Source organism: Pan troglodytes, chromosome 4 (genome assembly GCF_028858775.2).
Source record: "Pan troglodytes isolate AG18354 chromosome 4, NHGRI_mPanTro3-v2.0_pri, whole genome shotgun sequence".
In the NCBI taxonomy this organism is placed as follows: Eukaryota; Metazoa; Chordata; class Mammalia; order Primates; family Hominidae; genus Pan; species Pan troglodytes.
In genome coordinates, this window is record NC_072402.2 from 2,532,671 (window position 1) to 2,819,050 (window position 286,380).

Here is a 286,380-nt window from a genome sequence, read left to right on the forward strand (position 1 = left end):
AATTTACCATTAACTGAGAGAGGAAAATAAAGAGAAAAATAATATGTTTTGTACTATAATTACATAATAAAGTTCGAATTAGGAATATCACTTGGCTCCACAAACTTCCTCTGGCCTGAGAAAGATCAGAAAGCAACGTCGTCTCTTCAGTTCCTTCCTGGATTCTCAGGAGGAGCAGGTCCGCCTCTACGTGCGACGGGACAAGCGGGTTGGTGGTAAACGGAGCCGTGGGGAAGAGTGGGGCCTTTGAGAACCAGCTGCATTGACGGGGACATGGCCAGCCCAGGTCAACTGGGGAGAGATGGAGAAAAGTAGGGGACAGATAAAGAGAAAGTTAATTTTTTTCTTATATAAAATGAATCGTGAAAACTGCTCACTGGATAGCCAGGCCACTTACTCATAAAGAAAAAGCAAGAGAAATGCCTGCCACTGCGCCTGGGAGCCCATTCCCAGGTCTAGGGCCACCCCAGAGCTCCCGGTCACCCTCAAGCTGAAATGTTAGACGCGGAGGGCTGGCTTCCCATGACATTTTCACCGGAGCCCCTGGCATGACTCAAAATCTGTGATTCTTCAAAATGATGAACATGGGCTCCTGTTGCCTCCTCACGCGGGAAGGTCCAGGGAGCGCACACCCAGGCTGTGACTCTATTCTGCTGCGGTGACTCCGGACGTGAGGCTGGGACGAGCCTGAAGGAGCTGCGTGCTCGCCAGCGCCTCCCAGCCCACCTCTGCGGTCCGTCCTCCGGAGCCCACCCCGGCTCCACCTTGGCTCCAGGCCGGCACCCCCGGGCTGAGCACAGGGCCAGGGGCAGGCGGGTTCCAGAGGGAGCATTTCCAAGGGAGGATGAAAACCAAAGTGCCTGTCAGGCAGGGGGCAAGGACAGAAGAGAAACGCCCCGCTCCCAGGGCCGGTGAGAGACTGTGGGGACCAGCTCAGGGACCCCCACCCAGAGAGGCCGCCACTTCCACGGGGAATGCTGGTCGGAGTGGGCTCTGGACCTTCCGCGTGAGGAGACGACAGGAGCTCAGGCCTTCGTGGCCTCTCTGCCTCCAAACCCGGGCCGCCGGCTCCCCGCACAGGCTGGGGCGGCGTGGGGGCGGGCGGAAGAGCCCGATCCCTCTGCGGCCGGCCTGGTTGATTCGGGCCCAGCGGACCCTGACCCTGGCCCTGGAGGCCGCTGCGGCCCCCACCCAGCTCCTCAGCAGCCACATGGCTGCCGGCCCTCACACCCCAGGGCGGCGCACAGGGCCTGGGCCTGACGACGTCCTTAGGGTCCCTGAGCAGCCGGGTCCTCACGGCCCTCGGCGACCCGGGGTCCCCGGGATGGAGCGAGGCTCTGGGCCTTCAGCAGACGCCGGGCCCCAGACAGCCCTGACCCGAGCTCCAGAGACATCCGAGCCCAGGCTCCGAGAGAACCACCCCCGGCCGGGTGCGTCCGAGTCAGTGCTCCCCCGAAGGCGGGGACGTCGGGCGAGAAGCAACTGCAAGGACTCGCGGGAAGAAGCCACCGGGAATCATGGCGGCGCGCTCGGAGGAGACGGCTTTGCACGCAAGTTGTATTTTTCTTCAACTCCTCTGTGTTTTTCAAATCTTCTGTGGAAGTGCCTGTAGTGACCATCAGAAAAACAATCTGAAAGAAAGACAGGGATTGCCACCGACCCCAGGGCTGCATTTATTGCTGGACATTTGTCACGGTCTGAGCCGTGTGGACCGGCCCGGCTCAGCCAGAGCCAGGAGGGCTCGGAGGGGAGGCGGGGCCAGGGTTTGGGGACGATTTCTCTCCGACCGAAGGAGTAATGGGGCCATCACGTAGGCAAGGTCAAACGACGATGTGGCGGTTGCAGGGTGACCCGGGTCACGTAGGCGAGGTCAAAGGACGATGTGGCGGTTGCAGGGTGACCCCAGGTCACGTAGGCGAGGTCAAAGGACGATGTGGGGGTTGCAGGGTGACCCGAGGTCAGGTAGGCGAGGTCAAAGGACGATGTGGTTGCAGGTGACCTGAGGGTTACGGTCATGTAGGGAAGGTCAAGGACGATGTGAGGGTTGCAGGGTGACCCGAGGTCACATAGGCGAGTCAAAGGACGATGTGGCGGTTGCAGGGTGACCCCAGGTCACGTAGGCGAGGCCAAGGACGATGTGGGGGTTGCAGGGTGACCCGAGGTCAGGTAGGCGAGGTCAAGGACGATGTGGGGTTGCAGGGTGACCCGAGGGTTACGGTCATGTAGGGAAGGTCAAAGGACGATGTGAGGGTTGCAGGGTGACCCGAGGTCACGTAGGCGAGGTCAAAGGACGATGTGGGGGTTGCAGGGTGAGCCGAGGACACGTAGGCGGGTCAAAGGACGATGTGGCGGTTGCAGGGTGACCCCAGGTCACGTGGCGAGGTCAAAGGACGATGTGGCGGTTGCAGGGTGACCCAAGGTCACGTAGGCGAGGTCAAAGGGACGATGTGTGGGGCTGCAGGGTGACCCGAGGTCACGTAGGCGAGGTCAAAGGACGATGTGAGGGTTGCAGGGTGACCCGAGGTCACGTAGGCGAGGTCAAAGGACGATGTGGGGGTTGCAGGGTGAGCCGAGGACACGTAGGCGAGGTCAAAGGACGATGTGGGGGTTGCAGGTGACCCGAGGTCACGTAGGCGAGGTCAAGGACGATGTGGGTTGCAGGGTGACCCGAAGGTTAGGGTCATGTGGGGCAAGGTCAAAGGACGGTGTGGGGATTGCAGGGTGACCCGAGGTCACGTAGGCAAGGTCAAAGGACGATGTGGGGGTTGCAGGGTGACCTGAGGGTTAGGGTCACGTAGGCAAGGTCAAAGGACGATGTGGGGGTTGCAGGGTGACCCGAGGTCACGTAGGCAAGGCCAAAGGACGATGTGGGGGTTGCAGGGTGACCCGAGGGTTAGGGTCATGTGGGGAAGGTCAAAGGACGATGTGGCGGTTGCAGGGAGACTCGAGGTCATGTAGACAAGGTCAAGGACGATGTGGTGGTTGGGTGACCCGAGGTCACGTAGGCAAGGTGGAGGACGATGTGGCGGTTGCAGGGTGACCCGAGGTCATGTAGGCGAGGTCAAAGGACGATGTGGGGGTTGCAGGGTGACCCGAGGGTTACGGTCATGTAGGGAAGGTCAAAGGACGATGTGGGGGTTGCAGGGTGACCTGAGGGTTAGGGTCATGTAGGCAAGGTCAAAGGACGATGTGGCGGTTGCAGGGTGACCTGAGGGTTAGGGTCACGTAGGCAAGGTCAAAGGACGATGTGGGTTGCAGGGTGACCCGAGGTCACGTAGGGAAGGTCAAAGGACGATGTGGCGGTTGCAGGATGACCCGATGTCACGTAGGCAAGGTCAAAGGACGATGTGGGGGTTGCAGGGTGACCCGAGGTCACGTAGGCAAGGTCAAAGGACGATGTGGGGGTTGCAGGGTGACCCGAGGTCACGTAGGCAAGGTCAAAGGACGATGTGGGGGTTGCAGGGTGACCCGAGGTCACGTAGGCGAGGTCAAAGGACGATGTGGGGGTTGCAGGGTGACCCGAGGTCAGGTAGGCGAGGTCAAAGGACGATGTGGGGGTTGCAGGGTGACCCGAGGGTTACGGTCATGTAGGGAAGGTCAAAGGACGATGTGAGGGTTGCAGGGTGACCGAGGTCACGTAGGCAAGGTCAAAGGACGATGTGGGTTGCAGGGTGACCTGAGGTCACGTAGGCGAGGTCAAAGGACGATGTGGGTTGCAGGGTGACCCGAGGTCACGCAGGCAAGGTCAAAGGACGATGTGGGGGTTGCAGGGGTGACCCGGTGTCACGTAGGCGAGGTGAAAGGACGATATGGGGGTTGCAGGGTGACCCGAGGTCACGTAGGGGAGGTCAAAGGACGATGTGGGGGTTGCAGGGTGACCCGGTGTCACGTAGGCGAGGTGAAAGGACGATATGGGGGTTGCAGGGTGACCCGAGGTCACGTAGGGGAGGTCAAGGACGATGTGGGGGTTGCAGGGTGACCCGAGGTCACGTAGGCGAGGTCAAAGGACGATGTGGGGGTTGCAGGGTGACCCGAGGTCAGGTAGGCGAGGTCAAAGGACGATGTGGGGGTTGCAGGGTGACCCGAGGGTTACGGTCATGTAGGGAAGGTCAAAGGACGATGTGAGCCACAGGGTTGACCCGAGGTCACGTAGGCAAGGTCAAAGGATGATGTGGTTGCAGGGTGACCCGAGGTCACGTAGGCGAGGTCAAGGACGATGTGGGGGTTGCAGGGTGACCCGAGGTCATGTAGGGAAGGTCAAAGGACGATGTGGGGGTTGGAGGGTGACCCGAGGTCACGTAGGCGAGGTCAAAGGACGATGTGGGGTTGCAGGGTGACCCGAGGTCACGTAGGCGAGGTCAAAGGATGATGTGGGTTGCAGGGTGACCCGAGGTCACGTAGGGAAGGTCAAAGGACGATGTGGGTTGCAGGGTGACCCAAGGTCACGTAGGCGAGGTCAAAGGACGATGTGGGGGTTGCAGGGTGACCCGAGGTCAGGTAGGGAAGGTCAAAGGACGATGTGAGGGTTGCAGGGTGACCCGAGGTCACGTAGGAAGGTCAAGGACGATGTGGGGGTTGCAGGGTGACCCGAGGTCACGTAGGCGAGGTCAAAGGACGATCTGGGGGTTGCAGGGTGACCCGGAGGTCAGGTAGGGAAGGTCAAAGGACGATGTGAGGGGTTGCAGGGTGACCCGAGGTCACGTAGGGAAGGTCAAGGACGATGTGGGGGTTGCAGGGTGACCCGAGGTCACATAGGCGAGGTCAAAGGACGATGTGGGGTTGCAGGGCCCGAGGTCACGTAGGCGAGGTCAAAGGACGATGTGGGGGTTGCAGGGTGACCCGAGGTCAGGTAGGCGAGGTCAAAGGACGATGTGGGGGTTGCAGGGTGACCCGAGGGTTACGGTCATGTAGGGAAGGTCAAAGGACGATGTGAGGTTGCAGGGTGACCGAGGTCACGTAGGCAAGGTCAAAGGACGATGTGGGGGTTGCAGGGTGAGCTGAGGGTCACGTAGGCGAGGTCAAGGACGATGGGGTTGCAGGGTGACCCGAGGTCGTAGGCGAGGTCCAAGGACGATGTGGGTTGCAGGGTGACCCGAGGTCACGTAGGCGAGGTCAAGGACGATGTGGGTTGCAGGGTGACCCGAGGTCACGTAGGCAGGTCAAAGGACGATGTGGGGGTTGCAGGGTGACCCAAGGTCACATAGGGAAGGTCAAAGGACGATGTGGGGGTTGCAGGGTGACCCGAGGTCACGTAGGCGAGGGTCAAAGGACGATATGGGGGTTGCAGGGTGACCCGAGGTCACGTAGGCGAGGTCAAAGGACATTTGGGGGCAGGGTGACCCGAGGTCACGTAGGCGACATGTTTGAGGGAATGGCCTGTTTTTATGGAATCCCAGGACAAACCTTGTTGCAAAATGAAAAATCTTTCCACAAAATGATGAAGCGCTCCCTATTAGGCGCCATCTATGAGCCTCACATTTGGGCTGGTTGGTTTGCTGATGTCAGGCTTCCTCGGCCTTGGCACGACTGCCTGTGGGCCCATTCACTTTGCTGCCAGCCTGTCCTGGGCACCATGGGATGCTGAGCAGCAGCCTGCCCCCACCCCGCGGAGGCCAGCAGCAGCAGCCCAGGGTGGCGATGACCATAAATGTCTGTAGATGTCACGAGTGTCCCCTGTGGGAGGCAACCCCCCCAGTTGAGAAGCACTGACTTAAAGTGACTTTTCATTCTTGATCTGGCAGAAAGGCTTGGGCAGCAGCCAGGGGAATCCCGCCTCCCTCCATGGGGCCTCTTGAAATCCACGCAGCAGTGCCAGGCTCCATCTGGGGCATGGCACAGCAGTGAATGCCAGGACTTTTAGCAGCTTCCGCTGGAGTTGGGATGATGAGGGAGATGAAGGCCCCTGTAGTCAGCACGTGACTTGTCATGAGACAGGCAGCGTCCAGGGGTGCGGGTCCTGCAGAGGGGACCATGGCTGAGTTGTACTGAGGCCCCCGGGAGGGGACCGCTGAAGCCTGCCGTGGTCCCCTTGGGCCCTGCGGTACGACAAGCTCATCCTCTGTCATCAAGCTCAAGCATCCCTAGTTGGCCTTAATGTCTCACTGAGTGTCTCTGACCCGGGATGTTTTCTGTAACTCTTCAGGGCTGTACGACTGTTGATGTCAGCTGCATTTCCTGAGGCCCGTGAGCTCTAAAGCACCCACGTGCAGTTTCATTTCTGTTGACCTGTCCTTGGTTTACCTATTTCATGCTCCAGGAGGGACCTTTAGTTCCAGTATGCCAGGATTGGGGGGCTGTTCCCCCAGCTCCTCCCACAGGCTTAGCCCCAAGTCCAGGGTGCTCACTCACATTCTACCATCAGCTGTGACACCCGGGGCTCAAGTGGCTTCTTCTGCATGGATGTCCCCTGCAGGGACTGGCAGGCGATGGTGCTGCTTATGAGCATAATTTGCTCTCTCTTCTACAGAAATACCATGTTGCTCAAGCTCTCCCAGCAAATTGTTCTAAGCACAGAAGAAAGTGGGGCTCAGAACATTCATTTATCATCTTCCTGGTGGGGGCTGCTGAGAGCCCCACGTGTTCTGGCATTGAACAAAGTCCTTTTCCCCGGAACTCCTGTCCTGGGTCAGGAGGTCATGGCCTAAGTGGTCACCATCCATCCCAAATCTGCTGTGTTTGGGAGACCATGGGCTGGAAGACCCAGGAGTGGATGCTTTTGCTCCCAACGATGGCTGTCACCCAGATCCCATGGGGCCGCCACCCTCCAGCAGCTGAGAGGGACCTGGTGGAGAATCATAACCTTCCCTACCATCCAGCACCTAAGAGGTGGCTCTGCTGGTGGGAGAATCACAACTTTCCGCCTGTAAGTAGTTGGATGCTCATGACACACTGGGCAGAGTCGCCAGTGTTTCCCAGACATCAACATGCTTTCTAAATAGAGGCCACAACATTGTGGCCAATTTAACACAGCTCTGAGCCCAGCCAGCTCAGAGCCCCATGAAGTTCCATGAAGTGGAAACGTCAGGTATCAGTAAGTTACACCTGGTTTGGAAATTCAGCTGAGCCCAGGCTTTCAACAGGCAGGCACACCTGTCTTCCAGGCTCAGGGGCGGCCTCCTGATGTCCATTTAGCACGTGGCGAAGGCTCTTCCAGGGCAGCTTACAAGCTTTGAGGCCGGCGTTTCCCACCATGGCGCCTGTCTTCGCAGTCCTCCAGGATGGCGCCATGACTGCATTCCTGTCTGGCGGGAAGAGGCGGTTCTGACCCCGCCTGGCGTTTCCTACCATCACGGCCCCCACTCTGCAAGTCAAGAGACCAACACAAGGGTCTTCCCATTGCTGGTCACTCACACGAAGCCCACATTCTGCATCTGAGGGAATGAGCCAGGCAAGCACAGGCCACTGCGAGTGGAACCCAGACCCAGTTCTCCGTCTGGCCCCCAAGAGTTCCTGCCTTTGGGCCTCCAGGAGTTAGCATTGATTCAGAGCCACTGTCTAGAAATTGCCAGAAGGCCTGTGGAATGTGTCTTCCCGCAGTGCAGTGACCTGGAAAATGGCCCCTACAGGCTCCCTTGGGGAAGGTAGCACAGATTCCTTCTGTGGTGTAGCAGTGTCTTCACTGGAGGGAGCCCAGAACCCCGTTTCGGCCCTGATCTGGCTTAAGTCTGGCCAGGGTTAAGAGGCTGTGATTCAGGTCAAACCTCAGTTTATCAGGGTTGGAGGTTGCTTTTTCTTGTTTTATTTTCCTTTTCATGATACAAATCAAGTAAGATTTGAGTTGGCTGTTGCTATGGTTTGAATGTCTCCTCTCCCAAACTGTTGAAGCAGCCCCCAGTATGGCAGTGTTGAAAGTGGGGGGGCCTCGAAGAGTGATTGGATCCTGAGGGCTCTGCCCTGGGGGATGGATTAACCTGTTCATGGATTCAGGGAGTAATGGGTTGCCATGGGAGGGGACTGGTGGCACGATAAGAAGAGGAAGGAGACCTGAGCTGGCACGTTAGCAGGGTCGGCCCCTTGCCATGGGATGACCTGAGCTGCATCAGGTACCTGCAGAGAGAATCCCCCAGCAAGATGGCTCTTACCAGCTGTGCCCCTCGACCTTGCACTTCTCAGCCTCCATAAGCGTAAGAAGTAAATTCCTTTTCTTATACGTTACCTGGTTTTGTTAGCAGTGGTGGTTTTGGGTATGGGTCTGCAGCAACCTCAGTTCTGGCCTCCTCAGAAGAAAGAATTCAACTGAGAGGCAGAAGGCAGAAGGAGAGACCAAGCGAGTTTTAGAGCAGGAGTGAACATTTATTAAAAATCTCTAGAGAAGGAATGTGAGGAAGGAAAGTCCACTCAGAAGAAGGTCAAGTGGGTGACCTGAGAGACCAAGTGTGTGGCTTGGCCTCTCAACTCAGGGTTATGCATCGGCATGCTTCTGGGGTCACCTCCCCCCACTCCTGAGCTCTTATCAGAAGCTGCTCATCACCAGCTTCAGGTGTTTTCTATTAGGAGCCTGGCTTTCCCTGGCCCCGGCTGTGGCCAGTTATTACTTTAGAGAGACAGTGTGACAACCGCCTGACCACCACCTGATGGTCGCTGACACTCCTGGGGTGAGTGGACCCTCTCCTGCCCTGCTCACACCACACGGGCTGCCCACTGTAACAGGCTTTGGTATTCTGTTACAAGCGAAAGGGAACAAACGATCACAGCTCTCTCCTTGAGTCCCAGGAATGCTGTGATTCACGGGTTGTCATCAGAGATCTCTGTGGGCCAAGCCATGGCCATGTTTGGGCAGTCCTGCTGCCACTGCGTGACCACAGCCACCTCATCGACGACTCGCCCCTGGGCCCCTGCCCTTCTGAGATTTCATTTTCCCATCGAATTTGGGGGGCTCTGAGATAATGGCAGCATCTCTCACGGTGACGGCGGCCTCAGATCACGACTGTGGTGGAGTCTAACAGTGGGGGCTCTCTTCTCATCCATGCCATGGGGGGGGGGGGTCCTCTGGACTCTGGAGGAAAAGTGACGCAGTGGGTGAGAAGGTCATGCGTAAGAAACCCAGCCACGGCAACAACTCCCTCTCCTGAGCTCTGTTTGTCTTTCCTGGTAGCGTTTGGCTTCATTTTACGATGGCAGCCATCAAGTCTGTGTTTCAAAACTGTTAGAGCCACTGATGGTCCTCAGACCAACACAAGCCAGTGGACGCAGTCAGGGCACCAGTGGCCGAACCTTCCACGTCTTCCACCTCTGGTCCATCACCCTCAGGAGCCATTGCCACGTCTATTCCCTGTGTTTCTGTTGACAAAAACAGGCAAGATCTTGCAGTTCTTTTTGTGTGCGTGGTCCCTCCTCCTGGCTCTGACCCTGGGACTTAGGGCTGGTGCTAGGTGATAGGAGGTGACAGTGGACTCGAGTCTTTCAGGCCAGGAGAGGGTGGTCGGCAAGAGCAGGCAGGTGCCCTGAGTGACTGGGGAATTCAGGGTCTCAGCTTCTCAGATTCTGCCACCTGCCTCTCCCCACCTATGTCACCTCCACCTGGAGAACCTGCAGGGCTGTGAATCCGCACGGCTGACTCAGCCTGTTGCACTGGTTCCCAGAAATTGCAGACCTGTGGATCCTGGAGATAAGGGCTTCCTTCAGGCCAGCACAGAAAGTCAGGAGCGGGTGTTCAGAGTTCCAGGGCGATCCAGTCCCTGCACCCTGCAATTTTATGACCCTGGTGCAAGCCGCAGCCATAGTCCTGAGAGCCACGCCATGTGTAAACATGCGCCAGGCTCCAGATGATCGCAGTGATAACCGCGTGACCACTCCGGGACCATGTGTGAGTGCACCTTCTCCACGGTCCAGGACCACCATCGGATCAGGGATCACTCCAGACTCCTCTCCTAGAGGCGCTGCCACCCTGGAAGCACATCTGGCACTCAGATCATGTTCAGTCAGAAAAACGAAGCCACCGCGATTATGATTATGGGAACATAGGGTTTACACGGGGGAGTTGCTGGGAGGGCATTTCAGGACGGCCTTGATCAAAGGGCTGGGGAAATGGTCCAGGCGATGCCAACCGAGCCCCAGAGGAGGAGAGGAAAGCCATCCGCTAGGGACCATCGCCAGCCCCGAGGTCTGGGTGGGCCCGGTGTCCGGAGTCTGCCGTCTGCCTCCTGGAAATTCAGGCTTCCTTTCACCTGGGCCTCCCCCTCCTCCCCTGAGCTTCCCTCACCGCAGGCCAGCCCGGCCCTCAGGGACAGCTGGTGGGAAAGATCAGAATGAACACGTCCAGCCCAGCCCTGAGCCAGGCAGGTGCAATAGATATAGGCTGAGGCCGTCTCCTTGGTTCTCATCTCCCCGGGTTCTAATCTCTCCTGAAGTCTTTTCACACTAAAGCCCTCAAAGCCAGCTGAAGCACTCAACCGTGGTTCTGATTAAACATTGTTCTGACAAAGGAAATATTATCCTCAAAGCCCTAACACTGCAGATGGGCCCTGTGTCTCTGGGTCCTGCCCTGTATGCTTGGAGAGGGGTTTGGTGACTCAGGCATGCTCCAGGGGAGGCTTGCCGGCCTGCAGGCCCCGCCACCTTCCTGTAAGCACTGGTCTAGCTGAATATCAAGGTCCCCGGAGGGCCATATTTGATGCTGTAACTGCTGGTGTCACTTTACAGTGAAGACATTCATTATGTCCTTTGCAGAGCATATTTGAGAGAGGAGGCTGGAGGCCTGAGAGGAAGTGAGGAGAAAGTGCATCCCTGGGCAGCCCCTGGGCGCTTCGCCGCCCAGCCTGTGGGCAGGTCAGCAAGGCTGAGTCCAGGGAACAGGAGGGGCTCTCCAGGATCCAGGGCCGGGGCCCTCGGAACTCAGCAAGTTTCCGGTTTGATAGGGGAGGGATCAATCACACAGATGTATAAAATGTAATACAGAATATTGAATTGCAGTGAACAAGTCTAAACAACTTTAAAATGACCTTCCAGGAAGACCTGTGTTACGATTTCTCCCTGGTTTCCATGTATTCCGTACCTACATTTAAATGGCATGATGCTTTTATTTTAAGTATCTGTGTATTTGTATCTCACACCAACCCACATGGATGTCATCCCATAATCCTCCAATTTATCCGCCAAGCAGGACCCCTCCTCCCCCACAGGCCAGGGTCTGGGTGGGCAGGGGCTGGTCTGACTCACAGCACTTGTCAAATGATGGATAAGGATGCAGTGAAGAAACACATCAAATGATGGATAAGGTTGTGGTGAAGAAACGCAGACACACCCTCGCTCTCTGGAAGTTTCCGTGACTGAGGTTTTGGGACCAATGTTGATTTTAAATACAAGGACAGCAGTTTTAAGGACTCAGTGTGGTGAGGACTCATTGGAAATAAGAAAACGTTTGCCTACTTTACAGATTTTTATGTTTTATAAAATAGGTCTGTTTTTTAAAAGACATTTTAAAAGGGACATGTTACATTCAATGAGGGAAGAAAATGGTAAATGTCAGGGATAATTATTTTGTGCTTGAAAGCAGAAGAAAATGAATGATCCCTGATTTCCTGAAGCATTTAAACTAAAACAGAACAGCACCCTGCTCTGTGTAGGTGTGGAGAGAAGGGCATGTGTGGACAGTGTGTGTGTGTGGGGAGAGGGTGTGTGGGGAGAGGGTGTGTGTGGGGAGAGGGTGTGTGTGGGGAGATGGTGTGTGGGGAGAGCGTGTGTGTGGGAGAGGGTGTGTGGGAGAGGGTGTGTGTGGGGGAGGGTGTGTGGGGAGAGGGTGTGTGGGGAGAGGGTGTGTGTGGGGAGAGGGTGTGTGTGGGAGAGGGTGTGTGGGGGGAGAGGGTGTGTGGAGAGGGTGTGTGGGGAGAGGGTGTGTGTGGGAGAGGGTGTGTGGGGAGAGGGTGTGTGTGGGGAGAGGGTGTGTGTGGGGAGAGGGTGTGTGGGGAGAGGGTGTGTGTGGGGAGAGGGTGAGAGGGTGTGTGGGGAGAGGATGTGTGGGGAGAGGGTGTGTGTGGGGAGAGGGTGTGTGGGAGAGGGTGTGGGGGAGAGGATGTGTGGGAGAGGATGTGTGGGGAGAGGGTGTGTGTGGGAGAGGGTGTGTGGGGAGAGGGTGTGTGTGGGGAGAGGGTGTGTGTGGGGAGAGGGTGTTTGTGGGGGGAGGGTGTGTGTGGGGAGAGGGTGTGTGGGGAGAGGGTGTGTGTGGGGAGAGGGTGTGTGGGGAGAGGGTGTGTGTGGGGAGAGGGTGTGTGGGGAGAGGGTGTGTGTGTGGGGAGAGGGTGTGAGTGGGGAGAGGGTGTGTGGGGAGAGGGTGTGTGGGGAGAGGGTGTGTGTGGGAGAGGGTGTGTGTGGGGAGAGGGTGTGTGGGGAGAGGGTGTGTGGGGAGAGGGTGTGTGGGAGAGGGTGTGTGGGGAGAGGTTGTGTGTGGGGAGAGGGTGTGTGGGGAGAGGGTGTGGGGAGAGGATGTGTGGGGAGAGGGTGTGTGGGGAGAGGATGTGTGTGGGGAGAGGGTGTGTAGGGAGAGGGTGTGTGGGGAGAGGGTGTGTGGGGAGAGGTGTGTGGGGAGAGGGTGTGTGGGGAGAGGGTGTGTGTGGGGAGAGGGTGTGTGGGGAGAGGGTGTGTGTGGGGAGAGGGTGTGTGGGGGAGAGGGTGTGTGTGGGGAGAGGGTGTGTGGGGAGAGGGTGTGTGGGGGGAGAGGGTGTGTGGGGAGAGGATGTGTGTGGGGAGAGAGATGTGTGTGGGGAGAGGGTGTGTGGGGAGAGGGTGTGTGGGGAGAGGGGTGTGTGGGGAGAGGGTGTGTGTGGGGAGAGGGTGTGTGTGGGAGAGGGTGTGTGGGGAGAGGGTGTGTGTGGGGAGAGGGTGTGTGTGGGGAGAGGGTGTGTGTGGGGAGAGGGTGTGTGGGGAGAGGGTGTGTGGGGAGAGGGTGTGTGGGGAGAGGGTGTGTGGGGAGAGGGTGTGTGGGGGGAGAGGATGTGTGTGGGGAGAGGGTGTGTAGGGAGAGGGTGTGTGGGAGAGGATGTGTGGGGAGAGGGTGTGTGTGGAGAGGATGTGTGTGGGGAGAGGGTGTGTAGGGAGAGGGTGTGGGGAGAGGGTGTGTGGGGAGAGGGTGTGTGGGAGAGGGTGTGTGGGAGAGGGTGTGTGTGGGGAGAGGGTGTGTGGGGAGAGGGTGTGTGTGGGAGAGGGTGTGTGTGGGGAGAGGGTGTGTGGGGAGAGGGTGTGTGGGGAGAGGGTGTGTGTGGGGAGAGGGTGTGTGTGGGGAGAGGTGTGTGTGGGGAGAGGGTGTGTGTGGGGGAGAGGGTGTGTGTGGGGAGAGGGTGTGTGTGGGGAGAGGGTGTGGGGAGAGGGTGTGTGTGGGGAGAGGGTGTGGGAGAGGGTGTGTGTGGAGAGGGTGTGTGGGGGAGAGGGTGTGTGGGGAGAGGGTGTGTGTGGGGAGAGGGTGTGTGGGAGAGGGTGTGTGGGGAGAGGGTGTGTGTGGGGAGAGGGTGTGTGGGGAGAGGGTGTGTGGGGAGAGGATGTGTGGGGAGAGGGGTGTGTGGGGAGAGGATGTGTGTGGGGAGAGGGTGTGTGGGAGAGGGTGTGTGTGGAGAGGGTGTGTGTGTGGAGAGGGTGTGTGTGGAGAGGGTGTGTGTGGGGAGAGGGTGTGTGGGAGAGGGTGTGTGTGGAGAGGGTGTGTGTGGGGAGAGGGTGTGTGGGGAGAGGGTGTGTGTGGGGAGAGGGTGTGTGGGAGAGGGTGTGTGGGAGAGGGTGTGTGGGGAGAGGGTGTGTGTGGGGAGAGGGTGTGTGGGAGAGGGTGTGTGGGAGAGGGTGTGTGGGGAGAGGATGTGTGGGGGAGAGGGTGTGTGGGGAGAGGGTGTGTGTGGGGAGAGGGGTGTGTGGGGAGAGGGTGTGTGGGGAGAGGATGTGTGGGGGAGAGGATGTGTGGGGAGGGATGTGTGTGGGGAGAGGGTGTGTGTGGGGAGAGGGTGTGTGGGGAGAGGATGTGTGGGGAGAGGGTGTGTGTGGGAGAGGGTGTGTGTGGGGAGAGGGTGTGTGTGGGGAGAGGGTGTGTGGGAGAGGGTGTGTGGGGAGAGGATGTGTGGGGAGAGGGTGTGTGGGGAGAGGATGTGTGTGGGGAGAGGGTGTGTAGGGAGAGGGTGTGGGGGAGAGGATGTGTGGGGAGAGGGTGTGTGGGGAGAGGGTGTGTGTGGGGAGAGGGTGTGTGGGGAGAGGGTGTGGGGAGAGGGTGTGTGGGGAGAGGATGTGTGGGGAGAGGGTGTGTGGGGAGAGGGTGTGTGTGGGAGAGGGTGTGTGGGGAGAGGGTGTGTGGGAGAGGGTGTGTGGGGAGAGGGTGTGTGGGAGAGGGTGTGTGTGGGGGGAGAGGGTGGGGAGAGGGTGTGTGTGGGGAGAGGGTGTGTGTGGGGGAGAGGGTGTGTGGGGAGAGGGTGTGTGTGGGGAGAGGGTGTGTGTGGGGAGAGGGTGTGTGGGGAGAGGGTGTGTGGGGAGAGGGTGTGTGGGGAGAGGATGTGTGGGGAGAGGATGTGTGGGGAGAGGGTGTGTGTGGGGAGAGGGTGTGTGGGGAGAGGGTGTGTGGGGAGAGGGTGTGTGGGGAGAGGGTGTGTGTGGGGAGAGGGTGTGTGGGGAGAGGGTGTGTGTGGGAGAGGGTGTGTGGGGAGAGGGTGTGTGGGGAGAGGGTGTGTGGGGAGAGGATGTGTGGGGAGAGGATGTGTGGGGAGAGGGTGTGTGGGGAGAGGGGTGTGTGGGGAGAGGGTGTGTGGGGAGAGGGTGTGTGGGAGAGGGTGTGTGTGGGGAGAGGGTGTGTGGGGAGAGGGTGTGTGGGAGAGGGTGTGTGGGGAGAGGATGTGTGGGGAGAGGGTGTGTGGGGAGAGGGTGTGTGGGGAGAGGATGTGTGGGGAGAGGGTGTGTGGGGAGAGGGTGTGTGTGGGGAGAGGGTGTGTGGGGAGAGGGTGTGTGTGGGGAGAGGGTGTGTGTGGGGAGAGGGTGTGTGTGGGGAGAGGGTGTGTGGGAGAGGGTGTGTGGGGAGAGGGTGTGTGTGGGGAGAGGGTGTGTGTGGGGAGAGGGTGTGTGGGGAGAGGGTGTGTGTGGGGAGAGGGTGTGTGGGGGAGAGGGTGTGTGGGGAGAGGTGTGTGGGGAGAGGGTGTGTGGGGAGAGGGTGTGTGTGGGGAGAGGGGTGTGGGGAGAGGGTGTGTGGGGAGAGGGTGTGTGGGGAGAGGGTGTGTGTGGGGAGAGGGTGTGTGGGGAGAGGGTGTGTGGGGAGAGGGTGTGTGTGGGGAGAGGGTGTGTGGGGAGAGGGTGTGTGTGGGGAGAGGGTGTGTGTGGGGAGAGGGTGTGTGTGGGGGAGAGGGTGTGTGGGGAGAGGGTGTGTGTGGGGAGAGGGTGTGTGGGGAGAGGGTGTGTGTGGGGAGAGGGGTGTGGGGAGAGGGTGTGTGTGGGGAGAGGGTGTGTGGGGGAGAGGGTGTGTGTGGGGAGAGGGGTGTGTGGGGAGAGGGTGTGTGTGGGGAGAGGGTGTGTGTGGGGAGAGGGTGTGTGTGGGGAGAGGGTGTGTGGGAGAGGGTGTGTGGGGAGAGGGTGTGTGGGGAGAGGATGTGTGGGGAGAGGGTGTGTGGGGAGAGGATGTGTGTGGGGAGAGGGTGTGTAGGGAGAGGGTGTGTGGGGAGAGGGTGTGGGGAGAGGGTGGGGAGAGGGTGTGTGGGGGAGAGGGTGTGTGGGGAGAGGGAGAGGGTGTGTGGGGAGAGGATGTGTGGGGAGAGGGTGGGGAGAGGATGTGTGTGGGGAGAGGGTGTGTAGGGAGAGGGTGTGTGGGGAGAGGGTGTGTGGGGAGAGGGGGTGTGTGGGGAGAGGGTGTGTGGGGAGAGGGTGTGTGGAGAGGGTGTGTGGGGAGAGGGTGTGTGTGGGGAGAGGGTGTGTGTGGGGAGAGGGTGTGTGGGGAGAGGGTGTGTGGGGGGAGAGGGTGTGGGGAGAGGATGTGTGGGGAGAGGGTGTGTAGGGAGAGGGTGTGTGGGGAGAGGGTGTGTGGGGAGAGGGTGTGTGGGGAGAGGGTGTGTGGGGAGAGGGTGTGTGTGGGGAGAGGGTGTGTGTGGGGAGAGGGTGTGTGGGAGAGGGTGTGTGGGGAGAGGGTGTGTGTGGGGAGAGGGTGTGTGTGGGAGAGGGTGTGTGGGGAGAGGGTGTGTGGGGAGAGGGTGTGTGGGGAGAGGGTGTGTGGGAGAGGGTGTGTGGGGAGAGGATGTGTGTGGGGAGAGGGTGTGTAGGGAGAGGGTGTGTGGGGGAGAGGATGTGTGGGGAGAGGGTGTGTGTGGAGAGGGATGTGTGTGGGGAGAGGGTGTGTGGGGAGAGGGTGTGTGGGGAGAGGGTGTGTGGGGAGAGGGTGTGTGGGGAGAGGGTGTGTGTGGGGAGAGGGTGTGTGGGGAGAGGGTGTGTGTGGGGAGAGGGTGTGTGTGGGGAGAGGGTGTGTGGGGAGAGGGTGTGTGGGGAGAGGGTGTGTGGGGAGAGGGTGTGTGTGGGGAGAGGGTGTGTGGGGAGAGGGTGTGTGGGGGAGAGGGTGTGTGGGGAGAGGGTGTGTGTGGGGAGAGGGTGTGTGGGAGAGGGTGTGTGTGGAGAGGGTGTGTGTGGGGAGAGGGTGTGTGGGGGGAGAGGGTGTGTGTGGGGAGAGGGTGTGTGGGAGAGGGTGTGTGGGGAGAGGGTGTGTGGGGAGAGGGTGTGTGGGGAGAGGGTGTGTGGGGAGAGGATGTGTGGGGAGAGGGTGTGTGGGGAGAGGATGTGTGGGGAGAGGGTGTGTGGGAGAGGGTGTGTGTGGGAGAGGGTGTGTGTGGGGAGAGGGTGTGTGTGGAGAGGGTGTGTGTGGGGAGAGGGTGTGTGGGAGAGGGTGTGTGTGGAGAGGGTGTGTGTGGGGAGAGGGTGTGTGGGGAGAGGGTGTGTGTGGGGAGAGGGTGTGTGGGAGAGGGTGTGTGGGAGAGGGTGTGTGGGGAGAGGGTGTGTGTGGGGAGAGGGTGTGGGGAGAGGGTGTGTGGGAGAGGGTGTGGGGAGAGGATGTGTGGGGAGAGGGTGTGTGGGGAGAGGGTGTGTGGGGAGAGGGTGTGTGGGGAGAGGGTGTGTGGGGAGAGGATGTGGGGAGAGGATGTGTGGGGAGAGGATGTGTGGGGAGAGGGTGTGTGGGGAGAGGGTGTGTGGGGAGAGGATGTGGGGAGAGGGGTGTGTGGGAGAGGGTGTGTGTGGGGAGAGGGTGTGTGTGGGGAGAGGGTGTGTGGAGAGGGTGTGTGGGAGAGGATGTGTGGGGAGAGGGTGTGTGGGGAGAGGATGTGTGGGGAGAGGGTGAGGGAGAGGGTGTGTGGGGAGAGGGATGTGTGGGGAGAGGGTGTGTGGGGAGAGGGTGTGTGTGGGGAGAGGGTGTGTGGGGAGAGGGTGTGGGAGAGGGTGTGTGGGGAGAGGATGTGTGGGGAGAGGGTGTGTGGGAGAGGGTGTGTGGGAGAGGGTGTGGGGGAGGGGTGTGTGGGAGAGGGTGTGTGGGGAGAGGATGTGTGGGGAGAGGGTGTGTGGGGAGAGGGTGTGTGGGGAGAGGATGTGTGGGGAGAGGGTGTGTGGGGAGAGGGTGTGTGTGGGGAGAGGGTGGGGAGAGGGTGTGTGTGGGGAGAGGGTGTGTGTGGGGAGAGGGTGTGTGTGGGGAGAGGGTGTGTGGGAGAGGGTGTGTGAGGGTGTGTGTGGGGAGAGGGTGTGTGTGGGGGAGAGGGTGTGTGGGAGAGGGTGTGTGGGGAGAGGGTGTGTGTGGGGAGAGGGTGTGTGGGAGAGGGTGTGTGGGGAGAGGGTGTGTGGGGAGAGGGTGTGTGGGGAGAGGGTGTGTGGGAGAGGGGTGTGTGGGAGAGGGTGTGTGGGGAGAGGGTGTGTGTGGGGAGAGGGTGTGTGGGGAGAGGGTGTGTGGGGAGAGGGTGTGTGTGGGGAGAGGGGTGTGTGGGGAGAGGGTGTGTGTGGGGAGAGGGTGTGTGTGGGGAGAGGGTGTGTGTGGGGAGAGGGTGTGTGGGGAGAGGGTGTGTGTGGGGAGAGGGTGTGTGTGGGAGAGGGTGTGTGTGGGGAGAGGGTGTGTGGGGAGAGGGTGTGTGTGGGGAGAGGGTGTGTGTGGGGAGAGGGTGTGTGTGGGGAGAGGGTGTGTGGGGAGAGGGTGTGTGTGGGGAGAGGGTGTGTGTGGGGAGAGGGTGTGTGTGGGGAGAGGGTGTGTGGGAGAGGGTGTGTGGGGAGAGGGTGTGTGTGGGGAGAGGGTGTGTGTGGGGAGAGGGTGTGTGGGGAGAGGGTGTGTGTGGGGAGAGGGTGTGTGTGGGGAGAGGGTGTGTGGGAGAGGGTGTGTGTGGGGAGAGGGTGTGTGGGAGAGGGTGTGTGTGGGGAGAGGGTGTGTGTGGGGAGAGGGTTTGTGGGGAGAGGGTGTGTGTGGGGAGGGGTGTGTGGGGAGAGGGTGTGGGGAGAGGGTGCGTGGGGAGAGGGTGCGTGGGGAGAGGGTGTGTGGGGAGAGGGTGTGTGTGGGGAGAGGGTGCGTGGGGAGAGGGTGTGTGGGGAGAGGGTGTGCGTGGAGAAGGGTGTGTGGAGACGGATATGTAGTGTGGAGAGAGGGCGTGTGAGGTGCCCTGTCCTCTACATCAATCCTAGTGTGTCCGATGCTTCCTTCCACAGGCTCCCGACACAGGTGGCTAATGCGGAATCCTGGTCAACAAAGTCTGCAGCCCTGCAGCCTGCTGCGATGTTTGCTGAGCAGCAGACACAGGTGAAGAGTTGCTCTGATAACGCCCTGATCTGCTGCAGCTGTAGGTGAAGGAGCAGCTTAGGATAGAAATCAAGATAAGAGCAACAAACCCAGGCTCCCGCGAGAAGCCAGTGGGTGTCCAACTTGAGGGCGGAGGAAGGCCCCGCACTGCCTGGACAAGGACTGACTGCGGCAAATTCACTCCGGGGCTGGGCGTCCACGTCCAGCCAGAACACGATCTTGCCGGGGTGCGCCGCTCACCCAGGCCCCGCCGTCCCCGCCGTGAGGGTGCTCAGCTCTGCGTGGCTTGACTGTGGGCCCTCAGGTGTCCTTGTCCAGGGCTCAGCCTCCCCATCCTCTGCAGCGGGGACATTCTAAGTGAGTGTCTTGTTTAAAAAACAAAGGTGGTAAAAACTGGAGTGTGAGAGGTTAACAAGTTGGCTCCTGCTTTACTACGGGGGGTCCCTGGCAGCTCCTCTGTTGAAGGACGCATGGGGCATCTGTGCCGCTCTCGTAGGGACGTTTCCAGGGCCTTGTGTGACTGTGTTCACGTCTGCCCCTCTCACCTCTGAGCTCCTCCCCACCGCGCTTGTGAGTGGAGCAGCCCAGGAGACTGTATGTGGGGTTTTCCAACCACAAAGCGTGGGGGCTTTGGAGTCTGACGTGCTCCTCGGCGTGGCCACATGTGCCTCTTTCTCCACTCCTGGCCATCAGCTGCCCTCAAGAAGTCAGCCACCCCTGCAGACGGACAATGAGTACGCAAAGCCAGGGAGGAAGGGCTTTGTCGGGGGAGCTTGGCGTAGGCGTCCACTTCGTCAGGGCCTCAGCTCTTGCCTGGTGATTCCTGTGGGCTGATGTACCCATCACGGGGCACAGAGTGGGACGCCTGCCATGCCGTCCTCCCTGCAAACCACAGCCAACGTCCAGGCCCCGCCTTTCACTCGAAGCTCAGTCCTTGTTCTGCCCGGGGGATCTGGTGCATCCTGCTGTGTCCAAGGCCCTTGCTATGGTCCCTGGAGTGGTCTCAGGGGCTGTGCCACACCGCAGGGGCCTCGGATGGCCCCCATGTCTCACTGAGCAGACAACCAATTTTCAGTATGCAGGTGACAAGCAAGAAGCGGCGTCACCCCTAAACCTTGAGTTTCTTTGCCAAGCAGGAAGCGGTGTCACCCCTAAACCTTGAAGTTCTCCAGTCCTGGGCGTCCCCACTGCCTCCTTCCGGGTCACGTGTTCACAGAGCTAGGGGAAGACCCAGAGACTCCAATGTATCCTCCAGGACCTGCAGATGGGCAGAGGCAGAGGCAAGTCCAGCACCCGTGCGGTGCAGTGGAGACCCAGAGATCAGGCCAGGTGCCTGCATCTGTGCCGGCTATGCCACCGCAGCAGCGCTGTCCCCAGACACCTGGAACCGTCTGCGTGCACAGGCTCGTGGCTGCCCTGGCGGAGGTGCCCCATGCACCCCCTCATCTGATGTCAGGTACACTCCTGCCCCAGGCCAGTGCTGTTGCAAAGCTGGAGTTTGTGTTCAGGCTGATTATCTTGAACTTAGGCTAATCTTCCACGAAGAGAGTCTCTATTATCTGATTCATTCATTAAGGGCCCATTTATGGCTCCCTGGTGAATGGGAGCCACTTGCGCCTGGGACCGTCCCTGCCCACTGCGGGTGAGGGAGGCCCCGTGTGCTGTGAACACAGGGGCCTGGGCAGGAGCAGGGGGGCAGGAAAGCAGGGGAGCCCCCGGAGCCCAGCCAGATGCAGAGAGCCCTCACCAGCCTGCCAGGAGCCTGCAGGCTGCACCGGGCTCCTAGGCTCTGAGGCTGGGAGTGCAGTGGCCGGGCCCTGGAGGAGGCTGGGCTGGCAGGTGTCATTCCCTCTCCCGGACTGTCTGGGACAGGAAGGCGGTGCATGTGAGCGCTTGGGCGCTTCATTCTGGAGAGCAGCAGCCTCTGGGGAAGAGCAAGCTCGGGCCCCAGCACTGGGGGGTCCAGAATGGCTGAACTCCTGGGCGCTGGTCCAGGGCTGCCTGCTGACACCTGGTCCCACATGGGGCGGGGCAACTCCATCCTTCCCTCCAAAAAATGAAATAGGCCCCAGGGCCCTCTGTAGGTGCAGGCCTCTGATGGTTCTTCCAGCCCACTCTGAGCCTGCAGGAGGCTGTGCAAACAGATGTGCATATGTGTGGATGCATGCACATGTGTGTGTGTGTCCCTGAGTGCCTGCATGTATTCCCACACGTGTGCCTGTGTGCTGCATGTGTGTGTATGAGCATGAGAAAATGGGAGAGGGACACATGGAAACAAACGGAGAGAGAAGGAGGAGTGTGTGAGTGCATGTGTGTGTGTGTGTGAGTACATGAGTGCCTGTGTGTCAGTGTGAGTGCATATGCGTGAGTGTGAGTGCATGCGTGCCTGTGTGTGAGTGCATGTGTGCCTGTGTGTGAATGTGAGTGCATGCGTGCCTGTGTGTATGCATGCATGCCGGTGAGTGTGAGTGTGAGGGCATGCGTGCCTGTGTATGAGAGCATGCATGCCTGTGTGTGAGTGCATGCGTGCCTGTGTGTGTGAGTGCATGCATGCCTGTGAGTGCGTGCGTGCCTGTGAGTGCATGTGTGCCTGTGAGAGTGCATGCGTGCCTGAGTGTGAGTGCATGCGTGCCTTGTGTGAGTGCATGCGTGCCTGTGAGTGTGTGAGTGCATGCGTGCCTGTGAGTGTGTGAGTGCATGTGTGCCTGTGTGTGAATGTGAGTGCATGTGTGCCTGTGCGTGTGATTGCATGCATGCCGGTGAGTGTGTGTGAGTGTGAGGGCATGCGTGCCTGTGTATGTGTGAGAGCATGCGTGCCTGTGAGTGCATGCGTGCCTGTGTGTGTGAGTGCATGCATGCCTGTGAGTGCGTGCGTGCCTGTGAGTGTGAGTGCATGCGTGCCTGTGTGAGTGCATGCGTGCCTGAGTGTGAGTGCATGCGTGCCTGTGTGTGAGTGCATGTGTGCCTGTGAGTGCATGCATGCCTGTGAGTGCATGCATGCCTGAGTGTGTGAGTGCATGCGTGCCTGTGTGAGTGCATGTGTGCCTGTGAGTGCATGTGTGCCTGAGTGTGTGAGTGCATGCGTGCCTGAGTGAGTGCATGTGTGCCTGTGAGTGCATGTGTGCCTGAGTGCATGAGTGCATGCGTGCCTGAGTGTGAGTGCATGCGTGCCTGTGAGTGTGAGTGCATGCATGCCTGAGTGTGAGAGTGTGTGTATCTGTTGAAGGGGGTGTGCACGTGCAGACAGTGAGAAAAGGCCTCCTCAGCAACTCGAGCCTCCTAGAGCCTCCCTGGTTGCCAGAGGGGCTGGGGCTGCTGCCTTGTCCAGCTCTCTCCTGCCCACTCCACTGTGCCTCTCCCTGTCCTGCCATCTGCCCTGGGGGACAGCAACTGCGCCTGGGGACCTTGATAACCAAGGAGCACTTTGCCGTTCCCGGCGCCTTCAGATACAGAATCTCACCTCACCCCCGTGCTCACTCCCTTCAGCCGGGCCACCCTAAGAGCAGCACAGAGCCTGCAGAGGCCCCTGGGCCTTCACCCGTGGTGTGGTCAGGAGGCCCGAGAGGCACCTGGCTCCATGCTGGTGCCCTGTGTCTCCTCTGACCACACACCAATCTGGTGCTCAGGAAGGCAGGGCATGCACTGCCAAAGCCGCGGCAGAGGGAGACCTGCCCCAGGGCGCCTGCGTGCCAACACGCACAGTGGTCTCTGTTTCGTTGTGACCACGGACACCCCCAAATTTATTAGCTTAGCTGTGAGGCTTCCTGACACAAAAACATAGCAGGTTTCTCCTGCCACATCCAGTTAGGTGCCTACGGGGTGTTAAATATCACGTGAAAGCAACCTTTCCTCTGACTTTTTGCTCCTGCTAACTTCACGCAGGTGGATTATTGGATATTTTCTTTCAACCTCTTGCTTCCCCATGCCAGGGGAACCTCACCCGTTTGAGCCAGCCGCCTCTGCCTGCTGCAGCAGCCCTGGCCGGGTCCTGGGAGCCTCACGCCAGGGGCTGCAGCTGTGCTTGCTCCCGGAGGCCTGAGCCGGCCCAGGCCCCCTTCCAAGTCTGCCCATTCCTTAGACGCCTTTCCTTTGCTCTAGGGTCTCCTTAAGGCTCCCTCCAGCCCTGTCACTGGATAGCAATTGTCTACACTACAGAGTCGGTTCCACAGGCAAGCAAGTCGATGCTAACCCCACCTACAGGCTCTCCCCAACTCCAGCCCACATGACTCCCTTGGGGCGCCTGTCTCCCCTCATCCCTGTGCTCCAGTTAAACTAAACCTTGTCCTCCCCCCGCCTCCCCCCCGTGGCCTGGCCCCTGCTCTGGGCTCCGCCCACACCCCACCCTTGGACGACCTCCCTCCTCTTGCTCTGTTGGTCAAAATCTTACCTGACCTCCAAGACTCAAGCCTGGGGCCATCTGCAGTGCCTTCCCGCTCACCACAGCCTGGGGCATGGTTTCAGCAAGGACTAGTGTGTGTGTGTGTGCGTGTGTGTGTGTGTGTGTGTATGTGTAGTGGTGGGGGGGTGGCAGGGGGTGCGGACAAAGGCAGGGCCTGTGTGGTGTGCTTGACTGGCTCGGGTTTCCTGGAAATGCTTCCAGAATCCTGCAGGGATGCTCTGGTGCTCCTGCCAGCCTGGAGGTCGTGTCCTCGGCACACCCTGCCCTGCTGACTGCTGGGCCGGGGACAGAGACAGCTCAGCCCTGCTCAGGGGCTGGACCAGCACCTGCAGGCCCTGGACGGAGCCCAGAGAAGGAAGGACATGGTCCAGCGGAAATGGGGCCTCACACACACCTGGATGTACACACAGGGTTCATCTGCTCTATCCTTCGCCGGCCTGAGGAGGCCATACATGTTATGAACACGCATCTTAAAATCATGCAACACATTGAAAAACAAGGACTTAAAATGAGCTCAGCTGATGTCCTTGCCACGACACCGCTCCTCTTTGGACGGTCCCACCTCTCCACCTATCATTGTCATTCACGATTTCTCCATGAGCTGAGGGTCTGTCATCACGTGGGCAATGCTTCTGAGTCCAGGTCTGCGCCAGAGCAGTGAGTGGAAATCCGAGGGGGGCCTTGAAATGACCGCGTCACTGTCGCAAAGACAGAAGGAGCAAGGGGTGCTCTGAGCTGCCTGAACGTCTCACCTGGGGAGAGTTTGGACAGAACTTCGAAAACCCCTCATTCTTCCATTCAATTATTTGGGCATTTGGTACCTTCCTACACGTTGGTGGGTTCAGTTCGAATCATGAAGGCTTTTAGGGGAAGGCAGCTGCCTGCAGAACCCACTCTTGGTTTTCTGATGATGTTAGAAGGAGCAGCGGCTCTCAGGGGACTCCCCCTTCTTAAAGCCCAGAGCGGGTCTGGCCGACGCCCGAGAACCTTTGGGCAAAGTCCACTCCCTTCCTTCCCTAGCAGGAAACTGGAGCCGAAGCTCCTGCTCAGGGCTGCTCTGGTGTCCTGCGGGATCCCACCTCCAGAATCCTCTTGGGAAAAGACATTTTGCTTCCAAGTATTTCTTCATAAAGCTGAGGCCCTGCATCTTGGAAGATGGTTCCCCTGCCACCTACCACTAGGTCTCTCCTCCTCCCCTTAGCCTCCCCTTCTCCCCCAGCCTCTCCCCATCTGTCCCCTCTACCCCTCAAATTGCCCTCCCCTCCCCCACTTCTTCCCTCTGCCCCACTGTTCAAGGTCCCTTCCAGCTGGGACTTCCCCAGGGGTAAATTAAAGGGTGTGGTGGTTCCCCCCTGGGCCTGGCTGCTCTTCACAGTGTGACCCTGGGTAAAGGTCCGTTTGGTGGCTCCGATGGGAGAAACTTCCCAGGCGGGCATCACCTCCATGGAGGCGACAGTACGAAAGGGGTGTGACTGCCCCCAGAGCAAGGGTTTCCCTAGAGGGACCCCAAAAAGCTGGCAGGAAGGTGGCAAGGGTGAGGAGGTGGTGGGGAGCCCCTGCCTCAGTCGCACCAGGTGGAGGGGTTCAAGGCAGCTCCCAGCTTCTGCTCTGTTGTTAACTGTTTTCCCGCCCCCCCCCCCCCCGCTTTGCCCCCTCCGTCCCATCTGTCCCTATGCTGGAGGCCTGGGAGCAAGGCCTGAACCCAGTGAGAGACCACTGTGGGGGTGCCTAGGTCATGGAGAAACTGTGGGCCAGCCAGATGTCTATGGGGTGGGGGGTGAGGCTCAATTTCCTTTAATCCGCCATTCTTCTGATGGGGCAGGCTGCCCATCTACCAGGAAACCTGCAGGGTCCTTGCACCGGGAGGGGATGGATCAGGGAGACCTGGCTGCTTCCCTGCCTTCTGCTATTCCCTTTATGGGGGGTGGGGGGAGAGACAGAGAGGGAGGAAGAGAGACAGAGAGATTATTCTAGACAGAGAGAGTAAGGGAGAGGGGGAGAAAGAGGAGAGGGAGAGAGGGGAGCAGAGTGGAGTTGGAGGGAGACGGTGAGGGACTGGGAGACCGGGATGGGGAGAGAGAGGGAGGCCGGGCTGTCTCGTCAGCAGCAGGCGTGCCCAGGGAAACGCAGGTGGCATACATCGCATGCATAATCTCAGGAGACGGCCACTTTAAATCTTAATTGGTTGCCTTTTAAATATCATTTAAGGGCTGGCTTCCCTGCCTCTCTCTCTAGTTAAGAAGGTGTCGTGTCAAACTCTATTACCTTGCTGGATGTCTCTCCCTTAAGTTAAAAAAAAAAAAAGAAAAAAAAGAAAAAAAAGAAAAAAAAAATGGAATCATCAGCCGCGGTTTCAGAGGTCGATAAAGCTTTTAGATTTGGAGACGTTTTCCGGGAGCCCATTTCCTGCGGCTAAGAGTTGTTAATGGAGCTTAAGGAATTATCTTAGGCCGGGCGGCCGGGAGAGCCGTATATTTCCCGCGCCTGTTCCCTTGTCGAGCCTGAATATGCTGCTGTCAGACTCGCTTAATGAAAAGTAACGCACCGCTGATTACAGTTTTATTTGGGCTCTATGTAAAGAGCGCCGTTAATTTAGCATCCCCTCCTTGGTGTGTTTGAATTCGCCACGCCTGAATAACTGAGCGCGCCGGCCCTGCCGGCCTCCCGGCGCCTTCCCAGCCCTTCTCTGACAATCTCCCTGGGAGCCCAGTCGCCCGCCCCGACCCTTCCCTGTCACGCCCCCGCCCCACTGACATCGACCTCCCTGGCGCGTCCACTCAGACACCTAAAATTCACCCCCTCCGTGTCACCTCTTTGCAGACGCCCCCACCCCCACCCCGCTCCGACTTCGGGATTGTCCTGCCTGACACCTCCCCACCCCACAAGATCAGCCAGAGGGTGTTTGGGGGTGCCTAAGGCAAACCGGCTGGACTGTGCCCCAAGGGAAGGGTGTGGGGGAAGCGCCCAGCGAGGGGATGCCATTTCCTGCGCGTCCCCTTAGAATGTGGCTGAATCCGCCTCCCCACCTGACGTCTTTATTTAACACAATCTCGCAGCTTATTCAAATAAGCCAGCTTTGTCAGCCAGTTCCACCAAGATCCGGGGGCTCCAGCGAGATGGAATTCCTATGGCCAGGGCCACGGGGAGGGGCTGGGGTCCCGAGGGCAGCAAGCTTGGCTGGCGGCAGGAGCCCTGGGTCCTCCCCAGGAGAGGGACCCAGAGCCCAGACCAAGTCCAACCCGCCAACCTGCGCCACCCATGCGCGCACTGGGGGCTGCAGAGCCCCGCCAGGCTGCCCGCGGCCGGGAGCGTAAGGCCGGGCTCCACGCCTCGATTTTCAGTGTCCGCAGCCCCTACCCCGCCTATCTGCGACGCAAGGCGAAACCTTGTTTTTGCGGAAAATGCCTGGCTTTGTCTAGGGCTGGGGTGGGGGCGTCTGGGCAGCCACCCTCGGCCACATTAAAATTCCTGGCGCCCCAGCCTCGGGCCTCAACGCTCTCCCCCGAGACGCCACTTTCGCTATTACTGTCAAGTACCCTTGACTCTTTATTTTTGCCCTTTTATCTATTACAACTAATTCGAGTTCTTTTGCCCTTTTCAGTCTAAGACGTGGGCTTTCTGCAAAGCCTCCCCCTGCCAGCGAGCTCTCGGAGCGCGGAGCCTTTAGAAATTGAGGGGTTTACTGTCAAAATGAAAATTTCACTTCAAATTATCTTGGCTGATGCTCGCTCGCCAGGCCGGGGGCTCCCGCCGCAGCCTTTTGACAGGCGCATGAGCGGCGAGCTTCCGAACCTCGATAATATCATCTCGAGCGCGAAAGTCAATACGGTGACAGCGCGCGGCCGGATACAATCCAATTACGCTCGGCTGCCCGGGCGCTCCTGGGGCTCGGGGTCCGGCGGCCGAGGGTCCCCCTCAGGGCCCGGTCCAGGCCCTGTCGCCAGGGTTCAGGGCAGGCCCCACCACGCGGGGGACTTTGGTGGCCCTGGGGTCCCCACGAGGCCGCAGTCCGGGTCCGCCCAGCCCCAGGCTCCTAGAGGAAAGCCGAGCCTAGTGAGTCCCTCCAAGGCCGCCCGCCCGCAAGACAGTCCTGAGGGTTGGCGTCTCCGGCTATCCTGTCCCAGGCAAGGGCCTGTGGTCGCCTCCTCGCCGCCCCCGGGCCGCTCCCGTAGTCCTTGGGACACCTGGGCCTTTGATGAGCCCAGCAGGGCTTCGGGCGGAGGGCTCGGGGTGGGGGGTGGGGGGCGAGAGGAGAGGCCTCAAGTCCCCCAGGCGCCTGCGGGGGATGCGGAACCGCCTCCGCCGCGGGGATGGGGAGGGGAGCCCGGATTTCTGAGCGTAGCCACGGCTTGGCCGGGTCCCCCGAGCCCCGGATCGCTCCGCGGGTTCCTTCCACACGCCCTTCCCGCCCTGCCCCCAGGCCTTTCCTCCCAGTCCCGCCTCCGGTCGGCGGCCTATGAAGCTCTGAGCATTTCCCCCCGCGGAGCCGCGGCTCGCCGGCTTTCCGATCAGAGCTGATTGCGGAGCGGCGGGTCCCTGGAAATAGGAGAGCCGAGGTTAGGAGGTGGCTGAGACGGCAGAGGCGTGGAGGCCGCCCTAACTCCTGCCTAGGACGGGCAGAGGCCGCTAACAGAGAAAAGCAACGATGGGCTCCCACGCCCCCCGCCCACCCCGGGACACGGCTCTGGGAATTTAGAAAGTTTAAAATCTAATCAAAGAAATCCCTATTTTTTCAAACTTCTGGAGTTGGGTGATGGAAAGTACGAGTTTTGGGTCTCACACCCACTTCTATTAGGGAGCTCAGCAGAACCTCAAACTCTACAGCGACGGTTCTTTTAAAAGTGGCTTAAAGTCTTGGGTTGAACCAGCTGCTTTTGGGGAGTGGAGTCTGGGTCAGTTCCTGCTCCCCACTCCTTCCCTCCCGGATTAGCACCGCTTTCCCTCGGGAATTCTCAAATCCCCTGGTTTTAAGTGTGTTCATTTTGCAATACAAACACCATCACTCGGTTTTATTGGTTTTGTTATATTAGCCTCTGAAGCAGGCAATTATTGGTGTGAACATACATCTTAAAAAGCATCATATTATGGAGTCAAGAGTGTGCAAGAGTCAACTCAGTGCAAGTGCTGTTGGTGAGCATTACGTGCTGAGGATGACATAGGAGGCCCGACAGGCCCAGGAGGCCTCACGTCCAGGGGACAGCAGACCACGCTTCAGAACGGAACCGCCTTCTCCATGTAAACTTTTGACGTAAACTTTATGCTTCAGGGTATCTGGCCTCTTCTGCTCCGAGAGCCTCTCCTTCCGCGTCCCAAATTTGGGAACGGCCCGGTCGGGCTCAGGCCCAGGCGGTGGAGGCCCCGGCGTGGCGGCGCCGGGCTTGTCCATGTTCCCAGGAGTCCAAGTTCAGAAGCCCCCTCTCCAGTGGGTTGGCGGCTTCGCGGTGGCCGCGCTAGTCTTCCTCTGGAAACTCAGTAAAAACAGTCGGCGCCGTCCGCCCGGGTGCGGGTTCCCTCCCGGGCTCGGGACCCGCCCGCCTCAGGCGCAGAAGGGTTTGCCGCCGGCCTTGGGCAGGGCGAGCAGCTCCCTGGCGGCGCCTGCAGCTGGGGCGTCCTGGGGCACGGCAGGCGGAAAGGCGCGGGCCAGGGGTGCAGTCAGCACGTTCGCGCCCGCCCCCAGCGAGCGTCCCAGAGGCCCGGGGTCCAGGAGGGCGCCCTTGGCGGTGGCCCAGGCCTGGTTCAAAGTGCTGTGCCTGAGGATGGGGTCGTGGAAGACCCCGTCCACCCAGTTTCTGAGACTGGTTACCGGGGAGTCCTGGTGCCTGTCCAGGGCGCCAGAGTGGGGAAGGGCCACAGACGGGGACGTGGCGGGCGCGGAGGACACAGCCGCAGGGGCCGCGGGACCTTGGCGCTTGAGCATGCACGACGGAAACTCAGTCTGGCTCAGGGAGGAGGTGGCGGCGGCGGCGGCGGCGGTGGCTGTGTGGGCCAGGGACCAGATGCGCGGCTTAGCCTCCAGGCCTGCCGACGCCCCCGCCGGCACAAACCCCAGCTTGGCCTCGCAGACCTGAGGGCCGCCCGGCAGTGGCTCCGGCCCGGCCGCCGCGCTGCGGAGACAGCTCCGGGCCCTCTCCAGGTCCTCGTCCAGAGCAGCTCCGCCACCCGCGGCCAGAGACATCCGGAGCGCGCCTGAGGCCTCCTTGACCGGGCCGTCGGGCGCGGCGGGGACGCGCTCCAGACCGCCGTCCAGGGAGTGGAAGGGCGGCTTCAGCTCGCACGCCGGCGGCTCTGCTTCCAGCGGGTCGAAGTCGTCCAAGTCACTAAGCTCCAGCTCCTTCTCCTCTTTGCCCACGGGCTCTGCGGGAGAGAATGCGTGGCCAGTGGAGGGAGAGGGTTGGTAGGTGAATCAGACCCCCTGTCCCCGTCCACCATTATGAGGCCTGATCCCGACGCTAGGAAAAGCACTCGGGGCCTTTCTTCGCGTCTCCCATTTCCTCCAGAGGCCACCAGGTCACAAACTGGCAACACTGGGGCCTCCAATGGGGGAGGGGGGTGTCTATTTTTTTTTTTTTTTTTTGAGACGGAGTCTCGCTGTCGCCCAGGCTGGAGTGCAGTGGCGCGATCTCGGATCACTGCAAACTCCGCCTCCAGGGTTCACGCCATTCTCCTGCCTCAGCCTCCCCAGTAGCTGGGACTACAGGCGCCCGCCACCACGCCCGGCTAACTTTTTGTATTTCTAGTAGAAACGGGTTTCACCGTGTTAGCCAGGATGGTCTCAATCTCCTGACCTCGTGATCCGCCCGCCTCTGCCTTCCAAAGCGCTGGGATTACAGGCGTGAGCCACCGCGCCCGGCCGACTATTTTTATACGTGATTTGAGTTCCTTTAAATGCGCAGGGGTCACGACCACAGTCCCCACATTGGTAGCCTGAGGCAGAACCGGTTTGCACGGTGACCGCCTAGGCATGGGGCTCGGCGTTTGGGACCCCCAAGACGTCCTAGAACCGCAGAGAAGGCACTGTGCCTGCACTCCAGGGCCTCAGCCCCCAGTGACAACCTCCCAACCCACCTGCGTTCTTGGAGCTCTTGAGGGGCTCCTCCCGCGCCTCCTCCTCGCCCCCCTCCTCCTCCTCGCCCTCCGCGTAGGGCCGCTTCTCGTCTGCGCACTTGTTCCGCGGCGGCCACGTCATCTTGTTCTCCTTCTTGAGGCGCCGGCGCGCGTTGGCGAACCAGGTGGAGACCTGTGTGAGGGTCATCTTGGTGATGATGGCCAGCATGATCTTCTCGCCCTTGGTGGGGTAGGGGTTCTTGCGGTGCTCCTGCAGCCAGGCCTTGAGCGTGCTGGTGGTCTCGCGCGTGGCGTTCTTGCGCCGCGTGCCGCTGTCCATGGTTCCATACCTGGAGACAGGCTCTGCAATGGGCTCAGGCTGGGCCCTCTGGGCCCCGGGCATCGCGGGCATAGGGGTGGGGGTCGGCCAGGGGCATGCCAGGATGGGCTTTGCTTCCCCGTCATGGGGTTGTGGTCATGGTCATAAGGCCCAGGTAGGACCCGAGCCCCAACCAGGTGCCGCTGCCTGCTGGCACTTGTCTTCTGTGGCCAAAGGGCAAAGATTATATTTGACTAAACTTACAGGGAGCCTGGGCTCCTTCCCAAGCCAGAGAGGTCCAGGCCAATTCCTTTATGGGGATGACCACCTAGCCGTTTGATCCTCAAACCATAAAAAGGTATAGACATGTAAGCCCACACCCTGAGATGTAACACCTGTGGCAGGAAGGGTCATTACTGCCCAGGAGGAGAAAGCACCCAAGAGGCCTAAGTGTACTTTCTTTGGATAAATTTGTAGTGGTTGCATTGAGGAAAGTGGGGCATCCTGTCCAAAAGTGGGACAGGAGAGAAAGGAGGGCCACCAGGGGTTCCCCACTGTTCCCACTGTAGGGGCAGTGTGGACACTCGGAAGGAGGTGCCCGGAGTCTGCAGAGCGGGCTGCCCCGTGAACTGGGCCTTCCAGATTCGACTTCCCTGAAAGCTGCTGCACATTGAGGACTTCTGGGGCCCAACAACGTGGGGGACGGGGAGACTGGGGAGCATTTTAACCGTGGCTATGCAGGAGCAGGTGGGACAGGAGGCTGGACCCGACAGACCACAGACTCAGGTCATGCCTGACCTAGGAGTGTCTCTCTTCCTGCCTCCCGCCTTCCAGAAAGGGGGCATGATGGTGGAGGGGAGTTGGTGGCTGACAGTGCAGAGGGCCCGTGGGGCTAGCGCTGGTTAGGAGGGGTGGGTCCTCACCTGTCATAGGGGTACTGGCCCAGAGCCGGCTCATAAGGGTAGTAGGCGGCAGCGGCTGGCGCCAGGCCCCCATGCGCAGATCCCGAACCGTCCTTGGAATCAAAGCTGTTCTGTGGGAGCCAAGAGTCTGGGGTCGCAGTTTCCAGGGAGGCGACCCCACTCCAGCCTCTCTCCTAGGAGCCCCCCACTCCCAAAGGCTTGGCAAGGATTCCTGGGCAGCCCTACGCCCCGGCAGGAAGGAGCTGATTTCCCGCTTGCTTTAAAACCTGGTCTCGCAAACGTGAAGTGGGGATGTTCTGAGTTGCAGAAGCAGTGTGTGGTGGGGCCGCGGGGAGGTAGGGTGTGGGGAGCGGGGATGTGGAGTAGGAGGAAGGTGGAGGGAAGCGAGAAAGAACTGGGGGCCGGCAATAGGGGGCAGCTGGGAGAAGGAGTGGGGATTGGAAGGGCTGGGGATGCCCTGGGATGCACTCAAGTGGGGAGGAAAAAGGGGTGGGGAAAGGGGAGGGGCTGCTGAGCGAGGGGATGGAAGCCAGGAGGGGAGAAGGGAGGAGAGAAATGGGGAGGCGCAAGGGGTGGGGGAGGAGCAAGGGTGGGGGAGGAGCAAGGGTGGGGGAGGAGCAAGGAGGGGGAGGAACAAGGAGGGGGCGAAAGCAGGGGAGAGGGAGGAAGAGGGAGATAGGAAGGATGAGTCAGAGAGGGGCTGGGAGGACAGGAAGAGGGAGGCCAGGAGCCTGAAGGAGGCGGGGAGAGGAGAATGGGGTCAGGGAATGAGGGAGGGAAATCTACCAGGAGGGAAGAAGCGGGAAACACACGCAGACCGAATCTGCCAGCTGATGAGGATTTAGTAGGGAACCAAAAACAAGAAACGCAGTGGCCACCTGCCGGGTCACCCGTCCCAGGGGGTGGGGGTGGGGTTCTGAGGGTCTCGGCTGGGAGGCGCAAAGTTGAAGGCAGCCAAGGTGAGCGCCTCCCCTCTGTGACAGTCCGGGGACCCGGACTGGTGCGCCTACTGGGGCAAAAGTGGGCTTGGCAAATCGAGGGCCAGGGGCAGGGCAAGGGCTAGGGATGCCCCCCTTACCAGCGAGTAGAAGGCGGACGCCTCCGAGCCGTAGGTCACGTAGTTGCCATAGCCCTGCGATCCGCCATAGGGACCCCCATAGACGCCCAGCGCCGCGGCCGAGTTGAGCTCGTGGCGCGCGGTGGCCAACAGCCGGCTCTCGTAGACCGGGCAGTAGACCGGCGCCTGGGCCGAGGCGGCGGGCCCGGAGTCCGCCAGCGTGCGGCCGCCGGACTCGCAGCACGTGCTCAGGGAGTTGGTGGCCATCAGGAACTGCAGAGAGAGGCCGCGAGGACTGGCGGGAAGCCGGGCTGGAGGCTGGGGCCCTGGGCCTTGCCAATCCCGCGCGCCGCCCACGAGGGCGTGCCCCGAGTCCCCCGGGGCCTCCAGCAGTCCACACCAGGCTGCTCGCCCCTTTCCACTAGCTTGCGCGCGTCTGGCCTCCTCCGCCACGTGGGGCCCAGCTGAGCACCTACACCCTTCCCGGGAGGGTTTCCAAGGCCTCTGACGCCATTTGCGCGCCAAGCCTTCCCCAGGGGCTCCTTGGGGTCCTAGGACTCCCCTGGGGCACAGCCTGAGCCTTGTGGTTCAAACATCAGGGAACCCGGGCCCGGCCCGTCGGATTTTCTTAGCGCCTCGGCCTTTCCCCGGGGGTTTGGGGAGCAGGGGTTGGGCGTGAGGGGCGCGCGACCCAGGCCTTGCTAGCTCGGAAGCCGCAGGCAGTCGTAGGTCGGACACTACCCCCCCGCGTCCCCGCCCCATCCGCCCTACCGGCACCTGCGGTGGCCTGGGCGGGGCGGGGCTCCGCTTACCTGGGGAGCCGAGGAGTAGGGGTATCCAAACTGCGGGTAGGACATGGCGGGCGCTGCCCTGGGCGGACGGGCGGGGCCTGCAGGGTTCTGCGCGCTGGGGCCGGCGTGGCGCGGCCACTGCTCCGGAGCTGCAGGCTTCTAGGCGCTGGGAGGGCGAAGCAGGAGAGCCGGTTAGTCCATCCCTGCGCTCCGCAAACTTTTCTAACCGGGTAACAAAGTGAGCTGCGGTGGCCGCAGCGATTCCTTTAACTTCGCATTCCGGAGGCTCGAGGGGGCTCTGGGACCGAGCGGCCTCGCAGCGGCGACAGAAATACATATTTTACGAAAAAGAAAAAAAAAAACGAGTCGCGCGAACCCGTCAAGTCAGATGTGCGCGGCTTGAAGCGGCGGAGGCTCTGACGTCAGCCCCACCTCGCGCAGCCGGGCCTGGCCGCAGACTCGCCGGTCACTCGCCGGCGGCTCAGGCCGGGAGGGGCCAGGACAGTCCCGGCCGCGCGGTGGACGGAGGGGCCATTCCTCCGGGCGTTAGCAAATAAATTCCATCCGAGTCAATATCGCCCAGCGAACGGTGTTTCTCTTTAGTCACCCGAGAACGAGAGGCACTTTTAATTAGAAATTAATTAATGAGCAGCTGCTCCTTCCCGCCCCACTGTAATCATTCGTCTCAATTACAAATGAGACCTATGAAAGGACACGCTGAAGATGTAATCAACAGTTAAAATTAGCCCGGCGCTGCGCGGGCGGCCGGCCCGGCCTCGCGCTGGCGCGCTCTGCTCCGAGTGGCAGGAAGGGGCTCGCAGGCGCCCCGCACGCGTCTCGTCACTATTGTTTAATCGGGAATCAGCAACGCCTCCCGCCGGTTTCCACCCTACGCCGGAATGGACTTTCAGAACCCACTGCGGCCGCAAGACAGCCCGCAAGAGCCGGTCAAAATGCCCTCAGGTGCGTGGGGGCTTCGGGGCCTTAGTTAGAGCCCGACACCCTGAGACTGGCGGCCCGAGGGCTGTAGGGCCGCCCCGGGCGCGCGCCCACCGGCTTTGCACCTCTGGGCAGCCGAGTGTCGCGGAGAACGCCCCATCTTCTCCACCGCGGTCTTTTAAGTTCCCGCTCAGCCCACCGCCCCCGCCTCGCCTCCCAGACTTTCCTCCCCGGTCGCCTTTCCGCCGGCCGTGCTCCGCCGGCTTCCCCCTGCCCCTCGCGGCTAAGCCGGGGACTGCCGGGCGGCCCTGCGCGCTCGGAAGAGCAAGTTCCTCAACCCAGGCCCCGGCCCCTCCCGCTAAGCTCGCCCCTCCCGGCGCCCCGCAGGGCTGGCTGCGAGGGAGGGGGCGTTGGGTGCCTGGCGGAGGCGCCCTCCCCTGTCCATTTTGCCCAGCTTTCTGTCTGGGGCGCACGGAGCAATCGGAAGAGGGGACCGAGCGCCCACCCCAGGATTCCCTCAGCCAGTACCCTCCCTGGGACCTTGCCCAAGTTCAAAGCGGAGGCCAGTGAGCAGGCGGCAAGGGGGCGCCCGGGCCATCCCGAACCCGTTCCCCGCCTTCTGCGCCATCACCCTCCGGGACCGGGACTCGCCCCGGTTGCCCTCGCCCCCTGGGCCGGCCTCCCGTGGTAAGTTGGGAAGGAAGCCGTGCAGGGCAGCGTTGTGCAGACTTGCTCAGAAAGATTCCTGGGTTCAGACCTGTGAATCGCCCCAGGGTCACCCTCTAATTAATGATGACGTCCTCGCCCTCTCCCCAGCTGCAAGCCTGCCTCCCAGAAACGAAATCTGCCCGCTCTTCTGACAGCTCGGTTGAAGGTGATTGATGACTATCTGGAGACCACAGTACACATCATATAATATCTGCTGCGTAATTGCTTTAATTTACAGATGAAAATACGAGTTCTCCGATCGCGTTGGACCGGAGCGGGCCACGTCCGAGCTGCTTGCAGAGGGAAACCATCGGAAATAATGAATAGCCGCTCCATGCAAATTATTCAGACAGTTTAGCGTCGGTAGCCGCGAGAAATATATAAAGAACACGAGTCAAATGACATTAATAATTGTTTCTGAATTCTGTATTGATTTCGCGGCAGGCCGTGTTTCTTTCTTTCTCACCTGAATCGCTAATATCACCTTCCTGTAAATAATAAGAAACTAGCCACCGGGGTTTCTCGCTAGAAATGAATCTCTCAACCCCTTTCCCTCGCCTCCTGCTCCTCCCCTCCCCCACCCTCCTTCCTCCCCTCTCCCACCCTCCCTCTTCCCCACTCCTTGCAGTTTCCTGGCTTTTCCTGAGCATCCTTCTACTTCCCATTATTTATTGTTTACAAACTACTCGCTCTCTCCAGGTAATGAGGCCCGGCTGAAGGAGGGGCGTGAGCCCAGCCGGGCCAAGGGCTGGGACGGGGAGTAGAGACCCCCAGAGGGGAGGCATTCAGCTGTGGCTTGTCCTTTCCTCACCTATACTCGGGGACCTGGCCTCGGCGACTGTGAGCGCTCAGCCGGCTGAGGGGGAGAGCCAGGGCCCAGGGGCCCAGCCACCTACGCCCTGCACCTCTGGGCTCTAGTGCAACAGCTCAGCCCACCCAGACCTGAGGCTGGTGCATTTCCTTCCTTCCAGACCCGGCGGGGCTTAACTGGAGCCGAAGCCCCAGAACAGGCGGCCATTCATCTTCTGAGCAGAGTCTGGGAGAAGCAGCCTCCACTTCCCAGGGCAGCCAGTACGTGGGGGCCCTTTCGGGGGCTTCCTTTGACCACCACCGCCACCTTCTCCTGTTCTCTTTTGCCTTTCCAGCCTGTGTGCATAAATCGACGCTCCAGTCCCCACCAGCGGGCGACCCTTTCTCCCTGACCCAGAAACCTGGCCTCTGAATCGGCTTTCCCAGGCCGCCGCACACACACGCTCCACTTCCTGCCCGCCAGCAGGCCCCAGCGCCTGGGGTCCGGGCCCAGTCACAGTCACCCTGTTTCGGGAAGCTCGCAACTGCCCAGGAGGCCTCCTGACCCGCCCGGCCTCACCCAGGCCCCACTACTCATTCCAGGACACAGGGTCAATCCAGCCTGTGGATTGGCGACCACCGGGACATCTCACTGAAACCCTGTAGCCTGGCCTAGGCCCGCCTGCCCAAACCGGGGATCACTGGGCCACCCTTCTCCCATAGATAATACTGGAATATTTTCCAAGTGCCTTCACCAAAAGGCCAAGCCTGGAGCGGAGGCACCCAGTGTCCCTTTCACCAACGATAGGACGCTCAGCATCTCAGGTATCAGCTGAACGCGTCTGCATAGACTCGGAGTGCTGAGCCTTCCTCCCTCTAGGGACCCCCGGTACTAAATACACCCGTGAGTAGGTGGGCCAGAAGTCAGCCGGCTCCCGGAGTACACAGCACCGGCTCAGCTTCGGGGAGATGAGGTGCTCCCGCTGGCCTGGAGCGCTCCGAAGCAGCGGAGGACCAGGGCCGGAGCAGGCCGCAGGGGAGGCAGGGGATGGTCAGCCCCTAACGCGAAGCGCAGGCGGGTCGCCTATTTTGACGGGGTTACTGTTGGCCGTCGGAACCATGGAAGGCCTCCGGGGAGACAGGCCGGGCCCTGACCCTTCTTCGGCCAGCCTAGCCCTGGTGCTTCAGGAGTTACCCTGGGGGCCACCAGTTCCCCGCACCAAGAGCTCGTCCGGAGGGAGCTCCTTCCAGCCCAGAGAAGTTGACTCCAGCCAAAGGCGAAGCCGGGAGCCGGGGGCACCAGGTAAGGGCCTTTCTTTCTGAGGCCTGGGGCCAGAGACCTTGGGGGCGCCTGTGCCCGCCCACCGCTCGGGACACCCGGCTGGGGTGGGTCTGAGAGGCCTCACGGTCGCTGACGCCGCACTGGCGAACCTGGAGGTTGGCAGGTCATTTCCTCACAGCCCCGAGGCCCCCTCGGAGCCAGTGGTAGGAGAAGGAGCCACGGGGACAAGCGTTGAATCTCTGGATTCCCAACCGCCCTGCATGGGGGCCCGCGGCCCTCTCCCTCCTCTCTCCCGCTGCGCCCCCGCCGCTTGCTCCCTGGGTACGGCCTGAGGCTGGACGGAGGGCAGTCCGGGCGTCCAGGGCTCAGGCCTGGCCACTCCGAGCCCCCCACCCCCAACCCCGCGCCGGCCCGCGCACCCTGCTTCCCGCAACTTGCAGCAAACGCAGCGGCCTCTGGAGAGCCTAGCGGCGGGTAGCAAACTTTGTCCCCTTAAGCGCAAGAGCAATCCTCGCAAAGTTTGTGCGGCGGAGCCCACTCCCTACCTGAGCTGGGGAAGCTCCCGCCCGCGCCGTGTGGCTGCCGGGGCCGCGGGGAGCAGCTCGCAGCCCGGGACGCACCGGGGAGTCGCCGCAACCGCCGCCGCCCGCGCCCCTCGGTGGCCGCGCGGAGCCTCCGCCTCCTCGGAAGGGGGGAGGGGTCTCGGAACCCCGGGGCGGGGGCGGGAGCGGGGGACCTCACCTACCTGCGGTGGCGCTGGGCCACTCCCGGCAGCCCGCGAGGGCTCCGCGCGGAAGCTCGGCGCGCGCGCTCCAGCGGGGAGCCGGCGACAACTAATGGAGACATTTCCAGGCGGAGCACCTGGCGAGCGGAGCGCGCCGGCGTCCCCAGGCGCCGCGGTCGTCAGCCGAGCCCGCACCGGCGTGACGTGGGCGAGCGAGCGCGCTGCTCCCACCCGGCCGCCCATTAACGCTTTCTCCCGTGGGCGCCGCGCTCTTGCCAACTTTCCCCTCCGTCCGGTCTGCGCGCGGCGCGCCGGGTGCAGGAGCTGGGGTGAGGGCGCCCCGGGTGCCAGCAGGGGCGCCGGGAGCTGTTTGGGCGGGGACGTAGGGCTCCGGGAGGTCACACAGCCCTAACAGGACAGTGGGAAGGCGCGCGAGCCAGATTTGGCCAAACGCTAAGCTCGCTGCGGCCTCGGGCCCTCGGCCCACGGGGCCCCTCTCCCCGTTTGGGCTGCCCCACCCAGGGACGCTTGGGCCGGGCGCGAAGAGCCCGGAAATAGCCACCCTTGTCGTCGGCCCGGTTTCCCTCCGAGGTCTTAGTATTTCCCCCCTCCCCCACCCCCCAAGGCCTGTGGAGGGCGAGGCTGCTGCTCCAGCCAACCCTCGGAATTGGCTGCAGGGCGCTCAGGTCCTGCCTTTCTTCCCCTGCCCCTCTCCCAAGCCCCTCCGTGCTAAGCGGCCCAGTTCTGGGTTCTCTCCTGGTGCCCACGCTAGTCCCTACCCGGCTCACTCTCAAAACAGCAGGCTGTGGCAGGGGCAAAGCCTAGGTGTGGGCACCAGGACCCGGGCAAGTGGGTGCGAATGGACCACAGTGATAAGCCGCCCGAGGACCAATGAGTCTGTGACCTGCCCGGGCTAAGGGGGGCATGCCCTGGTGGGGAGCCTGGTCCCAGCCGCCAGGGTTAGGGGAGGGCATGGGGGCTGGACCTCTGGCCTGGGGTCAGACTAGGGCTGGAGGGTCTTCCGCTTCTGCAGCCTGAGGCCAGGACCCAGTCAGGGAAGGTGCGCCTGCATGCAGCTTGCCCTGCCCCTCCCTCAGGGAGCTGGGGGGCCCCTACCCTGCCCCCGCCCCCTCGCCCCCGCAGCCGGGCACAGGTCTGTTTGTCATCCACAGAGCCGCTGCTCTGCAGAGGTCAAGACAGGCCCGGAAGGGAAGCTGGAGCAGCAGGTGACCGGCTGCCCAGGTCAGAGCCAGAAGGGACTGGAGGATGATGCAGCCCCAGGGCTCCTGGGGAATGAAGGAACTAGGGCCCTGAGAGGGCCACTCTCCCAGGCACTGGCCTGGCTGGGGCTGCAGACGCGCCTCCTGGTTCCCATGCTGCCCCCATTAGTGGCGATGTGCGGGGCAGGGCAGCCTCACTCCTACCTGGAGGATGTCCTTTTGGGCAGTGCCATGGGGTATTTGGGGCAATCCTCACATATATTTGCTTCCTTCCTTTATTCTACCCTCCTCCTCCATCATTTTTACTTCAAAGAACCATGAACTTGTTTCTTGTCATCTGTGGTCATGCAATGACATTTGAGATTTGTTGACTTGGACAATCTCTGAAAAAGTTATTTGCATCGTTTTCTTCAGCTCTCTCTGTAGCTGCAGGAAAGGGAACAGGCCTCTGCTTGCCTCCCCATTGCACAGGGAACCATCCTTGTCTGCAAGCCTTGCTCATCCTTCTTTTCCTCCACCCGTGGGGCTTCCACGGGGAAAGAAGAGGGCCCAGAGTGTCCAGCCCAGGTGCTGCATGGAGAGCTCCAGGGGCTCCCCCGGGAAGGACGAGGCTTTGGTCTCTGGCCTGCTCTGGCAGCAGGGAGGTGGAGTGGGCCATGAGGCATGGTGTGGACCGTGCGTGTGAGTCACCGGTGCAGCCCACGGGCGGACTCTGGGGCACAAGGAAGGGGGCTCTGGTTCTAGGTTTCTACCCTCCAGCTTGCTTCAAAGCCTGGGGGACAGATGGGCGGGAGCGAGCGGGTGTGCCCTCCGTGTCAGATGGAATCGTCCTCCTTGGGAGGTGGGGAGAGCGTCTTCAATTCCAGCCAGAAGGAAGTTGAGGCCCAGCAGGCTCCACCCCGGAAGGGAGAGGAGGCCCCTCCGTGCCGCACTGTTGATCTTGGCAGGCCCTTCGGGACCAACAGGGACAGTGCGTCAGGACTGCCTGCAAGCTCATGTGGACTTAGGTTCTTGTTAAGGCTCAGTGTAAGCAAAGCGTATGTGCCTTTCCAACCTGACTTCACGCAATGAACTCCTTTCATAGGCCCTGCGGCCTCTTCAACAGCAGCAACAGTGGCTAAGAGGCCCTGAAGCCTACAGATGAGGAGCTCAGGGTCACCACCCGCCAGAAAGGGCTCGCTGCTAGGATCTTCGTAGCTCAGAGACTGTCAGGCATCCTCTGAAACAACCCCGCCTCCCATCCCTAGCGAGGCTCCATGTGTGACTTTGTCCCCTTCCCTGGAGGGCAGGGCCAGCTGTGTCCTCCCCCACCTTGGTGCTCCATCCTCAGCACAGGTCCTCTGCACACTGCCAGGCCTGACCTTACCCTGATTTCATGACTCAAGCGACCATGGGCATCTGCAGCTGCCCTCTGCCCCTCAGCCCTTGACCTTGAGGGCAGGGGAGCTGCCCCCACCCTCCTGCTGAGTTTCCAGGCCCTCCTGGGCTGGCGCTCTGAGGAAAGGATGGAAATTCCCAGGTCTTGGCCAGGAGGCCTGGCAGGGAACATCTGTCTGGGGCCTCCAAACGAGCAATCAATCCAGAAAGTCTGTCTGCAGCCTGGGCCACCCCTGCAGGGGAGTGTCCTCCAGGGCCGGCTGTGCCTGGCCTCGGCTCCGTATCCTGCTCCCCCCATGGATCCTCTTTCAATCCCTCTTTTGTTCTTCCTGCTGGCAGGGCCCCCAGAGTGCAATCTGAAATAGAAGTCTTTGTGCCCCCAGGGCTTGGCCATGCTGCCGCCTCCTCCTCCTCACCTGGATGCTGCTGTAACATGCACAGGCATCTGGGGTGGAGAACGCCATCCAGGATTGTCCTGAGGCGTGGTCCTAACGTGGCCCCCGGTGCCTGTTGTCACCCAGAGCCCCACAACCTCATCTTCTCCACCCTTTTCAGAGACCCAGGAGGGGAAGGAGGCCCTTCCCCAGGCCAAGGGGGAGGCCTGGGAAACCTGTCTGAAGTGAGGATGGTCTCCAAAGCATCCCTGGGCACTAGTTCACAGAGATGCTCTTGTCCTTGGAAGGCTGGTCCTGACAGCAGAAGGGCAGTGTTTGCAGGATGTAGCTCCCCAGGGGTGTGGCGTGGACAGCAGTGTCTTTCATCTCTGGAAGCTCCCTGAGCTCCTGGCTGCTTCAGGGGGTCCCCAGCCTTGGGGCCCAGCCAGTGCTGCAGGGGCAGCCTCCCTTGTACAGCACAAGGGCAGACACAGTGAGTTTCTTTCCCAAGCAGAGTGGCATCTGGGTGGAGACGGCGCTGTGTGGCCAAGGATCAGTGGTGCGCATGGCTGCTGCAGAGTGACCACCAGTGGCTAGCCAGGGGTGGAAGCTTGAGCCCTTTCACTCTCCTTCTCCTGCTGTCCTGTCCTTGTGAGGCTGGAATGAGGCCAAGGGAGCAAAAGTTGAGAAGTTATTTATTTCTCCTCTTTTCAGGATGAAGAAACGGTGTCCATAATACTGAAATGCATCAGCAATTTTAAGAAGGCCTCATTATTAAAAGCGAAAGGCTATTAGTTCCAGCAGTGTCTGCAGTCTGTATATTTAAATTTGAAATGTTTACCTGGCACAACCTCAAATCATGAGAACCCCAGCTAGAAGAGACATCCACATGAGATTAAGTTATTTTAAATTGTAGAAAAAGGCAGCAGTATGTACGACTGCCAAGTGACTTGAATATTGTTTTGAATTATTTGATGTAGCATTAAGAAAACCTTCAGTAGGTAGAGAAGAAATGTATAAGTATATCTTAAATGCAATTACTCTTTGCATATTGCTATATGTGGTAGGAACCTCAAAAATACCGAACTATAGATGTAGGAGAGGCCCTGAAACCTGGGAGCTAATGGGGTCTCCTGCCTGGAATTTGCAGGGAGGTTACATTCCTGAAATGAGAATGTATGAGAAACAGCAGAAATGAGAAACAGCATCGCTGCTTCCTGAGGGCTGTTACTGACATGAACGATTCTCTAGTACTTGGATGCAAAATGTGCTTTAATAAATAGAAGGTGACAAGACACCATGTAGCATCTTCATGGGTCAGTACGTAAACAGGAGAGAAGAAGAGGCGGAGCCCTCCTAAGGGTGACCTCCGTCAGCCCCAGGACCTTGGGCCTGGGTGCCGCCCTCAGGCCGAGTTCTCTGATACTAGTCCTGTCCTGCCACAGCACGGCATTGTGACTTCTTCCCTCTACTCCCCAGCAGGGCTTTGGGGAGGTCCGTGATACTCACCTCCACTTCTGTGATGCCCAGAAAGAGACAGGAAGTGAGGGAACACGAGTGCACGTTGAAGCACCACGTTTTGTCGTTTGCGTTGAGGAGCTGGCCTCTGTCTGCACCTGGCTGCCCTTTGAGCCTGGGCGTGCTCCCTTTAAGGGCTCATCCAGGAACATGTGCCAGCGACCCAAAGACGGTCCTAAAAATTAAAGCGCGCTCCCTGGTCTCACAGACACCTGGGGAGCATTCCTTATCCTAAGTTAAACCTCAGTGCTGGCGGTGGCAGCGCGCCTGCAGTGACCAGTATAGTGCACCAATCATTTAATTACCGTGGCAGTAAATCTTGCATGAATATCCTCCAGGAGTTAGCTGATTTTTATATAAAAAAATTTCAGAGTATTTCTTGAAATTCAATTAATTGAAGGCCCCAGATAAAAGGAACACTTGTTAATGGCTATAAAATAACCCTGAGGGAGGAGACGGAGCGCAGAGCCTGACTTCAAAGTGTGGCAGAAATACTTACTGTCTTACTTTAAAAGTATTCAGATCAATGAATCAGTTAAAATTACTTATACGCTTAGCAACCTTTTCATTGACTGTTTGAAAATGACAGAAAGAGAAGCTTTTATTGTCCATGATATGAAAGCTCCGGAGGAGAAACTGTAGTTTTGCCACTTGGTCAGGAGCAGCATCAGGACCAGACCTGGAGGCTCAGGGCTTTGTGAAGTGGGAACGCCTCTTCCCTTTCCTGCTAGGAGGTTGTAGGAGGGTCCTGGGGCTGTCACAACAAAGAATCACACCTGGAGGCTTTGGCAGCAGAGCCTGGTGTTCTCCCAGTCCTGGCGGCCAGAGGTGTGAGATCCAGGTGTGGAGAGGGCTGGTGCCTCTGAGTCTAAGGCTGGGACAGAGCCTCGGCTTTTGGCCAAAGCCATTCAACAAGTCTGTCTTCTGCCATGGTGGCTGCCGGCAGACTGTGGAGTTCCTAGTGGGTGCATCTCCCCAGCCCCTGCCTGCATCGTCGCAGGGCCTTGCCCCTGTGTGTGTCTCTGTGTCCATACTTCCCTGTTTTATAAGGACCCAGTCATCTTGGTTTGAGGCCCATCCTTCTGCAGTAGGACCCCATCCTAACGGATGACATCTGCAGTGACCTTGTTTCCAAATAAGGTCTCATTCTGATGAAATGGGGTTAGGACTTCAACCCATGAGTTTTTGGGGGACACAATTCAACTCAGAACAGAAAAGTCCCCTGTGATGCCACCTCTGAGGCAGAGTCCATGTTTTTGGCTTGAACTCCCTTTGTCCCTGACTTCCCAAGGGCCCCCAGCATCCCGGCGAGCCCCGCACAGCCCCGTGGGTAGTGAGGCCCAGCATGCTCTCCTCCTTCCTTTCTTTCTGTTCTATCGCTGTCCGACACGCTGCACGGTTGATTGGCTGTCCTTGCCTCCCTCCTCTGCTGAATGAATGCTCCCTGAGGGCTGTGTGTTGCATTTCCCCGGGACAGTGCCCTGTACCACTTAGTGGGCGCTCAGTGACCATCGCATGAAGGAGGAAGTGTATGTGGCATCTCCAGGAAATGAGAGCAAAAAAGAAAGAAGCAGCCGCACCTCCGTAAGGCAGAGACTCTCGGGAGTCATGGATGGGGAGCCTGAGACTGTTCATTCAACAGGTGTCTATGGAGTGTGTGCATGTCCTGGGCACTCCCGCTGCCTCTTGGATACATCGATGAAGGGACAGTAAGCAGGAGCTCATGGGCTCTCAAAAGAGACATGTAATACTATCAGCACCGTGAGCGAGTGAATGGGCTGAGCACCTCAGCGGCTGGATGAACGAGCGATGCCTGGCATCAGCTGTCTGTGGCTGCACAGCAATCTAGCCTCACCACACAGCACAGGCACATCCACCTGTGTCCTGCTTGACGTCCTGGGCCCCGTGCTCTCTACCCAGCCTATTCTCTAGATTCTGTCCATCCCTGCACAAGCTGGTGGGATTTTTACTGAAATTACTTTCTGGAGAAGTTTGTGCCACTTCCTCGGCTTTAGCTGGGGTTCACTGTGTTAGATTACATACGTACTGCAGGTCTTTCTGAGATGACCCTTCTGTCTTAACCTCCTGCTGAGATGGCTGAGAAACAACAGACCCTTCGTGTGACCAAAATTCTCCGACCTTGGATGTTTCTGAGGTCTTCTTAGCTCCACCTTGCCTTTTTCACCAGATCACGTTTTCTGACAGTGCTTTAAAGTCATCTCTGAGCTTGAGTCTTTTGCCATCTGAGGGCACTGAATGTGTTCTGTTGCCAGTCCTGGCTCTGTTTTGCGCTCTCCTCTGGCATTTGACCAGAAGCAGCAGGGGGAACCATGTGGCGCCTTTAACATCTCGGAAGTCACCTGTGATGCTGCTTCCCGCATCACATCACACCACGTCTCCAGCATCATTGCAGGAGGTGCTGCAGCCGAGTTTCTGCCACCCTGTGAAGATCCCAGCACCATGCTCTCCATTCTCGCACATCCTCTCTGCAGCATGCTCAGGTCTGCGTTTTTGCCCACATTCTGCTTGAGGTTCTTCTGGCTTTCTCTATCCTGGTCCTCAACCTTTTCTGGCTTCTGCCTGCTGCTAGCTCCCAAAGCCACTCCCGTAGCTCTGGGATTTGTTACAGCAGCAGACCGCTTCTGGTTGGTGCACTGCTTGTCTATTGCTGCATGACAGTATTACAAGAAACCTGGCTGAGGAGAGCACACATTTCACATCTGATTTTTGTGGGTCAGGGATGCAGGCATGGCTTTGCTCAATCCTCCCCTTAGGCCTCTAAGGCAGCAATCACCGCGTTAGCCAGGGCTGGGCTCTCAGCGGGGAGCTTGACAGGGGAAGGGCTCCTCATATGGTTTGGCTTTGTGTCCCCATCCAGATCTCATCTTGAATTGTACTCCCGTAATTCCCACATGTTGTGGGAGGGACCGGGTGGGAGATAATTGAATCATGGGGGCGGTGTCCCCCATACTGCTCTCGTGGTGGTGAGTAAGTCTCAGGAGATCTGGTGGCTTCACTTGGCTCTCATTCTTTCTTGCTGCTGCCCTGTGAGATGTGCCTTTCACCTCTCGCCATGATTGTGAGGCCTCCCCAGCCACGTGGAACTGTAAGTTGAATAAACCTTTCTTTTGTAAATTGCCCAGTCTCAAGTATGTCTTTATCAGCTGTGTGAAAATGGACTCACATAGCAAATTGGTATCAGTAGAGTGGGGCACTACTGAAAAGATACATGAAAATGTGAAAATGACTTTGGAACTGGGTAATAGGCAGAGATTGGAACAGTTTGAAGGGCTCAGAAGAAGACAGGAAAATGTGGGAAAGTTTGGGACTTCCTAGAGACTTGCTGAATGGCTTTGGCCAAAAGCCTGATAGCGATATGGACAATAAGGTCCAGACTGAGGTGGTCTCAGATGGAGATAAGGAACTTGCTGGGAACTGGAGTAAAGGTGACTCTTGTTATGTTTTAGCAAAGAAACTGGCGGCATTTTGTCCCTGCCCTGGAGATTTGTGGAACTTTGAACTTGAGAGAGATGTTTTAGGGTATCTGATGGAAGAAATTTCTAAGCAGCAGAGCATTAAGATGTGACTCGGGTGCTGTCAAAGGTGTTCAATTTTTTTTTTGTTTTTTAGCTTTTCTGTATTTTTTAAAATATACTTTAAGTTCTGGGGTACACGTGCAGAATGTACAGATTTGTTACATAGGTATACACATGCTATGGTGGTTTGCTTCACCCATCAACCTGTCATCTACATTAAATATTTCTCCTAATGCTATCCCTCCCCTAGTCCCCCATCCCCCGACAGGCCTTTCACCTTCTGCCATGATGGTGAGGCCTCCCCAGCCACGTGGAACTGTAAGTCCAACAAACCTCTTTCTTCTGCAAATTGCCCAGTCTCAGGTATGTCTTTATCAGCAACGTGAAAACGGACTAATACCGCTCCCTTCCCTGCTCGGCTTGTGTGGTTGTCAGCAGCATTCATCCCCTTGCAGTTGCAGGACTGACAGCTTCAGACTCTTGCTGGCTGTTGGCTGGGGGTGTGCTCAGCTCCCAGAGGCTGTCCCCAGTGCTGGGCCTTGTGAGGCTGAGCATGGCTGCTGGGTCCCTTGCAGCTGGCAGGGGACAGACTCCAGACGGGCTCTGCAGTCTTATGTAACGTAACCACACAAACGTGCTTATGTGTAGCTGGTTAGCTTTGTCATATTCTGTTCATCACAAGCAAGTTGCAGGGAGGGGATCACCTAGAGGTGAATGTTGAGAGGCAGCGATCACAGGCCACCCAGAAAGCCTGTCTGTCTCACCGAGAAACAAAGACATAGGAGATTATGCGAGGCACGAAGTGCTGTGGGAAAACCGAGGACACAGACGCAGGGCTCGGGCAGAGTTCCCACGGTGGGTACAGCTGGGCCCTTCCTGGTGGTGTTTTCTCTCTGTTTCTTGTTCCCAGCTGGTTCCCCTTGTGGTGTGGCCAGGGACCTGTGGTGACATGGTGGCAGGCCATGCTGCTCACTGAGTTGGGGGCCTCCTGCTCTAAGCACTGAGTGGGACTGCACTTCCCTGCCCCTTGGAGCTCCTCTGGCCAATGAGATGTGAACAAGGTGACTGTGTCTCAGCCATAAAGAAGCCTTGGAGGCCAGTGAGAGTCCCCCTCCCCTTCCACCTGCCGTGGCAAACAGGAGCATTTCAGACAGTGGAGACTGGCAGACGAGCTCCCTGAATGAGCTGGTGTGAACCGGAGCCCCTGGGACCTGGGCCGACATATGTGAGAGCAGGAGCAGCTGCAGTTTTCAGCCACTGACAGGTGGAGATTGTTTGTTACAGCCACACGGTCTGTCCTACTGACTGATGCAAGGATTCCTTTGCAAGTCAGTTTCATAATATTATAATTGCATATTAGGTGATTTACTGTAATATAATAGTAAATTGTATAATTATATGCTATACTTGTGTATTGTTATGTGATTACATACTGTAATATAATTTTCAACATAGAAAAAGCTACTAGACAGAAGGGGACTTGTGTGTCTCTGAAGTGCCTGTGGGCATTCCACCCGGCCTTAAAGAGAAAATGTAATGTAAGGACAAAACACACAATGCCAATTAAAGACCCCATATAGGAACCTGCTGACCCCCTGCTTCCACCTGCTGGCTGGCTAGGAAGGGGTGCAAATCAGAGCAGCCTCCTTGGACCTCGGAGCAGAAGCCCTTTGTGGAGCTGGGTGGAAACGCCCTGTGCTGGGCCACCGCCCCTCTACTCTCTTAGTGAGCGAGGAGTGGCTGGGGATGCACAGGAGCTGCTCTGCATTTGGGCTCTGCCCTGCAGTAGAGTCTGTGCCTTGTGGCGCAGCGGGGCTGACCTGAGGCAGCCGCAGTGGAGATGGGCCAAAGAATTGGAGGAGGGACTGAGTGGACTTGGTGAATGGTTGGGTGCGGGGCTTGGAAGGAGTCATCAGAGAGGATTCCTGGACTTCTGGCTGCGAGGGTGGGAGGCAGCTGGTGGAGCCATGGACACAGTGAGAGTGCATAAACGGCCACAGGTGCCCTGCCCGACCAGGGGAGTAGGTGCCTCAGCAAGGTGGGGTTCCTGCAGCCATGTGGGGCTAAGGGGCCCCGGCCTTGTGCGGGCCTCAGGGATGGCTCACCCAGCATGTTTCACTGTGTGTTACATTTATATAGGAAGGTGGCAGTGGGGACTCCCCTTGGGGAAAGAAGAACAACCTTGTAAAGGTGTCCTAGTGTAGTCAATTGCTAGAGTTTTCCAAGCAGGTCTGTTCTGCGTTCTTTCATGTGTGATGCAATGAGATAATGGTGATAACATCACCGTGGACGTTGGTAGGGTGAAGTGGATGACACCTGACTTTCTGGGCGCAAAAGCGCACATGCTCCCAGAGCCACACATGCCCAGATGCCCGTGCTGTGTGCTGGGCTTCGGGTTTTGGGCCATGGGACCCCTTGGAGAAGGCACTCCTGCCATGGGACTCCCTTGGAGAAGCCAAACCTGTGTCTGCTGGAGCCTCAGCTGGCAGCCGGCGTCCAGAGCACTTCCTGCCTTTCCTCGGGGAGAAGGTCCACACAGGCCTGTGGGGGCCGGCTGCTTCCTTGGGAAAGGCCGGGCATCCCTGGCACCCTGGACACTGGCCTCTGTTACACAGTTTGCATGCGCTTCCAACTCCAGCTCTGAAGAGGCTAGCTCCACGTCTGAAAGTCTTGTACCTGAGGATGTGTTCAACTTTCTTCATCCGTGAAACGGACTCCCCACGCACATGGGGACGTTGCCTTTGGGAATTATTCCTGGTGCCTGCCTGCACCTGAGGGAGGGCTGGGATGGATCTCTGTGCTCCTCACCTAAAGAAAACCTCAGCCTTGGGACAGCCGTGCTTCTTGCACAACTCTGGTGCGGGCCCAGCCTCCAGTGGCCGGGGAGTCCCCGTCTCAGCCGGTGAGCACCGCTCAGATCACTCTGTCCCCTCTCCAGACAGGGCGGCCTTGCCACAAGGTGAAGGAGCTGCCCGGGATCTTTCCTGCAGGACGTTCTGTCACAAGGAGAACGCGAGAGATGAAGTTGGTGAAGACTCTGCTTTGCAGGCAATCTAAAATCCTGGGTGAGTCACAGGCCCCTGGAGCAGCTGGCGCAATGCCTAGACTGCAGCCCCTCGGGCTGGGCTGTGTGGGAGGGAACTTGTGTGTCTCTGATGTGCCTGTGGGCATCCCACCTGGCCTTAGACTCCCAGCCTAAGCAGGTGCTCCAGGTTCCACCTGGCCTTAGACCTCCCCGTCCTTCGTCACCGAGGCACTGACGCTCAGGGCCCCTGTACACATATCTGTGGGGCACGGGGAGGCGGAGTGGTTTCCCTTGTGCTCAGGGTGGAATGGAAGCCCTTCACCACCAGGAGCCCTAACTCTGGGGTTTGGGGCATCAGCTACTTGGCAGAGGAGGCATCTCATTTTGAATCCTCTGATCTTCATAATTTAGGAGAGCCCCCTGCCCCACCCCACCAAAATTGGGAAAAGCTTGGTTTTCTGTTTAATTCTTAACAGGTTTTTGAGAACTGGGTGGATAGACTGATTTTCTTTGGGCTAAATATTTTGAAGAGCATTGAACTGGTAGTTTGAACACTTGCATTTTGCTGAAATCTCTCTCTGCAGCCACTGTGAGACAGAAGCCCAGAGAGGAGGCAGAAACAGCCACCTTTATCCACAGCCAAACACGCTGTGAAGAGCGGAGACAGGTTATACAGGAGCGATGTTTTAATAGGAAACCCAGAAATAGAATGTGTTCAGTTTGATAATCGTTTTAAGCTTTTCTTCCCCCTGTAAATAGTGGTAACTTGGTTCAATATTGTGAGTCATGGGTGGTGAGGAATAGTGAAGCGTTATTGTCAGATAGTGGAGCGAGATCTCTTTATTGGCTGCAGATCCCTGAAGCCTGTGCCCAGCAGGAAATCAATGTCCATCTTTCTGGCTTCACTGCCCCCGGGATCCTCATTTTCCGCTTGTTTGTGTGTGGCTCTGATTTGTTTTTAGGTCTGATGTTGCCTCTTACAGCCTGCTTCCAGAGCTCCCTTAAAGCTTCGGTGAAGTCTCCCCCAGCCCACAGGATCATCTCGGCATTGACAGTGTGCCTTGCAAGGCTGGAATGCACTGGGCCGCTCCCAGACTGCTGCCTGCAAAGCAAAAATCCCCTCTACCAGGATGCGGTGGGCTTCAAACACTTGCTGTTCACCTGCAATTCCAATTTTGCATGTGTGTCTCTCTAGTCCCCTCCTAGTCAGCCTCTTGTGGACGATGGGCCAACACTGTGGACACCTCTTGAGTCGGTGGCCCCGAAGCTGCAGTGGGGTCTGGACCAGAGCATGTTCTCAGGGCAGGCCGAGCCATGCTGTCCGGATGTGAGGAGGGAGCTGTGTCAGGCAGGCTGACAGGCCCTGGGGCCTGCTCCTGGGGCCACAGGGCTCTAGGGACCCGTTACTGAGGTCTGGGGGTACCAACAGACCCGGCCTGGGTGGGCGGCCAGCAGCCCAGAGCCAGATGCAGCTGCACCTGCCTGAGTGTGTGATGTGATGCTGAGCTGAGATGCACGGGAAGTGAGTTCAGTGTTCTGGAAAAGATTCCTTCACTGATGAAAAGAGACAGGAAGGGAGGACCTCTTTTTCCCCTGGATATGGTCATATCTCGAAGCGACCTGGGGGATCAAGCAGGTATTATGCCAGCAGGGGCCCCACATTGGCCAGAGGTGCCGGGCTCTCCCCTGTGACCATCACTTTGACTCTTAGTCTAGAAATTAGAAGTGTGGAGCTCAACAGCTGCTGGTGTCCCCTCATCTCACCTACATTTAAAAACCATTTCTCATGGAAAATTCCAAATATTTACAAAAATAGGGAGACTTATTGAATAGGGAGAAGAAGTGGGCACCCGTCAGCCAGTTTCAGCACTTACATAATTTATGGCCAATCTTACCCATTTTCCCCAGCCAATTTGCTTTGGAGCAAGTTCAGGGTATCATATCTGTAAAAAAAACCACACAGACAAAAACAAAACAAAACAAAAAAAACCAAAACTCATATGAATATCATACATGAAAAGGCAACAATTCTTTTCATATTTTTAAATTTTTAAATTATTTCATTTTATTTTATTTGTGGAGACAGGATCTCACTATGTTACCCAGGCTGGTCTTGAACTCCTGGGCTCAAGCAATCTCCATGCCTCAGCCTCCCGAAATGCTGGGATTACAGGTGTGAGCCACCATGCCTGGCCCAATAATTCTTTAATATCTTCAAATACGCAATGTTTCCGTTTCTTTGCTTTTTGACAGTTTATTTGTTTTTATGTTTTATTTTTAAATAACAGGTTTCTGGAGAAACAATTTGCATAACATTTACTCTTTTAAACTGTACAATTGAGTGACTTTTAGTACTTTCATGAACTTGTGCAACCATGACCATAGATTGCAGAACAATTTCATTACCCCCCAAAAAGAACCCTGTTTCCATGAGCAGTGCCTCCCTGAGCATCCCCAGCCCCCATTTCAGAGTGATGGGACTCTCCGCCTTGGTCCTCTCCGCCTCTCTGAGTTCTGTGTGAGGGGTTAGACCCTGGTCCTCCCTGCCTCTCGACGCCTGCATATTCATTTCCAGTTTATGTGAATCTTCGGGATCCTGTGACAGTGACGTTGAGCTCAGTTGATGTGTCCCTTAAGCTTCTGAGGCCTTCAGGTGTCCCATCCACTTTTCATTGGTTTGTGTACTGTTTTGCGGTTGTTCCTTCATGATAATCTACAGAACCACCATCCCATCTGTGGACGCTTGTTTCCAGAAACATCGCGACGTGGTGTCTGACTGTGTGCATAACCCAGCAGAAGAGCTCTCTGAGACCTAGAGCCGGGGAAACAGACTTAAAACCCAGGGATGCAGGAGCCCTTTGCTGGCTTGTCTTCTCCTTCTGTTGCTCATTCCTTGAGTCTCTTTATTAAGAATTTGTAGCAAAGTTCCCTGGAACAATAAGCTTTCTCTTATAAACTCAATTGATTTTATGGTACTCAGAAATGTTTTTCGTAAGCACCTCATTGGAAAAATATTCTTCAGTAGTCTCTGCCAACAAATCGACATGAAAAAAGAGTAGAATTCACTGGACAGCTTTTCCATGGTTTAATCCATTGCCCCAATTTTGAGACTTTAGGAAGAGCCAATAACACGAATCACAGTGTGTCATCTAAAAGGCTCTAAATCACAGTGCAGCAGGATGCCAAGCATGAGACAAACAACGGTCCTCTTGCCAAGAAGCAACCACCACCAGCCGTTCCCAAGGGCCCAGACTCACGAATTCCACCCAGGCACTGATGAACACTTTCTTCCTTGCTCAGGCCTGGAAGAGTGGTAGGCCCGTAGCAAATGAGCCAGTTTGAAGAAATGAATGAATTTGTGCACTCACAGTGGCTCCCATCCCAACCAGTGGCTCTAATGGGATCTCCCCTAGCCCTGTTTGTTCAGGTGCCCACCTTCCCTGCTTGTGGCCTCCAGAAAGGGTGACCGTATCCTCAGCTCCAAGGGTCAGTCCAATTGGCTCAAGGCAGTCACTATGGTCTCACCCCCTGCCCCAGTGATGGCTCGAGTTCGTATTAGTTATCTCTTTCTACCTAACCAGTTGACTTAAGCTTTGGCAGCTTAAAAAAACACACAGTTATCCCTCAGAGATTCTGTGGGCTGTGGACGTGGGCAGAATTTACATGGCTCCTCTGCTTCTGTAACTCCTTACAAGGCCACAACGTGTCAGCCAGGGCTACCGTCTCATCTGAAGGCTCTACTGGGGAGGGAACTGCTCCCAAGGTTACTTCTGAGGCTGCAGTCAGGATTCAGTTCCTTGAGGAAGTTTGGACTGAGAGTTTCAGGACCTTGCTGGCTGCTGCCTGAGTGTGTGATGTGATGCTGAGCTGAGAAGTACGGGAAGTCAGTTCAGTGTTCTGGAAAAGAGTCCTTCACTGATAAAAAGGGACAGGAAGGGAGGGCCCCTTTTTCTCCTGGACGTGGTCATATCTTGGAGTGACCTCTGGAACAAGCAGATGTTATGCTAGGCTGAGGATGAAGCCAACAGGGAAGGGTGGAGCTGGGGTGAGTAGAGGAGCGGAACCATTCTGGGCAGGGGAGGGGAAGTGCACTGCGCATGGGAGGGGAACTGCACTGGACAGGGGAGGGAAACCATGCTGGGCAGAAGAGGGGAACTGTGCTAGGCAGTGCCCAGCATGTAGGCTTCCAGTGCGGGTGGGAAAATAGGTCTATGTTGGGTGGAACAAATTTGAGTCACGGCCTCCTGTTGCTTGCAGCCAAAACACTCTAACTGCCATCTCTTGTGACCATGTTCTCAATCTTCCTTATGTACCATTTTGGTGGGGTTTGGATCCTGTTAACCGACCAGACTTGCCAGCAGCACGTGGGATAGCTTCTGGGTTCCTTGGGATGGAGTTTGATCACCATCACTAAATCAAATTAGTCAAGAACAGGTTAATAGTTTCCATTACAATTCAGTAGCTACATTTGGTTCTTAGACTCCATTTTTCTTCCATGTTTAGTTGATCATTTTCTGCTGTGCTCTGCAACATAGCTAGGTACAGAGAGCAGGGTGGTTGAGAGGACAGTGAGTAGTTTTATATAAGACGAGAGAGAGGAAGAAACAGAGAGAGGGGACAGAGAGAGAAAGAGAAAGAGGTCACCTATCTGTATCACCTGCTGAACTGCATTGGCGATAGGCTGTGTGACTTGGATATTTCAGTCCCAGAAACAGCTCTTTAAGGACATTGATCCAGTTTTCCTGTAAGGTAATAGCTGTAGGGAAATGGAATGCTTCTTGGAGCTCAGGATTTGAATGCAGTTTGGTGTGGGGTCAAAGCCTGTGCTCTCAGGCACTACCGCGGCTTCCCCTTCTATGAGCTTCCTGCACACATTTAGAGCACCATGCAAGGGAGAGGCCCACCAGCAGGGATTCTGCCAATGTGTGTATGTGTGTGTGTGTGTGTATGTGTGTGTATATGTATATATATATATTAATATAAGCATATGAGTCTTATGAAAAATACCCATGAGTATTGTATTAGGGTTCTTCAGAGAAGCAGAACCTATATATACACACACACACACATATATATATATATGTGTATATGTATATATATATATATGAGTAAATAGATATAAACAGATAGATAGATGTAGATGTATGGGAAGTCCCATGATAGGGACAGGTCCTTGGCAAATGGAGACCCAGGGATGCCAATGGTGTGATTCCATCCAAGTCTGAAGGCTCCAGAACCAGAGAAGCTGATGGGGTAATTTTCAGTCTGAGACCAAAGGCCAGAGAACCTGGGAGGCCACTGGTGCAAGCGGGATTATAAAGGCCAGAGAATGAGGAGTTCTGATGTCTGAGGGAAGAAGAAGTGGGGTGTCCCAGCTCTAGAAGAAAGAGCAAATTCACCTCTCCTCTGACTTTTTGTTCTACCCAGGCCCTCTGCTGACTGAATGATGCCCCCCAGCATTGGATCTTCCTTAGTCAGTCCACTGATTCAAACGCTGATCTCTTCTGGAAGTGCCTCACAGGCACACCCAGAAACGATGCCTTACCAGCTATCTGGGCATCCTTTAAAACAGCCAAGGTGACACCTAAAATTAACCTTTACAAGTGTCACAAAAAATAAGGTGTGTTAGTTTAGAAACATTTCCCCATCTGAATGTGTTTTATGTCTGAACTACTGAGTGGCCAACACAGGGAAGACCCTGTCCACCTGGAGCTTATGTTCTAAAGGGCAGGGACATCACCAGTCCAGGATGGAGAGCAATGAGAAGGCTGCCTGAGACAGGTGGTTGGAGATCTCCCTGGAGGAGATTATATTTGAGCCAAAATCTAAAGGATAAGATTGAGCAAGAGGGAGGCGAGAGCAGAGTCTTGGGGATGGTGAGGAGCTGGGTTTCATTCCAAGAACTATGGGAAGCCACTAAAAAGTTTAAAAATAGGGACATTTGGAATTTCTGAAAAAGATGATTTGATTCTCACAACTTTGTGATGAAGGGATGGGAGATGAGCTAGACTAGGAGAGGGGAGAACATTCAAGGGGCAGCTGCGTTCATCCAGGACAATAATGGGTGGGCCTGGGGCTGGTGGGGGAGAATGCTAACGCTCAGGTTGCCGCTTCCACCATCAACGGCTCAAATTTCTATGCTTTTTCCAGCTTTAGAAAGATGAGCCACAAATTGTCCTTCTTATATCTTGCATCTTAACTCACAAGAGAAAGAACTATTCATTTTGGCTGGATGCCCCAACCCAGCAGACACATAGAAGACCCGTACCTTGTCCAGGCCCTGGGGATCCTCCTGAGGATACCAAGACAAATGAGTTGCAGCATGGAGGACAGGTGCCCTCATGAGCTGTTACTGCTGACCCAGACTCATGCTAAACTTTGCTTGAATGACAAACCAACTTTGTTGAAATAAATTCCTAGATTGGGGGATTAATTGGATTAATTATTACAGCAATTACTCTAGGTTATCTGGACAAGTACGCCATCGATAAAGCCCTGCCTTGGTACCAGAACATTAAACAGAGATACAAAATGGCCCAAGGAAAAGGCATATGCGTGTGTCCCCCAGGGAAGCCACAGGCTCAATCTATCAGTTTTTATTAATCTCCAGGTTATTATATTAGCTGTCATTTTCTTAATTAAGTCTACTTTATCAAGTTCTCCCTACATTTATTTAAATCTATTTATCCTGAAATTAAAATACTTGAAATCCGATAGCAAGTTTTAGTATACTAATTCAAAAATTAAAGGTCTGAGTGGACTTATTACTAAGTCCTATGTATTGGTGAGTGTCTTATAAAAATCAACAGTAATTTAATGTCTGCCAGAACAAAAGTCAACATTCTTTAGAAGAAGATAACAGAATCCAGAGTGTCTACAAAATATAATTCACAGTGCCTGGTATACAAACAGAAATTACTAGACATTCTCTAAAGATAAAAAAGTGAATGACCCGGATGTTGAATTAGCAGACAAAGACATTAAAACAGCTTTTATAAATATGTTAAAGAATTTATAGGAAATTATGGCAGATGGAGAATGTTAGAAAAAAAAAAAAAAGAGAGAAGTGAAAAGACTGAAGGAAAAACCCAGAAATAAAAAGTACAATGTCTTTTTTTGTTTTTTTCTGAGAGGGAGTCTCACTCTCACTCAGGCTGGAGTACTGTGATGCGATATCTTGGCTCATTGAAACCTCTGCCTCCAGGGTTCAAGCAATTCTCATGCCTCAGCCTTCCGAGTAGCTGGAATTACAGGCACGTACCACCACGTCCAGGTCATATTTTGTATTTTTAGTAGAGACAGGGTTTTATCATGTTGGCCAGGCTGGTCTCAAACTCCTGACCTCAAGTGATTCTCCCGCCTTGGCCCCCCAAAGTGCTGGGACTACAGGCATAAGACACTGTGCCTGGCCAAAAGTACAACTGCTTACAAAAAAAGTTTTGAAAAGTTTAAAAGCAAACTGGACATAGCAGAAGGAAGGATAAATGACCTGAAAGATAGATCAATAGAAATGATTCAAACTAAAGCATAGAGAGGAAAATGAATGGAAAGAAAAAACAAACAAACATGCAAACACAACAGAGCAACCACATAAGTGGGACAACATCACTTCGTCTAATAGGTGCGTAAATTGGAGACCCAGGAGGAAAGGGGATACAAGGGGCAGACGAAATGGCTACAGATACATTGGACAGAACTTTCCCAAATTTGATAAACGATTCAACCCCACACTTCCTAAAAGCTAAATGAACCTCCAACAGGAAAAATTAAAAAAAAAAAAGGACAACAAAGGGGATACCATAGGAACACTACGAAACCCCAGAATGAAGAGAAAATCTAAAAGCAGCCAGAGAAAAATGAAACACTGTATTCAGGGAACAACAATAAGAATGATGACTGACTTTTCATCAGAAACAATAGATGTAAAGATGAAAGAAGATGTTTTCTAATAGAATTCTATATTCACTGAAAATATCACAAACTATAAAGGTTAAATAATATATTTTTAGATAAACAAAAGCTAAGGAAATAATTTGCCATGAGACCCATATACTAGAAAGGCTAAGTGATTGTAAAAAGAATGAAGAGCAGTGGAAATGATAAATATCAGATAAATAGAAATACTATTTTTTGCCAGTTTTCTTAATGAGAATCTACTGAATAAACAAAAATAATTTAAAAATTTATTGTGAGTTTTATAACACACATAGAAATATATGACAAGAGCAGCACTCAGGTCTGAAAGGGAGGAAAACTGTCATACAGGAAGTGATATGATATTGGGTACACTGGGATAAGTTAGTAATGCGTGATGTGATTACTAGAGCAATTGCTAAAATTTGAAACAAGCACAGCTGCAAAACAAATGGGCATTTGATAAAACACATCAAAGTTTATGAGATTCAACTAAAACAGTGGGTAGGAAGACACACAGCAGTTTAGTATGTGTGAAAACAGAACACGTCAGAATCTGTTGGGTGTACCTAAAACAGTGCTTAGAGGGACATTTATAGTGTTAGATGGATATAGTAAAGAAAAAGAAAAATGAAAATCAATTATATTTTCTTTTTAGGAGGTTAGAAGAAGAAAAGGAAAGTAAATCTAAGAAAACAGAAGAAAATAATAAAACTAAGAGAAAAAATCAATAAGATAGAAACCAGAGAGGCAATAGAAAAAAATACACAAAGCTAAAAGTTGATCGCTCGAAAAGTTAATAAAATTGATATGTCCTCAGAGACTCAAAAAATGTTAGAAGGCACAAATTACTAATTTCAGGAAGCAAGAAGGGAATATTCCTACAGATCCTCCAGACATTAAAAAGAATAATTCACATATGTTATGTCTATTTTCAAATGTGTACACATCACATTCAGCATGCTCAAAACCAAACTCATGCTATCCTCATTTTCTTTTCATAGTAGTCCTATCCCCTGAGATTGTTTTTACTCTTTTATTGTCCTTCTCTTATATTTACACATACATTTATTTACTTATGTATTCTTGGACCCTAATAGCTAGCAAATATCTAAATAGTGGTGAGTGTGTTTGGTGATAGTCACTACAGAACACAAAGATGACTAACATACACAGAGTCTGGTTTTACACAAATATCTAGTTCCTGCTAAGATGGTGAAGTTGCACAGGCTTCTGGTTCTGTCCCTCAAAATAAACCCTGAAAATAGACAGAGCTTAGAGGGCAGCACGCACTCCAGTGTGGCAGACAGCATCCAAGTGGTCACAGCGTTCCACACCCTCGGAAGTAGATCATGTCTGTATCCTGGAGGCTGGCTGGGCCACCTGACCTGCTTTCCCTAAGGGAGCTTTAGTAGGTGTGACATAAGCAAATGCTTGAAATGTGCTTGCACCTGGGGCTTTCGCTCTCTTTGCCACTGTGTGAATAAGCCTGGGCTGGCCTACCAGGGACACATAGTCCAGCCAACTGGCAGCACCACTGCTAGACATCGAGGTAAGCCATCCTGGACCCTGGAGAGATGCCAGCGACCCCTGGATGAGCCCACTCAAATTGCCAGTCTGTGAAATCGTAATTTGGAGGAGCTTTGTTATACAACAATATGTAACTGATAAATCCATACAAAAACCATGATAATTTAAAAATCAGAGATAAAACTCTGGGGATATTAAAGTGTCTCTTGAACTGGAGTATGTGGGGAGGTGGGTGCTTGCAGCATGCTTTTAAAAAACTACCACGCAAATAAATATATTACAATTAACTTCCAATGTCTGCCAGTGGAAGTCGCATTTTAACTGCCAGTTTGACGTGATTGTGTCCTAGAATGCCAGGAACGACCTTACCAACTGAACTAGGAATTATATTCAGATGCCTATGAAGAAAACCCAAACAAAAATGGCTTACTTATAGGCTGGGCGCGGTGGCTCACGCCTGTAATCCCAGCACTTTGGGAGGCCGAGGCAGGCGGATCACGACGTCAGGAGATCGAGACCATCCTGGCTAACACGGTGAAACCCCGTCTCTACTAAAAATACAAAAAATTAGCCGGGCGTGGTAGCGGGCGCCTGTAGTCCCAGCTACTCGGGAGTCTGAGGCAGGAGAATGGCGTGAACCCGGGAGGCGGAGCTTGCAGTGAGCCGAGATCGCGCCACTGCACTCCAGCCTGGGCGACAGAGCGAGACTCCGTCTCAAAAAAAAAAAAAAAAAAAAAAAAGGCTTACTTATATAAGCCAATCTGGAGGTACAAAGTCCAAGACAAGTCTCTCTACCATATGAAGTTATTGGAAAACCAAGCTGCTTCTACCCTTCCGTTCTAGGATCCTGGCGCGTGGGTTTAACGGTCAAGGTCACCCTGTGGTCCAAGATGGTTACTGGAGTGCCAGCCATTACATCTGTATTCCAGGCAGTGGGAAAGTGAGGCGAGGCCTCAGGGGTACACCTTCCAGCTATGGAGGCCTCCTTTTTACCACCACCTTGTATTTATATTAATATAACATCTTGCTCTTTATTTTCTATCATAATCTTCTATTTATTTTCTATATAAACAAGTGAAGTCTTTCCTTTGGGTATTTGCTGGTTACTGTTCCTCTGGTCTTCCTTTTGGTAAGTTTTTGCCTTCTTGTTACATACACACATGCCCACGCACACACATGCAAATGTGCACACACACACACACACACACACGTGCACATTTGGGAACCGAGTTCTAAAACACAATGTCTTTGCCTCCAAGAGCAGAGAAATTAAACTTTTCCCTTAAAAATGAGAAAGTAAGTCAGCGTTCTGAGACCCTTCCCTGGGTCATACGGGGTTCTGTTTCCTCCAGCCTAGGGAATGTCTAGGTGGTGGTCACAGAGTGGTCAATGCCTGTGAGGATGGGCTGGTCCCACTGGATGGGGCCTCAACAGAGCGGATGCCCAGGGCTGCCAGTGGCACAGCAGGGTTGATGGGGGTGGCAGGGCTCTGGGCTTCCCTTTGGCCCCAGCAGAGACGAGTGCCTCCAGGTTTGTATCCATTGATCCATTGGCGTTACCTTCTCCCTCCTGTCTATCACAAGGACCACTCACACATTGCTCTGCCAACACCCGGCCCTTGCCCTTCCTCCCCCTGTCCAGGCACATGGGTCTTGGCATCTTACACCGATGTCCTAATCGCTGACCCTTCGCCTGCCCCTGGTTGGGCGTGGGCTCACCTGCTTAGTGCTGGCAGTTCTCCGTGGTTTTATCTGCTGATGGGTGCTCCCATGCAGTGAACATCTGGAAAATGAAGTGGACATTGTCTGGGGTCATTGTGTGGCTTTGTTTGGGGTTGGCAGACCTGGGTGTGGACCGGAGACCTGATGCTTTAGTCATTCAGTACTCACCAGCCCCTCCCCCATGCCTAGACACAGCAGGAACTGGGCAGCATCGTGAGCCTCAGTTTCCCCTTCTGTGAAGTGCAGATTGTCAGCAGGTCCATCTAAGAGGTCTGTTCTGAGGATGACCAGAGCTACCCACGTGGAGCCCAGCACGTAGAGACCGCATGTGACACATGCTGCTTACTGCAATAATCGCCGGGGAGGATCCGGCCCCAGCAAGCATGTTAAGCCTCCATCCATGAGCCTGAAGATCATGCAGTCCCCAGCCAAGGCTCCGCCAGCCTGAGGAGCCCCTTTCCTTCCAGCGACCTGGTGTCCTCACTAGTGTCCTTCCTGCGGGTGACACCTTCTCCTTGGGCCTGCTTGTCTTTCTCTGCAGTGGTGTCCAGCAGCTCCCCATCCCGACCGCCGCTGGGTTTCTTTCTCTTCCCTAGGTGGGCCCCTGCCTCTCTGATCCATGCTGCCCATTGATGTCCCCTCACTCCACCTCTGGCTGTTTGGAAGGCTTTGCTCTTATGTGCTATTATTCTCTCCTAGTCACTGGTTTCATGTTTTGGCAGAGATCAGAGACCATGTGGGGCATCTAGTGAAACCACAGAGCCATTCTAGAAAAATATACATCTCTAAGAATTTGCACAAAACTTTTGCACATCACTTCGGAGAGTCTACGGCCTGTCGGGGATGTGTCCGTGGGCCTCGGCTGAGGGACCTCTGGCCTGTGACATCTGAGCCCCATGCTGTGGGTCAGTCCGAGGCCGGGGACCCTGCATCGGGCCTGTGTCCCTGTGGATGAGGAAAAAACAGCTCTGGGGATAGAGTCTTGGGCCACACGGCTGCTCATGTGCCGACATGCCATGTCACCCAGGTGGGGATCTGGTCATTACCACAGAGTGGTCTTGGGTCTCTGTGGAGGAGCCCTGCACCTGCCCAGGCCGGCGTCTGACTCCACATCGCATGCTCTGTGGGAAGAGCCCAGCGGAGCCCTGCACCTGCCCAGGCCGGCGTCTGACTCCACATCGCATGCTCTGTGGGAAGAGCCCAGCGGAGCCCTGCACCTGCCCAGGCCGGCGTCTGACTCCACATCGCATGCTCTGTGGGAAGAGCCCGGCGGAGCCCTGCACCTGCCCAGGCCGGCGTCTGACTCCACATCGCATGCTCTGTGGGAAGAGCCCAGCCAGCCACGCACAGGCTCCTGCCTTGAAATATCTGCGCCTTCCGAAGGAGAGGAGAGGATCCACCACTGGGGGGGTCAGAGCCCAGCGTTGTCTCTGCACGTCTTCTGTATACGCTGGAAGGTGGCCTGTGCTGGGTGAACAAGTCCTCTCTGCAGCACGACTTCAGGGGGCAAACGAGGTGCCAGCCAGGCCCGCCCCGGCAGCTGGTCCTGCACACGCGTTTGCCCACCATCGCTGAGAGTTGGACTTCTGACTGTGAAGGTTCTCCCCAAGCTGGAGCCAGAGGAACCAACATTTAACTTGTGGGAATGTAGATGTAGCAGCACTCATTAGAGGGACAGCCACGTGGACCTCCTTTCTGGGAGTGGGTGGGGACAGAGGGAAGGGTGGGGACATGGGAAGCCCTTGTGGTGGCTGACCTAGGCCATTCCCAGTCCAGTCTGTTCCCAAAGATGCGCTTGTCATTCCCAAGGCACAAACAGGCCTGGGGCAGCTGCAATTCCCCACACTCACCTGGAGTGAACGCTCGGAGGGGTCCTTGGCCCCATAGCCCAGTTAGGTGCCCTGGCCCCACTGTGCCTCAGAGGTCCTGGCATGGGGAGAAGCCCTGCTGTGCTCCCAGGTGAGGCCGGCAGGGGTGGATGCATGATCCGAGGCCACCTGCTCGTCTTAGGGTCAGTGGCTTCCAGCCCTTAGGATAGGGACCCTGTGGGGTCTTTGCACGATTCTGATGGGTTTTCCTGTTGTAAATAAATTCATTTAAAGCAATTGCCAGGGGCCCAGCCCAGAACTTGGGCTGATAAAGAGCCGCGATTAGGGCCCATGGGAGGCCCCCTGCTCAGGCTGTTTAGACAGGAAGGAAGGTGTCTCCCAGGCTCCCATTCCCCGACCCTCTCCCCACCACCCTGCCTCCCCATCCATAGAAGGCTGCCTCTGCCTGCACGGATGACAACATGTTCAGCAGTCAGTGTCTGGTGACGTTGCAGAGGGAGAACCGTCTTCAGCTCTTGGTTCCTCCCAGAGCCCCATCTGGCTTTGCTCCTTTCTCTCTAGGCCCAAGAGATGACTGTGGGGTGATGACAAGAGAACTCTCAGGGCCGGAGCTTGAAGCCCTGAGCCCACTTTGCAAGGCTGGCCACAGACCTCTGTGCCCCGGTCCAGCTGGGGCTCAGCCTAGTGCTGCCCAAGGACTCCTGGCCTGGCTGTGGCCCCGGGACACCAGCTCTTCCTGTAGATGGAGGAGGATGAGCCTGGGAGAGGGGACAGGAAGGCTGGGGCCTGCTGCGGAATGTCAGCCCCATGAATGAGCCGGTCCTGATGTTTGAGGGGGCGTGTCCTGGGATGAAAAGGCAGGGAGTGACGAGGCCCACGGTGTGCTCTCGGGGCTGGTACCAGAATCCGCACATGGGGCGGTGGGGCTCATGTTACATTGGGTGCATCGCGTAACCTCATTTTAACAGCTGGGCTTCACCACGTCGTGGCACGTCAGAGCTCCGTGCCTTCTCGCTGCCAAGGGATGTCCACATGTGGCCGGGCTCACGGCGCATCTCACTCACCAGGCGAGTTCACTTGGGTTGTTTGTGCTTCTTGGCTATTGTGAATCGTGCTGCGAGGGACATTTGTGTACAAGTGAGAGAAGCCATGTGTTGTGATACGGTTTGGCTGTGTCCCCACCCAAATCTCATTTTGAGTCGTCAGTCCCATAATCCCCATGTGGCATGGGAGGGACCCAGTGGGACGTAATTGAATCATGGGGCGGTTATCCTCATGCTGCTGTTGTGATAGTGAGTGAATTCTCACGAGGTCTGATGGTTTTATGAGGGGCTTTCTCCCCTTTGCTCGGCACTTCTTGTTGCTACCGTGTGAAGAAGGACGTGTTTGTTTCCCTTTTCGCCATGACTGTAAGTTTCCTGAGGCCTCCCCAGCCATACTAAACTGTGAGTCAATTGAACCTGTTTCCTCTATACATTACCCAGTCTCAGATATGTCTTTATTAGCAGCGTGAGAACGGACTAATACTGTTGTGCGGCAGCATTTATATGTGGTGTCCAGAACAGACAAATCTACAGAGACAGCCCATAGATAGCGGGAGCCAGGGGCAGGGAACAGGGGAATGAGGAGTGACCACAGATGGGCTCAGGGTGATGAAAATGCCCCGAGGTTAGATCATGGCAATGGTTATATAACAGAATTGCACTGCACACTTTAAGTGGCTGAACTTCATGTGAGTGAGTTACATCTTAAATCTGTTTTAAATATCGGATTTGCCCTTTTCAGACCATGTCACTGAGAAATCCGAGGGCATTGTGGTGTCTGTTGGGTCTGCAAGGTCGCCACTGCTCTACATCTGGGGAGGGGACGGGCTTTGGTTGAGACCCATCTGTGTCATCTGAAGCAATGGAGCGAGGGCTGTGTTTTCAGAGGCGATGTCCACTGTAAGTAAGCAGCTGGCTTCTGGCATGTGGACATGGCCAGTGACAGGCATGTTGTGTTTAAAAGGATGGCCTTGATGGTCCTTGACCCTCGGGAGCTGGGCGTGGGAAGGCCGTGAAGGACCAGGGTGCGAGGCCCTTGCTGGCAGCTCTTTCAAATGGAGTGGGTGCTCCCCGGTGGAGCCTGCAGCCATCCCTACAGGGGGACACCGGGAAGCCTGCTTTGCCACTCCCTTCCAGCTGTGAAACCCAGATGGGGTTGGCGGGAAGGACTGGGGCATAGGACAGCATTCCTCACGAGGTGCCTCAATGCCTCTGGTGTGAGCTGCAGTAACACACATGTGCACAGGAAACCAAGACCCTCCCACAGCCTTCCTGTCCCTTGAGACTCCATTCTCCCACTCCTGACAGACAACGGGTCCTTAGTGGGAAAGGCCGGCTTGGGCACAGGGGCTCAGCAGAAGGGAGACCTGGCTCCTCCCACCTCGGCTGCACCTGGATGACCACCTTGGCTCCCTGGAGCATGGAGACACCCGCTGGGCTTTGTGTTTGTTGCCTGTTGCCTGGCATTTTCTGGCAAACTCCATGGAAGGAAGGAAGCCTTCCTGCACTCGGACACCTTGTTCTATAAGGAGCTCTCTCTTTTCTTTCTTGTGTCTGTGTTTCGGTTCCATTCTGGGTACAACAGTTAGAGACTCCCGCAATCTATGGAGCAGCATGCCTGCAGAGGTTCCGGGGCCTCTCTCATGCTGGAGTCATGCAGGGTTTGCCTGGGTGGGTCTGGGTTTATTGTGGGGGAGACTGGGGCATCACGACTTCCTTTGAGGCCACCCCTTCACCTGGTGAAAGGTGATGCACCAACTGCCGACTTGGACCCCTCAGGGCGGTACCGCGTCCACCCGCACATCCCATGGCCACAGCTACACGGACGCGGTCTTCCAGCTCGCGAGAGGAAAGTTTTCCTCATGCCGGTGGTTTTTCACTTATTAAATCTCATATTTCAGGCAACCCATTGAGTAGAGCCTGGAGAGATGCAATTAAACTGCTAGTCTCCTTCCAGAAAAGGGATTTGTGCTTTTATAGTAAACAGGAGATCTATGGTTTCAAAGTGTATTTTACTCCCGAGTATTTCAATTACACAGTAGAATATTAGATGATAACTCGTGCAGTTAGGATATAGTGTGTGTCACCCACGTTACCGGGAGCGCACACAGCAGTGCCCGCCGTGTGTAAAGGACTTGCTGCATGGGAGGTGCACTAGGCTCATCCCCCCCAGGTTGACTCCAGGGATGCTTTCAAACTGAGTCTTTTCCACGCTGACCCCAGAACATAAAGATGATTTATACGCAGCATAAGCTGTTTTCATCATGTATGCGCTTATTTTACAAAAAGGGATGTCAGAGAAATTAGGTTTTCTTTTCCTTGAGTCCCTTTCTCTGGGAAGATTATTTACAATAGTTTTTAAATTCCTCTCTGTGCTATTCCTCCAAAGGCAATGGAAAGCAATTCTGAGAACACAGCAGAAAATCAGCTTTTAATCAAGAAAAAACAATCTGTGGGAAATAGAGATGTGCTACTCTGCCCCAAAGAGATTCCTGTGGCCGTAGGACCACCCGCTTCCAATTTGCAGATACCAGGTTTCCCTTCTCCGGCGCCACTTCCTGCTGAGGCTTGGCTGGGGTCTTGGAAATGCTGTCTTGTCTGGTAACGTCTGATCGCTGGTTGGGCCAGGAGGCTGCTGCGGAAGGTGGGGGGCCAGGCTGGCCTACGGACCCTCACTGAGGTGTCTCCTCAGCACAAATGGGCAGGAACTTCGGTCAAGGGACACAGTAACCAATGCAGACAATGTCACAGACCTTGTTTGGGTTCCCGACACCACCATGCTGTGAGGAAGCCCAATCGGCCTGAGGAGAGGACACTCAGTGGAAGTGGAGAGGACACAGCAATAGGTGAGTGAAGCAGGCCTCAAATCTCCAAACAAGTGAATCCTCCCAAAACCTTTAGAAGTCAGGGATGGGCAGGTATAGCCACAGAGCAAGATGCCAGCATTTCTTTCCATGGATCTCTGTGGCTGTGTCCCTGTTGGACTCTGTGGCACACATTTATGGCTGAGTGGCCCATAGTGCGAGTCACTGAATTTTCTGCCTGATGTCCCTACATCACTGTCACCTCCCCCTGGGGTCCCCGCATCACCCTCACCTCCCCCTGAGTCCCTGCATTGCTCTCACTGGGGAGGGGTGGACCAGAGGCTTCACACACCACATGTCAGAATAGGGGTTTCCCTATTCTGGGTCCCCACATCACTCTCACCTCCCCCCGGGTCCCCGCATCACTCTCACCCCCACCTCTGGGTCCCCCATCACTCTCCCCACCCCCAGGGGTCCTGCAATCCTGCCATACGTTCTTCTATTTCCAGAGCTGGCCTGGAAGTAGAGTTGTGGCCACACTCTGCTGTGCCTGGAACCTCTATTCTGACATGTGGTGTGTGAAGCCTTTGGTCCACCCTCCCTGGCCCTTGCAGGCTGAATGCCTGACAGAATCACCCCCACTCCCACTGCTGCCCCCAAGTAGTCAGGACAGCAGGGGATGGGTGGGACAGGCCACACAGGAGCAGGAGCTGCATGGGGGCCGCCCTGCGTCTGGGGAGCAGCCCTCCTGCCCCCATGTGCTGAGGCCTCTTCTAGCTTGGGCTGTTTAGGCTGGAAGGTTTCGAGGGTCCTCACTGCATGGAGCTTCCCCACTGCACAAAGTCCTCAGCAAGGAGCGTGATGGCTCCAGAGCCCCAGATGTAAAGCTGAGTTGCCTCGGAGTAAGAGCTTCGGTCTCTGCCCTTGATTCATTCAGTGGGGGCAGAGTGGGGTGGGGGGCGGGGTCCACAGAAGCCTCAGAGCTGCCCCGGGAGGGAGGTGCCCCAAGACTTGGCCCAGAACTTCCCCCAAGATGGTCTCTGAAGGGTGACATCCTGGCCCTCCAGAGTGCCAAGGTACTGAGGGCATGATGGTCTTCACGTGGCCTGGCCCTTCCCATCTCCATCAGGCCCTGAGGACATGGAGGGTGCCTTGCAGCTCTCAGGTTGCAAGACCACCGTGTCTGCTCACTGGGGACAAGCAAAGCTGTCACCCACCCACACCTATGGTGTGCAAAGACAACCTGTGAGGCACCTGTGCTTGTGCCCTAACCACCTGTACCCTGCTGAGAGGAGGGACTGGCGGGACGTCCCAGGGGCTGGGCCAGGGCTCTCCAGGTGTGGGGTTCTGGGGTGGGGGGTTCCAAAGAGGAAGCAAGTGAGCCCATGCCCACAGCCCTCCCTGCTCCGGGAACCAGAAGGAGGCTCTGTACCATGTGGGGCCACCAGGCAGCATGGGCTGGAATGAGCCGGCTGCTGAGGCTGGGGTGGTCCCAGACACACAGGAGGGGGCAGCTTCCCCTGCAGGGGCGTTTCAGAACTAGCCATGGAGTGGGAGCCCAGGGGGAGCAGTGATGCCTCCCAGGAAAGAGGGGCGTCCCTGCCGTGGGCACCCCCTTCAGCCCCACGTCTCCACAGCTGGACTTGCGAACGGATCCCACGTGGCCATGCCCCTCTGCTGTCCCTCCTCGGAGGCCTCTTGGAGGTGACACTTTTGAAACAGGGTTCATGGAATGTTGTCCCGAGGCCGGGCCCAGGGATTACAATGTGGATGCCTGCCCACTGGTCCAGATGGGCGATGCCATCATGACACAGGCCAGAGACAGAAGGGGCGGATTCTCCGTGAAATGTGGCCTCACGAAGCCAGGGGTGTCCTGGGACTTCCGTCCCTCAGCCCTGCTCTATCCCCACTGCCTGCCACCGGGCAATGTCAGGCGGTAAACCTGGCGGCTGCCCCTCTCAGGCCTTGTGTTCAGACCCCAGCTGGCCTCTCCTGGTGTAGTGCCCCAGCAAGTTCCTCCATGCCGTGCCTCCACTTCCTCAGCCGCTAGTGCCCTGGAGAGGGAGGGACATGGGCTGCACTTGGTACCTGAGAACTGGGTGGACACCAGCTCTTGTGACTGTTCGTCTTGGAGACTCACAGACGCAGCCGCTCTGGGCTGCTTCTCGCTCTCCCTCCTGTCGCCCCCTGTGCCTCCCCCTTGCCTCTCTCCCCATCTCTTCTTCCCTCTCTTTCCCTTTCCACCGTTCCCTTCTTCCTCTCTCTGCTCACTCCTCGCTCTCCCCTGCCCTCTGTCTCCTCCCAGCTGCCCGCTCTGTAGGGTGCCTCCTACAGCTTCTCATCCACCTCCACTCTCCCTTGGTCTCCTTACCTGATGCCCTCAAGGAAAGCTTCTGCTTCCTAAGGACAATACGGAAGCACGGGGCAGTTCTAGGTGATGGCAACTGTTATAAAAATTGTTTAAAATAAAATTACAGGCCGGGTGCGGTGGCTCACGCCTGTAAACCCAGCACTTCAGGAGGCCGAGGCAGGTGGATCACCTCAGGTCAGGAGTTCGAGCCCAGTCTGGCCAACATGGTGAAACCCTGTCTCTATTAAAAATACAAAAATTAGCTGGGTGTGGTGGTGTGCACCTGTAATCCCAACTACTTGGGAGGCTGAGGCATGAGAATCACTTGAACCCGGGAGGTGGAGGTTGCAGTGAGCCGAGATTACAGCACTGCACTCCATCCTGGGCGACAGAGCAAAACTCTATCTCAAATAAATAAATAAATAAATAAATAAATAACAAACAATGCTCATTGTACAAAGTTTGGAAACTACAGAAAAAAATTCAAGAAAAAATTAAAAGCTCTTTGTAATCCCACCATTCAGAGAGAGCCACAGACAAGACCTTTGGCCGTGTCTCCCCACCTTTCCAGGCTTATTTAATAACTATGATGTAACCCTATTTACTAGGATGCCACTGCCAGGTGTTCCGAGCTGTGGCTGCACCGCGCCTGTACCACTGTTCTCCTCTCGTTAGTCTGTCGTAAGGGTAAGCAAACTTTCTCTATAAAGGGCCAGGTAGTCAACACTTTTGTCCTAGAGAGCCATATGGTCTCTGTCTAAACTACTCACCTCTGCCGTTGTAGCGTAAAAACAGCCAAAGGTGACACGTCAGCATGGCTCTGTGCCAATAAAACTTTATTTGCAAAGACAGGAAGTGCAAAAACAAAGATCAGATTCATCTAATCTTTGAAAAGGCAACATTGTCTCTAACTAAAATCATTGAAATTTAAGTCAGTTAAACTGGACAAACACAGCTGTTAGGAGTGACTTTCATCTTTTCTGTAATCCTTACCTCTGTGCTTTCCCAGTGCATCTGAGTGCACGTTCCTCAGGGCCCTCTGCTCATCCTGGGTGTGCTGGCTTCTCAAGACTGTCTCTGCGGTGTGTCCGGGGTCAGGTACAGATGGCATCCTGCCAGGCAGACCCTCATCCCTGCAAGGTGGACTCTTTAGAACTGATAACTTTTCATGAGAAAAATAATGAATCATGGAAATAGAGGCTTATAAGCCATCTATGTGGTGCCAAGTGGGTAGAGCAGGCCATTTGTGGGGAACGCAAAGTTTCTACGGCTGCTCCTGCCCGGCCACGAGGGGATCAAAGGAAGGTGGGCCCCGGACACAGAGCCCCGAGGGCTCTCTCTGGCTGAGAATCCTGAGTGCTATGCTGGGCGTGCTGGGGAGGGAGGGTGTCTGGGGACAGTGTGTGGTCCTAAGCAGCAGCCCCTGGCACTGGGGAGTCTGTCCCTGATCCCCAGAGGGAGGACCCCCCACGGAGGGCTGTTTGTCCCACTGCACGCCTCTGGGGGACTGGGGTGCAGACCTGGGGCAAAACTGCAACTCCCAGATTGAGTGCAGGGAGGCAGTCAGGTCAGCGTGGGGGTTCTTGGGGCCCAGCAGCACAGAAGCATCCCTAAACGTGCATGGGGCTGGGGGAATGTGAGAAGGTGCACGTGTGCCCTGTGTCCATGTAACAGGTACCACAGACCAGGGGCTTAAACAGCAGGATCGCCTTCCCAGGGTGCTGCAGTCTGCGAGTCTGAAATCAAGGTGTCGCTGGCCTCGATCCCCGAAGGCTCCAGGGGAGACTCCTTCCTGCCCCTCCCAGGTTCTGGTGGCCCAGGCATCCCTCCGTGTGCCTGCATGTGGCTGCATGGCCTGTCTCTGCCTCTGCCCTCACGTGGTCTCCTCCCTTTCCTGTGTCTGTCCACCTCTGCCTCACTCTCCTAAGGACACTTGTCATTGGGTTTAGGGCCCAAGCAGCTCATCCAGGATACGTTCCTCCTTTCACATCCTCAACTAAAGCACTTCTGCTAAGATGTGGATGCATTTATTGGGGGCCATGGTTCAACACGACCATGGTGGCCGACCTCTCAGAGCAGGTGCCCTGGGAGCTGCCATTTCAACAGAGAGGGGCACGGCTCTGCTGGAACAGAGTTGCAGCCGGAGGGTCTTCAGGTCTGGTTTTGCCTACAAAACACCCTCTGGAGCATCCCAGCACCACTCACACCTGACTTGTCAAGCTGGGAGTGCTGCAGGTGTTGCTTAGCCCCGTATCCAGTGCTGCTCTGGGAAAGAGCGTGGTGACTCAGCACCTTTGGCTGAAGGACAGAGTTAGGGCAGTGGGTGGGTGGGAATCGGTGAAAATGTGGTTCACTTGTCAATATTCAAAAAGGCTTCTTAATGAGGGTGTGCTGAAATAGGAAAGTGCTACTTTAGAGAGTGATGAATTCCAGGCTTTAGCTCCTTGCCTGGCTTCTGAGGATGTACACAGATTTTGGTGAAGAAATGGACTCCTGTTTGGAGATTTCAGAGGGAAAGCTTGGACTGCCACTAGGCAAGAAGAGAAATAGAACAGATGGTCCACAAAGCAACATCCACAAAGATGAGAGTGTGGCTGCTGGTAAAAGACACTGGAAATGACAGCAGCTTAAATAAAACTGCACACAGCTTCTCCCATGCCAAAGGAAGCTGGAGGTGGACAGCCCAGGGCTACATGGGAGCTGCAGACTCCTCCAGTGTTGGGGCTCCTCCCATCCTTCCGCCCCGCCTCATCCAGCGTCTTTCCTAAGTGTGCTTCACAGTCCTGGTGTGGCTGCTGAGGCTGCAGCCACCACCTCTGCATTCCAGGCAAGAGGCAGGAAAAGTGGGAGGAAGACAAAAAAGGCCCTTGTTGAAAGCCTCACCCCGGAGTGACTTCTTCCCTCTACTTGACCATTTTCTTGAGGATGGCACTGATTGGGCGTGGCCACCAGTCCCTGAGGAAGTGCTCATTCATCTGCAGCAGAATGAGGCAAGTAAGAAAAAATGAGTTGGTGTTTCTTCACATTAATTTTTGTTTTTCCAAGTGTTTTTGACATTAAAATGTCCTTTTTCTTTTGAAATGATAGAGAAAGTTGATTGTAATTACTTATTTTGCTTGAGGCCATTGTTTTTCAAAATAGTTTTATTTGAAAAAATAATCTGAGCATAGTTAAAAAGTCAAACACTACTAAAAGGTTCATAACAAAATCCAATCCAGCCCCTCATCCCAGCCACATGCCCTCAAGTCTTGCTCCCCAGCACCACTGTTTTCTGTTACTTATTTCTTCAGTGACTTGTCTCTATATTTCCAATAATATAATATCCTACTACTTATTGATGTCTTGTTTTCAGACCGTATCTATGGACTTCTTCCTGTGGTAGTTGAAGTTTAACTCTCTTACACTCGACATCTTTTTTCTAGCACGACTCTCCCTGTTTCCTCATACGTCTATCACTAGTTTTGGCTAAATAACGTTTATTTACTGCTAAGCTCAGTTATGCACTGTGATTCTTTGCCTTCTGTTATATAGCTTTTCATTTTTCCTGGAATTAATATTTGCATGATTGTTTTCCTTTTTAATTATCTGTCCACATAATTACTGATGCAATAATGATTCTAAGTGTCCACACATATTAAATTATCTGATAGCTTCCTAACCACCAGGAACACCGCCCCCTTCTTCTGGCAGCGCTGCCTTGGTGGGTCCCTGGAGTTCCCACTGTGGGAGTTTCCACTCTGTGCTGGCTCTCCTGTCAGGCTTGATTTAGTATCTTGTTTCATTATTTACTATCTTTTTTTTTTGAGATGGAGTCTTGCTCTGTTGCCAGGCTGGAGTGCAGTGGCGCCATCTCAGCTCACTGCAACCTCCGCCCCCTGGGTTCAAGCAATTCTTCTGCCTCAGCCTACCAAGTAGCTGGGATTACAGGCACACGCCGACATGCCTGGCTAATTTTTTGTATTTTCAGTTGAGACGGGGTTTCACCATATTGGCCAGTCTGGTTGCAGAACTCCCGAGCTCAGGCAATCTGCCTGCCTTGGCCTCCTAAAGTGCTGGGATTACAGGTGTGAGCCAACAAGCCCGGCCTACCATCTCTTTCTTCTATGTTTTGCTGAAGCATGTCTCTCAGTAGCTGCCTACGAAACGGGTTATGGATGCCATTTTTTTTTGTTCGTTTTTAAATCTTGGCTGTCTGAAAATAACTTTTTCAAGCTTGATGGAAAGTTTGGTGAGATATAGAAGTCCTGTTTGTCAATCGTCCCTCAGTATAGTTTTAAGTCTCCTTGAGGTATAATTCATATGCCACACAGTTTTCAGGGACCTGTTTGATGGGTTTTAATCAATTTATCACAATCCAGTTTTAAAACACTCGATTTTGCTCCCCTGCAAAACCTCTCCTGTTCACCTCCCAATCTGCGCTCCACGCCCCTAGCTCCAGGCAGCCGCTGATCTGCCGCTGTGGTTTTCTGCCTCTATAACTTTTCCCTTTCTAGAGATTGTACATAGCTGGAGTCATTCAGTATGGCCTCTCGCGGACCTGACTGTTCTCACTTAGCATCATGTTTTGAGGCTCATCCACACACGGCCTGAATCAGAGTTGCTTCCTTTTTACTGCGGGGCGGTGTTCCACGGGGCGGATGGGCTAAATGTTGTTTACTCATCCCCCAGTTGATGGACGTTCGGTTGGCTTCCCGTTCTGTCTGTCATGAATAACGCTGTGATGTGCACTTGTGTGCTGGTCTGCATGTGGCCGCCTTTTCCTCGGCTTTCCCACCCAGAAGAGTGCTGAGGAGTGTGCACCTTCACTTTAGGAAGTCTCAACATTAACAAAGAAGAGCCAACACTGGCCGAGGAGGCTTCAGAGCCTCCTGTTCCTCCTTGTGTCTTTTGAGTATTTTTTCATGGAAGTTTGGTGGGTTGACGTAGCTGACTTAAATTATCCAGAGTTGGTCCCCACCTGTGATCAGCCCCCAATGTTGGAATGAAGTCAAGAATCCACTGGAAGGCCAGGCGCGGTGGCTCATGCCTGTAATCCCAGCACTTTGAGAGGCCAAGGCGGGTGGATCACGAGGTCAGGAGTTCAAGACCAGCCTTGCCAACATGGTGAAACCCCATCTCTACTAAAAATACAAAAAATCAGCTGGACGTGGAGGTGCGAGCCTGTAATCCCAGCTCCTCGGGAGGCAGAGGCAGGAGAATCACTTGAGCCCGGGAGGCAGAGGTTGTGGTGAACCGAGATCGTGCCACTGCTCTGCAGCTGGAGCGACAGACTGAGACTATGTCTGAAAAAAAAAAAAAGAAAATAATCCATTGGAAAATGTGCTTAGATTTACACCTGTAGTTTTGAAGACCAGAGTTTGGAAGAATAAAAGTTGCTCAGGAAGTTTCTGACCTAGAGGGACTTTGGGCTCACGTGTCCTTCCATTAGCACACCTGGATCCTCAGCGCCAGGTGAGAAAACCCCTGTTACTTCCGTCTGAGCGAGTGCCCGGCCATGGCCCTCTGAGGGACTCACCGCTGCTGCTCAGGGACCCCTCCTCCCATTCTGGAAACCATCGGCAAAACCTCAGCAGACCACGGGGCCATTACTGTGGGCTCCGGTTTCCAGCCACTGCACTTCCAGACTTTTCTCTTCGGAGCCAGTGGGAATTTAGCAAATGACTGGATGGGGTCTGGGCAACCAGGCATCACGAGGCGCCTTCTCCTTCCACTCGGTGGAGCAGGGTCTCCAGTGAATGCGGCGTCCACGCCTGATCGGGGCTCCTGCCAGGGCGGCTGTGCCTGCTGCTGGAGCCTCTGAGAAAACAGCCGCCTCCTCCCCTTCCCATGGCCTCTTTGTCTCTTCTCCACAGAGACCGGAGTGGGGGGCCTTTTCCTTTGGCCTACGCAAAAACTTGGCATAAATTAAATCATAACTGTAATAAATGAGAATGACCTGAATTGCAGTCCTCTGCCAGCTCTGCCCATGCGTCCCCCAGGCCCTCTCTGGATGTTGGGGCCACGGAGGTGTTTCCCTGCAGGACTGAGTGACCTGTGACCTCTTTATCTTTGCAAGAGATGTCAACGGTACAGAGAAGTAAATAACAGCAACAATATTAATATAAATAGTAAAGAAAATCACCTCAGCCCATCTCCAGAGATGATCAGGGCTACATTTTGGCATCTACTTGTCCAGGCGTTTCCATCTTTATATCTAAATTATTTTAGCAAAAATGCATTCATACTGAACGTGCCGTCTTGGGCTTGATGCTTTACTTGTTGGTTTAGTTTTCACGTATTTCTATAAACTTAAATACACTGTGTGACTGAAAGCCTGTCCCCAGTAACATACGTATGGAGACGCCTAGTGCCTGTCTGCTGTCCCAGCCCACAGCCTGCTCTCCGGCGTGCTGTGCACGAAGAAGGCGTCATCGGAGTTTCTTCCTGAACTTTTGAGTTGCTCTGTCACTTCTGGATTTGTATTGAGGTTTACAAGACACAAATTTCTTCCCTCCCTCCCTCTTTCCTTCCCTGGATTTTATGACAAAGACCCTGTCCTTGCAGGTAGGGTTTTGTTGCAAGTGCCGCTCTGGGGCAGGGAGGCCAGGGGGAAGGGGCCTCACCACCTCAGCTCAACACCAAGACCCCACTCCCTGGGTCCCCAGGCATTCCCACAGCTCAGGTCTCTGCTCGGACTGGGACCCTTCCTGCTTCTGAGCAAAGGTGTGGCTGCCAAGTGAGTGGAACTGCGCACCCAGGTTTTTCCGGAAGCCAGAGTGAGGCACGGGAGACCTCAGCTGTGCATACCGGTGGGTCTCAGGCGAAATTAAGGACCCTCAGCCAACGATCGCTTTCCTCTGACACGCTCTGTCTGCTCCGCTGGGCACAGCGGATTTGCCTGAAGCCTCAGGGCTCGCCCTGCAGCCTGGGACACAGGGGTGTACCGGAAGCCTGGGGTTGTCAGTGTAGACCGACCCTGATGAGACCCTATGGGCTTGAGTATTCAGAACTTGGGATTTCATGGTGTAGATGTCCAGATTTAGGGAAAAGAGCTGCCTGCATTCAAGGTCCTTTGGCTTGAAAGAAAGGATGGCATTTACACATACAGTTCCCAGTTTCTAAAACTACCTGATCTGCTCCCTTGAAACAGCAGAGGAAGGGGAACCGCACCCCCAGACCAGGAGCCCAGTGCCTTCTTGGGGGACTGCAAAGCCTTTTAGGGTATCTTTTCACGGCATTAACTTTCCTCAACTGTAAACTCTGTTAATATAGTATAAGAAGGATTTAATTTCCAGAAGGTAAGCATTTTTCTTACTAATTAGTCATATCCCTTCCATCCGGAGGAGCGTTTGGGCCAGAACGGCCCAGTATTTAGCCAAATGCCCGTGGTGTGGCCTCCTCACCAGTGAAGCTGTGGCCCACCCGGGAGAATAAGCCAAGGAACGCTTGAGAAGAGCAGGCACCTCCAAACACCCAAACTCCTCTCATCTTTCTAAAAACCATGCCACATTCCTGACATTTTACATTACGGCTAATCAGCCTTTTTGAAATTCGTGGTTGAGGATGACAACGTCATCATCAAAGTAAATGGTTTACTTAAATATAGAGTGTTTTGAAAAAGAGTTTTACTATTATCTAGTGAATGCAATTGTGACACCACAGTTACTGCTGTAAATGTGGCTGCGAATGCTCTGGGTTTGATGGGGGGCTGCCGACAGATACCGCGGTTATGGTGAGACGGCTGCTGCCTGCGAACGTCCGCCATGGATGGTTTTCCTCTAAGTGGGCTTCCCTGTTTTTCCTTTCCCGTCCAGACTGATAAATAATTGAAAAGCAGCTTGGTGGCATCAGGTTCTTGAGCTGGGGAAACTAATCCAAGAACCAAATTATTGGTTAGACCAATTCAACAAATGATGCCCCCACAAGGGAATTTACAAAGACCCCTGGGGTTGGGAAGGTGGAGGTTCAGATAAGGAGAGAGGAAGGGTCCTCTCTGCAACCCAGGAATATCCAGTCCCAAATCCAGCACCCTGTAACGGCTTTCCTTTATCAGGAGTGTGCACCATGGTGTGATCGGATCTTGCCTTCCACTGCGGGAGGCGGGGGCTCTGACCCCCGGGGTCGGGTCCCACCATGCTCCAGCTGTGATTGCCAGGTGGTATCAGAGGAGTGTCCTGTGCAGCCCGGCCCTAAAATTCCAGCGTTAGGCTCCTCCGGGGCTTCCCAGAATGGCCTTGCTGGGACTGCAGCCACCGCATTTCTAGGGACTTTTTGCGTGCAACTTAGTCACACTGACGGAGTATTCACGCAGCTCCTTCCATGGCCTCAGTGGCATTCTGGGATCAGGAGGGAACACATTGCACCATTGGGGGGTGGCGCCTCTCAGAAGGCAGAGACCCTGCTCCTTGGGGGCTCTGAGTTGCCATCTTTTGGACAGTGGGAGTTGTCTCTTCAGTCCCCCTAACCCCGTCGTGAGACGCCCAGAGCTCCTGGTGGGCTGAATGTTAGAGAGGCTGACGGATGGACACTGGGGTTGCTTCCAAAGTCTCACAGCACAGGGGGCTCCTCCTCTCCTGTTGTTCCCAAAACCTGGGGGTGGTTTTCCAGGTCAGGGGGCCTAAGACTTCAACGAGCAGAGTCCCTGGAAGTCAGGATCCTCTCTACAGAGTGCGGGGCCATCTCTGTGTGGAATCACAAGACACTAAGCAACGCTGACCCAGGGTCTCCCTGAGGCTCCAGCCTCTCAGTGACTTGTTCATTGGGTTCCCCTGGAGCTCTGTGCCTTCTGGTGACTCGTAAGTTGGGGTCTGTGGCTGCATGGCCTGGTCCCCTTCCCCAGCAAGTGAGTAATTTCTAAGGTGCATTTGTTGCCCTTAGGGCCTAGGGACTGAGCAGCCCTGGACACCAGGGACCCAGAGGCCTTGACGTTCACAGCCTGCTAAACCCACCCACTCTCAACCACCTGGAGCCAGCCCTGCCCTCCAGCTCTGCTAACCCCCAGCTTCTCTTCTGTCCCTGAGCTGTGCATGGTGAGGCAGCCTGCACCTGCGCCTGCCCCAGCCCGTGCGCCTGCCCCAGCCCCTGCCCCTGCCGCAGCCCCAGACCCTGTGCCTGCCCCTTCCCCTGCTCCTGCCCCTTCCCCTGCTCCTGTCCCAGCCCCTGCACCTGCCCCTGCCCCAGCTCCTGCCCCAACCCCTGCGCCTTCCCCTTCCCCTGCTCCTGTCCCAGTCCCTGCACCTGCCCCTGCCACAGCCCCAGCCCCTGTGCCTGCCCCTTCCCCTGCTCTTGCCCCTTCCCCTGCTCCTGTCCCAGTCCCTGCACTTGCCCCTGCCCCAGCCCCTGCCCCTGCCACAGCCCCAGCCCCTGTGCCTGCCCCTTCCCCTGCTCTTGCCCCTTCCCTTGCTCCTGTCCCAGCCCCTGCACCTGCCCCTGCCCCAGCCCCTGCCCCAACCCCTGCGCCTTCCCCTTCCCCTGCTCCTGTCCCAGTCCCTGCACCTGCCCCTGCCCTAGCCCCTACCTCAACCCCTACACCTGCCCCTTCCCCTGCTCTTGTCCCAGCCCTTGCACCTGCCCCTGCCCCGCCCCTGAGCCTGTCCCTGCACTTGCCCCTGCGCCTGCCCAGCCCCTGCACCTGCCCCTGCCCCTACGCCTGTCCCAGCCCTGGCCCCAGCACCTGCCCGCTGCTTCCCTGTGGTTTTCGCATTTTGGATCTCAGGCTTCTCCCCTTTCTTCACTGCAGCCCCTGGTTCAACGCCCCAGGCCTGCCTCTCTTGCAGCCTCAGGGCGTTCTGGGTGTGGCCCTCCTTCCCTGCTCCCCCATGGCCAGGGGTCCGAGCTCTGGCTGCCTCCGGGGGTCCCGGTTCTCCCTCAGTTCTCCCAGAGGAGCATGGGCCCCTCCACGCCACCGCTCGCAGCGATGCACTGGGTGATGTCCTGTGCTGGGTGAACGCTGGTCATGCAGGTCACGCATCCGTCCCCCTTTCAATAGCACTTTCCCTGTCACACGAGAGCTCTCAAAAAGAAGCAGTGTTTTCATCCTTTTGGGAGACACATGTTGAGAAGAGGAAGGAGAGCAGAGACGAGTCAAGGGCCGGGATAGCCAGTGTGCCGCCGGGAGAGCTCACGTTGCACAGAAGGGCTTGAGCATGTGTTGGAATGGAACCTGCACGTCTACAAACACCACATCCGCATCGGCCAGGTTCCTTGAGATGCTGCATCTGCAGGAGCCCCTGGTCCCTAGGACGTAAGTTTGTCATAAATCAGAAGATGCGACTATGGGTTTGACGAGTGAAATGAGCGACTGAGGCTTAAGTCTCAATCATGGAGGTTTTTCTTTTTTCTATTTAATGGAAAGCAAAATAGGAGAAAAGAAAATAAATAAATGTAAAACATCAATTGTGATGGCATAAATGGACTCTAAAACAACATGAATTAAAGTTCTCCCTCTTGGAAGAATGGAGTCTCCCTCTTGTTACCCAGGTTGGAGGGCAGTGGCATGATCTTGGCTCACTGCAACCTCTGCCTCCTGGGCTCAAGCGATTCTCCTGTCTCAGCCTCCTGAGTAGCTGGGACTATAGGCATGCACCACCACACCCGGCTAATTTTTGTATATTTAGTAGAGATGGACTTTCGCCATGTTAGCCAGGCTGGTCTTGAACTCCTGACCTGAGGTGATCCACCCACCTCGGCCTCCCAAAGTGCTGGGATTACAGGCGTGAGCCACTGCACTCGGCTCATTTAGGTTTTTCAAGCCAGCTTTAGCGTTCACCTGGGAAAAACACCAGCCACAGACACAGCTGCGGCTGTTTCTCCAAAGAGCTTTTCAGGAGGCTTCCTGTTGACGCATTTCCTTAAGCGGGGCCGGGGGCAGGTAGGAAGAGGGGCCAGCAGGCAGGAAGGCTGAAGGCTGCATTCCTGTGAGACGTTCCTCAGTGCCTAATTGACACTTTCCATAAGGTAAGGCGAATGACCGGCGAGGGAAAGGGAGTAAAGGAAGAGTCAGTTACACAGGCGTCTCTGGGTAGGTGGAGGAAGGAGTCTCCGTTCTGTACACGGAAGATGAGCGTGTAGGGGACACGATCAGTGTGGAATCCACACACCTCAGCTTCAGGCGCTGGACTTAGACTGTAGACCTGTAGTCAGCACCGAATGCCCTGTTTATGGGAGGACAGCAGAGAATTTGCTCGTGATTGATCTGTGGGGCAGCCCTCCCCAGAAACCTGAGGCCTTTACTTTTCCACGGGGATCTGGCTGGAGCAGGAAGTTAGTAACAGCAATTCATTTGGAAGAAGGGGCTGCAGTGACCTTCCCTTTTGCCTAAGAAGTTTGGGGGTCCTGAGATTTTTAAAATTTCCCTTTACAGATTCATATTACAGACAAGTAACTGCCAGAGGTTTTGGAAAAAAATAACAGGAAACAATAATAATCTAATAAATAAACGTTAATCATCTATTCACATTTTTTATGTATAATGATATGCTATTGTGATTATGAAATATCTGACATTTTCTGGTGCAGAGAATACTTTGAGAAGCATTGCTTTAGGCCTAGGGAGATACACAGATATGATACAGATATTAATATGTACCAAACTATGCAAATACATACTATGCATGTGTGTGTATGTCATATATACATACATATGTGCACACATATTGCAATGTGTATTGACATAACTTGTTAAATAAAAAATTATCTTGTCTCTGGTGAAACATACTAAATATCCATGTAAGTTGTGATGGATTTAATTTCATCAGTAGATGAGCAGCCGCATGTGGAAGAACTTTAAAACTGTCGTGACTTGGGTGCATTGCTATTACTCAATACCTTCTAGAGACTGGAAGCACGTCCTTCTTGGAGCACTGGGCCTTTTCGTGTTGGAGATCTTGGTGATTGACTGTATTTGCCTCTCTGCCCGTGGAGCCCAAAACCTGGGTTTTAGGCTAAAAGTTTAGTGTTTCTTGACCTGACTCTGAAGAGGAAGAGGCAGCCGCCATCTGCGTTCTTCCTTATGGGCTCAGAAGACAACGTTTCAGGATTACTATCTGTCCTTGTGAGTATGAGTGTGTGAGTGCTGTGTGCTGTGTGTGTGGTGTGTGTATGTGTGGCATGTGTGTCATATGTGTTGTGTTTTGTGCATTGTGTACGGTGTGGCATGTATGTTGAGTGTGCAGCATGTGTGTTGTGTGTGGTGTGCATGTGTGGCATGTGTTGTGTGTGACGTGTGTTGTGTGTGTTGCATGTGGCATGTTGCGTTTTGTGTGAATGTGTGGTATGTGTTGTGTGTGCCTGGCATGTGTGTGTTATGTGGGGCAAGTGTATTGTGTGCATGGTATGAGCGTTCCGTGTGGCATGTGTGTCATGTGTGACATGTATGTTGAGTGTTGTGTGCATGTGGCATGTGTGTGGCATGCGTGTTGTGTGTGTAGCATGTGTGTTGTGTGGCATGGGGGTTGTGGTGTGTGGCATGTGTGTTGTGTGCATGTGTGTGGCACGTGTGTGGTGTGTGCTCTGTGGCATGTGTGTTGTATGTCATGTATGGTGTGTCTTGTGTGTTGTGTGGCATGTGTGGTCTGTGTGGCATGTGTGTTGTGCATGTGTGTGGCCTGTGTGGTGTGTGTGTAGCATGTGTAGTGTGTGTGCCTTTGGCATGTGTGTGTCATGTGTTGTGTGATGTGTGTGTGGCCTGTGTGTGTGGCATGTGTGTTGTGTGTAGTGTGTGATGTGTGTGTGTGTGGTGTGTGGTGTGTGCTGTGTGGCATGTGTATTGTGTTGTGTGTTGTGCACTGTGTGGCATATGTATTTGTGTGGTGTGTGTGGCATTTGTGTGTTGTGCAATGTGTGCTGTGTGGTATGTGTGTTTGTGGTGTGTGGCATGTGTGTTGTGTGTTTGGTGTGTGTGACGTGTGTGTGTGGTGTGTGCTGTGTGGCATGTGTGTTGTGTGTGGGGTGTGCTGTGTGGCATGTGTTGTGTGTGTTGTGTGCTGTGTGGCATGAATGGTGTGTGTGTGGTGTAGTGCATGTGTTGTGTGTTGTGTGGCATCTGTGTTGTGTGTTGTGTGGCATCTGTGTTGTGTGTCATGTGTGTGACGTGTGTTGTGTCATAAGTGTGTGACGTGTGTGTTGTGTGTGCTGTGTGGGATGTATGTTGTGTATGTGTTGTGTGTGTGGTGTGTGTTTATTGGTGTGTGTGGTGTTGCTTGCTGTGCGGTATGTGTGTTGTGTTGTGTGTGCTGTGTGTGGTCTCTGCTGTGTGGCATTTGTGTTGTGTGTGTGTGGTGTGTGTGGCATGTGTGTTGTGCGTGTGTTGTGTGTGGTGTGTGCTGTGTGGCATGTGTGCTGTGTGTGTTGTGTGTGCGGTGTGTGCTGTGTGGCATGTGTTTTGTGTGTTGTGTGCTGTGTGGCATGCGTGTTGTGTGTGCTGTGTGGCGTGTGTGTGGTGTGTACTGTGTGGGATGTGTGTTGTGTGTGTTGTGTGCTGTGTGGCGTGTGTGTTGTGTGTGCTGTGTGGCATGTGTGGTGTGTGTGCGTTGTGTGTGGTGTGTACTGTGTGGGATGTGTGTTGTGTGGGATGTGTGGCATGCGTGTTGTGTGTGTTGTGTGCTGTGTGGCATGCGTGTTGTGTGTGTTGTGTGGCATGTGTGGTGTGTGTGCGTTGTGTGTGGTATGTACTGTGTGGGATGTGTGTTGTGTGTGCTGTGTGGCATGCGTGTTGTGTGTGTGTTGTGTGCTGTGTGGCATGCGTGTTGTGTGTTGTGTGTGCTGTGTGGCATGTGTGTTGTGCATGTCCCAGTTCTCTGTCTTCAGGCGGTTGGGCTCCCCTGTCCTGGCCCCAGTGTGCAGGTGCAGGTGTGCAGGGTGGGGCTGGGAGCTCCTGGGGACATGGGGACGCCCTTGAAGTCCGCCCCTGTGCCCTGTGAGGAGCGGGGTTTTGGGGTTTTGGGGTTTCGGGTTTCGCGCTGGGCAGCGTTCCTGCAGGAGCCAGGCCTCTTCATGCTCTGCGGCGACAGCCGCTGGGGTGGGGCTACGGGGAAGCCGCACTGCTCCTCGTCTGAGCGTGGGCCGGGGCCCAGGTGGTGACCAAGGCCCAGCGCAGTGGCCCCGGAGCGTGGAGGGGCAGCTGCTGAGCGGCCTCCTTGGGGAGGGGTGACGGCTTCGCCCGCCAACGCTGCCTCCCTCCTGGGATTAGGCAGGAGGAATCTTGGATCGCCCAGGGCTGGTGCTCAGCCTCCTTCCCCCATCCCACCTCCACCACCCGGCAGCCCTCGTAGACTTGATTGGCAGGCCCCGCCCCGACCCCTACCCCTCCAGGTTCCCGCCTCGGTCCCTCGGTGCCCGGCTCCGGGCCACTCCTGCAGGCCCTGCCTAGGGCAGCCGGCGGTGCCTGGAGGCGGACTCGCCCCGGCTGCTCCACGCCCAGGCCGGTCCCTGGCATTTGAGCCAGTGGGAGGGCGTCCCCGCCGCCCCCGTGCCTCTCCGCAGGGGCTGCGCCGCGTCCCCGGGCCTCTCCCTCCGCTGTGGCCTGGTCTGCCTGCTCCAGGGCGCAGCTGCGCCTGCTTCAGCGCCTCCCGGGTCTGCGTAGCCTGCTCGGCTCAGAGGCCTCCACCACGGTCCGCTCCCTGCCGGACGCCGCGCTGCTGTGGCCGCGGTGGTTTTGTGGCTGTGAGGGCCGTTTCTGTCCCTCCACACCGCCTTTCCTCTGCAGGTGAGGAATGGGGTCTGCTTCGTTTGGAATGTGCCTTTGCCGGGTCCTGCCTGACCTCCACCTTCCAGCTGGGACGCGCGAGCTTTTCCGTTTGGCTGAGTCAAAAAGGGATCGCGCGCATCCCGCCGCCCCTCACCACGAAGCCCAGACACAGGAGGTGCAGGGTCAGTGCTGCGGAGAATCCCAGACGGCCCCACAGCCGCCGCCACCCGCGGGGCACTCGCCCGGGCTCTGCTGAGGATGTGGGGGCTTTGGTCTCCGCAGAGCTGGGACTCCCGAAGGCCTTACCGGAAACTCAGGAGCAGCCCCAGCCCTGCAGAGCCCGCGAGGGTGGAGACGGGAGACCCGCTGTGGGGCCTGAGGCTGAGATGCCGGCCTGCAGTGAAGCCGGCGGGACATTCCAACCCGCTCAGACCCGCCCTCTCCGCAGGGCCCGGGCCCACCCCCGGCCTGTGGCCTGTGCTGGGCTGCGTAGCCGGAGGTGGAGGGACCTGGGAAACCAGGTGCTCGCCAGGTGTCCCTCCTGCCAGCAGGGGTTGTCCACAGCCCACAGCTGACATGGCCAAGTTTCTCTTCTGTGGGAAATCAATTGCGGGGGAGAGAAAACAGGAAAATTCCTTTTAAAATGTCTCAAATCTCCTGGGTTGTGTTGTTGAATGAAATGAATACATGAACTGCCTAGCGAATAGCTCTTTCCATTTCTCAGAATTGTTTACTAAGAAAAAACTCTAATCAACTGGGATTTTAGAACTTCAGCAGTTCAGATGAGCAAAAGCTGAAGACAATTTTCAAGTTTTCAAATCTTGCAAGTAGAAGCCAAAGAAACTCAAAGTTTGCAATATTATTTTCAAAATAATTTTATTTTCATGGGTTCCAAAAATACATATCTAGCATAAGTCATATAGGAAATATTTTTGTTCCAAAATTTTGAGTTAATAAATAAATCTGTCTTTGTATGCTGTGCTCTTCTGTTACATGATAATTTAATGTACAGAATGATCATGTTTAGAATTTTGGGTAGAATTTACACATCTTCCATTAGCATGAAAAGACTAAAAATAACGAATTTTATGAGTTACCTGCTCCCTTGTGTTTAGGAGCGATATCAAAATTCATAGGAGAAAGCATATGTATCCTCACAATAATGCCATCATAGGACTCACCACAGATCTATTTTATAGAAAACTTGCCGATTTGGGGGGCAATTTTTATGTAAATAAGCAAACCAACAAATATTTTTCTGCTCTTCTAGCAGGCTCCAGAGTAAACTGAAGAAGTGGTACCTGGGCTCTAGGATCCTCATCAAATAAGACTGTTGGACTTAGATAAGAAAGTTCAAATACTCATGCTCCCAATTTTTAAAATGTTGCTTTTACAGATCTTCTTTTTTGTTAGATGTTTAAAAAATGTAGTTGGAAAGCTTTCTCCATGGGAGGGGCATCAAAGAATGTGACCCCACCTCCCATCTGTTGGAGTTGGTGGCCATCAGCCCTGAACTCACAAGTAGAATGCATGATTTGACAACTTGTCTTCTTATTTGTGGAGACTGAATTTTTAGAAAGCTCCTAAAATAAAGATAGAGTTAATATGATAGTGACTGATTCCTATGATCGTAAAGACTACACTCTGAGAACGTTGTCAGTATCCGGGAACTCTGAAGTGCATGGTGCGGGTATCAGCGCAGTTTACAATTAGACAATTTATAGGGGTTATTGGTCTCTAAAGGAACACAGTGAAGATCATTCCTCGGAGACTGAGAGGAATAGGCTCTCTCACGAATATATGTATTTTAATTGGAGACCCAGGATTTAACTTATGTCAATAGTCTGCTTATTGCTTTGTGATTGGTCCACTCTTAGCCTGGTTCAAATAAAATCCATCTCCATTGACTGGCATTCCCACCATTGTATCTGTCTACTAGAATATTTCCCAGTTTCATTCACATGTAGTCTCTGGCCAGGAGAATTCTTGGTCGTAGATTCTTTGTACCATTAATACTTTTCCTCAATTTTCCTTATAACAAAAAAAACTAGAACACTTTCTGTGAACTCTCCCAGAAATACCTGCTTGGGGCTTTGATCCTCTTCTGAAGGCCGCTCTGGCTAGGTTTTTCTCTGATACCAAATGACTCCCTCATCCCCTGTGGGACAATTTCCATGCAGCTGGAACCCCAAGACATCAGCCTGGATGGATGACTCAGATTTTCCCTTTTATCTTTCATCCCTCCCTTAAGAAGACTGGAGCCTTATTAGAGCTCAAGCTCTCCCCTGCTAAGTTATGAATTGAATTAATAATTATCATGAGTTACTACGGTGGTATCCAGCCTGTGGAGAAAACAGTTTATAAATGCTGAAAACATTGTAGGTGCAAAAGTGGTTTGTTTTTAAAACCACCTTCTCTTCTTTAAACATGCAGATTTCCTCCGCAGAGGCCCGGAGTTACCAGCATGGTCTGACGCAGCAGAGTGCAGAAACCGCCTCCCTGTCTGTCAAAGTGGCCTCCCGAGGACACCCAGCGAGGCCACCAGATCATCAGTGGAGTATCGGTGGCCTTATTAAAACAAAAACAACAACTCCACAGCCCGGCGAGCGGTATGTGTGCCCAAGTACATAGGTGATTAGAACAGAAAGGCCTGGGCTGGTCATCCAAGCTCTTCCGGTGGCCACCTCTGAGGAAGGTGGGGGTGTGAAGGAGATGACTAAGGACTTGGAGAGTTAAGACAAGCACGTGCTCCCAGGTGGTGTGCATGGTGAGAGAAAGAACCAGGGGAGGTTTGGGGAGGGTTCAACCAAGTCAGAATGGGGCATGGTAGGCGGGTTCCAAAACGGCCCCAGTGACCCTGTGATCCCACCCTTGGGGGCTCCCTGCCCTGTGTGTGGGCTGGGCCCAGTGACGGCCTCTGGTGGACAAGATATGGCAGGAGACAGGAGGTCGCTGTGTCTGTGTCACTTCCTACAGAGGCTTAACGCCTTCTTGTATTTGGACGGCTAATATACTTGGTCTTAATCCTTTTATGCCTAGCATTCCAATAACGGAATGTTCTAGTAATGGAACGCTAGGCATGTCGGATTTATATCCTTCTGCTCAAGGTGATCACCAATGTCTGATTGCTACCTTAGGCATAAATGGTTTAATTCTACCATCTTATTGACTTATTTTTTATGTTACTATTTTCAACATTTTAATAAGAATTTAAAAATATTCAGCAAAATTGAAAGTGTTTTATAATTTTTAATAAATACCTCTAGTCTATCATGAACCTTTTACTGCACTTGCTTTGTGGCATTTCTTAGCCTCTATCTTTTTCCATGCACATCAAAGCAAATGCAGACATTGTAAACATCCCCCTAAAATCTTAGCATGCATATTGCCATCTAGAGTTTAGTATTTGTTTACATTTTTTTCCTTTGAAGGTAAATATTACATGTAACAAAATGTCAAAATCTTAATAAAACCTTCTCCGTGTTTTGACGAATGCACACCTGTGAGGCCCAAACCTTTAAAAAGACGACATAGAGGCCGTCACGCGGAGGCCGTCACCCCACAAAGCTCCCTCATGGGCCTACCTGGCCAATCCTGGCCCCCAGCCCCCAGAGGCAGCCACTCTTGTTTTCATCTGTTTTACTTGTCCATCACAATTAGCCTTGCCTGACCTAGAACATCATGTCAAATGGGGTTGTGGAGTGTAAGCATTGTGTAGACGTCTTCTGCTCAGCGGGATGTTTCTGGGATTGAGCCGTGTCACCGCGCGTGGCAGGAGCTCCCGTCTCTCCATTGCCGAGCGCCGGTCTCTCCATTGCCGAGCGCCGCTCCACCCTAGGGGCACAGCCTGTGCTGTGGTTCATCCATCCTCCCATGCCAGACCTGGCGCTGCTGCCTGCTTTGGCTATGCTGGGGGGAGCACAGCACAGGTGGTTCATCCATCCTCCTACACCAGACCCAGGCTACTTCCCGCTTTGGCTATGCTGGAGGGAGCTGCTGTGGACAGTCACATGCGGGTATGCCATGGACACATATTCACTCCTCTTGGATGACATAGCTAGAAAGGCGTGTGCTGGGCACTCAGGCGAGTGTATCCTTAACATTTTCAAAAGTTGCTGGAATTGTTTCTCCCCAATCGTTGCACCATTTCACATGCCTAGCAAATAGATAAGAATTGCAGGGGAGGAGAGAGTGAGGGGGTGGTGAGAGATTTGTCAAGGGTACGAAGCTGCGGCTGGATGGCAGGAATAAGTTCAGGTGTTCCATTCCCTAGCAGGGTGACTAGAGTGAGCAATGGTGTATTACTGCTCACTTCAAAATTGCTGGAAGACATTTTGGAATCTTCTCATCATCAAGAGGTGATTAGTGTTTAGGATGATGGATATACTGATTTCCTTGATGTGGTCATTACACGATTTATACACATGCGGAATCATCATGTCGTACTCTGTAACGTGTGCCTCACATCCTCAGCAACACTTGGTGTTGTGGGTCTTTTTAATGTTTAGATATTCTGAGAGGCGTGTGGAGATTTCATACTGTGGATTTAATTGGTGTGTCCCTGATAGCTGATCATGTTACACATGTTTCCTTGTGCTGACGATTGCCCATATCTTTCTCTCCTAAGTAAATGTTCAATTTTTTAAAAAATTAGGTTATCTTTCTAATATGCAGTTGGATGATTTCTCTATATATCCTGGAAACTAGTGCTTTGTTAGACACATGCTTTTCAGATATTTTATCTTTCTCTATGGCTTACCTATTTATGAATGATGTGTTTTAATAAACATAAGTTTTACATTTTAATTATGTTCAATTTATCTATTTTTAATAGTTATTACTTTGTGTGCCCTAAGAAACCTTTGCCCAACCCTGAGTCACGCTGTTACTTTCCTTTGTTGTCTGTTTGCCACGCCTTGTTTTGGTCTCCCCAGCTTTTTCCTGTCTTCTGTTAAATTAACAGAATTTACTTTACTTCCTTTTTTTTCACTACTGGTTTTAATGCCAGGTCTAACCATAAGTTGGCTAAAGGTGGCCAATATCTCTATTAATTTTCTGATTGTACAGAGACCCTGGGAATCTTCCATTCCAACTCTCTCCCCACCAAGCTATCCAATAAGCCACACTGCCCGGCCTCCTGGTGTCTCCTTGCTATGACGCCCTTCCCAGGGTCTCCCAGGTGTTTACAATGTCTTCACTCTTTTGCCTCTGACCTCTGACTCACGGGTTCAATATTTTCTCACTCAGGTGTATCCTTTCAATGAGGGTGAATTCTTTCAGGATTTTTTTCAGTGAGGTTTCCTGAGTCATACCTTCTCTCAGGTCTTTGCATGTGCCACTGTTTTCCCTCAGTCTGGATTGACAACTGAATTCTAAATTGACGGTTAATCTTCCCTTGGTGCTATGAGATACCCCAAGGTCTGCTGGTACCCATGGCGTGGGCTAGGAGTCTGCAATCAGGCTAGCTGGTAGATGATGTTCCTTTTCTCACTGTTACTTTTGCACAAAGCAACAAGAGGTTTTTCTCCTGTAGCCCTTCCCTTACATTCTTTCAAAGGCATTTGAGGTCTGCTTTTCATTTTATATCAGATTTTCTTGTTTTTCATGGTACTTCATTAAATCATGTAATAAAAAAATAATAGCAGTACACAGGTTTGGAAATACAGCCAGCTGAGCTGATTCATGAACACACAATGGGTGGGGCGGAGCAGTGCAGGTGTCCAGATGCACAGCCAGCACATGTGGGCACTGATGCTCTGTATGCCCATCAGCATACCTTGGGGTTGGATGGGAAGCGTGTGTGAGTTGGTTCTGGGCTTTAGTGGGGTTACTGGAGGGAGCGGCATAGTGCTGATTTTATAGTCTTTGTCAGACAGTTCAGTCATCTCTACTTCTGAGGGCATGCATTCTCCCCTGCTCTCAACTCCCCATCTCTCTCTCCTGTCCATTGTTGCCTGGGGACTTACCTTTGAAGAGGGGTTTTCTGCAGGAGTTCTGCCTGCTGTAGCCTAGGAAATCTTTCTCCCTACAATTTCACATTTAAGTCGGCCAGGACGTTTGCAGTTTCACTGGATTCAGACCCTTTTTGTTTTCATTTTTCATTTACATTCTAAACAAGGTGGGTGGTATTAATTCAGACACCACACCCATACATGGCCAGATCTGGGCTCCTGCAGGTTACAGGGGGATGCTTTTCCCTTGGAGAGACTCACATGGGGGTGGGGTCCCCTGATACTTCCCATCAGCACCTGGATCTATGCAGGGGCCTCAGGCCCTTTCCTGACTGGAAGCTTGTACCATCTGGCGTCCCTGTCACCTGCCTGTGTAGGCCTGAGGGCTGCAGCTGCCCGGGTTGTTGTTTTGAGTCCTGTCTTTGCTTCTGGCTCCTAGGAATGTCCCTTCCTCTCATGCTGGAACACGTATTTGCATTGGGGGTACTACGTTTCACGAGTTGCGTGCCTGTTGGCCGTCCTGCCAGTTCAGCTTACTCTGCATAGTAACTGGAGTTTTTCTCGTCAGGGAGTTGACCTTTATGTGGCCTACCATGCACCGCACGCTTGCTCCACGCTCAGGACACACGACAAATGCTCCATGAGGAGATACAAGCTCCTGACCTCATGTGGCTTCCTGTCTAAAGGGAGAAAATACAATAAATTAAAGTCTAGGACTCCACCTGTTAATTAGGGATGGGCTGAGTCTACAGAAGGAAACGGCCCCAAGTGCAGGCCTGGGGAGGGAACATGGAGGGTCCCGGGAATGGCGGATGCAGAGGAACCGTGGGGCAGGAGGGGTGGTGGGCACGGTGTCCATTCCAGGCAAAGAGCCAGCCCCAACCAGCACAGGGACCTCCCAAAACTTCAGCCTAGGATTTAGCAGACCAACCTGTGCTGTGAGATCACAAGCATCGGCCACATGCGAGCTCTGGGAAGAATGTTATTAATATTTTTGTGTCTAAGGATTTAAAATTATCACGTGGATTTTTAACTTGCCAGGGCAGTGCCTATGGTATTGACACTTACATGAAGGCTCAGCCTTGACTTTAAACTGTGGAAGCGTCTCTCCTCTTGATGTGGCGGCAGGAAGTGTCTCCCACGTGAGGACTCTGTGCTAAACGTGTGACTGTCGCCCCCGTTGTGAGTCTTTTGGGCTTCGCTCCCGCGACTGGATCCCGTCATTCAACAAGGGGACTCTTAAGATGTCATGAAGACCTCAAATCTTCTGACGTGAAGTTAGGGAGATTATCCTAGGTGTGCCTGAGCTAACCCAGGTGCCTTTAGAAGAAAGCAGAGGGGTCACCCCAGCTGGTGTTGAAGACGTACCTGGCAGGGTTTTGAGAGAAGTAGACCAGGGGCAAGGGCCTGATTCCTGCCAGCACCTGGTGAACTTGGAAGAGGCTCCAGAGCTCAGATGCGACCTGACCCTGGCAGGTGCTGACTTCAGCCCGGTGAGACCCTGAGCGGAGGAATCAGTGCAGCCCTGCCTGGCTCCCAACCGCAGTGCTGTGGGTGGACACATGGGGGTCTTTAGTCACTGAATTTCTGTGGCTTCTTACACAGCAAGATGAAGCTAGCATGGTGTCTTGGTCCCTTCAGGCTGTATGACAAGAATGCTGCAGACTGGGCAAATTATCGATGCCAGGACTCCATCCCTCACCGTTCCGGAGGTTTGGGGTGTCGATATCATGGCACTGTAGACTGGGAATCTGGTGAGCCTTCCTATAAGCAGATGTGGCCCCCCTGCTGCGTCGTCCCACAGTGGAAGGGCAGACAGGCTCCCCCAGGCTTCTTCTATAAGGGCACAAATCCATCCTTTCATGGGGGAAGGAGCACTCTCACCTCCTCCTGGGTCTCCTCATCACTCTCACCTCCCCCTGGGTCTCTGCATCACTCTCACCTCCCCCTGGGTCCCTCCATGACTCTCACCTCCACCAGGGTCCCCTCATCACTCTCACCTCCTCCCGGGTCCCCTCATCACTCTCACCTCCCCCTGGGTCCCTCCATGACTCTCACCTCCACCAGGGTCCCCTCATCACTCTCACCTCCACCAGGGTCCCCTCATCACTCTCACCTCCCCCCAGGTCCCCTCATCACTCTCACCTCCCCCTGGGTCCCTCCATGACTCTCACCTCCCGCTGGGTCCCCTCATCACTCTCACCTCCCCCCGGGTCCCCTCATCACTCTCACCTCCCCCCAGGTCCCCTCATCACTCTCACCTCCCCCTGGGTCCCTCCATGACTCTCACCTCCCGCTGGGTCCCCTCATCACTCTCACCTCCCCCCGGGTCCCCTCATCACTCTCACCTCCCCCCAGGTCTCCGCATCACTCTCACCTCCCCCCAGGTCCCCACATCACTCTCACCTCCCCCTGGGTCCCTACATGACTCTCATCTCCCCCCAGGTCCCCACATCACTCTCACCTCCCTGCGGGTCTCCACATCACTCACTTCCCCCCAGGCCCCTACATGACTCTCACCTCCTCCCTGGGTCCACACATCACTCTTACCTCCCCCCAGGTCCCCACATCACTCTCACCTCCCCCTGGGGTCTTGGAATGGAGAGACAGGTGAGGGAGTGAGGGACTCTCTGGGGAAGTCGGCAGCTCCTGCCTGGTCAGGCTGCACGAGGCCTTGGTTCAGGGGTTGTACTTAGTGTCTTGGTGTTGGAGAGAGCCTTCCCCACTGCAGGAGGCACTCTCTGTGCAGAGACTGCATGCACAGATATGGATGCTCACATCTAGGGCCTAAAGCAGGCAGGGAGAAGATGATACCATTTTTTATAAAAATACATGTGCTTTTATTTTAACTTAATATTACTTTATTATAAAGTTATAAATAATTGTATTTTATTATTACAAAACTTTTTTCCCAGCTTCATGTATGATGAATAAAAATGGTGTATATGCAGGGTGTACAGCATGATGATTTGATGTCTGTCCACACTGTGAAATCATCACCACAACCAAGCCAAGTGCATCCATCGCTCAGGCAGTCACCGTGGTGTGAGTGCGGTGAGATGGCTTTGATCTGGCTCTCAGCCACTTCTGACACTCCTGGTACCTGCAGTCACCACGCTGCACCCAGGCTTCTGTGTGTGTTCCTCCGACAGCTGCAAGTTTGGACCCTTTGACTGATGCCTTTTCTTTTCCCCTGGGAATCACCATTTGGCTCTTAGTGACTATGAGTCTCTACTTCTTTTTTTTAAGAGTCCATGTATAAGGAAGAGCATGGAGTGTTTGTCTTTCTGTCTGGCTTATTTCACTTAGTATAACATCCTCAAGGTTCATTCATGTTAGCGTAAATGGCAGGATTTCCTTTTTTTTTTTTTTTTTTTTTTTGAGACGTAGTCTCGCTCTTATTGCCCAGGCTGGAGTGCAGCGGCATGATCTCGGCTCACTGCAACCTCTGGCTCCTGGGTTCAAGTGATTCTCCTGCCTCAGCCTCCCTAGTAGCTGGGATTACAGGCGTGTGCCACCTTGCCTGGCTAATTTTTTTTTTTTTTTTTAATAGAGACGAAGTTTCACCATGTTGGTCAGGCTGGTCTTGAACTCCTGACCTCAAGTGATCCACCCTCCTCGGCCTCCCAAAGTGTTGGGATTACAGGCATGAGTCACCATGCCTGGCCAGGACTCCCTTCTTTTTAAAGGCTGGTCGCATTCCGCTGTGTGTGTCTGTGTCCTGCTTTTTAAAGGCTTGGTAGTATTCCATTGTGTGTGTCTGTGTCCTGCTTTTTAAAGGCTTGGTAGTATTCCATTGTGTGTGTCTGTGTAACATCTTCGTGTGTGCACCACATTTTCTTTATACATCCAGTTGCTGGCAGACTTGTATGTTGTTTCCACATCTTAGCTATTGTGAGTGACCGTGCAATGAATGTGGAAATGCAGGTATTTCTTGGAGACAGTGATTTTATTTCCTTTAAATATATACCCAGTAGTGGGATTGTGATCTCATACGCTAGCTCTATTTCTAATTTTTTGAGAAAACTACAGACTGTTTTCCATAATGGCTGTATTAATTCATTTTCCCGACAACAGGGTACAAGGGCTCCCTTTTCCCCACATCCTCACCAACACGTGGTCTTTTGACTTTTTGATAACAGCCATTCTAACAGGTGTGAGGTGATCTCTCCTGGTGGTTTTGGTGTGCATTTCCTTGATGATTATTTAAGGTGAGCACTTTTTCATCTGACTTTTGGCCGTTTGTTTATTTTCTTTGGAAAAATTTCTATTCAAGTTCTTTGTCCACTTAATCAGGTTGTCTGTTGTATACTGTGGAGTGGTTTGAGTTCCTTATATACTCTGGAACTACATAATACGCATAGGTATTTTCCACACCTGATAGTGCATATGAATTCATTTGTAAACACAAAGAATGGTCGTAGAACTTTAAAACAGGATGGACAATGCTGTTTGCAACATTTTTATTTAGTGAGTATTTGGAAATGGGATAAATGTTCAAACAGTGATGTCTTCTTACCAAGGACTGCTTAGGGCATTTGAAAGAGTTTTATTTTCTTTTTTTTTTTAAACTTTTTTTTCTTCTTTTTGAAATTTTTCAGAGTTTCTAAAACAAGCATTCAATATCTGTATTATTGCTATTTTAGAAAGAAGTTTGAAATAGTGATTAAACTACATTCTACCACCAACAGACTCCAACCTTTCATCAGCTGATTTGCTTTGGGCAGAAGGCCCATTTGTAGGATAAATAAATACATCAGGAAGTTGTTGCAGGAAAGTCTGGCTCTCAGTGTAAATGCCTGATAAAGGGCTAATACTATTGTAATCATAATTTTTATTTTCAATTTTTGTGTTTTAACAAAGTTTTCAAATTTATTTGTATAAAGGAATTTATATCGTCTTATCTTTTAAACAATTTTTATTATGGTAAAATATGCATACCATAAAATTGATGATTGTGACCATTTTTAAGTGCGGAGTTCAGGGGCACTAAATACATTGACATTGTCTCGCAACCATCACGACCATCCATCCCCAGAACTGTTCATCTTCCCAATCAGAAACCCTGGCCCCATTAAACACTAACTCCCCATTCCTTCTGCTACTCCCCAGGCCCTGCCAAATACCATCAACTGTCTGTCTACATGATTTAACTTCCTCTAAGCACTTTATACAAGTGAAATCATGTGGTAGTTGTCCCTCTGCGACGGCCTCATTTTACTGGGCACAGTGTCCTCAGGATTCTTCCATGTTGCAGCATCTATCAGAATTTCCTTCCTGTTTAGGGCTGAATAGTATTCCGCCATCTGGGCGGAAGACATTTTGGTACCTGTTTATCTATTGAGGGACACTTGGGTTGGCTCCACCTTCTGGCTATGGTGAATCATGCTGCTATGAACATGGGTGTGCAGATAATTCTTTGAGACCTGCTTTCCATTCTTTTGGATATAGACCCAGGAGGGAAGTGCTGGATCATGTGATAATTTTATTTTTAATTTCTGAGGGACCACCACACTGCTTTCCACAGCGGCTGTTCCATTTTGCAATCTCACCAACACTGCACAAGAGCGGTAATTTCCACATCCTTGTCAACACTTGTTCGTTTCTGTTTCTTAAGTAGTAGCCATCCAATGTGAATGAGATGGTATTTCACTGCCATTCTGATTTGCGTTTCCCTGCTAATGCGTGATGTTGAACACCTTTTCATGTGCTTATTGGCTATTTGTGTGTCTTTGGAGAAACGCTGATTCAGGTCCTTTGCCCATTTTTGAATCAGGTTGTCTTCTTCTTATTGAGTGTTAGGAGTTCTGTATATATTATATTATAGGTTATAGTTATTATATATTAGGAGTTCTCTCTGTATATATTATGAATATTAATTCAGTATCAGATATATGATTTGCAAGTATTTTCTCCCAATCTGTGGGTTACATTTGTTCTCTGTTGAGAATGCCTTTGATGCACAAAGTTTTAAAATTGTCACCATGTCCAATGTGTCTATTTTTTCTTTTGCCGCCTGTGCCTTTGGTGTCACATCCAAGAAAGCATCGCCAGGTCCAAGGCCATGTGGTTGGAGCTGAGCAGCATGTGGCCTTTTCAGCTGGCTCCTGTCATCTCATCACATGCATTTGAGGCCCCTCCATGCCTTTTCCTGGCTTGACAGCTCATTTCTTTTTAGTGCTGAAGAATATTCCATTGTCTGGATGTGCCATGGTTTATGTATCCATTCACCTACCGAGGGGCGCCTTGGTTGCCTCGGAGTTTTGACAATTATAAATAAAGTGGCTGTACACACGTGCAGGTTTTTATGTGGATGTGCGTTTTCAGCTCATTTGGTCAAATACCAACAAGCATTGTTGCTGGATCTTACCGTAAGAGCATGTTTAGTTTTGTAAGAGACCAGCAAACTGTCTTCCACACTGGCCGCACCACTTTGCGTTCCCAGGAGTGACGAGTGGGAGTTCCCGTTCCTCCACGTCCTTGCCAGCATTCTGTGGTGTCGGTGTTCTGGGTTTTGGTCATTCCGATGGGGCGTGTTCCAGTGGATCTTTGTTTTTGAGCTGAAGTATCTCACCATGTGCAGACAACGACACTGGTGCTGTGTTTGGACTTGAATCCTCCTTCACATATTTTCTGTTTGTCTCCCTGATTGATGTTCTCTTCCGTCTCCTTTCTTGCTTCCTTTTGAATCAAACACATATTTTTCTTTTGCCTCCCTTCTGTTATTGGCTTGCGATTGATGCATTCTTTCAATATTATGTTAGTAGCCACATATGCTTGGAGCACACCATGTGTCTGACTTATTGAAGTCCAGTCCATGACATTCCCTTTACCACGTCCCAGACAGGCTTGAGCTCACAGTGCCTCCCTCGGTGCACCGCCTCCTCCTTGTGCTGTCCTCTTCCTGCATTTTAGCCCCACGTTCATGTGAATCCCACTGGGCCTTGGCATGACGGTGCTTGCGGTGAACACCTGCGTTTAGCTATCCACATGTCGGCTGCCCCTATGCCAACGCTCCTTTCAGCACTTCCAAGATTTCATGGGGACGGTTTCCTCTGCCCAGAAGGCTGTTTCTTGTGTTATTTATTACAGCCTTCGGCAGATGCATTCTTTCAATGCACTCTTTCTAGACACTTCTCTACAAGCCTCTGTCTTTCCCTCATATTTGAAGAGCATTTTTCTCTCTTAGTGTAGGCTGTCCTTTTTCCCATTAAGATGCTATTCTATTGTCCAACAGATTCGTTTTACAGTTTCTCCACAGTTTCTCTCCTGGATGTTAGACCGTAAGTCCTTTTGGCCTTAGATTGTCTCTGATGCCTTCAAATAGGATCTTCTCTCCCTGACAGCCTTGCAGGTTGCTCTCGGCGCTAGCACTGCTCTACTGTGAGCTGTTCAGGCATGGAGGCCCTGGGGGCTGATCAAGGAAGGCTCTCAGCTCTGGCTCTCCCGGAGCAGCACAGCAGGAGGCTCTTCTGTTTCTTCTACGAACACGGATGTCTAGTTTTCAATGGGCAGGAGCTCTAAATGAGATTAGAACCAGAGTAGGCGTGTGAGCGCTGGGGGAAGGGGACGGCATCCTATTTTCCCCTGAAACGCGATTCTTGCCGTGAGTTTAGTCTATTCCTTCTTTCATCTTGATGCAAAAAATGAAGTTTATGTGAATCTTAATCCTTCAAGTAGTCCTGAATGTCTCACAGAAGCAACTATTTTCATTCTCCTTTTACAAACAGGGAAACTGAGGCAGAGAACACAAGAGAGTGGTCCTGGCCACAAATCCAGTGACTCTTCAGGGCTGGCCTGTTGGTCTCATGAAGGAGCCCTGTGTTCTCAGACACAGCCCACCAAGCTCTGGGACCCCTTATCTCTAAGTTCTTTCTCATCTCTGGAAAACCAGGCTGCTGAGTGGCTTAGGAAGGGCCAGAGAGATGCTTTGGTTTTGCTGATATTTTGACTAAGGGGTCAATGATTTCTTTGTCCCACATCTCCTTGGTGATGGCCATGACGCAGTCGGCACAGTGGGACCCCGCCCCCCACCCCGGTGGGATGAAGTAGAGGTCAGGTTCTGTGCCATGCTTGGCAGGCTACAGCCCCAGGCACTTAGCCACTCATCCAGGTGTTGCTGAGACGGTGCTCTGTAGGTAAGATTAAAGTCCATCATCAAGCAACTTTCAATAAAGGAGGTAATGCTGGATAATCCTGGTGGGCCTGGGCCAATTGGTTGAAGGAGAAAAGCTGAGGTTTGCTTGAAGTGGAGGCAGGTTTGCCTGTGGATGGCAGCCTCAGCTGTGCTTCAGAGATTCAGCCTGACCTTCCTGGTGCCTGGCGCTGTGGGTTTCAGACCTGTGCAGCCAGACCCCACAAGTCCATGAGCCAACTCCTTGCAGTGGATATTGCAGAAAATCAGTCTGTACCTCTTGCTGGTGGAGCCCAACTGGCATGGGTGGAGGGGGAGCACATCTGCCAGGAGCATGGGAGGAGGGGCTGTGTAGGCGCCTGTGGAGAGTCCATCCTAACGAGCAGGGCGGTGGAGACAGAGGCCGTGGGGGAAACAGTGACTCAGGTGGGTGCAAGGGGGACCCCCCAGAAGAGTCCGACTTCTCAGACTGAGTTTCCTGGCCCCCCCCGACCCCTGGCCCTGATGCTCGTGCTGACTTGGCTCTTTGCTCTCCGTCACGGCCCCCGGCTTTCGCTCCCACAGCAGATGTGCTCACAGCCCCAGTGGGGGGCTGGGGTTCTGGTCCACCCTTGGGACGTGGCCTGCAGAGGGATGTGTCAGTGGCGCCCGTGACCCACCACCTGCTCATTGAGGGGAGACAGAGGGCGGAGCTGGCTGCATTCACACTTCCTGCAGGTCGTCCTCTGTTTCCAAGCAGAAGTTTTAACTTTCCTGCCACGATTTCATTTCATTTTAAATTTGCTTTAAAGAAAAGCAGGAAAAGTCTTCCCTGAGGAGGTGACATCCGCACTTGTTTTCTGGGTGGCTCAAGGAGTGGTGTGGGTCCCAGAGGACAGATGGAAGCTTGAAGGGCAGAGGGTAGGAAGGGGTGATGTCCTGAGTCCATGTGTGCACAGCAGCCTCAAAAACTGCAGAGAGAGGAGCTGCCTGTGCCTCTTGGATTCTCAGCCCAGGGTCAGGAGCAGCATTCCTGCTCTCGCTACTTCCACAACAGGCAATTAATACTCGGCGTTCAGTGTCTCGGGTCCAGACCACCTTCCCAGGCACAGCCGAAGCCATGATCATTGGATCATCTCAGTTGAGTAACTTCATTTTCCCATCAGTCAAATCCAGAATCAAGTAACTGAGTGCTGTCAGTGTGAAACGTCTCAATGAACAATGTGCTAGCTACAGAGCCCTCGGCAACGTCACTGCTGGCACGTGCGGAGGAGCTCTCAAATGTAAAAATAGCCCGTACTCTAGAACACCAACCCAGCACCACTTTTAGAACAATGTGAATCGTGTCTGTGGAAGGGTAAACGTACGCTGCTTATGTTGTTGCTGTTTACTTTTTAAGGTGTGAAGACCAAATTGAGTTACTCACGGATTCTCTAAAAAGCCAGCCTCTTAGCCAGGTGTCCTGTGCTTTTGCGGCAGGCACGTCTCACCAAAGCTCCAAGTCTCCCTGAAGATTTGCATACGATCCCCCTTGGAATAGTCCGTCTTTTCCAAGTCGGGGAGCTCTCTCTGCCCTAAAAGGGCCTCCTGCAGAGATAGCTTGAGGGGCTCCCATGGGGTTGCTGGCAGAGCGCTCCGCAGAGCCAGCCTCGCCCTCCGGACACTGGTTTCTGGGGGTTTTCCAAAGGCAGCCTCTGGAGGCCTCCGCCTGCCCCACACATCACCGACGCCTGGGTGCTGCCCGCGGCATCACTGATGACCACAGGGCTGGGTCCCCTGCTTCTCGTCTGTCATCACTGTTCCAGCCACTCCGTGTTCAAGTGGACCGGCCCTCATCTCCCTCATCTTCCTTCTTCCTCCCCGACACTGCCTCCTCCCAGGGGCTCTGGCAGACCCCCGGTGGCTCCTGGGCACACTCAATTGTCCAAACAAGAACTGCAGCAAGGAATTAGAGATTTCTTAATCAGCCTCACCTCCCTCCCCTGAAGGGTGTATGGTCCCCTTTCCCCAAGACAATTTGCCACCAACCACCTTGGGAGTGGACTTGATTTCTTTCTAAACATTGGCCAGTCATCAAGATCACAGAGTGAAAGGTGTTGACATCTATATTTCCTTAAAGGGATTGTACATACCCAGCTAATAATAATTTAGTAGGATTTTGTTTTCTTTGCCTTATGTAGACTCTGTTCTTCCTTGCAGCCCTTTGAGAGCAATGATCACCATGACTGTTCCCTCACATGCAGCAGCAATGATTGTCCAAGATATACGTGTTCACAGAACAAACTTTTATCATACAAGTTTTCTTTTTCTGAGAAATGTGAAGTTCCAGAATACCCTTTTTTTTTATTTTCTTTTTTGAGACAGGATCTTTCTCTGTCACCCAGGCTGGAGTGCAGTGGTGCAATCTCAGCTCACTGCAGCCTTGACCTCCTGGGCTGAAGTGGTCTTCCCGCCTCAGACTCCCAAGTAGTTGGGACCACAGGTGTGAACCACCATGCCCAGCTACAAAATGTGCTTACTTTAAAGCAGTTTCCTTTGCGATGGTATTTTTTGGGGTAAAACCTGACCTGGATCATTAGTGACTGTAATTTGCAGCCCTCTACAGTCTCTCTCTCTCTTTTTTTTTTTTTCTTTTGAGACAGAGTCTCGCTCTGTCACCCAGGCTGGAGTGCAGTGGTATGATCTTGGCTCACTGCAAGCTCTGCCTCCCAGGTTCATGCCATTCTCCTGCCTCAGGCTCCTGAGTAGCTGGGACTGCAGGCAGCCGCCACTACGCCCCGCTAATTTTTTGTAGGTTTTTAGTAGAGACGGGGTTTCACCATGTTAGCCAGGATGGTCTCGATCTCCTGACCTCGTGATCTGCCCGCCTCGGCCTGCCAAAGTGCTGGGATTACAGGCGTGAGCCACCGCGCCTGGCCTCTACAGTCTCTTTAATTAGGATCCTAAATGTTTCTCCCGTGGTCTCATCTATTTTAACCTAAAACGCCCTTGGGGAAAACCTTTTGTCACTGCAACACTTCAGAACACACTTACAATAGGAGGTTTTTTCCCGAGGGTCTGCAGCAATCAAGGAGGGCCGTTCTGCTGGGTTTCCTGTTTTGAGCGGGATTTGTGTTCCGGGAGGCTGGGTGGTTCCTCAGAACTCTGTCTGCTTTTCCTCAGTAGGTTACAGGCATTTCAGTCTACTAACCCCCAGAAGAAACAGCGTGCTATTAGATTTAGTTATATTATCACAGGTCATTTTAAGATTTTCATTCATTTAATGTAAAAATCCGCCCAGAATTTTATTTTCCGTAAGGTGCTTAGGAGAGCGTGGGCATAGCCATGAGACCTCCGTGTTGGGTTGTGTTTAAAGATGTGTATTCATTTCTCATCCTCAGCTTTTGCCTCGAGTTTAGCCTCTGTCGGGATTAATCAGGGTCAGATTATCCTAACACGGAGTGTTTTCCATTCTTTCAGAAATATTATTGCAACACCCTGCAGCGTTCAGACTTGTCATGGATGACTCTAACAGGGCAGGTGTTGCTGCTAACTGGTCCAAAAAACAAAATACCGGGTGCACATCCCTTGAAGTTTCGGGTGTGTTCACTCTGAGGCACCGTGCACTGCAAAGCTGGGGATTCACAGGCGAGTTTAGGTGACTCCTCGGATCACGTGACTGATGAATTCCGGGCCCGTGTCGGGTTCTCAGCCAGCGCCTGCTCCGTGCGCCAGGGACGGAGTGCTGCCTTCTCGGGAGTCACACGGGACTGGCTTAGCCCTGGCGAGTGTTTGGCATCAGGTGACAAGTTGTGCCGAGTGTCTGCCACCCTGCATGCCCGCACTGAATCCGTGCAGGGCCCTCCCTGTGGGAGTGGCCCAGGGCCTCTCGGCCACCTGCTCAGCCGTGGACACGGAGCTCCGGCACAGCCAAGTCCTGAATGACATGCAGCCAATTCTCTTGGGCCCTTTCCGGGTTTGTCTGTGGTGTTTCCAGGCTGAGTCCTAAGGCCCTGGTCCTGTTCCCAGTGTGGTGCCTTGGAAGTTCTGAAAGTCACAGGTGAGCTGGGTGCTCCTGGGTGTCCCACCCCGGCTAGGGCTGTCAGCATCATGAGTTCTGAAGAACTGCCCTGAGGGCTGCAGCATCCCTGGGGGGGGCTCAGACCAGCTGGACCGTAGCGTCGTTTCTGGCCCCGGCTAGTTGGCGACCGTGGGCCTCAGTACCCTGTCTGCGGGGTGGGGCGATGCGAACCTACACCCTGGGATGGGGGTGCCCGCCCAGGGCAGTGCTGTCTGTGATCTTGCCATGCCCAGGGCACCCACTCCATGACGCTGGCTGTCGGTGCTTTCCAGGGGCACAGTGGAGTGTGTGAGGAAAGACCCCTGCAGAAGGCCTCCGGCGGGCTTCGGGCAGCTCTCCCTCATGGGGGTCTCAGGGCCTTCGGGGCAGCCCCAAGTCCTTGTCCTGTTCATCTTTGTGTCTCTAGTGGACAACATGTAAGAAATGCTACTTAAGCTGACCTGTTAGCATATGTAACATAATGCCGGGAAAAGAGCTGTGGCTGAATTGAATGATTTCTTAAATTTATTTTATATTGTGTGCCCTTTGAAAAATGTTTGGGGAGAATTGGAGTTAAAATTTTCAACACAGTGTGGTCCTTGCAGACTTCCTGTGGGAGGGAATGACTTTCTGTTCCTCTGCGTTAGCATCCAAGTACACTCTTATGGCCTTTTCGATCCAATAATCAAAATCTGGTCTTTGTCAGTTTTTTTTCAGGCAGTGACTTGTGTTTGTTCACACACTAGAAACTTAACTCACAAATCTTTAGGGTGCTAGGGGTTATGAGCGGGTTGGGAAGTGTCCCCACGTGGTTCACACCTGCCCTTTCCATGCTCACGGAACCACACGCTCGCTCCATCGTTTGTTGGGGGTTCTGTCAAGTGCCAGGTCCTCAGCGGGGCTCCAGGGGTGCAGAAAACGTGCAGGACAGCTCCAAGTTCACAGAGTCCGGGGGAGCTGATCGGCCACCAGGGCCTCTCAGTGTGGAGGGAAGAGGGACCGGCCAGCCCAGCTGGTCCTGAGAGTGCAGCTAGCAGCAGCTGACCAGCCCCCAGGGGGCTCCCAGGACACTCCCATGAGCGTGAGGATGATGAAGCTTCTCCCTCACCACATCCCAAGTCTCCAGGACACGAAGGGCGATGAGGGCATTTTAGGTTCTGCTCCCAGCCCATGCCGCGACTTCTGGGCCCGAGGGCATCCTGTGCTGTTTTGTGTGAAGCGGCACAAAACATCCCACAACCACTGGGAGACGCCTCTGTCCTGGAGCCGCTGCGGCCGCTCTCCCCACCCCTGCCAGGCGGCTCGCAAAGGGCAGCTCCTTCTTCCCGTCTGGGTCCGCACCACGCACCCGCCCTGGCCTCCTGCCCGGGGACATGCAGAGTCGCCATGCGCCCTGAAACAGCCCCTCGGCAGCTTCACGACCTCACCAAGTGCCCGCCGCTCTCACGAGAGATGTGGTTATGGGTGCGCATTGAATGTGCTTGGGAGAGGCAAAGATGGATGGCGTAGTCTCTACTCTGACACCCAGTGCTGAGTGCGAGTCGTCCGCTGTGTGCATCATCTGCTGTGCGTGCGTCATCTGCTGTGCATGCGTGTGTCGTCTGCTGTGGGCGCGTGCGTCTTCTGCTGTGTGTGCTTGTGCCGTCTGCTGTGCCTGCGTCGTCGTCTGCTGTGCGTGTGTCATCTGCTGTGCGTGTGTCATCTGCTGTGCGTGTGTCATCTGCTGTGCGTGCGTGCCCTGTCTGCTGTGCATGTGTGCATTGTCCATTGTCTGCTGTGCATGCATCGTCTGCTCTGCGTGCATGCGTCATCTGCTGTGCGTGTGTCATCTGCTGTGCGTGTGTCATCTGCTGTGCGTGTGTGCCCTGTCTGCTGTGCATGTGTGCATTGTCCATTGTCTGCTGTGCATGCATCGTCTGCTCTGCGTGCGTGCGTCATCTGCTGTGCGTGTGTCATCTGCTGTGCGTGCGTGCCCTGTCTGCTGTGCATGTGTGCATTGTCCATTGTCTGCTGTGCATGCATCGTCTGCTCTGCGTGCGTGTGTCATCTGCTGTGCGTGTGTCATCTGCTGTGCGTGTGTCATCTGCTGTGCGTGCGCCGTCTGCTGTGGGTGCATCATCTGCTGTGCGTGTGTGTGCCATCTGTGTGTGTGTGCATCGTCTGCTGTGTGTGTGTCGTCTGCTGTGCATGCATGCGCCGTCTGCTGTGTGTGCATGTGTTGTCGGCTGTGCGTGTGTCATCTGCTGTGCTTGCATGCATTGTCTTCTATGGGCACAGGCGTCATCTGCTATGGGTGTGTGCGTCGTCTGCTGTGGGCCGTGCGTTGTCTGCTGTGCATGCTTGTGCTGTCTGCTGTGTGTGTGTGTGCATCGTCTGCTTATGTGCATTGTCTGCTATGCATTTGAGCACTCTTCCCTCCAAGGACTCCAGAACGTTCCACCTCCACCCATTCCTCATCTCCTGTGTGGCCTGTGAGACCAGGCGTGGCAGTCCCTGCTCCCAGCCCAGCACCCTTTGTCCCCGAGGGAGGTGTCCTCCATGGTCACCGTCTGTGTACCCATTGTGCGGGTTGTGCTGTCAGCACCTGTGCGGCGGGGGTGGGTGGCATGGAAGTCCAAACCCACTGGGGGCTGTGCCGTCCCTGTTTGATGTCAGCATGTGCTCCCTGTGTTCTATTAACCATGTAGCATCTTTTCTTTCTTTAAGCTGAAGAGGATGGAAATTAATTTTGCTTTCATAATTTCCTGACACGCTAGGAGGTGATTGGGGCCCTGGGGCGTGTGGCTGGCGGGGGGTGCCTTGGTCCCGAGCAGGATGGAGGGTGCCTGGCTGAGGGGCGGGGCTGGAGGGGCCACCGTGCACCCTGGGTCTCGATGGTGTCCTGCAGAATGGGCTCTTCCTAGAAACTTCAAAAACAGTAAGGAAACAGCCTAATCTTTCTGTTCCTCTTCTCATGGCCTTGGCGGTTACTGTTACACGAGCTCTGTGCTTGTCCTCCCTGTGTGGACTAAGGTCCTTAGAAATGTCAGGAATTGCAAATGAGTCTCAGCGAGCTTCCTCCTCTGCCCAACGCTGCCTCTCCTGATGGGGCCTGGCAGGCCGGGGTCCGCGGAGTGAGGAGTTTATCAGGATGACATAAAGAGGGGCAGTGGATGACCGCTGTATGAGGTTAAGCACAGGCAGGCGGTGCAGATCCCAGGAGTTTGTTTAGGAGAAGTGGAGCCTTGCCTCCGGTGCTTCCTGTGAACTACAATCTGAATGACAATCCGGCAGCCCAGAGCCTCCCCTGGATTCCAGGGAAGCCGGGAAAAGCTGCTTCCTGCGGGACTTGTCTCAGGGTTCCCTGGAAGGAGACAAAGAGCAGACCTGAAATTTAGTCAGCCGCTTAAAACACTTGTTTTCGGGGTGTTCTAATGGCTCGGCCAGGCTCTGCCGCGCATCTGTGGATTCCAGGCTGCCCCGGTGTCTCAGTGCAGCTGTCCGGGAGGAGGCAGAGGTGAGACCCAGCAGAGCTCCCAGTGCCTCCCGGTAGCTTCTGACTGGGCTCTGTGCACAGACCTGATCCTTTCTGAAGCCATGGTGACCTGCGCCCATGATCACCATATACGGAGGCCCAGAGTGAAACACCACTGTGGAAATAGGGGCTTTCTGGTGACTGCCCTCCTCACTGTTTACCGTCTGATGAGCCTCACCCTGGCTTTCCGGTGCGCTGGGCCCTGCGCCTCTCTGCACACCTCTCCCTCACCCACTCACCCAGGCATCCCACACACAGCACCCAACCTGGGGTGGGAGAGGAGGAAAGCTCATGTCTCTCAGGCTCTCCCTTTTGGGGGTAAAACTAACATAGTTTCATCTCATTTTCAGTAAGGCAGGGATGTTTAGAGAAGAATTCCAGTCTACTGTGTTAGGAAATTCTGGGGGAAAATTAGCAGACTCAGGGGAAATATTTAATTTATCAAAATGGGATTATAACATACTTTGGAAATCATTTGTTATCAAGACAGTCATATGGGTCTGTTCCAAGATGGCTGAATAGGAATAGCTCTGATCTGCAGCTCCCAGCATGATCGATGCAGAAGACGGGTGATTTCTGCATTTCCAACTGAGGTACCTGGTTCATCTCACCGGGACTGGTTGGACAGTGGGTGCAGCCCACGGAGGGTGAGCTGAAGCAGGGTAGGGCATCGCCTCACCCAGGAAGCACAACAGGTCAGGGGATTTCCCTTTCCTAGGCAAGGGAAGCCATGACAGACTGTACCAGGAAAATCAGGACACTGCCACCCAAATACTGCACTTTTCCAGTGGTCTTAGCAAATGGCATATCAGGAGATTATATCCTGCGCCTGGCTCAGTGGGTCCCACGCCCACAGAGCCTTGCTCACTGCTAGCACAGCAGTCCAATATGGAACTGCGAGGTGGCAGCCTGGCTGGGGAAGGGGCATCCACCCTTGCTGAGGCTTGAGTAGGTAAACAAAGTGGCTGGGAAGCTCGAACTGGGTGGAGCCCACCACAGCTTAGCGAGGCCTGCCTGCCTCTGTAGACTCCACTGCTAGGGGCTGGGCATAGCTGAACAAAAGGCAGCAGAAACTTCTGAAGGCTTAAATGTGCCTGTCTGACAGCTCTGAAGAGAGCAGTGGTTCTCCCAGCATGGTGTTTGAGCTCTGAGAATGGACAGACGGCCTCCTCAAGTGGATCCCTGACCCCCATGTAGCCTAACTGGGAGACACCTCCCAGTAGGGGCTGACTGACACCTCATACAGGAGGGTGCCCCTCTGAGACAAAGCTTCCAGAGGAAGGATCAGGCAGCAATATTTGCTGTTCTGCAATACTTGCTGTTCTGCAGCCTTCGCTGCTGAAACCCAGGCAAACAGGGTCTGGAGTGGACCTCCAGCAAACTCCAACAGACCTGCAGCTGAGGGACCTGACTGTTAGAAGGAAAACTAACAAACAGAAAGGAATAGCATCAACATCAACAAAAAGGACACCCACACCAAAACCCCATCTATAGGTCACCATCATCAAAGACCAAAGGTAGATAAAACCACAAAGATGGGGAGAAACCAGAGCAGAAAAGCTGAAAATTCTAAAAACCAGAGCACCTCTTGTTCTCTAAAGGATTGCAGCTCCTGGCCAGCAACAGAACAAAGCTGGGCAGAGAATGACTTTGAGAAGTTGGCAGAAGTAGGCTTCAGAAGGTGGGTAATAACAAACTTCTCTGAGTTAAAGGAGGATGTTTGAACCCATCACAAGGAAGCTAAAAACCTTGAAAAAACATTAGACAAATGGCTAACTAGAATAAACAGTGTAGAGAAGTCCTTAAATGACCTGATGGAGCTGAAAACCATGGCACGAGAACTATGTGATGCATGCACAAGCTTCAGTAGCCGATTCGATCAAGTGGAAGAAAGGGTATCAGTGATTGAAGATCAAATGAATGAAATGAAGCGAGAAGAGAAGTTTAGAGAAAAAAGAGTAAAAGGAAATGAACAAAAACTCCAAGAAATATGGGACTATGTGAAAAGACCAAATCTATGTCTGATTGGTGTACCTGAAAGTGAGGGGGAGAATGGAACCAAACTGGAAAACACTCTTCAGGATATTATCCAGGAGAACTTCTCCAACCTAGCAAGCAAGGCCAACATTAAAATTCAGGAAATACAGAGAACACCACAAAGATACTCCTCGAGAAGAGCAACCCCAAGACACATAATTGTCAGATTCACCAAGGTTGAAATGAGAGAAAAAATGTTAAGGGCAGCCAGAGAGAAAGGTCGGGTTATCCGCAAAGGGAAGCCCATCAGACTAACAGCAGATCTCTCGGCAGAAACTCTACAAGCCAGAAGAGAATGGGGGCCAATATTCAACATTCTTAAAGAAAAGAATTTTCAACCCAGAATTTCATATCCTGACAAACTAAGCTTCAAAGTGAAGGAGAAAAAAAATCCTTTACAGACAAGCAAATGCTGAGAGATTTTGTCACCACCAGGCCTGCCTTACAAGAGCTGAAGGAAGCACTAAACATGGAAAGAAACAACCAGTACCAGCCACTGCAAAAACATGCCAAATTGTAAAGACCATCGATGCTAGGAAGAAATTGCATCTTCCTAGGAATAGGATTATGTATCATGCATTATTTTCCATCTGGCTTCTTTAATTCAAAATGATACGAATGAAATTCACCCTTGCTTCTGTGCAGCTCTTTCCTCATGACTGTTGTGGAGGTGTTGCCTTGTACAAATGCATCCTACTGTTGATGGACATTTGACTTGTTTCCAGGGTGGGGATACTGTGAACACTCCACCCAGGAGCATTCTTACACATGTCCTCTGGTAAACACATGCATGAACCTCTGTGGGGTGTGCACCGAGATGGGGACTGTGGGGTCATTTGGTGCGTGGATCTCTGTGGGGTGTGCACCGAGATGGGGACTGTGGGGTCATTTGGTGCATGGATCTCTGTGGGATGTGCACTGAGATGGGAGCTGCGGGGTCATTTGGTGCGTGGATCTCTGTGCGGCGTGCACTGAGATGGGGGACTGTGGGGTCATTTGGTGCGTGGATCTCCGTGGGGTGTGCACGAGATAGGGGACTGTGGGGTCATTTGGTGCGTGGATCTCCGTGGGGTGTGCACCGAGATAGGGGGCTGTGGGGTCATTTGGTGCGTGGATCTCCGTGGGGTGTGCACCGAGATAGGGGACTGTGGGGTCATTTGGTGCGTGGATCTCCGTGGGGTGTGCACCGAGATAGGGGACTGTGGGGTCATTTGGTGCGTGGATCTCTGTGGGGTGTGCACCGAGATGGGGGACTGTGGGGTCATTTGGTGCGTGGATCTCTGTGGGGTGTGCACTGAGATGGGGACTGCGGGGTCATTTGGTGCATGGATCTCTGTGGGGTGTGCATAGAGATGGGGACTGTGGGGTCATTTGGTGCGTGGATGTCTGTGGGGTGTGCACCGAGATGGGGACTGCGTGGTCATTTGGTGGATGGATCTCTGTGGGGTGTGCATGGAGATGGGGACTGTGGGGTCATTTGGTGCGTGGATCTCTGTGGGGTGTGCACTGAGATGGGGACTGTGGGGTCATTTGGTGCGTGGATCTCTGTGGGGTGTGCACCGAGATGGGGACTGTGGGGTCATTTGGTGGATGGATCTCTGTGGGGTGTGCACTGAGATGGGGACTGCGGGGTCATTTGGTGCGTGGATCTCTGTGGGGTGTACACTGAGATGGGGACTGCGGGGTCATTTGGTGCGTGGATCTCTGTGGGGTGTGCACTGAGATGGGGACTGTGGGGTCATTTGGTGTGTGGATGTCTGTGGGGTGTGCACCGAGATGGGGACTGTGGGGTCATTTGGTGGATGGATCTCTGTGGGGTGTGCACGGAGATGGGGACTGTGGGGTCATTTGGTGCGTGGATCTCTGTGGGGTGTGCACCGAGATGGGGGACTGTGGGGTCATTTGGTGCGTGGATCTCTGTGGGGTGTGCACTGAGATGGGGACTGTGGGGTCATTTGGTGCGTGGATCTCTGTGGGGTGTGCACTGAGATGGGGACTGCGGGGTCATTTGGTGCATGGATCTCTGTGGGGTGTGCACTGAGATGGGGACTGTGGGGTCATTTGGTGTGTGGATGTCTGTGGGGTGTGCACCGAGATGGGGACTGTGGGGTCATTTGGTGGATGGATCTCTGTGGGGTGTGCACGGAGATGGGGACTGTGGGGTCATTTGGTGCGTGGATCTCTGTGGGGTGTGCACCGAGATGGGGGACTGTGGGGTCATTTGGTGCGTGGATCTCTGTGGGGTGTGCACTGAGATGGGGACTGTGGGGTCATTTGGTGCGTGGATCTCTGTGGGGTGTGCACTGAGATGGGGACTGTGGGGTCATTTGGTGCGTGGATCTCTGTGGGGTGTACACTGAGATGGGGGATTGCGGGGTCATTTGGTGCGTGGATCTCTGTGGGGTGTGCACTGAGATGGGGACTGTGGGGTCATTTGGTGTGTGGATGTCTGTGGGGTGTGCACCGAGATGGGGACTGTGGGGTCATTTGGTGGATGGATCTCTGTGGGGTGTGCACCGAGATGGGGACTGTGGGGTCATTTGGTGCGTGGATCTCTGTGGGGTGTGCACCGAGATGGGGGACTGTGGGGTCATTTGGTGCGTGGATCTCTGTGGGGTGTGCACTGAGATGGGGACTGTGGGGTCATTTGGTGCGTGGATCTCTGTGGGGTGTGCACTGAGATGGGGACTCTGGGGTCATTTGGTGCGTGGATCTCTGTGGGGTGTGCACTGAGATGGGGGATTGCGGGGTCATTTGGTGCGTGGATCTCTGTGGGGTGTGCACTGAGACGGGGACTGTGGGGTCATTTGGTGTGTGGATCTCTGTGGGGTGTGTACGGAGACGGGGACTGTGGGGTCATTTGGTGCGTGGATCTCTGTGGGGTGTGCACTGACATGGGGAGCTGCAGGATCATTTGGTGCATGCACATTCAGGTTCACTTTTCTAAGGTGGTTATGAGAATTTATCTCTCACCAGTCATGGGTTCTGGTCCCAGTTCATACCTCCCCAGTCCTCGATCGGGGAATCTTTTTTTGTTTGTGTTTCTCTTGAGCCTCGCTGGTGGGCATGCAGCAGGTCCTGTTTGTAGGTTTGTTTGTTTTTTAGCACACCCACAAAGACTAATGAGACTGCACACCTTTTCACCTGTTTATTGGCCCTCTTGGGGAGCATCTTTTATTAAGAGCCTGCTCAGTCATTTGCCGGTTCTGCCACATGGGTGTCTATCTTTTTCTTATTGGTTCATAAAAGAATTTAAAAAATATAATCTATATTGCTTCATATCTCATTCTTGTTAGTTATATGTATGTAGAAAATGCATTATCTGTGGCCTTTGCACTTTCTTAATGGTGTCCTTGGATGACAGCAAGCTCTTAAATTTCAATCTTTTTGTCAGTGGTTTAGTGCCTTTTGTGTTCTCTGTAAGTAATCTTTTCACAGTTCCCCAATAATAACACTTTTTTTCTTATGTTATTCTCTGGGAGACTTAATTATGTTTATTTTTACCTTTTACATGTAGGTCAACATTCCATCTGGAATTGGGTTTTTGCATGGTGTGAGATGCTCAGAGTCGATAATTTCTTTATGGATATCAAATTTACACAGCCCATCGGTTGAAAATGCCATTTCCCACAATACATATTATCTTTTTCATAAATTAAGGGTCCATATATGCATGAGTTTGGTTCTGGACACACTATTCTGTTTTGCAGGTTTCTGTCGAACCTGCAGGAACAGTCATGGTATACATGACTGTAGCTTTGTAAAAACTCTTGATCGCTGGTAGTCTAAATTTTTTCCTCTTTCCTCATATTTGTCTTGGCTATATTTTGCCCTTTGCATTTCCATATAAATTTTACAAATAGCTTGTCAATTTCCACCCACTCACACAAGTCCCACTGAGTTATTTATTAGGACCCTGTGGGATCTGTAGAATAATTTGGGGAGAACTGATCTTTTGTAACATTTGGTTTTTGACAACCCTGGAATGTTCCTACTGGCTCCCAGGCCATCCCTCCATGACTGTGTTCTGTGGGTAACCCTCAATCTGTCCTTTTCAGCCCCATCATGCTGGTGTCCAGAGAAAAAGGTAGGCTCCCAAATTCAGAGATGGAGGGATTGGTGAGGCTGGCATTCAAAAATAGTGAGAGGTGGATATAGATGTTTTAGAGGACAAAGCTGCCTCAGTGCCTAGAAAAGGGCTTGAGACCCCCAATGACACAGGTGAGTTTAGAGACCACACATGTGTGGTGTTGCACACCTTTGGGGCAGGGGCCCCTCTGGCAGGGCTCAGCAGCCTCTGAAAAGGTGTCAAAGGCAGAGGGGCTGGTCGCCACCCAGCTCTCAGGGGCTGTGCACACTCCTGGACCCCTTTCAACTGAGTTGATCGGAGTGGGGTGGTCATCAGGATTGCTGTGTCCTCCAAAATGTATGTGTTCGACTCCTCAGTCCCAGGGTGATGATGTGAGGTGGGGCCTTGGGACTTGATTGGGTCTTGAGGGTGGGGCTTCATGATGGGGTTGCTGCCCTTGTGACGGAGGCTCCAATGGGCTCCCTGCCCTCTCTCCACCTGGTGAGGACACAGCAAGCAGATTCCATCTGTGGACCAGGACGCGGGTCCTCATCAGACATCCAATCTGCTGGCAAGTTGGTTTTGAACTTCCAGCCTCCGGAACTGCGAGTCATTGTTGACAAGCCACATAGTCTGTGTATTCCATTATAGCAGCCCAAAGGGATGAGAAGATGGATACGGCCCGGAGATAATGCACACCTCTCGTGGGGACAGTGTCCCCATCCCCCTCCGGCTGCACTGAAGACCTGGAGCAACGGCTGCCATCCATGTGCGAGGACCCCTCGGAGGTTCCTCCTGCACAGACCTTGCTAAGGGTGAGGTGTTTACTAGAAGGAGCACCTTTTCTAGTTAAAATCTAACTAGATTCTCCTTGGCAACTTGTCTTACAGAAACAGGTATAGACTATCACCTTGCCCAGCTGGGCGCATCTTCGGAGGGAGGCCTGGGGCCACGTGCACCTAATGAAGGTGCCTGGGAGGGGGCTGGCTTTCCACTCAGCAAATGCTTTCTTACAGAAAGACTGCGGGGAGAGTCCGTTTTCTTAGAGCCATATGAAGAAATCCTAAAAACCAACTGCCCAATCTCAACTCGTAACAGGGAACCTGGGGAGTGACATCAGAGATTCCCAATGTTTTCCTCCTCGTTGATCCCTGCGATGAAGGCACTTGCCCATGTGTATTCTGTAGTAGGAGTTTGCATTCTGAAACTGGTCTTTATTAAAGAACAAACACATTATTTACAAATTATAGTAAGAGAAATACCTACTTATTTATAAAACCTGTTGCTCAGCATAACAACACAGGTGACCGCATGTCATCCACAGTTTCAGATGACTCTGTTATGCTGACCATGTCCTGGTGGATGTGCAGTTCTCTCATAGGCCTTTTACCTTATTGAAAATCGCGCGTGCATCCCAGCTGTCGTTTAGGATCCTGAGCCCCCTGGGCTGGGAGCCACAGCACTGATGACCTCAGAAACAAGGTTGTTAGAGGCTATGTTCTCTCCACACCCCTTTCTTGTGAGGCCCTGGGATGCTGCTTGGTCTGGAGGGGCATCCTTCCCAAAGCCCCACAGGAGGCTGCTGTCATCTGCATTCTACCGAGGGCATCCCCGGTCCCAGGTTTTGTCCTGGCGACCTGCTCATATTTTCCCTGTCACCCTGACGTGCTCAAATGAGTCAGTCCTCTTCATTCATAGATTCTATATTGCAAATTCCCCTACTCACTAAAATTTATTTGTAACGTCAAAATCAGCATTCATGCACTGTCTTAGATTGTAGGTGTGCACAGAGCGATAAAAAATCGGAGTCGCCTGACGTGCACAGCCCCGGCTGGGGCTGAACAAAGGCCCAGCTCTGCCTTCCCGTTACGGCTCATCCTGTAAACGGTGTCCTTTCTGTGGTCTGTTGAGTGCCGTATTTTTTGAATTTGTGTGCATTTTGCTGGTGATCTCACTGCTTAAGAGGGCGAGCACAGTGTGGAAGTGCTGTAGTGTTCCCACGTGCAAGGGGCTGTGGTGTGCCTCATGGAGAACACGTGTCTGAGAAGCTTCCCTCAAGCACGAGTGATGAATCAACACTGCATAGTGAACAAGGTGTCTAAACAGAAACACGAAGCACAAGGCTGTGTGCTGATCCATGGATGAAATGCTTTGACCAGAGCTGAGCCCTGCGTTTCCCCAGGAGCAGGGGTGTCCGTCGGCTCGCCGTCTGCAGACTCTAGTATGTAGCCACCCTGAGTGGTGGGGACCGACTGCACTTCTCAGCAGTACTCGGCTAAAAGCCTGCGTGCAACTTAGCTTTATGTGTCCTGAGTTTGGTCTTTGTTTCACAAAGGGAAGGGGGTTGGATGTTGGGTTTCCCAGGACATGGTGCCTGTTGGGAAGTGCCCCCAGGGCCTCAGAGCCAGCGGGAGGCATCCACCCAAATGCTGCTGACAAACCTTCCTGTGGCAGCTGCCACTCCACACGGAGGTTCAGGGAAGCCAGCTGCCAGGGCACACACACCAACACATGCATGTGCACACACACCTTAACACACAGGCACACACAGCATACTCACACACACACACCTCAACATGCACGTGCACACACGCCACACTCACACGTACACAAGCACACATACCTGAATACGCACATGCACACACACACGCTCCACTCACGTGCACAAGCACACACAGCCACACCGGAACGCACATGCCACACTCACAAGCACACACTGGAACACACATATGCACACACTCATGCCACACACACACAAGCATACACACATCAGAACACACACACCACACCTACACACAAGCACACTCACCCCAAAACACACGTGCACACACACATGCTACACACAAAGCGCACACACACACACAGGCACACATGCCACATAAACACACATACCAGAACACATACATGTACACACACCACACAAGCACACACACTGAAACACACACATGCACACACATGCACACAAGCGCACACACACACCAGAACACAGACATGCATACGTACGCCACACACACACACCTGAACACACACCTGCCCACACATGCCATACTCACACGTACACAAGCACACACACCAGAACACACACACCACACTCACACACAAGTGCGCACACACACACACTGGAACACACATATGGATACACATGCCACACACACCAGAACACAGGCACATGCTCCACGCTCACACACACATATACTGGAACACACACATGCACACACATACCACACACACAGGCACACACACACTGAAACACACGCACACACACTGAAACACATGCACACACATGCCACACACACACAAGCACACACAACGCACCTGATCACGCACATGCACACACATGCTACACTCTCATACATGCAAACACATACACTTACCTGAACACACACATGCGCACACACACACCACATGCGCACACAGCCTCCGGCATGTCCAGGGTATTTCTCTTCCCTGGTGGGAGAAGCTCTTGGTGCTTGGAGACTCCACTGAGAAGCGCTCACTGGAAGCAGAAGCAGCTGTGGGAGGCAGAGAAGGCGATGCGGGGGCTGGTGGGGCTGAGCTGCCCACTCTGGGCTGGTGTGGACGGTTCCAGAGTCACCAAAAGTGACACCTGGCCTCGAGGGGCCCTGGCAGATGACAGGAACCAAAAGCACCAATGTGGGTGATTCTTCAGGGGAGGAAGTTGAGAGCCTCCTTCAGGCCACAGCCCAGAGCCTCTGGGGACCTCCAGGTGGAGTCGCGTCCTGGTCACTCGGATTTGGGACCTGGTCAGCAGCCTGCACCTCTTCAGCACCCTTGGGGCAGTGACGCCTCCTCTCGGCATGTGAGAGAGGCCAGTGTCCTGTCGTCCCTGTTGGTTAAACTTGTGGCTTCATCTTCCTTAGACAGATGCCAGCTCCATCCCCAAGGGTGAGCTTTTAAGGCTCACGGTAAGGCCCTGCCTTCCCTGTCCTCCCCACGACACCCCCTGGACCCGTGCCCATCCGTAGACCCATGACCCTCAGCAGACAGCATTTTCAAGGCTGTCTCTTGGCCCTGGACGGCTGTCCGGTCCACCTTCATGCCCCATCCCATCATTGAGGCTCAAATGCCCCCTCCTCACCAGGCCTCTACTGACGCCCTCTCCACAGAGCACCCCCTGCTGCACCTCCACGTCCTGACCCAGGGCCGTTTCCCCCCATATTTGTCTCCATCCAAGGCAGCACCGTTTGTTTCCATGTTTGTTCACTTCCTGTCTGGGTCCCCTACCAAGCGTGAGCGGCGTTAGGGCAGGGGCTGGTTTCCGGGCACTCGTGTCATGGTGGTCGCCACAGTGTTACGGTAGATGCTAGCAGAGGAAAGGGAAGTTGAAGACTTCCCTTTGATTTGTTTCACGAAAAGTTTGTTTCCTAGAAGGCACCCACCTGGCAGAGAGACACATCTGCTGTCGGCAGCGTTTTAGGGGCTGAAATCTGTCATCCTGCCAGGCCACTAAAGGGTAACACAGGAAAACCAATGTGACGTTTTGGCGATTTGCTCAAACATGCAGCAGAATTGAGGTCATTTCTCTGCTCACTGCTAACGACTTCCCATCCCCCACAATTGATGCAGGCCCAGAGTGTGCGCCCAGCCGGCCACAGGTGCAACGGCGGCCCCCACACGGCCCACAGTTGATGCAGGCTCAGAGTGTGTGCCCAGCTGGCCACAGGTGCAACGGCGGCCCCCACACGGCGGTGTGCTCCTCCTCTCCCCTTTCCTCCTTCCCTCGCCTTTTCCTTTCCAGTGAAACATATTCCATCTTTCCTTAAAATAAAACATTTAATTTTTTAGGACTATTACCTGGTAAATGGGGAATATCTTGGTTCTTGACAGGTGGATTTGTGTTAACAGGGGTGCAGGCTTACAGACAGCGGTAGTTTTTTCTAGTCTTTTCTGAGTGATGTGTTTTACACCTTTGTTTCGCAAGCCACTTTCTATGGGTGTACATTCTGTCCTAGAGGAGTGTAGGGCCTCCGGGCCAGTATGAAGGCGTGGCAGTCCAGCCCTGTCTCATAGGAATACCATGGGAGCCACACGGGTAAGTGGACGTGTTAGAACAGTCAAACCAAAAAAGTAAAACAAACAGGGAAATGGGTTATATGGAATTATATGAAACACTATGATTCATTTACCCCAGTGTATCTAAAATACAATCATTTCAAAATGTTGCTATGATCAACATGTAGTGAGATAGTTCACAGTCCTTTCTGTACTAATTCTTGGAGATCCGGAGTGTATTTCACACTTACTGCACATCTAAATTTGAACCGGCCACATTTTGGGTGCCCTATGGCCACACAAAGCCAGTGCTCACCACACCGGATGGCACAGCCCGAGGGCAGGGGTTGGCGAGCCGTGGCCCGCAGCCTGCTCATGTCCGGTCCACAAGCTGAGAATGATGGTTAGAGTGACAAATGGTAGACAAAAGAAACAGGAGAATATGTGATAGAAGCCATAGGTTAGGACGTTCAGGTTTATCACAGTGATTTTCAGGTGAGTCAATCAATAAAGACATAAGTTTTTTTCTCAGTTTTAATAGCAGAAAAAGCAGATAGAAGAACCCCTATAAACAGAAGCTGTATGGGGGCTTGAGAACCGTGAGTCTGGTGTGAGCCCAAGCAAGGCAGCCACCTGGTGAGGGAGGCGCCCAGCAGCTGAGAGGCAGGTGGCCTCAGCCCACGTCACCTCATCCCATGTCACCCGGCCCCACGTCACCCGAAGCCCCTGCGTTCCCTGTCGTGCGGCACTGCCTTCTCATCCACAGTGTGTCTCGTTGGCGAGGCTCAGGTGAGAGGTGTGCTTCACAGTTACTTGAAGTCAGGGTGATAAAGAGTACCTTCAGCTTGGTCCTGTCTGACTGTTACCCTCCGCCGCTGTAACAGGCTTTGGTTATGATCTTGGAAGAGTTGCGAGGTAAAGCTCATGGACACTGATCTTAAAGGGATTCCCACGGCGGGTGTGAACAGAGCCATTGTCTCACCTTTTATTATAGGATTGCCGGTTGTTACCACTTATGTCTTGGGTGACCTAATTTGCAAACATAGTATTAATTTCCTCTTAAAATCTTGTAGGCAGAATATAAAAATGTGTGCTCAGCCTGTGGCAGGAAGGCAGACTGGGCAGCCACGCCGTGCCCTGCCTCCTGCTGCCCTTGGCAGACCCCGCAGGTTTCAGTCTGAAGGGCTTTCCCGTGACAGGCCAGGGGATCTACCCCAAGAACCGCAGACCTAGGGGGCCTCCTGACTCTAGTGTCCTGGGAGGCCGCTTCTGGCTCCTACTATCACTTCCAAATCCCACTGACTGATCCTGAAGGACCTGCAGATGCCCAGGAGCTCGGGGCACAGGCTGTTGCATCCCCCCTGTCAGCCACACGTGGATCCCCAGGAGGTCCTTGGCTTCTCCTGACCCTATTGGGGCATCAGAGCCCTGCCCATTCTGGTCCAGAACCCGAATGCCCGGAGGGCTTCCCTGCTGAGGCTGCAGCTGGACCTCACGGAGCTGGGGAAAACCTTGTTTGTGGGATGCATCTTCATGGTGCAGCCACAGGACCAGAATGCGTTCTGAGAAATGTGACTTTGTCATTGTGCGAACATTGCAGAGTGTTCCCTTACACAGACCGAGGTGGCACAGCCTCCTCCACACCTGGGCTGTACGGTGCCACCATCGCTCCCGGGGCACAGGTCTGTGCAGGAGGGGACTGTGCTGAAACTGCAGGCAGCTGTTAGACAATGGTGAGAGTGTGGGTGTCTACACATCTGCACATGGGAAAGCCACAGTAAAAATATGGCATAAAAGGTAAAAGATGGTGCACTGTGGCCGGGCGCAGTGGCTCACGCCTGTAATCCCAGCACTTTGGGAGGCCGAGGCTGGCGGATCACAAGGCCAGGAGATCGAGACCATCCTGGCTAACACACTGGAACCCCATCTTTACTAAAAATACAAAAAAATTAGCCGGGCGTGGTGGCGAGTGCCTGTAGTCCCAGCTACTTGGGAGGCTGAGGCAGGAGAATGGCATGAACCTGGGAGGCGGAGCTTGCAGTTTGCCGAGATTGCGCCACTGCACTTCAGCCTGGGTGACAAAGCAAGACTCCATCTCAAAAAAAAAAAAAAAAAAAAAAAAAGATAGTGCACCGCATAGGACACTGAGCATCCATGGGGCTTGTGGGACAGGCAGTGGCTCTGGGCGAGTCAGTGAGTGGGTGGAGCATGAAAGTGAAGGCCTAGGACATGGCTGCACAGCACCGGGGAGGCTTTAGGAACACCGGACACTTAGGCTACACTGAATCTATTTACAACATCTTTCTTCAATAATAAATTAATCTTATCTTACTGTAACTTTTTTTTACTTTATAAACTTTTTATAACTTTTTGACTCTTGTAATAACACAGTTTAAAAGATGAGCACATTGTACATTGGTACAAAAATATTTTTTACTTTATATCTTCATTCTATCAACTTTTCCTGTTTTTAAAACTTTTAATTTTTTGGTTTTACTTTTTAAACATTTTTCATTAAAACCTAAGGGACACACACCTTAGCCTAGGCCTACACAGGGTCAGGACCATGCACGTCACTGTCTTCCCCCTCCCTCTCTGTCCCACTGGAAGGTCTTCAGGGGCAATGGCAGGCATGGAGCCATCATCTCCTGGGATGATGCTGGCTTATTCAGGACACCTCCTGAAGGACCTGCCTGCAGCTGTTTATAGTTAACTTTTAAAAATACAAGTAGAGGAAGTACACAAAACAATACAAAGTATAGTACAGTAAATGCATTAGCTAGTAACAGCCATTTATAATCATGTACACTACCTAATTGTATGTGCTAGACTTTTACATGCCTGGAAGTGCAGTAGGCTCATTGACGCCAGCGTCACCACAAACACACAAGGAGTGTGTCACACTGCAACGTGACTACGGGTCTGTGGCCAGGCTACAGGAGACTCTCAGCTCTGTTATAATCTTATGGGAGCAAAACCATATATATGGTCCACTGTTGACCAAAACGTTGTCATGCATGCATGGTCATATTTATCGGTCTGCAAAAGTTAAAAATGATGACTTGGAAACACTGGTAATGGGGCATTTTGCTTCAGCAACATTTTCCCTGTTTGGGTGTCGGTGGCTCAGCCAGTGTTGAAGAAATCTGCAGTGAAGAAGAGGGTAGGTCGAATCTGCTGCAGAGGAGGTTGCATCCTGTGGGCCACAGCTGCCTGGTGATATCAGATTCACCAGCTGCTGCCTCCGCTGACAGAGAGCTGGGCAGGGGGATCGGGGAGCTGGTGTCCCACCCAGATGCTCTCTCTTGCTGGGGTGCTCAGTCCCCGGGGCCAGGAGTGTCCCAATGACTGTGCGCTTGTCCACTTCCAGTGGAATTATGATATCTGCTGGGCTGACAGGTGCTGCTGGGACTGGGGGGTGTGGGTCGAGCACCCCTGCACACACATCCAGGGACTGGTGGGTGCAGACACACACTGGCTTGACTGTACACACCCCTTGACTGCGCAAGGGCTGATTTTGTGGTGTTGTTCCTGCTCTTGACTGAAGCAGGGTTCTCAAAGCAAACCCGGTCAGTAGCACCGTCCCGCCTGGGAAGTTGTTGGAGACGCAAATTCTCCAGCCTCATCCCAGAACTATAGATTTAGAGCTCTGGGGCATGGCGTAGAAGCATGTGTTTAGTAAGCCCTGCAGGAGGTTCTGATGCAGCTCAAATTGGGGCACACAGCTCTGAGTGTCCCTTGGCGTCTGGAGGGCTCTGGTCTGCAGCACAGACACCTCCTGGCTTAGCTTTGCCTCCACCCTGGCTTCTCTCCCTGCTCCCCTGAGAGCACCAGCTCCGGCCATCTCTTGGACAAGCACCTCGCCCCGGGGGTCTGCGTCTGGGAACCAAGCGGGCTTTCTGCACACCGCCTCAGGTATCTCCAAATCATATCCACAGCTACTTAATTCCCCTCCTTACCTCCCCAAGCCCATACCTCTACCTTTTAAGCTACGTGTCTCTTCTCCACATAGAGTCCAAGAGAGCCCAGGGAAAGGCAGGGCGAAGTGTACTGCAGGGGTTGTTAATGCATCTCCAATTTGACATTCATTTCTGGTAGACTCAGCCTGCAGGCTTGGCTCCTGCTGTGCTGTTTCCCCTTTTCTCCTTTACAAATTCAGTGAAGACAAAGGAAAAAAACAGAAGGAAATAAATCCATTAACTGAGAAATGTTTTCAGTACTATAAATAATAGTTTTATATTTAAAATAGGACCATACCAGGGCATTCAATTCTGTCTGGAGTTACGCTGGGAGATGGGCAGCTGCTGGCCACACACGGCCGTCAGGTGCTCGAAGTGCACTGACTCGGACTGAGAATCTACACACGGGTGTTGGAGACTTAGTGCAAGAACAGAACGTGGAGTTCCACAGAGTAGTTTACTCTTCATTGTGTGCTGAAATCATCACATCTTGGACGTACTAAAATAATATGAACATTTCTTTCCCCTGTTTTGTTTGCTTTTGTTTTTGTTTTGAGGCAAGGTCTTGCTGGGTCACCCAGGCTGGAGCACAGTGGTGTGATCTTGGCCCGCTGCAGCCTCGACCTCCCAGTCTCAAGCCATCCTCCCACCTCAGTGTTCTGAGTAGCTGGGACCACAGGCACGCACCACCATGCTCTGCTAATTTCTGTATTTTTTTTTTTTGTAGAGATGGGGTCTCGCTATGTTGTCCAGGCTGGTTTCCAACTCCTGGCCTCAAGTGATCCTCCTGCCTTGGCCTCTCAAAGTGCTAGGATTATAGGTATGAGCCACCATGCCCATTCCGTTCCGTTTTTCTTGTGACTTTAGAAAATTTAAAAATACACATGAGGCTCATGCTCTGTGTCTTTTGCCCAGTGCCAGCCGAGAGGTACTGAGGTGCTAAGAGCAGTGGCGGCTCAGCAGTGAAGGAAGTGGCTGTGCCGGATCTGCTGTCCAAAGATGGCAGCTGGCAGAGATTCAAATCCAAACCAAACGAAGCCCAGATGGCCTTTCCTGAGCACGGGGCCCTAGGTAAGAAGGCAGGTTCTGAAGCGGGGCTTCCCACTCATCTTGCTGAGCCTGCCTTTCCTGGTCTTTTGATGCTGGCTGTGGTGCTGTGAGAGATGATGAAGTTTGTAAGTCAGGGCAGTTTTTAAACCCACAGACAAGAAGCACATCTGCAAAATGCAGCCTGGGAGCTGTCTACTCTGCCCGGAACCGTGGGGATCTCTGCAGGAGGAAATCGCATAGTTTCCCACGGGTGAATTGTCATGATGCTGTTGTGGCTGTTGGCAGGAAGCATCCTCACATTTTCAGTTTAAATGCATTCCTCCTGATCTTTCCAAAAGACGGAGGCAGAACAGCTGGTTGCCATACTCTGCGTAAAGTCCTTTGGGTAAATTGAAGGTAAATTTTATCCCTTAAATTCTGCTCCATGGGGTCACAGCCTTGGGTCCTTAAATAAAGAAAATTGTGGGTTTTTTCCCCTATAAAAGCAAAACAATCTGGCAACTGCACCATGGATGAAGCATTTAGGCAAATGATATGATTTGGATACCAAAGGGAATCTGAGGCCCGGCGCAGTGGTTTATGCCTGTAATCCCAGCACTTTGGAAGGTCAAGGCAGGCAGATCACTTGAGGTCAGCAGTTTGAGACCAGCCTGGCCAACATGGTGAAACCTTGTCTACTAAAAATACAAAAATTAGTCTGGTATGGTGGCATGCACCTGTAATCCCAGCTACTCAGGAGGCTGAGGCAGGAGAATCGCTTGAACCCAGGAGGTGGAGGTTGCAGCAAACCGAGATCACGGCACTGCACTCCAGCCTGGGTGACAGAGCAAAACTCCATCTCAAAAAACAAAACACAAAGGGAATCTGAAACCCCAATCTAATAAGGTTGCATTATCTATAAGCTGAAACACTCAACGGAACAACATTTTGGAAGAGTTTTCTATTTTCGTGGTTCATGAAATCATTGTATCTACCATGAAATATTATACATCACAGTATGGTTAAAACTGAAGGGGGTTCAGATGACCACGAGGCGACTCAGGACCCTCTAGACAGCAATGGCATGGTGGGGGGACTTGCCAGGCTTCTCTGCCAGCCTTGCCGTCTGGGTCTGCCTGCTCGGGGGCTCCGGGGGCCATGCTGACCACAGGGCGGCCTGGAAGCGGTGCTGATGCTAGTGGAGGAAGAAGAGGGTGTGCGATGGAGCCGGAGCTTGTGGGGAGCTGGAGCTTGCGGGGAACTGGAGCTTGCGGGGAGCTGGAGCTTGTGGGGAGCTGGAGCTTGTGGAGAACTGGAGCTTGTGGAGAACTGGAGCTTGCAGGGAGCTGGAGCTTGTGGAGAACTGGAGCTTGCAGGGAGCTGGAGCTTGTGGGGAGCTGGAGCTTGTGGAGAACTGGAGCTTGTGGAGAACTGGAGCTTGCAGGGAGCTGGAGCTTGTGGGGAGCTGGAGCTTGTGGAGAACTGGAGCTTGTGGGGAGCTGGAGCTTGCGGGGAGCTGGAGCTTGCGGGGAGCTGGAGCTTGCGGGGAGCTGGAGCTTGCGGGGAGCTGGAGCTTGGGGGGAGCTGGAGCTTGCGGGGAGCTGGAGCTTGCGGGGAGCTGGAGCTTGCGGGGAGCTGGAGCTTGTGGTGCCGACCCAGGACCAGTTATGGACTGGGGGAACCCAGAGGACAAAAGAAGGACTCCTCGTTCAAAAGTCGTTAAGAGTTTGAAGACGGCAATGACAGAGTATTAAAGTAGGTGGGAGCCCCTTCTGTGCCTGGGGCCTCCTGTGACTGCAAAGCCCACAGGTCGTTGAAGGCAACCCTGGTCTTATGGCACAGACTGTGGGGACAGCTCCTAGGTTCTCCCCTTGGCCAAGCATGACATTGCCTTCAAGGGGCCAGGGAGAAGGGCAGTGATGATGGTTGACAGCTCAGGAAGGAGGGGCAGTGGCTAAACTATGAGGATCATATGTGCCCACCAAGGGGTCAGCCTTGAAAATTCTCTCTAGGCTTTATGACCATTGAGGGAGGAAATTGTTCTTGTTGTCAGAGAGGGTAAAATATATCCTGGGGGACACAGATTTTTGTGTTTTTACTTTTTGTTCTCTGCTTCATTCCCTCCTTCTCCCTTCCTTCTTCTCTTCTTCCTTTCTCTTTCCCTCCCTCCCTCTTTCCTCCTTCATTCCTGTCCTTCCTTTTCTGTCTTTCCTTCCATCCTCTTGCCTTTATTTTATTATTATTATTATTTTTAGCACAGTTAGCCAGCTGTGTATAGGGGCATTAAAGTTCAGCCCCGTTAGTCCCATTGAAAGAACAAAATACCAAGGATACATTTATACCCTCTATCTGTTGCTGGACAGCTGATTGAATATTTTTCCCCCTCAAAACCATATTTCTTCAGGTGTGTTGATGGTTCTGTTGTTCTGTTTTTGTATTAAATAGAGCCAACCTCTTCCTACTTCTGTGTTCTTGCTCTAAGCTGGCTAGGGACGAGGTCACCAGCGACCCAATTCAATCAGCAGCTGCTGGCTTTAAGCGGGTCCAGGAGTTCACTGTGTGAATGCAGCCATTAACTGGCTTGAGACTTTGAGAGATAATCGATATTTTTCTGGGCCGTCTTGGTCTCGCCTCTTTGGCGGAAGAAAGCAGCACCCACACAGTGTGTAACATCTGATTCCGGTCCAGCTCCCGCGGGCTGGGCTCTGCCCGTTGTGAGTGGCCGACAGCTCCGCCAGCGCCTGTTTCCATCTGCCGAGCCATCCTTTCTTCTGAATGTGAACTGTTTTCTTGGTTTCTTTCTGGCATCAGAAAGCAACAATGAGTGATTATCTGATGCAGCATCCCTGGGGCCCCAGGTGCTGGTGACTCATTCAAGTCTCCCTGCAAACCAATTCATTAAACCTGCTTCATCTGGGACGTGCTGAGAGTGGAGGTATATTTCAAAAGCGGTTTGGCAGCAACGCTGCAATTAAACAAGGAGGGAAGGAGAGCAGAGGCGGAGGAGGAAGGCGCGATTTAGTTGTGACTTGAACACCGTCTACACCAGCCAAAGAAGGCTGGTCCACACTGGCTTTCAGCTGAGGGGAGGGGCAGTGCCCAGATCATGTAATTTTTGAAATTATGTTTGTAATTAACTTCACGATATCTCCAGGGAATTCTGGAAAGACAGCAAGAAAAAACACTGCGGTATCTGTCCTATCAGATACTACAAAGCACCTAATGAGGTATCCTTAGGACATTAGAAAAAACACTCACTCAAGAAAGGTAGAATTCTTCCTTTGTATTCTTGGGGTGTTGGTTAGGGTGGCCGGGTTCTTCGTTAAGCTCATCGTTAAGCAAGCAGGGTCTTGCTGCCTGTGAGATGTTTCACGCAGTTTTAGTTTTTACTCTTCAGGCACGGTCTGGCTTTCCTCCTAATAGTCTTTTACCAAACAACCTCTTCAGGAACTTTTACGTTCATGCAGATTTTTAGGAAAGTTAAATCTAAAATATTTTGTGATAACAATTTGAAGGTCAGAAAACATGGCTATCTCCCTACTCATCAGTTGTTTTAGTGAGCCTTGCCTCTTTGAATTATGTTCTAATATTTTAATACAGTCTCCATAAAAACAATAAATTTACAAGAGAAGCAGAGTCCCAAGTCAAGCGCCCTCGACCACATTCAGAACTTTCCTGTCTCAGAGCTTGGCTATTTGCATCACTGGATATAATCACGGGGCAAATTGTGCAAGAATGAGCAATGGAAGACGTCTGGCGATTGAGCGATTTCTCAGCCCCTGGATGTAGTGAGCAGAGTTGGAATAGATGGATGAGACCTGACATATCCAAGTAAAAGCAGCCAATGAAGCAGCTTAATGGGCTCCCCGGGGCGTCCTGGGAGTACACGCCACCTTCACCCATTAACCATTAGCTCCGCTCCAGACGTCTCAGCTGCCATGCAGCCCCACGCAAAGAAGCCCAGGAGACCAGCACCTGCCTTCTGACAGCTTACAGTCCAGTGGGCTTCAGTGAGAGGAGTAGGATCCAATCTTCCCCATGAACTTGGGACCTGAAACTTCTTTGCTGGAAGCTTCTTTCTCAAAGAGCGCCAGGAAACCATGGTTTCAGGTACACACAGTCAGCATGCGCTGTAGCAATGTGCTTTGCAGCTGGAACTCCTATCAAGCATCCTAGGCAAGGCATGCACCCCAGCGCCAGAGAGAATCAGGAAGGGGAAGGTGCCCTGAACCTCAGACAAGAACCCCTTCCAGAAACCACCACCAAAGCCATCACTGTGTTTCCACCCTCAGACCTGTGTCTCTTTAGCTTCTCGGTAGAGGAAGAAGAGGAGCCGGGTGGGCAGGGCTCGCAGCTTCTAAGTTGTCGCCATGTTTATGGACAAGTGGGCCAGTTCAGATTTGGATTAGATCACCTAAGAGAAGGCGTGGAAATTTGAAAGAGTTTTACAACAGGAAACTGGCAGAGAATGTCGTTGCTCACTAATGCCGTGTTTCTCCTTTTCCTGGGCACACAGCCAAATTACAGCCCAAGGTCTCCTTGCACCTGTGAGTTCTGCCCAAGCCTGTGTTGGTGGGCGAGATGGAAGCTACCTCCAGCTTAAATAATCTGTTCTTTTTACTGTTCTAGTCCATGGTAGATTTGGATGCCATGCGTTAAAGATGGCAGTGCCACAGACCCAGGGGCCCCAAATGACTGCGTGGAGCCGAGACCCTCACCCCTTCCAACACAATGCTCTGGGAATGGGTAGAGAAGTACAGTTTAGCATGTTAAATCACGAACGTTTTGTGTCTGTTTGTTCTAGCAGTTCACCTACTCTTACCAGTACAAAGGATATGCAAGCATGGGGAAAAGTTGTCTTATTTAAAGTGTACTTAATACTTTATTAGCAAAGACTAAATAAATACATTGAGCAAGTCTATCAGGTTATCAATCAGACAGTAAAACAGTGGAGGATCAAGATTGCAGGTTAAGTCGTCATAGAAAGAACATGCTTGCTGTGATAACATCTCCTTTTCTAGGTTCTTGAATGCAAGTTAATTTTCCCAAGGTCTCATTTTCACTCTGTGCCTCAAGCGTTCACTCCTGGCCCGTAGGTGGCTGTTGATTTTTTTTTCTTTGACAGCAGGGGGTGCTCTGGGAATATGCTCTTCAAACTAACTTCTGCCTCTAGTTATGGTTCTTTAAGAACCCAAAATAAAGAAAAAGAATAATAACAATTTGTCAATTCATAAATGAATGTCTTCTAACTTTGAAAATGCAGATTAGCACAGGCCCAGGGCCTGAAAGAAATTAAAGTGGTACTAAAATAAATTAGACAGTCGAAATGCAACCAGTAAAGAACAAAAGAAACGTGTGTTGTTCACGGAACCCACCATGTACTTCAAGCTGAGAGATCAACCACTATCCCCAAGATAAGCTTGAGAAGCACTGGCGGTCATTGAGTAGGGTGGTGACTTGTCTTTCTCCTCCGCTCCTGGCTGGGTGATAGAGTGAGGAGGAGATTGGGTGAATCGTGTCAGGATCCAGCACTACCCAATTCTTACCACTGCAATGGCCACGTTTCAAACAAGGGCTTGGTGGAGGGAGATTATGAGTGGTGGAGGTAAAATTGGTGTTGAAGACACATCTAAGAGCTGGATCGATTCCCTTGGATTTGTTTTCTGATTTCTGGTTTTCATTTGCAAAGTAGAGATGATCCCTCCTGGCCCCCATCTCAACAGGCTGCTTTGGGTCCTGTGAGAACACGTCTCATGCTTGGTATTTAAATCCCTAGCTTTTCTCAAGTGGCTGGGAATGGAATTTTATCCTAGAGATGTCCTGACCATTGGTTTGCCAATGCCCTACTAATTCATGTGTTCTCAGTTCCCTCAATGGCTTTCACATTTATTTTTTGGTGATTCCTCCAATTCACTTTCGCTGATCTCCAAAAAACTAAATAGTACAAAAAGGGGGCTCCTTGTGCTCTGCCACTGATTGATCATACCGGTTGCCACCTGTTTGTTGGTCCATGCACCCCACTGGTTGACAGTAGCATCTTGAACTTTATTATACTGATCGTAGCAGTACTTGCTGAGTGAGTGAGTGAATGGCTGGCTACCCACTCCTCCCCTGGAATCTGTTAGTGCCATAAGCTGCATTGTTGCTGTTTCTCTCACTCATTTCAGATTGCATCTCAGTGCACTTCAAGCTCGCCCCCAAGAGCACTGGGCACCTTGGGGTGGGGGCCTATTCATTTCCCTTTGGATCCTCAGTGCCTGAGATACTACTTGGAGATTGACTAACATTTGTTGGGTGAATGAGTAAATGAATAAAGCAATGAGTTATCTGTTCAGCATTTAAGGATTGGGATTGATAAGACTGGAGTCTAGACTGCTTTCTAAAACAGTCTTTCTAAGATACTCAGTGAATGTTTCTTGGCTCCTGAGATGACCTATGTCTTCTTAGGGCCTCATTTGCTAGAAAGGTTCTTAAATTGGCACATCAGTGTGGAGCATCAGAGTTAGTCCTGTTGTGGACTCATCTTTTGGAGGGACATTTGTGGAAGTCAAGTGATACATATTTTAACACCTAAATTATCTAAATCTAGCACATGATTTTTTTCTCACAGTTAATGATATATTGACAATTAAAAAAAATTCTGCTTTTTAAGAGTTTAGACAACTGTTTACCAGAGACCTAAGACCACGGTATCATTTTCTCCGTCATTACTTCAATGTAATAAAAGCAGTATATGAAAAATCCACAGCTAATGTCACACTCAGTGTTGGAAGCCTGAAAACATAACTCCTAAGGTCAGGAGAAAGATGAGTGTTTATTCTCACCACTTCTATTCAACATTGTACTAGAGTTCTTGCCAGGGCAATTAGGCAAGAAAAAGAAATAAAAGGCATCCAGATTGGAAAGGAGGAAACGAAACTTTCTCTACTCACAGATCGCATAATCTTGCATGTAGAAACCCCTAAAGAAATCTATGAAAACCTATTAGAACTAATAAATGAGTTCAGAAAGGTTGCATGATCAACATACCTAAATCAGTTTTATTTCTGTACTATTAGCAATGAACAATCCAGAAAGGAAATTATAAAAACAATTCTATTTACAGTAACATCAAAAATAAAGTGCTCAGTAATAAATTCAGCGTAGGAGATGCAAGGCTTATACACTCAAAACTATAAAATATTGTTGAAAGAAAGTAAAACAGACTTCAATAAGTGGAAGGGCATCCTATGTTCCTGGAGTGGAGACTTAATGTTGTAAAGATGACAATATTCCCCAAAGGGACCAATTGATCACTATTAAAATTTCAATGGGCTTTTTTTTCCAGAAATGGAAAAACTAACTCCAAAATGTGTATGGAATTGCAAGGAACCATGAATAACTAAAACAATGTATAAAAAGAGAACAAAGTTGGAGGGCTAACACTTCCCAATTTCAAAGCTTACTACACAGCTACAGTAATTAAAACAGTATGGTACTAACACAAGATAGACATACAGAGCAAGGAAATAGAATTGAGATTCTAGAAATAAACTCATACATGTATGACCAATTGATTTCTGACAATGGTGCTAAGACCATTCATCGGGGGAAAATAGACTTTTTAATAAATAGTGCTGGGGCAAAGCCTGATGTAGGCTCATAATAATAATAATAATGATAATAAAGTACTGAACAACTGGATATCCATATGCAAAACAACAATTGTGTATCCCTATCTCACACCAAATAAGAAGTCAACTTAAAATAGAACAAAGACTTAAATATAAGTGCTAAAAATATGAAACTGTTATAGGAAAACATAGGTGTATTTTTGTGACCTTGGATCAGACTATGGTTTCTTAAATGTAACACTGAAAGCATAGTCAAAACCACAAAACAATGGATAATTTGGACTTCACCAAAATAAAAAGCTTTTGTGAATCAAAGGACACTACTAAGAAGGTGAAAACATAACCTATCAAATGAGAGAAAATATTTGTAAATAATATGTATTAGTCCGTTCTCACACTGCTAATAATGACATAACTGAGACTGGGTAATTTATAAAGGAAAGAGGTTCAATGGACTCATAGTTCCACATGACTCGGGAGGCCTCACAGTCATGGTGGAAGATGAAGGAAGAGCAAAGACGTCTTACACAGCAACCAGGAAGAGACAGCATGTGCAGGGGAACTCCCATTCATAAAACCATCATATCTCTTGAGACTTATTCACTGCCACGAGAACAGTATGGGGGAAACCGCCCCCATGATTAAATTACCCCCACCCAGGGTGGGGACACAGCCACACCATATTATATATAAAATAAGGGTTTAGTATCCAGAATATACACAAAACAAAACTCAACAACAAAAAGACCAAAAACCCAATTTAAAAGTGGGCAAAGAACTTTCATAGGTAGTTCTCCAAAGGAGGTATACAAATGGCTAACAAGCACTCAATGTCATTAGTCATTAGGGAAATGCAAATCAAAACCACGATGAGATACCACTTCAAACTCAACGGAATGGATATACTAATAGTAAGGAAATAGGTATTAGTATTGGAGCCCTCATGTGGTGTTTTAGCTGGGACTATAAGTTGTGGGAGCCCTTTGGAGCACGGTCGGGCTGCTCCTCCAAAAGTTAAACATGGAATCATCATTTGATCTAATGACCCCACTCCTAGGTGTCTGCTCAGAGGAACTGAGAACTTATGTTCAAACAAAAACTTGTACAAGAATGTTCACCACAGCACAACTTATAGTAGCCCAAAGTAGGAAGAACCCAAATATCCATCAGCGGGTAAATAAATGGACGCACAAACTTATCTATGCATGCAATGGAATATTGTTCAGCCACAAAGAAAAAGGAAGCACTGACAATGCCACCGCACCATGAATGTTGAAAACATGATCATGATTATATTCATAGAAATGTCCAGAAAAGGCAAATCCATAGAATCAGAAAGCAGATTAGTGGGTGCCAAAGCTTGGAGGTAGGGGAAGTGAGGAGCAACTGCTTAATGGATTCGGGATGACTTTTGGAGGTGATGTAAATGTTCTGGAATTTGTGGTGTTTGTTGCATGACATTGTGAATGTATAAAAGCCACTAAATCGAGTACTTTGAAAAGAATAAAATAATTTCACTTCAATAAAAAAGGAAGGAAAAAGGCTGTGATGGTTAATATTGAGTGTCAACTTGATTGGATTGAAAGATGCCAAGTATTGTTCCTGGGTGTGTCTGTGAGGATGTTGACGAAGAAGATTAACGTTTGAGTCAGTGGACTGGGAGAGGCAGACCCACCCTTAACCTGGGTGGGCACCATCTAATCAGCTGCTGCTGAAGCTAGAATAAAGTAGGCAGGAGAAGATGGAAAAAGTAGACTTCAGTCTTCTGGCTTTCATCTTTCTCTAGTGCTGGATGCTTCCTGCCCTTGGACAATCAGACTCCAAGTTCTTTAGCTTTTGGACTCTTGGACTTAGACACCAGTGGTTTGCCAGGGGGTCTTGGGCCTTTGGCCACAGACCGAAGCTTGCACTGTTGACTTCCCTACTTTTGAGGTTTTGGGATTCAGACTGGCTTCCCTGCTCCTCAACTTGCAGATGGCCTATTGTTAGACTTCACCTGTGGTCATGTGAGTAAGTACTTCTTAATAAACTCTCCTTCATATATACATCTATCCTGTTAGTTCTGTTCCTCTAGAGAACCCTGACTAATACAAAGACCTATGTAACAAACATCATATGTACAAAGATCTAACTAGAATGTTATTTTTAACAATGAACAATTAGAAATAATCTAAATGCCCAACAATGATATATGGTTAAAATACTGTGGAATATGTACTCAATTAGTATTCCATAGCTATTTTACATATTATTATATATGCTGTAGCAAAATGTAATGATTATGTTTTTGGGGAAAAACAGATTACATCACATATATCCTATAATAGCAACTCTTTAATACAGTGTATATATATGGAGATATATATATGGAGAGAGAGATATATATATGGAGATATATATAGGGATATATATATATCAGAATATATATATATCAGAATATTATATATATCAGAATATATATATATATATCAGAATATATATATGGAGCAAGACTGCCAAGGAAAAGAAAATTGAAAACTGTCTGTGAACGTGGGTCATTTTGAAATTTTATTTTTTATATAGAAAAGTGTTGGGCAGATCACGAGGTCAGGAGATCGAGACCATCCTGGCTAACGCGGTGAAACCGCATCTCTACTAAAAACACAAAAAATTAACCGGGCGTGGTGGCGGGTGCCTGTAGTCCCAGCTACTCGAGAGGCTGAGGCAGGAGAATGGCATGAACCTGGGAGGCGGAGCTTGCAGTGAGCGGAGATCACGCCACTGCACTCCAGCCTGGGCGAGAGAGTGAGACTCTGTCTCAAAAAAAAAAAAAAAGAAATAAAAGAAAAGTGTTGTCATTTATTCAACAAATACTTATTAACAGATACTTATGCCATAAGAAAAAAGTTAACAACTTAAGTTTGAAATTGAAAAAACACAACACTATGGAATATGGAATCTCTATATCAAAAACATTTAGCAGTGCACATTTTCAACTGATGCCAAGTGCAGAATGAGCCTTTGATTTCCTTGAGGTCGGCAGTTACAGTGGATTTCAAAATTATTCATTCTATTGACTTTTATTAAAGAAAAGAGACTTATTTATTCTGATTTATCTTAAAATTTTTGAAGTTCATCAACAGTAATATAACACGATGTTTTAAAGAGACCAATGTCTTTATTCATTCAATTATTTATTATTTTGCTTATTCATAAAATATTCATTTATCAACAGTATATCAGACACTGTTGGAGAGTAAGGTAAAGCAAAATGTAAATATTTTCCTGCAAAACTTTTGATTTAGTAAAGGAGAAAGCACATATAGAAAGCCAGTTCTTTAAAATAAATGTTTCATCTGAGTTTCAACACTAATGCAGGGAACAAGTACATTATAGAAAATTGAATTACATTCATGGACTTTTTTCCTAGTCAGTATAATTAAACTTTATTCTTAGCCAAAATTCTGCCAATCCTCATTTTAGTAAGGTGTCACTTGATAACTTTACTGTTCAACTGAGTATGTTAGTTTTATGGCATTATTGAAAGATACTTAAATCGTTACTTAACACGATCTTTGCAGAAATTAGGAAGAGTTCCTGATTGCATACTGAACATTAGACCGACCATAAGAAAACCCTCAGAAGTGGATGCCTTCAATGGTAGACACTTTGCAACATTCGCGTCCGCGCGGCACATGCTGTGTTCATCACCATGGTGGGACCTCACATTCTGTGATGAGACAAACTTCCATTTCTTTTCTCTCATTATGCTTATCAAAGCTCTCTATTTTTTGGTCCTAATTCTGGCTTTTAGTTTTTGCAAAAAGGATTGCAAACACTAATTAAACCGTGGCGGCAGCATTTTTGTTTGTTTGAGACAGAGTTTTGTTCTTGTTGCCCAGGCTGGAGGGCAGTGGCACGATCTCAGCTCACTGCAACCTCCGCCTCTTGGGTTGAAGAGATGCTCCTCCCTCAGCCTCCCAAGCAGCTGGGATTGCAGGCACCTGCCACCACGCCTGGCTAATTTTTTGTATTTTTATAGAGATGGGGTTTCACCATGTTGGTCAGGCTGGTCTTGAACTCCTGACTTCAGGTGATCTGTCCGCCTCGGCCTCCCAAAGTGCAGGGATTATGACGGGGTCCATGATACAGAGCAGACTCAGAGAGGTGCATCCCTCACCAAGCCCCAGAGACTCCTTCCCATGCCCTGGAATCCTAAATTCCTTACTAGCGCTGGGCGACTGTGAGGGTCATAGTGTGCACTTTGTAGAGATGTGAAGACTAGAGCAGAAAAGTATCTGTGCTGCTACTGAAAAAGACCAACCAACTACAACAAATTTGCAGGAAAACAAAGATTTTTATTTTTAAATTGTTAGGTCCCTTTGAGATTTCAGATCTTTTTCAGTTTATTAAATATAACAATGCACATGCAATTTGGTATATTTCTTAATGTGATTTTGATTGATTGCTTAAAGAAAATATATTCTGCATTCTAGTAATAATTAAAAATTAGCTAATGGAATTTCAATTTAAAATTTAAGATATACGATATCGAAGTTCAGTTTTTTAACCAGTATTTTAGAATATTATAAAAAATTAATATAGAAATATTATAGGCAAATAAAGGAAATAAGGATTTCTGTAATTAATGTTTTAATATGATGAAACGGACGTAGAAATCTCTCAATTTAGGAGATAGAGGGAAATGTGGGGAACACACCAAATACACTTAATATAAACACGGCTGCGCACGTTTTCTACTAAGCTTCCCTTTCTGCGTTGTCTTCATTTTCTGTTCCTCGTAAGAGCTCTTTTAAAATTTCTGACATCCAAGGCAATCCTAGTTGTGGAAGTTCTTTCCCCGCGGCTCTCGGCGGAGTCTTTGGGTGTGGTGGATGGAAGAGGAGCCGTCTGCTGAGAGAACAGGAGGAACTCCGCTGTCTGAGTCAGCACAGGTCCACCGAAGACCAGGAACTCAGCCCTCCCGCGCGATGCTCTGAATCCAGGGAACACGCTCGCCGGGAACTGCAGAATCCCTCCCGTTGGCCTGCGATAAAACCATGTTGACTTAAGGAACATCATCTTTGGTTTACATTGAACTTTCTTAAAACTTTCCTCTTCTATATAATTTTACTCTATACCATAGAGATAATTTTGATAAAATAAATCTCAGGCGGTACACATCGTATTTTTTTTTCCTATTCTTTATTAAATTGGTGCAGAACTAATTGCGGTTTTTGCCATTAAGAGTAATGGCATTAATGGCATTTACTCTTTGCTGTGACTCTTAATGGCAAAAACTGCAATTTACTTTTAATGGCAAAAATCACAATTACGTTTCACCAACCTAATAATTCTCAAAATCTCAGGTCTTAAGGCACCAACTTCCAATCTCATTCCAGATGGAAACCTCTTGACTTCCCCATATCTTCCCAGTCCTGAGCCTTTGACCAAATAAGGCAATGTGCTTCTTGCCTTTGTCATTCCTGAACAAATGCCAATGCCACCGTCCTCTCTCGCATTCAGTATTCAGAGGGCAAATTCACGAAGCAGGATCCTACTGGCCGCCGTGTCAGCCTGCAGTTCCCATACTGGGTCCTGCAGTCTCTTCATTGTCCTGTGGGATATTAAAAGGACTTCTGTGAAAAAGATAATTATTAAATGATATTGTCATTCTAAAAGGCACTTTAAAAAATGTGTGTGAGAACTGTCAACATACACATATGGTGGTTTTATTGGTTTTCAGTAAATTTCTTTAAAGCAGTGGTATGCAGTACAATGTCCCCTAGGTAACAAGAGGCTGCTGGAGGCATGAACGTGGTGGCCAAGTTCAGCATCTGCTGACTGATGCTTGAAGCCATCACAGAGAACATCAGAAGGAGGAGTGTGCGGTGGCCGGATCAGTGTCTATTTGCCGTTGCAGAGGCGGGATCCATGAACTCATCTCTGGATTGGATGAAGATGGTTGCAGTTGACTCATTTTTTGGTCTATATTGGCTGGGTAGTGACAAGACTCACATTTAGTTATTCTTTTCTGCAGTGGAGCTGTCTGTTAGACACTTGGGATCCTCGTGTGTTTCAGCCCTGAGCCCCTGTTGAAGCTTTACCAATAAATAATCCTTTAGCCAGGACGATGGGGCCAAATAAACCTGGGGACCATTGTTTTTGTAGGGATTCAATGGGAGGAAACCTCAGAGCGAAGAAGGCTTTGCTGTTCTTCTTTTTCTTATGAAAATAAAAGGACTCTTCAAGGCAGAGCTGCTTCTTGTGCTTTGATTTTTGAGTTCTTCATTTCTTTTTATTGTAATAAAAATAATAATAATGTGACAATGTGGGTTGGTAGTTACAGTTACAGATCTTCCTAGGCCGTATTGTTTGAGAAGAAAAAGGCTATGGGAAACTAGGTTTCCTAAGTTTCCATATATTCCATAGACAATCTGAATTTCATCATTGTAGATTAAAATCTTAGAATGCACTTCATAAGCGAAATGTACACTTTCCTATAGTACTTAATAAGCAGGAGTCCGATTGTCTCTTGTTGTGACTGAGATAGTCTAGTCAATATTTTGTCAACGAGGAATGTTTTGTCCAATGGAGGAGATAAAGTTGTTGGATTAGTAATTAAATTGTTGTCCTTATTATTTTATGAAAATAAAGGGGGGATAAAGAAGAGGGAGATGGTACCAGTGTAGGAGGCTGAATGCACTGTGGGTAATAACAGAAGTCACACAAGCCAAAGGTGGCCTCTTGTTAACTCAGCAGTGATCCCATAGCCAGGTGCAGAACCCATGGCAGGGCTGCGGGGCCACTCCTGCCCTCTCCACTGGTTAACTGGCACACATGACTTGAATCAATGCAAGCAATACTTTCTATCAAAGTATTCCTCTTACAAACATGAGACAGTGATCAAAACAAACCCCACTCTATTGTGAATCATCTTGACGAGAATGATCCATGTCTAGCCATAGTCAAAAATGGGGTGCCATTTGTGTATTTACTAATTTCACCTAAACTGGTACAGCTTGGCACCATATAATTATTTATTTTTTCTTAATTCCCCAAACGTGAGCTTACGATAGACTTGGTGTAGATGGTGTCTTGAATCAACATAGTGTTCTAATGTGAAAAGTCACGAGTTTGTGCTACTAATGCCGTGGTGCAGCTGGGCACGCCATCAGGCTGACCCTCAGCCTAAACTCTTGGACGGCAGGGATCAGAGGAGCCATGATTTATCTCCTGCCTCCACCTAGCCCAGCAGATGTTCCAGGTGGACTTTATCCATCGATGCTGTCCTGGCCCTGGGCTTCTCTCTGGGCTGCTGGGTAGGTGTTGTGAGTTGTTTAATGACACCGCAACGGGGAGGCAGCGGCACATTTGCTGTGTCCTTCCTCTTGTCCTTGTGGGGTGACCTCCAGCATCCTCGCCAGAGCCCGCAGCATCTGCTGCTCAGTGCCTCCCTCCCTGCTGGACGGCTGGGATCCTTCCATACGGCTCAGACAATGGCCTCCTTCCTGGAACAAATCCTTCTGAGCTTTTCCTGAATTTTTATCATCGGAGAGATATCCTTCTAGAAGAAGGCATTTTTACAGAACAAAAACAAAAATGAAATCCTGACCAATTTATATGATTAGAATGGGTGGTCAATTTTTAATAAAACAAGTTTTGTTGAAATACATACATTAATTGAAACTGTCTAATACGACATTGCTGTTATGGGTTAAATTGTCCCTGCCCCCCCAAAAAAGACATATATTATTCCATCTGTGGAGGGTTTATAACAGTAACAGCACCCAGTCAATACAGACACCATATAACCATCTTCAAATCCTCCTCCCTGAAAAAAAAATGTTGGTTTTGATTCTAAGAAATTGCTACAGTGATTTACATAATAATATGCATTTAAGCTACTATTTATTTTATTTCTGACACTTATATTTTAATAAAATATTTACATTCTATATGAAGATTAATTTGGAGAACTCCCAGTTATAAAATTGGCCCCTATATGTTTATTTCCAAAGCATTTAGCTAATAGTTCTGAATTGCTTGGCTCAATTGCTGAGTTTTTTCACCTAGCCTGTGTACTACATATTCCTGCATTTAGAGAGTAGATTTGAATAGAGAATAACAGCACAGTGATTTTAAATACAAAGACACAGAATTCAAGACACTCAATTCTGTCATTCTAGCAATCTTTTTCAGTTGTTCTTTGTATTTAAAATGTGAATAGTAAGGCAGAGCTGAAATTTGTGAGATGTTTTGTTGTGTTTGAGTGCAAAGTTAAGTGCAGATTTTCCTTTAGAAGTGAAATATTTTACTGAATTTGCATATGATCTTTAGAATTAAGTTGTATTCCTTTAAAATTGTTATTTAAAATCTAAAGAACACATAAAGAAAATTACTACTACTACTGATTGTTACATTTTTATTCCTGAAATAATTGTGTTGTGTAGGAAAGAGGGTCTTAAAAGTTGCTTCAGATGTCAAGTATACCAGTGATATGGTTAGGTTCTGTGTCCCCACCCAAATCTCATCTCGCATTCTAATCCCCACATGTCAGAGAAGGGGCCTGGAGCATGGGGATAGATTTCCCCCTTGCTGGTCTCATGATAGTGAGTGAGTTCTCACGAGATCTGATGGTTTGAAAGTGTGCCACTTCCCTGTTTGCTCTCTTTCTCTCTCCTGCTGCCATGTGAAGATGTGCTTGCCTCCCCTTCACCTTCTGCCATGATTATAAGTTTTCTGAGGCCTCCCAGCCACGCTTTCTGTTAAGCCTGCAGAACTGTGAGTCAACTAAACCTCTTTTCTTCATAAATTACCCAGTCTCAGGTAGTTTTTTATAGCAGTGTGAAAAAGGACTAATGTAATCTCAGACTTCTAGGTTCCACAACATAAATTTCTGTTGCTTAAGCCACCCCCTAGGTGCTATTTTGTTATGACAGCCCAAGCTAAGTAATACAGAGGGGAAAGACAGGTGGCAGATGCCTGAGGTGGGGAGATGGGAGTCCAAGGAGGGAAGGGCAGCTACAGCTAGAGGTCAGAAGGCTGGTGGGGTGAGGGCTGCAGAGCGTTGCCTTCAAGGGTTCACTGGAGCTCTGACCAGTGCATGCACATGAGAAAGCTGCCCCAAAGTATTAGAGGGAACAATTCTCAGATACCAGACAGGGCTGAGGTTGCTGCTTCTTCCTGTCATCCAGAATGCAAAGCCTTATGCTATATAGGACATTGAGCAGAGCAATCAGAAGGGTTTAACTTTAGCAATGGGCCAATTTTAGCCATAGTCTAACAGCTGCTCTGATTTCAGCAAACAAAGTTTAGAGGCAAGACTCTAAAAGAACAAGCCATTTCTAAGTAACTTAAATACATCCTGGAATGAAATTCAAAAACAGTTATAAAAATAAAAAAGAATCCCATACCCAGAACACTGAAATTCACAACATCTGGCAGCCAATCAACAACTAACAGGCAAGGAAAGAAGCAGAAAATGGGAGTTGCCAAAATATTTGAATAAATAATGGCCGAAGCATTTCCCAATTTTATGAAAATTGTAAACTCACAGATCCAAGAATTTTAATAAAACACATGAACAACATGAAGAAATCTACAGCAATGTACACCATAATCAAATTGTATAAAGAGAAAACTTTAGAAGTAGCTATTGGAAAAAAAGACACATAATATACAGAAGATAAAGATAGGGATGAAAACAAATTTATTGTCATAAACAATGCAAGTGAGAAGACACCATAGTAACATATTTAAAATACTAAAAAATAAAAAAGAACAAAACTGTCAACCTAGAATTGTTTACCTAGTGAAACTGTCTTTCAAAAATAAAGGCAAAATGAATACTTTTTTAGATGTACAAAAGCTGAAGGAATTTATCTTCAGCAAGCCTGTACAATAAAAAAGGTAGAATGAGTTCCTTCAGGCAAAGAGAAACTGATACCAGATGGAAGTCTGGATTTCCACGAAGGAAAAGAAAAGCACTGTAAGTGTCAACTAGAAAGGTAAATACAAAAAGTGATTTTTCTATTATTTAAATTTCTTTGAAAAATAATTGACTCTTTCAAACTATATAAATATAAAAATAATATAATTTGGGGTTACAACATGTGGAAGTAAACTTTATTACAGCAACAGCACAAAGATCAGGAAGGGAGAAAGGTATGTGATTGCAAGCATCTTATAGTGTATATGAATTGGTATGATACTATTTCAAGATAGACTGTGATAGGCTAAATATGCGTACTGTACACTCTAATGTAACTTCCTAAACAGTACAAAAAGAATAATAACTAATAAGATAACAAAAGACATAAATACAATCATAAGACCACCCAATCCAAAAGAAGACAGAGAAATGGACAGTAAGTAATGAATAAATGGAACAAACAGAAAGCCAATGGCAAGATGATAGACTTAAAACCAACTATACAATTATGCTAAATGTAAATGTCGAAGCAGCTCCCTCATTGAAAGGCAGAGATAGTCATATTGGATAAAATAGAGCCAACTATTTGCTAAATTCAGGAAATACGCTTTAAATACAAAGACAAAAATAGATTAAAAGTAAAAGGATATAAAAATATGTATTAAAATCAACAGATAGCTGGACTGGCTGTATTAATATGACGCAAAATATTTTTCAGAGCAAATGCTATTACTAGGGATGAAAAAGGCCCTTTCATAATGATGAAGGTATTAATTAATCAAAAGGACATAAAAATCCTAAATATTTATGAACCTAAAATCAGAGCTTCAAATACATGAAGCCAAAACTGAAGAAAATGTGTGAATAAATCAAAAAGTCCAAAATTATAACAAGCAATTTTAACATTGCTCTCCCAGGAATAAATAGAATAATAAGACAAAAAATCAGTAAGGATATAGAAGACATGAGCAACACTGTAAGCCAACATGACTTAATTTACAGCTGTATATCAATTCACCTAACAACAAGGTAACTATTCTTTTTAATTGCCCATAAAGCATATACCAAGATAGAGCCAATTAATGTGTCATAAAACAAGCCACAACTTTAGTGGATTTATGTAAGAGAAAGTATATATTCTGACTGCAATGAAAGTTACCAAGAAATCAATAAAATATCTGGAATATCTCAAAATACTTAGAAACTGAATAACATACTTCTAGATCATCCATCATCAGTAAAATAAGAAATCAAAAGAGGAATTAGATAATATTAGAAATGAAGGAACACAAAAGCATAGCATATCACAATTTACAAGATGCAGCTAAAGCAGTACTTTCAGGAAATTTTATAGCACTAAATGATCATATTAGAAAAGAAGGAAATATGCTGTTCCAGGTAGCAGAGAAATAATTAAAAAAAAGAAAAGAAGGAGATGAATAAAATAAATAAATAATCTCAAATTCCAAATTAGTAAAGCAGAAAAATAAGAGCAAAAGAAACTCAAAGTAGGAGAAGAAAGAAAATAGTGAGCATCAAAACAGAAATCAATAAATTAGAAAAGCAGAAAGCATTAGAGAAAAGCAATGAACCCCAGAGCTGATTCTTTGAAACAATCAATAAAATTAATAAACCTCGAGTCAGATTGGTCAGTGAACAAAGGATAGAAAATACAAATCACCAATATCAGAAATGAGAGAAATGACATCACTACGGAGTCTTCAGGTGTTTAAATTATAAGAAGAAGATATTTTGAAAAACAATAAATTTAAAAACTTAGATAAAATGGACAAATTCCTTAAAAGATACAATCTACCAAGATTCACTCAAGAAATAATAGATAATCTGAATAGTCTTATATCTATTAAATTAAATATGTAGTAAAAACCTTCCCACAAGGAAAACTCCAGGCCCAGGTGGCTTTACTGCTGAACCCTACGAAATCTCCTGAGAAGAAACACCTACAGCCAATGCTACACTTAATGGTGAAAGACAGAATGCTTCCCCTACGGGCCCAGGGCCAGGCAAGGATAGCCATTCTCGGCCATTCCATTCGACATTGTGCCGCCAGGTCCGTGAATTACTCAGGGAAATTAATAGAAGGTGTCTAGATTGGAGAGGACATAAAAGTGTCTTAATTTTCAGACAACACGCTTATCTATGAAGAAAATCCCATGAAATCTATAAAACAACTATTAGAACTAATAAAGCTTAGCTAAGTGGCAGGCTAGTAGATCAATATACAAAAATCAATTGTGTTTTTATATACTGGCAACAACTAGAAATTTAAATGGAAAGAAATACCACTTATAATATTAAAAAAACATGAAATACTTAGGGCTAAACCTGACAAAAGATGTGCATGACCTCTACATTGAATATTACAAAACTTTGATGAGGGTAATTGAATTAGATCTAATTAGATGGAGGGATTTACCGCAGTAATAGATCGGGAGGCTCATTACTGTCAAGGTGTCAGCTCTCCCCAGATTTATGTAAGGATTCGGAGCAATACCAATCAAAATCCTAGCGGCCCTCTTTTTGTAGAAATGGACGGTCTGATTCTAGAATTCACGTGAAAGTGCAAAGTACTTAGAATAGCTAAATAAGTCTGAAGCAGAAGAACAAATTTGGAGAACTTTTGCTACCTAATTTCAGGACTTATTATAAAGCTACTGTAATCAAGACAGGTGGTATTGGCATAAAGACACACAAATAGAGTGATAGAATAGGATAAGGAATCCAGAAATAGACCCACGTGTATGTCAATGGGTCTTTTGTAAATGCATGGAGGCAATTCGATGGAGAAAGGACAGTCTTCCTATCCTTTGTGGAACAATTGATGATCCGTATGAAAAAAAAGGACTTTGATAAATTCATTCTATCATATGCAAAATTTGCTCAAAATGGATTAGAAACATAAATGAAAGACTGAAACCCACAAAGTTTCTGGAAGAAAGCATTGGAGAAAATCTTGAGACTTCAGGTTAGTCAAATATATATTAGATACAACATCAAAAGCATGATCTATAGAAGGAAGAAATAACTTACACTGATAAGTGAATGGAGAGACAGATCACAGACTGGAAGAAAATATTTGCAGATCACATATTTGATAAAGCACTTGTGCATTAAATATGTAAAGAACTCACAAATGTCAATAATAATTTAAAAACCCCACCCAATAAAAAGATGGGCAAGGGGTTTGGAACCAAGCGACCTAGCTCAGCTTCACAAAAACACTTAAGGTAGAAAAGTAGAGAAAGACAACAGCTCATGCTGAGGTAGGATTGTGGGGTGGGCACAGCCTCAGAGGTCTCGAGGAGCATGTGGAGTGTTTGCTTCAGGGAGGTTTGTAGCCCCCCTCCCACAGGGACCCTTACTGTCTTCTGTTGAACATCCTCAGTTTTCCAGGTGAACATCAAGTCTTTTCATCTCTGAGAGCTTTGATTCCACCGTTGTAGTATTTGATCTCTTGTTGCCTCCCTGTCTATTCCTCATCCTTTGGCTGGGACACTCCTCTGAGCAGAGGGTGAGTAAACCAGGAGCTTTCCTGGCATGCAGGCTCAGGTTTGCATATGGAAGGGATGCCTCTCTCAACAGAACCCGATGTGTATCACACACACCCCTTCGCAGCTCCTAGCCAAACCACCCAAGTTAGAGTTAACCAGATTATGTGGGACCCCACCCCTAAATATACTTTCTTTTATTTGAATTTGTTTTTAACCTCTATAATGCTATTACAGTAAACAGGTGGAGGATGTCTCATTAGCTCAAAAGGAAGTGTGTATGGTATGGGTTTGACTGAGACCCCCTTTTTTTTTTGAGATGGAGTCTTGCTCTGTTGCCCAGGCTGGAGTGCAGTGGTGCTATCTCGGCTCACTACAACCTCCACCTCCTGGGTTCAAGTGAATCTCCATTCTTCTGCCTCAGCCTCCCAAGTAGCTGGGATTACAGGTGGGTGCCACCACACCTGGCTAATTTTGTATTTTTAGTACAGACAGGGTTTTGCCATGTTGTCCAGGCTGGTCTGGAACTCCTGACCTCAGGTGATCCACCCTCCTCAGCCTCCCAAAGTGCTGGGATTACAGGCATGAGCCACCACACCCAGCCTGGCTGAGAGTTTTAACTCTACTGAGTCCCATTATATATTTGACAGTCCTCACTCCTGGGTTAAGAAATTCAAACCTTTCCATTGTTCTGCTTCTTTTTTTCTCTTTGATTTATTCTCTCCCTTCACAAGTTCAGACTCACCACCACCGGCTCTTCCTAAGTTATTTACATGCATTTTTGCCTACACTGCCTAACATTCATATAAGAGATGTCACTCTGATCAACAGTTCACACTCAATGACTCTGATTTTATGCTTGTCTTATTGCATTGGCAGGGACCAGAGTCATGGGAGCAGTGATGGCCTGTATCCTTGTCCTGAGCCTGACTTGAAAGGCAGTGCTTCTAGTTTCCCCATTCCACACAATGTTTGTGCGTTAATGACAGTGTGGGTATAATGTATTTAATCTTCAAGGTAATACCATGGTAATAGGCTGTGGAAATTCATTGAGGTTATCTTTGTGACCTAATAAATGCTCTATTTTTAAATGTCCCATAGGTGTTTAAAAATAATTTCTATGCTCTGTTAGGAAATTTATTTTTTATGTATCTATTTTGTCAAGCTTTTCAGTTGTGTATTCAAATTCTCATTTGTTTCATATGTTGTATTATTGGTCAGTTTCTAAAATTGTGTTAATGGTTCCTGTAATCATTGTGGATTTGTCCACTTCTCCTTGTATTTATAACAGTTTTTGTTGTATTTCAACCTGTTGGCAAGGGAATAAAATTCATGGCTCATACATTCTTTATCCTTATGAAGTATTATCTTTTCCCATTTTATGCTTTTATCTTAATTTCTACTTTATCTAATATTAATAGTGGCTTCTCTACATTTCTTATTTGCATTTGCCTTATATATTTTCCCCATATATTTATTTTGCCTTTTTATTTTATCATTTAGTTTCTTGTAAAACACATATCGGCAAATTTTATTGTAAAACTCAGTCTGGGAGATTCTTTTAGTAGAAGAATTCATTTTGGAAAACCATTGTGTTGGACCGCATTCTTTAATTTTATTTTGCTTACCTTGTGTAGCTGACTTTGTAGCAGCTTGTGCTTTGACGCTCATACCCTATATCCATTTAAAGACACAATGTGTTTATTGGCGGCAGGTCTTCCCAAGGACCTGGAGGCTGCCTTCCCCAGTCTGAGGTCTGTCTCAGAGTCTCCTGGCTGCAGGAACAAGGCCAAACTACTCCAGCACCATTACCTCCTTATGCAAATGACCACAACTGAATTAACTGCGAGTTTGGTCCAGGTGCCACACAGGTTCTTGAGTTGAGTCTTTTCATTATTTTAGAGCATAGAAGACACAGGCTCTGGGAAGCCAGTGGGAAGTGATTCCAATGGCTGCTCAGTTATTGCAAAGATTCCAAAGATTGCCAACTACCAGTTTCCTAGAAATCCAGCAGATCTCAGTCCTCTGAGGAGTCAGAGTGTCAGGGTTGTTGCAGAAGCACCTGACTCTGCATCTACTTAAAGTATGTAGCCAAGAAGGTGGGGATTCAGACAAGTATATAGCCAAGATGGTGGGGATTAGGATAAGTATATAGCCAAGAAGGTGGGGATTCAGACAAATATAAAGCCAAGATGGTGGGGATTTGGACAAGTATGTAGCCAAGAAGGTGGGGACTTGGGCAAGTATATAGCCAAGAAGGTGGGGTTTCGAACAAGTATGTAGCCAAGAAGGTGGGGATTAGGACAAGTATGTAGTTAAGATGGTGGGGATTAGGACAAGTTTGTAGCCAAGAAGGTGGAGACTTGGAAAAGCATATAGCCAAGAAGACAGGGTTTCAAACAAGTATATAGCCAAGAAGGTATGGATTAGGACAAGTATGTAGCCAAGAAGGTAGGGATTTGGACAAGTATGTAGCCAAGAAGGTGGGGATTCGAAAAAATATAAAGCCAAGATGGTGGGGATTCAGACAAGTAGGTAGCCAAGAAGGTGGGGATTTGGACAAGTAGGTAGCCAAGAAGGTACGGATTAGGACAAGTATGTAGCCAAGAAGGTGGGGATTCAGACAAGTATATAGCCAAGAAGGTGGGGATTCGGACAAGTATGTAGCCAAGAAGGTGGGGATTCGGACAAGTATGTAGCCAAGAAGGTGGGGATTCGGACAAGTAGGTAGCCAAGAAGGTGGAGACTCGGACAAGTATATAGCCAAGAAGACAGGGTTTCAAACAAGTATGTAGCCAAGAAGGTGGGGATTCTAACAGGTATGTAGCCAAGATGGTGGGGATTAGGACAAGTAAGTAGCCAAGAAGGTAGGGATTCAGACAAGTATATAGCCAAGAAAGCGGGGATTCGGACAAATATATAGACAAGAAGGCGGGATTAGGACAAGGTGATGCTTCAGTAAGTCAGAGTGTTAGTTAAGGACTGTGTGACTTTTCACAAGCCGATTCCCCTTTATGATATCAGGAATCTGAATAAATTTTTGAAGTCTCCAGCTGGAGGAAATTTAAACAACATTGTTTCTGCAGAGCTCCAAGGTCATGGACAAGCAAATTGCTTCCCAACATTATAGAAATGTTTTACATGTTTTGAACATGGGTTCTAATCGTTTAAATCATGACAGGAAACCATTTCACTGTTGTAGAGCTACCATACGCAGGCGCCTGAAGGGATGCCAGAACACACCGGGGTTCAGTGATTGCCTGCATTATCTGTGATCCTGGAGCCTGCTCTGCCTCACCAATGGGCTAATGACTCTACTGAAAATGAATGGGAAATGTTTAAGGCAGTATTAATTGAAGAGCACTCATGCAGTTACAGATTCCTGACAGCCATATGTGCTGGTGGGGACCTCTACACACCCACTCTTTTCCCTGAATGGCTTGTCATTCTTCCCTCTCACTCGTTTCTAGCCAGTCTCCCCATAGAAGCAGCTATTGCCAGTGGACACTGTGCTGTCTGTTTACCACATGCAGCAGGCGTGAGATGCTGGCCTGATTGGGGTGGGCGTGCTGGGTTTGGCCTCACACAGTGAGTGCCTAGCGGCCAAGTGGCTGAGCCAGGACCAGGAGCCTTGTCCCTAGAACACAGGGCAGTGCACCTGTGGATCCTTCAAGATCAAGACCCTTCCTTACATCTGTCCCATAATAACCCCACTAGACCCCCAGCTGCAGAGAGGGGCGAGTCTGGTGGAGATTCTTTAGACATGGATGGGGGTTCCTGAGGCCCCTGCTTTCAGGATGGGTGTTCCTGAGGCCCCTGTTTTCTCTCTGCAAGTGCACGGGATCTTTGGAAAAATCTTGCTGGACTTGGAGGGTGGGACAGCATTCAAGGACACCTGTCCCAGACACATATTATGTTTTCTTTTTAGAAAATAAACCAGACCCAAGCAATGCATGTCCTTGGGTAAGTTGTTCCTATCACATCCAGTGTTCAGGACCACCCTTCAGTCTTTAGGGTGGGGAAGGACTCTGTAACAGCCACCGCTGTCTCAGCAGTCATGGGCGCCCCACACTTTCTCCATCACCCTTTGACTGGACAATCTGTCTTCTGGAGGCACAGCCAGCCAAGCTGCCTGGCCTCCCTAAAGAGGCCATCTGTGCAGGCTATGGTTGAGGGGAAGACACACCAAAGAGCCAAGTGTGTCCACAAGAGTGTCGGCTGCAGAAGGACACTGCCCAAAGTCAGCACGGTGGGGGCTGGCTGTCTACCTCAGAGGGAACAAAGGAAAGTTTTTTGATTTTCTGGGGGAAAAAAAATTCCACAGGGGGAAAAATAGGGACTTATGTAGTCGACAATATCAGTTCTAAAAATGCAATTTCCGGATTAATAACAAAGACGCTGTTCTAGTGCACCTGTTCCTTGAGGACGTGTGCATTTGACCCACAGAACATATTGTGCCCCGTGGCTCTTAGCTGAATCGTGACTTAACAGTCCTCCCCTTTTTAATGCGTGATGTCTATTAAAACGAGTCTCTGCTTGTACCAGGGCCCTTGTGGAAATGAGAAGCACATCTCAGTAGGCTGGCCACCGGTTAAATATTAAAGCTTGTAACTTTAATATTTGTGTGTTATATATTTCATCATAGTAAAGAAGAAGTCACAAAATATTGTTTCTTTTATGAAACCTTCAATATCTAAGCAATCATAACTTCTTTCATCCTACTTTGGCAGATAAAGTTTTTACATCAAGGATACATCTAGACACAAACAGAACAAAATTTATCTATCACACTCATACACATATATACATGATTAGCATATCTATGTAGGCACAGCCACACACGTATACACACAAGCATATATTTATACATGCATGCTAAGATATGTATTAATATGCTAACGTCATGTATGACTTTAGAATTCATTTTGACAACTGCTTCTCACCGTCTACCTTTGAGAATGGTTGGATGGAAGAAGAGGCGAGCCTGCACTTACCCCCAAATCATCAACTCCCTGTCTCATGTTTCAGGTCAAGAAGTCATGTTTCTTCTGCAGGAAGTAATCAGACTCCAAAGAGAAACAATAAAAAATAATCAATAAATAGAGCAAGTGAAGGTGAGGAGCTTCGCCAGGGTGTGATTTTTCAATTTATCCACCTGCCCTCATGGGTGGGAGAGAAAGGAAAGTATGATATTGCAAGGGTTAAAAATCAGACATACCAGCCCAAAGGAAGAGATTTGAGAAAATGAGGACTAAGCCATTAGAAAGACAGTAAATATAGCATGCAGCTCAACTGGGAGGGTTGTTGAAATCCAAAAACCAAGATTAAGATTTTCAAGTTGTGGCAAATTGCTGTAGTACTGAGCTGATGAAAACTGAGTATTTTTAAAAAAAGCAAAATATGTACAAATTTTTATCATGACCATTGTCAATTATTTTAATGGACAAGGTAGGTATTTGGATATATGGTCTTAAATTTCCTCATGGTTCTTGGCCAGTGAGAGCTCCAAGTTAATAAATTGTGTTTCCTGAAAACTCATATATTATGAATTAAACCTAATTCTTTTTAGGTGAAATGTTCAAGCAGGTGTCTGAATTTTATGGTAAATGGAAGCAAATCTTCCAAACTTCTGCACCCGTGGGGACTGTTGCACCCAGGCTCCTGTTGCCATTGGCTAGATGTGCTGGGCGAGAGGCAGGTGCACATCGACATGGCAGCAACCCATTTGAGGCTGGCACATACTCTGCCTGAAGTTTTCAGCAGATGCCTAAGAGCTGTGGGGCACCAAGAGAGGAAGTGGCTATGTAGACAGCTTGCTTCACTTCCTGTGTCATAGCTGACATCTGTCCCTCTCTTTCAGTTAAAGCGTTTGCATCAATTTTCATTCTAAGAATGATTTGTCCTAGATTCCAGATCTATCTTGTTGTCATAGATTGTGTCCTTCAAATGGAGGAATTTCAGTGACACAAGGGGTACTTCTTCAGTCATGGCCCATGGTCATGGGAGATGGTCATGGTCAATGGTTGTGAACAATAGTATTAGGTGACAGTCATGGGTGAAAGTCACAGCAATGACCATGGGCAATGGTTGTGGGTGAGTCATGAGCAAGGGTCATGGGTGCTGGTTATCTGTGATGACCATGGATGAGGGTCATAGGTGAAGGTCATGGTAATGGTTGTGGGAGAAGGTCACAGTGAGGGTAACGGTGAAGGTCACGGATGATGGCTATGGGCAATGGTGATTGGCGATAGTCATGGGTAAACATCATGGTGATGGCTGTGGGAGGTCACAGTGAGGGTCATGGTGAAGTTCATGGATGGTGGCTTTGGGCAGTGGTGATTGGTGATGGCCATGGGTGAAGGTCACAGTGAGGGTCATGGCAAAGGCTGTGGGTGGTGGTCATAGGCAATGGAGATCGGTGATGGTTGTAGGTGAAGGTCGCAGTGATGGCTGTGGGAGGTCACAATGAGGGTCATGGTGAAGCTCATGGATGGTGACCTTGGGCAATGGTGACTGGTGATGGTCATGGGTGATGGCCATGGTGATGGTCACAAGAGAAAGTCATGATGAAGGCCTTGGATGAAAGTCCTGGTGATGGTTCTGGGCAATGGCTGTCAGTGAAGTTCATAGGCAATTGTCATGGGCAGTGATCATGAGTGATGGCCATGAATGAAGGGCATGATGATCATTATAGAATGGTCATGGGCAAAGGTCATGAGGATCCCTTCATGAAAATGTACTGCTTTTGGAAAATGAAGAGCACAGTTGTCCGGGTCTTGCACAAATCTTTTGTATCATCCAGGAGTGGTTCAGCAGGACAAGCATGTCAGACAACATTTTAACGGGGGATGTGGGAGACCAAGTGACTTGAAGGGAACTGTGTATAACACAGAGACATGAATGAGCATGTCAGAAAAGAAGAACAAAGAGGACAGTTAATATATCTATGTGTTAAATCCAGAAAAGAATTTTGGATGCAGATGTGAACGTTTATTGCATTTCTTTTGTGGTTTTCCTGATGAAACTCTGGAAGACAGACTTGGAGGAGGTTCAGGGAAATGCAAAATAGTCATCACTGTGGTTGACGTAGAATAAGCGTCTCGCTCTAAACACGGAGGAGAGGATGACACTTAGGAAAGGATTAGGGAACTATGGCCAGGTCTCCTCCATGGAAGAGGGTCGGAGTGACAGGCAGGAGGTGGCTACAGCCACTGGACTCTTCCTTTGCATTTCTAACCATGGTGAGACTTCAGAGTAGAAGCAGCACCATCTTTAAAACCTCATCTCATCCCCCCAGAAGCTCTCCAAGAACAATGAAAATAAAATCAGTACCCTTCAATAGAAACCCAACTTAACTCATTCATGAGATTTTCTTTGTAAACATTCCATCCGGCAATTATTTTCAGATCTCGCTTACCACCTGCTGCATGAGAACGTGTGGAGGCTGAGAGGTGCCTCCTGTGAAATCCTTCAGAGCTCAGCTCACCACCCATCCTTCAGGGGCAGTAGAATGAAAATTATATTTTTAATTGGCTTGAAATGTTTTGGTAAAGGTCTTAATCAGAGCATAAAATAGAAGCACATTTCTTGTGGTTTTAATAAGTTAATTTGTCCATATTTTTCTCTCTGAATTCTGCACCCCTGCATGGTTTTGACTTAAAGGAAGGCTCCTGCCAGTTATCCACATGCACATTTTCTTCATCTCCATTGTCCTTTTTTAGTCTTGCAAAATAGCAAGACAGACAGGCAGGCTTTGCTGAAACTTTCCAAACAAACTCACCTTTGTGGTGAGGTAATTATGGGAAAATTTCAGTCTCATGTATAAGCTTTAAAGAAGGAGGCATATGCCAGGAAGGGGGCGATGGTACCTGATCCTGCTGCCGCGTCTGCCCCTCCTACTTGGAGTGCGCTAATGTGCGGGCATGCAGGCTAATTTCACAGCTGGTGTGCTTTCTGCTGACCTGAAACCGAAGTAGAGGAGACAAGCAAAAAGTGGGTTCAGCAAAGAACTTTAGAAGGATTTTGACAAAATGATGTGCATGAATCAATAGATGAAATCTGCTGGACTGGAAACTAGACACACTCTATCCAATTTTCAGCCTAAAAAGTTAAATTCAGAAAAGCAAAAATAAAATTAAGCAGATCAATAGCAGAACAGGCATTTCTTTATGACAATATTTCTAAATTATGCACAATTTACTCAGGTGATTATCTCACTCATTTAGTGTGGCGTTGGGGTAGACTCTAGGCTCGAATGTTGATGGCGCATAAGGAGTTTCCTCCATCTCTATATTTCATACGTGTAAGTCTTGACCTTGTGTTATATGGGTCAGAGGCAGGGGTAACCTACCAATACTATCATTGTTTTTTTTACTTAGAAAAGACGGCAAACGCAGTCTAATGGCGGGTGGCTGGTGAACAGGATCACAGCAGCCATGGGTGGCTGAGGACCAGGCTTCAATGGTGGGGAGCCTTGGGACAGATCTCAACTGTTCCTGCCCCTTTGTGCCACCTCTCAGTGCAATGTTCAGGGCAGCAGTTCCCTCGGGTGTGCTCACACCAAGAGTCTAAGCTGACCTCTTGCAGGCATGGACCCCCACGGGCATGGAGAAAGACTCCTCTCCCCAGCTTCCCTGAGGCTGGGTGCACCCTCTCCTCCACTCGTGGGAAGTTCCGCCCCACAAAGGGGTTGGCCACCGGTCATCAGCAAGCAACACCCTCCAAAATCCTGTCCAGAGGGGAAGACCTGCATTAAGCAGACACTCTCCCAACTAGCTAACTCGTTTCCATTCCGCCGGTTCCCACTGGCTCCGAGAGCACAGTGCTCACACCTGGACGTCAGGTCCGCCTTTACCTGGAGGTGTTACGGCACAGCCTGCAGGGAAACAGGATTGACCGCAGGACAGATGGAGGGGCGTCTTGTAGGACCCGACTCCTGCGGACTTGTTAGGACCCGCAGGACCACACCACAGCTGGGTTGAAGTCCTCGAAGAGGCCATGTGGGTGGCGGGCAGCAGGCTCACACCTAACCAGGGTCTTGCTGAAAACAGCCTGCTGGTTCGGTAACGGGGTGGGGCGGTTCCTGGGATGGAGCAGGGAGGGGGAGGAGGATGAAGGAAATTCGGTGGAAAGTGATTTTTGAAGAGAGAACATAAAACTTAGAAGAAAAATCAAACTTGAGGTGTATTAAAGAGGTGGTCAGGGAAGAAAGTTGGAATTCAGGGCGGAACTCCTAGAGCCATAGCATGAAGGTGCGCGGCCACTCCAGGAGGCTGACAAATACGGACGGGCAAAGGGTGGCAAGCGCTGGGCATGAAGGCTTGTTACTTCCTGTGATGGGGGAGGACGCTGGTGGGGAGAGGAAGCATCTGGCCACGGTCAGTAGTCAACAGAGTGCTGGTCCTGCAGCTGCAAGCAGGAGGGCTGAGGCCGGGTGGTCAGTGAGCAGCAGGACTTCACCTGAAGGCATCCTGCTCAGCCCGGCTGCCATGACAGAGTGCCTCGGCTGGGGGCTCACACAACAGAAACGTAGTTCTTGGAGCCAGAAGTCTGATACCGAGGTGTGGGCAGGGTCAGTTCCTCCTGAAGCCTCTCCCCGGGTGTGTCAACGGCGTCTTCTCCTTCATCCCTCTGTGCCTATCTGTGTCCTCACCTCTTCTTTTCTTTTGAGATGGACTCATGCTCTGTCGCCCAGGCTGGAGCGCAGTGGCATGATCTCGGCTCACTGCAACCTCCGCCTCATGGGTTCAAGTGATTCTCCTGCCTCAGCCTCCTGAGTAGCTGGGACTACAGGCGTGCTCCACCAAGCCAGGCTGATTTTTTTTTTTTGTATTTTCAGTAGAGATGGGGTTTCACCACCTTGGCTGGGATGGTCTTGAATTCCTGACCTCGTGATCCACCCGCCTCGGCCTCCCAAAGTACCGGGATTACAGGCGTGAGCCACTGTGCCCGGCCTCTCACCTCTTGTTGTAAGGACACCCGTCCTAGCAGTGTCTACCACAGGATCCACATTAATGAACAAACTGAATCTTAATTACTTCCCTAAGACCCCATCTCCAAATACAGTCACATTCCAAAGTCCTTGGGGTTAGGACTTCAATGTATGAATTTTGGGGGACGCAATTAAATCCATAACTAAGGCAAAGGAGTGGCTCAAAGAACTGTGAGAAGTTCTGCGAGTTTGCAACTGGGTCAGGAGGAGAGTTGTTGGTGGGTAGGAGCGGCAGCTGCCAGGACCTCGGCCATGAGACCTGTCTATGTGGACAGCGAAGCTGTAGCTGTCTCGGCCACAGGACACAGCCTTGACTCCCTGGCCCCAAAGCCTCTGGAGAACCTGCCTGCTTCCAGGGCTGCTGCAGCCGCTGCCTACCCTGCCTACTTCCAGGGCCACTGCAGCGACTGCCTCTTGGCCTCTCTGTGACATCAGCTCCTGACTTAAAGCCCAGGGCAGGGCTTGGAGGGGCCTGGAGCAGGGCATTGCAGCAACCTCAGGACAGTGGGAGAGTGAGTCCCAGCTCTGCTTCTCCAGGGTATGCTGGGCTCTGTGTCCCCCAGGCTTCAGAAGGTGGGCCAGGCATGGTGGCTCATGCCTGTAATCCCAGCACTTTGGGAGGCTGGGCAGGCAGATTACCTGAGGTCAGGAGTTTGAGACCAGCCTGGCCAACACGGTGAAACCCCGTCTCTAATAAAAATACAAAAATTATCTGGATGTGGTGGTGCATGCCTGTAGTCCTAGCTACTCAGGAGGCTGTGGTAGGAGAATTGCTTGAACCTGGGAGATAGAGGTTGCAGTGAGCCGAGACTGCGCCACTGCACTCCAACCTGGCAACAGAGCGAGACTCTGTCTCAACAACCAAAAAAAAAAAAAGAAGGTGGGTGTTCCCTAGACATTAGGAGGAGGTCAGACCCCTGCTGTCCAAAATCAATGACAAATGCAGGAACAAAGTGGCTTGAAGAATATGGGCAAAGACTATCAAATCTTCAACAAAATCAGGTAAAATGTTAGCAAAAAATGTACCATTATGCTTTCAAGATAGTGTGAAAGAAAGTAAGTATTAGGAAAGTTGATTGATTTTATGTAAATAATGAAAACAATGACACCTACACTTTACGGAGATGAGAAATGCATTTTAGAATCACGTTGTAAACACTGGACTCTCTCTAGCTCCATTCGTGGTCATGAACACGTGGATTGAGCCAGCTCAAGTGAATGTGGAGCTGTTAGCCAGGGAGGAGCTGCCCCGATCCAACTCAGGACCCTCACTCAGCTGAGCCCCACTGTGCCGGGAACGCTCTCCTGGGAGGGACTCTTCTTCCTCTGCTGTTCTCTGCCATCTGCAGAGGCCGTCTGCCGGGCAGGGGCTCCATCTTCTCATCTCTCCCTGATGATAAAGGAACCCAAGTCCTTCTTAGAATAGGGTGAGGATGGGAGGCACAGTGGGGAGTGTCTCCCATCTTCCCTGGACTCTTCTTAGACAGTGTAGGGTGAGGCTGGGAGGTACAGGGGGGAGATTGCTCCCATCTTCCCTGGACTGCGCTGAGCCAGGCTGATGTCCTGGGGACACTGAAGACTGGTGTTTCTGGTCATGTCTCGGTGGTTACAAATGTGTGCAAGTGACTGATCCAACGGTGATACTCCTCCTAAGAGCAGTGTTATCTCTGGTTTTTTGGGTAGAACTGCCAGGTGCCTAGAAGCGTCTGGAGGAAGGCCCAGGCAGTCAAGATAAAAATGAGGTATCTCCCTCAATAGGAAAGCAGCCTTTGAAAGAGAAGATTCCACATGAGCAGTGACCACGGCGCAGCTGAGGCGGAGGAAAGAGGGGGGACCTGGTGGTGCTACCTCGGGGGAAGGAGATGGACTCCAAGTGAGGGTGCTGGGTCTGGCCTCATATCAAGGGCTCTCCAACCTGTGCCTCAGTCAGCCCCTGCTGCATGCCGGTCAGCTTAAACTTGGCGCTTTAGAACAACAAGCATTTATTGAGCGTGCAGTGCTGTGATAGGGTCAGTGATTTGCCTTTGTGCCTCGCCGAGTGGTTCCTCTGCTCTCGGCTGGACTCTCCTGCGCCATGGGCAGCCTCGGGTTGGCTGGGGCTGGCTGACCTCAGTGGAGCTGGCCTGTCTGCTGTGTCAGATCGCTCTTCCCCCTGCTCTTCTGGTCTTGCTCGTGGGACCGCAGAGCACAGGGACTCTCGGCTGCATTCTGCTGGCCAAAGCAGGTTGCAAGCCCGCCCCAGTAGAAGGGCTGGGGAGAAAGAATTCACCTCTCCCTGGGCGGCAATGGGACGTCACAGGGCCCAGGGTGTGAGCACAGCATGGAGGGAAGGCTTGTTGGCCATTCCACAGTGACCCTAACACACGTTCCATGGCGATACAGGAGTTTCCCTTCCCAGGTTGACTTGAGCAGAGCATCAAAACGGTACTGACGGTTGAGGTCCCCAAAGCGAAGAGAACATGCCAAGGGCCACGTTCCAAAGCAGGCACTAAAGCCCTTGTGTGGGGCAGGAAAGGGGCATTTCAGGTGCCGGAGCCCTGTGTGGGGCAGGAAAGGGGTATTTCAGGCACCAGAGCCCTTGTGTGGGGCAGGAAAGGGGCATTTCAGGTGCTGGAGCCCTTGTGTGGGGCAGGAAACGGGCGTTTCAGGTGCTGGAGCCCTATATGGGGCAGGAAACGGGCGTTTCAGGCACTAGAGCCCTTGTGTGGGGCAGGAAAGGGGCGTTTCAGGTGCCGGAGCCCTGTGTGGGGCAGGAAAGGGGCATTTCAGGTGCTGGAGCCCTATATGGGGCAGGAAACGGGCGTTTCAGGCACTAGAGCCCTTGTGTGGGGCAGGAAAGGGGCATTTCAGGTGCCGGAGCCCTGTGTGGGGCAGGAAAGGGGTATTTCAGGCACCAGAGCCCTTGTGTGGGGCAGGAAAGGGGCATTTCAGGTGCTGGAGCCCTTGTGTGGGGCAGGAAACGGGCGTTTCAGGTGCTGGAGCCCTATATGGGGCAGGAAACGGGCGTTTCAGGCACTAGAGCCCTTGTGTGGGGCAGGAAAGGGGCGTTTCAGGTGCCGGAGCCCTGTGTGGGGCAGGAAAGGGGCATTTCAGGTGCCGGAGCCCTGTGTGGGGCAGGAAAGGGGCGTTTCAGGTGCTAGAGCCCTGAGTGGGGCAGGAAAGGGGCATTTCAGGGGCTGCAGCCCTTGTGTGGGGCAGGAAAGCGGCATTTCAGATGCCGGAGCCCTGTGTGGGGCAGGAAAGGGGCATTTCAGGGGCTGTAGCCCTTGTGTGGGGCAGGAAAGCGGCATTTCAGGCACTAGAGCCCTTGTGTGGGGCAGGAAAGGGGCATTTCAGGTGCTGGAGCCCTGTGTGGGGCAGGAAAGGGGCATTTCAGGTGCCGGAGCCCTTGTGTGGGGCAGGAAAGGGGCATTTCAGGCACCAGAGCCCTGTGTGGGGCAGGAAAGGGGCGTTTCAGGTGCTGGAGCCCTTGTATGGGGCAGGAAAGGGGCGTTTCAGGTGCCAGAGCCCTGTGTGGGGCAGGAAAGGGGCGTTTCAGGTGCCAGAGCCCTTGTGTAGGGCAGGAAAGGGGCGTTTCAGGTGCTGGAGCCCTGTGTGGGGCAGGAAAGGGGCATTTCAGGGGCTGGAGCCCTTGTGTGGGGCAAGAAAGGGGTGTTTCAGGTGCTGGAGCCCTTGTGTGGGGCAGGAAAGGGGCGTTTCAGGTGCCGGAGCCCTGTGTGGGGCAGGAAAGGGGCATTTCAGGGGCCGGAGCCCTATATGGGGCACGAAAGGGGCATTTCAGGCACTAGAGCCCTTGTGTGGGGCAGGAAAGTGGCATTTCAGGCACTAGAGCCCTTGTGTGGGGCAGGAAATGGGCATTTCAGGGGCTGGAGCCCTTGTGTGGGGCAAGAAAGGGGCGTTTCAGGCACTAGAGCCCTTGTGTGGGGCAGGAAAGGGGCATTTCAGGTGCCGGAGCCCTTGTGTGGGGCAGGAAAGCGGCATTTCCGGCACCAGAGCCCTTGTGTGGGGCAGGAAAGGGGCATTTCAGGGGCTGGAGCCCTTGTGTGGGGCAAGAAAGGGGCATTTCAGGTGCTGGAGCCCTGTGTGGGGCAGGAAAGCGGCATTTCAGGCACTAGAGCCCTTGTGTGGGGCAGGAAAGGGGCATTTCAGGTGCCAGAGCCCTTGTGTGGGGCAGGAAAGGGGCGTTTCAGGTGCCGGAGCCCTTGTGTGGGGCAGGAAAGGGGCGTTTCAGGTGCCGGAGCCCTTGTGTAGGGCAGGAAAGGGGCATTTCAGGTGCCGGAGCCCTTGTGTGGGGCAGGAAAGGGGCGTTTCAGGTGCCGGAGCCCTTGTGTGGGGCAGGAAAGGGGCGTTTCAGGTGCCGGAGCCCTTGTGTGGGGCAGGAAAGGGGCGTTTCAGGTGCCGGAGCCCTGTGTGGGGCAGGAAAGGGGCGTTTCAGGTGCTACAGCCCTGTGTGGGGCAGGAAAGGGGCATTTCAGGTGCTAGAGCCCTTGTGTGGGGCAGGAAAAGGGCATTTCAGGTGCTAGAGCCCTTGTGTGGGGCAGGAAAGGGGCATTTCAGGTGCTACAGCCCTGTGTGGGGCAGGAAAGGGGCATTTCAGGTGCCGGAGCCCTTGTGTGGGGCAGGAAAGGGGCGTTTCAGGTGCCGGAGCCCTTGTGTGGGGCAGGAAAGGGGCGTTTCAGGTGCCGGAGCCCTTGTGTGGGGCAGGAAAGGGGCGTTTCAGGTGCTGGAGCCCTTGTGTGGGGCAGGAAAGGGGCGTTTCAGGTGCCGGAGCCCTGTGTGGGGCAGGAAAGGGGCGTTTCAGGTGCTGGAGCCCTGTGTGGGTCAGGAAAGGGGCATTTCAGGGGCTGGAGCCCTTGTGTGGGGCAAGAAAGGGGCATTTCAGGTGCTGGAGCCCTGTGTGGGGCAGGAAAGCGGCATTTCAGGCACTAGAGCCCTTGTGTGGGGCAGGGAAGGGGCATTTCAGGTGCCAGAGCCCTTGTGTGGGGCAGGAAAGGGGCGTTTCAGGTGCCGGAGCCCTTGTGTGGGGCAGGAAAGGGGCGTTTCAGGTGCCGGAGCCCTTGTGTAGGGCAGGAAAGGGGCATTTCAGGTGCCGGAGCCCTTGTGTGGGGCAGGAAAGGGGCGTTTCAGGTGCCGGAGCCCTTGTGTGGGGCAGGAAAGGGGCGTTTCAGGTGCCGGAGCCCTTGTGTGGGGCAGGAAAGGGGCGTTTCAGGTGCCGGAGCCCTGTGTGGGGCAGGAAAGGGGCGTTTCAGGTGCTACAGCCCTGTGTGGGGCAGGAAAGGGGCATTTCAGGTGCTAGAGCCCTTGTGTGGGGCAGGAAAGGGGCATTTCAGGTGCTAGAGCCCTTGTGTGGGGCAGGAAAGGGGCATTTCAGGTGCTACAGCCCTGTGTGGGGCAGGAAAGGGGCATTTCAGGTGCCGGAGCCCTTGTGTGGGGCAGGAAAGGGGCGTTTCAGGTGCCGGAGCCCTTGTGTGGGGCAGGAAAGGGGCGTTTCAGGTGCCGGAGCCCTTGTGTGGGGCAGGAAAGGGGCGTTTCAGGTGCCGGAGCCCTGTGTGGGGCAGGAAAGGGGCGTTTCAGGTGCCGGAGCCCTTGTGTGGGGCAGGAAAGGGGCGTTTCAGGTGCCGGAGCCCTTGTGTGGGTCAGGAAAGGGGCGTTTCAGGCACTAGAGCCCTTGTGTGGGGCAGGAAAGGGGCGTTTCCGGTGCCAGAGCCCTTGTGTGGGGCAGGAAAGGGGCATTTCAGGTGCTAGAGCCCTGTGTGGGGCAGGAAAGGGGCATTTCCCAGCCCTCTCTAGGGCACAGCGGGATGCGGTGTGAAGGAGTGCGGAAGAGAATTGAGAGGTGGTTTCCTGGAGGATCGGAGGGCTGCTGGCATCTCTGTCGCACTCTCTCCATGGGGTGGGGGCTTTACCCTCAGCTGAAGCCGAGAAGACGCAAGGGCCCCCTGGGTAGCCGTTTGGGTCTGGAGCACGGCGCACAGCTGGGTCGAGTACCTCTCGCTGGCAGACAGCTAGTGGCACTGGAACTTCCTTGAGGTGAGGCTCAGAGGCTGCTCCCTAGGGGGCCAGGGACACTCTGGGGGAGCTGGGCTGTGGCTGTCTGGGAGGGACCACGGGCTGCCATCCCGGGAGAAGACGGGTATGAGACACGTTCCAGGACCTGGGAGTGAGGTTCAAAAGGGGGAATCGGCAGGAAGCCGCCCAGCTGAAGATCAGTAGCGTGACCGCTGGCTCACCTCTGTGCCTTTCTTCTGGATCTTTCTCTGCCTTCCCGCTGACACCTGCAGGAGGCAGAAGTGGCCGATGAGGGCAGGGGCGGGAGGTCGGGAGATCAGGAGTCCCCACACCAGCCTCGGGAGGACTTCCAAGCCTGCTGCGTGTCTGAGCTGCAGCCACAGTGGATTTCCCCAGCTGGTCATTGTTTAAACGACTAAGACCAGGCTGACCTGTGACCCAGAGACTCTACATATTAATTTTTTTAATATGAAAGTGACTTGACATGCTATGGAATCTACCAGAAATTTCACCGAAGCTGGGGTTGAGCAGGGAAAAAACCAGGATTTGTGCCACGACAAACCTACATCCACACTGTATGCACTCGCCCCGCCTCAGATGTCCACCCTGGGGTGATTACTTCCCGGGTCTTATATTAGTTATCTGTTGCTCATAACTGACTAGCACAAACATTATCTCTCAGCCCAAAAAGACTGGGCCAGAAGTCGGGGCAGAGTTTCAGGAGCTCTCTGCTTGAGGTCTGGCAGGCTGAGGTCAGCAAGCCTCATGGGAAGCTCAGGGTCCTCTTCCCAGCCCATGCTTGCTGGCAGGTCTCTTTCCTCGCCTCTCTGCAACTCCTGAAAGGAACAGGGAGCACCTGCTGCAGACTTCAGCCTCCCCAACCTCAGACCCAGGTTTAAAGGGCTCACCTGACTGGGCCAGGCCAACCCAGAAAAAGCTTATTGTTTTGATTAACTCAGGGTCAGCTGATGAGGCACCTTAATCCTATCTTTGCCACTTAATCCGTGGTCACGGGAGCCACGTGCCATGGTCTTCCCCACCCCTGCCACACCCCGGATGGGGGGCCGTTGTTGTGAGGCTGAGGATGTCTGGGACTCCGGTCACGACCGGTCCTGCGTAACGACATCTCCACATTTGGTGTAGGGAACCAGGCTGATGAGCCTCGGATGTGTGTGACACGGACCAAAGGGAATACGGGCTCAGCCACGTGAGTTTCTCGCAGTAACACTGCAGTCTCGCTATTGCTGAAACGCGGAGTCTTCCTCAACTGCCTCGCAGGCATGGGGCAGCCACGAAGGAGCTTGCAGGTGCCTGTGGGAGAACAGAGCTTGGGTTGCCCGCAGAGCCCGGGGGTCTAGGGGGATGATGGACAGACAGGCCAGGCTTCCACCCATCCTGTCTCCTAGCAGATTCTGGGGAGCAGGGCTGCCCTGGGGCGTCCACGTGGCCCCTTGCTGCTGGGGCCAGGGTAGATCCACTGGGCTTCGAGTCTGCTGGGCGATGACAGAGTGGTCTCAGGGCAAGCCCGTCCACTGGCCTCGGAGGAGGACCAGGGCTGTACCAGCAGCGTCTGAAATTCCAGCTCCTCGGCCCCGGCGCCTCCAGGTGAACTCTGGGTGTGGTACGGGGGTCTCCGTTTCCATGAAACTGAACAACACGCAGTCTCTGACTCAGTGGCTGTCTTGGGATTTTCCTTTCAAAAGCTTTTACAATTGCCTTTAAGCAGTCCGTTTGTCTGTCTCTTGTTTAGAACGAGGAATGACAATGAACGTTGGAGAGCCTCTCCCGCAGATGGGTCGCACGGCCTCAGCCTGAGGGAAACGTGTTCCCATCCCGCTCCAGGGGCAAGTCCCCGCCGGCTCGGACCCCAGGGAGGTGGAGGCAGGCACCGTCCCCTTGTCCGGGTGACCCAGTGTGGCCTCCCTGCTAAGCCCGCAGCCTGGGCTGGCAACAGCCTCGATCGGGGGCCGGGGGAAGCGGCCGAGATGTGGCTCGGAGGTGGCAGCTGGCAGGCGGGGTGCTCCAGGGACAGCTGATGTATCACGGCCTGAGCCTCCACCCTGGGCGTGACTCGCTTGTCCACAGCATCGGCAACTCTCTGAAAAGGCTCCTCTGCTACATGTCACGGTGCCCGGAGGGAGGGAGAGCAGCCAGGACCCGAGGTCCTGCCAAGCTCATAAAATCTCCCCGTAGGGACCTGAGAAGCCAGGAGGACCCGGAGCCAGCGGGAGGGAGGCCACGGAGGGGCCCAGGAAGCCTGAGCTGCTTGGAGGGGGAGGCAGCGGCGACCCCGGCGGGGGGCCAGACGTGGTGGAAAGAGGGGCGTCTGCAACTGGAGCATGGCGGTGACTGTGGAATTCTGTCCAGCTGCATTCAGCCATCCAGCAACAGGTCCCAGCGTGAACAGGTCCCCCGGAGCGAGTGCTCGGGAATGTCTCCTGGCCAGGCCTGGAGATGGCAGGAGGCCGGGCGAGGAGCCCCGCGTCTCCCCTGTTTCCGGGCCATTGTTTTCTTGGCTGGATTTTGCGGAGGGTTAAGTGTCCCTCTTGGCCTGGCTGCTGAGTGGGGTGAGAGCGATTGCGTGAACTTGCTTCCTGGCGTGCGGCTGTGAATGCTTCTCGGCTCGCCTGGCTCCCGCGGTTTCCTTCCCAAGCCCTCCTTGCTGGCAGGAGGGAACAGACACGCGGGGTGTGGATCCCTCCGGAGCTCGCTGGGGGCCGTTCGCCCCGCTCATCACTCTGGCCACACTCCCTGCCCGCCCCTTTACATTCCGGGCTTGCCTAGACAGGCAGATGGAGTGGGCTTTCGGGAAAGAGAGAGAGAAAAAGGAATCTTTTCTATGTGGCTGGTTTTCAACCCTTGAAATCCCAGTGAAAATAATCACACTAAATACTATTTGTTGGCAGCCTAGAGACATGGAACACGGGCTGAATCCTTTGCGTTTCTTTGTAATTGGAAAAGGATGTTTTTACATCTTGACATTTTTTGACTCTCAGCCACATCTAGATAGAATTAGTGAGACCCCAAGAAGACATTCCATCGATGCTGGGTAACTGCAAGAACTTTAAACAGATCTGTCGTGACGTCTCTGAGAATGGCGGCCCGCAGTGACCTGGAATCCCACAGTGGCTCTGCCAGGTATTCCAGGAACAGGCCCCAGGGACACGCATCTAATTCATTATTTATGGAGCAAATTATCATTCTCCACAGCAAGCAGAGACCTTGACAAATGGGCCACCACTGTGGCTTCCTGATTTTCTTTTCTTTTGGGGGTGTTGAGGGTTGCAACAGACGATGCCCTAAAGACCTCCAGGGCTGTGCCTGTGCTGGACATCTGGCCAGCCCTCAGGGTCCTGGACTTGTCCTCATCTCTACTACTCACCTGCTGCCTGCGATGCAGACCTGCCTCCCCTGGATGCTCACAGACTTTTCATAGCTTTGTGTCTGGTGGGTGCAGCCTTAGTCTCCCAGGAGGCCCCTCCCCAACCATGGTCAGAGGGAGTCATGGACCACCTTCCAAGCATCAGGTAAGTCGTGCAAACCCTCCAGCTTATGAGGCTCACAGCCCCCTTGAGAGAGCCTGTGGGTGTGGAAAGTTTTATTATTTGGGAAATGCCATGGCTTTATATCTATGAATGAGGATGGGTGAGTGTGGAGAGCTGCAGCTGTGTGCCTGGGCGGGGTTGGACTGTTGCACCTGCTCTGTGGGTGTTCACATCAGTTTTAAGAGTGGAGCAGAGGCAGTCACTCGTCCCGCATCTGATGTGCAGAGGGGAGGCTGCGAGGTGTACCTTTGGAGGTTGTGTTTGCCAGGGGCCCTCGTTGTGGTTGAATATCTGTGCTCTGAGTTCCCCTGGAAGCTTATTTACCTAACAGCTGTGTCTAGTTAGCCTCACAGATGGGCTGGTGGTGCACATACTCGCTCCAGCCGTCTTTAGAAGCAACAAGATTCATCCTGAGCCTGGTTTGTGATTCTGACTGTAGTCATGGAAGAAAAGAAAAGCCAATAAGCTTTCCACTGTGTACATTTTCTGTAGTTTAACTTTTGAAAGCCTCTTGTAGCTTTATGGGAATATGAATAAGTGAGTCGATGAATACCTAGAAAGCACCCATGTTTTGCTGAATGATTCATTTTTAGCCCTTCTGTGTATAAAACATTTCAAGAAAATCAGAGAAAAGTTATGTTCCTAATGCTTAAATTGCAGCATAAAATGATACTTGATGCCTTGGGGCCATCCTCATACCATTTAATGCCATTCGGCTTTAGGGCAACATTATCTCCAGTCCTCCAGCATCAGGTCCCGGTGGCTCAGGGGATGGGGGATCGGAGTGGTTCCAACAGGCATCCCTGTCCAGCCTGGTGCTGGGAACACGCAGATCCTCATTTCCAGGAGCTAAGGGTCAACTTGTGGGAGGATGGCACAGGGGCTGCTGGACAGAGGCCGTGCAGAAGGTTCTGCAGCGGGGGCGCTTGTGGGTCTCTTCCATGAGGCTGGAGCTAACGTTCGTCGTCCACTGCGCGTCTGAACCATTGCATCCATAGTCATTACATGCTCCAATTGTCCAGGCTGCGGCCTCCCCAGGCCCTGCTGCTGTTGCTACAGTGGCTGCTATTTGGGGTCTGCCTGAGCACCTCTGGAGGTAGGGAGCGGGGACCACAGATTCTGGAGCAAAGTCCTCGTGTCAGCTGCATCCCACGTGTCTACTTGGTTGGGCCCTGGCGCCCAGATGCTTGGTCGAGTATTATTCTGGATAATTCTGTGAAGGTGTTTTTGGATGAGATTAGCATTTCAGTGGGTGGACTTTGAGTAAATTAAAGGACCCTCCAGAGTGTGGGGCTTTATCCAGTCAGTTTAAGGCCTGCACAGGACGAAAACTGGCCTTCCTCCCTCAGGAAGGGGTTCTGCCAGCAGACGCCTGTGGACGCAAACTGAACTTGCCCTTATCTGCACTGCTCACCTGCTGCCTGCAATGCAGACCTGCGGCCCCGGACGCTCAGACACTTTTCACAGATTTATGCCTGGTGGGTGCAGCCTTAGCCTCCCAGGAGACTGCCCTCCCACCCCCATCTTCATGATCAGAGGAAGACACTGACCACCCCAAGCATCAGGGTAAGTCCTGGAGACCATCAGCTCCTCCCTGGGTCTCCCGCTGATGGCGAGCCCCACAGATTTTGGACTTGCCAAGCCTACAGAATCGCTTGAATCAGTTCCTTAAAATAATCCCTCTTTCCATGCAGATATACACATTTTACTGGCCCTCTTCTCTAGAGAACCCTAATGCACCATCTTATTTGTCAATGTCATAATCTCTCTCAAAGAGAGTTGGGGAACTGGCCCAAGGCCCTGCGGTGAGTATGGCTCTAGATCCTAATCAAGTGTGTGTGGCTTCACAGCCATGATCTTTCCGTTTACCACATTGCAATGAGGAGGGAAGAAGGGTGCTAGGCAATGTTCTAAGCACGTTTGTTACCAGACAGTCATCTAGGTGATCCTCTTGCCCTCTCGTGTGGGAGCTCCTGTCATTAACCCCATTTAACAGATGCGGGGACCATGTCACAGAAAGAGTAGGCCCCCTGTCCAAGGCTGCCCAAGGCTGGTCAGTGGCAGAGCCCAGATTTAGATCCAAGCAATCAGCCTGCAGACACCTTGCCACCCTGCTTGTGTCTATCACACTAGATTGCATCCCCATTACAGAATTTTCACCTCCACTTAGGGAGACATAAGTTAATATCAATAGATTTTATGATATTGCATCAGACTTTATCATATTGTAGTCCATTGATTAATACGTCTCCACATATATTTGATCATCAAATGGAGAAATTCATAGGTGTTAACAAAAAATATATCTATTGAGTTTGATGAAGGGTAGTTTATTACCTGCCTGAAATGCTACAGATGAGAGGAGCCTGCTAGTATGCCTCTGCATCTTGTGACAATGAGATGTGTGCGCCAGGAATGGCAGCCACCCTGGGCATGACCCCAGGACACAAGTGAGCTGCCCTTGGGGAGGGGCAGGGCGGGGGCCTCCTCCTGCAGCCCTGGCTGTTATCACAGTTTGCTCGTGGGAGTGACAAGCTAGGCACAGTCATTTGACACAGGCTGCTTCTAGATTAGAAATGAAATGTGGTGCTCAGTGCAGTTAAAACGTTTCTGAGTCCTCAACAGGAAGAGCCGGGAAAGAGCAGGTTCTGTCGGAGCTGCCCAGGACTGGGTGGGGCTGGGTTGAGATTTGCTGGGCTGTCAAGGAGGCTGGGGCCAGGTAACGCCACGTGTCTTCTCTTTGTGTGGCTGTGGAGCACGGTGTGCATATACGTCCTGTTGCCCTGGCAAGTTTTGTGTCTTTTTGTTTGTGCTAGATGTCTGAAGCTGTTTAAGGAGAGCCTCTGTCCATAGGAAGCCAGGAGTCTAGATGTGGAGTGAGGTGTGTCTTTTGTGAGTGCGGTTCTGAATATCGCCCAGGCATGAGTGTCCTGTCCCTGTTGTATGACCACACACAGGCGCCGTAAACAAGAGAGATGCACTGCCTCACAGTCCTGGAGCCCAGAGATGCAAAGTCAGGGTGCTGAACTGGCTTGGTTCCTCCCAAGGCTGGGAGGAAGGAGCCATTCCCGGGCTCTCCCAGCTTCTGGTGGTCGTGGGCATTACTTAGCTTGTAGATGTCTCCCTCCATCTTCACACTGCCTTTCCTCCACACGTCTGTCTTTGTGTCCCAATATCTCGTTTCTATAAAGATGTAGTTATGCTGGATTAGGGCCTTCCCTCATGACCTGCTCTTCATTCATCATATCCACATTAGACCCTGTTTCCAGAAAGGCCACATTCCTGGGTACTGGGGTTAGGGCTTCAGCACCTTTTGGGAGGTGGATGCGATTCGATCCATAACAACCAGTGATGACATTTTCCCCTTCTCTGGGGAGATGGAAGGGTCTGAAGATGCTGCCGGCCTCCTTGCTTTCTGACAACTTTCATCAAGGTTGGTGTACGTCTCACCTGGATCATTAACTCCTCCCCAGAAAGTGAAGTGTGACACCTGCAGGATCTGTGTCAGTGCTTCTTTGTTTTTAAAAAATTTTGTGCTTCACTTTTATACTTCTGTTACAGAACAGAGAGAGAGAGTTGCCACAGTGACCCAATGAGGCAAGAGAATTATGGCTGCATACTATGAGGGGCCTATGACTTCTGCCTCAGGGGACATTTCAGAAGAGGTCAGAACACATCCCTTCTTTGAAACAGACCCCAGAGTGCACAAAGGCAGGGCTGAGAGTGGGAGAAAGGACTCTGTGATTGCTTCCTGGCCCAGGCGAGGCCTGGTCACCTGGACAAGCAGAGTCTCTCTGCTGCCAGGGGCCCCAGCGGGGCAGCAGCTCCAGGAGTGCCCTGTCTGTCACATGTTCATTCGGAAAGTCTCAGCGAGGCCCACTTGTGACAGCCCTCAGGAGAGTGGTCAGTGTTGGGGGTCTCTCCCTGCCCTGTGACCCTGGGGTGAGCGCCACAGAGACAGTGACCTTTGCCACAGGCAGACAGATGTTCAGACAGAGGCCTCCTGGTCTCGGTGTTCCAACTTGGCACATCTAAACAAGATCACAAGCACTTTTTACCCCACTGCTTGTCTTGTTAATGACTGCAAGAAATCAAAGTAATGCTTTCCCCGTGACACCTGTGTGCACCCATGGGGGACCCTGGGGCCTGGGGGGTGGGAGCCCCGAGCTGGGAGGCAGACAATGTCAACAGCACGTCACAGACCATACGCTGGGAGCCACTTCTGTGCCTAATGCTCCTTCCCATTTCAGGCTTGACCTGCACTTTTGAGCTTTCAGTGAACGCCCCAGGGGCTTAGGGAGGGCCCAGGAATTGACCCTGTCATCAGGCCATAGTGACACGCAGAGACCAGGGACTCCTCGTTCAGCTCAGCGTGGAAAGCTCCCTGAGAGTCAGCACGAGGCTGAGAGGGAAGCTGGAGCAACTCTGGGTTTCCTTTTTCTCTCTACCACGTGGCCTGTGTAATCCATACTGCGGTCTTCAGGCTCTGGCTCAGGACAAGCTCTGAGGTGAACTTCTCCCTCTATGGGTCCTTGCAAGTTATTCTGACGCAATGAGTGGCCCCTCCAGGCTGAGACAGAGGAGGACGGCTGCCAACAATATGCGGAGTCCTGTCCTCACCCACTCCACAGGGACGGGAGACGGCAAACATTCGATCAATCCCACTTCCGACAGTGAACCCTGAGGAAAGGGTCATGGAAACGTACAGATGATCAGGAACTGAAACCCTGATCAAAGAAGAAAACTGAGAGCAGTTTCATTGTGGAACAAGAGGGAGCAGGTTATAGAAATTGTTACGGGTTGAGTTATTGTCCCCCAGAAGATATGTTGAAGTTCAAACCCCTAGTACCTCAGAACGGGACCTAATTTAGAAATAGGGCCCAGCAGTTGTGATTTGCTAAGACAAAGTCCTCCTGCAGTAGGACGGGTCCAACAAGCAGTAGTGAGAGAAGGATATTACAGCCAGAAGCGTAGAGGTAAGTGAAGGTCAGAGATGTGAAGCAGGTTGAAAAAAAATTAGATTATGTAGAAAATGATCTTAGGAGCCAATCTTTTTCTTCCCAGCTGACCTTAAATGCATGGATCAGTGAAGCGGCGGCAAGAGTCCAGCTGGGCAGTCCTCAGGACTGGTTAATTTGTGTACTTGATGGAGAGCTTCATGCAAAATGACACAGAGACAGACACACAGAGGACAGCCTGTGATGACGGGGCAGAGACGGAAGCGGCGAGTCTACAACCCTCGGCACACCCAGGGTGGCTGCGACCCTCGGATGCCAGGGAGAGGCGAGGAAGGGTGTCAGTCAGAATTTCAGAGGGCACAGCACCCTGCTGACACCTTCAGGTAGGACTTTCAGAACAAATTCCTATTGTTTAAAGCAATCCAGTGTGTGGTGCAGCCCTAGAAAAGCAGGACAGAAATTGTGTTACTTTCACAGGAGACTGTATTCATCCATTAAACAGCAGTGCCCTGAGAATAATGCTTGGTGACACAGGAAAATACTTGTGCTTCAGTAAATTAAAAAAAGAAGCGAATTGCAAACAGCATGTACTGTACGATTCAATTTCTGAAAAACAAAATATGTACTTATTCACGGAGAAAAATGACTGTAGAAATGCATGGCAATGTTCACCACGATGTTCTTGCTTGTGATTAAGATTGTGGATATTTATGTGTACTTTTGGTTTATCTTCGTTTCTCAAAGTTTCACAATGTATGTGTATTGTTCTGATAGCAAGAAAAAAAAATGCCGGACTTCTCTTAGCAAAGACAAATGCCAAGAGCAAAAATGTGTGTAACAAATTTGGAAGACAAAGTTTGAATATGCTGGAAGTGTATGAACCAAAAAGGGAGACAGAAATCCTAACAGCAGAGCCAGAGATCCTTATACACAAGAGAAAGAGACAGGAAACATTAATGAAATACTCAAATGCTTTAGCAACATCAGAAATGCAAATGAAATCATTGTTTTCCAGTAAAATAGGGCAAGTGGTAATACTCAGTTTGATGGAGTTGGGTGAAATGGAAACTCCTTCTTCTGCAGGAGGGTATGAGTGTAGAAGTTCCAGGATGGGCCATTGTGGGGACGCCTAAGGGGGCGCTGTCCGCTGATTCCAGAGTCTTTCCTGAGAAAGTAATTCCAGACATGAAAGATGTTTCAATACAGTGACCTCCAGCCAAGCAGACCTGGACCCTATTAAAACAATGGCCAATCGGCTCTGGAGCATGCGAAGGACAAGGGACACATTCCCACCATTTTTCATGCATGGGGAACATTTTCAACATGAAATTAACCCAAGAAGGCCTTGATCTGGAAACGCGTCAGCACTGTGGTTCGGTAAGTGGGATTTATTGGGTGATTGTTGGCATTGCCCACTCACATGCAGTCTCTTGGTCTATCATGGCCGGGGCAGCCTCGGTGCATGTGTGTGGGTCCCAGAGGGGATTCAGATCCTGCAGCTGTGACCACCGCTCTATCTGCAGGGGAGCCCACAGTCAGGGCTGCCGCCGACTGAAGAGGGCTCTGGCTAGTTACCCACCTGCCAGTGCCTCAGTTTCTCTTTCTGTAGAGGTGATATTCTTTGATTGTTATGAAAAACTGATATGTAGAGAAGAGTTAACAACAACAACAAAACCCAGGTGGAAACATATACAAGTTGTCAGTACTTATATCTGGCTAAGATTGCAGGATTATTTTTTATTCTCGGTTTTCCAAAATGTTAATGACTTGGCAATATTCATTTTTTATGAAAATAAAAAAATCTCAGCTTCTAAATATATGCCCTTCCCACATAATGAGGTCTACCAAGGCTTTTCTGGGTGTGTGGCCACCTGAGAGTCTGGGGAATAAGCTCTGAGTGTGGCACGGGGGAGCCACCCGCTCACTGCTGACCACACCTCGGAGAGTCACCTGTCCTCATGCTTCTGTGAAGCCAGCATCCGTCTGGCCCCAGCCTTGCTGTAGGTCCCAGGGCATCAGGGAGCCGCTGACAGTGCCCAGGAGAAAGGTACTAGCAGAAGCATCTGATGGCAGCATAACCAAATATTCAGAATTTCACACATGGGAGATTTCTTTTCTGAGAACCTCAAAGTTCATACAAAAATTAATTAAAGCAAGGTCTGTGGAAATAGCAATTATGTCTGTAGTATGTTTGCTTTGATGTTACATAGGTTAAATGGTATTAAAAACAGCAAAATATATGGCATGAAAATATATAGCAAACTCTGAGCTCCTGCAAACACAACCAGAGCCTATATTAACAGTGAAAGAGCCCAATACAATTGCAGAACATGACCATGAAATAGTACTGGACAACAAACAGTATTAGGAGAAGTATATTATAGCCAGAAGTGTAGAGGTAAGTGAAGGTCAGAGACATGAAGTATGTAAAAAAAATAATTTTAGGTTATGTAGAAAATGATCTTAAGTGCCAATCTTTTTCTTCCCAGATGTCTTTAAAGACATCCATCTTTGAAGCAGCAGCTAGAGTCCAGCTGGGCAGTCCTCAGGACTGGTTAATTTGTGTACATGACGGACGGCTTCTTGTGCAGCCCATACTTTGAGTTGTCCAACGTTGCTGCTGCTTCTCCTTGCTGATGTCACCTGCTCAAATCTGTGAAGATGGTGAAGGCCCTGCAAGAAAGAGGAGGTTCAGGAGGTCACAGTTCAGAGGGGACACAGGCTCCAATACCAAACCCAGGTTAGGGATCTTGAAAAGATGATTGCAATTATATGGTGATATGGTTAGGCTTTGTGTCCCCACCCAAATCTCACCTTGAATTATAATCTCCATAATCCCCACAGGTCAAGGGAGAGACGGGGTGGGGGTGATTGGATCATGGTGGGGGCTTCCCCCATGCTGTTCTCGTGATAGTGAGGGAGTTCTCATGAGATCTGAGGGTTTTTGTTTTTTCGTTTTGTTTTGTTTTTGAGATGGAGTCTCACCCTCTCACCCAGGCTGGAGTACAGTGGCACAATCTTGGCTCACTGCAACCTCCGCCCCCCGGGTTCAAGCAATTCTCTGCCTCAGCCTCCCAAGTAGCTGGGATTACAGGCACCTGCCACCATGCCCAGCTAATTTTTGTATTTTTGGTAGAGACGTGGTTTCATCATCTTGGCCAGGCTGGTCTTGAACTCATGACCTCGTGATCCACCCACCTCAGCTTCCCAAAGTGCTGGGATTACAGGCGTGAGCCACCGTGCCTGGCAGATCTGATGGTTTTATAAGGGGCTCTTCCCCCTTCGTTCGACACTCTCCTTCCTGCTGCCTTGTGAAGAAGGTGCCTTGCTTCCCCTTCCCCTTCTGCCATGATCATAAGTTTCCTGAGGCCTCCCCAGCCATGCAGAACGGTGAGGCAATTAAACCTATTTCCTTTATAAATTATCCAAGTTTCTGAATTGGACCCATTCATTTAAACTTTTTTGTGCCTCTGGTATGTACATATGTATATATGTATTCATTTATTTATTTACAACCTGTGTAATGGGCACATTGAAGACCTTTGTCCCGACCTCATCGTGGAGACCTGAAATGCAAAGATGGCATCTCCACTGCCCCCTCCTGTACAGAACACAAACTGCAGGTTTTTGTACCTTATCATTGGCTTCATCACAAGGAGCCGACTTCTCCAAATCTCCTGAGTGATGCTTAGGAGATGTGACATTCTTATGAGGTTTTCATGACACCAAAGAAAACCTCTCCTGGTGAATTTGGAGGCATATTGTCCCAAATCCGCAGAACCGCAGGCAGTCCAGAGGGACCCTTGGGTAACAGTGCTTGGACAAGGTGACTTCAATCCCCGTAGAAATGATTATGAAACATCAAAATATAATTCTTCTTGAGTAGGTTTTGCTTTCTGAATATTGCCTCAATGTCACTTTGAAATCAAAGGCTTCTACCTGACACCCGTCAATCATCTGACACACTTGCGGCTTGTCTGCCAGGGCTTCAGTCCTCTCACCTCCGTTGCTGTTTGTGTCTGGATGCGGAGCGTCTTCCTCAGTCCTCTCACCTCCGTTGCTGTTTGTGTCTGGATGCGGAGCGTCTTTCTCCAACAAAGAATGGAGTTGCTTTCAGAGCAGACTCCGAGGCTCGGGTCCAGCACTGCATGCTGTCTCGCACCTTTCCTTAAATGCCGCTCTGGACGGGTGGCAGAGATTCACCTCCTCTGATGCAAACCAAACTCTGAATTTGTTCAGAGACACAATCAATTATGTGCTTTCTGTGGTGGCAGGTGCTATGGAAATCAGGCCTAGAAATGTTTTTTGGGGTGAAGGAGTACCACAAAAATTTATAACCAAATTTGGAACGAAGCCAAGAAGAGATCAGCGAGTGCACGGAGACAGTTGGTGCGGTTGGCCTGACGATTCATGACTGGATTCACTGGGTGGGAGAATTTCACAGCTGCGTTACAGGACGCTGGATTCACTGGGTGGGAGAATTCCACAGCTGCGTTACAGGATGCTGGATTCACTGGGTGGGAGAATTTCACAGCTGCGTTACAGGACGCTGGATTCACCGGGTGGGAGAATTCCACAGCTGCGTTACAGGATGCTGGATTCACTGGGTGGGAGAATTCCACAGCTGCATTACAGGATGCTGGATTCACCGGGTGGGAGAATTCCACAGCTGCATTACAGGATGCTGGATTCACTGGATGGGAGAATTCCACAGCTGCGTTACAGGATGCTGGATTCACTGGATGGGAGAATTCCACAGCTGCGTTACAGGATGCTGGATTCACTGGGTGGGAGAATTTCACAGCTGCGTTACAGGATGCTGACCACTCTGTCTGCCCGTCTCTGGCTCCAAACTGCATCTGGAGGTCAGCAGAAAAGAGGAGAGAGGCCTATGGTTGTGTTGACCTATCTGGGGCTTTGGACTTCAGGGACTGAGCAGGGCTGGAATTAGAACCAAAGTGTGGGCTCTGCCCTGTGCCCTGTGCTTGGCTCAGGTGGGGACAGAGTCAGCTGATTTCACATTGATTTCAGGGCCATGCTCCTTGAGCATTGTCTCTGGGGTGGGGTTAGATGCACACGCAGACAATCTCCCCTACCTGTCTCTCTCAAAGCACTCCCACCCAAGCCTCCTGCCACAGCGCAGCTCTGCCTGCCCCACACAGGCTTCACCCCTCCCTCGAGGCTCTGCATGGGTTAGGATCACAGCCCTCCTGGACACACCATAGTGCCCGGCACGACACACGCGTCTCCAGTCTGTATGCCCAACTTCATCAGCAACTGTTTGGAAGATGCAGGCAGAGACCTGGAGACTTAGGGAGAGCGTGGGCCCACCTGGGTGCTTTCTTGGGTCACCAGGGGCCTCCGCCTGCAGCCACATCTCTGGCTCAGAGCAGCAGCCATGGCCCCTCTCACAGAGTGGCCTGCTCTCCCGTGGCCCAGGTAGTACCCTGCTCTGCCAGGCTGCACACACTGAGCACAAACGAGGAGCCCCTGGCAGCCCCTCAGGTATGGTTGCTGTCAGCCTCACACAGGATGGAGAGTGCAGTGTAGGGAGAGGTGGGAGCAGCTGGGCACGACATCTCAGCTTTCGAGTGGCTGTGGCAGTCCCTGCAAGCGTCCCCTCAAGATTAGACAATCACTTGGTAACAATTCAAGGAGATGCTTTCTGTTCACTTTACCCTGGCTTGCTGTATGACCTATCAAACGAGTTTGGTTCTCTCCAGGTTGCTTTCGTGAGAAACATCGTGTCCATGTTCATAGTATACACATTGATATGGTTTGGCTGTGTCCGCACTGAAATCTCACCTTGAGTTGTAGCTCCCATGATTCCCACATGTCGTGGGAGGGATCCAGCGGGAGGTCACTGAATCACAGGGTGGATCTTTCCCATGCTGTTCTCGTGATAGTGAAAGTCTCATGAGATCTGATGGTTTTATAAAGGGCAGTTCCCCTGCACATGCTCTCTTGCCTGCTGCCATATAAGACGTGCCTTTACTCCTCTTTCGCCTTCCACCATGATTGTGAGGTGTCCCCAGCCATGTGGAACTGTGAGTCCATTAAACCTCTTTCCTTTATAAATTACCCAGTCTTGGGTATGTTTTTATTAGCAGCATGAGAACAGACAAATACACACATACTGCAAAAATAATACCAAAGCATACATTGGTAATCAGCAACATGTCCCAAAAGTACTTTCAATAGGCTGTCTTAAAAACAGAATAAAACACAAATGCATGATTGTTCTTGGTGCTGCAGGAATCAGTCCTTGTGTGAGCTTTGGCTTGGGTGGCAGGTCACTGGGGAGCCTGCTGCTTTCTGGAAGATGATTTTATGCAACTTTATCCAATTTAAGCAATCATGAAAACAATCTACCAGAATTTCTGCTTTGTAAAGGCACTTGGATTTACAAAAAAAAAAAAAAAGTTTTTTCATGAGCCAGTCAGCCACTAGAAATGTCAGACAACACACTCATCTGGTGGTTGACAGACAGAAAGACAGGTCCATGCTTGCCGTGTGGCCTCAGGCCGTTGAAGATGGGGAGCCGAACCATCCACCGGGCACCTGCACCTCAGGAGCTCCTTCCTGATCCGAGGCTGCCTCGGCGCCCACCTGAACACCGGTTCTCCACTTCCTTCCGGTTGTTCAAAGCTACCTCCATCGTGCACTTAACAACATTATTTTATTGATTCTAAAGTTAAGTGTACCCCCTAAAAATTTTCAAAATACAGAGAAGTACCACAAATCTCTAGCCCACCTTGTGTGCTGGTCACGCTCTGTTGGGTATCTTTCCAGTCTCTTCTATGCACAGCTGTAAAAACGCAACACACACTCTTGGCCTCCACCTCCCAGGTGCCCTCTGCCCTCTGCCTTTCCAGCCCCTCAGTCACTGAAACCCCAGTGACTGTCTCCTTTGGAACCTGGCGGCCTCCTGGCCTCTGTGCCCGCATGGCCTTTCCTGCGTTTCTGAGTCTTAGCCAGCTGGCTGCTCTCTGCCTTGTGCTCCCTCCGCCACCTGCTTCTCCAGGGGCTGCTCCCACCCCTCCAGGGTCCTTCACTTGTTCCTGCTCTTCTACCGCCCCTGAAGGTTTGGCATTTCCGGGGTTCCTGCCCTTGACTCTTCCTCGGAGGCTCCTCAGTCTGTGTGTACCCCTGGGCTCTGTGGGGACACCCTGAGGGCTCCAAGTCCATTTCTCCACATCTGGTCACCATCACCACACAGCCCAGAGGCCGGTGCCCCAACCAGGCAAGCACCAAGCCCACCATGGCTCTCCCTAGGCCCTCCTTGCTGGTGGCTGGTCCCCTAAACTAGCACCCCTGAAGCTGGTGGCAGCAGCTGTATCGGGGTTTGTTTGCCGGGCATCTCCTGTGTCTGAAATGTGGGCATGCGATCCTCGCAGCCTCTTTTGCTGAGGGGCGTTGCTCCTCTTATGGGTCCGTGAGGATGCAACAGGACCAGGCAGCTCGGGTAGGGGGCGCTCCCTGCAGAGCGAGCCTCCAGCTGCTGCCTTGACAAAGGCAGACCAACACCTTTGTCTCCATGGGTGCCTGTGGACCCTCCTGTCCTGAGGCATCCCCACCCCTTGCCTCCCCCTAACACAGATGTTGAGTCATATGCTTAAGGAAAAGACGGAGCCCAAACCCAAACCAGTTCTGCTGAACCCCAGCGTTGCCGGTGGTAAACCTCCCGCCCCGGCTCCCCTTGGGATATTCCTGATAACTTCTTAGTTTGATCCTGCCTTTGGGAAATGCTAGGATAATCTCCACTTTCGGGGAATGCCAACCTTTTTCCTTGGAGCGTCTCACCTCCTGCTGTGGGATGGCTACTCACACCTGTCGGTGTATTTTGTTGCCATGAACATGACAGGTTAATCTGGGGGTGGAAGCCGAGCTGGTCAATCGGACTGATTTTACTTGTTTGAGTGTTTTTAAATATGATGAAGCGAGGTCTGGGTATTTTAATTTTGTTTATTATTCGGTCTTTTTGGGTTACTTAGTGAGACTACATAAACTCATCCAAAAACAGCTAGTGTTGTGCCACATAAATGCGCTGGTACTGGAACAGAATTAGATCAATAAGCAGTGAAGACAGGATGACTGAGATGAACAGGACGGTGGAAGAAAAATCAGAACTTGCAGCAATGGGGAGGTCTGGAGCAGCCCCACATGGCACTGCTGGGAACACATGCCTGGACCCGAAGCCACATACCTGGACCCAAAGCCACACAGGTCAGTGGCCCATCCTGACGCTAGCCAGGTTTACTAAGCATCAACACTGCGGAAGACAATGACTGGTGCTGGCTCAGCAGCTGTGGAAATGGTGATGCCCTGGCTCCTACTGTGGGAATGGTGAAGTGCTGGCTTTATTGTTGTAGGACTGTTGAAGTGCTGGTCCTGTTGGTGTGGGCCTGTTGAGGGGCTGGCTCCATTGCTGTGGGACTGTTGAAGTGCTGGTCCCATTGGTGTGGGATTTTTGGGGTGCTGGCTCCATTGCTGTGGGACTGTTGAGGTGCTGGTCCCATTGCTGTGGGTCTGTTGAATATGGGCTTCATTGCTATGGTAATATTGATGAAGACAGGAGATGGGATTTTGTGGCCCTTTCTGAGTTTCTTTATCAGATGCCCGTCCTGCATAGCAGCTGGTGCTGCATATTGCAGTCAGAATTCAGCCTCATTCCTCCCACCTCTGTGGATCCAAATGGTCTTTTGCTCCCCGACCTTTTGCAAATCCTTGCTGTTTCCCAAAGGAAGCAAATCTGTATTTTTCTGTTTTCAGACAAACTGATGACCAGTTCAGTCCCCTCAGAATCTTAGAGTGTCCAGAAAATATGTACTTTCCCTTCAGCAGGTGTCTTGATCTGAATGCTGTCTACACCTTTATCTCCCTAGGTGGAAGTTCCTCAGTCTCACCTACACCCCTCAGGGGTGGAGACATTATACACTAAAGGGCAAGATGCAGACATTGGCTAGAAAGAAACATTCCTGGCTAGTGAGAAACAAGTTATGTGTATATTTTAAAATGAACCAAAAATGTTTCCTTGAACAGCTTCCAAATTCATAAATGCATAGAAAAACGAGTCTGACTAAGAGCAGCTGGCATTTTCAGCTGCCCCAGTTTTACCTGTTTCCAGGTAAGCAGGAGACACGTCTGCTGGGGCAGTGATTTAAGAGAGGCACTCACCTAAAATAAGCAGCCAAAACCATCCTGGTTATTACAAATGTCACAGAAAATAAGTGGAATCCACTTCATTGGAATACATCGACATGAAACCCGGACTGTTATTTCTAAGAAAGTAATTAATGTTTCACCTCTTACATGCCATTATTAATGCTAACAACAGTACTTTACGTGTATAGTATTTTCCTCTTTCAAGCCGTTTTTATCAGAGACCACATAGTCTTGTCTGATTTGAAATATGACATTAAGGATGCATATTTAAATCTCCCACTACAATTGCAGACTTCTTTCTCTTTAAATTCTACTTTTTTTTTGTTTTCTTTATTTTGGGACTATCTTATTAGGTACATATAAGGTTATGCCTATTATATTTTCTTGATTAATTGCTATCTTCATCATTATATATTATCACTCTTTATCCTATGTAGTGCTTTTTGGTTTAAACTATATTTTGCTTGGTATAAATATAACTACACTGGTTTTTTTAAAGTATTTGCTTGATAAAACTTTGCAATTTTTTGCTTGTTATCTTTCTGCAATTTTATATTTTATACATATCTGTTGTAAAGAAGACATTGCTGAGCCTTCAAGCTGCTGAATTTGATCCATTTACACTTATTTTGATTACAGATAGATTTGGAATTTCAAAAAATGTATCTTTGTAAGGCACACTTTGTTTTGGGCAGATTCATCTGATTTTATAAAATGAGAAAACAAACAGAAAAAAGTTAAATAATTTTGTGAATGCTATAAAATAAAACAGTGAAATTGCTAATTATTTTAAGGCCACTGTGCAGAAAACTGCTTAAACATATATGAAAATAACACAGCTCTTAACAGATTGCCCTAGTAATTTCCGCAGAACTTCTGTAAGTATATAGAAATTAAAAATGGGATTGGATTAATAATTGTATAATAACACTATCTGGACTTTAACCTTGATTTTCTTTTTTCTTATATGCAATTATACTGAAACATGAAGATAAAATATACTAATTTTGTTCAGATTATCTACCTCAAATGAAGCAAATACAGTATTTTTCAACGTGTAATTGTCTACTTTTCAAAATAACTTTTTATTAAAGAAAGGCTCATAATGCTATGCCTTTAGACAGTACTCCTAATTAATGTAAGATTTCAGCAACACAACATTACACAGAGAGATTACACATGCAATCATAAAAAACTACATATAAATATTTAAAAACATGACATTTGTGAATTATTTCAACCTTCACAGACTTCTTTATAAGCATGTTTCATGAAAAATAAGGGGTCCAGATATAACTCTAAGTTAAACCGTACTTTAAGTTAAACCTTAAGTCTCCCCATAAAGGTGTCCTAGAGCAGATGTCCACCAATCCAGGCATTGCAATGCCTGGGAATCAATGGTGTAATCAGCAAGGTGGAATTGGATATGTGGTGATAGCTATCGATGTTTACGACAGGTGGGTGCACCGTCAAGTTGGAGTCTGAACTTGATAAATTGGCGCTCTTGGAAAAGGTGGGTGAGAGTCATTGTGGATGTGGATAGGAGCAGAGCGGTCCTGAGCAGGACGCCAAAACAGAGGAAGCTTCGGAGGACGCTTGTGCCTTCCTGAGAATGAGGCCACAGAGCACAGCGGGAGCCAGGGGGAGTTTCACAAAGGCTGCTTTTGACTTGGTTTTGCAATCACCTTTTTACTAGTAGGTTTTATTTCGTTTGTCTTCTGTTGGGAATTTAAATATTAGGAAAACAAATTGGGATTATCTGTCTAGACTACCCTGTCAGTCCATCTGAGGCTTGTGTCATCTTAGAGCTAGCTATATATTAGGTAAGGCTTAACGGCTAGCTGAAGGGTGACGCTTCCTCAGCTAGGAGGAGATGGTTTTTTACAGCAGTGCTGACTCCACAGGAAGCCACCCAGTGTGCTAGGAACCACACTGGAAACACAAATCTGGAACAGTGGTTTGTTTTTGTTGTTGGGGGTGTTAACATTGTTACCTGAAAATTAATAATCTTTTAAAGATGTGGCAAAGCCTAATGGCACCCTCCTGGGTAGCAAGTCCAACGTTGTCCAGGCACTCACCATTTACAGAACGAATATTGCAAAACGGTTTTGTGGGCTTGTGTTGTTTCCTTCCCTTCTTTTTTCTTGCTTACTGGCACTAAAAGTCAGCCTTTCATTGTTGAAACAGTTGACCATAATCTTAATTTACATTTACTCTATGTTTCATCATAAGCTGTAATGCCTTTTAGCATAAAGTGGATTAATCAGAAATCGTAGCCGAATTGGCAATTCAATTGTTAATAGTACTTTTTCTAACATTCAAAAACTTTTCCTCTGTTTTGAATTTATTCATTTTAAATGACTAGAACAAATTTGAGCAAGTAAAAGCTGGTAAGCTTGAGATTTTTCTGGTTTAATTATTTTTCTGGTTTCACTTTAGCTTTTAAATCCTTAGACTATGGTCACAAATATAATCCAGTGCATAATTGTCTCCTAATTTGACTGACGACTTAACTGCTGAGTTGTTTTATGGCTTTTCACATGGTTATACTGAAGGACAGTCTACATGCACTTGAAAAGATGATATATTCTGCTGTTGTTGAGAATGGTCCCTAGATATTAGTTGGGTCAAGTTGGTTAATAGTGTTGTTCAAATCTTCTGTATCCTGGCTACTTTTTCATCTGGTTTTCCATCAGTTATTCAGAGTGGGATATTAAAGTGCCCAACTATCATTGTGCAATTGTCTATTTCTTTCTCCAGTTTTATTAGTTTTGCTTCATTGTAAAAATATTTCATGTACTTTGACACTCTGTTATTAGGTGGGTATATATTTACAATTATATTTTGCTGGTAAATTGACTTTTTTGTAATTATAAAAATCCTTATTAAGTTTTAGTAATGTGTTTTGTCTTAAAATTTACTTTGTCTGATATCAGTATGGCTACTATAGCCCTTGCACGATTACTGCTTGCATGGTATATGTTTTTTCATCATTTGCTTTTAAACGCTTTTGTGTCTGAAACTAAAGTGTGTTTCTTGCATACCATTTGATTTTTTTCTGGTTGTTTTGTTTTAAATTCATTTAAACCATCTTTAATTTTGGATTGGAGTTTTTAATGCATTTATAGGTAATGGATTTATTAGTATAAGTAATGGCTGAATTTATTTCCACCATAAGATGGCTGAATTTATTTCTACCATCTTGATGCTAGTTTTATTTTATGTCTTTTTTGTTTGCCCATTCTTTCTTTACTACTTTCTTTTATGTTCAATAGCAATTTTCTAATGTACCATTTTATTCCTTTTTAAATGTTATTCTCTTGGGAAATATTGCTCTAGGGATTAGAGTATACACATTTACTTATCATAGTTTATTTTATGTTAATACTAACTTAATTCTGGCAAAATAGAAACACTTTGCTCCAATACAGTTTTATCCTTTCCCTCCTTTTTGCTGTCATTGTCATGAATGTTACATGTATATATAAGCATTTATATTGCATTTTAAATAAGTTCAAAGAACAATGCAAAAATGTTTATACTGTTTATGTTTACCTGCATAAGAACTTTAACATTGCTCATTATTTCTTCATGGGCATTTGAGTTGCCATTTGGTGTCATTTTTTTTCTATCTGAAGGATTTCCTTTAGTATTTCTTGTAGGATAGGTATGCTATTGAGAGGCTGGGTTTCTGGGTCGGGTAGGGACTTGGAGAACTTTTCTGTCTAGCTAAAGGATTGTAAACACACCAATCAGTGCTCTGTGTCTAGCTAAAAGTTTGTAAACGCACCAATCAGCACTCTGTAAAAACGGACCAATCAGCACTCTGTAAAATGGACATGTCAGCACTCTGTAAAATGGACCAATCAGCAGGATGTTGGCGGGGCCAAATAATGGAATAAAAGCTGGCCACCCCAGCAAGCAGGGGCGACCCGGTCGAGTCCCCTTCTCTGCTATGGAAGCTTTGTTCTTTGGCTCTTTACAATAAATCTTGCTGCTGCTGCTCACTCTTTGGGTCCGCACTATCTTTATGAGCTGTAACACTCACTGTGGAGGGCTGCGGCTTCACTTCTGAAGTCAGTGAGACCACGAACCCACCAGAAGGAAGAAACTCCGGACACATCTGAACATCTGAAGGAACAAACTCTGGACACACCATCTTTAAGAACTGTAACACTCACAGCCAGGGTCCACGGCTTCATTCTTGAAGTCAGCGAGACCAAGAACCCACAGGAAGGAACCAATTCCAGACACACTGTCAGCAAACTGTCTCAATATTTGTTTATCTGGAAAAGTCTTTTTTAAAATTTTTGCTTTCACCTTTGAAATATATTTTTGCTGACTATAGAATTCTTTACTGATAGTTTTCTTTCTTTCTTTTGGAACTGTTAATATGTCATCCCAATACCTTCTTGTATACATTCTTTGTTATGAGATGTCTGCTATTAATTTATGATGGTTACCTTATATATGGTCATAGAGTTTGGATACCTGTCCCTGCCCAAATCTCATGTGAAATTGTAATCCCTAATGTTGGAGGTGGGGCCTGATGGGAAGTGTCTGGGTCATGAGGGCGGCTCCCTCATAGCTTGGTGCTGAATTTGCAGTAGTGAGTGAGTTCTCGTGAGATCTGGTCATTTAAAGGAATGTAGCACCTCCCGTCCAGTCTCTCACTTGTTCCTGCTTTTGCCGTGTGACGCACCTGCTCCCCTTTTGCCTTCTGCCATGATTGCAAGCTTTCTGAGGCCTCCCCAGAAGCTGAGCAGATGCCAGCACCATGCGTTCTGTACAGCCTGCAGAACTGTGAGCCAATTAAACCTCTTCCTTATAAATTAGCAGGTCTCAGGTATTTCTTTATAGTCATTCGAGAATGGCCTAATGTATGTGCTGAGTAGTTTTGTTTGCTTGTTTCTCTTGCTGCCTCCGTGATTTTCTCATGTTATTTGTTTTTCAACAATTTGACTATGATGTGTCTGTCTGTCTCTTTCTGCTTATCTTTAGGATTTGTTAAGCGTCTCGAGTGTGCAGATTCTTCATCAAAGTTGGAAGTTTTCAGTTATTTCTTCAAATATCCTTTTGCCACATGATCTCTAGCTTTTCTGATATTCCCGTTAAACATAAATTTGATACTTCTTGGTGTTCAGTGGGTCTCTAAGGCTCTGTTTATTTTTATTTACTCTTTCTCTCTTGCTTTTCCAAATTAAACACTTTATTTCAATTTGTCTTCACGTTCACTGATTTCTTATTTGGTCAGTCCACATCTTTTTTTGTTTGATTTTTCATTTTTATTATTGTGCTTATTAACTACAAAAAGTCTACTGGATTAAAAAATAATTTCTATCTCTTTGATATTCTCGGATTGATGAGTCATTATCACTATATTTAAAAAAATTCTTTAAACGTGGTTTTCTCAATGTTTTGAACATATTTATAATAGTTTTTTTTTTAGGTTTTTGTCTGCCAGGTTCAACATCTGGGTCTTCTCAGAGAGTTTCTATTGACTGTTTTTTCTTATGTGAGAATCACACTGTCCTGTTTCATTGCGTGTCTTACAATGTTTCTTTAAGCCTTGACATTTTAGGTCATATATTATAGCAACTCCAGATCACAGCTCCCTTTCCCTGCGGGGTTGTGGTTGCAAGTTTTGCTTATTGTGTGTTCAGTGACTTGCCTGGACTAATTTTGTAAATTCCTTTTCTCCTGCAGTGTGTGATCACTCATATCTCTGTTCGGTTCCCCCCACCCACTTTTTATTCTTGCATTTATATTTAAGCCTAGTTTTGCAGGGACCACTTGTGGTCAGCCTAGCTTAGTCATACAATGTTGTGCTAAAACATCTTGAGCTAATAAAGCTTCTGCCTTTTGCCAATAAATCCACGTGTGGGTTGGGTAATGCATTTTAAAGCCAGTCAGTTAACATAGCTTGCTGCAATGTTTGCCTTTGGGTATATATATATATATACATTTTTGCCACAGAGATTGCTATTCTATTAAACACCACACCCCACATCATATCCAGTCAGCCCCCTCTGGCAGCCAAGTTGCCAGTTTGCACTGCCTGCCCAGCCTAGGGAGGACCACCACATGGTTGAATCTGGGGTGGGCAGAGCAAAAACAGCTTCTATGAAAACACCAGTTTACAATGCTTTTACCTGAGGTTTAGTCGATTTTGTGTGTGTGTGTGTGCGATACATGCTTCGCAATTATTGAAATGCTTCTATTTGATTTCCAGAGTTCTGCAATATTGTATTTGACAATTTTGTCCAGTTTTGTTATTGTTTTGGAAGGAAATTTATTAAGTGTCTTCCTTCACCATTCTAGGAAACCCACCAACTTAGAATAAAATTTCAGTTAAAAAATATGTGTTAGTATTTCTTGGTTAGTATTGGCACCAGAGTAGAGCGTTGGGCAGAAACACTGATGCATTATTGTTTACTCAGAAGCATTTTATAACTTTTTGACAATATTTCTCTGGGGAGTCCAATTTTATTCAAGACTTCTGGAAATGTGGTGCAATGTTTTAAAAAACCAAGACACAGAGTATGCACAGTTATGTTGGCGTCTCAAAACTCTTCAGTTTTCACTCTCATTTCTTGGAGAATGTGGCATGACTAGAAGGGTTGCCCTGGAAACAAGTCATCAAGCCGAAGTTCTTATCGTTCATCTCCAGCAGTCTCAAGGCACGTGCGAAGAATCTCATGGCATATTCTAGACACAGGATGACCTCAGTGTTCCTGAGAACGTTCCTGCTCAAAAGAGCTGCTACTGTGTGCTTTGTGACTGCTGGCTCTGCCTACAGGTGACACACTCCTGTCACTTAATCATCTGAGTGCTGGATGCATAATTTATTGTTGCATGCAAAGTTATGCACAAGTACATTCTCCAGATCTACAGGTGGAGAACTGAGGGAGCTGAATCAACTGTTCATCGCATCAGGGTACAATCTGAAGTCTCTAGTTTGCACCAGGAGGGTCATTCCGGTTCAGATTATTCAGCAATAGAGCCTTGGCCCTCTTTCCATTGTCATACAGAGTTGTAGGAAAAACTGTTTTTAAAACAGAAGCTTATGTAAAAATAATGATCTTCTTATTGATTTTGCATCTGAATTTTTAAAATTGTAGAAAACAAACCTTTTATTGTTATTTTTAATATTTAGAGATAGAAAAACAAGTGTTAATGTTTTCATTTGAAACCAATTCTTTTCCTATATGTGTATGTTTCCCTTATTTCAGAAGTAATATCTCCACAATATAAAACATTTAGAAACAAAGATGAAACTGAAAACCTGCCTTACTGTCCCTCACTGTCCAAAGGTAACTGCTGCCACTATGCTAATGCATTTCCTTAAGGTACTGTGATCATATGGTCAATGTTTTCTTCTGTCTTTCAGATTCATCTTATGCCTGATTCATAGCATTCTGTTCCCACTTATGGATCCATCACAATCTCCTACTTTTTGCATTTTTTTACTACTATAAATTTTGTTTCAATAGCGCCTTTGTCCATAAAAGTTTTCTGGGCTTCTGAACATTTCTTAGACTAGATAACTAAAAAATGAATTTTTTTGTTGTTGTTGGAAAGACAGAAATATAACCAAGAATTCAGATAAGTTTTGTCTAATTGCTTTCCCAAGAAGGTCCCATCTCTGCTTCCGAGCTGTTGCTTTGTGTATAGTACCATAACTGGTTATTATTGTTTTTAAAATAAACTACTCTTTAGAACACTTTCGATTTATAGAAAAACTATGGCAGCAGTATATTGAGTCCTATTTTCTATTAGAACAATACACCTGTTATACTCAATGAACTAATAGTGACACATTATTATTAATTCAAGTCCATATTTTATTCAGATTTTCTTATTTACTGTCTTTCTTCTGTTTCAAGATTCTGTCCAAGATGCCACAGCACATTTAACCAGCATGTCTTAGCTTAGCTCTATGGCCTGTCATGAAGGATGGGATAAAATATCATGAATAGGAGAAGAAAAGTACAAGAAAAGTTTTGGGAAAAGTCCCGTACATGTGTCTTCAGAAAACCATTGCTGCATTGATAAGAGGTCTGATGGTGGTTCACACCTGAGGCAGCACACGGCCAGTGCAGCTCCCAGCATGGCTGGTGCCCTGTGGAGAGACCCTGAGGCCAGGGCCACCAGCTCGTTGGTGTCTGCATCTGTGATGGTGGTGTCTGTGAATCTCTCCTCTCGTGGGGCTGGGGTTGGGGTGACAGGCCTCAGCGCTTGTGTCCCAGCCCTGGAGAAGCCTGGTGGGCAGTGAGTAAGGGCTTTGGAAACATATGCCTGAGCCCCCGGCATCGGGGCAGGAGACTTGCTCTGCAGGTGGCAGTTTGTGGCCCTGGGAGAGCCACCTCACCGCTGAGATGCAGCCCCTTTTTGGGAAGAGGAGAAGGTTGGGCCTGTGTTCTTTGCGCTCTGTAATCGTTGCCAGATGGGACCCCTAGTATCGGGCACTTGCCTTGTTTCCTGCCTTATTGTACAGTTTCCCAAATGAGAGAAGGGTTGTGAGTGAACATGATGACGCCTTTTGCAGTTTTGTTTCCAGATGCCTCCCCTGTGAGGGTCACATCTCCTTCCCTCCCCTTATTTTTGTGGTTTGCTGCCCTTTCATTAGTGAAAGCAAAATGAATGGCATTATTGATTTCTAAAAAGGGCTCTTCACAAACGTGTTTTGGGTTGTGCTTTATCCTTGCTGTCTGATAGCAAAATGATTGCCAGGCACTGATACGAAGGTAACCAGTGAAGATCTAACAATTCTTACTGTTTACATCAAAACAAAAGTAGTATATGGTCCCTTTAGCAAACATCGTGCATTTCATGTGTCACGTGTATTTCCCAAAATGCCTGCCACCCTGTCCTCGTGACCCCTCGCTCCCCTTACAGCAATGGCTGTTTCTAGCTTTCACACTCTTCAAACCTCCCCACAGCATTCATGCATCTCCTGCTGCTAGAGATTACAGAGGCCCCCGCTGAGAGCCCCATCCTTAACACCAGACAATTGCACCACCCACTGCTTTGCACGTTACCACAGAGGAGCCATCCCTTCCCTGGAGAAGCACGGTCTCTACACCTAATTTTGGATCCCACCCTCATTTATTCAGGAGCCTCACACTGTGGATGACATCTTTTTGTTCTGGAATATTCAGCCCATCGCTCCTGGTTGTATCTTTCCCATCATGCTCCCATCTGTCCTGTAGTGGTGGTATGAAGGAATGATTCTTAGATCCACCGTATGCCTACATCTCTTTTTCTATCCCATTTTTCTTCCTTTCACAGAAAATTTCTAAGTACTTACACTAAATTCTCTCTAAATTTAGAAATTTCTAAATTTCTAATATGCTTATGCTAAATTCTCTCTCTTTTCTCTTTTCAAATTTGCTTATCCAGTGAGCTACTTATGTTTTCCCTTTCAGCATTTTAAGCTAGTTGTTTTTAAATCCAGATGTCCTTGATTTATGGTGGCCCTTTTTGTGTTATAAACTTTCTGCTATGTTTTCTACTCTTTTTCTTCCTTCTCCTCCTCCTCCTATTTTTTTTTCTTTTTGGTATTAAACATACTAATTTTAAAGTTCTCTTTAGATTGCTTTATCATTTCCATTTCCTTGGGAGTGAATTCTCTCATTTGCTGACTTTCTCTTTTATGACATTTTCCCCTTAGTGTGGTTTTACAATTTAGTTTTCAGGATCATGTCTCTCAACGTCACCTTTCCATGACTAGTTGTTTAGTGATTGTTTTTCCATTTCCCCCCAGGGCCCCCAGTTCAGAACCCACATTTCAAGTGCACTTGTCTCAGTCCATAGGTCTCTGATCTAGGTAGATCTCTTCCCTCACACCCAACGTGCAACAGTGACACTGAGGAAGACTGCAATAAACACGTCCATTCAAAAAGAGGACGATGATGGACAACAGCAGCCACGGGTTCATAGCATTTCCGAAATCTTGCCAGGCTCAGGTGTTTGCCCCTTCAGTGAGGGCCCAGTCCTGCTCCTTGGGAATGAGTCTCCAAGGCTCCTGGCTCTCCTGTCTGGGCTCCTGGCTCTGCCTTTTCTATAAGAAGTGGACTGCGGTTGCAGCTGTGTAGCTTTCTAGGTCTGCTTCCTGACCAGACATTTGGGGGACTCCAAAGGCCTCTTTTCATTTTGACAACCTCTGTCTTCTTCAGTTAAGTATATTAATTCCTTTAAAAACTACATGAATTTTTATGTATCAATTTATAATTCATTCCATTACGCAAAAGCCATATTCACAAATCTTCTCAAGATAAATCCTTCTCTACCCTTAGACCTTCTGTGAGGCTACCACAGGGACAATGCCCTTGAAGGTCTTTAAAGCTAGACTGTTGTGTAGCTGAGAGGATCTATCAGACATGCCCTGAAATAAGCAGCGGGAATTTCGCTTAATGGAGAGTGTATGGGATACAGTACCCTGAACCTTTCTGATATCTTATTGAGGGTTCTTACCACCATGCCCTGAATTCTGTGAAGCTCTAGTTTACTGGAAGTGACCTTAATTTGATCTTAGCTCTGAGGTCATCCCTTCATTCACAAGCATTTTTCTCATTGGAAAAAATATTCTTGACTTGTCGTTTCATCCACACTCTACTCAAAAACTAAATAGATGGTCTTCAGTTTATCTTTCTCCTTCCACATTTTATTACAAGCAGCAAGAAGAAGGCAGGTAGTGCTATGAATATTCTGCCTAGCAGTGTCCTCATTGAGATCATGGTTAGCTGTACTCCCATGTCCTGTGTCACTACAACACACAGTGTTGTCGAGTTTCTGTCTCTGTATAACAAGAGTTTCTTACCTCCAGCCTCCAATAGCATTTTTCTCACTTCCATTCAAGCCCTTCCAACCACCACATTGAGGACATTCAATGAGGACATTCAGTGACTGGCTGCTGGGCTCAAAATCAATGTTGCAGGTTTTAGGTATGATTTTGCCAGCATTCCACGTCTAGGTACCACATTCTGTTCTAGTTCCCTATGAATATGTAACAATTCATTTCAATATTTAGTGACACAGACAAACAACTATTTATTATGGCTGCAGATTCTGTAGGCCAGCATTGCTGGAGGGACTAGGCTGAGTGCTTCTCAGTGGGAGTTGCTTTGGAGGCTGCAGTCAGATGCAGGCTGGGCTGCAGTCATTTAAAACTCTGGTGGGCTGGATATTCAAGGGGCTCATTCACAGCTGAGTTTGTGCTGTCTGCTGTCTGGGAGATGAGGTTGTCTGTCCCACAGAGTGCTTGCACTGTGGGTGGCTCCATGTGGCTTGGGAGACTCACAACACCATGGCCGAGTTCTAAAAAAGAGTAACCTCAGTGGAAGCATCTGGGAGCAGGTGAACCTGGAGACCAAGGCAAGAGCTGCAGCCTTTTCTCGCCTAGCCTTGGAAGGCGTGTCATCTTACCTCTCCCACATATTTTTGGTTATAGTGAGACCTTAGTACTAGCTTCAAATCAAAGGGAGAGTAGATCACAACTCTCGATATAATTTGTGGTCATCTTTAATTCATCATGCCTACTTATCTATACAGCTCAGCTCCGTGGTGCTTTTCTGAGGATAGGTTTCTCTGACCTCCTCTAGCAGGTGAAATCTGCCATGATTTTCCCCGTGCTATAAATTACTCCACTGGGTAACTGAGGTGCACAGGTAGAATTTTACATTTATTTGTGTGACTGGGTGATAGTGTCAGTTTCCCCACCAAATTCTAATTTCTTGGAGGTTACACCCTTTACTTTCCCTGCAGCAGTTGTGATCTCAGCTCCTAGAACCGTTTTCAGTAAATATTAAACATTTGATAAACACTTGCTGAAGAATTAATGTATATGTTTGAAAGTTCTTGAAAAATGTTCTAAGAGGTTGTTTGTGATGTTTCATCTTGCCCCCACCTTCTGTTCCACTATACTTGATCAATGTCCCTCTACCAGTTTCTCTCTCCTCAGTTCGCACATTCATTTCCATCACTGTCCATGTCATTGTCATCTTTATTCTTCTGGTGCCCAGTACGGTGCCTGAAACTTTCAATAAACAATGAATGAATAATGGGAAAAGGGACTGTATTATATCTTTTCATTTATTTATTTTTTTGATGGAGTCTCGCTCTGTTGCCCAGGCTGGAGTGCAGTGGTGCGATCTTGGCTCACTGCAACCTCCGCCTCCCGAGTTCAAGTGATTTTCCTGCCTCTGCCTCCTGAGTAGCTGGGATTACAGGCATGTGCCACCACACCTGGCTAATTTTTGTATTTTTAATAGAGACAGGGTTTCACCATGTTGGTCAGGCTGGTCTCGAACTCCTGACCTCATGATCCCTCGCCTCAGCCTCCCAAAGTGTTGGGATTACAGGCGTGAGCCACTGCGCCCAGCAGATACTATATCTTCTTACACCATTTAATTTGTTAGAGCCTTCCCTAAAGAATAACGCTCTTTCTTTGCACAATTTTTGGGCTGTGGTAGAGAAAGGAGCTTCTCTATTTGCCTTTGGGTAAGCGAAAATCTTAATCTGTCCTTCCCTTGCGTTGCAGTGTTGCTATCCATAGTGCTATGAAACAACAAAACAAAACAAAACAAACCCCCTAAGCCAGGGCGCCTTGGATGGTTCACTTGGCATGGTCATCTTGCATTCCATCTGCCCAGAAACATGCTGTTTTTAAAAAAAATCTCTATTCCTAATATTAAAAACCCCAGGCTATAGGATGAAATTTTCATCTGCTCTCCCCACACTGTTCTAGGAAACTGCCTTTTCATGCAATAATAATATTAGCTACTACTAATGAGAGTTGCTCTGTTAGGATGGCTAGGGAATGCCTTATCCCCTTCATCTGTTAGCGGGGCAGGAGTTGCTGTTAAAAATGCCATATTTATTTATTATTCCTGATATTCAAAACCTGATATAATCTTTAGGATCTACTTAAGTCGCTGAATTTGGATCCCATGTGGAGGTCCTGTTAATAAAAAACGAATGTTTCCATTTCCTTACTCTCTATCTCATTCAGTCCAACACTGGCTACTCTTCTTATACCTTCATTTTATATACATATTATTATTTATAAATGTGTAAGATATATTAATAGAATATATATTCTTCTAACAGCCCTAGTTATAATATATACATATACACAATATATATGTATACATGTGTGCATTTTATGTGTATTTTATATATACACACAAACAGCAGAATTCCTCTTGCTTTTCTCCACTCCTCACATTTATGCAGTCTCCCTTGCTAGATTATTGTAAGTTATAATTGAAACACATTTCATATTAAAGGAAAGGGCTAAATATATTTAACTTATGCATATAATGTTGTGTAAACAAAATGTATACCAGTAAGCAAGAAGGACTGGATAATATTTGCTGACCATGGTAAAATAGCTGACCCTTTGCAACGCAAATCCTCTTTATTTACTAATGGCAAGGTAAGGAAATGGTTCACGCTGAGGCTAAGCAGAAGAGAGGGGCGAATCAGGACAAAGCTGATTTTCCCTGGCAGTGAAGGGTGCACTTTAGCGTCAAGCTCTGCCTCCTTTTTTTGTATTTACACATTTAAAAGCATATGCCTTTCATTTCTATTATTAGGGTGTCAACAGCTATAAGTAGAGCCTTTTTCATGTTTTTTTTTTGTGGTGCTTACAATTCATGGTAAAGTATTTGTTTCCTGAAGAAACGAATGCCAAAACCCCCGAGTTACACAGATCACATATGACATAGCTGTGATATGGGAACAGTTAATACCCAGCTTATTTCAGTACATTCTCTCAAGAGCCCGGCTTTCTCTTTTGATTGGAATGTATGCACTAACGTGTGAACACAGCCTCATCTTTCCCAGTCACCTTTCCAGGTATTCACGAGGCCCAGATGAGACCAAATTCTGTGTGCCCACAAACATGTACCAAACAAGCCAAAATATCTGTGGAAAATATGACATCTGGTCAAATTGGTTATAAAAATATTGTTTGTAAATCTTCCTCCTCTCCCCTCCCCTCTCCCCTCTCCCATCTCCCATCTCTCGTCTCTTTTTGAGATGGAGTCTCGCTCTCTCAGGCTTGAGTGTAATGGTGCAATCTCTGCTCACTGCAACCTCCCCCTCCCGGGTTCAAGCGATTCTCCTGCCTCAGCCTCCAGAGTAGCTGTGATTACAGGCGCTCACCACGACGCCTGGCTAATTTTTGTATTTTAGTAGAGATGGGGTTTCACCGTGTTGGCCAGGCCGGTCTCGAACTCCTGACCTCAAGTGATCCGCCCGCCGCGGCCGCGGCCTCCCAAAGTGCTGGGATTACAGGCGTGAGCCACCGCGCCCGGTCAAAGATACTGTTTGTAAATCTAAACCCCAAATATTTCTTTATGTTTATTTCCGACTCATGTGGCTTAAACATATGTCTGGTAGTGTACATGTATTTTAAAAGATGCACTCACTAAAAAGAAAGTAAAAATATTTGTAGAAAAATGAGACACGTTTATAACAGTAACTTTTTTCCTAGTGAAAATAATGCGCATTAGTCAAATTTTCAATTTGGAAAATATCCCCAAAACGAATCAATTTATTAGATTTTTCACAATATTAGATTAAAAATAAGTTAAAATACTGCACTGTTGAAAAGCAGCATTTGCCCAGGCGTTTCCTCTTTACAGACGAGTCATCATCTTTGCCGTTTGGAACCTTCTCTTCACTATGGGATGGCACTTGATCGAGGCGGCCCCGCAGCCTGTTCCGCGGTGCAGGCGTCTCCCTCTCCCTGGCGAGGCTGCCCCGAACCCCTCTGCACCCTCCCTCCAGGTACCGCCCCTGGGAGGTCCGGTGGGGACCACGGCCCGCGACGGCCGCCGCGCAGCCACCTCCCGGCGCGTGCAGTGCGGGCCCGGAGCCAACAGGTGGCACAAACGCGTTTGACTTGGGCATCGATCGCCGCGCCCGCCCGGGGCCGCACCTCCGCCGCCAGCGTCCCTCCAGCCCGGCCCCGATGCCGCGCAGGCGCAGTGCTCTTCTCTCCGCGGGCCGGGCCGGGTCAGGGTCAGCATCTGACCCGAGTCTGGGTCAAGCCAGGGCAGGCGGCAGGCAGCGGACGGCGGCGCCCAGGCAGTGCGCCCTCTGCTGGCCACTCGTGTACACGCTGGCTCCAGCCGGTGCTGCACTCCTGGCAGACAGGGGCCGGGCAGGGGCTGGGCAGGGGCTGGGCTGGGCTGTGCTGGACAGGGGCTTGAGCACGGTTGGGCAGGGGCTGGACAGGGGTTTGGGCTGGGCAGGGCAGGGCTGGGCAGGGGCTTGGCAAGGCTAGGCTGAGCTGGACAGGGGTTTGGCAGGGATTTGGGCAGGGCGGGGCCTGGGCAGAGCTGAGCAGGGCTGGGCAGGAGCCAAAGAGGGGCTGGACAGAGGTTTGGGCTGGGGGGATGGAAGGGGGCTGGTCCCCTGCTGGTCCCCAGGATGAATGAGAATCCAGAGTAGAAAGGCTGCGTTATTATTACCATTATTATTTGAGGAACATCAAGTGCTTCATTTAAACACCTTCCCCAGTCCCTTCCCACAGTGCAGGGAGCTTAGGAACACGCAGCTCGGGAGCTGGCACCTGCCTCCCCACCCCCTTCCTTCTGGAAGGCTCCTGTCTGAGCCAGCGCCAGCAGGAGGGGCCCGAGCTGGGAAGGGAGGCCTGTCACTCGGAGGTTCCAACTCACTGGAGAGGAGCCTCGCCTCAACTTGTTTTTAATGTGTCAAATCGCAAAGTCACTTCCCAGCAATAAGGTGTGAAGGGGTTACAGCCTCCCGAGGGCCCTCCAGGAGGCTGTGGCACAGGCCTTTGTTTTCTGCCTGGCAGAGTGACGGGCCTGCTTCCACCCGGCATGCCCCAGCCCACAATTTGTCACTTAGGAAGCCTCTCTTGTGAAGTTTACACCTGCCTTGATCGCTGTTAGTGGTGCCCTGCCTTAGGGGGCAGCTTATAGCTTCCGAGGTCCCTCCCTGGCCCATCCCCACAAGCCTGGGTTTGTGAGACGGGCTTTCCCTGCAGCCCTTTCCAAAGCCCCGTATGTCTTGTACCCATTTCCCCAAGCCCACACCCAGAAAGGGGATATTGGGGGGCCCCACGGTGTTCTGACAAAACAGGACCTCAATTCGGACCTGGTTAACTTTCTGGCTGTTATAGTCAGAACAGATTTGTCTCTAGGAGACCTCGGCACCCTCCATTCTGCTCGTGGGCAGCAAGCCTTGCCGTAGCCCCATGGAGAGGCGCCGAGTAGATGCAGACGGCCTTTACCGGGGCCTGTTCTGTACTGCGCGCTAAGCTACAGACAGTCCTTCGTACATCACAATATGGCTCTACTGTTGTTTACATTTTACAGATCAGGGAATTGAGGCTTAAGGTGACTAGCTTTCCTGTAGCTGAGCGAAGCCATCGGGCTAGGTATGCTTACCCTAGAGCCTCGGCGTGTGGGCAGATTCTACTTGCCCCTTGGAGAAGGGGGGCTTGATGGGCTCTGCCGTAACAGAGGGGAGGGGTCAGCCCTTGTGGCCTCAAGTTAGGATACATGGGGCTCAGGTCTCTTCAATCCTGTTCTGTTGCCAGAAATGAACCCCCATTATCTCCAATGGACTCCCAGAGCTGCTCCTGTTTTATCTCCGACACCCATCTCCTTCTTGCCCAAGTCTGAAGGAGGCTCAGCATCTGGGAAGGCACTCAGGACGGGGCAGGCATCTCAAGGCAGGGGACGCAGACATAGTCATTTTAGTGTGAAAGAGCTATTCTGAGCATCGATTAAATCAACCACCAGAAACTACAACAGGATTCTAGATCTCATCTGCACTAACATTGTAAGTGCTTTATATGTTTTAACCCAAAATGACTGAATTTGGAAAGAATGGATTAAACGGGATTGAAAGAGGGCAAAAGATAAAGGATTTCAAATTTCATCTTTGCATCTAAATTTCAGGCTATTTAAGGACAAGGTCCAAACCGTCATAGTAGCTAAGGGAATGTCTGTTGAACAATGAACGTGCCTGATTTTGTCTGGCAGAGTGAATTTATGAGGTTGACATTTTAAGAAGTCAAAATTTTAGCTCATTTCAAACAGTGGAGCATAGCTAAAGCCTTGTTCCTTCTGGTAGCAGTCCCTCCAGATTGAAGTCTGACTTTGAGGTAGTATTGACCTTTTATACGTCCCTGTGAAATGCAAGGTCTGATGCTTTGGGAAAGCACACAGTCAAATATTTTTTTCTCTTTAATTGATACCACTTAAAAATTCATGCAAGGGCTGGAACATTAATTGCCAATTATTTTCATAGAAATTTTTAAGAAAAACGTGAAAACCAAATAGAAGGGATATAAACAGTCAAAGCAAGAAAGGAAATTTGGAACACCCGGTACACTTTAGGAACGTGTGGAGCCTCAGGGTGAGCCAAGATGCACAAATTAATAAAATAAAAAAATGAAAACACCAGTTTTCACGCACCAAATCGGCACGTCCACTTTCGCGCTTAGTGTTGGTGACGGTGCAGCGGCACAGCCTGTCCGTGGGTGGCTGGTGGAGGTGTCGGTCAGCTCTGTGTCCGTGGAAAGCAATTTGGCCACGCTCATCATGAACACTCTCTTCCGTTGCTTTGACCCAATAATTCCCCGTCTAGAAAAAGAAAAGTATCACAAGGAAACCAGAAAGTCACATTTATGTAACTGTCATCACAGTATAATTTACAATAAGGGAAAAGCTGGGAACAACCCACTTTTGTAAGAGCAGAGGTGATAAACTAAATGTAGTGACCCAGGCTATAAGTCGGCAGCGTTTCAGAGACGTAGACAGAGCCGAGCACTGCGGTGCTAAGTGAGAAAGGCGAGATGAAAAGCTACAAAAACGGAACACTTGTGAATTTACGAAAATCGTGTATTAATATATATTATATACAAAATATTTTATGTGTATTCAACATATATTTAAATAGACATTATATGTGTCTATCCTGGAAGGAAAATCAGATGAGATGGTAGTAGCAATCCCTTGGTGAGGAGGTTTAATGGGTAATTTTAAAAGGTGTATTATTTTATATGTTCCAAATTTCTAAAGATATCTTCTTCTTTCATAATTTCAGAAAATAATAAAGGTCTTTCCCCAAGAAGCAATTTGCCCACCTACTGTACTTGTGTCCTGACAATATTATCACGAGACTGTTTTAAGGCTGCAGTTCATTAAGCATTCTAGACAACGCACGCCCTCGTCTTCACCCAGACAGGCAGCTCCCAGGATCACTCTGCACCCAGAGGGCTCCCGAGCCATGGTGGCCTTTCCCAGGACGCGCTCAGGGCCAGGATGTAAAGGTCCCTGCCAGCTGATGGTGCCAACTGTGCCTCTTTAAGTGCAGGAGCCCCTGAAAATCAGCCGAATCAATCACAGAGTTACAGCCTGAGGTTAACACTTTGGCACGGCCAGATTTCAAAAGGGGATCATGAAAATCATGGCTGGGGGACTGGCCACAGCTGGGTTGCTTGTGCTGAAACGTTGGCCAAGAGGTCACCTTCAGAGGTAGGAAGACAGGCAAATGTTCTCAGCTGATTCAACGGAGCAGCCCAGTTTCAAAGTATGTCAGAGTTCATAGATCTGCTTGCTGGGTGTTCTGCTGCCTATGTGTGTAAATATAGGCAGTGCAGTGAGACTTCTAAGCCCTGAAACAGAAAATAGGCATCCACGGAAATACAATTCCACAGACAAAGGCTCTTGTGAGATCACAAGTTTAAGTCCTTGTTGGATGCTCAGGATGGCGGGCATGGAGGGTTGTCTCTGCTGTAACCGCGCGAATGTCTCAACTCCCTCGACATTTCTTGAGCTTCTTCACCTGAGAGCTGGGGATCACACTGTCCCCTAGAGCTGGCGCCTGTCCCTAGAGCTGGCTGTGAGCACTGAATGAGGAAATGTGCACATGGGAGGAGCCCGGCGCCTGGCTTGGGTCCCGCTGATGCAGTATCCTTCCCTACCCATCTATGCACCCCCACTTGGTAGCATAATATCTTACAGATAGAGCAGGAGCTTCATCCGTGTTTGTTGATGGTCCTGAGGGGGAGGGACTTTCTCCATCTCACTCGCTCTTGAATTTGTCGAGTCCACTGGGTCTGGAAGGATCCCAGGCACAGGTGGGTTCTCCACTCTGTCTGTTGCCAGCTCCGTGGACAGGTGAGGGCATGGGTACAGTGTTCAGTCTTCTCCTGTCCACAATGGCTGGGTTTTCCTCTGTGATTATATACAAATTTGATTTTTTTTTTTTTTTGAGATAGAAACTCGCTCTGTCGCCCAGGCTGGAGTGCAGCGGTGTGATCTCAGCTCTCTGCAACCTCCACCTTCCAGGTTCAAGGGGTTCTTCTGCCTCAGCCTCACAAGTAGCTGGGATTACAGGTGTGCACCACCATGCCTGGCTAATTTTTGTATTTTTAGTAGAGACGGGGTTTTACCATGTTGCCCAGGTTGGTCTTGAACTCCTGACCTCAAGTGATCTTCCCGCCTCAGCCTCCCAAAGTGCTGGGATTACAGGTGTGAGCCACCACACCCAGCCTAAAAATTTGAAATATGGGAAAGCTAGAATAGGAAAACCAAGCATGGAGGTTGAAAAAGAAATTGAAACAAAGTTAGAGAAAGATTGAAACCCATAGGTTAACATTTAACCATGCCAATAGATTGTGTTGAATAGACTGTGACTCCTAGGACCTCTCTGGGTCAGTTTTGGGCCCCTCCGTGAGTCGATCTGCTGCTTGTACTGGAGGGACAAGCTCCGAGGATGCTCTGCAATTCCACTGCTTGTGTTCAACCCTGCCTCAGCTACCTACAACACGTACAATATTTAAGGACTCTGAGCCTCAACTGGGAAATGTGATGTTAATGTAGGATCCATATTTTTGTAATACAGCCAAGAAGCAGAATTATAAAACCAGTAATAAATACCTGAAATGTTTCCTTTCCATTTTAAACAAATACATGGCACTAACCAGCCAATGTTTTGATGTGGAGACCAAGTCTTTTCTTTGAGCATAAGTTATTGACTGGAGTTGAGCAGATATATTTTTCTTTTCTTTTTTTTTCTTTGTAAACCATATGCATAGTATATTGACCTCAATTTACATGTTGGGTTTCTTTCAAACAGGTCAAGAACATACAATGCTTACAACACAATCTGAGTGAAGACTCCTTCTACATTTCTGAGAGATTTTCCCAATCTTTTATGGTGATTGTATCCAATCTTAATTTCACAGTAACTGTGGTGAGTCACTTTTCTTACTAGCAGATGTTTCCCAAGCACTTGACTTGGTTTCCATGAAAAAATAACCCTGCCTTCACATTTGTCAGATTGTATAACATTTAATTAACATGCATATTTACAATAGAAATATGCCTGCCATGAGCACATTTTTGAAAAACTAAATATGACCTTCGGAAAGCACATGAGTGAGAGGGGACTGGTGATGGATGTGGGTGCGCAGCGACCGCCTCTGCACTGGGGCAGTCCCGGGGGACATTGTACAGAGAAGCTGGAGGGCACGGGGTGTCCATCCTGAGACCTGGATGGGAGGAAATGAGCTAAGAGGACACCCCCCCAAGAGGGTATGTTAAAATCCTTACCTGCAGCACCTCGAGAGTGGCCTTATTGAGGTCACTAAGGTGGGCCCCAGTCCATTGTAACTGGAGGCCTCACAAAAGGGGGAAATGTGGACACAGAGACAGACATGCACACAGAGAAGGTGATGTGAAGAGACATGGGGGGAAGGTGGCTGTGTAACGAAGGGATTGGAGCATGTGTCTGCAAGGTAAGGAATCCCCAAAACTGCTGGCAAACCACTAGACACTAAGAGAGGGATGTGCAACAGATTCTCCTTCACGGCCTCAGGAGGGACAAACCCTGCTGACACCTTCAGCGTGGATGTTGGCATTCGAGCACTGAGACAGTAAATGTCTGTTAACTAACACCCGCCTCCCGCCACCTCCCAGCTCTCCAGTTTCACGGATTTCTCTTTAGTCCTCAAATCTCGGGTCTTGGACTTCTCTTCTTTGGGTGTCCTCTCTGTCTGTCAGATCTCATTCAGGTTTGTGGCTTAAGTAACATCCATAAGCCAATGACCCAGACGTTTATGTCTCTAGCTCAGACCTCTCTCCCCAAATCCAGACCTATATGTTCAATTGCCTCTTGCTACCTTGCTTGATGTTCTAATAGGAATTTTCTCCCCCAAACCCATCCTTCCAGAAAATTAAGGGAGGTGTCTGGGGGAGAATGGGAGCCAGAACTCACCTGTGTGGAGGTTGGTCCTTCAGTGGAACCCTGCGGATGCTGTCACTGGGGGTTTCCCCTGGTAATGCTGCTTTTCAGCCTGCTCATTCCCGTGTGAAGCCACTGTCTAAGAAGCACTACCCATGTGTACAGTAATCCACAAAATAGAGAAACCTGGCTCTGAAGGAAACAGACAGTTTGGGGAACAAAAGAAAACATTGGACCATCTCTAATATTCTCAGAGAAAATTCAAGGAGATATTGTATCTTTTAAATAAGAGCATCTTTTAGATAATCAAGAAACAGGGGGTTTATCCCAAAACACAGTGATTATGGGCTTCAGACTTTCAAAAGAAAGTGACTTCCTGTCTAGAATTCTACGCACTGGAGGCAGATGCCCATGGTGTGCTCTGCAAGGCCTGGCCTGAGAGGGTGACTGCATCCTACCATGACCCTTGCACATCATTGCGGAAGGGCTTTCTCTGCCAAAGGAGGCAACCTGTGCAGTTGAGACAATTCAGGCAGTCAACACTTCTGGGAGTAGCCCTCACACAGGGAATGGGGGTTTCGCCGATTACTCTGGTTTCCTCCCAGCTTGAATGAGATGACTTGGAGAACATGCCTATCACACAGTCTGCCAGAGGTCCTGCTGCTCATAGTGGTAACCTTCACTTTGAGGCACATCATATTGGTTTGCTTTCTTTTCCTCACTTTTGCACTCACCTACAAGAGATTCTTCAGAGTACCTCCCATGCAAACTGCTGGCACTTACTTCTTTGTCCCAGGGTATTTGTTGGGAGAGCCCAGCCTTAGATACAAGTCAAACTATTATTAACTATGCAAATAGCATCAATAAACTGTGAATATGCAAAGATTCATGCCCCAACCCTTTCTAAAGATATTACATGAGGATGTACTGCAACAAAATAATGGAGAAAATCAAGAAGATATGGATCTGAGAAACAGGGGATACAACTCAGGACATTGAGAAATTGAAGTCCCAGGATAATAGGGGTACAGAGCAATAAGTCCAGGAGAATAGAGTTCTCCAAAAGGGAAGTCCCTGGGAAGAAGAAAATAATAATGGTGGGTGATTTCATTGACTTGATAGTGCTTTTAAAATATCAAATCTTAAGAACATGGTAAAAAGAACATGGTAGAAACAACTAATGCAGAAAAACAAGGCAATTAGAAACTCCAGAAAAACCAAAAAGCTCTAAAAGGAAGGAAATACAATTATAGCATATGATTCCACTTTGCAGCAAATAATATACCAAGACCATAATATAAATATGGTTCATTGACTTTCTAAGTTTTAGAACCAATATAGACAGAATTCAGAGAATTGTTAATTATGATTATGGGATAGAATGCAAATGCAATCAAACTTGACAATATAAAGTAAAATATAGAGAGAATCTGGAGGAAGAATTGAAACAGGTGGAAGGGAGAGATGATGAATTAATGGAAATACAGAGGATGTAACAATTTCATCTTGTGAAGCAGGAAACCATCCACACTATAGTTAACAAAACAAGAAGTAGAATTGCAATTATATGATAAAAGTAATCAACATGGGAACCAAAAATAATACAGTAGGTATATTGGTCAAATGTGGAGAGGGGGAAGTAATACAAATGAGCTGCAATCTCCCACTGTAGACAGCCAATAGGTAATACCAAAAATTGATAAATCAATAAATAGTGCTATAACATATTATTAAGAGATACGGAGGTAAAAATAACCAGAAGAACTAATAATGGAAATAATTAAAATGTGGAATGTGTGGTTGGGGTGCAGAGTGAGAGCTCTGTTGCTTTTTTACTATTTGATTTAAAAGTCAACAATCAAATGTGTTGTTTTTGTAACAACTTAAGAATGCAATTTAAAATGCTTTGTAATGTAGTAACCTACAAAGTATCTTTTCCTGTTTTCCTGTGCTGTTAATTTTACAGCTAAATGTGCATGGTTTTAATTGCCTGTCAATCGAGTTCACTCCCGCCACTGACCCTCTCTTGTGATGGATAATTGAGAACTGACTCTGTTAAGGAACAAAGAGCTTAAAATAGCTGCTGTACTAGTGCATGGCACATCATCATGTCTAGATAATAAACTCCCAATACCAAATGTTTTCATGATGGCACATCCCGTGACACCTGCTTTTCAATGACAACGAGGTATCTAAAAGAGAGGAGGTGGCTGATGGTGTGGCTGATGGCATGCCCCACCTCCTTGATGTCCCTGCTAGCCCCTGTGCTGCAGCCCACATGAAGTGTGGACCCAGCCTCTTCAAGCAGCAACTTTGCCTAATTAAACCTGACCAGAATTACCCTCATTATAACACAACTCGCGATAACATCCCAGCGACCTTGTTCCCCAGAACCCTGTGGTGAGAAGCAGGTTCAGTTCTATTTTTGGCTTCTAACAAATGAAGCATTTCTCCCAAACTGCAGAAATAGACAAATAAAAGACACTGGCAGGAATCAATCCAGAAACAGAGGCTGGGAATGGTCATTGAGAAAAGTCACGTGCTTTTAATATTGCAGTATGAAACTCAACAACACGATAACACCCAGATGGTTCTGCAATTTGTGTTAGTGCAGTCTCTGAGGTCATTAATTGGGCGGAAATAATCATCTTTTAAAATCACCAGTGAGAAGTGTTTGTGAAGTCACAGAATTAGCTCTGGAAGTAACTCCAGGGTTTATTTAGCCCCACTTCCTCATTTCTGAATTGAGGCTTTTGAGGCTCACAGAGATGGAATCCACCCCTGTTCCACACCATCCCCAGGACTGCGGGTCGAGCGGTTTGCGTTGTGTCACTGCTGCTGCTCCAAACTTCATTACTTGTTTAAAAATTGTATCATTAGACAGTCAGACTAGGCATAGGAAAACAGATTATGTATTTAAAAGATTCTCTTTGAAGTCGTTTAGTGACTGTTTAAAATGCTATGGACAAAGGATTTTTCATCCCGCGACATGATGTTTTGGAGAAAAAGAGTGAACAGCAAATTGGAACCACGAGAATGCCAGACGATACAATTTTTGGAGAAGTTAATGCAGCCAAGTCAGGACACACAAGGCCTGGATGTCAGATCCACCCCTGACCAATACTGGCCTTGAGCAGGTGTTGATGTCCATGAGCCTTGCTAATGGCCTTGCTATGAGGACGACATCAGATGATGCTGGAAGGTGTTCCTGTGGAGTCCTGAACTTAATGGGAGGCCCCAAAGCAGCTGCTGAATATTGGAGAATTCCGTGTGTGTTTACCCAGAGAGGCCAAAGCACTCAGCGTCGGGCTGCCTGTAGGGGAGTGTCATTCACACAGACCATGGCGGCCTAGGGAAGCTGAGTATACGGGCGGGCAGGCTTTGGAGGATGTGCAGACCCAGATCCTAGGTTCTCACTGGCCAGGCGCTCTCCTGAAGACACACCTAGGATGAGGTCATTAAGCAGGTGAGACGCCAGTGTCAGAGATGGGCGCGTGAAGACTCACACCTGGCACCAGGCAGCGTATCTGGAGCGAATGACTGGGTAGTTGCTGTAGCTGGAGCCAATTTCTATTCCATTGCTGCATGAGCAGAGGCCCAGTGGCCCCTTAGAATAGACTAGAAGGATGTGAGCAAGGGAAGGGCAGACCCGCTACTTTGCCCACCACCTCAGACTGGGCTCTGTGTGAAACTGGGTTTCCCAGCTCTGCCTTCCTCCGGAGCACAATGAAGGCACTTTTGGAGGAATGACTTAAAGATACATCAGCGTCCAGTCATGGGCCAGCCTCCCGTGCATGCAGAGTAACTATAAACAAACCGGGAAATAAAAGAACGCCCTTCCTGGTGCTGTCTGTGGGGTGCAGGGCCATTTCCATGACTCTCCACCCCTGCATATTCCGGAAAAGCCTCTCCCACTACCATTTTGCTGTCTAAAACAGTAGTTAAAGAAAAAAAAAAAAAAAACGCAAGGAAGAAATATACACTGATTTTAGAAAATTCAGAAAACACCAGAGTTCTAGAAACCCACGTTTCAAAGAGATAATTAACTCCAGCAACCTTTCACTTGTCTCGGTGAGGTTTGATCATCGAGGCAGTGGCGGCTTCGTGAAATTACTCAGGAAGACTTCCTTCTGCTCAGTGCCGGCCAGCATGGATCTTCCGTGTTCCTTCAGAGCTGGAAGTATTCCACAGGGAAGAAACCCACAACAATCTCTTTCTTTCTGAAGCACAGAGAACATCGATGTATTCACGTTTGTTCTGCATTTCGCCTTTGCCACATTTTGCCCATTTTCGTGTGCTGGGTTCTCACTTCACTTTTAAAATTAGTCTTTATTTGAAGTTTTTATTTTTTCTTTGAATAGCTGTTAAAGATTTTGTGCTTCAAATTGCATAATTGGTTTTTATTTTAAGCATCTGTTATTTGTTTCAAATTTTCTTTTATTGTCTCTAAACTGTGGTACAAACACATCATTCTGTAAATTCATTAAGGGTTTCTTTGAAAACTGGCATGTGATTATTTTGTATCAATGTTTGATTGTTATTCTAAGAAACAGTGAAGTCTCTGCCATTAGGAAGCAGTTTGCTATGTAGCTTTTAAGTTACAGTTTACTTATTATGTTTCACAAATCCTAGTGTTTTTCTCTACCTAATGTGCCAAAGGCTGAGAAAAGCATTCATCTCTGATAACTCTCGATGGAACTTTAAATTTCTCCTTGTAGCCTAACAATTTCTTAGTGTTATAGCTAGCGTTCGTCATTGTGTATTACACATTTTGTCAGTTTAAAAGACCCTGTTTAGTGGGTCAAATGCTTTTTTGTCCTGCATTTGACTTTGACTGTGGTTAATATTGATACCTAGGTGTGGTGATCAGACAAATGCCCAGGTCTCCACACTCTCCCATTGTGGAATCATTCCTTCTCTACCCTGGGCAGCGTCTCATTCCACTGGCTGCCAGGAGGGTTGGTAGAGCCTCTTCCCTGCCCTGTTGGCTTGGGCTTGGCCATGTGATGTTCTCTGGGTGCTGGAAGCTGGAGCTGTGAGTGTGCTCATCTTGGCCTCCTGGGCTCAGTCCTTCCCCACGAGAAGGACACACTCTTGCAGCCCTTGCTTCCCCAGCCTGGATTCTAGGGTAAGAGTGTCATGGGGCAAATATGATCTTGACCCACAGCCTGGAGCAGAGCCCTCAGCAGGTCCTTAGACCTTGGGCAAGAGACATGTGCTTATTACTTTAACTTATATTAAACTGCTAGAATTTTAAGGTTCTTTAAGCAGCAATACCTTAGCAAAAACCCGATTAAGATACCATGTTTCCTTATTACTTCATAGCCCTTTGCAACAGATCGTCTAAATATTTGGGTAGGTTTTTCTTGTTAGAGAAATCAATGCTCAGACAGTCAAAGCATATTTAAAAGAACACCAGATATAGTGAATTTTTAGATACACTGTTTCAGATGTTAAGGAAATTTCATTAGATTGTAAATGAAACTGGTGTTTAAGAAAATTGGTTAGTTTAACTTGAGTTACACTCATAAATGGAAAACTGAAGGGTGATTCCCCTAACTTTACAAGATTTATAACTAGAGTAACAATAGTTGCAAATTAGACTTTAATCCGTAAGGAAATCTAGGATTTTAAATTGGTAATGTGTGTGTGTGTGCATGTGTGCATATATGTATATTATATATATATATATATTTACACATATATTCATATGTTAAATATTACTTTAAACCAAGTAGCTGTAAATAGTCTATCCCGTGCACAAAGGTCACACTTGGGTATCAACAAGTTGATGTGCTACCATTGGAAAGCACACAGTAGGCATGCATGAGTCGAAGTGATGAACACTCCAATCTTTGCATTCTTTAAAATGCTCTTACACCTTTCAGGTGTAAGACATGGAATGAATCACTAGTTCCCAGCAAAATTCAGTGACAAATACAAGATTGTAATAACGTAATCAAATTCAGACATTGATACCAAAATAATAATCACTAACAGATTTGTTTTCTAAAAAACCAATAATATAAAAGTTAGAACATATTAAAAGAGATATGTCATAGTCAAGCATGGGACGTAGAAGAAGGAAGAATAATTATCATGTTGTGACTGTTTTTAGGAGGAGTAGGTTTTTTAAAATAAGGGCTTTCTTTTTAATAAAACTCTCATTATGCAAAAATATTGACAAATCCTGGCCTTCAGTTTCAAGTACATAATACAAGGAAATTGTATGCATGTTGTAAAATTTTTGTATAAATCTCTTATTGGGGATAAGCATTAATTAATATAGGAAAATACAGTATTTTGTTCAAATGATTAAATGATTAGTATAAATAATAAATCTAAAACAAAGCCCTTGTTAATTTGCTAAATATCCTTCCTTGCTGCACACATTTCTCTGTAGAGTTTGATTTTAACACAATGTAGCAAATTGACTTGTTTTCAAGAGAGATGGGAAGTAGAAATTGGAGGAGGCGGAACCTGGAAGTCTGTATTTCTGGAGACTTCCATCAGCAAAGGCCTCAGTCAGCACCTCATATTCCTGGGCACCAGGGTTCTCAGTTTCCATTCTAAGCAGGGTGGACATTCAACTCCCATGAAAGGGAACTGAATTCTATCTATTATCCCTTAATGATTCCATTAAACAACTCAAAAAGGAAGGCCACAAGAGGGAAATAGCTTTTGTCAAATATTCTAACCCACAGTATGTGGTAAGTGCTAAATTGGGAAAACTCTCTTGGAAAAACTTATCCAATGGTTGTCAAAATCACTTGTGAATTTCACAGTCCTATATGAAGTTCAAGAGATTCAATAGTAATGTGATCTTAAATCATCTGTTTTTCTAGCACATATGCTCCCCTTCTGAAGTTAAAATGAAAACGACAGCGCTGGCTCGGATGAGTGAAACTGTGAAGGGCATGAGTAGGATTGCAAGGAATAGGTTTAGTCACTCAAACGCGTCTCAAGTGAATTCTTTTTTTTTTTTTTTGATTATTTTATTGTTTGTGTTTTTAAGTTCCAGGGACGTGTGCAGGATGTGCAGGTTTGTTACATGGGTAAATGGGTGCTATGATAGTTGCTGCACCTGTCAACCCATCGTCACCTAAGTATTGAGCCCAGTATGCATTAACTCTTTTCCCTAATGCTCTCTCCCTCCCCCGCCCTCCCCTGACAGGCTGCAGTAAGTGCTTTTCCCCTCCCTGTGTCCACGTGTTCTCATTGTTCAGCTCCCACTTATAAGTGAGAACATGCGGTATTTGGTTTTCTGGTCCTGCGTTAGTTTGCTGAGGATAATGGCTTCCAGCTTCATCCATGTCCCTGCTAAGGACATGATCTCATTTCTTGTTATGGCTGTATAGTATTTCATAGTGTATAAATCATTCTATTATTAAGACACATGCACACATATGCTCATTACAGCATAATTCACAATAGCAAAGATGTGGAATCGACCCAAATGCCCATCCATGATAGACTGGAAAAAGCAAATGTGGTACGTATACATCGAGTGAATTCTTAACAGTAAGTACCCCAGGAGAGGGCATAGAATCCCAATTTAAACCTTCAGTTCTTTCCTCTAAAGTATTATTTGCAGGGCAATCAAATAGATAAGGTTTCTTATGCAGTAGATTTTGCTATTTTCCTTATACTTTTCATATTTTTTCCATCTTCTCTATTCAGATGAGGACAGATATTGCCCTGTTCTAGGCACAGATGTAGCTGAGATGAAAGGACATGAGCGTAGCTGTCTTTGGCATCCACGGTCCTGTAGTGGGTGCAGGAAGAGCTGTGCTGCCAGGAGTCCGCCTCCTCCGGTCCTCTGGGGGCAGCATTCTGGGGAGCCGGTGCCTTGGGCTGCCCGCCACCAGGAAGTTGCCCAGTTGCTCCCCATGTCTCCTCCCGCCATCATCTTTTCTGTCCTGGTTCTCCCCCAGTAGCCTGTTGGTCCATGCAGCTGGTTGAAGCATCAGTGCTGCAAGTGCTTGCTGGTTTAGGTGACGCAGGTCAGTTTTAGTTGCGACGAGAAGCCACCCTGGACTTTTAAAAATGAGATGCTCTGGTGACAGTTACTTCCAGTCTGAGATGAGTTAGCTTCTCGTTTCTGAGATCCAGCCACACAGATTTTGGGCACGTGAGGTGGCCGGCTCTGCCATCGGCGTCATCCCAGTGTCCCGTCACTCCGGGCTAGCCTGGGACCACACCTGGTGAGGGCTCTCCTCTCTCTCCTCTGTCTATCAGCCAAGCTAGAATTGAGTGCAGGGGAACACAGCCCCATAGAACTCAGGGGCCTTCTCAGAATCCAGGCGTGGATGCTTAGCTTCAGAATCTTCAGGCTGTGTGGAAGTTAGACCAGTGATTTGACTGTGTTTATTTCATGTGTACATGTAATACAATTTCTACCACTGTGCCTGTTAGCAATGATTTTACTTCCCAGGTGCTGAGGGTAGGCCTGGTGATGGGTGAGCTCAATATTGAGCAAAAGAAAGATAATTGTGGGGTACACAGGAAATAAAGTCACAGGGGAGAAGCTTGTTAGATGCATTCTTCTGCAGGTAACAATTTTTAATCCTGCACAAATAATTTTTAAACTCTCAACAATTTGAATGCAGTGGAGAGTGAATGAAGGCAGGAAAAATACATAGTGTGCTGAATCCTTGTGAGAAGGTACCACACGGGATACGATCGGCAGATATTTGGCTTTTTACCTGAGGGGATTCCCTTGCTGCACAGGGGTGGGCCCCTAATCTCAAGCAGAAAGCCGCAGTCTTAAGGTCTCAGGAGTTGGAGGACAATGTCCAGGGAAACTAGAGTCACTAAAAGGAGAGGAGAATACGTCCTGAAGGAGCAAACACAATAAGGAACGCCCAAATCTGCACCTAATATATGTAAAAGTGTGTGGTTCACCCTCGAACTCACACCTATGGGGAGACAACCGAGGTTCCCAGCAAAACAAGTCAACAATGTCAACAACAGCGACAACAGGAGAGCAGCTGTGAGGCTGAAGGAGCTGGATGGAGACTCTGGCTTTTGTCCACCGAAAGGGAGACAAAGTTTAGGGTGTAAGCCCGGCCATGTAAAGCACCTGGTATGAAAATGGCATCAACCACCAGAGAAGCAGCAGAGCCCGGCATCTCTGCCACGCAGAACTCACAGCATCCAGTATTCAAAACAAATACTGAGCATGTGAAGACACAGGAAACGGAGCCCACACTCAATAAAGAAATCAGGTTGCTCCCAGCACTTTGGGAGGCCAAGGCGGGCGGATCACGAGGTCAGGAGATCGAGACCATCCTGGCTAACACAGTGAAACCCCGTCTCTACTAAAAATGCAAAAAAAATTTAGCCGGGCTTGGTGGCGGGCGCCTGTAGTCCCAGCTACTTGGGAGGCTGAGGCAGGAGAATGGCGTGAACCTGGGAGGCGGAGCTTGCAGTGAGCCGAGATCACGCCACTGCACTCCAGCCTGGGCGACAGCTCCATCTCAAAAACAAACAAACAAACAAACAAACAAAATCAGGTTACAGAAACGAGGCATGAGAAGACCCAGACAGTAGAATTAACAATGGTTTCAAAACTACCACTAAAAATGAACTCCAGGACTTAGAAGAAGATGTGGTCATGATGAATGAATAGTTATAGAATCTCATCCAGACAAAAAAGGACATTTAAAGAAAGAATAAAACAAACACCAAATCAGAAATACATAACTGTGCCTATGTATGTTATAAGCAAGCTAGGAATAGAGAGGAACTTCTTCCATCGGAGGCAGGGCATCTGTGAAATAGACATTCTGCTTACATTTGACAGTGAAGCACCGACGCTTGCCTCCAAGACTGGAAATGGGCCATGACGTCTGCTCTCCCTGTCCCTTACACTGCTTGATTCCAAGTCGAATAAAGTGACAGAGATCAGGAAGTATGGAACCATAGGAGTAGGATATCAATAGGATAGAATAAGGAGTCCAGAAATAGACCCACAGTCTACTTATTTTTGACAAAAATGCTGCAGAAATTGAATGGCATTGGACTAATGGGATATGCGTATGGATACAAATAAAACCTGAATTCTATTCCATGTCATATTTAAATATTAATTTGATATTGATTGTAGACCTAAATTTAAAAGCTACATAATTTCTAGGGGTGAACTTAGGAGAATACATTCATAACTTGGGAGTATGCGGATATTTCTTAGAACACTAAGTGCAAAAAATGTAAAATAAAATCATGATGGATCATTGTTCATAAAAATTAGTAATGTTAGGTCATCAAAAGATATCATAAAGAAAATCAACAGGCAGGCAGGAGACTGAGAGAAAATATTCACATAACACATATCTGACCATAGACTAGTATCTGTCCACACTACATAAAGAATGCATACAACATTACAATAATAGACAAACAACACAATAAAAAGAGCTATCCACTTGAAATGATACTTTACAACAATCACCTGCAAATAGTTGCATGGAAAAGTGCTCAACATTACAATTTATCAGGGATATGCATATCGGAAAATAAGAAAACAACACAGAGACATTAGAATAGCTGAAATTAAAAGATTTAAAAAGATAACACCAAATAAAGGAAAAGATCTGTAGCAATGAGGATTCTCACACAACAGCCCAGGAGGGTTGAAGTGCACAAGTCTTTGGGAAAAGCTTGGCAGTTCCTTATAAAACTAACCACACGGTTACCTATGATGCAGCAATTATTCTGCTAGATATTTACCCACAAGAAATAAAAGTTTATTTTGAAAAAAGAACTTGTACAAAATGTTCACTGTGTGAAGGAACATTTCAAATATTCAACATGTGTTTCACAACAGCTTTTGGCAGAAGTACTCCAAATGCTCATAAAGACAATAGTGGATTAGGCCGGGTGAGGTGGCTCATGCCTGTAATCCCAGCACTTTGGGAGGCCGAGGCGGGTGGATCAACAGAGGCTTGGAGTTCAAGACCAGCCTGACCAACATGGAGAAACCCAGTCTCTACTAAAAATACAAAAATTAGCCAGGCGTGGTGGCTCATGCCTATAATCCCATTTACTCGGGAGGCTGAGGCAGGAGAATCGCTTGAACCCAGGAGGCAGAGGTTGTGGTGAGCTCAGATCACGCCACTGTGCTCCAGCCTGGGCGACAAGAGCAAAACTCCATCTCAAAAAAAAAAAAAAAAAAAAAAGAAAAGAAAAAAAAGAAAATAGTGGATTAAACAAATTGTGTGTATTCAGATAATGGCATAACAGTAAAAATGTGACAAATGGTGGGTGCAAGTGATGACCTGGATGAAACGGACAGGCATCATGCTGAGCAAAGGAAGTCAGAGATAGAGGGGGCAGACTTCATGAATCCATTACTCCAAGTTCTAGAACAGGTAAAATTAATCTGTGGTGACAAAGAGGGCTTGCTTTGTGGTGGTGGGGGCTGCCTCCGAAGGCAGACAAGGGAATTTTTGGAGGTTACGTGAAGGTTCAATATTTTTATGGGTTACACGGATGCATGCATCTGTCAAACCTCATCAAATTGTACACTTAAGGTTTGTACATTTTACTGTATGTAAATTGTAACTAAAAAGTCCCCTGCAAATATTGAAATCAAGTTGCAGGCTTGCTGTTCACACTTTCATGGGTAGCATATCTGAAACTATTCTTTGCATATTCTAGGCCTCAGCACACGCGTGCCAGTGTTTCTCAGGGTTGCAGAAGGGAGTTTCATATATGGAAAAAGAAAAGACTGAACTATTCCCTGTGTTTTTGCATAGGAATTAGAGATATCAGTAAATTCATGATTTTATTTTCACAATGCGGACATTTAGACATACATTTGTACCCATCTATGTCATGTCCATATCTACCTTTCTCCCAATTCTGTCTGCTGAGAGAGCGTAAAAGCTGAGTCATATCAGCAGCAGTGAACACACCTGGTGCCCAGATCTTGGTTTCTAATTACCTTCTTCCACTGAAAGGAAACAGAGCTCCCAAAGAATAGGCTGATTCCAGGCTGAGGCAGAGAAAGCCCAAGGCATCCTGTTTTGCCAGAAAGCAAAGAATTTCCCCAGGACTTAGGAGAACTGCTCCAATCACGTATTACTTTGTAACAAACCATCTCAAAACTTAGTTACCTGAAGCAACAAGTTATTATTATTGCTTACAATTCTGTGGGCTGCCTGCTAGGTTAGTAGGTTCTCATTTGAGGTCTTTGTTAAGACTGTAATTAGTTACCAGCTGGAAGGTGATTTGGCAATGGTTTATTGCAAAGTAATACTTGCATTGCCTTATAATCTTACTTTTTGAAAACCAGGAAATGGATTTACGGTGGCTTAAAACACAGGGCTTTCTCTTACTCACATAAGGATGGACAGGAGTGAGCAGCGGCCACTGGTGTAGACTGAGCCACCCACCAACGCCCCCAGTGGGTTTTGTGCTCATGCTGGCTGGCCCATGCTCACTAGACAGGAGCCAGGTTTGCACACTGCACATTGGAGCTCAAGGAATAGGGAGGGGTAGAGATGTGCCCATCTCTTATCTAGAAAATAATGGGGTTCCTATTAGGTATGGGGTTCCTGGAAGGCCCCAACAGATTTCCTCTTCCATAATTTGGCTAGAACTTGTTTCATGGAGAATCGTAACTACAAGAGATCCTGGAAAATAGAGTACTGGTCTTTAAGAATTTCTCTTTAATTTGAGGCATGGAAGAGAGAAGGGAGAATTGGGAATGGCAGTGAGGTAAACAAACCAAGGGTGCATGCTGCAACTGATGATAGGAAAATAATCAATCACCAAATGCAATGTGCACTTGGGAACAGGTGCAAAGGATGCATATGTTAAGGGGGCCTTCTCTCCAGTCACTGGCTTCTTCAACTGGGGCTTCATCAGCCTCAGCCCTGTCTCCAGCTCGTGCTTAACTGGCTCATGCTGAAGCTCTCCAGACAGGCTAAGAAGGTCCCAAGGCCCACGCATGCGACTGGGAAACTTTAGCAAATGTTTCCACCCAAATTCTAACAGCTAGAATCTAACTGCGCGATTGCAAGATAGTCTCATAGCTAGACTCTGAGATTCCAAGGTAGTCTAACACCTAGAGTGTGACTGCGAGATTTCAAGGTAGCCTCATAGCTAGAATCTAACTATTAGGCTTCTTGCTAATTATGGAAATTTCTGCAGCCATCTTGAATTTCTCCCCAGAAAATGGTTTTTTTCTATCTCATAGTCAGGCTGCAAATTTTCCAAACTTTGATGCTCTGCTTCCCTTATAAAACTGAATGCCTTTAATAGTACGCTAGTCACCTCTTGAATGCTTTGCTACTTAGAAATTTCTTCCACCAGATACCCTAAATCACCTTTCTCAAGTTCGAAGTTCCACAAATCTCTAGGGCAGTCTCTTTGGTAAAACATAACAAGAGTCATGCTTGCTTCAGTTCCCAACAAGTTCCTCATCTCCATCTGAGACCACCTCAGCCTGGACCTTCTTGTCCATATCGCTATCAGCATTTGGGGGAAAGCCATGCAACAAGTCTCTAGGAAGTTCCAAACTTCCCCACATTTTCCTGTCTTCTTCTGAGCCCTCCAAACTGTTCCAACCTCTGCCTGTTACCCAGTTCCAAAGTCGCTTCCACATTTTCCAGTATCTTTTCAGCAGCACCCTATTCTGCTGGCACCAATTTACTGTATTCGTCTGTTTTCATGCTGCTGATAAAGACATACCTGAGACTGGGAAGGAAAAGAAGTTTAATTGGACTTACAGTTCCACATGGCTGGGGAGGCCTCAGAATCATGGCGGGAGGTGAAAGGCACTTCTTACGTGGTGGCAGCAAGAGAAAATGAGGAAGAATCAGAAGTGGAAACCCCTGATAAACCCATCAGATCTGGGGAGACTTATTCACTATCACAAGAATAGCATGGGAAAGACCCACCCCATGATTCAGTTACCTCCACCTGGATCCCTCCTACAACATGTGGGAATTCTGAGAGATACAATTCAAGTTGAGATTTGGGTGGGGACACAGCCAAACCATATCAGAGTGGGTGTCAGCCGGAGGGCCTGGACCCAGAGTCTCTGCTTTTGACCGGGATCTTTCCACTGCCTTTGCTGAAATTGGGAAGCAGCATCCCTCTGTCTATTTCTGGAGGAAAAGTTTGTACCTGGACTGCAATAGGACATGCTCAGAGAGTCCATGAAATAGTCCAGCCGGCTGTGCCTTCAGCATCCTCTGGTGTCTGGTGATGGCCAAGCTTATTGTCCTCAGAACAGTAGGAGTGAGCCAAGCCAGAGTAAATCAACCAACTGAGCCCACAGCTCCCTCCTAGGCCCCTCTGGACGTGGGTCTCATGGCCTCTGTGATCTGGAAAGCCCAGGGAAAAGCAGCGTTATCTTAGACAGGGAACTGTTATGAGAGCTAGGAGGGGGCCCTGCACCCCTGCAGCAGAGGGCAAGCCCGAAGCAGGGGACCGGTATGAGAATGAGGAGGGGCTTGTACCCTTGCAGAAGAGAACAAGCTGGAAGCAGGGGACTGGTTTAAGAACGAGGAGGGGGCCCTGCACCCCTGCAGCAGAGGGCAAGCTGGAAGCAGGGGACAAGCCAGAAGCAGGTCCTGTTGCCCGCAGAGCAGAGCCAGGAGTTACAGGCTCACAAAGCCACAGTAAGAACAGCTTATGCGAGGCTTTCAGTGACATGAGGTTGTGCAGCAGGAGATGGGGGGATATACCACTCTATCTGAAGAAGTCAGGACATTCAGTCACCATAAAATACTAGTCCAAGCATTATTCCAAATACAAATATCCAATTCTAAGCAATAAATGCTTATTCAGAAGATACTGTGACCAAAGTGGCAGGTTAAATATGTTAAGACCTAAGAGACGGCAAGGGGCTGACTGGGAGGAGCCCAGGCAGATGGGGCGAGGGGCTCAGTGCAGCAGGGACACGCAAGTAACTCTCCCACCACAGAGAAGACGTGAAGGACACTCGCTTTCAACCTTCCTTACACACATCACACAAGGGGCTACACAGATATTGCTGATGACACAGCAAGTAGATGACAGGTCCAGGTCTTGAGAGATAAATTGGGGGCAGTTGTCTCTGGTGACCCCCGCGACAGCTCCCATCTGGCAATAAATGCTCTCTGCAAGGCACAGCAACTCAGAAGGTGATGTCCTAACAAGAATGACCTCAGGGCATCCAGACTTGAGGCCATAAATCACAGGAAGGTAACAGCACCGAGGAGGAGTTGGCTGGGCTCCCCAAGGTCTGATCTGGAGGCAGAGTCAGAGCAGCTCCCGCCAATGCTGAGTGGAGCGGTCACTCTGGCCTGTGAACGCGAGCTTCCTACTTGGGAGCTGATGTTCCTGAACACCAGACAGTGGCGTGGATACCGTGACTGAGGGGCCTGGTTGTTTTGCCATCACGCTGCTGATCTGAGAAGGTAACTGTCGCCCCTCTCCAAGCGTCCTCACGGGGCCATCCACTGTTTCTCACTCAAGGCCAGAGCCAGCAGAGCCTGCAAGGAATGGAGGGGTCCCTTGACTGTTTTCTGAGGGTCTCTCACAGTTTCCGCTTGGATGCCTTGCAGGAAAATAGCACGAGCAGGAGCAGCTGGTGAGCTTACACCTCAGGGGGAGTGATAAGAACATCTGAGAAGAACTTCTGTAAAATAAAGATGGTCATTGATTGAAACAGAGAGTCGTGGGACCCCTTTTCTGAGAAAGTTTCTTAATGGAAATAGTTAAAACACAGAACATTTGATAAGATCTTGAGGGAGTTTTATCAAAAGCCTTTTCTACATCTATTGAGATAATCATGTGGTTTTTGTCATTGGTTCTGTTTATGTGATTGATTACATTTACTGATTTGCATATGTTGAGCCAGCCTTGCATCCCAGGGATGAAGCTGACTTGATTGCAGTGGATAAGCTTTTTAATGTGCTGCTGGATTTGGTTTACCAGTATTTTATTGAGGATTTTTGCTTCGATGTTCATCAGGGATATTGGCATGAAATTTTCTTTTTTTGTTGTGTCTCTGCCAGGTTTTGGTATCAGGATGATGCTGGCCTCATAAAATGAGTTAGGGAGGAGTCCCTCTTTTTCTATTGTTTGGAATAGTTTCAGAAGGAATGGTACCAGCCCCTCTTTGTACCTCTGGTAGAATTCGGCTGTGAATTCGTCTGGACCTGGGCTATTTTTGGTTGGTAGGCTATTAATTACTGCCTCAATTTCAGAACTTGTTATTGGTCTATTCAGGGATTCGACTTCTTCCTGGTTTAGTCTTGGGAGGGTATAAGTGCCAAGAAATTTATCCATTTCTTCTAGATTTTCTAGTTTATTTGCGTAGAGGTGTTTATAGTATTCTCTAATGGTAGTTTGTATTTTTGTGGGATCAGTGGTGATATCCCCTTTATCATTTTTTATTGTGTCTATTTGATTCTTCTCTTTTTTCTTCTTTATTAGTCTGGCTGGCAGTCTATCTATTTTGTTGATCTTTTCAAAAAACCAGCTCCTGGATTCATTGATTTTTTGAAGGGGTTTTTGTGTCTCTTTCTTCTTCAGTTCTGCTCTGATCTTAGTTATTTCTTGTCTTCTGTCAGCTTTTACATTTGTTTGCTCTTACTTCTCTAGTTCTTTTAATTATGATGTTAGGGTGTTGATTTTAGATCTTTCCTGCTTTCTCCTGAGGGCATTTAGTGCTATAAATTTCCCTCTAAACACTACTTTAGCTCTGTTCCAGATATTCTGGTACATTGTGTCTTTGTTCCCATTGGTTTCAAACAACTTATTTATTTCTGCCTTCATTTTGTTATATACCCAGTAGTCATTCAGGAGCATGTTGTTCAGTTTCCACGTAGTTGTGTGGTTTTGAGTGAGTTTCTTAATCCTGAGTTCTAATTTGATTGCACTGTGGTCTGAGAGAATGTTTGTTACGATTTCCATTCTTTTGCATTTGCTGAGGAGTGTTTTACTTCCAATTATGTGGTCAATTTTAGAATAAATGTGATGTGGTGCTGAGAAGAATGTATATTCTCTTGATTTGGGGTGGAGAGTTCTGTAGATGTCTATTAGGTCCACTTGGTCCAGAGCTGAGTTCAAGTCCTGAATATCCTTGTTAATTTTCTGTCTCGTTGACATGTCTAATATTGACAATGGGGTGTTAAGTCCCCCACTATTATTTGTGGGAGTCTAAGTCTCTTTGTAGGTCTCTAAAAACTTGCTTTATGAATTTGGTGCTCCTGTATTGGGTGCATATATATTTAGTATAGTTAGCTCTTCTTGTTGCATTGATCCCTTTGCCATTATGTAATGCCCTTCTTTGTCTCTTTTGATCTTCGTTGGTTTAAAGTCTGCTTTATTGGAGACTAGGATTGCAACCCTGCTTTTTTTTTTCTTTGTATTTGCTTGGTAAATCTTCCTCCATCCCTTTATTTTGAGCCTATGTGTGTCTTTGCCGTGAGATGGGTCTCCTGAATACAGCACACCAATGGGTCTTGACCCTTTATCCAATATGCCAGTCTGTGTCTTTCAACTGGGGTACCAAAACAGAAATATAGACCAATGGGACAGAACACAGGCCTCAGAAATAACACCACACATCTACAACCGTCTGATCTTTGACAAGCCTGCCAAAAACAAGCAATGGGGAAAGGATTCCCTATTTAATAAATGGTGTTGGGAAAACTAGCTAGCCATAGGCAGAAAACTGAAACTGGACCCCTTCCTTACACCTTATATAAAAATTAACTCAAGATGGATTACAGATTTAAACGTAAGACCTAAAACCATAAAAACTCTAGAAGAAAACCTAGGTAATGCCATTCAGGACATAGCCATGGGCAAAGACTTCATGACTGAAACACCAAAAGCAATGGCAACAAAAGACAAAATTGACAAATGGGATCTAATTAAACTAAAGAGCTTCTGCACAGCAAAATAAACTATCATCAGAGTGAACAGGCAACCTACAGAATGGGAGAAAATTTTTGCAATCTATCCATCTGACAAAGGGCTAATATCCAGAATCTACAAGGAACTTAAACAAATTCACAAGAAAAAAAAAAACAACCCCATCAAAAAGTGGGCAAAGGATATGAATAGACACTTTTTAAAAGAAGACATTTATGCAGCCAACAAGCATATAAAAAATGCTTATCATCACTGGTCATTTGAGAAATGCAAATCAAAACCACAATGAGATACCATCTCACGCCAGTTAGAATGGTGACCCTTAAAAAGTCAGGAAACAACAGATGCTAGAGAGGATGTGGAGAAACAGGAACACTTTTACACTGGTGGTGGGAGTGTAAACTAGTTCAACCATTGTGGAAGACAGTGTGGCGATTCCTCAGGGATCTAGAACTAGAAATACCATTTGACCCAGCTATCCATTACTGGGTATATACCCAAAGGATTATAAATCATTCTATTGTAAAGAAACATGCACACGTATGTTTATTGCAGCACTATTCACAATAGCAAAGACTTGGAACCAACCCAAATGCCCATCAATGACAGACTGGATAAAGAAAATCTGTCATATATACACCGTGGAATACTAGGCAGCCATAAAAAAGGGTGAATTCATGTCCTTTGCTGGGACATGGATGAAGCTGGAAAACATCACTCTGAGCAAACTAACACAGGAACAGAAAACCAAACACCACATGTTCTCACTCATAAGTGGGAGCTGATCATTGAGAACACATGGACACAGGGAGGGAAACATCACACACTGGGGCATGTCACAGGGTGTGGGGGAAGGGGAGGGATAGCATTAGGAGAAATACCTAATGTAGATGATGGGTCGATGGGTGCAGAAACCACCATGGCGTAGGTATACTTATGTAACAAACCTGCACATTCTGCACATGTATCCCAGAACTTAAAGTATAATAAAAAAGAAAATAAACAAATAAAAAATAAAATAAAATAAAGATCTTGAGGGAGAATGAAATAAATAAATAAAACCCTTGTCTGAAGTAAATGTTCCTGGTGACCTCCTCCAATCCTGTCATAAACGCCCTTCCCCTGTAGTTAATGTTCCCGTTTCTCCTCTGGGACTGGGAAGAGAGAAGCCCGGAACCTCTCCGGAGGTGCTAAGAGCCTCTGGGAGGTGCAGCAGGGCGGGAAATGGGATTGTGTTTGCCTGTCAGGTTGGCTTAGGGGATGGAAGTTGCAAGAAAGGGAAGAAGTAAGAGTTCAAAACGACATTCCCAACTGAATGAGGTCAGTATCCACCTGGCATAACCGTGAATCCACCTGGGCTTGTGAGAAGTCATCAGAGCCCATGGACACTCACCCCCTACTTCCGGTTTCCCCAATGGTACCATCTCGTATAGCTGTGCTGTACACTGTTTCTGAAGCAGTTGAACCATTTTATATGCTAACCAGCAACGGATGGGAGTTGCCATTGCTCTGTCTTGCCTGCACATGACGCTCTCAGTCACCTTCATGTTTGCTTTTTGATCAGACCTGTGATCCTTGTATGTGTGTCTGCTGGCCATTCATGTGTGTTCTTTCACAAAACACTTTTGGAAATATTTTGCTCACTTTAGAGTTTTGTTCTGTTTCGTTTGAGTGGTATGAATTTCTAATGGACGTTCATTGTGGTCAGGGAACGTGCGTATTCTGCATGATTTAATCCTTCCACATTTGCTGAGACTTGTGTGTGGTTCACCATACGGTCCCTCTTGGTGAATATTCTGTAGGCACTTAACAAGAGCATGGATTCTTCTGCTGTCAGGAAAAGCAGTCAAGGCTGCTAATTAGATCAAGCTGGGTAATAGCGTTGTTCAAGTATTCTATATTCTCATTGATTCTCTGTCTATTTGTTCTACCAATGACTGAGAGAGAAATGTTAAAGTATCCAAATATAACTGTGGACTTGCCTGTCTTGCCTTTAACTCAGTGAGTTTTGGGCCTGTGCGTTTATAGCTTTGTTGTTAGGTGTGCATTTAGGATTTGCTATGATTTGGCTGTGTCCCCACCCAAATCTCATCTTCCATTGAAGCTCCCATAATTCCTTCATCTTGTGGGAGGGACCCAGTGGGAGATAATGGAATCATGGGGAAGGTTTCCCCCATACTGCTCTCATGGTAGTGAATAAGTCTCAGAAGATCTGATGGTTTTATCAGGGGAAACCCGTTTCGCATGGCTCTTATTCTCTTCTCTTGTCTGCTGCCATGTGAGACACGCCTTTTGCCTTCTGCCATAATTGTGAGGCCTCCCCAGGCACCTGGAACAGTGAGGCCATTAAGTTCTTTCTTTTATAAATTGCCCCGTCTCAGGTACGTCTTTATCAGCAACATGAAAACGGACTAATACGGATTGCTTCATGCATGAACCATGGCGGGCCTTTGCTTATCTTCCCAAAGGGGTGGGAAGGTCTCTGAGGGGAGTGGCTGTGGCTTTTGGTTCTGAGGACTCTGCTGAGGGGAACACACACTCTGGAGGCTCAGCAAGCACTCAGGAGGGACTTGATCCATGTTAGAAATGCATCACTAGCTTCTCATTTATTTCACACTAAAATATTTGAATGTTTCTGATTAAAATCCCTGACAGGGACTCCCCATCCCAATAATTCATTGGGAAAATTGACTTTGTCTTTCATTAAATTAATAAAAAATCAGTAATACAATGTTACAAGGTAGATATTTAATAACAAAAGGACTCACTTTAATGCAGACTCTAGAAAACTGGAGAATTGCAAGTCAAGAGACAAGAGAATCACGCAAAGCAAATGGGATGTAGACACTCCCTCCCTCCCACCCACACCCAGGCTCAGTTCCAGGCAGTGTTTCCAACCCTGGCAAAACTGGCCTGTGCCAGGCGATAGGACCGTAACTCCCACCCAGAGCACCCTCCCTCCTGGGGACAGACAGGTGACAGCGGGAAGGACAGGGTCCGTCTCTGCTCCTGTACTGTGTACTGCAGGGCTGTGCAATGGCCAGCAGGGAAACAGAGGCGGAGCAGCGGTGGGGGTGTTAGCCTTGGAATCTACATTTTTCACAAACAAATTAGGTGCTCTGACACTCCAGGGTCTGAGGAAGGTGGTCAACAGCCTCACTCTAAGAAACCTTCGTCCAGGCACTGAGTTTGCCTAGTGTGGGATTTTAAACAAAAATTATTTCCAAAAGAAAGAATGCAGAGGTAAGGAAAAGATGCTATATTTAATTCAGTGGGTGTATTTGCATACTTTTTAGAAATAATAAGGGTGGAGGGAGTGAGGGGTGGTGTGTCTCCTGCAAGCTACTTGACCCAGAATAAAAACATAATAAACTAAAAATTTCACATAACAGATTTTTCTTTTTTAAAAAAGAAAAAAATGATAATAAAGAATAACACATTCAGAAGAGAAAGATTTTCACTTGGAGGAAACATATACAAAATTAATCCTTCTTAAATCACTGTTACCTCTAAGTCTGGAACCGCTGCCTTCACACATTGTCTGCTGCCGATCTTGTCAATGACCCTTGTTAACGCCTCTCCCGACAGGTGGACGGCATCCAGACGCGGAGGGAAGTTTCCTCCTGGGGAGCAGCGCACGTGCTGCCTGGAGACAGAAGCGAAGATCAGATTGCACGTGTGTGGAACGTGGCCGCAGCACCAGTTCTGAGCTCCACGATTTGCCGGAGCATGACTCTGTTCTTCATGAAAATTATTATAAAGAGTGCTTCCAGGAGGCTGAGGCAGGAGAATCGTTTGAACCCGGGAGGCAGAGGTTGCAGTGAGTGGAGATCGCGCCACTGCACTCCCAGCCTGGGCAACAGAGAGAGACTCCGTCTCAAAAAAAAAAAAAAAAAAAGAGTGCTTCCTCATTAAATCAAGAAAGACACACACACAAGTGAACTGGAAGAGTATCACACCCTCTTAGGCCTCAATATCCACAACATCACTGGCCACAGCTTTTAGTTTCAGGAGGTGAGATATGAAAACAAACCTAATGGGCAAAGCAGATCTAAACAGGGTAAGACCTGGAGCCCCGGCCCCATGCAGCCTGCAGAAGGTGAGTGAGGTCGGCCTCCCCTCATTCCACAGTTGCCTCTTTCCAGAGACCCTGGGTGTCTGGAGGGATATAGAGTGATGTGGCCAGGCGCTGTGCCCGGGGAAATGACATTAAAATTAGTAATAGTAGGGGAAAAAAAAGAAATACTTTCCTTTACAGACAACAGAATGCAACTTGAGGCAATCCATTCTATACATACAGTCTCAGAAACGATTCCAGATTTCCGACCTGCGTGTTTTGTTTCTTTGTTTGTTTATGTCAAGACTTTACAATTTGCCATGAATCAAAAACACACGCACTCAGGGGATAGAAAGAAATATTCAGAAAGAGTTTGAGTGGAATTTGGATTAGGTTGGGTGTTTTTTGACTCCGAGTCCTGTGTCCAAGTGACAGCTGCTGTGCCATAATAATAGATCAGCTTACAATACGTAGATATAGACAGGCAGACAATAGACAATCTGTGTATGAAACAGGCTGCCTAAAAATGCTGATTATCTAAAAGCTTGTGAGCCTACGTCATCAAAGCCATCTCACCAGGTGAGTGTTCACTCTTCCCTCAGCGGGCCCTCCCAGAAGTCATGTTAAGCAGTTTCTGACGGTATTCATATTTTAATCCTCAGAAGCCCTGGAGGCTCTCACCTCCCACTTCAGGCTGCCCAAAGTCACAGAGCCTGTGACTCCAGGACTCATCTTTCAACAAACGCTTTGGTTGGCCAGCGCTTCCTTTTACCGTCAGCCGCCCCTGCCCGGGACACTTGCAGAGCTGCTCAGGGGACTTTGTGGGTCTCATTGAGGCTGTATTTGCGGATTCAATTACGCATTTTTAATTCCGCAAATATTTGCCACTGCTGCCTGACCTGGAGCCTGTGCGTGCAGATCCTTTGATCGAAAGCCGCCTGCCTGTAGATCAGACCCCGTGGTGAGTGGTGACAGCCCACGGGTGGGGAGGCAGATCACCCTGCTGGGTTGCTGGGGGAGGCTGTGTGGAGGCCATAGGGTCTGAGCAATATACTAAGACCTAGTTAAAGATTTGCAGCGAGAGAATCCATGAAACATGAAACACGGAGGCTGTGGGGGGTCGAGTTAGGACTCTGGATGGCCACATCCTGACCCCCAGAACATGCAACCACCGCCTTGTATGGAAAGGGGGCTTTGCGGATGTGATGGGGCTGAGGCTCCTGAGATGGGTGATTTTCTTGGATGATCCTGGCGGGCCAATGAAATCACAGGGTGCTTCTGAGAGGGAGGGAGGACAGCAGAGAGGGGAAGGTGATGTGGCTACAGAGCCAGAGATGACGGAAAGGGCTGCCAGCCCAGGGGTCCAGGTACCACCGGAAGAAGGAAAGACAGAGACATGGGGTCTCCCCATGCCCAGCCCTGCAGAGACCCTGAATTCAGCGCAGGGGTACTGATTTGGGGGTTATAGCCTCCAGAACTGTGAGAGAATAAGTCTCCGTTGTCTTAAGCCACCGAGTGTGTGGTACGTGTTATGGCAGCCACATAGCAGGTGTGAGGAAGCTGGAGAAGGGACTGAAGATGGGGTGCAGCTGGGACCACCCTGCTGGGCTAAGGCCAGTTCTGGAAAGAGACTGGACAGCTCTCCCTCAGGCGCAGGGAGGGAGGAACCCGTGAGTCAGCGGAGGGTGGGAGGAAACGTGGGAGGAGCCTCCGACATCCTAGAAACGCGGGGGTACAAAAGCCGGCACCGGCCTGCGAGGGGGAAAGCCGGCCTCTTACGCCCTGGAAGAGGAAACTCACAGAGATTCCCACAACTACACCCAGCTGTGCAGGAGGCCCACGTCCTGTCTCATTTCATTTTCTCCTCTCGGTGAACCAAAAGAGAAGAAAATGCCAGGAGCAGAAGGTCAAAGGGAAGCATCGAGAGAAAGAGGATGAATTGACACCTGTGGCTAATTGAAGTGAAATCAGGTGGGGGAAAAAAGCCTACTATAAGCCCACTTTATAACCTCATACCTGTCCCCTGCTTCGGGCTTGCCCCCTGCTGCAGGGGTGCAGGGCCCCCTCCTCGTTCTCATACCCGTCCCCTGCTTCGGGCTTGCCCCTTGCTGCAGGGGTGCAGGCCACCCTCCTCGTTCTCATACCCGTCCCCTGCTTCGGGCTTGCCCCCTGCTGCAGGGGTGCAGGGCCCCCTCCTCGTTCTCATACCCGTCCCCTGCTTCGGGCTTGCCCCCTGCTGCAGGGGTGCAGGGCCCCCTCCTCGTTCTCATACCCGTCCCCTGCTTCGGGCTTGCCCTCTGCTGCAGGGGTGCAGGGCCCCCTCCTCGTTCTCATACCTGTCCCCTGCTTCCGGCTTGCCCCCTGCTGCCAGGGGTGCAGGGCCCCCTCCTCGTTCTCATACCCGTCCCCTGCTTCGGGCTTGCCCCCTGCTGCAGGGGTGCAGGGCCCCCTCCTCGTTCTCATACCCATCCCCTGCTTCGGGCTTGCCCCCTGCTGCAGGGGTGCAGGGCCCCCTCCTCGTTCTCATACCCGTCCCCTGCTTCGGGCTTGCCCTCTGCTGCAGGGGTGCAGGGCCCCGTCCTCGTTCTCATACCCGTCCCCTGCTTCGGGCTTGCCCTCTGCTGCAGGGGTGCAGGGCCCCCTCCTCGCTCTCATAACAGTTCCCTGTCTAAGATAACGCTGCTTTTCTCTGGGCTTTCCAGATCACAGAGGCCATGAGACCCATGTCCAGAGGGCCCTAGGAGGGAGCTGTGGGCTCAGCTGGTTGATTTACTCTGGCTTGGGTCGCTCCTACTGCTTTGAGGACAATAAGCTTGGCCATCACCAGACACCAGAGGATGCTGAAGGCACAGCCGGCTAGACTATTTCATGGACTCTCTGAGCATGTCCTATTGCAGTCCAGGTACAAACTTTTCCTCCAGAAATAGACAGAGGGATGCTGCTTCCCAATTTCAGCAAAGGCAGTGGAAAGATCCCGGTCAAAAGTAGAAACTCTGGGTCCAGGCCTTCCAGCTGACACTCACTCTGATATGGTTTGGCTGTGTTCCCACCCAAATCTCAACTTGAATTGCATCTCTCAGAATTCCCACGAGTTGTAGGAGGGATCCAGGTGGAGGTAATTGAATCATGGGGTGGGTCTTTCCCATGCTATTCTCATGATAGTGAATAAGTCTCACCAGCTCTCATGGGTTTATTAGGGGTTTCCACTTCTGATTCTTCCTCATTTTCTCTTGCTGCCACCACGTAAGAAGTGCCTTTTGCCTCCTGCCATGATTCTGAGGCCCCCTTAGCCATGTGGAACTGTAAGTCCAATTAAACCTCTTTTCCTTCCCAGTCTCAGGTATGTCTTTATCAGCAGCATGAAAACAGACGAATACAGTAAATTGGTGCCACTAGAGTGGGCACTGCTGGTAAGATACCTGAGAATGTGGAAGCGACTTTGGAACTGGGTAACAGGCAGAGGTTGGAACAGTTTGGAGGGCTCAGAAGAAGACAGGAAAATGTGGGACAGTTTGAAACTTCCTAGAGACTTGTTGCATGGTTTTCCCCCAAATGCTGATAGCGATATGGACAAGAAGGTCCAGGCTGAGGTGGTCTCAGATGGAGATGAGGAACTTGTTGGGAACTGGAGCAAACGTGACTCTTGTTATGTTTTAGCAGAGAGACTGGCAGCATTTTGCCCCTGCCCTAGAGATTTGTGGAACTTTGAACTTGAGAGGGATGATTTAGGGTATCTGATGGAAGAAATTTCTAAGCAGGAAAGCATTCAAGAGGTGACTTGGGTATTGTTAAAGGCATTCAGTTTTATCAGGGAAGCAGAGCATCAAAGTTTGGAAAATTTGACTATGAGATAGAAAACAAAAACCCATTGTCTGGGGAGAAATTCAAGATGGCTACAGAAATTTGCAGAGGTAGCAGGGAGCCTAATGTTAATCCCCAAGACCATGGGAAAATGTCTCCAGGCCATGTCACAGAGCTTCACAGCAGCCCCTCCCATCACAGGCCTGGAGGCCCTGGAGAAGAAAGTGGTTTCATGGGCCGGGCCCAGGGCCCCTGTGCTGTGTGCAGCCTAGGGACTTGGTGCCCTGTGTCCCAGCTGCTCCAGTCATGGCTAAAAGGGGCCAAGGTATGGCTCAGGCTGTGGCTTCAGAGGATGGAAGCCCCGAGCCTTGACAATTTCCACCTGGTGTTGAGCCTGCAGGTGCACGGAGGCCAGGAATTTAGGTTTGGGAACCTCTGCCTAGATTTCAGAAGACATATGGACATGCCTGGATGCCCAAGCAAACATGTTTTGCAGGGGTGGGACTCCCTTGTAGAACCTCTGCTAGGGCAATGCAGGAGGGAAATGTGGGGAGGGAGCCCCCATACAGAGTCCCTACTGGGGCACTGCCTAGTGGAGCTGTGAGAAGAGGGCCACCGTCCTCCAGACCTCAGAATGGTAGATCCACCGTCGGTTTGCACCGTGCACCTGGAAAAGCCACAGACACTCAATGCCAGCTCATGAAAGCAGCCAGGAGGGAGGGTGTACCCTGCAAAGCCACAGGGTGGAGCTGCCCATGACCATGGGAACCCACCTCTTGCATCAGCGAGACCTGGATGTGAGACCTGGAGTCAAAGGAGATCATTTTGGAGCTTTAAAATTTTACTGCCCCACTGGATTTCTGACTTGCATGGGGCCTGTAGCCCCTTTGTTTTGGCCAATTTTTCCCATTTGAAACAGCTGTATTTACAAAATACCTGTACCCCCATTGTATCTAGGAAGTAACTAGCCTGCTTTTGATTTTACAGGCTCATAGGTGGAAAGGACATGTTTTGTCTCAGATGAGACTTTGGACTGTGGACTTCTGGGTTAATGCTGAAATGAGTTAAGACTTTTTGGGAAGGCATGGTTGGTTTTGAAATGTTGAGGACATGAGATATGGAGGGGCCAGGGGTGGAATGATATGGTTTGGCTGTGTCCCCACCCAAATACCAACTTGAATTGTATCTCCCAGAATTCCCATATGTTGTGGGAGGGTCCCAGAGGGAGGTAATTGAATCATGGGGGCATCTTTCCTGTGCTATTCCTATAATAGTGAATGAGTCTCATGAGATCTGATGGGTTTATCAGGGGTTTCCACTTTTGCTTCTTCCTCATTTTCTCTTGCCACCACCATGTAAGATGTGCCTTTCACCTCCCGCCATGATTCTGAGGCCTGCCCAGCCATGTGGAACGGTAAGTCCAATTAAACCTCTTTCTTTTCCCAGTCTTGGGTATATCTTTATCAGCAGCGTGAAAACAGACTAATACACACTCTTTGACATTTCTTAGCTGTGTGACCTTGGATAAGTTTCTTACCCTCTCTGATATGGCTTAAATGTTTGTTCCCTCCAAATCTCATGCTGAAATGTGATCCCCAATGCTGGAAATGGGTGCTGGTGAGAGTTTGGGTCATGGGGGTAGATCCCTCATGATGACTTGGTGCCCTCCTCACAATAGTGAGTTCACGTTAAATCTGGTTGGTAAAGAGACTGGGACCCTTCCCCTCTCTCTTACTCCCTTTCTCATCATGTGTCTCTCCCTCTGTCTTGCTTGCTTTCTTGCCATGTGTTGTGTCTGCTCTTCCTTCACCTTCGGCAATGAGTCAAAGCTCCTGGAGGCCTCCCCAGAAGCTGAGTAGATGTTGGTGCCATGCTTGTACAGCCTGCAGAACTGTGAACCAAATAAACCTTTTTTCTTCATAAATTACCCAGCCTCAGGTATTTCTTTATAGCAATGCAAAAATGGACTAACACAGAAAATTGGTACTGAGGAGTGGGGCATTGCTATAAAGATACCTGAAGATGTGGAAGTAGCTATGGAACTGGGTGACCGGCAGACGTTGGAAGAGTTTGGAGAACTCAAAAGAAGACAGGAAGATGAGGGAAAGTTTAGAACTTTTTAGAGACTGATAAGGTGGTTGTGACCAAAATGCTGATAGAAAAATGGACCATGAAGGCCAGGCTGATGAAGCCTCAGATGGATATGAGGACGTTATTGAGAACTGGAACAAAACTCGTGCATGTTATGATCTAGCAGAGAGCTTGGCTGCCTTATGTCCCTGCCCTAGGAATCTGGAAGGTTGAACTTAAGACTGATGACCTAGGGTATGTGGTGGAGGAAATTTCTAAGCAGAAAAGCTTTCAATATGTGGCCTGGCTGCTTGTAGTAATCTAAATCAGATGTGGGAACAAAGGAATGTCCCTAAGTTGGAACGTACAATTAAAAAGGAAGCAAAGCTCAAAGGTTTGAAAAATTTGCAGCCTGGCCAGGTGGTAGAGAAGAAAAACACTTTTTCAGGAGAGAAATGCAGGGGGCTGCAGAGAAACTACTTTCTAGAGAGATTTTCATAACTAAAAGGGAGCCAAGTGCTAATATTCAAGACAACGGGAAAAAGGTCTCGAAAGCTTTGGGACAGCCCCCCCATCACAGGTCCAGAGGTTTGGGAGGTCAGCATGGTTTTGGGGGCCCGGCCTGGATCACCACTGCCCTTTGCCACCTTAGGCAGATGTTCCCCATATCCTCACTGCTTTTCTTCTAGCTGTGGCTCAAAGGTCCCCAGGTATAGCTTGGGCTGCCACTCTGGAGAGTGTAAGCCATAAGTGTTGACAGCTTCCACATGGTGTTAAGCCTGCCAGGTACATAGAGTGAAAGAGTTGAGGCTTGGGAGCCTCTGCCTAGATTTCAGAGGATGCATGAGAATGCCTGGGTGCTGCAGGGGTGGAGCCCCCACAGAAAGGCTCTGCTAGGGCACTACAGAGAGGATATGTGGAGTGGCAACCCTCACATAGAGTCCCCACCAGGGAACTGCCTAGTGGAGCTGTGGGAACAGGGCCACCGCCCTCTGGATTCCAGAATGGCAGAGCCACTGGCAGGTGGCAAGCTCAGCCTGGGAAAGCTACAGGCACCAGACTCCAACCCATAAGAGCAGCCTCATGGGCTGTGCCAAGCAAAGCTGTCAGGGTGGGGATGCCCAAGGCCTTGGAGGCCCACCAGTTGCACCAGTGTGCTCTGGATGTGAGACATGCAGTCAATGACTGTTTTGGAGCTTTGAGGTTTAATGTCTGCCCTTCTGGGTTTCAGACTTGTATGGGGCCTGTTGCTCCTTTCTTTTGGCCAATTTCTCCTTCTTGGAATGGGAATGTTTACCCAATACCTATGCCACCACTGTATCTGGGAAGTAAGTAACTTGTTTTGGATCTTACAGCTCATAGGTCAGGAATGAACTTGCCTTGAGTCTCAGATGAGGATCTGGACTTGGATTGAGTTGATGCTGAATGAGTTAAGACTTTTGGGGACTGTTGGGAAAGGGGAATCATATTTTGCAATGTGAGAAGGATATGAGATTTGGGGGACCAGAGATGTAATGATATGGTTTGGATGTTTTGTCCCTCCAAATCTCCTGTTGAAATGTGATCTCCAGTGTTGGGGATGGGGCCTGCTGGGAGGTGATTGGGTCATGGAGTGAATCCCTCAAGAACGGCTTGGTGCCGTCCTCACAGTAGTGAGTTCACGTGAGATCTGGTTGTTAGAGTCTGCGACCTTCCCTCTCTCTCATGCTCCCTTTCTCACCATGTGACACACTGGCTCCCTTTCTCCATGAGTAAAAGCTCCTGGAGGCCTCCCCAGAAGCTGAGCAGAGCAGGTGTCATGCGGAACCGTGAGCCAATTAAACCTATTTTCTTTATAAATTACCCAGCTGCAGGTACTTCTTTATAGCAATGCAAGATGGACTAACACACTGTCCCTACTGTCCCAACTGTAAAACTGGGATAGTGATGCTACCTGCTCCATAGGATTACTGTGAGGATTAAACAATAGAAATACAGCTCTTGACATAAGGCTGACTCACCATGGGTGCTCAGAGACTTTGGATGATGAGTGTTTTCCATGGACGGTGCAGGAGGAGCTTGAATAGAAATGAACGACCAGAGCCAGAAGCCCCTGCTCTCCTCGCCAGCAGAGAACTTCATTGCTGACACTGAGTCCACAGGACCTGCATTCCCTATGAGGCCCCAGCCTGCCCTCATTTCCCTAAGCTTCCCTGTTGGGCTCCGTGTGAAACCCTCCTTTTACAAACAGTGGCTTCTCTGAGTGCTGCTGAGGAATGGACCCCAGCCTCTGTGAGGAGCTCTGCAGAGGGCTTGGGCTGCTTTCTGGGAGTCTTGGTTGTGCTCCTTTGTTGAGGTCATGGGACCCACCATTAAACACACTTAGGGCCTTCCATAAAGCTACATTTGTTCATTGGTAATGAAGGGTTCAAAAACTACCCTGAGATGCTCTTCCCGGGCCTTCCATGCTGGGTCGAACTTTCTTCATTTATCCAAGTGAGGCTTGCATCGTAAAGATGCAACTCTGTTCACAAAATAGACAAGAAGATGGGGCCCTCACCCAGGGATGCCGTGGCAATGTCTGCATGTGCAAAGGTGGCACAGACATCTGTGCCACGGGTGAGGGGTGGCCTGGGCAGGCATTGGCACTGCATCTGGAGTTTGTTCTGACTTTTTAAGCAATTCCTTGGAGGTCCTTGAATGCATGCTGTTCCTAAGCATCTGTCTGGTAAGCTGGGCTCCACAGGAGTCCACATTATCGTCTTGGCTGTCAGTGAACCCAAGTTTGAATGAATTTCATTTTGGTCATGCTCTTCAGCAAAGAAATGCACGTTGAGTCCTATGGGGGATAAATGGGTGTGAGGGAAAGAGCCCTCCCAAGCCACCATGGCCTTCTGTTTGGGAAAAGGCTGCGAGTGCAGGGAAGCCAGTGGACAAGGCCCAGGCTGGCGGAAGGCAGAGCTGGGATTAGGGCTATCTTCCTGATTCTGCCCTTGTGAGGCCTTGAGGGCTAAGCCAAGAGAAACTTCTCACCAGAGCTGGGCTGAGGTTTTCTGTGAGAAATATAGCCACAAACATCTCTTATTTATGGTGATGTTAGACGCTTTCTTACGACTTTTATTAGAGCAGCGGGCACCTGCTGCCACCAAGCAGGAAGCCATGGGCTCTTGCTCCTGTGCTGGCCCCAGGCTGGGGAGAGCTGGAGGACAGCAGCTGTGGAGCAGGGTGGAGGGGATGGGGCGGCTGTACTGATAGGACTCCAGGCACATTCTTCTGGCAGGTCCAAGGCTGTGGGGGTGGGGAGGAGACCCCTTCTTCCCTAGACACCCTCCCACCCACCCACCATGTGATCCCAGCACCCATCCTTGGTGAGAACTCTGAGGGCAGGGTCTGCTCACAGGGGCAGCACAGCTTGCTGGCCTTGCCTCCACTCAGCTCTCAGCAGCGCCGACTGCTGCAGGACCTTCTGTAAAGATCACCAAGCTCCTCTCTTCCTAGCTGCCTGGGGTGGTAGGCGTCGGCATGGCAGCTTGGTGTGTTTGTGACCAAGGGAGGTCTCGTCCCCTCCTGGTCCCAGGGACCCTGGCCTGGGAGGAGGTGGCATGGCAGCCTGGTCCCTTTGCCTGTCAGTGTTCAGATCAGATCCACCACAGCATGGGGTCTGGGGTTCTGACTTTTCTCTCCAAACAGCCTCACACATGCACTACACTTTTCTGCCCCATTAGCCAGTGTTTAGAGTAAGGACTTTGTCCAGCAAATCCTGAGCCCCTCTGGCTTCTGGAAAGATTCATCATCGTGCTGTCATGAGCCCTGCCAGGCCCCAGATGGATGGACAGGAGCCCCTTTTCCATGCATGTTCATGGCCTTCTCATCCTGCTGCTGTTCATGGACAGCCCAGAGCACTGTCCCAGGCACTTGAATGAGGGACAGCAGCACCTGGGCGGTCCTGCCGAGCTGCCGGGCTGTTTCCTTTGGGGTCAGCCTGCAGAGTGAGTATTCACTGCCCCAGTTCAGGCAGCTCCAGGTCTCCCTAGTTCAGGCAATTTTATTATAATAACTTTGCAATTTATGAATTTCCACAATTTATACTTAATCATAAATTTGTGAAACCATACTACATGTAATAATATGTAGTCACACATAATATTTGTTGATCAATACCCTAAACCTAAGTTAACTCTCTGCAAGGTACATTTCAACAACCTGCTGCTGAGTGGGTATCGAAAACAGGAAGACGATTTGCCAAATGATTCCTCTTAGTCCTGAAACCATCAGAGTTTTAGGACTAAAACTCTTGCATTGACTTGCATTTTAGGACTAAAACTCTTACATTTACCTTTAAGAGTGCACTGTTCTCATCAGGTTGAAACGACTTAGAGTGCCTTACTTATTTTAGAACATCATCCTCCTAGTTTTTCAGAGAAATATGACTAATTTTTATACGAATACTAATTTGTGGATTTGTAAGTGTTTAAAAAGCAGTATGTATTGCTCTTTAATTCATTGTGGAAAGCAGTTAGGCAAATTCCAAAAGAACTTAGAACAGTATTACCATTTAACCCAGCAATCTTATTATTGGGTATATACCCAACAGAATATAAATCCTTCTACCATAAGGGCACATGCAGGCATAAGTTCACTGCAGCACTATTCACAACAGCAAAGACATGGAATCAATCTAAATGCCCATCAGTGGTAGACTGGATAAAGAAAATGTGGTACCTACACACCATGGAATACTACGCAGCCATAAAAAAGAATGCAATCATGTCCTTTGCAGCAACATGGATGGAACTGGAGGCCATCATGCTCAGTGAACTAACACAGGAACAGAAGATCAAATACCACGTTATCAGTTATATGTGGGAGCTAGAAAGGAAGTACACATTTATGCAAAGAGGGAAGCAACAGACACTGGAGCCTCCTGGAGGGTAGAGAGAGAGAGAAGAGGTTGAGGGTGGAAAAACTACCTGTTTATTGGGTACTATGCTAATTACCTGGATGATGAAATAATCTGCACACTTAACCCCTGAGACACACAATTTACCCATATAACAAACCTGCACATGTACCCCTTAGCCTAAAATAAAAGTTAAAAAAATAAAAGTAAAAAACATGTAAGCAGATATTTCAGTGTAAAAGACTTGGACTTCTATTGTAAAATTTATCTCTGTTTCTTTCTTTTAATTCTATTATTAATATAATTTTTAACTTAATTTTTAGATTGCTCGTTGCTAGTATATAAAACTACAATTAAGTTTTATATGCTGTTCTTGTATCTTGTGGCCTCATTGAACTTATCTATTAGTTCTAGTAGATTTTTAGTGAATACTTTACAAATATAAAGGATTATTTAATCTGCAATAAGATACACTTTACTTCTTAAAAAAAGCAATATATACCTTTTTTCTATTAAAAATATGTTCCCTAACGTTGAAACTACGCTAGTGAGCAATTGCTCACTAAGCTGATGGGCAGGGTCAGCTAAGGTCAAAGCTCTGGCTGGGTCCCCTACACTGGGTCTGCCCCTGTGTTCCTGGTATGTAGGAGATGGGGACAGAATTTGTGCTTTTAGTTTGTCTGGGTCAGAAGGAGCTGCACTGAGGAGGCCCCTTCCATTCAGATAGGATGCAGATCACAGTATCATGGGCTGCCAGCCCGATGCTGTGATTGATGAAATTTGGGGGCTAGGGGGATCTCCCTGTGTCTCACACCAGGCCAGGACGAGACTGTGGTTGTTGCATCAGTGGTCCCCAGCGAACCACACCTCCAGGATCCAGGCCCTCCTGATCCCCTCTCTTGGACTCTGGGTTTGGCAGGTGCCTCACTTTGGATAGAGGGTCATCAGTGAACAGAACACAGGGAGAGGCTGGCTGGGCCCTGCACTCTGGACCTTGACCTCTGAGAGTGCCCTGGGCTGCCGTGCAGGGCCTAGGCTGCCTCCAGGGTCCGGCCAGCCCCAAAGCCTGACTAATGTCATCCTACCTGACCACGTGAGGCAGCCTGAGAGAAGCCAGCAGAAGAGTGGCCCAGGCAACTCCCTGAATCATATGGGAGAAACGTGCTTTGCTTTGATCCAAGTTCAAAGTTCTGGGGTGGTTGTTGCTGCAGGAATAGATAACGGAAGTGGCCAACGTCAGAACTGAGTGTGTTTCAGTAAGATCTGCTGAATTCAGGGTTCAGTGGCATTTTATGGCCACTAGATAGGATAAATGCATTGAAAAATCTGAATAACATTGCAACAATCCTCTGAATGTGACTGAATAAAGTCCATATTGGCTGGTTTTTATATAGCCTTGACTACAAATCATAATAGGCAAAGAAAATTATGACTGCCATGTCAGTGTTTTGGGAGTGGCTGAGTCAGTCTTTTCATCTTCAGCCGCTGGAGCTGGAAGAATTCTGCAGGCTTTGCTGCATCAGGAAGGGCAAAGACCTGTCACAGCTGGATCTGATTTGTAGCCAATGGACGAGCAAGCCTTTGTCCACATCATGTATTCATAGGTTGTCGATAACAACATTGTTTTAAAGATGATGATTTTTTTTTTCTGTTTCTTTCCCTGAAAACAATGTTAATTAAAACCAGAGGTATTAAAAATATCTATTTGTTATATATTTCAATCTGCTACCAAGCTGAGGGATGAGATGAAAACTCTTCAGTTTTTGGCAGTTTTTAAGGCTTAGAGATTATGGTTTGATATAGTTTGGTTCCGTGTCTCTACTCAAATCTCATCTTGAATTGTAATCCCCACAATGTGTCAAGGAAGAGCCTAGTGGGACCTGATTGGATCATGGGGGTGGTTTCCTTCATGCTGTCCTTGTGATAATGGGGGAGTTCTCAGGAGATCTGATGGTTTTAAAAGTGGCACTTACCCCTTCTCTGTCTCTCTTTCTCCTGTCGCCTTGTGAAGAAGGTGCTGGGCGTGGTGGCTCACACTTGTAATCTCAGCACTTTGGGAGGCCGGGGCAGGTGGATCACCTGAGGTCAGGAGTTCGAGACCAGCCTGGCCAACATGGTGAAACCCCGTTTCTACTCAAAATATAAATAATTAGCCAGGCACGGTGGTGCACGCCTGTAGTCCCAGCTAGTTGGGAGGCTGAGGCAGGAGAATCTCTTGAACCCAGGAGACAGAGGTTGCAGTGAGCCGAGACTGTACCTTTGCACTCCAGCCTGGGCAACAGAGCTAGACTCTGTCTCAAAAAAAAAAAAAATAAAAAAGAAAAAAGAAGATGGCTTCTTCCCCTTTGCCTTCTGTCATGATTCTAAGTTTCCCAAGGCCTCCCAATCCATGTGGAACTGTGAGTCAATTAAAACTCTTTTGTTTATAAATTACCCAGTCTCTTTATAGCAGTGTGAGAACTAATATATAGTCCATCAGCTTCTATCCTTGTAATTGATACAAAAATTATACAGTTAAGCTGCTAATTTATTTGCATTTTTTTAACTCCAACCCGATTAATTCAACTGAAACAAAAGTCCATTGTAAAAAGCCCACTGAAGATGAGAAGTAAATTAATTGTCAGGAACTTTAAATCATAAGCATTTTTTTCTGAGTTATTAATTATAAAATGCTAACACAAGGGTAATAAATCCAGGGTTCTGGGATGCTGAGTGAGGCAGCTGTAATCTGTGTGGCAGAAACCTAAGAGGAGGACCCGCACAGGGACAGATGACACCCTGAGAACTGCTGAGGGGCCTCCTGGAGTCTTTGGCTGAGGTCTGACCTGCACGTGAGTGTGAGGAAACAATTACACTCTGGAGAATGAGGCTGGAGAAAAACCATCACCAAAAGCACTTGTTCAGAAAAATCCCTAAAATTTACACAGGACCAGCAAAAGTTTGTGTTCCTGAAAGCCACTGGAAAGTTCTCTTAATGGAAGGGACATTGGATAGAGCCCTTAGAAAGGTGTTCCCCCAGCAAGGGGGAAAAATTAGCCTTATGCTAATGGCTCTTCTAGACCAACCCTAAGAAAGCATTAAAGCAAAGCTCAAAGAATGAAACCGATGCTAGACACCTCCACCTAAGAGGAAAAAAAAAGGAACTCTAAACCTAAACCATTAAAAAAAGTAATTAAAATAATTTTAGAAAATCGACACTAACAATGTGAAAGTCCCATGCCTGGAGTTTAATTACAAAATGCTAAATATGTGAAAGAACAGAAAACTATATTAAAATAGCTGTAACTAAGAGATAAATCAGTAAATAGAAACAGACTGAGAAATGACAGAGATGATGGACATAAAGGACCTTAAAATAACGATAATAAATATGCCACCAATGTTTGCAAAATCAGGGGAAAACATGAGGAAACTAGTTCCAGAAGCTAGAGGAAAACATATAACATATATGTCACCTTATTAAGTGAGATACGTAAGTTACAAAAGAAGTTTCAAGTATACCATCTAGAAATAAAAATTACAATACCTGAAATAAAATACATAGAACAGGGCTAATGGCAGAGTCGTAACAAGTATTCTTAGCAGAAGGAAAGGTTAGTGAACTTTAAAACAGCAGGAGAAAGTATTTTTACTGGGAAAGGATGAAAGGAGCCTCAGTGAACTGCGGGAAAATATTTCATAGCTTAAAATGCATGCAAGATTGTAAGATTGTGGGAGGATCACAAAACACTTAAAAATTATGGCTGCAAATTTTCCAAATAGGAGAAAATATAAACCCACAGATGACAGAAGCTCAGTAAACATCAAACAAAATAAGCTACACTTAGTCACATTATAACCAGATTGCTGAACAAGTGACGAAGAGTTCATTTTTAAAGCAGCCAGATGAAAGAGATGCATTATGTACAGAAAATCCATGGTAAAAATGACAGCCACAAAACACACAAGCCAGAAGACAGTGGGACAGTTCTTTCCAGTTTTGAAAGAAAAATAAATTGTCAGCTTAGAATTTTAAAGCAAAGTTTATGTCAAAAATGAAGGTGATACATTGCAAATGTGTAAAACAACATCACAAAACTGTTAGGGAGAAAAAAAGGCGGACCTAAGTAACTTTGGAAATGAGTCATGTCTATAAGGCTAAATGCAAAATAAACTGTACATAAGCACTGTCCTCTAGTTGATAAAGTTTGCTCCAAGAGGGTTACAAGTCAACAATTCTGATGCTGCTACCCATGTATGCAAGAATTTAACAATCCAGTAAATGGATGGCAGATGATCAGAGCCAGGTTTCTTACTGTTGGAGTGGGAGTTTACGAATAGGCAAGGGAGGAATAGGCTGGAATAGATGACCATGTGGCATCTGTTAGAGTTATAGACATCAGTATAAACTCATGTTTAGATTGGCATAAATATGGTTATGTATAGCGATATTTACAGTTATGGGACTATAAATGGGTTAGTATCTGCATGAATATTTCCCTTCTCTGTCAGGTGAGAGGGGCCTGGAGCAATGGTAACCCAGTGGCAAGGAACATGCCTAAGCCTGGATCTTTATTTATAACACCATTCTCCAGTAAAAGGAACCAAGGCTTCTTGGAGAAATGGCTGATTGGAGAGCTGGGGCACAAAATATACAGGATGAGCCTGGAGCATCTTCTAATGCCAGAAAGTAAAAAAGTGCTCAAAACAAACAAACAAACCAAAAACCACCCACAATGATGGTGGTATGTCAAAAGAACATAGGAACCAACTGCAAGAGCTCCCAAAGACCACCCACAATGATAGTTGTATGTCAGAAGGACACAGGAACCAACTGCAAGAGCCCCCGAAGACCACCCACAATGATGGTGGTATGTCAGAAGGACAGAGGAACCAACTGCAAGAGCTCCTGAAGACCACCTACAATGATGGTTTTATGTCAGAAGGACACAGGAACCAATAGCAAGAGCTCCCAAAGACCACCCACAATGATAGTTGTATGTCAGAAGGACACAGGAACCAACTGCAAGAGCTCCCGAAGACCACCCACAATGATGGTTTTATGTCAGAAGGATACAGGAACCAACTGCAAGAGCTCCCGAAGACCACCCACAATGATGGTTGTATGTCAGAAGGACACAGGAACCAACTGCAAGAGCTCCCGAAGACCACCCACAATGATGGTGGTATGTCAGAAGGACACAGGAACCAACTGCAAGAGCTCCCGAAAACCACCCACAATGATGGTTGTATGTCAGAAGGACACAGGAACCAACTGCAAGAGCTCCCGAAAACCACCCACAATGATGGTTGTATGTCAGAAGGACACAGGAACCAACTGCAAGAGCTCCCAAAGACCACCCACAATGATGGTTGTGTGTCAGAAGGACACAGGAACCAACTGTAAGAGCTCCTGAAGACCACCCACAATGATGGTTTTATGTCAGAAGGATACAGGAACCAGCTGCAAGGGCTCCCGAAGACTAAAGAGCAAAATGAAGAACAGGGTGTTCATTCTGAGAGCAAGGAAACAAATTCGATTGTAACCCAAAGGAGCAGTCATCGCTCGCATCCTTGCACATCCACTGATCCTGATTCTTCTTCCTACTCAAGGGCAACTCTCAATGTATCCAGCGTTTCCTCTCTACTCTCTCTCGTTCTCTGTGTGTGTACCTCACCTCTGCTACTCTATCCTCCAATTTCTAGCTGTGAAACTCTCATCTCCACATTCTCAGTCCATACTGATATCAGCAAATGACTGGATCAATAAGTAAATAGGGGAAAAGAGGCAAACCTCCCTTTCAGAATTCAAATAACTAACATAGCTACTTTCCCTTCATGGAGATGAAGCGTAACTCCCGCATCCTTCCATGTGAGCTGCGCATAGTGACCTCCTTCCAGAGACTATGGCATGGAAAGGGTAAAAAAAGATGAATTTTGGCTGGGCGCTGTGGCTCACGCCTGTAATCTTAGCACTTTGGGAGGCCGAGGTGGGCGGATCATGAGGTCAGGAGATTGGGACCATCCTGGCTAACACGGTGAAACCTCATCTCCATTAAAAATACGAAAAACTAGCCGGGTGTAGTGGCTTACGTCTGTAGTCCTAGCTACTTGGGAGGCTGAGGCAGGAGAATCGCTTGAACCCGGGAGGTGAAAGTTGCAGTGAGCCGAGATCTTGCCACTGCACTCCAGCCTGGGCAACAGAGGGAGACTCTGTCTCAAAAATAAAATAAAATAAAATAAAATAAATAAATAAGATGAATTTTATAACAGAGAAACCTGACAAGCACCACCTCAGCCAGGTGAGGGAGGTCAACTTGAACAGTGACAAGTCACCGGAAGAGTATGGATGCCGGAGATGGCGTGACGGAAATGGCAACTTACCTCTGTGGACGTCCCTTCAAAAACACATAACCCAGTTTAATTATGAAAACAAAATAAAATACCTGACCAGTGCTCCCGAAAACCATCAAGGTCATCAAAAACAAGTAGAGTTAGGGAAATTTTCACAGCCAAGAGAAGCCCAAGGAGACATAATAAGTAAATGTAATATGATATCCTGAATAGGAGCCTGAAACAGCTGAAAGAGGTGAGGTAAAAACTAAGGAAATCTAAGTAAAGTGTGGACTTTTGTTAATGATAATATTCATCAATATTGTTTTATTAGTTATAACAAATGTGCCATACCAAACTAAGATGTTACTAATATGAGAAGCCTGTGTGAGGTATATTAGAATTCTCTACACTATCTTCATAATGTTTTCTGTCTGAATTTGTCCTCAGAGAAAATGTTTTTTTAAAAATGAAGGAGATTTTAACTTCCTGACAAACAGAAATAACATGGACTAGATAGACTTTTTCTTACACTTTAGAAAAAAACAAAGCAGACAAAACATATAAAATAGAAGTTTCAACAAACATCAAGCAATGAAGACCATGGATGCTGACAGATGGGAGACAAAGGTGGTGAGCCCTGTAGGGGCCTGAGCGGCTCCTTGGAGGGCATTCCCACAGTGCGGTGCAGGGAGGGGTACCCTGGCAGAGGTGAAGATGAGGGTTTAGCAACTAGAAATAGGAGGACAGAGTAGCAGAGATGAGGTACACACATAAAGAGAGAGAGAGGGAGAGAGAAGAGGGGAAACATCCAGGAGATACCGAATCACCGCTGAGTAGAAAGGTGATAATGATGAATGAACGTGTAAGAACACGAGTGAAGGCTGGGGAAAGAACCACCCAGAGGGTGGAGGAACGATTCTTAGAGCTCGCACAGTGCCTGTTCCCCGAGCCAGAGAGAAAAACCTTCTTCACAGGACACTGAGTAGGGTCCTCAGTGTGGTGTACTCACACCTGTAGCAGGAAATAGACTAAGCACTGCTCCAATCCTGCCTAACAAATCTCAAAAGAAGACCCAAAAGGATACAACGTTTAAATAAATTTAATGTGGTCTCAGAACAATGTCCAGGAGTATTTATAGCAGCAATACAGAAATATTCAGCATCCAACAAGCTAAAACTCACAGTATCTGACATCTAATAAAAAAATGACCAGGCATGCAAAGAAGCAGAAAAATATAACTCAGGAGAAGGGTTAATTGTTTGAAACCAACACAGAACAGACTCAGAGTTAGAATTAGCAGATGAGGATATCAAGCAGTTATAACTGGATTCCTTTTGTTCAAAAAGTCAAGTAGAAATATAGATGATATAAAGAAAGACCCACATAAATCTTCCAGACTTGAAAGATACAATTTCTAAGATGAAAAATATATGGAGATGGGATCAACAACAGACTAGACATTTCAGAAGAAAAGATTAGTGAGTTTGAAGATAGTAATTTAAGCTAGCTGAATTAAAACAAAGTCAATTAAAAAGACAATAGTGAACAGAGCACCTGTGAATTCTGGAACAAATTCAAGTAGCCAAATATACATGTAATTGAAATTCATGAAGAAGAAAGGAACTGGGGCCAGAAAAAGTATTTAAGAAATTATCCACCAAAGTTTCCATTTGTAAAGAAAATTATAAACATACAGTTCTAAGAAGATCAACAGACACCAATCACAAGAAACATGAGAACTACAAGGCACATCAAAATCAAAATGCTCAATAGTAGTGATAAAGAGAAAATTTTAAAAGCAGCCAATAACAACAAAAATATACATTTTGTAGAAAGAAATCAAGATAAGGATGACTGCAAATTTCTCATTGGAAGCAATGCAAGCGAGAAGATAGTGAAACAACATATTTGAAGTTCTGGAAAAAGAATAAATCGATCTAGAATTCTATATCAAACAATTATATCTTTCAAAAACAAAGGTGAGGCTGGGCACGGTGGCTCACGCCTGTAATCCCAGACCCTTGGAAGGCCAAGGTAGAGGGTCACTTGAGCTCAGTAGTTCGAGACCAGCGCGAGCAACATAGAGAGACTTCATCTCTACCCAAAATCAACAAAAAGCCAACCAGACAAACAAAAACCCAAAGGTGGAATACAATTTCAGACATACAAAAGTTGAAAATATTAACCACCATCAGACTTAAAATGCAAAAAATGTTAAGGTAATTCTTCAGACAGTAGAAAGTGATACTGGATGGCAACATGAATGGGATGAAGTGTGCTGGGAATGGTAACTATATGGATAAGTATGTAAGCTCTTTTCCTATTATTTAAATCTTTTAGAAGAATGATTGGCTATGTAAGCCAAAATAACGACAAGTATGGGTTTATTACTCTTATATATATGAGTAAAATGTATGAAAACAATTGAACAAAGTTTAGAAGGTGAGAAGTGAAAGGATATTATCATAAGATTTGTATATTATACATTAAGTGGCATAACATCACTTCAGGGTAGACTGAATAAGGTAAACTCTATACTACAAATCCTAATGACCAAAACAACAACAATAGCAACAAAATATTTAAAGCAATAAATAACAAAAAAACCAAGGAGGAAAAAATGAATCACTAAACATTTAATTAATCCAAAAAAGGCAAAAGAGAACCCAAAACAAATGAAATAGAGGAAAAATTAAGAGAGTCTCTAAAAAGTTCATGAAAAATATGTACTATAAAAGAACTATGCATGGATTTCAATTTTTTTTTGCACCAAAATAACCTTGTGCTAACTTGCTGTCACGTGTCTGAACAGGATCTAGTCTGAGGCACTAAGAAGGGTAAGAGATCAGTTTGAAAAGAACCCCTATCAGAGCAACATAATTTCTGCTAAAGTTCTGTTCTTGAACCAAGAGCAAACATCAAATTTATGGTGAAGTTTGGGTGGGAGAATGGTGAAATCATTGCTGCTTTACAAAAAAATTATGGAGAAAAAGCCTCAAAGAAATCAGCAGCTTACAAATGAATTAATTCATCTTAAGAAAAAATGAGATGATGTTGAAGATGAAGTCTGCAGTGGCAGACCATCCACATTAATTTGTGAGGAAAAATATTATCTTGTTTGTGCCTTAACTGAAGGAGACCAACAATTAACAACACAAATAATAGCCAACACTATCACCATCTCAGTTGGGTTGGTTTACACAATTCTGACCAAAAAATTAAAGTGAGCAAACTTTCTACTTAATGGGTGCCAAAATGGTTGTGCCTAGATCAGTTGCAGACAAGAACAGGACTTTCAGTGGAAATCTCAAACAAGTGAGATCAAGATGCTGAGGCACTTTGAAGAATTAGAATAGGAGATGAGCCATGGCTTTACCAGTACCATCCTGAAGACAAAGCACAATCAGAGCAATGGCTACCAAGAGGAGGAAGCAGTCCAGTCAAAAGAGGACCAGTCAAAAGAGCACAGGCCATGGCAACAGTTTTTTGGAATGCTTGAGGCATTTTGCTTTCTGACTTTCTGGAGGGCCAAAGAATGGACATCTGTTTATTGTGAGAATTTTGAGAAAGTTAGCTAAAGCTTTAGCAGGAAAACGCCTGTGACAATTTCACCAGACAGTCTTTCTTCACCACAACAATGCTCTTGCTCATTCTTCTCAACAAACTGTTAATGGCTGTTGTAATACCTCAGTTCTTCTTAGTTTAAAAGAATTTAAACGAGAGACACACAGCAAAGGAGGTGCAACATAGAGTAATTTATTGCAAAGGAGAAGGAATATTTTGAAAGTTAAGTGCAGAATAGACAGTACCCCCTGAGAGAGAGAGAGAGAATTCAGGGTGGGTGGCTCGTAAGGGTGAGACAGCAAAGACTGGCACTAGAGAGATTCCCTTTATGGGAGTTTTAGGTGATTATTCCTAAGGAGGTGGGAAGAGGCGTTAATAGCAAGCATGTTCTGGGTGGTCCTCTGGGTGCGCATGTGCAGTAGCTGTCCATGTTTGTTCATACGTCACATGCCTCATTAACATCTTAAATCTCCACCCAGGGGCCCATTCTTTATTATTATAATGAGCCAAGGGTCAATTTGAGGACAGGTAAAGTCAAAGTGTGCATGCTTTCTAGAGAGGAAGTTCCCTGCTGAAGACTGCTTTGTTTGAATGAGCTAAATCACAACGTGAATGCTGAGGTTTATTGTGTTGAATGGTCACCACAGTTGCTGCATCCTGAGGACATGGTCATTTCCTTGACTACCTATCCTTCCTCAAAACCAGGGCAATTTTGTGAGGGTTTTAATGGTAAATATCATTAGGTATTTTCTTTACAGCTTTGATTTGCCTCCTTTAGAGTTTTCCTTTTTTTTTTCTTTCCTAATCTTAAAAACATTTAAAGATCACCTATTTGTCTTCAGTTAACAATGTTAGAAAGACTACATTGACATGGTTAAATTCCTAGAACCCTCAGTTCTTTAGAAATGGATTAAATAGCTGATGTCATCACTTATAAAAATGTCTTAGACTTAATGTTCACTTTCAGAAATGAACATATTTGTATTTTTACTTGTATCTTTTAATTATACTTTTTCACTAACATTTTGAAGTTCCCTCACAGCAAGCTGATGGATTTGAACCTAATTATATTAATAATCATATTAAATATAAGTGGTCTAAATACTCTAATTAAAATGCAATCATTGTATGATTGGATTAATCCAATCAGTTTTCTTGGTCAAATTTTTCTTAATTCAATTATTTTTCTTAATGCAATTATTGGATTAAGAAAAGTAAGAACCAGGCAGGCGTGGTGGCTCATGCCTGTAATTCCAGCATTTTGGGAGGCTGAGGCAGGTAGATCACTTGAGCTCAGGAGTTTGAGACCAGCCTGTGCAACACAGCAAAAACCCATCTCAACAAAAAATAAAAAAATTAAGACTAGTGGTGTACACCTCTAGTGTCAGCTACTTGGGAGGCTGAGGTGAGAGGATTGCTTGAGCCCAGAAGGTGGAGGTTGCAGTAAGCCTAAGCTGAGATCACGTCACTCTACTCCAGCAGGGTCAACAGAGCAAGACCCCATCTCAAAAAAAAAAAAAAAAAAAAAGAAAAGAAAAGAAAAGAAAAGACCCAAATAGATCCTCTCTATAAGAAACTACTTTAAATATAAAGGCACAACTGAGCTAAAAGTTAAAAGTTATACCTTTAACATATATAAGAGATATAGAAAAATAACAGTTTAAAAATTTAACAATGCTATAGTGGCTATAGTACACCAGATAGACTTCAGAACCAAGGACATTACTACTTCATAAAGATAGAAGCGTCAATTTATCAACGGATGAAACAATATTAAACATGTACATATAATAACAATGCTTCAAAATAGATGAAGCAGAGCTAATAGAACTATAAGAATCAATAGACAAAACCACAAAAATAGTCAAGGTTTCAATGACTCTCTCTATATGATTGATAGTAAAAGAAGATAGATACTGTCATTTAAATAAACTAATTTACATTTATAGAGCACTCTACCTAAGAATAGCAGAGTATACATTCTTCTCAAGCACACAAATAATTTACCAAGGTGGACCATGCTCTGGGTCATAAAACAAGTCTCAATAATTTAAAAATGATTCAAGTCATACAAAGTATCTTCTCTGTCTACAATGGAAAAAAGTTAGAAATCTACAGTAGGAATGACTCTTGAAAAAACCCTTCATATTTAGAAAATGGCACAAAAAAATCAAATCAAAAGGGAAATTAGAAGTAAAAACACAACATGTTAAAATTTGTAGCATGAAGCAAAAGCAATGTTAGAGGGTTATTTATAGCATTAGATGCCAATGTAGGATAAAAACATAGTCTCAAATCAATCAACTCAACCTCTATGGAAAAGAAAAAACTAGAGGAAGAAGAAGTTAAACCAACAGCAAGTAGAAGGAAAGAAATAATGATTATAGATGAACGAATTCAAAGTAATAGAAAACAGAAAAAATAATAGATGAATTTAAATAAGGTTACATCCTACTAAATATTTAAACAGGAAATAATACTAACCCTACAAAAGCTCTTTCAGAAAACGGAAGCAGAAAGAACGTTTTTTTTCAATGTGTCCTGTGAGGTCAGCATTACCCAGACACAAAAACCGGAGAAAGACATTGTAAGTAATGAACACAACAGACCTACAATTCTCATGAATGTAGATGCAAAAAATTCTAAATATAATTTTAGCAAATTGAATCCAGCAATATATAAAAAGAATAATATAGCCCAACAAAGTAGTGCCTATTCCAGAAATTTAAGGTTGGCCTAACATAAAAAATAGATGCAAGTTATTATATAGACACCCTAGGGAAAAAAAATATGACTGTCTCAACATTCCAAACCATTTTTTTACCAAAACCAATTTCAATTGCTAATTTAAAAAATGTTTTAGATAACTATGAATAAGAGAACTTTTCCTCAATATGATAAAGGGCATCTAACAAAAAAATTGAGGATTAAAAAACCCCAAACGCAAAAATATAATTAACATCTTTAATGGTGAAACATTAAATTCTTTTCTCCCAAGACAAGGATGTTTTATTTGTCACTTGTACTTGACATTGTACTGGACGTTATAACTAATGTAGTAAATAAAAAAAATCAATCAATCAATGAAACCCCAAATGACACAAAAAGAAATAAAAACAGATGTAAGGCATCCAGATTGTAAGTGAACAGGTAAAACTGTTTTTCTTCTCAGATGACATAGTAATCATCTGTAAAAGAACACTTATGGAATGTACATAAAAGTTACAAAAACTCATGAGTTTAGCAGACTGCTTAATACAATGTAAATATACAAGTAGCAATCTTTTTTATCCTTGCGATGAATTATTTTAAATTAAAATTAAAAATGACTATTTACAATAGCATCAGATCAAAATGTGCAAGTCCTGTGTACTAAAATCCATAAAACATCACCAAGAGAAATTAAGGAACATCTAAACAAATGGAGAGATATATCATGTTCTTGGGATTAAAAATTCAGTATTGTTTTAATTTCTTCCCAAATTTACATATTCAATGTTATCTCAATGAGTACTAGCAAGCTTTTATTTTTGTAGAAATTGATGAACTTATTCTAAAATTAATTTGAAATTGCAAAGGGCTTTTAATTGTGGAAACAACTTTGAAAGCAGAGAATAAAGCTGAAGGATGAACACTAGTTTAAGACTTAAAACTACAATAATCAAGAAAGTGTGATATTGGCATCAAGCTAGACAACTAGATAAATGGAATGGAATAGAGAGTCCAGAAAATGACAACAGCCTATAGAGATAACTGATTTCTAAAAGGAATGCAAAGGCATTTTAGCAGAGAAAAGGCAGCCTTTTAAAGAAATGGCGCTACAACAATTAAATAGCCACATGCAAAGAATATACTTTGATCCATACATCTCACAGAAATAGATTATTGCCTTATATGTAAAGGCTAAAACCATAACATTTTTGGAAGGAATTAGGAGAAATTCTTCGTGACCTTGAGTTAGGCAACGATTTCTTATATATGACAAGAAAGGCATGGTCTATAAAAGCAAATATGATAAATATGACTTCATAAAAATTAAAACACTTACTCTTTGAAAAACACAGCTAGTATAATGAAAAGACAAGCCATTGGCTGGAAGAAAATATTTGCTTGTCTTATACAGCAAAGGACTTTTAACCAGATTAGGTAGATAACTGTTAAAACTCTATAAAATGAAAAGAGACAGTGATTAAAAATGATCTATTGGTTTGAATGGACCCTTCACCATAGAAAATGTGTGAATGGAAAATAAGTCCATGATAAGATGATCAATACCGTTAGCTCTTAGAGAAATGCAAGTTAAAACCTCAATGAGACATGATTGCACAGTTATTAGATGGCTAAGATTAAAAAGACTAATGACGCCAGGTGCTGGTGAGGCTGTATAGGAACTGGAATGCTCACATGTCACTGGTTAAAATATTAAACGTTACAACCGCTTTGGAAAAGTTTTATATATTTTTTTTAGTTTTGTATTTTCGATTTTTATTTAAAATCTAATATTATTTTTTGAGCCTATTAATGGTATAGGGGTTTATTGCAAAATTATATAAACATTTTCAAACAAAAGGTAAGTAAGTATGGATCATACAATAAATGACAAAACACTACTGTGTAATAGTTACTATGTGGGTGTTAGACAAAGTGTTAGACTTCATAGCATTTCTAAGGCAGCTTTGTTCTGCCTTTCTTTTCTACACACACTTCACACACATTTAACATGAGTCTTCCTTTTTCCCACTGACCTTCTCACCTGGCAGCTTGCTTCTGAGTCTTTCACACAAGCCACACACAGCTGCTTGGTTGAGCACTTAAGTGGCCATCAGGCAGCAGTGTCCCTAGATGTTCCTGCTCCAAAGCACGTTTTTAAAGTGAGTAGCTGCATTCTGTCCTTGAAAGAAAAGTGTGAATAACATCACATCAGAAAGGACTGGAGAAGGAGAAGCAAATCTTAGCGGGTGTTAAATGGCTTCCAGTGTGCCTGGCAGACTGAGATGAGACCGCAGCAGAAACCAGAGGCACGAAGCCCACCTCAGCCTATTGTGAAGAATCTTTTAATATAATACTCTATACGTGTTCGTCAAAATCTTGTATTGGGTACTTTTCTTGAATTTTCAATTATATTATCTTTTGTTTCCTGTAAACTAGGTCAAATTTTCCTGAAGGTCTGATATAGTATATTTCCTTTTTAAATCATATATAATGTGTAATAATATTTTAATACATGAAACAGTCAAATGAAGACAGTTTTTACTATTTAATACATGAGACAATCAGTCAAAGGAAGACTTTTTTACTATTGATCTAAATGCTTGATCATACTGTAATTAAAAAGTGAAATAGCTGAATTTATTGATCTAAGAGCATTTATGGATCTTCAAAAGTATTCACTATGTTAGTAATAGATGCAAATAATGGATATTATGGCACAATGACTAGTCTAAGAGAGGCGACGTGTTGTTGTCATTAATTTCTTTTCATTCAAATCTATTTGCTTTATTTTTATTTTTAAAATTGTAGTAAAAATCACACAACATAAAATTTACCATCGAACCTATTTTAATTGCATAGTTCGGTGACATTAAGTGTATTCACAGTTATGAATATACTGCAAATAGTTTTTTTTTCAAAAGTTAAACACATAACTACCATCTGACATGGCAATTCCATCCCTATGTACTTCCCAGGAGAAATGAAAACATGTGTGTTTATAAAGACTTGAACACAAATGTCCATGGAAGCTTTACCTGTAATTGCTAACAACCAGAAATGACCCAAATGTTAATCAACAAGTGAATGGATAAAAACTAATACATCCATTCAGGGGAGTAATACTTAGTGATATAAAGGTTAAAAAAACCCGTTGAGACATACAACATGGACAAATCTCAAAATAATTATGCTGAGCCAAAAAGCCAGACAAAGAATAATACATAATTATGATCTTATTTTATAAAATTACAGAGAATGCAAATGAATCTCTAGAGACAGAGGTTAATCAGTGATTGCCTAGGGAGGGTGGGGGAGAGGGGAGGAGTAAGAAGGAACAATTTCAAAACATTATCACAAAGCAAATTCCCAAGGAGATGGATGATATCCTGATTTTGATAGATTCAGTGTTTTCTACGGGTTTTTACATCTTTAAAAATCTATCCAATTTTATATTTTAAATGTGTATAACGTATATATCAATTGTATAATTCTTATATAAATTCAGCCTCAATAAGCCTGTTAAAAAATAGAAGCAACGTGAAGACTGTCTCAGACATACAAAAGTAGAGAGACGCCACTGTCAGCAGCCGGCACCACGAGGCACTAAAGGACATTTTAGAGTTGGTTTCCAGACAGAGGGAAATGATAAGAAATAAAAATGAGGGTCTACACAAAGGAACAGGAGTGGGTGTAAAATGCATCAGCAAATACAAAGCGTGTTTTACCGTATTTTGAAATCTCTTTATTGAACATTGTTTTAAACAGTAATAATAATACATTTGGGGTTTATAAGTAGAAGCAAAATGTCTGCTAACAATAGCACAAGGGCTGGGAGGTGGGAAATGGAACCAGGCAGTTGTAAGATTATTAAATTACATGGGAAGTGATGCCATATTATTTATTATTCTTGGGTATTCTTGATAAGTTAATGCTGTGTATTGTCAACTCCGGAGCAACCACTTATAAAAACAAACATGATTCATACACCACTTACAAAGCTAACAAAAATGTAATATAAACCCATGCACACTGTGTTCCAGCAGAACTTCAAAACAATTCTTAAATGATGACTTGGTGGGAATTAGTCACTAGAATTTTCCTTCATGGCCTTGCAGACCGAGGACTTCCGCCAGCTTTCACATGGGAGAGCGTCCTGGCACGGGGTGTCTTTGACATGGGCAGACCGAGGACTTCCGCCAGCTTTCGCATGGGAGATAGTCCTGGCACGGGGCGTCGTTGATGTGGGCCATGAGTTTGCACCTTTTCAGATGGTGGGAAGCCACTCACAAGTGACAGAGGGTGTCACATGATACACAAAACCGAAAGGAAGCCCTAATCCCGGCAGGAAAGGTCTGTGTGAGGATTCACCAAGAGTGGACGTCCAGGGGTGTGTGACGCCGAAGCCGGTGTGCCCCACGCATGTGTAGGTGCTCACAGGCACACGCCTGCATGGAGGGGTGTCTGTCCAGGCCGCTGCTGTGTTGTGGCCTCACTGCTGCCTTCCTTAATGGCTGATAACACTAAACTCTTTGACGTATCCAATTCCCTGCTTTATTTTAACTCAGATTATTCCTTACTGTGACTTTGGCCATCAAATATTGACTGCATGATAACATTGTACTTTGTTTCTGTTGTCAGTGCATGACGTTTTCCACTCTCTAGGGAGTTCCCCTGCCAAGACAACACAACTCATCACCAGAGGAGACAGGATCGGGGAGGAGGCGGCCAGCCCTGGCCCCGGCCACAGGAACACTGGCGTCCCCTGGCTGGGAAAGGACACGGTGTGCTCCAGTTCTGGCCACGTCTGTCTGGTTTCCCCATCAGAGGTGGTGGCTTGTGAACTAGGAGCGCTCGAGTCCCAGCGCCGTGGCCCAGTCACCAGACAGTGGGTGGGGAGCCGGGCTGGGCCCTTGCCCTGGCCACAGTGCAGCCCGCTCCACTAGCTGGGACCCGGCTTCCTGCAAAACCAAAGCTCAAGGCTGGGCAGGGCAGCCAGCTGTGTCCCAACTCACCCCAAGTTTCTGCACTTCATGTCCAAGCAGATGGGCTTTCAGAGGGGACGCTGCCCTAGGGTTTCACAGCCACTTATGCTGAGTGATGCCCAAACCTGTAACTCCCAGTCGCTGATCCTAGGATCCTTGAACCACAGGATGCTGACCTCATTTCCCCACACATTGGTGGATGCGTTCATCAGAGTCTTCCAGAAACCGCGGTGGGGGGATCATCCAGGATCGCACTCAGGAATCCCGCCGAGGGAGCTCTGTGAATGCAGTTGAGGCGACCGCACTTTCTAATGTTTGAAATATTGCGTCTAAGAAGAGACATTTCTCTAAATGTCGCAGGAGACACATGCATGTTTAAGAAATGTACATGAAAGAACATACTTGAGTATATGCCAAGTATGATGACCTAGCTATGATAATTTTCAAAAATGTAGCAATCGTATTGTCAGAAACTATTATTTTAGAGGTTAGAATGTTGACCACTCGTGTTTTTTTTTTTAATTATTATTATACTTTAAGTTTTAGGGTACATGTGCACAACGTGCAGGTTTGTTACATATGTATACATGTGCCATGTAGGTGTGCTGCACCCATTAACTCGTCATTTAGCATTAGGTATATCTCCTAATGCTATCCCTCCCCCCTCCCCCCACCCCACAACAGTCCTCGGAGTGTGATGTTCCCCTTCCTGTGTCCATGTGTTCTCATTGTTCAATTCCCACCTATGAGTGAGAACATGTGGTGTTTGGTTTTCTGTCCTTACGATAGTTTGCTGAGAATGATGGTTTCCAGCTTCATCCATGTCCCTACAAAGGACATGAACTCATCCTTTTTTATGGCTGCATAGTATTCCATGGTGTATATGTGCCACATTTTCTTAATCCAGTCTATCGTTGTTGGACATTTAGGTTGGTTCCAAGTCTTTGCTATTGTGAATAGTGCCACAATAAACATACGTGTGCATGTGTCTTTATAGCAGCATGATTTATAATCCTTTGGGTATATACCCAGTAATGGGATGGCTGGGTCAAATGGTATTTCTAGTTCTAGATCCCTGAGGAATCGCCACACTGACTTCCACAATGGTTGAACTAGTTTACATGGCACCCAACTACTACTCGACATTCGTAACCTTTTATTCATTAGAAATGACCAACGGGAACTTTAAATTACATGACAGCAGTTTCCTTCTTAGAAAGAGGAAGGTAAAACTCAGAGAAACCTATCAAGCCTGAATAAAGGAGTAAACACAAAAATGAAGCAGTTCCAACTCTTCTATGGGGCTCCCTACCTGTGGTCCTTCATCCTCATAATATTATTTTCTGAATGGCCTCTGACAGCCACGATTTCCCCAAATGACCAAAGTCGTCAAACTATTCAGCATAGCAGATCAGGAAAATTGTCAGATTTATTTTAGAAAGAATTTTAAAGGACAGGTGGACTCTAAAGGGATGTTGTGCTTAGCTAGATATTCAAAAATGCAATTAACGAACACATTCCTTCTCCAGATACACCGAGTTTTCCTGTGTGTTCAGGTGTTTGTTCCGAGGGTGCGTTAGTGGACCAATTCCTCCACCTGTGCATCTGGAGACCTGGGGATGTCTATGCTCTTTGCCCCCTGCCAGGTAAAAGAGTAAACTTCTAATAATCAGCTCAGATTCCCTTTTGTTGGCTTAGGAGATGAAAATACGTTGTACTGGATTCTCTTTGAAATCTAAAATGTCCGTTGGTTTTGGAGTTTTCTAACAGAACCACCTTTCAGGTAAACATCCAAAACCTTCCTGTGACCCCGTGCAGAAGTGCCTCCCACAGCCCCCAGAAGAGAGAGGTAACCTCGGCAGATGCTGAGACCCGGGAGCCACCTCTCTTGGGCTGTGCTAGAAGCATCTCTGAGCTCTGCTCAGGTGGGAGTTACTGACACGCATATCCGTGCGAGGGCTGGCGTTTCCTTCTTTCATCAAACTGCCCATCCCCTCTGCAGCCGGTGCAGGAGTCGCGGAGTGCCGCCTTGGCTCCGGCCGCCTGAGGCCCTGCCGTGCTGGAGAGCGGGTCCAGGGGTTGACATCTCTATTCTTTTGTCTGACAAATCTGTGCACTGGCTTGTAAAAAAATCAATACTGTTTTTCCTCGGTTCTCTCTCCACAGGTGAGCTGATGGATCGTAGCGGCTCTCCCCGTTCCCGCCTCCAATTCTGTTCTCAGTTTGTTTCTCTTGCTTCAGGGTTGAGCATGTGATCATATCTCCAGCGGACGACACCAAAAGAATGTCTGTGACCTTGTCCCCTGGCGACCACGTCTACAGCGACTGAGTGCTGCCGTGGCTGGAAAGCCAGGGTCTGCATCTCCCAGGACCTCAGGACCCGTGTTGAGGTGTTGTGGGCCAAGAAGAGGAGGGTCCATGGTGGGCTCTGCCGCAGGTGACCCTGCGCACTGTCCTAGCACCTGTGCCTAAGGAGACGCCCTCTATGGTACCAAGCATCTCCCAAAATGTGATTTGCTCTTCCTGTGATGGAATGGGGTGGGCTGTGGGGGGGCGATGGGTGCTGGAAAGCCACAAGGCTGCCATTGATCTGCCAGAGAAGGCACCTGCTCACCTGGCAGGATGCTCACCTGGCAGGATACCCACCTGGCAGGAATAGCAAATTTGCTAGAAAAATGCAGGTCCCCCTGCTCTGGGTGATCTGTGACTTCTGCCACACAGGGGATCCAGAGTGCGAGGATATCCAGAGAGCTGGAATGAGGATTTTGCTGAGCTGAGGGGGGTTGCTTTCCTTTCCTTCCCTCATGAAATCACAAAACCCATGCTCATCTCCCAGATGACCTAAGGGTGGCAGTTCCTAGAGGCAGGCGATAAATGAGGCACAGTGACCTCACGTCCAGCCTAGTTTCCTGTGTTCATTCCTGAAGGGACCTGAGTGTGGGAACAGAGTGCTCTCCTCTCTCTCTTTCTCTCTCATTCCTTCTTTCTCTTTCTCTCTCTCTTTCCCTCTCTCTCTCTCTCTTATTCTCCCTCTTTCTCTCTCTCTTCCCCCAGCCCCCATGTTTGTCCTTCTCTTTCCTTGCAGTCTTGCTGTCTTTCATCCATATTCCCTTTTACTATAAACTTGCTTATCTTCACTGAGGTTTAACCATGACCCAAGTTCTGGATCTTATGGGCTATTTATTATGAAAACCTAGGACTTGCTGTTTGCAGGTGAACACAGAAAGCCTTAGGATTCTTAGTAGAGAGCCTAAGCAGTCCAGATGGGAGACGTGCATTTAAGGAGAGAGATCTGATGGCCGCTCACTGGGGATGACGCCCTTTTTGGTCCATGATCAGCCCCTGGTGCCAGGTGAGGGGACCAGGCATTGAGCTGGTCTTCAGGCCTCAGGGCTCAGCTGCCACAGAGGAGGACCCATGAGGACCTCACACCCCTGAGGCCTCCCTGAGTTCTGCTCTCCACAGGCCTGCATCATTTCCAGCAATTTCCACAAGTGCTTCCTTTTTAAAAGCAGAGTCTTCAAGATTGACCTTGTATAGTATTCATTTATTTAAAAACCCAGCTTCTGCTGTGGTGCTCACTGAGTGATTGGAGCAGTGCTGAGCACGGCTTCCTTGGGTGGGCCTCGATGGACACCCACCCCTCTAACTGCTTAACATCACGAATGTGTCCTAAATTCACACTTAGAAAAGCTGCATCTCAAATTTCCTTACTGGGGTGGCAGCTGTGAGACTCCCACATCCTTGTTCCACATCAGTAGAGACAGACCCCTGTGTCAGCTCCACAGTCTGGCTCAACCTGGTGTGAGTGTGGGAAGTTCACACCCAGGCCAGTTTAAGGTCAAGGTTGAAGGTTTCTCATGAGAAGAAAACCCCATCACCACATCATTCTCTCCCTCACCGGGCAGTGCCTAGTCCACTTCTGATATCCAGGACGGGTAAGATCTCCCAGGGGGTTGGCCAACTCCTCCGCAGCCCCACGCCTGGGTGTGACCCCGAGACCCCAACACGCCTGCATATATCCCTGAGACCCTGACATACCTGGACATATCCCTGAGACCCCGACATACCTAGGTATGTCCCTGACAACCCAACACACATGGGTATATCCCTGAGACCCCGATACACCTGGGTGTGACCCCAAGACCCCAACACACCTGGGTATATCCTTGAGACCCCAGCATACCTAGGTGTGCCCCTGAGACACCAACACACTTGGGTATGTCCCTGAGACCCCGGCACACCTGGGTATGTCCCTGAGACCCCAACACACCTGGGTGTGTCCTCACGACTCCATCACAAGTCTCCTTGCACTTGGTTTTCTTGTTCTGCTCAGCTGGGGTCTCCAGGCCCAGCCCAGTGACAGGGGGATGGGGTCCACGCCCCACTCCTCCTGCATAGAAAGTCAAATTGAGATCGGAGAAATAAAGTTGAGGGACCCAAGTCACAAAGCTGGGGGATGGTGGGGGTTGGGGGTGAGGCCTCAGTTCTCTTGTTCTGCCAACTACTCCTATTCCTGGGTAAGATGATCACTAAAGGACTCTGGGTTTTAACTTGAAAACAAAGGAGAAAAAAGTTATATCCTTCAGGTCCTCTTCCATTGTAAAAAGTACATATAAAAATAGGGCTGAGCACACGTGACCCCTCCTGGGACTCAGCGAAGTTCCTGGCAGTGACTGGAACTCAGTGAACATCTCTGGAAGTAACTGATGGGGTAGACCAGGAGTAAATACTTAGTCTCTAGTGGAGACAAAGAGACAAAAGGGGGCTACAACTTTTTTGTTTTATTTATGCTTTTCTCTTTTCTTTTCCTTTTCTTAGGGCTAAGCTTGAAGCAGAAGAAACCACAGTAAAAACACTGGTCAATGTATAGTAATTTTAAAGTCATCTACTTCCTATACATGTGATTGTTGGCCAGGGCATTTATGATTTCTGTTATATTTTATTTTCCTATGGTCTTAAGTTGTTGGTTATACTCTAGAACTTTGCATACATGCAGTTGTTGGCTGGGACATTTATGATTTATGTTATATTTTATTTTCCTACAGTCTTAAGTTGTTGGTTATACTCTAGAACTTTGCATACATGCAGTTGTTGGCTGGGACATTTATGATTTATGTTATATTTTATTTTCCTACAGTCTTAAGTTGTTGGTTATACTCTAGAACTTTGCATACATGCAGTTGTTGGCTGGGACATTTATGATTTATGTTATATTTTATTTTCCTACAGTCTTAAGTTGTTGGTTATACTCTAGAACTTTGCATACATGCAGTTGTTGGCTGGGACATTTATGATTTATGTTGTATTTTATTTTACAATTGTCTTAAGTTGTTGGTTATCCTCTAGAACTTCCTGTACATGTAGGGTTGGCCGGGCCATTCATGATTTATGTTGTATTTTATTTTGCTATGATCTTAAGTTGTTGGTTTTCCTCTAGAACTTCTTGCACATGTAATTGTTGGCCAGGGAATTTATGATTTACACTGTGTTTTATTTTATTATGATCATAAGTTGTTGGTTTTCCTCTAGAACTTCCCATACATAATTCTTGGCCAGGGCATTTATGACGTATGTTGTGTTTTATTTTGCAATGGTCTTAAGTTGTTGTTGTTGTTGTTTTCTAGAACTTTAGTGCATTTCACAGTAACATATTTTAGTGGATGGTGAGGTGAGGGCCCAAACCCCCCAAAACAAATTGTAAATTCCAGTAAAAACTATTACCCAGTAGTTGGCATGGAAAAGTTTGGTGGCTCCTTACCAAGTTAAATGTAGAACTACCATATCACACAGAAACTCCACTCCTAGGCATATATGTCCGGAAGAATTGTGGGCAGAGGCTGGAACAGATAATTGTACAGGAAAGTCATAACAACATCATTCACAATAACCAAAAAGCAGAAGCAACCATGCCCATTGAGAGGTGAATGGGTAAGCCCAACGTGGTCTGTCCATACAAGGGAATGCTTTCAGCCTCAACAAGGGATGGAGTTTTCATACACGCTGCAACCAGGATGGACCTGCAAAACACATGAAGCGCAGTAAGCCAGACACAGAAGGACAGATATGACATGTCTCCATGGACACGGAATACTTAGAACAGGCAATTTCACAGACAGAAGGTAGAGTGGAGACACTCAAGGCTGGGGAATGGGATGGAGGGGGTGTTGTTATTGGAGGTGCCGAGCTTATGTTGGGGATGGTGAAGAAGTTTTGGGGATAGCAGTGGTGAGGGCTACACAAATTGTGAATAGATTTAATGCTACTTCATTGTCTGCGGAAAAACGGCTACAATGGCAAGCATTCTATTCTCTATGCTTTACCATAGCAAAAAAAAAAAAAAAAAAAAAAAAAAGAATACCTAGTAGGAACTTTATGCGGTTATTTTGAAACATGGGTCAGATTCTAAATTTACTCTCCAGGATCACAACGATAAGTGTTTTGTGAATGGTGGAGCCAGTGATGCAGAGAGGACTGCCGACACTGCCCCCCAGGGGCTCTGAGCCTCTGTCTCCTCACCTGTGAAGCAGACGCAAGTTACTTGGAAGTATTTTCAAGCACGAACGTGCATGACGGGTAAAATATCTAGACCGCATCACTGCGCAGCCACTAGTCAGTGCTTCCTAGGAGTCAAGTTTGTAGGGTGAACTTGATACATACGGACACAAGTTTCTGTCCTGAAGCTTGCAGTCACTCTGGGAGGTGGTGGATGGTATTACTGGGCCCGTTTTACATTGGGGAAACTGAGGCTCCAACACTGAAATAATTCACTTCACCTGGAATTGAGCCAAGATTCTCTTTACTCCAAAGCCAGCACTCCTTCTGAGAACAGGACTTTGATTTGGACAGACGGATGTTGCTGGGGGCCTCAGCACAGGGTCTTTGGGCTCACGGCTGGACACACAGCTGTTCAGCGGCAGCTGCGGTCTGTCCACCCAGGCAGAGATTGGATGCAACAGTTTCAGGCGGGGTTCCTCCCTCCCCAGGTGCCCGCCCACCTCTCCCTTACATGGGATGTCTCTCTTCTTCCTCCTTGCCTGGTCCCTAAAGCACTTGAGTTTGTGGTTCATTTTTTAAAAAATGATATATTTTATTTAACCCAGTATATTAAAAATATCATTTCAGAATGTACGTTTTCCTTTTTTTTTTTTTGCAATTGGCCGTGTATTTTACACCTTTATTTTATTGATTTATTTTTTAGACAGAGTCTTTCTCTGTTGCCCGTGACGTGATCTCAGCTCACTGCAACCTCAGCCTCCCGAGTAGCTAAGATTACAGACATGTGCCACCATGCCTGGCTAATTTTTGTATTTTTGGTAAAGATGAGGTTTAGCCATGTTGGCCAGGCTGGTCTCAAACTCCTGACCTCAAGTGATCCACCCACCTTGGCCTTTCACAGTGCTGGGATTACAGGGCTGACCCTCTGTGCCCGACCAGACTAAGCAGGCTTCAAGTGTCCAACAGCTATGTTGGGCAGGTGGCTCCGAGCTGGAGGGCACGGGTTTGGATGGAAGACGACTGCGTGTGAAAGCACCACTGTGAGCCTTGCGGGGATGCAGAGCCCATGGCACAGGCCTCTCCTGAGTGACTTCTCCAGAACCTGCCTCTATAAGCGCTCAGGTGTCTCTATCTCTCTGCACCAAACCTTATTACTCTTAAAAGTTTTGAGAGACCAGTTTACTTAGTATACTAATAATTGTACCCAATTACTACCATTAGATTGGATAAAAGACCATTCGATTGGGTTTTTGCTGTCATTTATTTTCATTGATTTCTTAACATTATTTTACATTTTAAATAAAAATTGTGTATATTTAAAGTGCACAATGTGTTGTTCTCATGCACACTGACATAGTGACATGATTACTATGGTAAGGCTAATTAACACTTCCTTCTCCTCACATAGCTCCTTTATTTATGTGTTGGGAGCAGCTCGGATCTACTCAGCGACTTTCCAGAGAGCTGTGTGGCCTTACTAATGACAGACATCGTGGTGCATTCCAGACCCCTGGGCTTGTTCATCTGACGTCACTGCAACTTCCTGATTCCACTCAATAGGCCAAGACAAGCGGAAGCTCCGGTTCAGGGAGAACGTTCCCCAGGAAATCAGGGCAGCAGAGTTTTCCAGGAACGGAGGCTGTGACGGTGGAGGGTGGCCAGGCAGCCGGAGGCCGGGGAAGCGGGTGTCCTGAAGCAGAGGCCGCGGTGCCACGTGTATGGCAGCTTGCAGGTGAGGAGCACTGCAGGGAAACAAATCAGACCCCGCAGAGGTGAGCGTAAGGGAAGGGAGCTGCCCCCTCCCGCCACCCCCCTGCTCTCCTGCGGCTGTAGAAGCCGGGGCCTGAGCTGTGTCGCTCCCCTGAAGACCTCGGGGCAGCATGTGGGCCAAGTTCCAGCCTGCTTCACAGTCCTGGGGATTGCGGTGGTGAGAGGTTTTTTCTAATTTTATGAAAGGTATCACTATCTTTTTTTCCTGATTATCTTGGTAGTTTTCAGAGAGAACGGAGTGGTCTCTGCATTTTAATAAACCCACCATCTGCACCCAGAGTCCTGCAAAGTGGATCTTGATGCTGTGGCCCTTACGGGTGAGGCGGGAGCAGCCCATAGATGCCGGGGCCTGGCCGGCCTGGGCTTTTCTCTGTGCAGCCTACAGGGGAGGCTGTAAGGGCCTGCAGCCGGTGCTCCGATACAGCGGCTGGGAAGTGGAACACATGGCAACTGCTGGGTCACCTCGCTGTGTTTTCTGAGGCACATGTGTTTTGGAACGTAGTGTTAGTGAACGTCCGTCCGTGAGGGCTTCCATCTCTCAGGTGGGTAGCAAGCATTCTAGGTAGGTCATCTTGCTGGTTCCTCATAATACAACCTTGTAAGCCAATATTGTTATGAAGCCTATTTCACAGATAGGAAAACTGAGTTTTAGAGAGGTGAGCAGTCTTCCCAGGCTGCCAAGCAGGGCTGGGACGCAGGCTTCCCTGCACCCGCGCTCACCTGACTCCCAAGCCAGGCTCTGGATCAATAGGATGTGGCTCAAATCTGTGGCACATCTGCTTGCCATCTCCCTAGGACCACCATGGGACCCTTGAGACCAGGCACCACATCTCTGTACACTGCAGTGCCCTCATTGCTAGTACAGCCCCTGGCACGTGGTCAGACCACAGTTAAAACCTGGTGAGCAGATAAATAAGTAAATGGATACTTGAATGGTGAATGAACGCGTGCATACATTTCAAAACCCAGCTCAAACCAACTGAGATAAATACATTACCGGAGTACAGAAATTGGACCTCTCAAATTGCACCAAAATATTTCTGTGTTTATGTGCATAACTTTTTCACATTTGAACCTGCAATTTTGTGTCAAGATGTAATTTTTTTAAAAAGCTAGTTTCATAATGTTGTTAGCAATGGTTTTACATTTTAGGCATCTCCACGGTGTGAGAGGCAAAGGGCCTGCATTCTTGATTCTAACAATTTAACTGCAATCTGTCAATTTCAAGCAGGAAATCTGATCTGAGTTTTCAAACCCCCATGTCTCCCCGAGAGTCAATAATTCACCATTTTAGGGCAACGGGCCCATTAACACCGAACAGCTTGAGAATGCACTCTTCATTGATCAGATAAACAAGTCATGAGATATTTTATTACAAAATGACGAACCAATTTAGTCATCTTTTCACCAACAATGGACTTATGTTAGATGTGAAATGGCAAGAAATTTTCTTCCTCAGGGAGCTATCATAAGAAACACAAACTGAAAGCTTCTCATCCAAATGGCTCATCTGACTGGGCTTACCCTGAATTCAACCCAAATTTAAGCCAGACTGCTGACAAGTTTTGCTTAAAAGTGATAGGTTTTTCTTTGTTGGTCTTATTCCAAATTATATGCAATATTTTGTCTTATATTTATGTCATACATTTAGCTTTTTCTGGTAGTTTCTTATTGAAATACAGTAATTATATGGGTAACTTATACAAGTATTACTTGTCATAATTCTGAATTTTTAATTCATCTTAAGTAAATGATTGAGGCAATTTTAAATCCATTTCCATGAAGATTTTACATTCTTTTTTAATTTACAAAATGGAACAGATATTGCCTTTGGTTGGTAAATGGAAATAAATTGCAGGCCAGATGTGGGCACAGTGAGGCAGTGGCAGAGATGACCAATGCTGACTGGGAGTCAGCGTACTTGGGGGAAAACAAGGCTGTGGAATTCACCTTGCCAGCACTCTTTCTGACTATATGTTCAGAGAAGTCCCTCTCACCCAGCGTCTCTGAAAATGCTGGGCTCAGCGAAAGTGTGACTGGGCTACAAGAAGGCATGATGCTGAAGCTCTGGCTCTGTGGCTCTTCCTGCACAACCAAGGAAGGAACTGCTTACATCACAGGGCGTGTTCATGGCTCCCCACTGCGGGCACTGCGAGTAACCTACTCAGCTGCCTATAGCGGCCCTGGGTCCCCTGCCCTGGGTCTGTGGGGTAAGCCACCGCCTTGGTGTTCACTGGCGTCTGGCGGTTACAGCCTGAGTGTAAAGGGTCTCATTCGGGTGGGACAGGAGGCAGGGCCTGGGTAGGGTGAGAGGGAGGTCACACCAGGGGTGCCACAAAGCCCGGGCTTTGAGGAATCGTGTCCTTAGTGGGAGGTCTGGAAAACACAGGTCTGGAATAGAACCTGTCTTAATTTTGACTCCAATGGAGAGAATGAGGGGGGAACATTCCTATTCATATTGTTACACTCAAGCAGAAACAAATTCAGGTCTTTTCTGGAGGAATATACTTTACATAAGGACAATGACCTCAAAGACTTCCCCCTGATGAAATTCCACAAAACATGAGGTCAGAACAAACCTTCACAGGACAAATGAGGAAATAAGCTGCCACAACCCAGGATGCACAGAAACAGCTACAAAATCAGAACCACACACACTCCAGATATTGGCATCTCCCGAAACGGAACATAAACACATGTAATATATTTAAAAATCAGAAGAGGAAATGCATGAATGATGAAGGTAACGGAGACTACCAAGATTGACATGTGGAATTGACAAAGAACCAAATAGAATGTCTAGAAATGAAAAACGTAATAATCAAAATAAGCACAGCGGATGGGTCACATAGACCTTAAAGGCTGAATTGGAGCTAAGTTACTCTATATAAAACATGGAAGACAGATTTCAAGGACTGACTCAGGATGCACAACAGAGTTACAAAAATACAGAAAATACACAAGAGTGTTCAAAGAAAGGGCAGAGAGGTAAGGGTATGGTGAGGAGGTAGCATTAGAAAGGTAGGCTCTGAACTGTCAGCAACTGACAGTAGACACCGAATCTCAAGTTCATGAAGCCCAAGCAGCAGAATTAAAAAGAAATCCTCACCAAGTTATAGAAATGCAACTGAAAAACACCAGGGACAAGGAAAACATCTCTGTTCTCAAGAAAGAAAAAAAAATTTACTACAAATGGAAAGAACCATCTGATAGCAGTAGGCTGAAAATTTTCTCAAAGTTTACGCAGAGCTGAGAATAGTTTGAATTCCAACAGCCGATGTGGGAGAAACCCATAATACATACGGCATCAGATAGAGTCTGAAGATGCGTTGGTTGGTTCAGAAGTGGAGGTAAATGAGCTCTAGACTGTGTAGCACTCTGACTTTCCCTAACAAAGCTTCAAATCCTCAAAAGATCAAAAGAATTTCAAAAATACCTAAGTACAAACAGGAAAAAACCCCACAATATTCTTTATAGGAATCTAATAAAATCTGGCATCCAACAACATAAAATTAATGGTTTTCAACATCCAGCAAACAAACAAAGCCACTTCCAGGCATGCATGAGAGGACGAAAATATGGCTTAGGACAAGAATAAAAATCAGTCAAGAGCTGCCTCTTATTAGCAACCATGGAGGCCAAAAGAAAGTGGACCAACATCCTTAAAGTGCTGGAAGAAAATTAATGTCAACTCCAAATACTATATCCAGTGAAACTATCATTTAAGAATGGAGGTAAAATAAAGACATTTTAATATATAAGATAACTAAAAGAACTCATCACTACAAGAAATGTTGATGATGGTTCCTGGGGAAGAATAATAGTGACACCAGAAGGAAGCTCAGAACATAAGGGACAAACAAAGAGTATCAGAAATGGTAAATATCTGAATAAATTCAAAATATTATTTTTCTTTTTTGCCTTTCTTCACCTTGATTTCATAGAGGTATAAACTGTTTTGAAAAAGGTAACATTGTGTCATGGGTTTATAATGTGTGTAGTTGTATTATGTATGACAATAATAACATAAGGGCATGGAAGAAATATAGACCTTAAAGCTGTAAGATTTCAATATTTTACATAAAAAGTAGACCTACTAAAAGTTAAAAAGTGTATTAAATTGCCAGAGCAACCATGAAAGGAGATGGAATTCTATAAAATCAGTAGTAGTGCAATGTATGACAATAGTAGCCCAAAGGACGGGTGCAGGGGAGATGGATGGATAGATGAAATAGAAGGACAAATGGAGAGGTAGACAGATGGATAGATGAATAGATAGATAGGCAGATATATAGATGGATAGATAGATGTATATATGGATAGATAGATGAATAGATAGATGGAGAGATGGATAGATGAATAGAAGGACAGATGGAGAGGTAGACAGATGGTAGATGAATAGATAGATAGGCAGATATATAGAGAATAGATAGATGTATGTATAGATAGATAGATGAATAGATAGATGGATAGATGGATAGATGAATAGAAGCACAGATGGATAGGTAGACAATGGATAGATGAGTAGATAGATGGATATATGGAGGGATAGATAGATGTATATATGGATAGATAGATGAATAGATAGATGGATAGATGGATGGATAGATGAATAGAAGGACAGATGGATAGGTAGATGGATAGATGAATAGATAGATAGGCAGATATATAGAGGGATAGATAGATGTATATATGGATAGATAGATGAATAGATAGATGGATAGATGGATGGATAGATGAATGGATAGATGGATAGGTAGATAGATGCATAGATGAATAGATAGATGTATATAGATAGATGGATATGTAGATAGATTGGTAGATGGATAGATAGATGGATAGATGAATAAATAGATGTAGACATAGATAGTATATTAGTCCTTTCTCACACTGCTATAAATATACTACCTGAGACTGGGTAATTTATAAAGAAAAGAGGTTTAATTAACTCACAGTTCCACTTGGCTGGGGAAGCCTCATAAAACTTACAATTATGGTGGAAGAGGAAGCAGGCACATATTACATGGTGGTAGGTGAAAGAGAGTGCGTGAAGGAGGAACTGTCAGACATTTATAAAACCATCAGATCTTATGAGAACTCGTTCACTATCATGAGAACAGCCTGGGGGAACCACACCCATGATCCAATCACCTCCCACCAGGTCCCTCCCTCAACATGTGGGGATTATGAGGATTACAATTCAAGATGAGATCTGGGTGAGGACACAGAGCTGAACCATATCAGATGAATAGGTAGATGGATGGATAGATGAATAGATAGATTGATAGATAGACGGATGGATAGATGGATAGAAAGATAGGTAGATGATAGATAGATAAAGAGATAGATGTATATATGAATAGACAGATGGATAGATGGATAGATAGATGGCTGGATAGATTGATGGGTGGATGAATAGATAGATGGCTACATGGGTAGGTGGATGAATAGATAGATGGCTACATGGGTAGATAGATGGATAGATAGAACTATTGCATCAACAGTAGAGATAAAATTAAAACAAAAAAATTCAAAACAAGGCAGAAAATGAGGAAAATAGACATCAAGTAGAAAACATGGACATCTTGCAAGGTGGTAGATTTAAATCTAACTGTATCAATAATTGCATTAAATGGAAATAGTCTAAACAGGGTTTTCTGTTAGGAGGAATTATTTAAGGGAGAAAGCTGAATCAAATTAATTTGTAGCATCACAATACTCTGAAAAAAGGTAATATAGTTTCCTGAGACTGAGTATATTAGATATAAGTAATAAATGTGAATGTGTCTAGGTTTATGTACTAATGTTTATTATAAATTGGACAATTTCTCAAGGGATGAACAACACAAATTAATCTTGTAGTTTCTGCTGTCTTGAAGTAGAAAGAATGAGTTGAACAATAACTCATTGATATTTAGAAAATGCTAGACATATCCTGCTGTGCTTTTTCCTATTGCTGAAAACAATTGGGATTTGAACAACACTTTATATTTTTTTAAGTGCAGACAAAAAAGATTGTACTTCTGACAAGAAGGCTCCCTGGAGTCAGTGCCTCGAATGGAGGAAATGAGTCTCATTAAAGCTGGGATACCTTCCCGCCTTCTCTCTGGTGGCCGTTTGGGTCTGTGATCCTTGGAGGCTAGCACTTAAACTCTTCCTTTTACTGGAAAAGGCATTTTGGTGTCAGTCATGGGATATGCCACTTTCAACTCTCAGAGTCCTGCTCAAATCTTGACCCAACCCCAGTCTTCAATTCCCTGTGGTAACAATAACCGAATAATCAACAAAGCTGGGCTTCCACATCACTCCCGGGCACCATGTGCTGTGGGTCCCCCCACACCCCACACAAATGCAGACATCTGGTTGGAAGTCCACACAGCACATGGTCTCTCCTGGCTACGGTTGTACTGACATCATTGTTGTTGATTTTGTTTTTGTGTTTGTTTCTGTTTTAAGCAACTGCCTGATCCAAGCATTGAAACTAATCTGGCTATTGTGGCTATTTCTAAGACCAACTAAGTCGGTTTCCTGTTTCAATGGCTTGTGGGAACCATTTAGATTGTGCAAATGATTAAACGACTACATCACATCGATTGCTCTAAATAAACACAGCCTAAAGCACCTGCCCCTAAAATAGCAAATAAGAGAGGCAAGATGGAGTGCCATATAGTTCTTTAGATACAAAAATCAATAGGATAATTCAGATTCTAAGGAGAAATACTTGATATGTCAAGTTTGCTTATTTTATCTATGAGCAAATGGAACACAAGACCAATTGCTCATATTTATTCTGTAGATTCCTGGCAGAAGCTAATAACTGTCTTAAAATAAATTTTAAAAGTAAATAAGTTATAATGCATAGGTTAGCCCATTCATTAATGATTTTCAGTTTCAAGTGTAAATATTTCTTAATGATTACTAGTTGATCAGTGTAATGAAAACATTGAGTAGACAAACTAAATGCACAGTATAAATGTGACATAAACACTGGTTTCAATTTGTCTCAAGAAAAAAGAAAAAAAAAAAAGGCCCCTGCAATGGCAAAGAGTGGCCACTATTGGGGTAATTCAAACAACCCACTGTAATACAGGAAAGGCTTTGAAAACAGGAGGCGCAGAATATTTCCAATGCCCATAAAGGCAGAGAATTTCCAAATTGATTCTTTTGGGAAAACTCTCATCTGGAGGTATTGGACCAGGGATACTTCCTTAAAAACACGGGTGCGTTTCTCTCCCAGTGAACTGAACGTGCAGTGCTGAGGCACTTGTGAATCATCACACCTGCAGGGACCACCCGATGGCAGACTCTCCGCGCTTCTGCACCGCTGCCTCCACGGGGCGGACTCCAGGCCCCTTGCAGTCCCCACCAGGCCCTGAAGACGCACTGACACTCAGCAGAGCTCACCTCCTGAGGACTCTCAGTATACTCTTGTTCTCTGAGGACAGTGTCGCCCGGGTGATGTCGTGGTGTGCTGCATGGATATCCTGCGCGGGAACCCAGGAGACACACCGGTGGGAGCAGTGATTGCATTTGGCCAAGGCTCATTCACCAGGAGAGTGAGCCAGTGGCCATGTGCGGCAGGACCCAGGTGTGCAGCAGGACCCGGGCAGCTCTAGAAGTCCACAGGAGGAGCTACACGGGAGACGTCGTCCTTCCCAACACTGACACGGGACGCTAGTGCGCTCTTCCAACAGAGTTGCTTAGGAACAGAGGACTTAGAGGAGAAGGCATGGGTGGGAGAGAGGGGCTGGGTAGTGAGCGAGGGAGAGGTGGGCAGAGGCCTGCGGTGGAGCCCACAGCTGGAGGCAGACAGCTCACTGGGGAGGAGATGAGGAGAACAGAGGAGACTGTGACCACAACAAGAGAGTGTGCGTGAAGAGAATCCAGAGTTCCTCCCCCTGTGCTGTGGGCAGAGAAGCACTGGGCTTGGCCAGCAGCAGAGCGGAGGCCGCCACCCTCTACCCACCAGCAAGGACCCGGGCATCAAAGGCGGGAGCCATGACCCTCATCAGCACAGGCCTGTCCTTTTCCCTTCTGGAGTGTGATGCTGTCCCGATTTCATGCACAGCTGTCCGGCCGCGGAGAGAAACGCAGGGTGCACGGCTTTCCTGTGCCCACTCTGGAAAGCTTCTCATGTGCGCTGAGTCGGCCACAAGATAAATGAGTTATTGTCTGAGGGGTGCTTGTACCCACTAGGGCCCTTTCAGAGTTGAGAGAGGCAGCACCTTGCAGAGAGGAATGTTCTAGAAACTTCCCTGTGAGCACCAGCTCCGCAGGCTCCTTCTGTGTGGTGAAGATGTCTGTGACAAAAACACTCCCAAAGCCTAAGCAAGGGTGTGAGCGCCCTAGAGAGACCGTTTGCCCCACCCCGGAAATGTTCATTCCTGCCATGGAACCTTCCTGTTCATTCCACAGAGGCTGAGCCGGCTTGTGAGGCTTGGCAAGGACTAGGCGGGGGGCATCGAACCCTAAGGAGCTGAGCCACCGCTAGGGTCGGGGTCCAGTCCTGGGGAACGCGGGTCCCTGGAGCACAGCAGGGCCTGACCGCCTCCGCGCCCCCCTCCCCGCATTTCCTCTCCTCCTCCCCAAGCCCATGGCTCAGAACACCGAGACCTGCCTCGCCAAGAAACGCCCATTTATTTCCTTCCTATTTATTTATTTTGCAAAAGCCGGAGTGCAGTGCGGACTGGCTGAGGCCGGGGCCCAGGCGCGCGCCTCCTTCCTGCAGGCGGCCCGGGGCATCGATCGCGCGGGGCGTAATGAACCCTAATAACAGCTCTATCACCGCCCGCCCGCCAATTGGCCCGGGTGCCCTCCAAATTAGCCACAAAGAAGCCAGTCTGTCAATATTAATTCCGCCGCGGAGATGACTTGTTGTGGGAGAACAAAGGTGTTCTGGCTTGAGCTGAACAACTTAACTCCTTGTCTCATAACATTTAAGCTGCTATTGATCGCCTCCTTGCATTGTGTGAGGATTAAACACGTGCGCGTGCACATCCAGGCACACGCGCGCACACACTCGGGGCGCCCGGCCCCACTCAGGCAGCCGCCCCACCTCCTCGCCTACCCGGAATCATTCAGCAACGTGAAGCAAATTAAATCAATGAATTCATCCTAGCAGATGGCCACTTTAACACTCAGTTAGCCCTTTAGATAATTGAGCGTTGACTCCGGAATCATAAAATGGATGGCTCGTTTGTACATTTTACTGAAATAGATCACCGAGGTTAAATAAATGAAATCCCATTTGTCAGGCGGTAATAAATGGCCTCCCCTTCTGCAAACAGCTCTGTTTGGCCTAATAAATACAGGGACGTTACAGCGCTCCTCCCTTGATAGGGTTACAGCTTAATGAAATGGCCTTCCCTCTGCTTGTTTTTGCCGCCTCCTGCACCGTGTGATAAGTAGCAAACCAACGAAGCTTGTAATTACAATCTTACAGAAACCCGGCCAATCTGTATATAAATCTCACCCTCCAATTACAAGATGTAATAATTTTGCAGTCAAGCTGGTAATGAGGTCTAATACTCATGCCTGTGATAATCCCCCCTGGATGCTGACTCTATCAGATGTTAGCTTTGTAATTATACTGGCAGAAAATCATTATTTCATGTTCAGCAGAAAAATGAGGTTGGTGGGAAGTTAATTTTCTCTATGCTCTGTGAAGCGTAGACAAAATTTTAATGATTTAATCATTATGGTTATCCCTTTTGCAATTGACCCACGTTACTTGTGTAGAAACATTGGCACATTTAAAAGTCCCTGTTACCCGATAAAGCTTGCCAGGTATGCAGCTTTTAATGTAAGAATAACTGTGTACAATTAAACTATTACCCTGCCGATAGGGAAAATTCATTTTACTTTTAGTTTCCGTTATTTACGTGTGTGATTCATGGAAATGTTTATGTCTTGCCCACACTATAATAAATGGCTAATTAAAAAAATTGAATTATGCCGCCCTGATTATGTCAACCCTGCAAAATAGCATCACAGAAGAATATTCAGACCAGATAATTTTTGGATATGGGCCTGAGAAGTGACAGCTTCTGTGTCTCCTGTAAAGAATAAGGACAAAAAATGGAAGAGTTGCCAATATCCCATTTGGGGAATATGACTTCTCAAATATGAGCCTTTAATATTTCTCAATCTGGCCAAGGGGCTGTTTATAAACAATGCACTTTTAGATACAGTTGATGCTTGAACATCATTTTTTCCTCGTACTTTTGGACTCTTCAGTGATGTAGAGGAAGACACATGTCACACACATGGCACGCTCAACAATGTCAGTCTAGTCATAGGTTAAAGAAGGATAAGGATATGAGAGTTGCCTCCTAGGAGGCCAAATTTAATGATAGACTTTGGAAAACATACTCCTGGTGCTATATTTTGTGGTAAAACTAGCTTTGCCCTGAAACTCCTAATAAGGTCGGAAGAATTTTTCTGCCTGCCTGATCAAATGTTGCCCACAGCTTAAGACTGCCTGTTTCTGCACCAGTCTGCTCTGGTGTTGACAGAGCTTGCCGGCTAGCGCAGCCCCATGCTGGGTCACAGCGAGGGTTCCAGTGAGTGAAGAAGGTGCCTGGGGGATAATCATGTCCCTGGTTCTAGACTTACTTTATATTCCTGTCTGTCCTTTCCTGCAAAACTGAAGTCTTTGGAATCAGCCCTTGCCCACACCTCTGGGATCGTGAGTGGGCTGGGGTGTGCGCTGCAGCTGGGAGAATCCACTTAGCATCCTGTGGGCTGTGAATGGGATGAGCTCAGCTCTACAAGGGTGGAGACTTTACAGCTATGAACCAAGGTCATTTTTTTTTTAAGGAAAATTCCATATTTGTGAATTGGCTTTTTGCTAAACTCCATACGTATAGAAAGATATCAGTATCTGTTGCAAATGGCAGATACAATTTTATGCACCTAATAATTTCTATAGATACTGAGATGAACTATGCAAATCTAGATTTAAGTGTATAATTAAACTGTGGCACTTGGTTTCTCCTCTTGCAGTTATAACTCTCAAAATTGCAACATAATTGATCATTGAAGATTTTGCCTTTTCAGGATGAAAGCCAAAGTGATTGCTCCAAATGGACATCCATGCCAGTCATCTGTGTAAGGATCGCTGAGTGTCTCACAAAAGCACATGGGTATGAAGGTGGGGTTGACATTGATGATTAAACCAAGCAGTACAGAAGCATCGGTGCTGGTCACTTATCCCCGTCCTTCCCATCGTTCGAGATCCCCTTCCAGCGAATGGTGAGTGAGAAGGAGTCAATACTCCCCGGACCTGGAGTGTGAGATTGCTGGTGGGTGGGTCGAGTGGGAGGTCTCAGGGCTGACCCAGAGGATTGTGTAAATGTAAGCTGTCCCCCTCCAACAGGCCCAGTGTGCACGGTGGTCTACATGAATGGCCCTCCCTGGAGATGTGGAATGAGTGGCCCGTGTGCTGTGCACAATGGCCTGAGCCCATGGTGCCTGGCAGATTCCTCCAAGTGCCGTTCCTCAGGCCCTGGCTTCCCTGGGAGGGGAGCTGGCCCAATTCTGTGGAGTGTGGCCTCTTGCCCTGCCTCCCTCTGCAGATCATTTCCAGCAAGTTCTTCTGCAGGCTCTTTGTACCTTCCCTTCTCGTCCCACTGCAGAGGCTGCCAGCTCTTGCAAAGCTTGGTGCTCAGGCTTTGCATGACTTGGGTCTAGGCATGAGCCTGTGACTGTGGGAGAGCTACATGGAGGGAAAAATGAGGTCCTTTCATATCCAACCTCTCCCCTTATCCAAGAGGAAGGAGAGATTCACAGACTTTCGTGCAAAGGCCACCATATAGACTTGCTGGGATGTCGTCCTCAGAGGCCCCACTGCATGTGGCCTGGAGCTTGCCCATTGCTGAGCAGGGGCCACTCCCCCTCCCTGGAGGATGGCCCTGCTTGCACGGCCACATTGCTTGCCCTTCCTGCCAAGTCAGAGAGATCTTTTTGGTTCCCTTAAAAGTACCCTCAAAATCCCTAGAATCCTTTGTTGTTGTTGTTGATTTTTTTTTTTTTTAAAGGAATGGCTTTCTTCCTGCCCATGTCAAATCATCAGGGGAATGGTGCATTTCTGTCTCTCTGCTTCCCTTTCAAGATCAGGAATTGTCCTTTATTACTGTCTTCAAGATGGGAGTGGTTAACAAAATTATACCCACGTTGGAGGGATGGGCTTTCTTTAGAAGGTTAGAGCAAGGTCAACCCCAGCTCACCTGAATTACAGGTGTTCTAGGTTACTGTATTAGTCTGTTCTCACACTGCTGATAAAGACATGAGACTGGGTAATTTATTAAAAAAAAAGGTTTAATGGACTCACAGTTCCACATGGCTGGGGAGGCCTCAATCATGGCAGAAGGAGAAGGAAGAGCAAAGGGATGTCTTCCATGGCAGCTGGCAAAGAGAGCGTGTGCGGGGAAACTCCCATCTATAAAACCATCAGATCTCGTGAGACTTCTTCACTACCATGAGAACAGGAGGGGAAAAACCCACCCCCATGATTCAGTTATCTCCCACCAGGTCCCTCCCACAACATGTGGGAATTATGGGAGCTACAACTTAAGATGAGACTTGGGTGGAACACAGCCAAACCGTATCAGTTACAGAGGTCAAACTTCAGTGCATATTCTTGCAAATGAAGGGGACAAGAGTCAAGTTGTAGGATGACTGGATTTCCGGCTAAATGAGGATCTTTAAGAAAAATGACAGGCTTTTGTGGCTCAAGTAAAAGCAAAGATTTTTGATGCCTGCTTGAGCCTGAGGCTGGCAGGGCCCATAAAGCAGAAGCAGCACCCTCTGTGCCTCCAGCAGCTGCCGCCAGCCTCCGTCCTGGGCAGAGTGTCATCAGCACTGAGAGATCCTCCTGGGCTATGAAGGGTGATGAGTCGGTGGGTTCCGACACCAATGTTTGACTTATGTTTCTATGTTGTTTTATTTTCTCTCAGTTTCTATAAACTTCTGCAGGTCTTTGTGGAGGCAGTTAGGACATATGTATGTACAGAGTAAAAGTGAAATAACTATTATAATTAAAAATGTGATGTCTGGGTGTCTGTGGGGTGCTTGGGCCAGGGGAAGGCCACTGACATGTGAAGTGGCAGGAGGCACCTGCTGCCCAGGTCTCCCCCACATGCCCCTTGGTGCCACAGCAAGATGCCTGGTACATTTGCCAAGGAAGCCTGGAGTTAATTTTAATTAGGAGTTGAGATGTCAGGAAATCTGGGTTTGAATTCTGGCTGGATGTTTAACTCTGTGGCCATAGAGAGACTGAGCACCATCTCTGCCCTGAACTGGATAATGAACGATCATCCTTCTTCCTGGGGCTTGTATGAAGGTTAAATGCCTGGGTGGTGCTCAGCACAATGCCTGGAAAAGAGCAGCTTCTTGGAGTGTCTCAGCCAGCCTTGTTCCTGGCTGTGGAGTCCAGGCTGCCTGTGAACTATGATCACTGCAGCCATGGGTGGGACGGGTGGGAGGAGCACCCGGAAGCACGCTGTCTGCCAGTCACATCACTGCGGAGGGGGAGAAGGCACCAGAGCCATGGCACAGCAGACGGTGATGGGTTCCTTCCCTGCCAAGCCCGGAAAAGAAAATGGCACCTCCTTCTTCGCCAACCAGACACAGATCCCGTGTTAAGATATTGTGGTGTTCCATCTGTGACCCCACCCTCTTGCTTAGATGCTGTGGCCTCCATTCCATGCAGAGAGAAACAGAGCACAGAAGCCAAGTGACTTGCTGAAGACCCTGTGTCTGGGTACAGACAGGATTCAAAGCCAACTTAACTGCCCCTGCAGAACCAGCATCCTCTGGCATAAGCAGGACCCACCCGTTGCTCATCGGTTGTTTACTATGTCCTGGAGTTTAGTAAATGTTGGCTCTGCTGCCTGTAGATGCTGTGCACCCATTTCTACCAGAATTTCTAGGTTCTTTAATCTCTTTAAATGTTTGTTACTGTCTTAGCCAGCTAAGGGTGCTCCAACAGAAGCTGTGGATGGAGTGGCTCAAACAACAAACAGTTCTTCCTCACAGTTCTGGAGGCTGGGATGTCCAAGGTCAAGGCACCAGGAGACCTGGTGTCTGGAGAGGGCCTTCCCCCAGGTTTGCAGACAGCGTTTTCTCGCTGTGTCCTCTCTTGGTGGCAAGGGTGCTGGGAAGAGGAAGCTCTCTCATGCCTGTTTTTTAAGGGCACAAATCCCGTTCCTAGGGCCCCACTCACGTGACCTATAACCTGCCAAAGGCCCCATCATGAGATACCATCACACAGGAGACTAAGTCACAACACACGGAGTTCCGGGGAATCCGTGACAGCTACAAAGCTTCCCGCGGCACCATGGGGTGAAGAATAGTTCTTTGATTCATCAGTTATCTTTTCTGCATGGCCATTTCTTCATGTCATCAATGAAGAGCACTCAGAATTCATCCCTCCCAGTCTCCCCACAGAGCCAGGTCCCCCGGGAGTAGATGGAGCACTCTCCGATGTCTGAAAGGAAAGCACGACTACTTTGAACACATTTTCCTATCTCCTTCACTGCCCAATGCCCGTGGAACTTTTGTGTCTGTATGCAGGAAGCCTGATGACAGTCAGGCAAACATTTCATTTGCTTCTTCAAAGGTTTTCTTACTATTTCTTACAAGAAAGCTAAGATTTCCTGGATTTGGGGGAAAATGGCATGTTTACAGTCTTTGCTTTCCCTTACCAATCTTTAATCTCACGTTTCTCTCCAGGCATCTTCTGGTGTGTGCAGGACCCGATGGAGGAGTGATGATACCTCAGAGCCATGTCCAGGCTCTTCCAGTCAGTTGGTGGCCTCCACAAACGCCAGCCAGCCCGCCCAATGCAAGCTCCTGCTTGGCCAATGTGTAGCAGTTACGATGCAACAATTGGAAGAGGCTGTGGGGATCAGTAATTCCAGTGGGGGAGCGACGGACACCCCTAAGAACCCATTCCACGACTTTAGTCCCAAATTGGATTTTGCTTGGAGAAATTCTCTGCCCTGTAGTAGTGGTTTTTAAGATCACAGATATTGGAGTAAGAAAGACAAGGCTCTTCCATTTGCTGGTCTATTGACTCACAGGGGAATACCAGAGAACTTGGCATCCAGAAAACAGTCAATAAATGAAGACAGTGCAACTAAGACCTGGGCGCCATGTTCCTTCCCTAAGGCTCATTTCACTAGGATGCTGTGTCAGCACACACACACACACACACACACACACACACTCTCACACACTCCAGGAAGCCTCTAAAAGAAATGTAAGTGTTCTCCAGTAGAAAGAGCATCGCTGAAATTTACTCAACAGCATGGTCTTCGTGTCTTTCCCTCCCAGGCCCACACTCTCAGCTGCCTCCTCCCCTCTCGCTCCTTTCCTCCTGTGTTCTCCAGCAAGGATGAGGACCCACTGTCATTCAGAAAACCTCCTCCTAGTTTTTCTATGCAGGGAGTCATTCACACATCCAGCAAGGAAAACAGGGGCTTGTGCAGACTCTCCTTGGGAGGTAATGGGAGAGGGATTCTAAATGCTTGTCACATTTTTACCTGACACTGTTACTACCATGTAACTGCTAATAACTAATGCCAACTTCTGAGTCATATGTCCTATCATCTTATGAGAGAGAACTCTGTGGTGTATAAACACCAAATCACAAATCTCCACTTTACATTCTTGTTTGTCTACTTGTTTGTCTGTTTTCCACTGCAGTGCAGGAGCCCGTGGAGGAGACCCGGTTTCCAGCGCCGAGGGGCTCAAGAATCTCAGGTCACCTGTGAGATGAGCTGTGAGCACTTGCCCACACTCCTGAGCATGAACATAAAGCCCCATCACATGCAGTGGCAGATGGTTAAGACAACAACCAACCATCTCGTCAGATAAAAGGTTCGCTCCACTTAAAGTGGATGATTTTTAAATTTGTTTGTAAAACCTTTGATATTTGACTACTAAGAAATTATAAGATCCCTATGGACAGGCAACTAATTTTCTACATTTCCTGGTTCTTTAAAAATAAATAATTATCATAGGTCCTTATTAAAGCTCTCAGAATTGTACTTTTGATTTCTAATAAATGCCAAAATATATCTTATCAAATATTTACAGTGGAGTCAGGCATAAAGTCTATAACCTCAAGAACATGAACTGTCAATTTATACTACCGTGGACTCAATTTGGCAAGTTAAGGGGTGAGGAATGGGATTTCAGGAAAAGCCAAAGGGTCTAATTGTTTATGATACATATTTTAAGTATCTGTCATAAAATGTGACCAAGCCTGTCGTATTCTTTGAATAGCTGATTTCCCTGTTTCATCCCCTCTTTGAGTTATTTTCATACATTTTCACCGATAACTGCAATACTTTTTCTTAACCTGAGATTTCTGAAGTTAATGTGATGGAACTGCTGTGTGACGCTGGAATTCGGACTGAGGGCGTTGAAGAAGAACAGGGCTTCCTCCCAGCCAAGGGCTCTTTAATGCGGAGGCTGGAGCAGCCCAGAAATCTTGCAGCAAATCTACAAGATGGGCTGTGACCGGGTCAAACGGAAATCTCTTTCAGTACTTTGTTCATGCCATGCAATACTCTTATTCTCATCATTTTGATAAGGAATAGGTTTTTTCCCCCTTTTCCTCTTCCCTAGAGATATAGATTTTTAAGCTGATTTTGTGCCTCAGGCTCATTTAAGTTTTAAAAAATATTTTCCAAGATAGATAAAACATTTTTTTTCCTCTTGGAATAATGAGTATTTATTGACATTCATTTAGTGTTGTTTCAGCAGACTGCTTCCCACTTGACCCCTGCCAGCCCCCAGGAGTGCGTTTTGGATTAGAGGAAAATGTGGAAAATTGTGAAGTGCTTTTAATCTAGAAAAACACATTGGGATGGTGTTGAACACGTTTATTAAAAATTACATGTGTTTGCATTGGCAGGAAGCATTCTAGAAAATGTCAAGAATTTCCAGGCACTTTGTGGATTTTCCAGATGATAAATGATAATTTTGCTGCTTTCATTAGCTGCTGAATTTTCTTAACTCACCCAGCATTGATACAGACAGAGCAGGGCATGGCAGACCCCGCAGTTCCGTTTCATCATACTTGCTCACTACACGATGTTGCTATGCATCCATGGACTGACAGGTTGTCTGGGGGATCTTGTAGGTACCATTTCTCCTCCTTCCAGTAAAAGCAATCCTAAAGGTTTTCAAAATAATCAATTGAGAAAGTACTACCGTTATTTAAAAATATATGTTTTTATTTATTTTTAATAAATATATTTTAATAATATATTATTATATTTATTTTAATATATTATTTTTATTATTTATAAAAATATAAATTTTTATTTATTATTTTTTGAAACATTGTATCCTTTGACCAACATCTCCCCATTTTTGCCCCCACCTCCAGGCCCTGATAACCGCATTCTACTCTCTGCTTTTGTGAGTTCAACTGTTTCAGGCTCCACATATAAATGAGATCATGCAGTATTTATCTTTTTATGATTGGCTTATTTTGTTTAGCATGATGTCCTCCAGGTTGATCCATGTTGTTACAAATGACAGGATTCCATTCGTTTTTATGGCTGCATAATATTCCATCGTGTACATATACCACATTTTCTTTAACCACTCTTCTGTTGGTGGACATTTAGGTTGGTTCCATATCTTGGCTATTTTGAATACTGTGATGAACAGGGGAGAGCTGATACCCCTTCGACACACTGAGGGAGGGTGAAGAAATACTCAGTAGTAGGATTGCTGGATCTCATGGTAGTTCTGTTTTTAATTTTTTGAGGAACCTCCATACTGTATTCCATAGTGGCTATACTAGTTTAATTTTTACCTATAGTGTACAAGAGTTCACTTTTCTTCACATCTTCACTGATACTTATCTTTCATCTTTTTCATGGTAGCCATTCTGACAGGTGTGAGGTGAGAGTTCATTGTGGTTTTGATTTATATTTCCCTGAAAACTACTGATGTTGAGCACTTTTCCATATACCTATTCGTCATTCGTGTGTCTTCTTTTGATAAATGTCTGTTCAGGTCTTTTGTCCATTTTTAAATCAACTTATTTGGTTTTTTGCTGCTGAGTCATTTGAGCTCCTTATATTTTGGATATTAACCATTTATTAGTTGCATGGTTGGCAAATATTTTCTCATATTCTGTAAGTTGCTTTTTCACTCTGCTGATTTACTGTGCAGAAGCTTTTTAGTTTGATGCAATCCCATTTCTCTATGTTCAGTTTTGTTGCCTGGGCTTTTGGGGTCATATCCAAAAAATCTTTCCCAGACCAATGTCAAGAAGCTTTTTCCAGCTGGGCATGGTGGCTTCCGCCTGTAATCCCAGTACTTTGGGAGGCCGAGGCAGGAGGATTTCTTGAAGCCAGGAGTTCAATACCAGCCTGGGCCACAAAGTGAAACCTCATCTTTACAAAAGCAGTTTTTTATTTTTAATTAGCTGGCCACAGTGGTGTATTCCTGTAGCCCTAGATACTTGGAAGGCTGAGGCAAGAGGATCCCTTAAGCCCAGGAGTTAGAGGCTGCAATGAGCTATGATTATGCTACTGCATGCTAGCCTGGGAGATAGAGCTAGACCCTGTCTTTATTTAATATTTATGTTTTTTTTTCTAGTAGTTTTACAGTTTGGGGTCTTAGGTCGGTATATACTTTCTGTTCATTTTTATATATGGAGTGAGATAAGGGTCTAATTCCATTCTTCTGCATGTGAATATTCGGTTTTCCCAGCACCATCTATTGAAGAGACTTTCCTTTCCTCCTTAGTTTCTCTTGGCAGCTTTTTCAAAGATCAGTTGATCATAGATGTGTGGATTTATTTCTGTGCTCTCTATTCTGTTCCACTGGTCTATGTTTCTGCTGTTTTTATGCCAGTACCATGCTGTTTTATTACTATAGCTTTGTTTTAGATTTTGAAATCAGTTCGTGTGATGACCCTGGCTTGATTCACTTTGCTCAAGATTGCTCTGGGTTATTTAGGGTTTTTTTTGTGATGTCACTGGAATTTTGATATAGATTGCACTGAATCTGTAGATAGTTTTGGGTAAAATATTCTAAGTATTATCACAATTAAAGAGATTCAGTAAAAACCTTGCAAGACTAAATTTGCCAGCAACAAATCCTTTCAATTTTCCTTCCTCTGATAATTTCTTCATTTCCTCCTCATTCCTGAAGGACAGTTTCACTGGCTATATAATTCATAGCTCACAATTCTTCTTTAAGTACTTACAAAAATGCTGGGCCACTTTCTTTTTGCTCTAAGTTTTGGGGTAAAAAAGCTGCTGTTATTCAACTTGGGGTTCTCTTGTAGGTCAGGTGCTGCTTCTTTTTGGCTGCTTTCAAGATTTTTTCTTTGTTTTTCATTTTCAGAAGTTTAATTGGGGCGAGTTTGTGAGTTTCTTTTGTTGCTGCTGTTGTTTTTCTTGTGTATTTCATTTGGGGTTTGTTCACTTTGTTGTATGTGTAGGTTTGTGTCTCTCACCAGACTTGCAAAGTTTTCACCCATTATTTCTTCAAATACTTTTTCAGACACTGTATTAGTCCATTCTCATGCAGCTATGAAGAAATGCCTGAGACAGGGTAATTTATAAAGGAAAGAGGTTTAATTGACTCACAGTTCTACATGTCTCGGGAGGCCTCAGGAAACTTACCATCATGGCAGAAAGGGAAGCAAACATGTCCTTCTTCACATGGTGCCAGGAGAGAGAAGAATGACAGCTGAGCGAAGGGACAAGCCCCTTATAAAACCATCAGATCTCATGAGAACTTACTCACTATCATGAGAATAGCATGGGGAAACTGCTCCCATGGTTCAATTACCTCCCACCAGGTCTCTCCCACCACATGTGAGGATTATGGGAACTACAATTCAAGATGAGATTTGGGTGGGGGCACAGCCAAACTATATCATACTCTGTTTCTCTCATCTGTCTGAGACTCCAATGGTATGACTATTGCACCTTTTGTTACTGTCCCATAGGTCCCTGAGGGTCTCTTTATTTGTTTTCATTCTATTTTTCTGTTGCTCAGGTTGCGTAAATTCTATTAATTTTTCCTCAAGTATGCTGGTCATCTCCTTTGTCATCTCCACTTTACTGTTGAGCCCATCCAGTCAGTGTTCCACCTTTGGGATTTTTCAGTTCTACGATTTTGATTTGGATAGTTTTTGTAACTTCTACTTCTTTGTGGTGATTTTTAAAAATTTCTTTCCAATCAGTGTTCCATCGTGATTTTTCAGTTCTATGATTTTGATTTGGATAGTTTTTGTAACTTCTAAATTTTTAAAATTTCTTTCAAGGCAACTTGTAATTTATTGGTGAAGAATTTTAATGACTGCTGCTTTAAACTCTTTGTTAGATAATTTTAACTTCAGATACATGGTTGTATCAGAGAGCTGTCATCAATTGATTGTCTTCTAAAATTTAGAATGTGATTTTTTGTTTATTGGTATCGTGGGTTGTTGTACCCTAGGCATGTTGTCTCTCATGTTAGGAGACACTGGTTCCTACTTGCTTTTTTAATTTCAGCATGCAGTCCCCCTGCTGTATTTTGGCATGCAGGTCCCGGCCTCCTTTGAGAGCTGTGGTTCCAGTGGTTTGTTCTGAGGGCTTTGTGGGGTTGTTTTGATGTTGGTTTAGCTGCTGCTCGTGGGGCTCACACTGGTCTCTTCTGGGACTGCCTCTGGGGTGGAAGGGGCTTCCCCAGGCCAGGGCACCGGGTGTCTCCTAGCAGTGACAAGGAGTCTCCAGCCAGGAGGAGGAAGGGGCCTGACTTGGCAGGTGTCACAGGGGCTCCCCAGGTGCCCCCAGCTGTCCCAGTGTCTCTGGTATGGGGGTCCCAGGGCTCACAGGGAAAGAGATGCTTCCCTAGGCACTGATTGTTACTGAAAGTCTCAATTGATCCTCTTTCCTAGCAATGCCAAGTCCTTCGCGTGGTGTCAGAACTCCGGGTTGATCCCAAGAGCAATGAGCCTCCCTGGGCTGCCTTCTGCCATTGTGTTTGAGAAGTGCTGGGTCTGAGTGGTCTTCTTAGTTGGTTAGGGACGTAAGGTGCCCTGCCATGTGTTATCTGTTCAGTCCTGGGTTCCCAAGGCAGCTCCCCTTCTTTGCACTGCCAGCCAGAGTCCCCCTTGGGTGTTTCCTGCCTCCTGCCCGGGGTTCACAGTCACGCTCTGCAGGAGAATTGGCAGAAGCAGCTCAAAGCCATGGTGTTCAGCCCAGACGGCCGCAATTTGGCACTTGACTCCATGATGCCAGGGTGTACTCATGACGTGTGCTTCTCCAGTTCTTCTCCAGGGCAGCCTGGACGCGATGCTAATCCGGTACCAAGAGCACCCTCACACCAGCACGCTAGTCTCCAAATGTCATCAGTTACAGGAATCCAGGGCTGCTTGGCCTATTGGCAGATTCCAGGTGTAGGGCGGGAAGTAGAAAGGACAGCTCTGGAGCATCTGTCACCTCAGACATCGAGGAGGTGCTTGGTGACAACCAGAACCAGGTCACAGGACACAGGAGCCCACAGGAGAGGCCCCCACTGGCCCAGCAGGGGCCAATCTGAACATCCATAAGGGTGGGGGAGGCCATGGGTGGAAAAGCGTCACTCTCATTAATGCCTATGAGTTCCTAATTGTGCTAAAACAATCACAACCATCAGCGTCAACCTTCAGAGGTTGCTAGGGAACCAGCTCATTATTCAAAAATCTGCTGCATAAAAGGTAAGAAAACTGAGCATTTATCTTGCCTTCCCTAAGGGACAAAGCCCTTCAGAGCATCCATGTAGTCGATGCATATATAATATTGGGCAAAAGGAAGAGGCTATTGCCAGATTCAGGAGGCTGTGGGCTCTAGCAGCAGACCCCCAAGACACCCCAAGGAATGGGGCAGAAAATGGCTCTCGACATGCCCATGCCCCTTCATGCCATGTTTCTTGAGGAGCTCTGATATGAAGTGGAAGAGGGTGGGGATTCCCAGGACCGTGCCTGAAGAGCCCTGCCTTTTAAGGGGGTGGAGCACAGGGAGCAGCCCAGGGGAGCAGCAGGAGGACACGCCAGGTAGGATGGGTGGTGAAGGCAGGGACAGGCAGGGCTTGCAGGAGGAGGGCAGGCCGGCTGGCTGGGAGACCCAGGAAGCCCACAGGATGAGATGAAGCCGTAGCAGCAGCTGGAGTATTGGGGGCTGTCCTGATGGAAGGTGGGTGGGATACAGGTTGCAGTGGCCTGGGGGTAAGGGGAAGGGAAGAGCATCTGTGATGTGGGGAAGCAGCTGGGATGGCGGAATGTGGCTCCAGGGAGAGTAGCTTTAAATCTCGATTCAATGTGAGAGACCACCGTGCACTTTGTAAGGTGGACCCTGTGAGGGAGTGTTGGGAGGAGGGCCCAGGAGGGGCAGGCCAAGGGGAGGGCGGTCAGCTGCTGCTCCTCAGCAGGAAGGAGGGGAGTCAACTCCCACGGGTGTAGACTTGGGTGTGGGGGGTGGATCTGTGCTCTGGTGGATTCTACTTCATCTGTGCTGTGGAGACAATTTTCCAACATCGGTCTCGTTCCTGAGAGTTATAAGAGAGTTGGAAGAGTCAGAGGCTGACAATGGAGGGGACATTTCTGAGTAACTTTTGCTAAAGGTGAGAGAGCGAGATGCCCAGACAGACAGTAAGCTTGCAGGGTGGTGGATACAGGTGGGGAGATTGGGCGGGGGACCTTTCTATCTTCAGAGCTTTGCTGCTTAAGGCACAGGCTCAGAAGAGGAAGAAGACGGCCTGCCTTGCTGGCACTTTCCCAGGATGGGGGGAAAGGCGTGGGGGCGTGTGTGAAGGTGCTCGCAGGGATGGACCATGGACTCCAAGCCCAGTGTGAGGGATGGGACATGGCTGGAGACTGTGTCCCATGAACGGGGAGCCTGCTGCAGCTCAGTGCGGAGCAAATGCACTGAGGAGCTGAGGGTGGGGAACCTTTCCACGGGTGACAGATTCGCCCCAATAGCGGGAGGTAAATAGGGCGGTGAGCGCCAGGAGGCCGAAGGACATGCTGACCGTGCTATTCTCTCTGTCGCCTCTGTTGGTGCTTATTAACTGAAAAACACATTTGTGTGGGCAGGGAAAATGTTAATGGATCTGGGCATGTTTCCTTTAATACAGATTTCACAAGAAACCAAAAGCAAATTAAATTACATTGTTATGGTATTTTCCTCACTATTTAAATTTGTGAAATGCCCACAGGTGCTGAGGACGTATCTGAAGGGGAAACTTTATTAATCTCTGGACAGGAAAGGAGGCGGGATGCCTATGGGACCGTCCTGAATTGCTGTCCTACGATGGTCGGGCCCTGCCGGAGAGAGGGTCCCTCCGACTTTGCCAGGGCCACTGAGAAGGGGACACAGTCCTGGGCCCAAGAGTGAGGCCAAGCTTTGGTTTTCCTCCTATCCAAAAAGGAAGAGCAGAAGGCGCTAGGTGGGTTCTGGAAGTTAGTCTGATTCGCCAGCTGGACTGGGGGCTCCTCTGTTTTGTAGAAGAGACTCTGGCGGTGGGAGAGAGACAGCCACCATAGGTGCAGAGGACCCCAAAGCACTGGTCTAGGGCTACAGCATGCTTTGGTGTGGGGAAAACACATCCTGAATTTCCAAGAAAAATATTAAAGGTAAGCTAAATTGTGCATTAACAAATAATCAGTTTTTTTTAGAAGTTTTAGATTTATAGAAAAACTAAGCAAAGTGTAGAGTACAGAGAGCATCCATATGCCCCACCCCTTGTTCTCCTATTATTAACATCTTGCAATAGTGCAGTACAGCTGTTACAACTAATGATCCAATATTGATACGTTATTACTATTAACTAAGAGTCCATGGTTTACATGAGGGTTCACTCTAGGTATTGTACAGTCTGTGGGTTTGGACCAGCCTACGATGACATGGACTCACCATTATGGTCTCATCCAGAGGAGTTTCCCTGCTCTGTGCTCCACCTGTTTCTCCCTCCTCTGAGTCCCTGGAAAACACTGATTTTTCCACTGTCTCTGTCGTTTTGCCTTCTCCAGGGTGTCGTAGGGTTGGAATCCTGCAGGAGGCCGCCTTTTCCGACTGGCTTCACTTTGCCGTATGCGTGTAGCGTTCCTCCGTGTCTTTTCGTGACTTCATAGACCATTTCTCTTTAGTGCTGAGTAATATTCCACTGCGTGGGGGTAACCACAATTTGTCTGTCTACTTAACAGACAGGCATGCATCCTGCCTAACCAGTTTTTTTTTTTTTTCCTTTTTTAGGGAAAAAGCATTAAGATTAAAATGTGGACTTTTTAAGGGAAAGATACTTTGTGGTCTTTGGACTTTGATTATGAGCTTAGGTTTTCTAAGGTGCCAGGCGACCTTGCAGAGAGATCAGAAGCAAAACGTAGCAAATCACCATGGGCCAGGCCACTTTGGGGTCCACCGGTGACAAGACCCTCCCAACCAGCAAGTCAAATAAATACGAGCCATCTTCCACTTCTGACAGAGGCCTAGTTAGCCTGTGTAACAGCAACAGTAAAAGTAAATTTAGCATTCCTTTAATTTTGAACATTTGACCATGTGAACAGCTTCACGACGAAGGTGAAGGAGGTTTGCCTAAAGCCTGTCCTGTGCTGCTTGGGCTGTGTCCCTTCAGTAAGATGGTTTCTGACCCTCTATCTGATGGGGAGGATGGAACCATCTTCCTCTCTCTAATGGGAAGGACTGAACCTATGGCTGAGTGACTGGGGAGGGAATTAGGAATTCAAGACCCAGAAATAAGGAAAATCCACAAAAATGTATGCTACACAACTCTGTATATATATATATATATATATATATATATATATATATATATATATATATATATAAAAACTTACCTTCACTTGGCTGGGCGTGGTGGCTCAGGCCTGTAATCCCAGCACTTTGGGAGGCCAAGGCAGGCAGATGACCTGAGGTAAGGAGTTCGAGACCATCCTGACCAATATGATGAAACTCCATCTCTACTAAAAATACAAAAATTAGCCAGGCGTGGTGGCAGGTGCCTGTAATCCCAGCTACTTGGGAGGCTGAGACAGGAGAATTGCTTGAACCTGGGAGGTGGAGGTTGCAGTGAGCCAAGATCGTGCCATTGCATTCCAGCCTGGGCAACAAGAGCGAAACTCCATCTCAAAAAGAAAAAAAAAAAATTACCTTCACTCACAACAAAGTTTGGTCATTAGACTGAAATGTATAGGGTTAAAAAACCATTTCTCCTGTTAGCACAAATAGTGATGATACTACTTCTTTTTTCGTGCTATGTTTAATTTTATACATAGAACAGACATATCACCATAGCTGTTTTTAGAAGCAGAATTTTGGGGAGAAACATGGTTATTAAAAAAGCCAAATAATTGGATATAAACATTTAATTATTTCCCTCATTTTCATCATCCCTGTAGATGTCATGTCACTTTTATGCCCAAATAAAGCAAATGCAAATGTATTCTATAAATAAAGCTAGGGTTGTTCTCCAGATGAGAACATGGGAATGGCATTTCGGAAGGGAGGTGAAAACGTCTCCCAAACGCACCCGTTCCCATTACCCATCATTTAGGTGTTGTCCATCAGAGCTGTTTGCATCTGGCGCTGACACCGTGCAAAATTCATTTATGGAAACTTTCAGTCACACTTGAGAAGTTTGGCAGATGGTGTCTCTTCTCATTTAATTTTTTTTTCCAGTTTTTTTTTTCACATAACTCTCTCTCTGGGCCCTCGACCCCCCAGCTCGATCCCTTTTTTGAGGAGAGATCTAATCAGTGGTGTGTTAAACAGGAGGGGATCTTTTATGTCTGTGGCGTTGGGACAAGCGGAGCGCGGCTGTGGATCACCAGAATAAACAACGTGGGCCGATTCAATTACAATGCGGCCCGGCTTTTATCTGGTGGTGACATCATTTCAATCAAAATGTAAAATAATACAATCCAACAGTTGCAAGAGGCAGAGATAGGACACAGGCGGCTGCACTTCGTCGTTTAATAAAAGAGAGGGGAAGGGGACCCCTCCTCCTGACAGCGGTGAAGCCTTCCAGTCCCAAATCTCCATTACCTGCTCTCAACGTGCTCGCAGGAACCAAATGCAGGAGATTGTCTATTACTTTTGGTCAGTGGAAGCCGTAATGTAGGCTACAGACTCCTGTCCTGTTTTTTTCTTTGTTCGTTTAATTAACAGAAGCATGAAATCTTCCTATTGGCAGCTTCTATTGCTTTTCCCCCTCCGAGCAGGGACTTTGTTCATTTCCTTTGTCTCCTTTGAAATTTTTTTTTTTAAACAGTGATGTTTTTCAAGAACCGCAAATCATCATGAGAAGAAAAACATAATTCAAGGGCAAATATATCGTCTCGAAAGTGCTTAGGCTGCCGAAACAATCGGTGGCGCGTTTCCTTCTCCGCAGCACTTTGTGTGAAAGTTTCCTTTCTATGCCAAGACTTTCAGAGTCCTCGGGGAGAGGCGAGAGTGACGGTAAGCACAATAAATCCAGTGCCGTCCACCCTGCTCCATAGCAAAGAGGGAGAAAAGGAGGGTGCAGCGAGGGAGAGGGGGAGCAGAGCCGTGACTCTGCAGCCGGCCTCTGTGGGTGAGGAGCCGGCCTCCAGCTGCCCTTTCCGGTTCCTCAGTGTGTGCATTGTTTTTCCTTGAACTGTACTTCGTTTACAGCAATCAATCATTTTAAAAAGAAAGGATCCATTACCCATCAATATTTTTGATCGTTCCATACAACCTAGATGATCCATAGAACAGAACCGGCTCGGGTGAGCCTCACAGTGCGGCAGCAGCCCCTTGACCCCATCACTTGGAACCCGGGGCTCCTGCAGAGGCTGCGACAGCCCAGCCTGGGGCGACTGGATCTGGCCTTCCCTAGCGGAAGAGAGAGGGATATAGCTTTACATGCCCCCTGGTATCCTAAAGAATACAGCATCATTGGAAAGGCAGTGTTTTCATATAAAAAGTGAAATAGCAGCATGTTCCATTGTGGCCTAGGAATACAACGATAGGATGTTTGTGCAACCAACAGAAAATCAGGCGACTTGGGGAACAGGAGGTTAACTGGGAATTTACTCTCACTGTATTTCAGCAGAGGCTGTGAACAGGGAACAAGAGTCCTCATCCTAAAGAGTGGCTCGGCCTTGCCACTCAGAACCTACTCCCAGAAGGCACGGACCCTGTCTGCTGTCACTCCCAGTGCACCCTCTGACACACACAGAAGGCCAGGCACTTCCAGCCACTCCCCCACACAGAAGGCCAGGAACTTGGAAGGAGTTGATGAGAGGGGTTTCCTGGCTTTCTGTCTTCCAGCTCTGCCTGAGGGGAGGGTATGCTCCCCAAACGCAGGTCCATGAGGGGCCTCCCAGGAAGCAGGTATGGAGATCAGGACTTCCATAAAAGGGGAGATGGGAAGCCCCGCCCCTTACCAACTGAAATGGACGGTGGGAAGGAGGTGGACTGTGTGTGATATTGAGGGTTTGGCTGACGCTGGAGACAGGGGCCTTAGGCAAACTGTCCAGAACCCCCAGCACCACCACAGTGAAACAGCGGAACAGTGAAATTTGGAATTCCCTTATTCATTTACCGAATACTTGTCAGATGTTCCCTCTCTTCTCTGCTTCAAAAAATGTTCTTGAAGGCTCAGACTTTGAGTAGAAATAACAGATCATGCTAGGGTTCCAAATACTTGGAGACATTTTTCAATACATGAAAACTCTTCCTCCCTCCCTCCCTCGTTAGCTCGCTCTCTCTCTCCGATCGCAGTCTCTCCTGGTGTAGTGATGATGCCGGAATGCACACCCAAGAAAAGCAAATCCACAGCAGACCAAAGCAACTCGGGGGTGCCCTAAATCCCTCAGTCGGGCCATCCCTATTTCTCAGGAGCTGGAGAGATAACTCTGTGACCTGGGGGAGTACACGGCTTCTCCCCAAACATCCAGGACTCCCAGGCCAGTGTGGGCTTCCTGGGGTCCCTCGGTGCAGGTCCTGTCTCCACTCCTCCTTTCTGTTTCCCACTCTACATGAATCCACCAGAGAAATTCAGCCTGTTTCTCAAACTGCACATGCCCATAACGGCCACACACAGCACCTGCGGTGAGGCAGCCTGGGACGAGGTCACAGGACGTGCAGGGGCCCCAGGAGCGGTCACGGTCACATGGAGTACAGGAGTGACATGAAGCATAACGGCCTCATAGTTTATGGTGATCACAGACGTCCCATGATCACATGACACAGGAGCCACGTGAAGAGTTGTGGACACGTGACACACGGGAGCCACGTGAAGAGTGGTGGACACATGAAGTGTAGCCTCCCATGTTACACAGTGGTCAGCACTTGGTGTCTCCCACGCGCCACACCATTCTGTGACCACACCTCCCTGGCCCTTGTTCCCAAGGAGCTTCCCTTGTCCCGGCCTCTTCGCCAGTGACGTCTCACTGGACCGTTCCTTTACAAGGAGCCTGGTTTTTTTTTTTTTACACCTTTTTTCTTCTATTTCACAGAAGGAACACCGGACGTCCCTCTGTGATGGCAGCAGCCTTGCTGCCTCTGTTTCCACTCAGGGGTTCTCCGCCATCTCCAATTCCACCCAGTCTCTTGGCCTCGGCTGGGCTTCGGCTCCTGCCTCTGTGCCAAAAATTGCAATGCCCGCGGTCAGGGCGCTTTGCGGAGTCTCACCGCCTGCGGAGGCTTGATTCCCTCCTCACAGGCAGCAGCGTTTGATGGCCGGTGACGCCCCCCTTTCCAAGCACATCTCTCATGGCCCCTGAATGCCACTTACAGGGCGTCCCTCCCTGTGCTAAGTGTTGCGTGGAGCTTTGGGTGTGGCAGCAGCAAAGACCTCTACCCTTGAGGATGTTCGTTTCGGGGTGGAAAGACAGATAGCAAAGTTGGTAGTAAACTGTAGAGTGTGCTGGGAGGAAACTGAGGCAGGGAGGGCCTGGTGCCACTGGGGAGCGCTGCCGCGACCCCATGTGCTTCCCGGGCTCCCTTGGAGCCATGTGGATGGCGACTTCCTGACCTTGGAGGCCGCGGTCCTCAGTCCTCATGCTCGAGGGCGTCAGCCCCTCTTGGGGAAATCCAAGCATTCCTGACCTGAAGATGCACCCACATCTCTGTCTCCAGCAGAGGACACCCCATCCCGGCTGCAGGCTCCTCCGTCCATTGCCTTGGAGGCTCCAGTCCCCTCCGAAGCATCGTGCAAGAGGCCTGTCGGGAAACGGCATCTGGTCTTCCCCCGACGCCTGCACCTGGGCCAGCCCTTCTTTCTGTTCTCCACGTTGCACGTCCAGTCTGACAGCAGCCTGCGGGGCCTGTCCAAGGACTGCTCCAGAGCGGGACGCACCCTCTCCCGGCTCTCAGCAGTTCATGCTCGGCCGTCCCTCACCTGAAGCGCTGCAAGGGGTCAGCTGGCTCCCACCTCAGTCCGTTCCTGACCCAGCAGCCAGGGTGGTCCTCTTGCGATGGAAGTCAGATCCACTCTTCCTGCTCAGGACCCCGGAGTGGCCCCACGGCCCTGAGAGTCAGCCAGTGCCTTGAACGGCCCTCATGACACTGCAGGCTGCAGCCCCCGCCTCTGAGCCTTGGCTGTGCTCACCATTCCCACCCACCTGGCTTCTTGTGTTGTGCGCTGAGCTGGGCACGCTCCCGCAGAGGCCCTCTCCACCTCTGGCAAAGGATGGGCTGTGAGTTCCTCTTCTCCCAGCAGAAGGCTCTTCTCGCAACCTCCCTGGTCTGGCTCTGTCATTTCCCGGAGTCTTTGCGCAAATGCCACCTTCTGAGGGATTCAAAATGCCCCCACCTTCCAGTGTCTGCTTCCCTACTTGACTCTTCCTTGGTTCCAGTCCCTACAAGACATTTTATACCAATTCATTCCTTTCATGCTTCTTTCTCTCCTCATCTGGTTGTGTGAACCCAGGGATTTTGGCCTAAGCTTTTCTCTCTGGTGTCTCTATTGCCCCGGAACCCATGAACTGTGGCCTGCAAACAGCAGCCGCTCTTGACAAATGCACGGCGTCAGTGGATGTGAGTCATCCTTGTCTACTTTCTCTTCTCTCCCTTCCAGGAGCAAAATTTCAGAATAATCCATTGTTCAAATGTGCAGTTCCTTGGCTAAGCATTCAGCAGGGTTTGGGTTAATCTTTCTAATGATGTCTTGCAGTTTCACTTTCTAAACATAGGGGCTTAGCAGTGTGGTTCCCCCAGCCCCTAAAAAGTTTTTCTCTCGTATTAGTTTGCTTAGGCTGCCGTAACAGACCACCACCCACTGGGAAGCTTAAACAACAGACGTTTATTTTCCCACAGCTCTGGAGGCTGGAAATCAGAGATTGAGGTGTGGCAGGGTGGGTTTCTCCGGAACCCTCTCTCCTTGGCTTGTAGACACCGATTTCTCCTGGTGTCCTCACAGGGTCGTCCCTCTTGGGTGTCTGTGTCCTCTTCTCCTCTTCTTATAAGGACACCAGTCCTAGTGGATTAGGGCCCCATATAACCTCACTTTACCTGAATTAACCCTGTAAAGACCCTGTCTCCCATCAGTCCCAGTGGGACCGGGGTCTCGGCATGTGGAGTTTGGGGTCACCGCTCAGTCTAGTGCCCTGGAGAGCGTTCTCTCTAGGCTGATAGGAGAATGCATGTTCCCATCCAGAGGCACACGGTTAGGTGCACTGTCTCAGGAGATGCCATTGTCCCTAGGAAGGAAGCCACTAAAGCGGTTTGTTGGTCTGCAGGATGAAGCTCTGCTGAAGGGAGCTGAGGCATGTGGACTCAGGAAGGTGCTTCATTTGGCCTTGTTTGGGGACCCAGCTGGCTGGTCAGCCAGGCTGTCACTCCATCTGAGTAGGTGTCTGGAGGCCTTGCTGGCCGCTGGGACTTTTGGCTGCTGGGTTCCATGAGTCCAGCCTGTTTTATTCTTTGAGTTAGGAGCAAGGAAGTACATAGAGAAAGTGCAGCCCACACACTGCCATGCGGTGACCCGGCACATCCCAGGGACCCTGCAGGTGACCATTTCCAGCTTCGAGGTCTCAACGCTGCAGTGTGGCTGGGAGAGATGTTCCCCTTCAGAAGCTTCAGAAACACATGAGTATGGTCAACTGTCACACAAATGATGTCTCCGTCAGGTTCAGGGAGCTAAACTGGCCCTGGAGTTGGGGAGTGCCCCTAAGACTATGAGACTGGGAGTAAAGTATTTCCCCAACCACACCCACAGCTTTGAAGGGAGCAGGGAAGCCCCAGCCTCCATCTGCTGTAGGACATGGTTCCTTGGTGCTCACTGGGGTGACCTCCCACGTCCCCTGACCCCCACCAAGGCCAAGCCCCACCTGCAGCCATGGCCTCCAGTCCCAGGTCCAAGTCCCCTTCAGGCGTGGCCAGAGTGCAATCTGTACAAAAGCTGCATCTGCCCTCCAGGCTCCGAGCATCCAGGCACCTTGCTTCTCTCTCCACGAGCTTTGTTAAGACTCGGTCCTGGGGTATGGAAGCCTGACGGGAAGAGGGACCCCAGTACCAAAGACTGCACGCACTCCTCATTGCAGAGGCAGAGGGAGGGTCTAATTCACGCCTGCGGATGACCTGGCTCCTGCCTGGCTTCTTACAAAGGTGATGAAAGGTCCGATT

At 48.8% G+C, this 286,380-nt stretch overlaps 1 protein-coding gene and 6 long non-coding RNA genes across 19 annotated transcripts in view; 5 read left to right on the forward strand and 2 right to left on the reverse strand.

Annotated features, from left to right (window-relative positions):
• LOC129143919 (uncharacterized) overlaps positions 1–1,530 on the reverse strand; it is a 1,757-nt gene extending 227 nt beyond the window's left edge. Inside the window, exons 1-2 of the long non-coding RNA XR_008547849.2 lie at positions 398–1,530; positions 1–291 (exon numbers count right to left, since the gene is read on the reverse strand). The exon at positions 1–291 is cut by the window's left edge and continues 227 nt beyond it. This is a non-coding gene — a long non-coding RNA (uncharacterized LOC129143919). The remainder of the gene's footprint in view (positions 292–397) is intronic.
• Positions 1,531–28,076: 26,546 nt separating this feature from the next.
• IRX4 (iroquois homeobox 4) lies at positions 28,077–37,863 on the reverse strand. Of its 6 annotated transcripts, none has more exons than XM_054684152.1 (7): positions 37,694–37,811; positions 33,252–33,396; positions 32,461–32,712; positions 31,383–31,492; positions 30,724–30,801; positions 30,162–30,490; positions 28,077–29,450 (listed from the first exon to the last, which is right to left on the reverse strand). In XM_054684152.1, exons 2-7 carry the CDS (start codon positions 33,294–33,296, stop codon positions 28,633–28,635), a joined length of 1,632 nt encoding a protein of 543 aa, XP_054540127.1. In that variant the 5' UTR covers positions 33,297–33,396; positions 37,694–37,811; the 3' UTR covers positions 28,077–28,632. The 6 variants fall into 6 exon arrangements, with proteins under 6 accessions (XP_054540127.1, XP_016808405.3, XP_054540129.1 ...); XM_016952916.3 differs by lacking the exon at positions 37,694–37,811 and adding an exon at positions 37,494–37,614; XM_054684154.1 differs by lacking the exon at positions 37,694–37,811 and adding an exon at positions 37,098–37,345.
• On the forward strand, positions 33,980–35,288 carry LOC107974598 (uncharacterized). Its single transcript, XR_001717420.3, has 2 exons — positions 33,980–34,193; positions 35,116–35,288. It is a non-coding gene; the product is annotated as an uncharacterized LOC107974598 (long non-coding RNA).
• Positions 37,864–37,874: 11 nt separating the features above from the next.
• Positions 37,875–41,938, forward strand: LOC134810046 (uncharacterized). Its single transcript, XR_010157121.1, has 3 exons — positions 37,875–38,732; positions 38,845–38,914; positions 41,358–41,938. It is a non-coding gene; the product is annotated as an uncharacterized LOC134810046 (long non-coding RNA).
• Positions 41,939–78,686: 36,748 nt separating this feature from the next.
• Positions 78,687–225,886, forward strand: LOC104006320 (uncharacterized). Of its 6 annotated transcripts, none has more exons than XR_010157124.1 (5): positions 78,687–78,848; positions 79,726–79,944; positions 85,012–85,187; positions 217,708–220,147; positions 220,879–225,886. It is a non-coding gene; the product is annotated as an uncharacterized LOC104006320 (long non-coding RNA). The 6 variants fall into 6 exon arrangements; XR_001717433.3 differs by lacking the exons at positions 78,687–78,848; positions 79,726–79,944 and adding an exon at positions 81,976–82,596 and having other exon boundaries at positions 217,708–219,137; positions 220,059–220,147; XR_010157123.1 differs by lacking the exons at positions 78,687–78,848; positions 79,726–79,944 and adding an exon at positions 81,976–82,596 and having other exon boundaries at positions 217,708–218,755; positions 218,839–220,147.
• Positions 158,842–179,837, forward strand: LOC134810047 (uncharacterized). Its single transcript, XR_010157127.1, has 2 exons — positions 158,842–160,864; positions 165,947–179,837. It is a non-coding gene; the product is annotated as an uncharacterized LOC134810047 (long non-coding RNA).
• Positions 225,887–247,361: 21,475 nt separating the features above from the next.
• On the forward strand, positions 247,362–269,912 carry LOC104006323 (uncharacterized). 3 transcript variants are annotated; one of them, XR_001717422.3, is made up of 8 exons: positions 247,362–248,145; positions 248,741–248,987; positions 251,321–252,621; positions 252,922–253,075; positions 254,406–254,729; positions 254,989–255,309; positions 265,826–266,020; positions 269,501–269,912. It is a non-coding gene; the product is annotated as an uncharacterized LOC104006323 (long non-coding RNA). The 3 variants fall into 3 exon arrangements; XR_001717421.3 differs by having other exon boundaries at positions 251,321–253,075; XR_679993.4 differs by having other exon boundaries at positions 251,321–253,075; positions 254,432–254,729.
• Positions 269,913–286,380: the final 16,468 nt, after the last annotated feature.

Coding starts and splice junctions, on each gene's coding strand:
- IRX4 (XM_054684152.1), bottom strand. CDS start 33,296: ATGTCCTACCCGCAGTTTGGATACCCCTACTCCTCGGCTCCCCAG. Junction 30,802..31,382: donor GGCCAGTACCCCTATGACAG/GTGAGGACCCAC, acceptor TTATGGTTTGAG/GATCAAACGGCTAGGTGGTC. Junction 29,451..30,161: donor CAAGAGCTCCAAGAACGCAG/GTGGGTTGGGAG, acceptor TCTCTCCCGCAG/AGCCCGTGGGCAAAGAGGAG.